General features: G+C 44.6%; 3 protein-coding genes across 5 annotated transcripts; all 3 read right to left on the minus strand.

Moving 5' to 3' along the window:
• Positions 1 to 35989: 35989 nt before the first annotated feature.
• On the minus strand, positions 35990 to 60236 carry LOC141245951 (UDP-glucuronic acid decarboxylase 1-like). Its single transcript, XM_073669102.1, has 6 exons — positions 60228 to 60236; positions 59907 to 60087; positions 55535 to 55639; positions 46337 to 46396; positions 45057 to 45178; positions 35990 to 36142 (listed from the first exon to the last, which is right to left on the minus strand). Exons 1-6 carry the CDS (start codon positions 60234 to 60236, stop codon positions 35990 to 35992), a joined length of 630 nt encoding a protein of 209 aa, XP_073525203.1.
• Positions 60237 to 65551: 5315 nt separating this feature from the next.
• On the minus strand, positions 65552 to 113437 carry LOC141211172 (UDP-glucuronic acid decarboxylase 1). The gene is made up of 10 exons (XM_073664800.1): positions 113261 to 113437; positions 109746 to 109850; positions 100732 to 100791; positions 99453 to 99574; positions 90418 to 90537; positions 83419 to 83462; positions 70501 to 70561; positions 68937 to 68994; positions 66649 to 66752; positions 65552 to 66460 (listed from the first exon to the last, which is right to left on the minus strand). Exons 1-10 carry the CDS (start codon positions 113391 to 113393, stop codon positions 66329 to 66331), a joined length of 939 nt encoding a protein of 312 aa, XP_073520901.1. The 5' UTR covers positions 113394 to 113437; the 3' UTR covers positions 65552 to 66328.
• Positions 113438 to 117373: 3936 nt separating this feature from the next.
• Positions 117374 to 181030, minus strand: LOC141211215 (UDP-glucuronic acid decarboxylase 1). 3 transcript variants are annotated; one of them, XM_073664803.1, is made up of 16 exons: positions 180716 to 181030; positions 172745 to 172772; positions 170753 to 170804; positions 169288 to 169331; positions 163861 to 163921; positions 156034 to 156214; positions 151635 to 151739; positions 146474 to 146533; positions 143986 to 144107; positions 141679 to 141798; positions 135224 to 135267; positions 122317 to 122377; positions 120746 to 120803; positions 118458 to 118561; positions 118155 to 118266; positions 117377 to 118051 (listed from the first exon to the last, which is right to left on the minus strand). In XM_073664803.1, the coding sequence occupies exons 1-16, from the start codon at positions 181020 to 181022 to the stop codon at positions 118035 to 118037; spliced, it is 1476 nt and encodes a 491-aa protein (XP_073520904.1). In that variant the 5' UTR covers positions 181023 to 181030; the 3' UTR covers positions 117377 to 118034. The 3 variants fall into 3 exon arrangements, with proteins under 3 accessions (XP_073520905.1, XP_073520903.1, XP_073520904.1); XM_073664804.1 differs by having other exon boundaries at positions 117374 to 118266; positions 170753 to 170801; positions 180716 to 180995; XM_073664802.1 differs by having other exon boundaries at positions 117376 to 118266.
• Between the last annotated feature and the right edge of the window lie 107328 nt (positions 181031 to 288358).

Consider the following 288358-nt stretch of genomic DNA (forward strand, 5'->3'; position numbering starts at 1 on the left):
CGTGGGCCAAAAGGACGAGGTATGGAGGACGCCAGCCAAAAGGGGCGAGGTATGGGGGACGCGGGCCAGAGGACAAGGACGCAGGACAAAAGGACGAGGTATGGAGGACGTGGGCCAGACCACGAGGACGCGGGCCAGAGGACGAGGACGCGGGCCAAAAGGACGAGGTATGGAGGACGCGGGCCAAAAGAACGAGGTATGGAGGACGCGGGCCAAAAGAACGAGGACGCAGGCCAAAAGAACGAGGAATGGAGGACGCGGGCCAAAAAGAAAAGGTATGGAAAACGCGAGCCTAAAAGATAAGGTATGGAGGACGCGGGCCAGAGGATGAGGGCCAGAGGACGAGGTATGGAGGACACGGGTCAAAAGGACGAGGTATGGAGGACGCGGGCCAAAAGGACGAGGTATGGAGGACGTGGGTGAAAAGGACGAGGTATGGAGGACGTGGGCCAAAAGGACGAGGTATGGAGGACGCGGGCCAAAAGGGACGAGGTATGGAGGACGCGGGCTATAGGACGAGGACGCGGGCCAAAGGGACAAGGTACGGAGGACGCGGGCCAAAAAGGACGAGGAAAGGAGGATGCGGGCCAAAAAGGACGAGGTATGGAGGACGTGGGCAAAAAGAATGAGGTATGAAGGACGCGGGCCAAAAGGAAAAGGTATGGAGGACGCGGGACAAAAGGAAAAGGTATGGAGGACACGAGCCAAAATGACGAGGTATGGAGGATGCGGGCCACAGGACAAGGACGAGGTAAAGAGGACGCGGGCCAGAGGACCAGGTATGCAGGGCGCATGCCAAAGGACGAGGTATGGAGGATGAAGGCCAAAAGAATGAGGTATGGAGGACGTGGGCCAAAAGGACAAGGTATGGAGGACGCGGGCTAAAAGGACGATGTATGGAGGACGCGGGCCAAAAGGACGACGTATGGAGGATGCCGGCCAAAAGTATGAGGTTTGGAGGACGCGGGTCAAAAGGGCGAGGTATGGAGGACGTGGGCCAAAAGGACGAGGTATGGAGGACGCGGGCCAGTGAACTAGGTACGGAGGACGCTGGCCAAAAAACACGAGGACGCGGGCCAGAAGACGAGGTATGGAGGACAGGGGCCAAAAGGATGAGGTATGGAGGACGCGGGCCAAAAAGGACAAGGTATGGAGGACGCGGGCCAAAAGAAATAGGTATGGAGGACGCGGACCAAAAAGCACGAGGTATGGAGGATGCGGGCCAAAAAGCATGAGGTATGGAGAATGCGGGCCAAAAGGGACGAGGTATGGAGGACGTGGGGCAGAGGACGAGGTATGGAGGACAGGGGCCAAAAGGACGAGGTATGGAGGACGGGGGCCAAAAAGGACGAGGTATGGAGAACACGGGCCAAAAAGGACGAGGTGTGGAGGACGCGGGCCAAAAGGGACGAGGTATGGAGGACGCGGGCCAAAAGGGACGTGGGCCAGAAAACGAGGTATGGAGGACGGGGGCCAAAAGACGATGTATGGAGGATGTGGGCCAAAAGGACGAGATATGGAGGACGCAGGCCAAAAGGGACGAGGTATGGAGGACGCCGGCCAAAAGGGACGAGGTATGGGGGACGCCGGCCAAAAGTGACGAGGTATGGAAGACACGGGCCAGAGGACAAGGACGCAGGCCAAAATGACGAGGTATGGAGGACGCGGGCTAGAGGACGAGGATGCGGACCAAAAGGACGAGGTATGGAGGACGCGGGCCAAAAAGGACGAGATATGGAGGACGCGGGCCAGAAAGGACGAGGTATGGAGGACGCGGGCCAAAAGAACGAGATATGGAGGACGCGGGCCAAAAAGGACATGGTATGGAAGACGCGGGCCAAAAAGGACAGGGTATGGAAGACGAGGGGCCAAAAGGGACGATGTATGGAGGATGTGGGCCAGAGGTCGAAGTATGGAGGACAGGGGCCAAAAGGACGAGGTGAGGAGGACAAGGGCCAAAATGGACGAGGTATGGAGGACGCTGGCCAAAAAGGACGAGGTATGAAGGACGCGGGCCAAAAGGGACGAGGTATGGAGGACGCAGCCAAAAGGGACGAGGTATGGAGGACGCGGGCCAGAGGACGAGGACGCGGCCCAAAGGGACGAGGTACGGAGGACGCGGGCCAAAAAGGACGAGCTATGGAGTACGCGGGCCAAAAAGGACGAGGTATGGAGGACGTGGGCCAAAAGGACGAGGTATGGAGGACACGGGCCACAAGGACGAGGTATGGAGGACGCGGGCAAAAAAGAACGAGGACGCGGACCAGAGGACGAGGTATGGAGGACGGGGGCCAAAAGAACGAGGTATGGAGGATGGGGGCCAAAAGAACGAGGTATGGAGAACACGGGCGAAAAGAACGGGGTATGGAGGACGCGTGCCAAAAGAACGAGGTATGGAGGACTCGGGCCAAAAGAACGAGATATGGAGGATGCGGGCCAAAAGAACGAGGTATGGAAAACGCGAGCCAAAAAGACAAGGTATGGAGGACGCGGGCCAGAGGATGAGGGCTAGCGGACGAGGTATGGAGGACACGGGCCAAAAGGACGAGGAATGGAGGACGCAGGAGAAAAAGACGAGGTATGGAAAACGCGAGCCAAAAAGACAAGGTATGGAGGACGCGGGCCAGAGGATGAGGGCCAGAGGACGAGGTATGGAGGACGCGGGCCAAAAGGAAGAGGTATGGAGGACGTGGGTGAAAAGGACGAGGTATGGAGGACGAGGGCCTAAAGGACGAGGTATGGAGGACGCGGGCCAAAAGGGACGAGGTATGGAGGACGCGGGCCAGAGGACGAGGACGTGGGCCAAAGGGACAAGGTACGGAGGACGCGAGCCAAAAAGGACTAGGAAAGGAGGACGCGGGCCAAAAAGGACGAGGTATGGAGGACGCGGGCCAAAAGGAAAAGGTATTGAGGACGTGGACCAAAAGGACGAGGTATGGAGGATGCGGGCCACAGGATGAGGACGAGGGCCAAAAGGACGAGGTAAAGAGGACGCGGGCCAGAGGACCAGGTATGGAGGACGCATGCCAAAGGACGAGGTATGGAGGACGAGGGCCAAAAGAACGAGGTATGGAGGACGCGGGCCAAAAGAACGAGGTATGGAGGACGCGGGCCAAAAAGGACGAGGTATGGAGGACGCGGGCCAAAAGGAAAAGGTATTGAGGACTTGGGCCAAAAGGACGAGGTATGGAGGATGCGGGCCACAGGACGAGGACGAGGGCCAAAAGGACGAGGTAAGGAGGACGCGGGCCAGAGGACCAGGTATGGAGGACGCATGCCAAAGGACGAGGTATGGAGGACGAGGGCCAAAAGAACGAGGTATGGAGGACGCGGGCCAAAAGGACGAGGTATGGAGGACGCGGGCTAAAAGGACGATGTATGGAGGACGCCGGCCAAAAGGACGACGTATGGAGGATGCCGGCCAAAAGTATGACGTATGGAGGACGCGGGCCAAAAGGGCGAAGTATGGAGGACGCGGGCCAAAAGGAAGAGGTATGGAGGACGCGGGCCAAAAGGATGAGGTATGGAGGACGCGGGCCAAAAGGACAAGGTATGGAGGACGCGGGCCAAAAGGACGAGGACGAGGGCCAAAAGGACGAGGACGAGGGCCAAAAGGATGAGGTAAAGAGGACGCGGGCCAGAGGACCAGGTGTGGAGGAGGCATGCCAAAGGACGAGGTATGGAGGACGAGGGCCAAAAGAACGAGGTATGGAGGACGAGGGCCAAAAGAACGAGGTATTAAGGACGCGGGCCAAAAGAACGAGGTATGTAGGACGCGGGCCAGAGGACGAGGACGCGGGCCAGGGGACGAGGTATGGAGAACGCAGGCCAAAAGGACGAGGTATGGAGAACACGGGCCAAAAAGGACGAGGTGTGGAGGACGCGGGCCAAAAGGGACGAGGTATGGAGGACGCGAGCCAAAAGGGACGAGGGCCAGAAAACGAGGTATGGATAACGGGGGCCAAAATGACGAGGTATGGAGGACGCGGGCCAAAAGGGACGAGGTATGGAGGAGCCGGCCAAAAGGGACGAAGTATGGGGGACGCCGGCCAAAAGTGACGAGGTATGGAAGACACGGGCCAGAGGACAAGGACGCAGGCCAAAAGGACGAGGTATGGAGGACGCGGGCCAGAGGACGAGGACGCGGGCCAGAGGATGAGGACGCGGGTCAAAAGGACGATTTATGGAGGATGGGGGCCAGAGGACGAGGTATGGAGGACTGGGGCCAAAAAGGACGAGGTATGGAGGACGCGGGCCAGAAAGGATGAGGTATGGAGAACGCGGGCCAAAAGAACGAGATATGGAGGACGCGGGCCAAAAAGGACAAGGTATGGAAGACGCGGGCCAAAAAGGACAGGGTATCGAGGACGAGGGGCCAAAAGGGACGATGTATGGAGGATGTGGGCCAGAGGACGAGGTATGGAGGATGCGGGCCAAAAGGACGAGGTATGGAGGACAAGGGCCAAAAAGGACGAGGTCTGGAGGACGCGGGCCAGAGGACCACGTATGAAGGATGCAGGCCAAAGGACGAGGTATGGAGGACGAGGCCAGAGGACGAGGGCCAAAAGGACGAGGTAAGGAGGATGCGGGCCAGAGGACTTCTTATGAAGGATGCAGGTAAAAGGACGAGGTATGGAGAACGCGGGCCAAAAAGGACGAGGTATGGAGGACGCGGGCCAAAAGAACGAGGTATGGAGGATGCGGGTCAAAAGAACGAGGTATGGAGGACGCGGGCCAGAGGACGAGGACGTGGGCCAGAGGAAGAGGTATGGAGGACGCAGGGCAAAAGAAAGAGGTATGGAGGACGCGGGCCAGAGGACGAGGTATAGAGGACGCGGGTCAAATGGACGAGGTATGGAGAACGCAGGTCAAAAGGACGAGGTATGAAGGATGCGAGCCAAAAGAACTAGGTATGGAGGACGCGGGCCAAAAGAACGAGGTATGTAGGGTGCGGACCAAAAGAATGAGGTATGGAGGACGCGGAGCAGAGGACGAGGACACGGGCCAAAAGGACCAGGTTGGGAGGACGCGGGCCAGAGGACTAGGTATGGCGGACGCGGGCCAAAAGGACGAGGTATGGAGGATGCGGGCCAAAAAACACGAGGACGCGGGCCAGAAGACGAGGTATGGAGGACGGGGGCCAAAAGGATGAGGTATGGAGGAAGCTGGCCAAAAAGGACGAGGTATGGAGGACGCGGGCCAAAAGAAAGAGGTATGGAGGACGCGGGCCAAAAGAAAGAGGTATGGAGGACGCGGGCCAAAAAGGACGAGGTATGGAGGATGCGGACCAATAAGCACGAGGTATGGAGGACGTGGGCCAAAAGGGACGAGGTATGGAGGACGTGGGGCAGAGGACGAGGTATGTAGGACAGGGGCCAAAAGGACGAGGTATGGAGGACGGGGGCCAAAAAGGACGAGGTATGGAGAACACGGGCCAAAAAGGACGAGGTGTGGAGGACGCGGGCCAAAAGGGACGAGGTATGGAGGACGCGGGCCAAAAGGGACGAGGGCCAGAGAACGAGGTATGGAGGACGGGGGCCAAAAGGACGAGGTATGGAGGACGCGGGCCAAAAGGGACGAGGTATGGAAGACACCGGCCAAAGGGGGCGAGGTATGGGGGACGCGGGCCAAAAGTGACGAGGTATGGAAGACACGGGCCAGAGGACATGAACGCAGGCCAAAAGGACGAGGTATGGAGGACGCAGGCCAGAGGACGAGGACGCGGGCCAGAGGACGAGGACCCGGGCCAAAAGGACGAGGTATGGAGAACGGGGACCAGAGGACGAGGTATGGAGGACGGGGGCCAAAATAACGAGGTATGGAGGACGCGGGCCAAAAAGGACGAGGTATGGAGGACGCGGCCAGAAAGGACGAGGTATGGAGGAAGCGGGCCAAAAGAACGAGATATGGAGGCGCGGGCCAAAAAGGACAAGGTATGGAGGACGAGGGGCCAAAAGGGATGAGGTATGGAGGATGTGGGCCAGAGGACTAGGACGCGGGCCAGAGGACGAGGACGCGGGCCAAAAGGACGAGGTATGGAAGACGGGGGCCAGAGGACGAGGTATGGAGGACGGGGACCAAAAGAACGAGGTATGGAGGACGCGGGCCCAAAAGGACGAGGTATGGAGGACGCAGGCCAAAAGAATTAGGTATGGAGGGCACGGGCCAAAAAGAACGAGGTATGGAGGACTCGGGCCAGAAAGGACGAGGTATGGAGGACGCGGGCCAAAAGAACGAGATATGGAGGACGCGTGCAAAAAGGACAAGGTATGGAAAACGCGGGCCAAAAAGGACAGGGTATGGAGGACGAGGGGCCAAAAGGGACGAGGTATGGAGGATGTGGGCCAGAGGACGAGGTATGGAGGACAGGGGCCAAAAGGACGAGGTATGGAGGACAAGGGCCAAAAAGGACGAGGTATGGAGGACGTGGGTGAAAAGGATGAGGTATGGAGGACGTGGGCCAAAAGGACGAGGTATGGAGGACGCGGGCCAAAAGGGACGAGGTATGGAGGACGCGGGCCAGATGACGAGGACGCGGGCCAAAGGGACGAGGTACGGAGGACGCGGGCTAAAAAGGACGAGGAATGGAGGACGCGGGTCAAAAGGACGACGTATGGAGAACGCAGGTCAAAAGGATGAGGTATGAAGGACATGGGCCAAAAGAACTAGGTATGGAGGACGCGGGCCAAAAGAACGAGGTATGGAGGATGCGGGCCAAAAGAACGAGGTATGGAGGATGCAGAGCAGAGGACGAGGACACGGGCCAAAAGGACGAGGTATGGAGGACGCGGGCTAAAAAGGACGAGGTATTGAGGACGCAGGCCAAAAGGGACGAGGTATGGAGGACGCGGGCCAAAAGGGACGAGGGCCAGAAAACGAGGTATGAATAACGGGGGCCAAAATGACGAGGTATGGAGGACGCGGGCCAAAAGGGACGAGGTATGGAGTAGCCGGCCAAAAGGGACGAGGTATGGGGAACGCCGGCCAAAAATGACGAGGTATGGAAGACACGGGCCAGAGGACAAGGACGCAGGCCAAAAGGACGAGGTATGGAGGACGCGGGCCAGAGGACGAGGACGCGGGCCAGAGGACGAGGACGCGGGCCAAAAGGACGAGGTATGGAGGATGGGGGCCAGAGGACGAGGTATGGAGGACGGGGGCCAAAAAGGACGAGGTATGGAGGAGGCGGGCCAGAAAGGACGAGGTATGGAGGACGCGGGCCAAAAGAACGAGATATGGAGGACGCGGGCCAAAAAAGGACAAGGTATGGAAGACGCGGGCCAAAAAGGACAGGGTATCGAGGACGAGGGGCCAAAAGGGACGATGTATGGAGGATGTGGGCCAGAGGACGAGGTATGGAGGACGCGGGCCAAAAGGATGAGGTATGGAGGACAAGGGCCAAAAAGGACGAGGCCTGGAGGATGCGGGCCAGAGGACCACGTATGAAGGATGCAGGCCAAAGGACGAGGTATGGAGGACGAGGCCAGAGGACGAGGGCCAAAAGGACGAGGTAAGGAGGACGCGGGCCAGACGACTTCTTATGAAGGATGCAGGTAAAAGGACGAGGTATGGAGGACGCCGACCAAAAAGGACGAGGTATGGAGGACGCGGGCCAAAATAACGAGGTTTGGAGGACGCGGGCCAGAGGACGAGGACGTGGGCCAGAGGAAGAGGTATGGAGGACGCAGGCCAAAAGAAAGAGGTATGGAGGACGCGGGCCAGAGGACGAGGTATAGAGGACGCGGGTCAAAAGGACGAGGTATGGAGAACGCAGGTCAAAGGGACGAGGTATGAAGGACGCGAGCCAAAAGAACTAGGTATGGAGGACGCGGGCCAAAAGAACGAGGTATGGAGGATGCGGGCCAAATGAATGAGGTATGGAGGACGCGGAGCAGAGGACGAGGACACGGGCCAAAAGGACCAGGTTGGGAGGACGCGGGCCAGAGGACGAGGACGCGGGCCAGAGGACTAGGTATGGCGGACGCGGGCCAAAAGGACGAGGTATGGAGGATGCGGGCCAAAAAACACGAGGACGCGGGCCAGAAGACGAGGTATGGAGGACGGGGGCCAAAAGGATGAGGTATGGAGGATGCGGGCCAAAAAGGACGAGGTATGGAGGACGCGGGCCAAACGAAAGAGGTATGGAGGATGCGGGCCAAAAAGGACGAGGTTTGGAGGATGCGGGCCAAAAATCACGAGGTATGGAGGACGTGGGCCAAAAGGGACGAGGTATGGAGGACATGGGGCAGAGGACGAGGTATGGATGACAGGGCCCAAAAGGACGAGGTATGGAGAACACGGGCCAAAAAGGACGAGGTGTGGAGGACGCGGGCCAAAAGGGACGAGGTATGGAGGACGCGGGCCAAAAGGGACGAGGGCCAGAGGACGAGGTATGGAGGATGGGGGCCAAAAAGACGATGTATGGAGGATGTGGGCCAAAAGGACGAGGTATGGAGGACGCGGGCCAAAAGGGACAAGGTATGGGAGACGCCGGCCAAAAGGGACGAGGTATGGAAGACATGGGCCAGAGGACAAGGACGCAGGCCAAAAGGACGAGGCATGGAGGACGCGGGCCAGAGGACGAGGACGCGGGCCAGAGGACGAGGACGTGGGCCAGAGGACGAGGACGCGGGCCAAAAGGACGAGGTATGGAGGACGCTGGCCAGAGGACCACGTATGAAGGATGCAGGCCAAAGGACGAGGTATGGAGGACGCGGGCCAGAGGACGAGGGCCAAAAGGACGAGGTAAGGAGGACGCGGGCCAGAGGACCTCTTATGAAGGATGCAGGTCAAAGGACGAGGTATGGAGGACGCGGGCCAAAAGAACGAGGTATGGAGGACGAGGACGCGGGCCAGAGGAAGAGGTATGGAGAACACAGGCCAAAAGAACGAGGTATGGAGAACGCAGGTCAAAAGGACGAGGTATGAAGGACGCGTGCCAAAAGAACTAGGTATGGAGGACGTGGGCCAATAGAACGAGGTATGGGGGACGCGGGCCAAAAGAACGAGGTATGGAGGATGCGGAGCAGAGGACGAGGACACGGGCCAAAAGGACGAGGTATGGAGGACGCCGGCTAAAAAGAACGAGGTATGGAGGACGCGGGCCAGAGGACAAGGCCGCGGGCCAGAGGACTAGGTATGGAGGATGCGGGCCAAAAGGACGAGGTATGGAGGACGCTGGCCAAAAAACACGAGGACGCGGGCCAGAAGACGAGGTATGGAGGACGGGGGCCAAAAGGATGAGGTATGGTGGACGCTGGCCAAAAAGGACGAGGTATGGAGGACGCGGGCCAAAAGAAAGAGGTATGGAGGACGCGGGCCAAAAAGGATGAGGTATGGAGGATGCGGACCAAAAAGCACGAGGTATGGAGGACGTGGGCCAAAAGGGACGAGGTATGGAGGACGTGGGGCAGAGGACGAGGTATGTAGGACAGGGGCCAAAAGGACGAGGTATGGAGGACGGGGGCCAAAAAGGACGAGGTATGGAGAACACGGGCCAAAAAGGACGAGGTGTGGAGGACGCGGGCCAAAAGGGACGAGGTATGGAGGACGCGGGCCAAAAGGGACGAGGGCCAGAGAATGAGGTATGGAGGACGGGGGCCAAAAAGACGATGTATGGAGGATGTGGGCCAAAAGGACGAGGTATGGAGGACGTGGGCCAAAAGGACGAGGTATGGAGGACGCGGGCCAAAAGGGACGAGGTATGGAGGACAACGGCCAAAAGGGGCGAGGTATGGGGGACGTGGGCCAAAAGTGACGAGGTATGGAAGACACAGGCCAGAGGACATGAACGCAGGCCAAAAGGACGAGGTATGGAGGACGCAGGCCAGAGGACGAGGACGCGGGCCAGAGGACGAGGACTCGGGCCAAAAGGACGAGGTATGGAGGACGGGGGCCAGAGGACGAGGTATGGAGGACGGGGGCCAAAAGAACGAGGTATGGAGGACGCGGGCCAAAAAGGACGAGGTATGGAGGACGCGGGCCAAAAGAATTAGGTATGGAGGGCGCGGGCCAAAAAGGACGAGGTATGGAGGACGCGGGCCAGAAAGGATGAGGTATGGAGGACGCGGGTCAAAAGAACGAGATATGGAGGCGCGGGCCAAAAAGGACAAGGTATGGAGGACGAGGGGCCAAAAGGGACGAGGTATGGAGGATGTGGGCCAGAGGACGAGGACGCGGGCCAGAGGACGAGGACGCGGGCCCAAAAGGACAGGGTATGGAGGACGAGGGGCCAAAAGGGACGAGGAATGGAGGATGTGGGCCAGAGGACGAGGTATGGAGGACAGGGGCCAAAAGGATGAGGTATGGAGGACAAGGGCCAAAAAGGACGAGGTATGGAGGACGCTGGCCAAAAAGGACGAGGTATGGAGGACGCTGGCCAAAAAGGACGAGGTATGAAGGACGCGGGCCAAAAGGGACGAGGTATGAAGGACGCGGGCCAAAAGGGACGAGGTATGGAGGACGCGGGCCAGAGGACGCGGGCCAAAGGGACGAGGTACGGAGGACGCGGGCCAAAAAGGACGAGCTATGGAGTACGCGGGCCAAAAATGATGAAGTATGGAGGACGTGGGCCAAAAGGACGAGGTATGGAGGACACGGGCCAAAAGGACGAGGTATGGAGGACGCGGGCCAAAAAGAACGAGGACGCGGGCCAGAGGACGAGGTATGGAGGACGGGGGCCAAAAGAACGAGGTATGGAGGACGCGTGCTAAAAGAATGAGGCATGGAGGAGTCGGGCCAAAAGAACGAGATATGGAGGACGCGGGCCAAAAGAACGAGGTATGGAGGACGCGGGCCAAAAGAACGAGGACGCGGGCCAAAAGACCGAGGAATGGAGGACGCGGGCCAAAAAGACATGGTATGGAAAACGCGAGCCAAAAAGACAAGGTATGAAGGACGCGGGACAGAGGACGAGGGCCAGAGGACGAGGTATGGAGGACGCGGGCCAAAAGGACGAGGTATGGAGGACAAGGGCCAAAAAGGACGAGGTCTGGAGGACGCGGGCCAGAGGACCACGTATGAAGGATGCAGGCGAAAGGACGAGGTACGGAGGACGAGGCCAGAGAACGAGGGCCAAAAGGACGAGGTAAGGAGGACGCGGACCAGAGCACTTCTTATGAAGGATGCAGGTCAAAGGACGAGGTATGGAGGACGCGGGCCAAAAAGGACGAGGTATGGAGGACGCGGGCCAAAAGAACGAGGTATGGAAGACGCGGGCCAAAAGAACGAAGTATGGAGGACGCGGGCCAGAGGACGAGGACGCGGGCCAGAGGAAGAGGTATGGAGGACACAGGCCAAAAGAAAGAGGTATGGAGGACGCGGGCCAGAGAACGAGGTATAGAGGATGCGGGCCAAAAGAACGAGGTATGGAGGATGCGGGCCAAAAGAATGAGGTATGGAGGACGCGGAGCAGAGGACGAGGACACGGGCCAAAAGGACCAGGATGGGAGGACGCGGGCCAAAAAGGACGAGGTATGGAGGACGCGGGCCAAAAGAATTAGGTATGGAGGGCGCGGGCCAAAAAGGACGAGGTATGGAGGACGCGGGCCAGAAAGGACGAGGTATGGAGGACGCGGGCCAAAAGAACGAGATATGGAGGCGCGGGCCAAAAAGGACAAGGTATGGAGGACGAGGGGCCAAAAGGGACGAGGTATGGAGGATGTGGGCCAGAGAACGAGGACGCGGGCCAGAGGACGAGGACGCGGGCCCAAAAGGACAGGGTATGGAGGACGAGGGGCCAAAAGGGACGAGGAATGGAGGATGTGGGCCAGAGGACGAGGTATGGAGGACAGGGGCCAAAAGGATGAGGTATGGAGGACAAGGGCCAAAAAGGACGAGGTATGGAGGACGCTGGCCAAAAAGGACGAGGTATGGAGGACGCTGGCCAAAAGGGACGAGGTATGAAGGACGCGGGCCAAAAGGGACGAGGTATGGAGGACGCGGGCCAGAGGACGCGGGCCAAAGGGACGAGGTACGGAGGACGCGGGCCAAAAAGGACGAGCTATGGAGTACGCGGGCCAAAAATGATGAAGTATGGAGGACGTGGGCCAAAAGGACGAGGTATGGAGGACACGGGCCAAAAGGACGAGGTATGGAGGACGCGGACCAAAAAGAACGAGGACGCGGGCCAGAGGACGAGGTATGGAGGACGGGGGCCAAAAGAACGAGGTATGGAGGACGCGTGCTAAAAGAATGAGGCATGGAGGAGTCGGGCCAAAAGAACGAGATATGGAGGACGCGGGCCAAAAGAACGAGGTATGGAGGACGCGGGCCAAAAGAACGAGGACGCGGGCCAAAAGACCGAGGAATGGAGGACGCGGGCCAAAAAGACATGGTATGGAAAACGCGAGCCAAAAAGACAAGGTATGAAGGACGCGGGACAGAGGACGAGGGCCAGAGGACGAGGTATGGAGGACGCGGGCCAAAAGGACGAGGTATGGAGGACAAGGGCCAAAAAGGACGAGGTCTGGAGGACGCGGGCCAGAGGACCACGTATGAAGGATGCAGGCGAAAGGACGAGGTACGGAGGACGAGGCCAGAGAACGAGGGCCAAAAGGACGAGGTAAGGAGGACGCGGACCAGAGCACTTCTTATGAAGGATGCAGGTCAAAGGACGAGGTATGGAGGACGCGGGCCAAAAAGGACGAGGTATGGAGGACGCGGGCCAAAAGAACGAGGTATGGAAGACGCGGGCCAAAAGAACGAAGTATGGAGGACGCGGGCCAGAGGACGAGGACGCGGGCCAGAGGAAGAGGTATGGAGGACACAGGCCAAAAGAAAGAGGTATGGAGGACGCGGGCCAGAGAACGAGGTATAGAGGATGCGGGCCAAAAGAACGAGGTATGGAGGATGCGGGCCAAAAGAATGAGGTATGGAGGACGCGGAGCAGAGGACGAGGACACGGGCCAAAAGGACCAGGCTGGGAGGACGCGGGCTAAAAAGGACGAGGTATGGAGGACGCGGGCCAGAGGACGAGGACGCGGGCCAGAGGACTAGGTATGGCGGACGCGGGCCAAAAGGACGAGGTATGGAGGATGGGGGCCAAAAGGATGAGGTATGGAGGACGCGGGCCAAAAAGGACGAGGTATGGAGGACGCGGGCCAAAAGAAAGAGGTATGGAGGACGCGGGCTAAAAATCACGAGGTATGGAGGACGTGGGCCAAAAGGGACGAGGTATGGAGGACATGGGGCAGAGGACGAGGTATGGAGGACAGGGCCCAAAAGGACGAGGTATGGAGAACACGGGCCAAAAAGGACGAGGTGTGGAGAACGCGGGCCAAAAGGGACGAGGTATGGAGGACGCGGGCCAAAAGGGACGAGGGCCAGAGGATGAGGTATGGAGGACGGGAGCCAAAAAGACGATGTATGGAGGATGTGGGCCAAAAGGACGAGGTATGGAGGACGCGGGCCAAAAGGGACAAGGTATGGGAGACGCCGGCCAAAAGGGACGAGGTATGGTGGACGCGGGCCAAAAGTGACGAGGTATGGAAGACACGGGCCAGAGGACAAGGACGCAGGCCAAAAGGACGAGGCATGGAGGATGCGGGACAGAGGACGAGGACATGGGCCAGAGGAAGAGGACGCGGGCCAAAAGGACGAGGTATGGAGGACGCGGGCCAGAGGACCACGTATGAAGGATGCAGGCCAAAGGACGAGGTATGGAGGACGCGGGCCAGGGGACGAGGGCCAAAGGGACGAGGTACGGAGGACGCGGGCCAAAAAGGACGAGCTATGGAGTACGCGGGCCAAAAATGATGAAGTATGGAGGACGTGGGCCAAAAGGACGAGGTATGGAGGACACGGGCCAAAAGGACGAGGTATGGAGGACGCGGGCCAAAAAGAACGAGGACGCGGGCCAGAGGACGAGGTATGGAGGACGGGGGCCAAAAGAACGAGGTATGGAGGACGCGTGCTAAAAGAATGAGGCATGGAGGAGTCGGGCCAAAAGAATGAGATATGGAGGACGCGGGCCAAAAGAACGAGGTATGGAGGACGCGGGCCAAAAGAACGAGGACGCGGGCCAAAAGACCGAGGAATGGAGGACGCGGGCCAAAAAGACATGGTATGGAAAACGCGAGCCAAAAAGACAAGGTATGAAGGACGCGGGACAGAGGACGAGGGCCAGAGGACGAGGTATGGAGGACGCGGGCCAAAAGGACGAGGTATGGAGGACAAGGGCCAAAAAGGACGAGGTCTGGAGGACGCGGGCCAGAGGACCACGTATGAAGGATGCAGGCGAAAGGACGAGGTACGGAGGACGAGGCCAGAGAACGAGGGCCAAAAGGACGAGGTAAGGAGGACGCGGACCAGAGCACTTCTTATGAAGGATGCAGGTCAAAGGACGAGGTATGGAGGACGCGGGCCAAAAAGGACGAGGTATGGAGGACGCGGGCCAAAAGAACGAGGTATGGAAGACGCGGGCCAAAAGAACGAAGTATGGAGGACGCGGGCCAGAGGACGAGGACGCGGGCCAGAGGAAGAGGTATGGAGGACACAGGCCAAAAGAAAGAGGTATGGAGGACGCGGGCCAGAGAACGAGGTATAGAGGATGCGGGCCAAAAGAACGAGGTATGGAGGATGAGGGCCAAAAGAATGAGGTATGGAGGACGCGGAGCAGAGGACGAGGACACGGGCCAAAAGGACCAGGCTGGGAGGACGCGGGCCAAAAAGGACGAGGTATGGAGGACGCGGGCCAAAAGAATTAGGTATGGAGGGCGCGGGCCAAAAAGGACGAGGTATGGAGGACGCGGGCCAGAAAGGACGAGGTATGGAGGACGCGGGCCAAAAGAACGAGATATGGAGGCGCGGGCCAAAAAGGACAAGGTATGGAGGACGAGGGGCCAAAAGGGACGAGGTATGGAGGATGTGGGCCAGAGGACGAGGACGCGGGCCAGAGGACGAGGACGCGGGCCCAAAAGGACAGGGTATGGAGGACGAGGGGCCAAAAGGGACGAGGAATGGAGGATGTGGGCCAGAGGACGAGGTATGGAGGACAGGGGCCAAAAGGATGAGGTATGGAGGACAAGGGCCAAAAAGGACGAGGTATGGAGGACGCTGGCCAAAAAGGACGAGGTATGGAGGACGCTGGCCAAAAAGGACGAGGTATGAAGGACGCGGGCCAAAAGGGACGAGGTATGAAGGACGCGGGCCAAAAGGGACGAGGTATGGAGGACGCGGGCCAGAGGACGCGGGCCAAAGGGACGAGGTACGGAGGACGCGGGCCAAAAAGGACGAGCTATGGAGTACGCGGGCCAAAAATGATGAAGTATGGAGGACGTGGGCCAAAAGGACGAGGTATGGAGGACACGGGCCAAAAGGACGAGGTATGGAGGACGCTGGCCAAAAAGAACGAGGACGCGGGCCAGAGGACGAGGTATGGAGGACGGGGGCCAAAAGAACGAGGTATGGAGGACGCGTGCTAAAAGAATGAGGCATGGAGGAGTCGGGCCAAAAGAACGAGATATGGAGGACGCGGGCCAAAAGAACGAGGTATGGAGGACGCGGGCCAAAAGAACGAGGACGCGGGCCAAAAGACCGAGGAATGGAGGACGCGGGCCAAAAAGACATGGTATGGAAAACGCGAGCCAAAAAGACAAGGTATGAAGGACGCGGGACAGAGGACGAGGGCCAGAGGACGAGGTATGGAGGACGCGGGCCAAAAGGACGAGGTATGGAGGACAAGGGCCAAAAAGGACGAGGTCTGGAGGACGCGGGCCAGAGGACCACGTATGAAGGATGCAGGCGAAAGGACGAGGTACGGAGGACGAGGCCAGAGAACGAGGGCCAAAAGGACGAGGTAAGGAGGACGTGGACCAGAGCACTTCTTATGAAGGATGCAGGTCAAAGGACGAGGTATGGAGGACGCGGGCCAAAAAGGACGAGGTATGGAGGACGCGGGCCAAAAGAACGAGGTATGGAAGACGCGGGCCAAAAGAACGAAGTATGGAGGACGCGGGCCAGAGGACGAGGACGCGGGCCAGAGGAAGAGGTATGGAGGACACAGGCCAAAAGAAAGAGGTATGGAGGACGCGGGCCAGAGAACGAGGTATAGAGGATGCGGGCCAAAAGAACGAGGTATGGAGGATGCGGGCCAAAAGAATGAGGTATGGAGGACGCGGAGCAGAGGACGAGGACACGGGCCAAAAGGACCAGGCTGGGAGGACGCGGGCTAAAAAGGACGAGGTATGGAGGACGCGGGCCAGAGGACTAGGTATGGCGGACGCGGGCCAAAAGGACGAGGTATGGAGGATGGGGGCCAAAAGGATGAGGTATGGAGGACGCGGGCCAAAAAGGACGAGGTATGGAGGACGCGGGCCAAAAGAAAGAGGTATGGAGGACGCGGGCTAAAAATCACGAGGTATGGAGGACGTGGGCCAAAAGGGACGAGGTATGGAGGACATGGGGCAGAGGACGAGGTATGGAGGACAGGGCCCAAAAGGACGAGGTATGGAGAACACGGGCCAAAAAGGACGAGGTGTGGAGAACGCGGGCCAAAAGGGACGAGGTATGGAGGACGCGGGCCAAAAGGGACGAGGGCCAGAGGATGAGGTATGGAGGACGGGAGCCAAAAAGACGATGTATGGAGGATGTGGGCCAAAAGGACGAGGTATGGAGGACGCGGGCCAAAAGGGACAAGGTATGGGAGACGCCGGCCAAAAGGGACGAGGTATGGTGGACGCGGGCCAAAAGTGACGAGGTATGGAAGACACGGGCCAGAGGACAAGGACGCAGGCCAAAAGGACGAGGCATGGAGGATGCGGGACAGAGGACGAGGACATGGGCCAGAGGAAGAGGACGCGGGCCAGAGGACGAGGACGCGGGCCAAAAGGACGAGGTATGGAGGACGCGGGCCAGAGGACCACGTATGAAGGATGCAGGCCAAAGGACGAGGTATGGAGGACGCGGGCCAGGGGACGAGGGCCAAAAGGACGAGGTAAGGAGGACACGGGCCAGAGGACCTCTTATGAAGGATGCAGGTCAAAGGACGAGGTATGGAGGACGCGGGCCAAAAGAACGAGGTATGGAGGACGAGGACGCGGGCCAGAGGAAGAGGTATCATAGAATCATAGAATCATAGAATGGTAGAGTTGGAAGGGACCTCCTGGGTCATCTGGTCCAACCCCCTGCTCAAAGCAGGATTCACTAGATCATCTCAGACAGATGTCTGTCCAGCCTCTGTTTGAAGACGTCCATTGAAGGGGAACTCACCACCTCTCATGGCAGCCTGTTCCACTCATTAATCACCCTAACTGTCAAAAAGTTTTTTCTAATATCTAATCTGTGTCTCCTCCCATTTAGTTTCATCCCATTGCTTCTAGTCTTTCCTTGTGCAAATGAGAATAAAGATGATCCTTCTACAATGTGACAGCCCTTGACATATTTGTAGACAGCTATTAAGTCTCCTCTCAGTCTTCTTTTTTGCAAGCTAAACATTCCCAAATCCTGCAACCGTTCCTCATAGGACATGATTTGCAGACCAGTCACCATTCTGGTATGGAGGTATGGAGGACACAGGCCAAAAGAACGAGGTATGGAGAACGCAGGTCAAAAGGACGAGGTATGAAGGACGCATGCCAAAAGAACTAGGTATGGAGGACGCGGGCCAAAAGAACGAGGTATGGGGGACGCGGGCCAAAAGAACGAGGTATGGAGGATGCGGAGCAGAGGATGAGGACACGAGCCAAAAGGACGAGGTATGGAGGACGCGGGCTAAAAAGAACGAGGTATGGAGGACACGGGCCAGGGGACGAGGCCGCGGGCCAGAGGACTAGGTATGGAGCATGCGGGCCAAAAGGACGAGGTATGGAGGACGCTGGCCAAAAAACACGAGCACGCGGGCCAGAAGACGAGGTATGCAGGACGGGGGCCAAAAGGATGAGGTATGGAGGACGCGGGCCAAAAAGGACGAGGTATGGAGGACGCGGGCCAAAAGAAAGAGGTATGGAGGACGCGGGCCAAAAGGGACGAGGTATGGAGGACGTGAGGCAGAGGAAGAGGTATGTAGGACAGGGGCCAAAAGGACGAGGTATGGAGGACGGGGGCCAAAAAGGACGAGGTATGGAGAACACGGGCCAAAAAGGACGAGGTGTGGAGGACGCGGGCCAAAAGGGACGAGGTATGGAGGACGCGGGCCAAAAGGGACGAGGGCCAGAGAACGAGGTATGGAGGACGGGGGCCAAAAAGACGATGTATGGAGGATGTGGGCCAAAAGGACGAGGTATGGAGGACGTGGGCCAAAAGGACGAGGTATGGAGGACGCCGGCCAAAAGGGGCGAGGTATGGGGGACGCGGGCCAGAGGACAAGGACGCAGGCCAAAAGGACGAGGTATGGAGGACGTGGGCCAGACCACGAGGACGCGGGCCAGAGGACGAGGACGCGGGCCAAAAGGACGAGGTATGGAGGACGCGGGCCAAAAGAACGAGGTATGGAGGACGCGGGCCAAAAGAACGAGGACGCAGGCCAAAAGAACGAGGGATGGAGGACGCGGGCCAAAAAGAAAAGGTATAGAAAACGCAAGCCTAAAAGATAAGGTATGGAGGACGCGGGCCAGAGGATGAGGGCCAGTGGACGAGGTATGGAGGACACGGGCCAAAAGGACGAGGTATGGAGGACGCGGGCCAAAAGGACGAGGTATGGAGGACGTGGGTGAAAAGGACGAGGTATGGAGGACGAGGGCCAAAAGGGACGAGGTATGGAGGACGCGGGCCAGAGGACGAGGACGCGGGCCAAAGGGACAAGGTACGGAGGACGGGGGCCAAAAAGTACGAGGAAAGGAGGACGCGGGCCAAAAGAACGAAGTATGTAGGACGCGGGCCAGAGGACGAGGACGCGGGCCAGGGGACGAGGTATGGAGAACGCAGGCCAAAAGGACGAGGTATGGAGGACGCGGGCCAAAAGGACGAGGTATGGAGGATGCGGGCCAGAGGACAAGGTATGGAGGACACGGTCCAAAAGGACGAGGTATGGAGGACGAGGGCCAAAAGAGTGAGGGCCAGAGGACGAGGTATGGAGGACGGGGGCAAAAAAGACGATGTATGGAGGACGTGGGCCAAAAGGACGAGGTATGGAGGACGCGGGCCAAAAGGGACGAAGTATGGGTGACGCCAGCCAAAAGGGACGAGGTATGGGGGACGCGGGCCAAAAGTGACGAGGTATGGAAGACATGGGCCAGAGGACAAGGACGCAGGCCAAAAGGACGAAGTATGGAGGACGTGGGCCAAAAGAACGAGGTATGGAGGACGCGGGCAAAAATAACGAGGTATGGAGGACGCGGGCCAAAAGAAGGAGGTATGGAGGACGCGGGCCAAAAGAACGAGGTACGGAGGATGCGGGCCAAAAGAACGAGGATGTGGGCCAAAAGAACGAGGATGCGGGCCAGAGGACGAGGTATGGAGAACGCGGGCCAAAAGGACGAAGTATGGAGGACGCGGGCCAAAAGGACGAGGTATGGAGGACGCGGGCTAAAAGGACAATGTATGGAGGATGCGGGCTAAAAGGACGACGTATGAAGGATGCGGGCCAAAAGGACGAGGTAAAGAGGACGCGGCCACAGAACGAGGACAAGGGCCAAAAGGACGAGGTAAAGAGGACGCGGGCCAGAGGACCAGGTATGGAGGACGCATGCCAATGGACGAGGTATGGAGAACGAGGGCCAAAAGAACGAGGTATGGAGGACGATGGCCAAAAGTACGAGGTATTAAGGACGCGGGCGAAAAGAACGAGGTATGTAGGACGCGGGCCAGTGTACGAGTATGCGGGCCAGAGGATAAGGTATGGAGGACGCGGGCCAAAAGGACGAGGTATGAAGGACGCGGGCCAAAAGGACGACGTATGGAGTACGCGGGCCACAAGATGAGGACGAGGGCCAAAAGGACGAGGTAAAGAGGACGCGCACCAGAGGACCAGTTATGGAGGACGCATGCCAAAGGACGAGGTATGGAGGACGAGGGCCAAAAGAATGAGGTATGGAGGATGAGGGCCAAAAGAACGAGGTATGGAGGATGCGGGCAAAAAGAACGAGGTATGGAAGACGCGCTTCAAAAGGATGAGGTATGGAGGACGCGGGCCAAGAGAACGAGGTATGGAGGACGCGGGCCAAAAGAACGAGGGCCAGAGGACGAGGTATGGAGGACTCGGGCCAAAAATATGATGTATGGAGGACGTCGGTCAAAAGGACGAGGTATGGAGGACGCGGGCCAAAAGGGACGAGGTATGGGGGATGCCGGCCAAAAGGGACGAGGTATGGGGGACGCGGGCCAAAAGTGACGAGGTATGGAAGACACGGGCCAGAGGATGAGGACTCAGGCCAGAAGGACGAGGTATGGAAGAATCGGGTCAGAGGATGAGGACGCGGGCGAGAGGACGAGGGCCAAAAGAACAAGGTATGGAGGACGCGGGCCAAAAGGTCGAGGTATGGAGGACGTGGGCCCAAAGGTCGAGGTATGGAGGACGCGGGTCAAAAGGACGAGGTATGGAGGACGCGGGTCAAAAGGACGAGGTATGGGGGACGCGGGCCTCAGGACGAGGACGAGGGCCAAAAGAACGAGGTATGGAGGACGCGGGCCTAAAGAATGAGGTATGGAGAACGCTGGCCAAAGGAACGAGGTATGGAGGACGCGGGCCTAAAGAATGAGGTATGGAGAACGCTGGCCAAAAGAATGAGGTATGGAGGACTTGGGCCAAAAGAACGAGGATGCGGGCCAAAAGAACGAGGACGCGGGCCAGAGGACGAGGTATGGAAAACGTGAGCAAAAAGGACGAGGTAGGGAAAACGTGAGCCAAAAGGACGAGGTATGGAGGACGCGGGTCAGAGGACGAGGTATGGAGGACACGGGCCAAAAGGATGAGGTATGGAGGACGCGGGCCAAAAGGAGGAGGTATGGAGGACGTGGGTGAAAAGGACGAGGTATGGAGGACGCGGGCCAAAAGGATGAGGTATGGAGGACGCGGGCCAAAAGGACGAGGTAAGGAGGACGCGGGCCAAAAGGACGAGGTATGGAGGACGCGGACCAAAAGGACGAGGTATGGAGGACGCGGGCCACAGGACGAGGACGAGGGCCAAAAGGACGAGGTAAAGAGGACGCGGGCCAGAGGTCCAGGTATGGAGGACACATGCCAAAGGACGAGGTATGGAGGCCGAGGGCCAAAAAAACGAGGTATGGAGGCCGAGGGCGAAAAGAACGAGGTATTAAGGACGCGGGCAAAAAGAACGAGGTATGTAGGATTCGGGCCAGAGGACGAGGTATGGAGGACGCGGGCCAAAAGGACGAGGTACGGAGGACTCGGGCCACAAGACGAGGACATGGGGCAAAAGGACGAGGTAAAGAGGACGCGGGCCAGAGGACCAGTTATGGAGCACGCATGCCAAAGGACGAGGTATGGAGGACGAGGGTCAAAAGAACGAGGTATGGAGGACGAGGGCCAAAAGAACAGGGTATGGAGGACGCGGTTCAAAAGGACGAGGTATGGAGGACGCAGGCCAAGAGAACGAGGTATGGAGGTCGCGAGCCAAAAGAAGGAGGGCCAGAGGACGAGGTATGGAGGACGCGGGCCAAAAAGACGAGGTATGGAGGACGCGGGCCAAAAAGGACGAGGTATGGAGCACGCGGGCCAAAAGGACGAGGCATGGAGGACACGGGCAAAGGACGAGGTATGGAGGACGCGGGCCAGAGGACGAGGGCCAAAAAGGACGAGATATGGAGAACGCGGGCTAGAGGACCAGGTATGGAGGACGCGGGCCAGAGGACCAGGTATGGAGGACGCGGGCCAGAGGACCAGGTATGGAGGACGTGGGACAGAGGACCAGGTATGGAGGACGTGAGCCAAAAGGACAAGGTATGGAGGACGTGGGCCAAAAGGATGACTTATGGAGGACGCCGGCCAAAAAGGACGAGGTATGGAGTACGCGGGCCAAAAGAACGAGGTATGGAGGACGCGGGCCAGAGGACGAGGACGTGGGCCAGAGGACGAGGTATGGAGGACGCGGGCCTAAAGGGACGAGGTATGGAGGACACGGGCCAAAAGGACGAGGACGCGAGCAGGAGGACGAGGTATGGAGGATGCGGGCCAGAGGACGAGGACGCAGGCCAAAAGGGACGAGGTGTGGAGGACGCGGGCCAAAAGGACGGGGTGTGGAGGACGCAGGACAAAAGAACCAGGTATGGAGGACGCGTGCCTGAGGACCAGGTATGGAGGACGCGGGCCAAAAAGGACCAGGTATGGAGGACGCGGGCCAATAGGACCTGGTATGGATGACGTGCGCCAAAAAGGACCAGGTATGGAGGACGCGGGCCAAAAGGACCAGGTATGGAGGACGCGGGCCAAAAGGACCAGGTATGGAGGACGCGGGCCAGAAAACCAGGTATGGAGGACGCGGGCCAAAGAACGAGGACGCGGGCCAGAGGACGAGGACGCGGGCCCGAAAGGACGAGGTATGAAGGATGCGGGCCAGAAAAGGACGCGGGCCAGAAAAGGACGCGGGCCAAAAAGGACCAGGTATGGAGGACGCGGGCCAGAAAAGGACGCGGTATGGAGGACGTGGGCCAGAGGACGAGGACGCAGGCTAGAAGACGAGGACGTGGGCCAAAGGTCGAGGTATGGAGGACGCGGGCAAAAAGGACGAGGTATGGAGGACGCGGGACAGGGGACCAGGTATGGAGGATGCGGGCCAAAAGAATGAGGTAAGGAGGACACGGGCCAGAAGACGAGGTTGCGGGCCAGAGAAAGAGGTATGGAGACGCAGGCCAAAAGGACGTGGGCTAGGGGACCAGGTATGGAGGACTCGGGCCAGGGGACCAGGTATGGAGGATGCGGGCCAAAAGAACGAGGTAAGGAGGACGCGGGCCAGAGGACGAGGATACGGGCCAGAGGACGAGGTATGGAGGACGCGGGCCAAAATGGACGAGGTATGGAGGACACAGGCCAAAAGGACAAGGACGCGGGCCAAAGGACGAGGTATGGAGGACGCGGGCCAAAAGGACGAGGTGTGGAGGACAAGGGCCAAAAAGGACGAGGTCTGGAGGACGCGGGCCAGAGGACCACGTATGAAGGATGCAGGCGAAAGGACGAGGTACGGAGGACGAGGCCAGAGAACGAGGGCCAAAAGGACGAGGTAAGGAGGACGCGGACCAGAGCACTTCTTATGAAGGATGCAGGTCAAAGGACGAGGTATGGAGGACGCGGGCCAAAAAGGACGAGGTATGGAGGACGCGGGCCAAAAGAACGAGGTATGGAAGACGCGGGCCAAAAGAACGAATTATGGAGGACGCGGGCCAGAGGACGAGGACGCGGGCCAGAGGAAGAGGTATGGAGGACACAGGCCAAAAGAAAGAGGTATGGAGGACGCGGGCCAGAGAACGAGGTATAGAGGATGCGGGCCAAAAGAACGAGGTATGGAGGATGCGGGCCAAAAGAATGAGGTATGGAGGACGCGGAGCAGAGGACGAGGACACGGGCCAAAAGGACCAGGCTGGGAGGACGCGGGCTAAAAAGGACGAGGTATGGAGGACGCGGGCCAGAGGACGAGGACGCGGGCCAGAGGACTAGGTATGGCGGACGCGGGCCAAAAGGACGAGGTATGGAGGATGGGGGCCAAAAGGATGAGGTATGGAGGACGCGGGCCAAAAAGGACGAGGTATGGAGGACGCGGGCCAAAAGAAAGAGGTATGGAGGACGCGGGCTAAAAATCACGAGGTATGGAGGACGTGGGCCAAAAGGGACGAGGTATGGAGGACATGGGGCAGAGGACGAGGTATGGAGGACAGGGCCCAAAAGGACGAGGTATGGAGAACACGGGCCAAAAAGGACGAGGTGTGGAGAACGCGGGCCAAAAGGGACGAGGTATGGAGGACGCGGGCCAAAAGGGACGAGGGCCAGAGGATGAGGTATGGAGGACGGGAGCCAAAAAGACGATGTATGGAGGATGTGGGCCAAAAGGACGAGGTATGGAGGACGCGGGCCAAAAGGGACAAGGTATGCGAGACGCCGGCCAAAAGGGACGAGGTATGGTGGACGCGGGCCAAAAGTGACGAGGTATGGAAGACACGGGCCAGAGGACAAGGACGCAGGCCAAAAGGACGAGGCATGGAGGATGCGGGACAGAGGACGAGGACATGGGCCAGAGGAAGAGGACGCGGGCCAAAAGGACGAGGTATGGAGGACGCGGGCCAGAGGACCACGTATGAAGGATGCAGGCCAAAGGACGAGGTATGGAGGACGCGGGCCAGGGGACGAGGGCCAAAGGGACGAGGTACGGAGGACGCGGGCCAAAAAGGACGAGCTATGGAGTACGCGGGCCAAAAATGATGAAGTATGGAGGACGTGGGCCAAAAGGACGAGGTATGGAGGACACGGGCCAAAAGGACGAGGTATGGAGGACGCGGGCCAAAAAGAACGAGGACGCGGGCCAGAGGACGAGGTATGGAGGACGGGGGCCAAAAGAACGAGGTATGGAGGACGCGTGCTAAAAGAATGAGGCATGGAGGAGTCGGGCCAAAAGAATGAGATATGGAGGACGCGGGCCAAAAGAACGAGGTATGGAGGACGCGGGCCAAAAGAACGAGGACGCGGGCCAAAAGACCGAGGAATGGAGGACGCGGGCCAAAAAGACATGGTATGGAAAACGCGAGCCAAAAAGACAAGGTATGAAGGACGCGGGACAGAGGACGAGGGCCAGAGGACGAGGTATGGAGGACGCGGGCCAAAAGGACGAGGTATGGAGGACAAGGGCCAAAAAGGACGAGGTCTGGAGGACGCGGGCCAGAGGACCACGTATGAAGGATGCAGGCGAAAGGACGAGGTACGGAGGACGAGGCCAGAGAACGAGGGCCAAAAGGACGAGGTAAGGAGGACGCGGACCAGAGCACTTCTTATGAAGGATGCAGGTCAAAGGACGAGGTATGGAGGACGCGGGCCAAAAAGGACGAGGTATGGAGGACGCGGGCCAAAAGAACGAGGTATGGAAGACGCGGGCCAAAAGAACGAAGTATGGAGGACGCGGGCCAGAGGACGAGGACGCGGGCCAGAGGAAGAGGTATGGAGGACACAGGCCAAAAGAAAGAGGTATGGAGGACGCGGGCCAGAGAACGAGGTATAGAGGATGCGGGCCAAAAGAACGAGGTATGGAGGATGAGGGCCAAAAGAATGAGGTATGGAGGACGCGGAGCAGAGGACGAGGACACGGGCCAAAAGGACCAGGCTGGGAGGACGCGGGCCAAAAAGGACGAGGTATGGAGGACGCGGGCCAAAAGAATTAGGTATGGAGGGCGCGGGCCAAAAAGGACGAGGTATGGAGGACGCGGGCCAGAAAGGACGAGGTATGGAGGACGCGGGCCAAAAGAACGAGATATGGAGGCGCGGGCCAAAAAGGACAAGGTATGGAGGACGAGGGGCCAAAAGGGACGAGGTATGGAGGATGTGGGCCAGAGGACGAGGACGCGGGCCAGAGGACGAGGACGCGGGCCCAAAAGGACAGGGTATGGAGGACGAGGGGCCAAAAGGGACGAGGAATGGAGGATGTGGGCCAGAGGACGAGGTATGGAGGACAGGGGCCAAAAGGATGAGGTATGGAGGACAAGGGCCAAAAAGGACGAGGTATGGAGGACGCTGGCCAAAAAGGACGAGGTATGGAGGACGCTGGCCAAAAAGGACGAGGTATGAAGGACGCGGGCCAAAAGGGACGAGGTATGAAGGACGCGGGCCAAAAGGGACGAGGTATGGAGGACGCGGGCCAGAGGACGCGGGCCAAAGGGACGAGGTACGGAGGACGCGGGCCAAAAAGGACGAGCTATGGAGTACGCGGGCCAAAAATGATGAAGTATGGAGGACGTGGGCCAAAAGGACGAGGTATGGAGGACACGGGCCAAAAGGACGAGGTATGGAGGACGCTGGCCAAAAAGAACGAGGACGCGGGCCAGAGGACGAGGTATGGAGGACGGGGGCCAAAAGAACGAGGTATGGAGGACGCGTGCTAAAAGAATGAGGCATGGAGGAGTCGGGCCAAAAGAACGAGATATGGAGGACGCGGGCCAAAAGAACGAGGTATGGAGGACGCGGGCCAAAAGAACGAGGACGCGGGCCAAAAGACCGAGGAATGGAGGACGCGGGCCAAAAAGACATGGTATGGAAAACGCGAGCCAAAAAGACAAGGTATGAAGGACGCGGGACAGAGGACGAGGGCCAGAGGACGAGGTATGGAGGACGCGGGCCAAAAGGACGAGGTATGGAGGACAAGGGCCAAAAAGGACGAGGTCTGGAGGACGCGGGCCAGAGGACCACGTATGAAGGATGCAGGCGAAAGGACGAGGTACGGAGGACGAGGCCAGAGAACGAGGGCCAAAAGGACGAGGTAAGGAGGACGTGGACCAGAGCACTTCTTATGAAGGATGCAGGTCAAAGGACGAGGTATGGAGGACGCGGGCCAAAAAGGACGAGGTATGGAGGACGCGGGCCAAAAGAACGAGGTATGGAAGACGCGGGCCAAAAGAACGAAGTATGGAGGACGCGGGCCAGAGGACGAGGACGCGGGCCAGAGGAAGAGGTATGGAGGACACAGGCCAAAAGAAAGAGGTATGGAGGACGCGGGCCAGAGAACGAGGTATAGAGGATGCGGGCCAAAAGAACGAGGTATGGAGGATGCGGGCCAAAAGAATGAGGTATGGAGGACGCGGAGCAGAGGACGAGGACACGGGCCAAAAGGACCAGGCTGGGAGGACGCGGGCTAAAAAGGACGAGGTATGGAGGACGCGGGCCAGAGGACTAGGTATGGCGGACGCGGGCCAAAAGGACGAGGTATGGAGGATGGGGGCCAAAAGGATGAGGTATGGAGGACGCGGGCCAAAAAGGACGAGGTATGGAGGACGCGGGCCAAAAGAAAGAGGTATGGAGGACGCGGGCTAAAAATCACGAGGTATGGAGGACGTGGGCCAAAAGGGACGAGGTATGGAGGACATGGGGCAGAGGACGAGGTATGGAGGACAGGGCCCAAAAGGACGAGGTATGGAGAACACGGGCCAAAAAGGACGAGGTGTGGAGAACGCGGGCCAAAAGGGACGAGGTATGGAGGACGCGGGCCAAAAGGGACGAGGGCCAGAGGATGAGGTATGGAGGACGGGAGCCAAAAAGACGATGTATGGAGGATGTGGGCCAAAAGGACGAGGTATGGAGGACGCGGGCCAAAAGGGACAAGGTATGGGAGACGCCGGCCAAAAGGGACGAGGTATGGTGGACGCGGGCCAAAAGTGACGAGGTATGGAAGACACGGGCCAGAGGACAAGGACGCAGGCCAAAAGGACGAGGCATGGAGGATGCGGGACAGAGGACGAGGACATGGGCCAGAGGAAGAGGACGCGGGCCAGAGGACGAGGACGCGGGCCAAAAGGACGAGGTATGGAGGACGCGGGCCAGAGGACCACGTATGAAGGATGCAGGCCAAAGGACGAGGTATGGAGGACGCGGGCCAGGGGACGAGGGCCAAAAGGACGAGGTAAGGAGGACACGGGCCAGAGGACCTCTTATGAAGGATGCAGGTCAAAGGACGAGGTATGGAGGACGCGGGCCAAAAGAACGAGGTATGGAGGACGAGGACGCGGGCCAGAGGAAGAGGTATCATAGAATCATAGAATCATAGAATGGTAGAGTTGGAAGGGACCTCCTGGGTCATCTGGTCCAACCCCCTGCTCAAAGCAGGATTCACTAGATCATCTCAGACAGATGTCTGTCCAGCCTCTGTTTGAAGACGTCCATTGAAGGGGAACTCACCACCTCTCATGGCAGCCTGTTCCACTCATTAATCACCCTAACTGTCAAAAAGTTTTTTCTAATATCTAATCTGTGTCTCCTCCCATTTAGTTTCATCCCATTGCTTCTAGTCTTTCCTTGTGCAAATGAGAATAAAGATGATCCTTCTACAATGTGACAGCCCTTGACATATTTGTAGACAGCTATTAAGTCTCCTCTCAGTCTTCTTTTTTGCAAGCTAAACATTCCCAAATCCTGCAACCGTTCCTCATAGGACATGATTTGCAGACCAGTCACCATTCTGGTATGGAGGTATGGAGGACACAGGCCAAAAGAACGAGGTATGGAGAACGCAGGTCAAAAGGACGAGGTATGAAGGACGCATGCCAAAAGAACTAGGTATGGAGGACGCGGGCCAAAAGAACGAGGTATGGGGGACGCGGGCCAAAAGAACGAGGTATGGAGGATGCGGAGCAGAGGATGAGGACACGAGCCAAAAGGACGAGGTATGGAGGACGCGGGCTAAAAAGAACGAGGTATGGAGGACACGGGCCAGGGGACGAGGCCGCGGGCCAGAGGACTAGGTATGGAGCATGCGGGCCAAAAGGACGAGGTATGGAGGACGCTGGCCAAAAAACACGAGCACGCGGGCCAGAAGACGAGGTATGCAGGACGGGGGCCAAAAGGATGAGGTATGGAGGACGCGGGCCAAAAAGGACGAGGTATGGAGGACGCGGGCCAAAAGAAAGAGGTATGGAGGACGCGGGCCAAAAGGGACGAGGTATGGAGGACGTGAGGCAGAGGAAGAGGTATGTAGGACAGGGGCCAAAAGGACGAGGTATGGAGGACGGGGGCCAAAAAGGACGAGGTATGGAGAACACGGGCCAAAAAGGACGAGGTGTGGAGGACGCGGGCCAAAAGGGACGAGGTATGGAGGACGCGGGCCAAAAGGGACGAGGGCCAGAGAACGAGGTATGGAGGACGGGGGCCAAAAAGACGATGTATGGAGGATGTGGGCCAAAAGGACGAGGTATGGAGGACGTGGGCCAAAAGGACGAGGTATGGAGGACGCCGGCCAAAAGGGGCGAGGTATGGGGGACGCGGGCCAGAGGACAAGGACGCAGGCCAAAAGGACGAGGTATGGAGGACGTGGGCCAGACCACGAGGACGCGGGCCAGAGGACGAGGACGCGGGCCAAAAGGACGAGGTATGGAGGACGCGGGCCAAAAGAACGAGGTATGGAGGACGCGGGCCAAAAGAACGAGGACGCAGGCCAAAAGAACGAGGGATGGAGGACGCGGGCCAAAAAGAAAAGGTATGGAAAACGCAAGCCTAAAAGATAAGGTATGGAGGACGCGGGCCAGAGGATGAGGGCCAGTGGACGAGGTATGGAGGACACGGGCCAAAAGGACGAGGTATGGAGGACGCGGGCCAAAAGGACGAGGTATGGAGGACGTGGGTGAAAAGGACGAGGTATGGAGGACGAGGGCCAAAAGGACGAGGTATGGAGGACGCGGGCCAAAAGGGACGAGGTATGGAGGACGCGGGCCAGAGGACGAGGACGCGGGCCAAAGGGACAAGGTACGGAGGACGGGGGCCAAAAAGTACGAGGAAAGGAGGACGCGGGCCAAAAGAACGAAGTATGTAGGACGCGGGCCAGAGGACGAGGACGCGGGCCAGGGGACGAGGTATGGAGAACGCAGGCCAAAAGGACGAGGTATGGAGGACGCGGGCCAAAAGGACGAGGTATGGAGGATGCGGGCCAGAGGACAAGGTATGGAGGACACGGTCCAAAAGGACGAGGTATGGAGGACGAGGGCCAAAAGAGTGAGGGCCAGAGGACGAGGTATGGAGGACGGGGGCAAAAAAGACGATGTATGGAGGACGTGGGCCAAAAGGACGAGGTATGGAGGACGCGGGCCAAAAGGGACGAAGTATGGGTGACGCCAGCCAAAAGGGACGAGGTATGGGGGACGCGGGCCAAAAGTGACGAGGTATGGAAGACATGGGCCAGAGGACAAGGACGCAGGCCAAAAGGACGAAGTATGGAGGACGTGGGCCAAAAGAACGAGGTATGGAGGACGCGGGCAAAAATAACGAGGTATGGAGGACGCGGGCCAAAAGAAGGAGGTATGGAGGACGCGGGCCAAAAGAACGAGGTACGGAGGATGCGGGCCAAAAGAACGAGGATGTGGGCCAAAAGAACGAGGATGCGGGCCAGAGGACGAGGTATGGAGAACGCGGGCCAAAAGGACGAAGTATGGAGGACGCGGGCCAAAAGGACGAGGTATGGAGGACGCGGGCTAAAAGGACAATGTATGGAGGATGCGGGCTAAAAGGACGACGTATGAAGGATGCGGGCCAAAAGGACGAGGTAAAGAGGACGCGGCCACAGAACGAGGACAAGGGCCAAAAGGACGAGGTAAAGAGGACGCGGGCCAGAGGACCAGGTATGGAGGACGCATGCCAATGGACGAGGTATGGAGAACGAGGGCCAAAAGAACGAGGTATGGAGGACGATGGCCAAAAGTACGAGGTATTAAGGACGCGGGCGAAAAGAACGAGGTATGTAGGACGCGGGCCAGTGTACGAGTATGCGGGCCAGAGGATAAGGTATGGAGGACGCGGGCCAAAAGGACGAGGTATGAAGGACGCGGGCCAAAAGGACGACGTATGGAGTACGCGGGCCACAAGATGAGGACGAGGGCCAAAAGGACGAGGTAAAGAGGACGCGCACCAGAGGACCAGTTATGGAGGACGCATGCCAAAGGACGAGGTATGGAGGACGAGGGCCAAAAGAATGAGGTATGGAGGATGAGGGCCAAAAGAACGAGGTATGGAGGATGCGGGCAAAAAGAACGAGGTATGGAAGACGCGCTTCAAAAGGATGAGGTATGGAGGACGCGGGCCAAGAGAACGAGGTATGGAGGACGCGGGCCAAAAGAACGAGGGCCAGAGGACGAGGTATGGAGGACTCGGGCCAAAAATATGATGTATGGAGGACGTCGGTCAAAAGGACGAGGTATGGAGGACGCGGGCCAAAAGGGACGAGGTATGGGGGATGCCGGCCAAAAGGGACGAGGTATGGGGGACGCGGGCCAAAAGTGACGAGGTATGGAAGACACGGGCCAGAGGATGAGGACTCAGGCCAGAAGGACGAGGTATGGAAGAATCGGGTCAGAGGATGAGGACGCGGGCGAGAGGACGAGGGCCAAAAGAACAAGGTATGGAGGACGCGGGCCAAAAGGTCGAGGTATGGAGGACGTGGGCCCAAAGGTCGAGGTATGGAGGACGCGGGTCAAAAGGACGAGGTATGGAGGACGCGGGTCAAAAGGACGAGGTATGGGGGACGCGGGCCTCAGGACGAGGACGAGGGCCAAAAGAACGAGGTATGGAGGACGCGGGCCTAAAGAATGAGGTATGGAGAACGCTGGCCAAAGGAACGAGGTATGGAGGACGCGGGCCTAAAGAATGAGGTATGGAGAACGCTGGCCAAAAGAATGAGGTATGGAGGACTTGGGCCAAAAGAACGAGGATGCGGGCCAAAAGAACGAGGACGCGGGCCAGAGGACGAGGTATGGAAAACGTGAGCAAAAAGGACGAGGTAGGGAAAACGTGAGCCAAAAGGACGAGGTATGGAGGACGCGGGTCAGAGGACGAGGTATGGAGGACACGGGCCAAAAGGATGAGGTATGGAGGACGCGGGCCAAAAGGACGAGGTACGGAGGACTCGGGCCACAAGACGAGGACATGGGGCAAAAGGACGAGGTAAAGAGGACGCGGGCCAGAGGACCAGTTATGGAGCACGCATGCCAAAGGACGAGGTATGGAGGACGAGGGTCAAAAGAACGAGGTATGGAGGACGAGGGCCAAAAGAACAGGGTATGGAGGACGCGGTTCAAAAGGACGAGGTATGGAGGACGCAGGCCAAGAGAACGAGGTATGGAGGTCGCGAGCCAAAAGAAGGAGGGCCAGAGGACGAGGTATGGAGGACGCGGGCCAAAAAGACGAGGTATGGAGGACGCGGGCCAAAAAGGACGAGGTATGGAGCACGCGGGCCAAAAGGACGAGGCATGGAGGACACGGGCAAAGGACGAGGTATGGAGGACGCGGGCCAGAGGACGAGGGCCAAAAAGGACGAGATATGGAGAACGCGGGCTAGAGGACCAGGTATGGAGGACGCGGGCCAGAGGACCAGGTATGGAGGACGCGGGCCAGAGGACCAGGTATGGAGGACGTGGGACAGAGGACCAGGTATGGAGGACGTGAGCCAAAAGGACAAGGTATGGAGGACGTGGGCCAAAAGGATGACTTATGGAGGACGCCGGCCAAAAAGGACGAGGTATGGAGTACGCGGGCCAAAAGAACGAGGTATGGAGGACGCGGGCCAGAGGACGAGGACGTGGGCCAGAGGACGAGGTATGGAGGACGCGGGCCTAAAGGGACGAGGTATGGAGGACACGGGCCAAAAGGACGAGGACGCGAGCAGGAGGACGAGGTATGGAGGATGCGGGCCAGAGGACGAGGACGCAGGCCAAAAGGGACGAGGTGTGGAGGACGCGGGCCAAAAGGACGGGGTGTGGAGGACGCAGGACAAAAGAACCAGGTATGGAGGACGCGTGCCTGAGGACCAGGTATGGAGGACGCGGGCCAAAAAGGACCAGGTATGGAGGACGCGGGCCAATAGGACCTGGTATGGATGACGTGCGCCAAAAAGGACCAGGTATGGAGGACGCGGGCCAAAAGGACCAGGTATGGAGGACGCGGGCCAAAAGGACCAGGTATGGAGGACGCGGGCCAGAAAACCAGGTATGGAGGACGCGGGCCAAAGAACGAGGACGCGGGCCAGAGGACGAGGACGCGGGCCCGAAAGGACGAGGTATGAAGGATGCGGGCCAGAAAAGGACGCGGGCCAGAAAAGGACGCGGGCCAAAAAGGACCAGGTATGGAGGACGCGGGCCAGAAAAGGACGCGGTATGGAGGACGTGGGCCAGAGGACGAGGACGCAGGCTAGAAGACGAGGACGTGGGCCAAAGGTCGAGGTATGGAGGACGCGGGCAAAAAGGACGAGGTATGGAGGACGCGGGACAGGGGACCAGGTATGGAGGATGCGGGCCAAAAGAATGAGGTAAGGAGGACACGGGCCAGAAGACGAGGTTGCGGGCCAGAGAAAGAGGTATGGAGACGCAGGCCAAAAGGACGTGGGCTAGGGGACCAGGTATGGAGGACTCGGGCCAGGGGACCAGGTATGGAGGATGCGGGCCAAAAGAACGAGGTAAGGAGGACGCGGGCCAGAGGACGAGGATACGGGCCAGAGGACGAGGTATGGAGGACGCGGGCCAAAATGGACGAGGTATGGAGGACACAGGCCAAAAGGACAAGGACGCGGGCCAAAGGACGAGGTATGGAGGACGCGGGCCAAAAGGACGAGGTGTGGAGGACGCGGGTCAGAGCACCAGGTATGGAGGACGCAGGCCAGAGGTCCAGGTATGGGGGACGCGGGCCAAAAGAACGAGGTATGGAGGACACTGGCCAAAAGAACGAGGTAAGGAGGACGTGGGCCAGAGGACGAGGACGTGGGCCAGAGGACGAGGTATGGAGGACGCGGGCCAAAAGGGACGAGGTATGGAGGACGCGAGCCAGAGGACGAGGTATGGAGGATGCGAGCCAGAGGACGAGGACGCAGGCCAAAAGGGACAAGGTGTGGAGGACGCGGGCCAAAAGGACGAGGTGTGGAGGACGCAGGACAAAAGGACCAGGAATGGAGGACGTGTGCCAGAGGACCAGGTATGGAGGACGCGGGCCAAAAAGGACCAGGTATGGAGAACGCGGGGCAAAAGGACCTGGTATGGAGGACGCGCGCCAAAAAGGACCAGGTATGGAGGACGCGGGCCAAAAGGACCAGGTATGGAGGATGCGGGCCAAAAGGACCAGGTATGGAGGACGCGGGCCAGAAAACCAGGTATGGAGGACGCGGGCCAAAGAACGAGGAAGCGGGCCAGAGGACGAGGACGCGGGCCCAAAAGGACGAGGTATGAAGAACGCGGGCCAGAAAAGGACGCGGGCCAGAAATGGACGCAGGCCAAAAAAGACCAGGTATGGAGGACGCGGTCCAAAAAGGACCAGGTATGGAGGACGCGGGCCAGAGGACGAGGACGCGGGCCAAAGGACGAGGTATGGAGGACGTGGGCAAAAAGGACGAGGCATGGAGGACGCGGGACAGGGGACCAGGTATGGAGGACGCGGTCCAAAAAATAACCAGGTAAGGAGGACGCGGGCCAGAAGACGAGGTTGCGGGCCAGAAAACGAGGAATGGAGGACGCGAGCCAAAAGGACGCGGGATAGGGGACCAGGTATGGAGGACGCGGGCCAGGGAACCAGGTATGGAGGACGCGGGCCAAAAGAACGAGGTAAGGAGGACGCGGGCCAGAGGACGAGGACATGGGCCAGAGGACGAGGTATGGAGGACGCGGGCCAAAAGGACGAGGACGCGGGCCAGAGGACGAGGTATGGAGGACACAGGCCAAAAGGACGAGGACGCGGGCCAGAGGACGAGGTATGGAGGACGCAGGCCAGAGGACGAGGACCAAAAGCGTGAGGTGTGGAGGACGCGGGCCAAAAGGACGAGATGTGGAGGACGCGTGCCAAAAGGACCAGGTATGGAGGACGTGGGCTAAAGGACCAGGTATGGAGGACGCTGGCCAAAAGGACCAGGTATGGAGGACGTGGGCCAAAAGGACCAGGTATGAAGGACACGGGCCAGAGGACCAGGTATGGAGGACGCGGGCCAACGTACGAGGACACGGGCCAGAGGATGAGGACGAGGGCCAAAAAGGACGAGGTATGAAGTACGCGGGCCAGAAAAGGACGCGGACCAAAAAGGACCAGATATGGAGGATGCGGGCCAAAAAGGACCAGGTATGGAGGACGCGGGACAGGGGCCCAGGCATGGAGGACGCGGGCCAAAAGAACGAGGTAAGGAGGATGCGGGCCAGAGGACGAGGATGCGGGCCAGAGAACGAGGAATGGAGGACGTCGGCCAAAAGGACGCGGGCCAGGGGACCAGGTATGGAGGACGCGGGCCAAAAGAACAAGGTAAGGAGGACGCGGGCCGAAAAGAACGAGGACGCGGGCCAGAGAGGATGCGGGCCAGAGAGGACGCGGGCCAGAGAGGACGCGGGCCCAAGAGGACGCAGGCCAGAGAAGACGAGGACGCAGGCTTAGAAGGACGAGGACGCGGGCCAGAGAGGACGAGGACGCAGGCTAGAGAGGATGAGGGCCAGGGGCCCAGGCATGGAGGACGCGGGCCAAAAGAACGAGGTAAGGAGGACGCGGGCCAGAGGACGAGGATGCGGGCCAGAGAACGAGGAATGGAGGACGTCGGCCAAAAGGACGCCGTCCAGGGGACCAGGTATGGAGGACGCAGGCCAGGGGACCAGGTATGGAGGACGCGGGCCAAAAGAACAAGGTAAGGAGGACGCAGGCCGAAAAGAACGAGGACGCGGGCCAGAGAGGATGCGGGCCAGAGAGGACGCGGGCCAGAGAGGACGCGGGCCCAAGAGGACGCAGGCCAGAGAAGACGAGGACGCAGGCTTAGAAGGACGAGGACGCGGGCCAGAGAGGACGAGGACGCAGGCTAGAGAGGATGAGGGCCAGAGAGGACGAGGACGTGGGCCAGAGAGGACGAGGACGTGGGCCAGAGAGGACAAGGCCGCGGACGAGAAAAGAACAAGGCCGCGGGCCAGAAAAGGAGGAGGCCCGGAGGCCGCGGGCCAGAAAAGGACGAGGCCTGGAGGACACAAGGACGCCCTCAAGGGCGGACTAGGAGGGCAGCAACGATGTCGAGGAGGACTAGGATGGATGAGGAGGAGGTTAAGGATTGACGAGGACGACTCATAATAGGCATACAATCATCATGCAAATATCATTAGAAAACCGCTATGTCATACTTCTGGACCCAAAACAATGAGTAGAGAAATCATAATGCCTAAAAGTTTCAGATTCCTTCCATAAAACATGGCATGAAAATCTTGGCCAATTTTATTTGCTAGTGATGCAACTTCACTTAGCTTATTAAAAAGTTCTTTCATAAAGTTGATTCATTTTTCATTCATTCTATCATGTACGGTATAGAGAGCAATTTCCTTTTAATCCAACTAAAAGATTTGGTGCAGAAAACAGCATGTGCCGATGTGAGGAACAGGTAGGATGTTTATACCAGCCTTCAATTAGAAGAAACCTATTAGAGGGCATTTAGACCAGAACGGTTTGCCATTTCGTACTTACAGTTAAAGGCTCTCCTTGTAGTGCTTGTAGTACAAAGTTACTGACAACTCTTCCATCATTCATGTGCATACGTGGCCCAAATGTATTAAATATCCGAGCCACTCTGACCTCCACACCTTCCTGCCAACAAGAAAAGCAGTTTAGAGACCACATTTTCTTCCAGTAAAAATTAGACTTTTGTTTGTAAAAACATTGTACACAAATAAGCATGTATTTTTCTACCATAGCTTGTATCACTTTACAAGGTTGTTTTCATTACGAGTTTTGGAAGGTACCACTAACCAGCCTACTGGCTTCTTACTTGCCAGGGGGCGTTCCTGAATGACCGACGAAACTGACCAGCAACATGGCCGCACAGTTGGCCCAAACTGTCCACTGTTGACAGCAGAGCTAGCTTTGCCTCTGCAGCATTGTGTAAGTGCAGGGACAATGAACTTGGCTGGATCCAGCCATCTGGCTAGCTTCAGAGCAGCGCTTGCAAGCTCTATAGTATAAAGCATACAAGAGCTGCACTACTTGCCCAGGAACCTAGCCACCTCTGATAGACTACTGCCCTTTGTTAGTTTGCAGAGGTAGCCGGTAACCTATGGAATTAAGAAGCCCTCTGTTCTTATGAATGTTGACGAGTTGCTTGCTTCTATGTGCTGTTTGAAATTGTACCCATTTATAAAAAGAAAACCCATGTAAATGTTTCCAATAAGTTGTGATTAGCTTTCCTTGAGAGGGCACAGCATGTATTATATGACATAATGTTATCAATGCAGCATTTCCTATAGCAAGGACACACATTCACAAAACCATCTTGTCGAAGACCTCAGGTCTATAATGAATTGCTCTGGCATGGTTAATTGATTCTGTAATTTGTGACTCGTATAAACACATTCTATTTTACATAATGAAACACCCTTTGAAATTAATTTGGTTGGAAATAAAACATAATTAACAATAATATAACAACTTCAAGCCCACTGCTGTGAAGATCAAGCCATTATTATATCAAGATGAGGCTGGCAGCAGAAGAGTGGACTGGCCACCCCAGAACTCATTGTCATTTAAACTTATGGCAGAAACCCAACTTCAAAGACTGAACTTTGTGGTTTTCACAAAAAGAAAGATAGCAGAATTTCCAAGAAATCTGAAATACTTTTATCAAAGCGCTCCAAAAGAATTTGAAGTGAAAAGTAATATGTCAAATACCTTTTTGGTTTTTAAAGTGTTAAGTCACAGCCTCGTAGGAAAAAAAGCAGATGAGTAGTAGATGCTAAGAAGTCACAGCACCACTAGAAGGCTATCTGAGTGGTTCCCTACATTGACCCAGTCTATATAGAACACCTATAACATAGTAACTGAAACATTTCCCACTTTTTTAGGCAATTACCGAGTGAAGCAACCTTGAGCAATCAGCTTTCAAACTTAGGGGAGGGAGGGGGTAATTGCAGTATGTATGTTCATTTCAACTGTAGCACCCAAATGAAGGATTGCAGCTTTTATTGCCCTCTGTCTTGCCAGGTCCTGCATAGGGCCCTAGCGGCTTAGCTGATCGTTATCAAGATGGGACCCTCATTAAATTCTCCAACGGTGTATTTTGGGGTTTGTTTGTTTTTTACCATTTCTACCATTCTTAATGTACAGAACATTTATATTGCTTGTGTGCCACAGACATTTTAATATTGTAAGACTAAATTGACCCATTTCAGATGGAGCATGCTGTAAAGATAGTAGATTTAATACAAAAGAGCACTCTATTACATGGGTAGTGAAAAAATCAATTACTCCATCACATACAAGATTAGCTACTTATCAAGGGACTTAAAACTGCGCAAATTACACAACGTGCAATAGTTTTGAAACTTGGGCAAATCACACAATCAGCAAAAAAAAAAAATCCCTCAGCAAATAAAGTCTCCCTAATGTAATTAGAGCACAGGAAATACATAGGGCTTAAAGATATAGAGGTCAGAATAAGGGCGTCTGCAAGACCTCATTAAGAGTTTCTGTCAGACCCCATTATTCGGACCATGATGTCCTCCAGTTTTATATATTTGCTTGGGAGACAAACAATTTTTTTTTTTTTTAGACATTACTGTATAAACGACTAATGCTATCCATAATTTCCATGGACCCACAGACTTGTATGAGCGATTTTGATCCATGACATGGGTCAAAAATTTTGGGGGGGGGGGTGTTATTGTAGGTTGTAAGACGTCTTCCAGATTACACTGAATATTAGTGTTATAGCAGAAGATGGAGTCCCTCAAGTTTAAAGGCCCCATCTATGCTATATAAGTCTGACAGTTATTTTAGGTGAAAACAACAGCTATGAATGTTCCTTCTTGTATCAATAGCGTGTCCTTGCTAAAAAGATAACGTGATTCTCCCTGGCCAGATGTTTCTTTTTGTAGCAATAATGTGTTCTTGCAGAAAGACGAAATGACCTTGCTAACTAGATAAGTCTAATTAAATATTTTAAAGCATACAGAAACTAGCTTTTTTCGCTTGTTCAGCTAAACTGTATAATCGAACCATATATGGCAAATCCGTATCCTGCCTTTAGGGTGTATATTAGCCCTGTGTTTTGTAATAAAGTTTTTAGAGTATGTTTAGACACAAACATCCTGTCCTGTGTCTTCATTCTCTCCGAGCTCGTAATCCAAAGGATAGAAGACCCAAAATTCAGTGACGACAGCTGGCGCCTCGAACAGGGACCTTGAGTTAATCTACCCAAGGGTGCTCGACCGGTCCGAGACGTGGGACGAGTGAAGCTCTCTGTTGGTGATATATACAGCGCTGAGGTAAGAATAACTGTTATATTCTACCTAATTATATCACTGCATAGAAGAGACTCCCTCACCCCCGAGCGGTCGGCTCCCCAGGTAATTCAACAGATTGTTGTCTGGCTCAGGTCCCTTTGAACCAGTAGAATCCCCTCAGATCAGTCCTGCCTTCTATCCTTTGGAGAATTTAAGAATGAAAGTATGGATCCAATGATTGTGGTGTGGATGTGTCCCGGGATTGATGTTTTTGGTCTGTTTTTCTGGTTGGCGTATAAGTCCTAGAGAGGCTAGTAGTGGAATGGTTCAGAAACCTTTGTGGCCCATTGTCTAAGTGACCATTGTCTAAGTGACTGAGGAGTCTCTTCTAGGTGAGGAGAACCGAAAAAAATGGGGAACCAAAATGCCAAGGAAGGCATTATAGCCAAAGACTTAGTGGTACGCAGAGAAGGGAAACAGGCACTGATTGGAATTGACAAAATATTGTGTAAAGCGGGAATGAATGAGAATGGAGAGATGAATGGAGAGAAATGGAAATCCTTCTTTAACTCCTATCATGGATGGCTGAAAGATAAGGGTCTGTTAGGGACAGTAGATGTATGGATGAATGTATGCACTTATTTTGAAGGAAAGATTGAAGAATTAGGAGACGGACGTTACAGACTGACAAAAACTGGAATGACAGATTTTCCTCCCTGTCCGCTCCCGACGTCACCCCCACCCCAGTACCAGAATTCCCAGGAACCTAAATGTTGGGTTTGCCCCAGATGTGGACAGCAGAATCCCTTGACAGTAGACATCTGTGTGGCATGTGGAGGACCGAGACCCCACCCAGCTAGTCTATTCCCAATGAGGACGGTAGTTGTGCCAGGAGCACCAGCAGTAGCAGCAGCAGCAGCAGGGGGGGGATGCAGTGGTTCCAGGTCAGGAAGCTCGTACAATGTTAATGTATAGACCATGGAGTCCTTCAGAGCAGTTGGCACTGATCTCCCAGCTGCCAGACCCATCCCAGTCCCCTATGGGTTTCGCTAGAATGATCACCACCATACAGGATACGTACCATGCCACTAGAATAGATCTGCAGGGGGTAATTAAGGGAAAATTGGCAGATGAAGCCCGCTATGATAGGTTGATAGATGAGACAAAAAAACAGTATGCCAATAGGACCGGACCCGTAGATGCAGAATCTAATGATGCAGCAGCTGGAGTCCTATTCGCAGCAGCGTTGGTAAAAGCATGTCAAGACAGGCAAGCAGAAAAGCAAGTTACACTAGAAGATAGAGTGCAGGGAAAGGAGGAAGATCCTAAGGATTATTTCTATGCACTAAAGAAAACCTGGTCAGAAATGGGGTTCAATCCCGGGAATAAGACTAGTGAGAGGGTATTAGCAAGTGCTTTCATGAATGGACTACAGAAAGAGATTGCAGAGAAGGTAAAAGCAAGTAGACCGGACTGGAGATCAGTGAAGGCAGAAGATTTAGCTAGAATAGCTCAGGGGGCACAACATGACATAGCGCAGGCAAAAAGAGCTGCCAGAGTACACATAGTAGAGACGACCCCCAGAAACAACAGAGGCAGAGGACGGACTGAAGGAGGAGGACAGAAACTGTGTTACGGATGTAAAAAGCCAGGACATTTTAGAAAGATCTGTAGGACCAACCCGTATCCAAATGCTCAGAGTACGGGTCCTCCAGCCGACCAAACAACGCCCCCATAGGATGAGGGTAGCTTGCACATGAACCCCCTCATCTCCTTACCCCCAACTCCCAGTTGTATAGTGCAGGTGAACCTACCAGGGGGACATGAAATCGATTTCCAAGTAGATACGGGGGCCGACAATTCAGTAATTACGCAAGGTGATTGGCCATACACTGACACTGATTTTTCACATCATGTCATTGCCACCCCCTTCAATTCCCCGTCTGTCCTGCTTCCTGTCACTAAAATAATTCCCCTGCAAATTCAAGGAGCTACTGTACATAGCCAGCTCATGGTATCGCCCCGAGGCCAATGTAACCTTTTGGGAAATGATGTGTTGTCCCAATTACAAGCACATATTGAGTATCATCCCGATGGCACTGTCACCATGACCCCAGGTTTAAAACCAAGTACCCTTTGCAAAATTATGTCACTAGATATTGCCAGCATAGAAGAGACAAATGAGTTTCCCCCGATATTGGAGCATGCTGTACCACATGATTTTTGGGCCTCAGACAAAACAGATGTTGGTAGGTTAAGAGTTCAACCAGTAATGGTGAAATTAAAATCAGGAGCCATCTTGCCTCAACAGAGGCAGTATCCCCTTAGCTCGGCTCAGGAGAATGCCATAGCCCAGCAGGTCCAAAAATTACTACAGAGAGGAGTCCTAGTCAAAACCCAGTCCCCTTGCAACACTCCCCTGTTCCCAGTAAATAAAAAGAGTGTGCCAGGACAACCAGCCGCATATAGAATGGTCCATGACCTCCGGTTGGTTAACAAAGCCACAGAACTTCTAACACCAGTTGTGCCCAACCCGCATACTCTTCTGTCACAGATACCTTCTAACTCTCTTTGTTTTTCAGTGGTTGATTTGGCAAATGCATTTTTCAGTGTACCATTACATCCTGACTGCCAGTACCTGTTTGCTTTCACATTCCAGGGCAGTCAATATACATGGACAGTGTTGCCACAGGGTGCCCAGAATTCACCCACAATGTACACTGCAAGTCTGCAGGAAATACTGGAGGGATGGTCTGAACCACATATCGTTGTTTTGCAATATGTCGATGACCTGCTCATTTGTGCCCCCTCCAGGAAACAATGTCATAGTGCAACTATATCGCTTATGTTGTTTCTCTATCACGCTGGCTGCAAGGCATCGAAAGATAAGCTTCAGTTTTGTAAATCTTCAGTCACCTTTTTGGGACATTGCATTACACCAGGAGCTCGTCATTTAACAAATGCACGCAAACAAGCAGTACAGGCATTCACCGTCCCCATTAATGTTGCAGCCCTCAGAACTTTTCTTGGACTTGTTTCCTATTGCAGACAGTGGATTCATGCCGTCTCTATTTTGATGCAGCCCCTCTATGACTGTCTTACCCCAACACCTTTTGTACTAACATCAGAGGCAATAGACTGTTTTTATTCTCTCAAGAACCGTATTTTGGCCGCTCCAGCTTTGGGTACCCCTAATTATGAGCTCCCATTTACTCTGTACCTTCATGAACAAGCTGGACATGCAGCAGGAGTTTTAACTCAAACACACGGTGATAATCAGAGACCTGTTGCCTACTTTAGTGGCAGATTGGATGCGGTAGCCAGAGGTGCACCATCCTGCGTACGTGCTCTGCATGCTGTTGGACTATTACTCCATAAATCCGCAGACATTGTTCTTGACCACCCGCTCACCGTTCTAACACCTCATGATGTCTACACTATATTGAATCAAGTGCAACCCGCTCACCTCTCAGCAGCACGTCATCTCAGGTTACAATGTGCACTGTTAATGCCTCCCAATGTTTCTTTACAGAGGTGTACTACCCTGAATCCAGCAACTTTGTTACCTCTCTCGGATCTAAAGGAGGAGTCAGGTACTGTGCTTTATAAGGAAGATCCAAGAGAGGAAGTTCCTCATGACTGTGTACAAATGATGGCACAAGAAACGGCAGGTTTACCTACTGTATTTGAACATGAATTACAAAATGCAGATTTTGAATTTTTTGTAGATGGATCCCGTCATCAGGACGATTCAGGTACCTTCCATACTGGATATGCAGTTGTCTCCCTCAATGCAGTAATCAAGGCAGAACCAATGCTCCCACACCAGTCGGCTCAAGAAGCTGAACTTAGGGCCCTAACCGAGGCCTGTAAACTATCGGAAGGTAGTATTGTTAACATTTACACAGATTCTAGGTACGCATTCGGTATATCGCATGATTTTGGTCCAATATGGAAGTCAAGAGGTTTCCTGACGGCAGCAGGACACCCCATTAAGAATGCTGATGCGGTCCAGCAGTTAATTGATGCGCTACAACTACCCAAACAAGTAGCTGTCATAAAGGTAAGAGCACATACCAGACGCACCGACAAGGTAAGCAGAGGAAACGCGATGGCAGATGCAGCGGCAAAAACAGCAGCCTGTAAGCCGCAACAAGGGTCAACAGTACGTCAGTTAAGTGCCCCTAAAAACCCCTTTGTGTCGGAGGACATCTTATCCCAAATGCAGGCTCAGGCTCAAAAGGAGGAGGTTGATAAGTGGTTAAAGGAAGGTGCATGCCTGAATGAAGCAAATGGGGTATGGGGGAAAGGGACGCGACGATGCCTTCCAAGGGCACTGTACCCAGCAGCTGCCCAGATACTACATGGGCCAACACACCAATCTAAAACGGGTGTGATGAGTGTGATGCAGAAACATTGGGTGGCACCAGGATTCTCCACCTGTATTGAAAACCTGGTACAAGGGTGCATGATATGTGCTACACATAATCAGGGTAGAGTAGTTAAAACACCACCCAAACACACCCCCCGGCCCCTCTATCCATTCCAGAGACTGCAAATTGATTATATTCAGCTGCCAAAGTCAGGATCATGGGAATATGTGTTAGTCTGTATTGATTTGTTCTCAGGATGGCCAGAGGCTTTTCCGATTGCCAAAGCCACGGCTGCGGCAACCGCAAAGAAACTGCTTGCGGAGGTGGTCTGCAGGTATGGGGTACCACAGGTAATTGAGACTGACAGAGGTACACACTTCACAGGTGAAATAATGAATGAAGTCATGTCAGCTCTAGGAATTCAACAAGCATTCCATACCCCATATCACCCACAAAGTAGTGGTAAAGTGGAAAGACTGAATGGGACATTGAAATTAAAAATTCAGAAAGCCATGGCTGAGACAGGAAAACCATGGCCGGACTGTTTACCACTTGCTCTGTTTTCAGTAAGATACACGCCTAATAGAAAGACTGGACTCTCTCCATATGAGATATTGTTTGGCAACGTACCCAGCCTAGGGTGTTTCTATCCGCAAGCATTAGAAATGAACAACCATGTGCTAAGTTCCTATGTGAGGGCTTTACACAAAAAGATTAAGCAAGTACATGATAATGTCTTCAGTTCTCTTCCAGATCCAGATCAAGACTCTAGCAGCCATACGCTGCAACCTGGAGACTGGGTGGTTATAAAAAGACACGTGAGGAAAAGCCTAGATCCACGGTTTGACGGACCCTTTCAAGTTCTGCTGACCACAAGTACAGCCGTTAAGCTAGAGGGAAAAGAGACCTGGATCCACGCGTCCCATTGCAAAAAGATACTAGGAGAACCAGCGGACAAAGAATGATGACATTGTTTATACTTACCTGCATACTTGCGACCACAGGTGCATGGACTAGGTTAGGCACCATGGATGGAGACGACAATAGATTCATTAGACACCATCTTGCTCTAATCGATGGACTAAAGGAGCAAAACCAGACCATTGCTAATTGTTGGATATGTACACATGCCCCTGTGACCTCCACTAGCATACCCTTTCTCGCTGTCCCGGTCTCATGGGAAGAGATAAACTTTTGAGTGAACTGTTCAGATACTTTGGCCAATAATTCCACACAGAGATTTTCCTTTCTAAATCCCGCAAATTGGTTTAAAGGCATTGGTGGGTGGTTGGCTGGTATAGTGCAAGCTATTTTACAGGTTTTGCTAATGTGTCTTGCAGTTTATTTGGTTTTTAAGCTTTTTCTAATGTGTATTCAGCGGTGTACTAAAAGAAAACATAGAAATTCGTATTGATAAATGAAGGAACAAAAGGATGGAATGTTATAGCAGAAGATGGAGTCCCTCAAGTTTAAAGGCCCCATCTATGCTATATAAGTCTGACAGTTATTTTAGGTGAAAACAACAGCTATGAATGTTCCTTCTTGTATCAATAGCGTGTCCTTGCTAAAAAGATAACGTGATTCTCCCTGGCAAGATGTTGCTTCTTGTAGCAATAATGTGTTCTTGCAGAAAGACTAAATGACCTTGCTAACTAGATAAGTCTAATTAAATATTTTAAAGCATACAGAAACTAGCTTTTTTCGCTTGTTCAGCTAAACTGTATAATCGAACCATATATGGCAAATCCGTTTCCTGCCTTTAGGGTGTATATTAGCCCTGTGTTTTGTAATAAAGTTTTTAGAGTATGTTTAGACACAAACATCCTGTCCTGTGTCTTCATTCTCTCCGAGCTCGTAATCCAAAGGATAGAAGACCCAAAATTCAGTGACGACATTAGTAACACGACCAACCTGGTTCATATAAGCATAGTACATGGTCTCTGCTACTCGCTTTCCCTCATCATAACAAGCTCGGGGGCCAATAGGATTCACATGTCCCCAGTAGTCTTCATTTTGAGGGTGTACTTCTGGATCTGATGATTAACATAGGAGGAGATTGAGGAAAAAGCATAAAGTGAATGTAATAAAAAAATAAGTAGAATACAGACTATGGGCTTTACAAGGAACCATTATATCAAAACAACAAACAATATAAAGGCCAAAGATTACAACAGCCAACATTACATCATTTATCACAGTCTGGACTTTTTATCTTTTGCTCTGTAGCTTGACACCTGAGATAATGGTGGTAAAGATAATGAGACGCAGGAACAATGTTGAAAGCGATTTCAAGTGTAAAGGCCCCATCACACATAATGAGATCGCTAGCGAGTTCGTTGATACGTCACGGTTTTTGTGACGCAATAGCGATCTTGCTAGCGATCTCGTTATGTCTGACAGGTAGCAACGATCAGGCCCCTGCTGTGAGATCGCTGATCGTTACAAAGCTTCCTGGACCATTCCTGGGTCGTTGCGCTCCCGCTGGGCAGTGTGCATCGCTGTATTTGACACCTTATCAACGACTTCGTTAGCGATTCAGAACTGAGACACGTAGGCGTGCATAAATTGGACTTTTCCGCGCCCCTGAAGTGGAGGAACCCCAAAACCGTAAGCGTGAAAGTAAAAAAAAAAAAAGTGGTTTAATACGTAATTCCAGCGGGGATAATGGGTTCCTATGGGAGAAAGTGCGGCCGCAGGTGTGTAAAGAATTGACATGTTGATTCTTTTTACGCCCGCACTTTCTCCCATAAAAATGCAGCGTATATTTACGCAGTGTCTGTACGGCAAAGTGAATTTCACATTCACTTTGCCGGCAGACACAGAGGCACATGGAGCATTTTTAAAAAGCGTGCGCAAAAAAGTGGTCAAAAATGCACGTAATTTTACGAAAAGTAATTTTATGCAAGCTTTTGTGACACAATACAGTCCCTATCAAGGTGTGGATCGTTGAAATAGCTGCTGTGTGAAAGCGTCCCAACGACCGCCGAGATCGTTAGTTAGATCGCTGGGGCGGCCGAAATCGTTGGGAAGTTCTGCATGTTTGACAGCTCCCCAGCGATCACGAAACGACTCTCCAGCGATCCCAAAACCGTGACGCAATAACCATCTCGCTAGCGATCTCGTTATGTGTGACGGGGCCTTTAACCTCTTTAGCAATATTCTAAAATACACAAATGTAATGTCACAATTACCTCCATAGACCTCTGAAGTAGATGCCAGTAGTAGCCGAGCTCCAACATGCTTCGCTAATCCTGAAAAGACATGAATAAACTCCATGAAATTGCCGGTATATATAGATAGATTGGCCTCATCCTCTGATTCACTGAAAACAATCTGCGCTAAAGCCGTATTTAGACGGAGAGAATTCTGCTCAAATCGAGCACGAATAGATAAAACAAGTTCAATGGCCTGTGGAAATCAGCCTTTTACAGAACAAGAACACCAATGTAAACTGCGTGAGGAAGAACGATTGTTCATGTGCACACTATATGGGGACAGAACGATCACATTGTTAGCGCACAACCCCCATTTAGATCACAGATATGAACCCTCTCGGATTACTATTTTGTGAATATTTTTTGCGGCATTACTCAATGAACAAGAGTTTTGCAATATATAAAATACATTTATTTAATTTATTTTAATTATACATTATGTTATATAATATATATTTTACATACACATACTTTTTATCTGTATGTTTTTGCTCAAATCATTGGACTTTGGGTCAGGCTACTCCCTCACATGAGAGACACCTGTTTTTCATGCATCTTTGTCCTATTTTTATTCTTATCAATAAAATATCTATTTTATAAAGGTATTCCTACTGTCACATGGTCCTTTCCAACCTCCTGCAATAGGATATTTGGAAGGCTATTCTTTTATCTCTATTTGTTTCAGTGACGTGGCTTTCTTGGTAACCAAACTATTGATGGATTCAAAGTAAACTTGCCAGATTACAGACAACATTCAGTGTTATTCACTGTTTTAGGTAACTCTAATCCCTAAATATTCCCGCAGCAGCCTACACCACTCCCATGTGTCTCACTGTCTAAATATATTTTTGCCTGAAATTCACTTACTATAATTTATAATTGTAATTTGCACGCGATCAAGAACGATATTAAGGTGATTAAAACTATGGATGAGTGAATCCCTGTGTAACAGACAGCTGTCCAGCCAACACCTGAAGTGAATGGAGCGGAGGGCAAGCATGCGAATCGGCAGGTGTTGGCCAGGTTTTATTTCCTGCACTGTACACAATCGCAACCAACAAGTACCAGTGCTACTGTCACAGCCAACAAAGTAATTCGGTTCTGGGTAAAAGCAAAAATCCCAACAGGGCAACAATATCACGTGATCAGTAAGGTGAAGAGTCTTTTTGGTCAATAGAAGAGTCAAGAAGGATGATAAACAGAGAACCAAAACACAAGAATCCAAGGAGAAGGAATTTGTTAAGAAACTTGATGCCGCTCACGCTGATGCCATGAAACTTAAGGAAGAACGTGACTTCTTGCTTCCTCAAAGAGAAAAAGGTAGTTGTGGAAGCATGGGAACATTAGACAAAAAGCTGGTCAAGGTCGAGGAAAGAAGATTTAGGAGAGAATTATAGGCAGAGAAGTGAAGAAAAACAGAAACTGAGCAAGTTCGGCAGTCAACAGCATCGGCTGAACTTTGCTGTAGTAGTAGCAACTGCAGAGACAACGGCGACAACATAAATATACATGAATCTATTACAGTAAAAGGTAATTGAAAAATACCACCATCTCAGGACAAAGGTAATCAGTATCACTATTAGTTGAAGCATGATAATCATAATAGAATTCTAAAACACACAAGGTGTTAGTCTCCAGAACCATTACACTCTCCAAATCAGCTAAGGTAATCTAGAGGTGTTAAGGATCCAAACTGAGCTATTATAAAGTTGGCAACACATGCAAATATAATCCAGACCTAAAATATAAGAAAAAAAACGCTGTGAATATAGATAAAGTATAATCATTTTTATGCCATATACCCTTAAAAGGATATCATGGAAATGTTTATAAGTATATTGAAGGATTTACATCAGTGATGTCAAACTCAAACACAGGGCCAAAATAAAAAAAACTTGGAGAATGTTGCCGGCCAACCAGTACAGTATAATGGGCCCCACAGTCTTCCATGCGGTATAATGACGCCACATAGGGGTGGTGGTTCTGGTGTAGAGGGACAAATATAAAATCACCCTGCAAGCCAGATTTGGCCCACAGGCCAGAGTTTGACACGTATGATTTACATAAACACAGAAGAATACAATTTGAGATCAAATAAATAAGAGGACCAAGTCCAAATAAGCCCAGTTGGGGTAGTGATGTGTAGTGTGACAAAAACATGACGGAGGACAAGATCCCGGAAACCTCCTCCAGATAATCTCGAAAGATGATTCAGAGTGAAGAAAAAAGGTGAGGACATCTAGAGATTGCAGTAAAAGTGGTTGAAGTCCTTTCTTTTTGTTCACTCTGAATCATCTTTTGAGATTATCTGGAGGAGGTTTCCAGGATCTTGTCCTCCGTCATGTTTTTATCACACAACACGTCACTACCCCAACTGGGCTTATTTGGACTTGGTCCTCTTATTTATTGTATTCTTCTGTGTTTATGTAAATCATACGTGTCAAACTCTGGCCTGTGGGCCAAATCTGGCTTGCAGGGTGACTATACATGGCCCGTGACACCAGAACCACCACCCCTGTGGGGCCATTATACTGTATGGATGATTGTGTGGGGCCCATTATACTGTATACTGGCTGGCCTGCAACTTTCTCCAAGTATTTTTTATTTTGGCCCTCTGTTTGAGTTTGACATCGCTGATGTAAATCATTCAATATACTTATAAACATTAGACTGATATCCTTTTAAGGGTATATGGTATAAAAATGATTATACATTATCTATATTGGCATAAGTATTTTCCTATATTTAGGTCCAGATTATATTTGCATGGGTTGCTAACTTTATAATACATCAGTTTGGATCCTTAATACCTATATTATCTTAGCTAATTTGGAGAGTGTAATTGGAATTGGTTCTGGAGATGGTAACACTCACCTCATGTGTTTTAGAATTCTATTGTGATTGTCATGCTTCATCTAATAGGGATACTGATTACCATTGTCCTGAGATAGTGATATTTTTCAATTATCTATAATTGCCTTCTTCAATTACCTTTACTGTAATATTTATGCATTTAGGGACTCAAATATTTTGCCTTGTGTTCTTGCAAGCACATTTTTATTCTAACCATTGTTTACAATCTTTTTTTCTGGTTACTTGCATAGAAATATAACACATCTTGTAACATATTGAGATCTGATGGTCTTTTGGATAAATCTGGTATTGCGCCATCTTTTCATACAAAAATATACAAAACAATGCAATGTGTATACTTGATTAAAGTTGCGCATCCGTACGCTCCACTTCTGGGTGCGATGCACAAGATCAGACTGTTCGCTGTACTGGGCATGCGCGGTACGCGCCTCTAACAAGATGCACCATATAAATTGCTGCCATTTACCTCACGCGCATGCATGAATGTCAATAAGTGACTGGAACGTAAATTTGTCAATGTGCACATGTGCGGTAGCACATTTCCTTTTGATATGTGAATATGTTGCGGTCCGGAGCATGCGCAATTGTATCCCCAATATGGTTGCTCTCGGTAAAGTCGAACAGCCATTTATCTTTCTTTGATGGTCTGTTCATTTAAACAAATTCATTCAGCTGATACAGACCCGTGAGGAAGCCACAGTTTGTTTGGCGACACGCGTTGGGCATCTCTGCCCTGCAGCTCTCTTCCAGCCATTTTCTAATCGAGGATCTTGCTATATCATGGCATTCAAAGGTTTGTGATATTTTCCTTTTGACACAATTATGTGTCTTGCAATTATCTCCAACAGCTCTGTTAGTTCTTTTGTGGCACTTATTTGATGCTTTCTGTGCATGTCATTTTTATCATCGCTTTACTAATAGGCAGAGTAGGTATTATTTTAGTTCATCTATTACTTTGACAAGTTTAGGCGGGCAATTTATTTCTGTTGGTACTTTTGTCAACATATACTATCCACAATTTGTATGGATAGTCTATATTTAATCATACTATGTTCTAAATGTTTACACCTTGACCATCGAGTCTTTTATATATTTCTAGGCATAGATTGTTGACAACACCTGAAAATTTCCTCAGTGCTGTACTGTTCTACTATTATCAATTTTTTAGACTCTTTATGGTTGGCGGTTTGAGATGCATGGGCTATTTAGGCTTATTTAAGGTTAACACAGTTTTCATGTAATTTTTGACTAAGTGTTTTTAATTGTTTGCTGTATGGTTCAATGACATATTTTATAATTTTGGTGATCCCTGTATCCATAGCATGTTTCTTTCTGGTTTCTGGTAAATTGGCAATTCATCACATGCTGCAGGCTGATCCCGAGTACTAGGTGGTGCCCTCTTTAAAATGTGTTTCACATGTTTGTTAAATTGTGGCCGGTGTCAACAGGTCCAAATATAAAGTTATAAAGTTGCCTGGAATCAACTGGATAAAACAAAGGTTTTCGGCTTGAATGGAGTTTCAACTGAGCTAGGACCACTTAAAAAGGAGTGTCTAGTTGAATTTTACACCAACCAGCTGGCACAATGCCATCCAAGAGATGATTACAAGGAATTGTTAACACTGGCACTCCTGTTCCTTGGTTCACCGGCAAACCCAGACATACACATCAACACTCCAGTCGCCTACCATCATGCTTGATGGATGGCCAAAGTGATATTCAGAGCGTATATCTTCATGATTCGTCACCAATTTCATTTAACTTTGACAGAGTTAAAAAGTCTCCGTCAATTTTGCACTTTTACTGCGTGCTTATACTTGAAGGCTTGGTACCGCTGTCAGATCCCAGCCACATCTCCGTGAAATGACTTGACATTACTCCAAGAACTTGTAGCATACAAAGGAATCAACCAACCTGTTGCTGAGGCAGCAATAAAAACTTTCCACAGACACCTGTGGTACCTCAGTGAGATTATGGTGGGTCTGGCTTTTTCTAACAGTTAGGTTCTAACTGCAGAAAAGTTTGAGATGGTTCTGGCGGTATAGCTATTGGGCTTAATTATGATTATTAATGAGTTGGGGTCGCCACTGGCGTAGGATGTTAGGGTGCCAACCTCCACGTAGGTAGGGATTAAGTTAGTTAGGGATAAAAAGAGGGATATTGCCCATTGGTCCTTTTTCCTTCTTTCCTCCTGTTTGTATGTGCTCAGGTCCTTTATGTCTCGCACTACCAAAAGGAACTGGCTACTCAATTATTATTGGGTTATGTGTTTAATAGATTTTCCCCTTCTTACTCTTTCATCTCATGTTCTTGTGGTGATCTAAATTTCTCAAATGAAAAACATTAAAATACCAGTGACTATCACCTCTCTTCATTTAATGGATTTATTGTCTAATCAGAGGTATTGCTTCTGCTAGTATTTGTCCCTTTCGGTCAAGCATAAAAACAAGATCAATGTAATTTTTGACTCTGTACATGCTGAGAAAGGGCATGTGGAGCTCCTTTATAGAGTTTACATAAGGGTTCCACAAGATGCCCCGCATAGGCTACGGGGGAATGCATATGTCCGCAGGGACTGCCTATCTCCCTGGCAATAGGGGTTGTTCTAGAGCTATGGACCTGAGAGCTTTTGTTTGGACCCATTGCCGCACACCTGGGTGTGACAAGCACTCTTTGGAGCGCATTCCATTTATCTTCCCTTTCTCTTTCCCAGGTCTATTTAAACTGGGGATATGTGGTATAGGGTTAGAAATTAAGCAAGTCCTGTCCCTGGCCCTTGGTGTATGTGTACAATTTAAGTATCATAACCATGAAAGAGGGTTATTTATTTTGGGAAGACTCTAACACTACAAATTGCTGCTTTATGGGTAAATAAATATGTTACCTTTATATTTTCTCCTATCCAACAAGCATCTTTCAACATATCTTTTACACTGACCCTTATCTAGTTAGTATTAAAATAAGATGGTGACTGAAGTGTACCATTAGATGCTGTTTGTTGCATGACCATTATTGTATGTGAGCAGGACCTTTCTGGGTAAATTTTCCTGCTTTGAGTATAGGTGGGGTAACCATTTATACATGTGAAAGGTCATGTGAACACCTGATGTTATTGGGTGTGATAACTGGAGAAAAGGAGTGTATGAGTGGATCACTCTTTTATTGTGTATATGTTAGTCTGTGAGCACTTGCACCTTATTTTATAAGTCTTTGATTAAAAGTTAAATTTTAATTGATACACAGCTATTTCAGTGAGATGGTTCTGGCTCTGCAGAAGGAAGGTAACGATGTCTGCTCAACTCGCGTGCAGCCTGCCGAAGACCTTGTGTCACACAAGAAGCTTCATCACTCCATGTCGTCCAACACAAAAAAAACTGTTTGTTGCACTGGAAATAAAACAAGATTTTCTTCATCAAGATCCTTGTCTATGGCATGACTAATGCAAGTTACATTTATGCATCCTCAAGTCGCTGGATTGAAAATCATGAATGATGCTGCTGAAAGCTACATTGCCAGGGGCGTACATAGGAATCATGGGGCCCCATAACAGAAGCTCTGATTGGGCCCCCCCCCCAAAAAAAAATTAAAATAATTGTCGGGGTCAACAAAGATCAGATCTCACAACTTTCCATCCTTTACATAGTAATTTTCCTCCTGCTCGAGTCCTAGATCTCTTTCATTGCCCCATAAAGTGTGATGCCAATAAAAGGGCCCCCCAAACACAGTATGATACCCCCATGGTGAATTCCTCCACATGCGCAGCATAATGACCCTACTGTACCCCACCTCAACTTCCAGGGAAAAGTATGCTGACCCTAACACAGTATGATCCCCCAACTACAGCTAAAGATGATGGTACATAATAAGGGAGGGTGTTAAACATAATAAAAGAGGAAACTATATAACTAAGGATGGCGCAATACATAATAAGTGAGTACACTATATACTAAGGGATGGTCCAAACATAATAAGGCTACATTCCTGCATCTGTGTGCAGTGTCGGTGTGCTGCCCTGTTTTACCGACGCATTGAGCATGTCCTATTCTAATCCTCAATATCGGATCAGAACAGGACATTCTCTGACCCTCACAGATCTCATTCTCAGAGCCGTGATTTTCATGGATGTGTGAATGGATCTATAAAACTGTACGAGTCCGTGGACCATCCGATAAAAAAATCTGGCAGCACACGGACATTTCACACAAATGTGAGAATGCAGCCTAAAGCCCCCATCTCACATAGCGAGATCGCTGCTGTGTCACGGTTTTGGTGACGCAACAACGACCTCACCAGCGATGTCGCTATGTGTGACACTTTGCAACAATCAGGCCCCTGCTGTGAGGTCGCTGATCGCTGCAATGTGTCCTGGACCATTTTTTGGTCGTTGCTCTCCCGCTGGCCAGCACACATCGCTGTGTGTGACCAGCGGGACCAACGATCAGGCTGGTAACCATGATAAACGTCGGGTTACTAGGGGCACACGCATCCCAGAGCCACCATATTGCTCTGTCCCAGCGCCTCCATATTGCTCTGTCCCAGCGCCTCCATATTGCTCTGTCCCAGCGCCTCCATATTGCACTGTCCCAGCGCCACCATATTGCTCTGTCCCTGCGCCACCATATTGCTCTGTCCCTGCGCCACCATATTGCTCTGTCCCTGCGCCACCATATTGCTCTGTCCCTGCGCCACCATATTGCTCTGTCCCTGCGCCACCATATTGCTCTGTCCCTGCGCCACCATATTGCTCTGTCCCAGCGCCTCCATATTGCTCTGTCCCAGCGCCTCCATATTGCACTGTCCCAGCGCCTCCATATTGCACTGTCCCAGCGCCTCCATATTGCACTGTCCCAGCGCCTCCATATTGCTCTGTCCCTGCGCCACCATATTGCTCTGTCCCTGCGCCACCATATTGCTCTGTTACTGCGCCTCCATATTGCTCTGTCCCAGCGCCTCCATATTGCTCTGTCCCAGCGCCTCCATATTGCTCTGTCCCAGCACCTCCCCTCCCCAGTGTTTCAGTAAAAAAAAAAAAAAATACTTACCTCAGCAGCTCAGCTCGCTCCCCTGCAGCATTCTCCTGGTTGCCGGCAGCTTTCTTCCTGACCCAGGCGCGCGCTGGATGATGACGTCATAAAGCTGCGCGCGCCTGGGTCAGGAAGGAAGCAGAGGACGATCCCTGCAACTCCGCTGCTATTCTACTCCTGACAGCAGCGGAGCTGCAGGGATCGCTCCCTGCGCGCAGCGTGCAGGGAGCAGCTGCACCTTGCGGGCCCCTTGGTGCAGCTCCATGGTGGGGACCCAGCACAGCTGCACCGGCGGCGGTATGTCCGCCCCTGGACTGCTATGGGGCCCTCTCGGCTCACGGGCCCCATAGCAGTCGCATGGTCTGCCGCCATTGGCGGTACGCCACTGTCCATTGCACTCATGAGCGCATTCAATTCATCACTGAGCACTCAAGAAGACTAGAAATAGTTTACTATCCAGTGTGTGGAAAAGCATCACCATGACATGACTATCCTGAAGCAAATAAAGGGTGTTTCATTAAAAAAAAAAAAAAAAAAGTGAAACTACTGTAAAGTTGTACATTTATTTTGCTGCAAGACATTACAAATAATTGCAACATTGTTTACTGGTAACTCAATCATCACAAAACTAACAATGTTATGAAATTTTGTGTATGTTACAATCACACCAAAATGGAATTATACCCAGGGGTGAGAACTAAAAATTGGCACAAAAATTTCCTGGTGCCTCTACTCAGCTACTTGCATTTCTCCACATTGCAAGGACATTTTTATTGAATAGACAAAGCATTTCAAAAGCACAGTTCCCGTTTCAAAAGGGAACCCGTCAAGTAGAAAATGCCGTCCGATCTGGAGATTTTTATAGAAATGTAGCGGAGCCAATTGATATATACTATAAAAAAATATATTTTCCTTACTTTTTATAACTTAATATATTGCTCTGAATCCCTGTTCTTTCTATGCATAGAAGTCCAGTGAAAGGCTCAATTAGAGCCTGCCCTAGAGCGGTGCAGACAGATAGTGGACATTCAGTAAGTAGGACCATCCCCACTGGACTCCTAAACCTCTGCTCTTTCTATGCTTAGAGCAATATATTAAGAGTTATACTGAATCATTACCCACAAAATCACATAATCCGCTCTTCTCCTATTGATGCAATACTGCCTGTTGATCATACAACTTTCTAAAAATTATGTATTTCATTTAGACATGGAAAAAAACGCCCCAACATTCTGGACAGCAGTTACATAAATGTGCATGCTATATAGCAACTCACCCAACATGTTCAGGGTTCCTATTGTGTTGGTTTTTAAAGTCTTGATTGGATTATACATGTAATTAGGAGGAGAAGCAGGAGAGGCTAAATGGTAAATTTGGTCCACTGTGAAGAAAAAGAAAAACCACCACCACATGTAATAGTGAACTTTAATTGCAATTTATTTCTAAAATGACTTATTCCTGAAAAATTTACAATTATTACCTATCCAATTAATATCAGTTTCAATTGTTCCTCATGTAACTGAAGGGAATGTGTCAGTAGATTTTTGCCATCCATTTAATCTGACAGCAGCATAATGTAGAGGCAGAGATCCCAATTCCAATGATGTGTCACTTACTGGGCTAATGCTGGTTGTTTCAATAGTAAAAAAAAATAAAAAATTCAACGGTTTATCAGCTGGAGATCATTACTAGATGACTAGGCGTCTCACGCCACGTGGTTCATTTGCGCTGTGTAATCCAACCACTGGTTGGCAGCTTCCTGCCTATGCACAATGTACACAAAAGCTGCCAATCAATGGTGTGGGTGGAGTCATATAGACTCAGCATTCAGGCAACTGCTAGACCGGCAGCAAAGAAAAAAAGATAGCGATTTTATCAAAACTACACCAAGCAGACCACTAAGTGACATCATTGGAATCAGGATCTCTGCTCCTACATCATGCTGCACTACGAAAACATAGCAAACACCTGCTGAAAGACTCCCTTTAATAATTCCCAAATTGATTTTCCACAGAATATTTGCCCTGGAACCTGAACGTGGTCTCTAATGAAGCAGTTTTGTGTGATAAAACGCAAGGATATCCCAAATCAAGGCGTGGGCTGAGGCAGTGCAACAGTACAGACCCCCGAGCTGCATCTTCTACCAACATCAAATGTTGTAATATTGAAAACTCAGATGACATATGGAGGTGGGCTTAGTGTAATAGAAGTTGAAAGGGTTATGGCATTTTGATTTGTTTAGGGACCCAATTCATCAACATTCACAATATGTAGTACAAAATTATTGTATTAAGAAACTGTTATAAAGAAATGCTTCTGCACATACCCTATGTGTAAGGAATCTGCAGCCAGTAAAAAACTCCAGGGGCCGATTCATAACAGTTTGTACCAAAACGCTACAATAAAAATGTTGCAAGATTTTTCACAACTCAAAAAACGCACTAAAAGGTCATGCCTCTTGGCATTTTTCAGCCGTTTCCCCCAACAGCTGGATGGGGCGAGGCCAAGCGCCACTGAAGTGACTTAAAGGGGTACTCCGGAGATAAATAAAATAAATAAGTTGTACTGTCCCTGCCCTCTATAAAGATGAGATGCCCTGTGCACTTCTGTTATCATTAGAGCACTTGTAATTCAGTGTGACAGCAGCTGCTCCCCTCTGGGACAATACATCACAGCAGTGTGAAGCTCTCCGCTGTAAGAAACAGCCAGTCCGAGAAGAAGGAGCATGTCAAGGGAGTGGCCTGCTCTTGGCTTTTAATAGCAACAGATGTTGTGGGCGATATGCCCTTTTCCAAGATGGCGCCAGTATACCTGGTCTTCTAGTGCACAGATGCGGAAGTCCTTACCTCCTGTTCTGACATGCGTGGTATTAGCTACAGGAACGCCGAGATTTTGGCGCTATATGCAAATGCAAGTTGGGGTGAGCCATGTTTCCCTATTTGTATACACAGCTGCTGCATATGATCAATTATGTATTGATATGAGTGTTATGGCTATAAGCCTGTTTACATTGTTTTTTGCACTAAGTCATTTTACACTGATTATGCACCATCATGTCTTGTAATATTATTTATCTGAAAGATTATGTATATTATGCACTTTTCATGTAATTGCTGCTGATTACTATTGTAATTAGATCGCCTTAAACTCTCTGCACTTGCACCTTACCTATGCTTGAGAAAGGGCCACAATTTTGGACCGAAACGTTGCCATATGGGCTATTAAACATGTATGTATGTATGTATGTATGTATGTATGTATGTATGTACCCTCACATATACAGGGTGGTCCAAAAGTAGGTGGCCAGAAAATAACATTTATTTTGATTTATATATAAAATTATATTTACTAACACAAGCATAACATTGACAATTAAATTTTATTCTGAACAATAAGGCTGTGTTCACACGATGCGTATTTCATGCGTTTCCGCGGCGTTTTTGCAGTTGCGTAAACGCCGCGGAAACGCATGAAAAACGCATGGTAGAAGGGAAACAATGTTCCCCAATGGAAATCCGCATGTGCTGTGCCCATGATGCGGATTTTTCCGCAGCGTTAACGCTGCGGTCAAAAATCCGCAGCATGTCAATTAATTTTGCGGAAACGCGGCGATTTCGCCGCCATTGACTTGCATTAGAACGCGCCAATTCCGCAAGACAGCATTTGTACTTGCGTAATTGGTGCGTTCTAATGTGCGGATGGTACCCGGGTGTGGAGGAGAGGAGAGTCTCATCCACACCCAGGTACCATTAAAAAAGCTGTAAAAAAAGAATAAAATAAAAAATAAATGTATTCTTACCATCTGTCGGCCCGCGCAGCGCTCCCGCTTGGTTCCCGGCACTTGCAGTGAGTTGTAGGACCTGCGGTGACGTCAGAGTCATGTGACGGGTCACGTGACGCTGACGTCGGCAGGTCTTTCAATTCAAAGTTGCCGGCAGCCGGGAGAACGGAGTGAGCAGGACAGCGCGGGCCATCGGAGGTAAGTATATACACTCTCTCGGGTCACACTATATAAATCCATGCTGTTTGCATGGATTTATATAGTGTGACCTAGTTATCAAGCACTTTCCAGGTGATGCTAACATCGCCTGGAAAGCGCTTGTCAATCTGCATGCGGAAACGCATGTGAATCTGCATGTGGATCCGCATGTATTCTGCAGGAAAAACGCATGCACAATCTGCATGCGTTTTTTCTGCCAGGGAGATGCAGAAATGATGCAGAAATTTTCTGCTTCATTTCTGCATCGTGTGCACATACCCTAATACAAAAGCCCTTAAATATTTATCAACGCGGGTGCGGAAACTGTTTTCCATTACAATTTGCACAGCTTTGAAGTCGCCTCTTACGCTTCAACAAACTTTTTTGCACAAGTCTCTTTGGGTATTAATTTTTTTAAATGAATCTCTTATGTAATTTTTCAAATCACTGACACTTTTTGGTTTTCGACTATAAAATTTGTCCTTGAGTACTCCTCAAAAGAAAAAATCCATTGGGGTCAAGTCTGGTGAAAGTGCCGGCCAATCAAGTGGGCCTCTTCGGCCAATCCTTTTATTAGGAAATGTTTCATCAAGATACTCGCGGACCACTCTTGAATAATGTGGAGGGGCCCCATCTTGTTGGAAATAAAGGTCATTTGAATTAGGCTGTTGCTGTAACCGGGGAACAACTTGATTCATTAGAATTTCGAGATACTTATCTCCTGTGACTGTTTCATAACCTTCATAACCTTATGTCCACCTACTTTTGGACCTGTAAGTATGTATGCATGTGCACACACACACACACACACACACACACACACACACACACACACACACACACACACACACACACACACACACACACACACACACACACACACACACACACACACACACACACACAGTTTGAAACAGCAAGTCAGTTAAGGACTAGCAAGCCTTCTTCCAGGTAGTCCTCCATATTGATTAGCTCTGTATAACTCCGCTCACAGCACTGATTGGCAGCAATACAGAAAGCTGTCAGTGGCATGGGCCGTGTTATACAGAGCTCAGCATTTAAAAAAAATTAAAAAATATTGGTAGATCTGCAGCAGCTAAAACCCCAATTTTATCAAAACTACAGCAAACAGCCCAGCAAGTTAAACATTGCTGGAAACAAGGTCCCTGCCTCTACATCATGTTGGGGTGGCATAAGCTGGTGACAGATTCCCTATAACTGCAGAGAATATTTCCACTGCTCCACAGCTCAGCGGTGGTTGTGTTTTACACCCCTACTGCCGATGCTTGGCATTGTGATCTTAGGCTTAAAGAAGCTGTTTGACCATGGAGACCAATTTCAAGCTTCATATGCACAATTCTTTAAAACGTAAGAACTTTCTATTACTACTTATATTTGAAAATGGCATGGCTGTGTGCTTGACTTTTCGCATCTGTTTGCAATAGATGTAGTTGAAGTACTAACTAGAAAAATTAGGAATATTTGTCATCTACTTTTGGCCATATAGGGTCTACCTTCAGTAAACCTATTACAAAATACTTTTTTTGACTGTAGCACTTAATTTTTAAGGCTGGTCCTTCAGATGGATGGAAAAAATAAAAAAAAGTCTACATGATCAATAAAAAGACCGAAGAAGCTGGAATCCCCCAGAAAAGAATGAAGTGTTTACCTTCAATGTAAAGTGGTTCCACAACATCGTGATTAATGAGCTCAAAGTTCTCATGGCCAATCCAGTGCTCCACATTTCTTTTCCTACCAGTAAAAAAGTTGTCTACTACTGTAACCTCATGGCCATCCATCATAAGCTTGTCTGTGAGATGAGACCCAACAAAACCAGCACCTCCTGTTATCTGCAAACACAATTTGACAAATATGATTTCAATGAGCAAAAAAAAATAATAATTTAATTTGAGTGACAATATTATATTATCTAGCTGCTGTTTGATCTCAGTCCACAGCTCCTGTGCGTTATGGTAGTTGTCCCCCAAACCAGAGGCATATCTAGGGGAAGGTAGCCAGGGCATGTGCCCCAAGCGCAGCTGGCAAGGGGGTGCAGTCGGGCAGCCTAATGCGGTGGTCTAATCTACCCTGGTGGCCGCACAGAACATGCAACCCGCTGGCTCCCAGTGAACAATTGAAGTTCTCACCGCTGGGTCAGAGCGATGCCAGCAGCGCGATCAGATCATGTGATCATGCTGCTAGCGTCATTCAACGGTGCTGAGAAATGTGAAGAACATTGGTGGAAAATGCTCCACAGCAGTTGAGCTGAAGACACCGAAGATTAAATGTAACGAGGGGCTGGGGGACATTTACTGTGTGGGAGGGGGGTATACTATGTGTGTTGGGGATATTTACTGCATGTGGGGTGGTATATTTACTGTGTGGAGGGCATTTACTGCGTGTACTGTTTGGGAATGATTTAGTGTAATGGAGTTGGGGAAGATTTACTGTGTGGAGGGGGAAATTTAGTGTAACAAGGCTAGGGGAGATTTACTGTGTGTAGGACATTTAGTGTAACAGGGGTGGGGTTGATTTGAGGACACAATTTTGGGGAGCAAGGATGGGACCGCTGCAGACATAATATGAGTGGCGGGAGACATTTGAAGACACAATATGAGGAGCAAGGGGTGAAATGGGGGGCATGTATGGTGGAGGGGGGGGGTCGGTGCAAACAGTATGGTGAGTGGGGGGAATAAGTGCGGACACAGTATGGGGATTAGGGGAGATGTGCGGGGAGGCCGTATGGAAAAAGAGAGGGTAAATGTATGAGATGGGAAGGGGAGATGTGTGAGGGAATAGTGCGAGGAGACAGTAATGGGGGAGAAAAATGTGAGTGGGCACTGAATAAAGACTGAATAGTGTGTATGTGGAGGGTAGCATGGGGGGACATTGTAAGGGCACAGCCAGGAGGGGACAGTATACCAAGGAGAGGGAGTGTGATGGGTGGGCACAGTATAGAGACTGTCCTATACAGGGGACAGTGAGAGGACACTGTGAAGAGGGGGCCCAGTATGGAAAGGAGAGGGCAGTGTGGGGAGCATGTACCATAAGAGACACCGTGTGTGGGTCATATTTTGTGCATAGAATATAGTGAGGGGCAATTATTTATTCAGGGGCTCAGCATAGGACAGATTTTTATACAGGAACTATATAATAAGGGCATTGTGTATGTGCTGCAGAAGACCTGAGAAGATGGAAGGCTGCAGAGACGAGCTGTGGATGAGAAAAGTCACCATGGCGTCTCGACAATATTAAGAAGAAAAGGAAGAGGATGACTCCAGAGACGTCATCTATTAAGTACCTGGATGTAAAAGCTTTTTGTGACACCACGGCCACGTCCCCCATTTAATGCGCTCATTTTTTGGAACTGGTTTTTCTAAACACTACTCGTAAAGAGATGGCAGAAGAATAGATTTATTTGCAACACTACTAAAAAACACACAGCGGTCCAGAGAAATTTCTTGGGCCTAGAAATGGCAACAAGACAGCTGATGCTAATTGTTTTATTTCCAAGACTACTTGGGGGGGGGGGGGGCAGAGTATACACAGCGGCTTAAAGGCACAGTACACACAGTGGCTAGTTTGCAGAGTGCAGTGTCAGAATCTGTCCATCACTCCAGCTGCATCCTATCCCTACACTAATGAGTGCATAATTGCGACACTCGTGATGAGGCCATTATACAGGCCGGGTCACGTGCTGCGCTGCCAAATCACAGCCATGCCAATACTTTCAACAAGCTTTATTGGACTGGCGAACCCGAATAGGAAACTGGACGTACAGTAAAATGTCAGTGGTTGGGGCTCGGTACGGCTCCCGAACTTTACAGTTAAAGTGAACTGGCAATTTGGGATGAGTGAACCCGAATGGTAAAGTGAATATGGTAATAAACTCCAAAACAATTGTGGAATTGCACTTTTTTTTGCAATTTCAACGCATTTGGAATTTTTTTCCCAGTGCATTACCTCATAACGTGACACTGGTCACATTTAAAAAATGAGGCCAGGTCATTAACCTACAAAGTGGCTCGGTCCTTAAGGGGTTAATCTAGTGGACTCAATAGTTTTCCCCCTTTATTTATCTGGCACCGTTATAAACCTTCATCACAAACTTACTGTTTTAGAAAACTACATAACATTTTCGCCACTTTAACCATTTCAAATCTGTTGTCCCATCAGCCAAAATTGCACAAAAAATATGGCATCTTGTAGAGTATTAGTTACAGAAGAAATAAGTCTACAGTCATGGCCAAAAGTATTGAGAATGAGACAAATAGTAATTTTTCCAAAGTTTACTGCTTAATTTTTTGTAATGGCAATTTGCATATACTCCTGAATGTCAAAGAGTGATCAGCTTAACAGCAATTACTGTACTTGCAAAGTCAATATTTGCCCAGAAAATGAACTTTAACCCCCAAAACACATTTCAACATCATTGCAGTCCTGCCTTAAAAGGAGCAGCTAACATCGTTTTAGTGATTGATCCATTAACACAGGTGTGGGTGTTGATGAGGACAGGGCTGGCGATCAATCAGTCATGATTAAGTAAGAATGACATCACTGGACACTTTAAAAGGAGGCTGGTTCTTGGTATCATTGTTTCTCTTCAGTTAACCATGGTTATCTCTAAAGAAACACATGCAGCCATCATTGCACTGCACAAAAATGGCCTAACAGGGAAGAGTATCGCAGCTACAAAGATTGCACCTCAGTCAACAATCTATTACATCATCAAGAACTTCAAGGAGAGAGCTTCCATTGTTGTCAAAAAGGCTCCAGGGTGCCCAAGAAAGACCAGCAAGCGCCAGGACCGTATCTTAAAACTGTTTCAGCTGCGGGATCGGACTACCAGCAGTGCCGAGCTTGCTCAGGAATGGCAGCAGGCTGGTGTGAGTGCTTCTGCATGCACTGTGAGGCGGAGACTCTTTGAGCAAGGGCTGGTTTCAAGGAGGGCAGCAAAGAAGCCACGTCTCTCCAGAAAAAACATCAGGGACCGACTGATATTCTGCAAAAGGTACAGGGAGTGGACTGCTGAGGACTGGGGCAAAGTCATTTTCTCTGATGAATTCCCTTTTCGATTGTTTGGGACATCTGGAAAACAGCTTATTCGGAGAAGAAGAGGTGAGCGCTACCACCAGTCTTGTCTCATGCCAACTGTAAAGCATCCTGAAACCATTCATGTGTGGGGTTGCTTCTCAGCCAAGGGAATCGGCTCACTCACAGTCTTGCCTAAAAACACAGCCATGAATAAAGAATGGTACCAGAATGTCCTCCAAGAGCAACTTCTCCCAACCGTCCAAGAGCAGTTTGGCGCCCAACAATGCCTTTTCCAGCATGATGGAGCACCTTGCCATAAAGCAAAGGTGATAACTAAATGGCTCATGGAACAAAACATACAGATTTTGGGTCCATGGCCTGGAAACTCCCCAGATCTTAATCCCATTGAGAACTTGTGGTCAATCATCAAGAGACGGGTGGACAAACAAAAACCAACAAATTCTGGCAAAATGCAGGCATTGATTATGCAAGAATGGACTGCTATCAGTCAGGATTTGGTCCAAAAGTTGATTGAGAGCATGCCAGGGAGAATTACAGAGGTCTTGAAGAAGAAGGGGCAAAACTGCAAATATTGACTTGCTGCATTAACTCATTCTAACTGTCAATATAACCTATTGGTACTCATAATATGATTGCAATTATATTTCTGTATGTGATATAAACATCAGACAAACACTAATAAAAACCAGAGGCCAGCAGATCATGTGAAAATATAATTTTGGTGTCATTCTCAAAACTTTTGGCCATGACTGTACATACCCCTGTTAAAATGCCAGGGCTTTGTCATGAAAAAAAAAATTATACCAAGAAGAATTAATTAATTTCAGAACTTTTTCCAACTTTAATGTTGCCCATAATCTGCACAAATTCATTCAGAAACAAACTGAAATATTGAGGACGAAATAAAACTAATATAATGTGGTTGTATAAGTGTGAACACCCTCTTACAACTCGGGATGTGATTGTGTTAAAAATTAGCTAATCACATTTAAACTCATGTTAAATAGTAGTCCGTACACGGCTGACTATGTTTAGTCATTCTGATTAACCGCATATAATCTAGTAGGATTTTCCTGACATTTTCTTACTTGCATTTAACAGAAAAGGCCATGGTCTGTAAACCGCTTGCAACACAGCAAAGGGATCTCATTGTTGAACGTTACCAGTCAGAAGGTGGGTATAAAAATAAATAAATTCCAAGATATTAGAACCTTGATGAAGACAGTAATCAAGATGTGGCTTAAATTTGGCACAACAGTTACATTATCTAGAACTGAACGTGCCTCAAATATTAATAAAAATACTAGAAGAAAATTGGTCTGGAACGCTGCCAAGAGGACTACTGCAACATTAAAGGAGCTGCAAGAATTTTTGGAAAATACTGGCTATCTACTGAATTATGACAACAATCAACAGTATTCTTCATATGTCTGGCCTGTGGGAAAGGGTGGCAAGATGGAATCCTTTAATTAGAAAGAAAAAACATTAAAGCCGACTTGTTTTTCCAAAACCGATGCGGGCTTATGCTGTGATCAGTCAGTCAGATTGACTGACTGACTGATCACAGCACCCTGAGTCCGGGGGCTGATGGCATAGGTCCCCGCACCTCTTCCCGTGCCACTCAGCCATCAGTGACAGCTGTCGGCACTGAACTGTCACTGCGTTTTTACATGCAGTGACTGTTTAAAGTCATGACGGACAAAGCATGTCATTGTGCCAGAACTGACACCCGCTCATGACGTGCTATGTCCATCATTAGTTGTAAAGGGCTTAAAGGTGTTGTCCAGTACTTTATTATTGGTGATCTATCCTTAGGATAGGTCATCAATATCAGATTGACCTGACACCCATCGATCAGTTGTGTGTGTCGGTGGCTGGAAGGGAATAGTTGCGAAGCAGAACAGCAGAGCTCCGCCAACCAAATAGTGATTGACTGCGACCGGATACTTCAGATCCGCTCCTATTCAAATAAATAGAAGTAGGTTGGCAGTATTCCACGGTGTATGAAATGCAATGTTTCACTCCACACAATTATCACCTGTGGGGACAAGATGTAAACAGTTAATTGGTGGGGTGTCAAGCCCCTACCTATTTTATATTGATGACTTACCTATTGGATATTGGAGCTATTGGATACGTCATCAATATAAAGTTACCAGACAGTTCCTTTAAGAAAATAGTTTTCACTTACTCAAAGAGCAATGTCAATTTATATAGACAAGAAAAGCACCAGTTGACTATTGTTCTTATTTTATTAAAATAGCATATTCAACCACCATAAACTGATAATACTTTATTTTCTTTATCCAAGAATACACTTAACAACACAATAGTGATTCAAAATATTCTTATTTATCAGAGCTGCTTTCAAATTGAAATGTACAGCTTTGTGAACATTGAGGAGAACAAAGATAAGGTTTAAGTAACAAAAAAAAAAACCAAAGAACAAAGCTTCCCCACATGTTTTCACACTCTTCAGGAGTATATCTAAATTGGCAGTATGAAAGAGTGGACCCTTACAAGACTGCCCCAATGTAATGCATAGAGTACATACCATATTAAAGTACCTACCATATTCTTTAAACATATATAAATAAATTGGCATTTTTATATCCATGTTAGCTTCAGCTTCAAAAAGAAACTAGTAATTTAGACCCGTTGTATTCAGCAGAGTCTGAAAGGACTAAATGGTGATTCTTAGCTGGCCCCAGCACCAGCAGTAGGGCTGACCTGTCCTCAGACAGTTGTCAAAAACAGTCACGGCAAGATATATAAAATGTGGAGATTTCCATGTATTTCCTACTCTACTGTACATAGAAAGACATCTTTAAAAAGTGCAAGGCAATGTTTGCAGTTCTCAAATGTTATTAGGCACATCCATTCCTTTAAAGCAAGCTTCATAGGGAAATTCCAGTTTTATTCTTCATGATAGCCCCTCAGAAGTCTCTATTTTCTTGTAAAAGAAACAAGGGGAAAGGGAGAACAAAAATTACATCCTGTAAACCATCAAGATAGCCCCTCTTCTTCTCGGAGTGTTCAGTTATGTCGCATTCTACCTTTTTTTATTCTCGCCGGTTTTGGCTTGGGTATATATTGGTTATTTGCTTGGTATTCAAGTTCTTTACTAAAGTAGTGAATTGTTTTATTCAAGCCTTCCTCTAGTGGAACCTGAGAAGAGAGAATAGCAAGAAAAACTATGTTACCGTAGCTTTCTGAACTTACACCAAAGTCAACAAGAACAATCTAAAAAAAAAAATAGATTAATAGTATATATTTGAAATGATATAACACATATATATATATATTTTTACCTCTACTGAGGCAATGATGCTATGATTAAACTCCAGTATACATACCACAGGTTCCCATCCAAGTAGAAGCTTGGCTTTCCTGATATCTGGTTTTCGCCTTTGTGGATCATCTTGAGCTTCTGAAAGAAACTGTATTTCTCCACCACTCCCTATAATGGAAGAACATATACTTAATAGTGGTTTGTGTTTTTTTTTTTTTTTCTTCTTTGAACCATTAAAAAAAAAAGCAAAAAAGATTGACTTTGGCGCTCCATGGCACCTTAACCAGCGCAGCACGATCTTCCTCGGCTGACACTCGAATGCCGGCATCTTGTGATTAGTGGACCCCAGCGATGTCATGAAGAGCATTTTACCATTATATGGCAGGGTCTATGTAATCGCAAGAAGTGCCCATTATGTTGGCATTCAAGTGATGGCCCAGGAAGTTTCCTCTTCCTTGGGATGGCAGCCACAAAGTACAAAAAGTACACTGGACCAAGGTAGTGAAAATCTTTTTGCTCATCTTTATAAGTCATACAATGTTAAGTGCAGTATCGTAGTGTCCAATGTTTGCCATGGGTAAAAAATAAAAATATGCCTGGCCTATGATGTTCTCCGACCAAAGCCTCATTAAGACGCCAATTTAAACACGAAAAACACTGATAGAACTTGTACATATTTTATAGTCTATGGCGCAGTTCACATGTTTGTATTTTGGGGCAGACCACTGCAAAATTACCCAAAGACATGTCCGATTTTGATCAAGGTCACAGCTCAAACTCGCCAAGTCTATGGGTCCATTAAAGAAAAAAGAAAACATATCAGATGTGCTGTCCGTTTGATTATAGAAGCCCGAGACACCAAGTTTTTTTTTTTCCTTTTGCATATGAGAAAAAAACCAAAAAACTGATGAAGCTGATGGTAAAACAGACACGGACCAGAACACAGATGAAAAATTGTTCAGTTTTTTTGGGTATGAGAAAAATCATCGTCTGAATGAGCAATAACACATGTAAGTATAATGCATGAGAAGGACAAGTCACAAATGAGGTCCAGCAGCAGCGTGGTCACAGTGAGGGCACCTGCTCTATTTTCCAGAGGCCAAATGGATATGGAAGAGCAGTTTCCATTTAAATATCAAGAATGGAGACTACTTTTTTTTACTTCTTTATTTTTTACACGAGATACAATTTTTGCTGTAAAAGTTCGGAGTTGCAGCATAACCACAATATTTTTCTAAAAAAATACTCTGTTCATTATCAAAATTGTGTGATAAAAAGAGAAAAGAAAATACAGTGGTCCAGTGGGTGGAGTAACTCATTCATTGCCAGTATGCCTTGTATAATTAGACAGTGAAGGCCGTCAATCACGGATCAGACCAGCCCCCGTCCCTCTAATCCAAGAACAAGCAAGAATTTAAAGGGTTTTTCTCAAGAGCAAGTGTTCATTTTAATCATCTTGGAATAATAACAATTCAATGTATTAAAATAAAATGTTCCTGCGCAGAGATAATCTTATAAATTTTCCCTTGCTGTGTCTGACCTTGCAGGAGCATGGTCTGATCATACCGCAGCACCTGGCTGGGGAAAAAAAAGTATGTGGACATTACAACACGGGATTGCAAATGATTCTCTGAAGTAAAACATTGTTTAAAAACAGGCAGTGAAATGTTTTACCTCACAGAAAGAATCATCTGTGATCCCGTGCTGTAATGTCTGTATAATCTTGTGCTTCCTCCCCTGCCCAGGAGCCATTACACAGTACACAGCAGGGGCACATTTATAAGATCATCTCCACACAGGAACATTTTATTTAAATACATTCAATTTTGGAAATTATTATTCCAAAAACTCTTGATTAAAATGAACTTTTGTTCGAGGGAAAACCCCAATGGATATACTTTATACTGTATCCTTCTCTCAAATGTCCAGTATACAGCAATCTGCTCAGATGCTCCTTGACCATAACACAATGCCAATAGATTTCATAGCATTTTCATGGGGACAGGTTCCCTTTCAATAGGAAGATACGAGCTGCAAGGACAAATAGTGACATTTGGAAGAATACATTTTCATTTAGACAGTGATGTAGCAGAACATGCCTAAAAAAATACCATTTACATGTTATGTCAGTAGACATTTATAGACTGGGATAAGGCAATTTTACAAGCCAACAATAGTGCATGCCATTGGGTGAAGATATAAAATCAATAAAACACTTGTAAGAAAAAAACTTTGGTATCAATACTAATCACAGACCTTTATCAGCAATTCACGCACAGTACACAATTATCCACCTTGTAATTACACATCTAATAAACTATTGGCAGGATTTCTCAGGGGGCGAGAACTCACCAACAAGTTGCTTAATTAATCTGGCAAATTCCAGGATGGTGTGCTCTTCTGGGTTTCCCTGTGGAGAAGACAATAGCAGATTATAGCTTTAATTGCAAATTGTAATTAATAACCTCAATGCGGAGATGAATTTAGGATTGGCTTACGGTTCTTTAAACTCCAACTACTTTTCCAGGTGAAATGGACAATCATGTACAAAATAATGATATTGTAGAATAGTTTTACCCTTGAGCAAGTCACGTGTCATTCTATTCAATGTGCTGCCTCCCTATCATACTAATGTGGTTCCATGCTGCCCTGGCTTTAGGCTATGTTCACACTGCGTTTTTGCAGTGTTTTTCCCACACAGAAATGGGCCAAAACGCTAGTGAATTCTTCTGCCAGCTAATGCAATGACAATCCTGAAGTGCTGTGCACATGATCAGGAATTTTCCTGGCAGGATTTGCATTGCACTTAAATCTGCAGCATGTCAATTCTTTGTGGGTTTTGCCGCTTTTTTCACCCATTGAGTTGAATTGAGTCAGTCAAATCTGCAGCAAAAACGCAGGTATAAAAATATTTGCGGATTTGCTGTGTATTTGATTGACTCCATTTAAGTCATGGGTCAAAAAGACGGCTAAAACACACAAAGAATTGACCGCGAGTCACATGTGTCAGCTGATGAGAGACTACTCCTCCCATCAGCTTACAAGAGAGCAGGCACCACTGATGGGAGAAGTGGTCTCATCAGCAGATGCCTGTGCTCACAGTAAAAAAAAAAGGAAAAAAAAAAGAAAAAGTTAAAATAAAAGAGATATTAAAATAACCTTATACTCACCTATTCGCCGTAATCTCGAGTGTCCCACGGCGATCGGATCACCCGGCAGCACTCTATACACTGACAGGAGCGTAATCGCTCCCGACAGTGTTTAGCGCTGATCTGCCGGGACAGAGGTCACATGAGTTCATCAGCTGATGAGCTCCAGTGACCTTACTTACCGCACAGAATTTTCTCACACAGCAGTGGTGCAGTAAGTAAGATCACCGGAGCTCATCAGCTGATGAACTCATGTGACCTCTGTCCCGGCAGGTCAGCGCTATACACTGACACAGGAGTGATTACACTCCTGTATCAGTGTATAGCCTGCTGTCCTTTAGAACATTTGCATCAGTGATTGCCAATGTGACTGTTCTAGAACTGACCCAGATCTTCATGGGACACTCTGGATTATGTCATCACATCGGACAGGTGAGGGATATGATTGTAAAAAAAAACAAAAATGAAAAACAGATAACAATGGCTTCAGCAGATTAGGCGTTAGGCGAGTACACTGTTTTTTATTCTTAAATAAATGATTAAAACAGTGTGCACTTTTATTTCAAATAAAGGATTTTTTTCAGGCCGTGTGTTTATTTAAAAACCTTTACTATGGGGTTAGTAATGGGGGTGTCTTTTAGACACCTCTCCATTACTAACCTTGGCTTCATGTCATGTCATGTTTTTTGTGTGACTTCCGCATATATACTTTAAGTGATGAAGTATTACAGCAGAATGTAAATATAAACCCAGAAAAGGAAACTTACCAGATTCACTGGACTGCTGACATTGCTGTTCATTAAACCCACAAGCCCATTAACCAGGTCACTAGTAGAGAGAAGAACCAGCACATTGTTAATGTTTCTTAAAATCTGCCATTAGCTACTACGCTTTGGAACTAAGGTCTGTTGGTTTTGTCTTTCGTTAAGTGGTTGTCCGGTCTTCTCATGAAAGTCTGCAGTCCTCTATGTGACCTCAGACCAGACCTCTGAATCTTATCGGTGAGTGTACCACACGCTGTCAAGATTCTACTGGTGTGGTCAGCGACAGCAGGCAGTAATGTGACCGTAAGTAAGCAAGTTGAATACTTCCGGCCACATTCTGACAAGACGTGCTCGGCCTCGCTCAATTAACATGTACTGGGGCCAAGCAGGTTTTACTAGCATATGACTGCATGTATGCAAAACTTATACTTTTAGTTATGTGACTGCCCGCTCTCACCAGCGACACCAGAGAATCGAGATTGCAGACTTCTGAAATCTTACAGCGTGCGCTATCACATAGAATGACTGCAGCCTTTCATCAGAAGAGCAGACAAGTCCTATAACTAATACAAGTATATTGTATTGTCATAATGTGGCCTAGGCTGGTTATATTCAGCACTGCAGGCTGTGCACAAGGCATGACGGAGTCCGCCTCTGTCATCAATTTCATTACAAGTCTGCAGTAAGGGTGAGATCAGACAAAAGTGTGGACAAAACTCTTCCCAACAGCAGTGACCAATGGCTACAGGATTTTTTAAACTAAATTTTGTGGCCTTTGGCCACTGAAGGTTGGAAGTGTTTGGGTCGCACAGTATGTTAATTAATCGGTCCAGGAGTGAGATCAGAGATAAGCTGCCTAACTAACCCTTAGAAGTCAGTGAGACGACCGTGTAAATCAGACTGCAATGCATGGAGTGGCCAGCTGGTCTCCCATATATTTCTATGAAGCGGTCATGCCTGGGTCAGGAGATCCTCCGGCCAATCCATGCATTTCTGTCTGATCTTGGTCTGATTTATACAGTAGTCTGAATGCAGCCTTCGGGAAAGAAAGACCAAACACAGCAAGGTCTCACAAGTAAAGCAGACGGCAGGAAAGAAGAGTTTTGGTCATTCATTATTTAGGCTACATTCAGACAAAAAAAGATCAATAAATGGGTCCAACAGGTGTCACCTCAAAAAACATGAACGGGACCCTCTACATATCCCACAAAAGGAGAGCAGAAGGAACCAAGTGACAACGGAATTAATCATACAAGAAATAAATGTGACATTCAGACAAAGTGGATTTGTTACAGATTCAGTGTGTACAATAACTCACATGTAACAAACTAAAATTTAGCAGCATAAAATTACCTGGAGATTTCTGCCAAGATTGGTCTTAACTAATCTCTGGGGCGTGTTTATATAGTCTTCCTGGCGATTTTGGATCAGAAAACGTCAGAAAAATAGTTTCTCAAAAATAGGAAGAGAAAAAAAACAAAAACACAAAACTATGTCACTCACCCCGTGACTAAAAAGTTCTTACTTTATTACATCCGGGCGGAGGAGACAGAAAATAGAGCGACGTCCGTATCACAATGCCAAGCACTTCATGCAGGCTGAATTTAGCGCATGGAGCGTGAAACAGCCGCCGCTCTTTTCTGTCTCCTCCGCCCAGATGGAATCTAGGAATCATTTTGAAGCCATGGGGTGAGTGCCACAGTTTTTCCTCTCTTCCTATTTTTGATGTTGCCGGTCTCCTGTTCAGCACCACATGTGGATATGTTATGACTGACTCAGGAATTAAAAAACGGTTACACTTTATACCAAGAATCAATAGTACACGTAAAAATAAGCATCTTTGTAATATTTCTTATCAGAGAGATTTGCTTCTTGCTCCGCCAAAATTGTTAAGTCTACCAAAATTCTGAATGTAGAAAGGAGGAGCTAGAGATAGAAGGAGAGGAGGAAGGAGGAGCTCTATTTCCATAGAAGCTTAGCAGCAGCACCTGCCATCTTCTCTCAGGAATGGAACATTCGCCCTCACTGAAGACAGATTTTACCTCAGAATTGAGAATTTTGATGAGGACTGATCAATTTTGGCAGAGAAAGAAGCAGATTTCTCTGATAATACTTATTACAAAGTTGCTTATTTTCATGTGCACTATTGATTTATGAAACAAAATTAAAATGTCAGTTACGCTTTAACCCCTTCATGGCACTGGCCGTACATATACGGCGCTGCAGGAGGTGCGTTCCGACAAAGCGCGGTGTACGGCAGGACGATTGCGTGGGCTCATACCGATGGCCGGCGCGGTTAAACGCGGGCGTCACCTCTGTATGAGAGCCTACACCCTGCAGCAACGCCCACGATTGGTGCTAGCACCGATCAAGGGCGTTTAACCCCTCTAATGCTGCTTTCAATAGTGACAGCGACATCGATCGGCAAAGCAGAGAGCTCCCTCTGCTCAGATCTGCACAATGCCGCTGAACAAAACGCAATCAAAAAGTCAAATGTAAATAAAAATTCATCTTGTACCGCAAAAAACAAGCCGCCATACAGCTCCAGCAACGCAAAAATAAAAAAGCTATAGCTTTCAGAATACAGAGATGCAAAAACAATTCTTTCTATAAAATAGTTTGTGTAAACACTGGGAAAAAAAAAGAAAATGTTGTATCGCTGTAATCGTACTGACCCGAAGAATAAAGTTATCTGATCACTCACCACACTGTGAATGACAAAAATAAATCCCAAGAAACAAATTTCTGTATCGCTGGTTTTTCTTCATTCTGCCTCCCAAAAATTGGAATAGAAAAACGATCAAAAAATGTTGTTTTCCCGAAAATGGTTTTAATGAAAACGTCAACTCGTCCCGCAAAAAACAAGCCCTCACATGACTGTCGGCCGAAATATGGAAAAATTATAGCTTTCAAAATATGGTGATGCAAAAACTTTTTTTTTTGCTAAAACTAAAGTCTTTTAGAGTGAGATCGCACCCAAACAAAAAAAAAATATATAAATCTGGTATCACTGTAATTACACTGACCAGAAGAATATAGTCATCTAGTCATCTAATCAATTATATTACATGAGAAATGGCATAAAAAATAGATACAACCAATTCTTCACCTGCTGTTGATTTGTTCATTTTGCCTCCCAAAGATCGCAGTAAGGCTCAGCTCACATTTATCCTTCACACTGCACTGAGCACTTACACCGGGATTTCTGTGTGAATATCTGAAATACATGATTTAGTTGAAAACCCCCACGGATGATTCCCTATAGTGAGGCAGATGGAGGCACTCTGGCCTATGATCCAGCAGTGGCAGTCTTTTTAAGCGCATACACATAAGCGTGGCCAACCACAGTTTTGTGCACTTCTGAAAAGGACACCACTGAACAGAGGCCAGACGGAGTACAGAGTAACTCTGCTGCCTCTTTATAGTGAACGGATCAGAAGGGGATTTCATCAAAATCACGTCATTCGGAGATTTAAATGGAGACCCCGATGCAAGTTCAGAGAATAAATGTGATCCCAAATATTGTGTAAAATGTTCCCAACAAAAGCTTCAACTCAATCCACAAAAAAAAGCAAGTCTCCACTCAGGTAGTCATCTGTTAATGGAAATATAGGGAGCTTTCACGTTACTAGTAGCACAAAGGCTCTGGAAAAGTGCTACGGCTCTCTTCACCCCTCAAAAGAAATCCAGCAAATTCTGTACTCCCAAATCCACATGCTGCCCCCTCCTTTCTCAGCCCCACAGTGTGCCTAAACTGTAGTTAGCATTCACATTTGGCATTTCTGTAGCGATGGGAGCCCACCTAATTTACAGGGTACATGTCTCCAGAAGCCTGAGCTGGGCACAGTGTATGGGTACTGCAACGTACTGGGCACAACGACGGCAAATTTCACTCAGCAACATACACTGCTGCTAGTTTCTGGCAAACATTCATGGAGTCAAATTCATAACTTCACCTGTAGATAAATTCCCAGAGGGGTGTAGTTTCCACAATGGGGTCATTTGAGGGGGGATTCTGCTGTTTTGGCATGTCAAGGGGTTGTCAAATGTGACATGGCATTTGCAATCTGTTCCAGACAAAAAAAACAGAATTCAATTAGGGCTCCTTCCCTTCCCAAACAGTAGTTTTCCACCACATTTGGGGTTTTTGTGTACTCAGGACAAGATTTCACAACAGACTGAACTGTCCATTTTCTCCTGTTACCCTTGTAAAAATGCAAAATTTGGGGCTATATGAACATTTTTGTGGGAAAATGTAAATTTTTTTCCTTCCAGATTTCTTTAATTCTTGTGAAGCACCTAAAGGTTAATAAACTTCTTGAATGAGGTATTGAACACCTTGAGGGGTGCAGTTTTTAAAATGGTGTCACTTGTGTATTTTCTATCATATATGCCTCCCAATGTCACTTCAAATATGATGTGGTCCCAGAAAAAACAAAACAACCCTCCCCCCCAAATGTTTCAATAATCATACTGATTTAAAGTAAAGTAGACATGTGAAAAATGTTCTTTATTAACAATTGTGTGTTTAAGGGCATAAAAATTAAAAGTTTGGAAATTGGGCGAAAAGTGTGAAAATTTAGCAATTTCCGATATTTTCACAAATAGTGAATAAATTTTACCACCATCATGAAATACAAGGTCACGAAAAAAACAAAACAATCTCAGAATAACTGAGACCCGTTGAAGCGTTTTAGAGTTATTACCACATAAAGTGCCACTGGTCAGAATTGTAAAAACAGGCTGGGGAGGGGAGGGGTGTGAAGGGGTTAAACAATTATATTTATCTCCATGTGTTACTCCAGTAATTTGATTACAATTACTAGAAAAGAGGATAGTTTGGCATTACATTAGTTTCTCAAAAATGCTCAAAAGAATAGAATTTTTATTTCATTTCTATATGTTAAGGCTTTTGAGGTTCTTAAAAATGCTCAATCTTTCAAAAACCGCTAGGAATTAGAAGTAGTAATATGTACATTCTTCTGGCATTTTCCACCAGAAAGACGCTGAATACCTTACAATGCAAGTCGATCAGAAGGCTAAAAAGATGTCCGGGCAGAAGATCTGACAATTACCTGGAGCGGTGCTGGGAAAGGTTGGCTGGTGGAGGTGTTTGACCAGTCACACACAGTCATCTAATCGCAATTGTAAAGCCAGGCTCAGATTCATGAGGTGTACAAAAACAAAAAACAAACCCCACAAACTTTTTATTTTTTTTAATCATTTAAGGGAATGTGAACCTACGATCGTTTGATTGCTTATATTATATACTACAATACTGTGGTAGCTCAGTCTCCATAGCAGACCATGAAATTCACTAATTACCAAAATACTGTGATATTGCAGAAATTAGTGAATATCATGGTCTCTCAAGGAGACAGAGCTTCATAGGAGTCCGTATAACTCGGACGAGTATGTGTCTGTGAAAAGCATCAGACAGCACTCAGTTGCCATCAGAGTGCGGTCTGATTTTCTCACAGACCAACTGAACGGAAGATGTGGAGAAACTTTTTCCCTAGAGTACAGTCCTCTAGGGAACGAATGGAGTGGCAGTCACACATGTGTACTCCATTCTAGGGAGGGTAAAAGTGCCCCGTTCTGATGATCAATGTCGGGATCAAACAGTTAGACCCCCAGTAAACTGTGGGTAGGTGACAAAAACCTCTTTAAAGGTCACGTTCAGTATTTAATTCATATTTTACCTCAGTGTTTGTAAGCCAAAACCAGGAGTGGGTGATAAATGCAGAAATGGTGACAGGATACCAGGAGAAAATGGCACCAAAATGTGTTGTGCAATTTCTCCTGAGTACACAGATTCCCCATATGTGTTTGAAAATTACTTTTGGAGGCACAGTGCAATGCTCAGGAGGGAAGAAGTGCCATACTGGAGTTAAAATTTTGCTGGAATGGTTTGAAGGTGCCATGTCACATTGGCAGAGCCCTTGAGGTGCCAGAACAGCAGAACCCCCACAAGTGACCCCATATTATAAAACTACACCTCTCAATGAGTTAATCTAGGGGTGCAGTGATCATATTGACACCACAAGTGTGTCAGAATTTTACACCATTGGGCAGTGAAGAAAAAAAATAAATTACATTTGTTTACCACAAATATTTTGCCCCAGATTTTACATTTTTATACAGGGGAAAAGGGTAAAAATGGCACCAAAATTTGTCACAATTTCTGCTGAACATAAAAATACCCCACATGTGGCTGTACAGTACTGCTTAATATACGGTGAGATTCGGGAGGTAAGGAACGCTATTTGCCTCCTGGAGCACAGATTTTCCTAGAATAGTTTGCAGACTCCAGATACAGAGCCCCTATGTGCTAGACGAGCAGAATACCCCCTCAAGTGACCCCATTTTGGAAATTATACCCCTCTGGGAATTTATCTGCAGGTGTAGTGACGATTTTGACTCCATGGGTGTTTTCCATTAACAAGCAGCAGTGGATGTTGGAGTGAAACTTGCAAATCTACTAATGAAGTGCCCGACACGTTCTACTGGAGACACGTACCCATAAATTAAATGGGCTCTCATCGCTACAGAAATGCCAAACATGTGGACGTTAAATGTGGTTTAGGCACACTGTGGGGCTCAGAGGAGGGGGAGGGGGGAGGGGTCATCTGGATTTGGGAGTTCAGATCTTCTGAATTTTCTTTTTTTTTGGGGGGGTGGTGCAGGGGGGGGGGGGGGCGCACGAGGAGCCATATTGCTTTTCCAGAGCTTTTGTACTACCAGTAACATGGAAGCCCCCTATATTTCGAATTTAGTAATGCAGATGGCACGGCCGACTGGCCCACTCACTATAATGAGGCAGCAGAGTTACTCTGAACTCAGTCTAGCCTCTGTTCAGCAGTGTTATTTTCATAAGTGTACAAACCTGTGGTCAGCTGCGCTTTTATGCAAGCCTAAAAAGACGGAGACCACCGGATCATAGGCCAGACGGCGTCCACAGTGTCTCCATCTGTCTCATTATAGGGAATCTTCCCTCTAGGTTTCCGTCTGAGTCACATATTTCAGAGATTTACACGGAAACCCCGGTGTAAGCGCTCAGCGTAGAGCACAGGATAAATGTGCGCTGAGCCTTACTGCAATCTTTGGGTGACAGAATGAACAAATCAACAGCAGGTGAAGATTTAGATTTATTTTTTATGCCGTTCCTTGTGCGGTATAAGTGATTAGACGACTATTCTTCAGGTTGGTGCGATTACAGCGATCGCTGTATTCTGAGAGTTATAAATTATTTTGGCATTGATGGAGCTGTATGGTGACTTGGTTTTTTGGGGGGTGGGGTGCAAGATGACGTTTTTCAGTGATAACATTTTTTATTTACATTCATATTTCTATAGACAATAGATGGAAATTATTGGCAATTATCAAGACACATTCAATAAAGGAGTGGTTCTGCAGGAGCTTCTGAACTCTCTCGTCCATTGAATTTTTCAGGTTTTGGATGGTTTCTGCTTCAATTGTTTTGCATGAGGACAGAATACCCTCCCAGAGCTGTTGCTTAGATGTGAACTGCCTCCCGCCATCATAGACACTCCTTTTGATGATGCTCCAGAGGTTCTCAATGGGGTTGAGGTCAGAGGAGCAGAGGAGCATGGGTGCCACACCATAAGTTTGTCCCCTTTTATGCCCATAGCAGCCAGAGATGCAGATGTGTTATGTGCAGCATGAGACGGGGCATTATCATGCATGAAAATGATCTTGCTGCGGAATGCACGGTTCTTCTTCTTGAACCATGGAAGGAAGTGCTGTTTGAGAAACTCAACATACATTATGGAGTTCATCTTTACCCCTTCAGGGATCCTAAAAGGGCCGACAATCTCTCTTCCCATGATTCTAGCCCAAAACATTACTCCACCTCCTCCTTGTTGGCGCTGTAGCTGTGTTTGTAGCAGTGTTTGCATGGGGTGTCCATCAACCAGCCATCCTCCACTCCATCCATCTGGACCATCAAGATCATTTCATGCATGATAATGCATGACAATTTCAAAAATGAACATTTTTTTGTTCTTTATTAAAATGAAAAGGTTGAAAACTCTGCTGTGCATAATAATTTGGAACATGCATTTTGAGTTTATTTTTTTAAAAATATACTGTTATCATAGGCAGTTTGTACAAAACCCTTTCAATTGTACTCTAATAGTTATTTGACTGGAAAATTACAATGACTGCAATTCATATAGGTAATTTGGGAAAATCTGAGAAAATATTATTTGCATAATAATTTGGAACACAGTGTAAGGACAGTTTGTGGCCCAAATATTACATCTGCCCCCACCCCTAAACTGAGTCCTTAAATCCTTTTACATCTGCCCCCACCCCCAAAGTTTGGGTGGGGGAAGATGCAATAGTATTAAAGGACACAGTTTGGGGATACAAGGGATGGGTGCAGACTCAGTATGGGGATGTGTGCTGAGGAAGTATGGAGATATTTTGTGCAGGGAATATATACAGTACAGACCAAAAGTTTGGACACCTCATTTAAAGATTTTTCTGTATTTTCATGACTATGAAAATTGTACATCCACACTGAAGGCATCAAAACTATGAATTAACTCATGTGGAATTATATACTTAACAAAAAAGTGTGAAACAACTGAAAATATGTCTTATATTCTAGGTTGTTCAAAGTAGCCACCTTTTGCTTTGATGACTGCTTTGCACACTCTTGGCATTCTCTTGATGAGCTTCAACAGGTAGTCACCGGAAATGGTCTTCCAACAATCTTGAAGGAGTTCCCAGAGATGCTTAGCACTTGTTGGCCCTTTTGCCTTCACTCTGCGGTCCAGCTCACCCCAAACCATCTCGATTGGGTTCAGGTCTGGTGACTGGAGGCCAGGTCATCTGGCGTAGCACCCCATCACTCTCCTTGGTCAAATAGCCCTTACATAGCCTGGAGGTGTGTTTGGGGTCATTGTCCTGTTGAAAAATAAATGGTCCAACTAAAAACAAACCGGAGGGAATAGCATGCCGCTGCAAGAAGTTGTGGTAGCCATGCTGGTTCAGTATGCCTTCAATTTTGAATAAATCCCCAACAGTGTCACCAGCAAAGCACCCCCACACCATCACACCTCCTCCTCCGTGCTTCACGGTGGGAACCAGGCATGTAGAGTCCATCCATTCACCTTTTCTGCGTCGCACAAAGACACGGTGGTTGGAACCAAAGATCTCAAATTTGGACTCATCAGACCAAAGAACAGATTTCCACTGGTCTAATGTCCATTCCTTGTGTTCTTTAGCCCAAACAAGTCTCTTCTGCTTGTTGCCTGTCCTTAGCAGTGGGTTCCTAGCAGCTATTTTACCATGAAGGCCTAATGCACAAAGTCTCCTCTTAACAGTTGTTGAAGAGATGTGTCTGCTGCTAGAACTCTGCACAACACAAGTGATGGTCCTAACCCCATTTATAAGGCAAGAAATCCCACTTAATAAACCTGACAGGGCACACTTGTGAAGTGAAAACCATTTCCGGTGACTACCTCTTGAAGCTCATCAAGAAAATGCCAAGAGTGTGCAAAGCAGGAGGTGGCTACTTTGAAGAACCTAGAATATAAGACATATTTTCAGTTGTTTCACACTTTTTTGTTAAGTATGTAATTCCACATGTGTTAATTCATAGTTTTGATGCCTTCAGTGTGAATGTACAATTTTCATAGTCATGAAAATACAGAAAAATCTTTAAATGAGAAGGTGTGTCCAAACTTTTGGTCTGTACAGTAGTAAGGGGCAATTATTTATTCAGGGGCTCAGCTTAGAGCAGATATTTTTTATTCAGGAGCATTATAATGACACTGCTATTTTTAAGGGCATCAAGATGAAGAAAATAAAGAGAACGACTCCCAGAGACACCATCTTTCCGGTACCTGGATATAAATGTTTTTTGTAATACTGACTAATTCTCATTTTTATTTATGTTAGGAACATTAAAGGGGTTGTCCAAGTTTGTAATGAGTCTGCAGTCATTCTATGTGACGGCAGAATTCTCACAACACGCACTGCACACTGTCTGGATTCTCTCATGCCAGCGATTTGCATACATGCAGTCACATGCAGACTAGACGTGTGGCCTTACTCGATAAAAATGAATTGAGCGAGGCCAGACACGTCTAGTCTGAATATGGCCAGAAGTATACAAATCACATACTTGCACTTACATGACCGTCCACTCTTGCCACCGGCAAGGGAGAATTTTAAAAAAGTGTGCAGTGCATGCGCTGTGAGATTTCAGAAGCCTGAAGTCACAGAGTGACTGCAGACTTTCATCACAAACCAGATGAGTCCTTTAATTATAAAATGAAGCCCTGTGGCATGCCAATCCAATCCAAATAGCATTTAATATACCGTCAGGATTCAGCTCTGCTTGCTGGCAGGTTTCATCAGTCATCTCATGGCCACTTCACTCATGTGATTTTGATACTTACGGTCACGCAACAACTAGTCTGTTTTTCACTGAGCTTTGAGAGAAATGGGGAGAGCAGCGACTAAGTGTGCAAATCGCATATGTGCTCAAGAGCGGGGGGGGGGGGATCTAGAATGAACCAGACTGTAAATAACATGGTAAAGGCAGTTAGTGAAGATGTAGATAGGCGATACATTCATTGGTAGATACAGTGAGTATGGAAAGGATTCAGACCCCTTTAAAATTTTTGACTCCGTTTCATTGCAGCCATTTGGTAAATTCTAAAAAGTTCATTTTTTCTCATTAAAGTACACTCTGCACCCCATCTTGGCTGAAAAAACAAAATGTAGAAATTTTTGCAAATTAAAAAAGATAAACTGAAATATCACATGATCATAAGTATTCAGACCCTTTGCTCAGTATTGAGTAGCAGCACCCATTTGAGCTAGTACAGCCATGAGTTTTCTTGGGAATGATGCAACAAGTTTTTCACACCTGGATTTGGGGATCCTCTGCCATTCTTCCTTGCAGATCCTTCCCAGTTCCGTCAGGTTGGATGGTGAACGTTGGTGGACAGCCATTTTCAGGTCTCTCCAGAGATGCTCAATTGGGTTTAGGTCAGGGCTCTGGCTGGGCCAGTCAAGAATGGTCACAGAGTTGTTCTGAAGCCACTCCTTTGTTATTTTAGCTGTGTGCTTAGGGTCATTGTCTTGTTGGAAGGTGAACCTTCGCCCAAGTCTGAGGTCCAGAGCCCTCTGGAAGAGGTTTTCATCCAGGATCTCTCTGTATTTGGCCGCATTCATGTCTCCTTCAATTGCAACCAGTCGTCCTGTCCCTGCAGCTGAAAAACACCCCCATAGCATGATGCTGCCACCACCATGTTTCACTATTGGGCAGAGGATGAGCAGTGTCTGGTTTTCTCCACACATACCGCTTAGAATTATCACCAAAAAGTTCTCTCTTCATCTCATCAGATCAGAGAATCTTATTTCTCATAGTCTGGGAGTGTGTTTCTGAGCAAATTCTAAGCGGGTTTTCATATGTCTTGCATTGAGGAGAGGCTTCCGTTGGGCCACTCTGACAAAGGCCCAACTGGTGGAGGGCTGCAGTGATAGTTGACTTTTTGGAATTTTCTCCCATCTCCCTACTGCATCTCTGGAGCTCCGCCACAGTGATCTTGGGGTTCTTCTTTACCTCTCTCACCAAGGCTCTTCTCCCATGATTGCTCAGTTTGGCTGGACGGCCAGGTCTAGGAAGGCTTTTGGTGGTCCCAAATTTCTTCCATTTAAGGATTATGGAGGCCACTGTGCTCTTAGGAACCTTGTGTAATGTAGAAATTGTTTTGTAACCTTGGCCAGATCGGTGTCTTGCCACAATTCTGTCTGAGCTCCTTGGGCAGTTCCTTTGAGCTCATGATTCTCATTTGGTCTGACAGACAGGTGTGTGCCTTTCCAAATCAAGTCCTATCAGTTTAATTAAACACAGCTGGACTCCAATGAAGGAGTAGAACCATCCCAAGGAGGATCACAAGGAAATAGGAAATGGACAGCATGTGACTTAAATATGAGTGTCTGAGCAAAGGGTCTGAATACTTATGACCAGTTGATATTTCAGTTTTTCTTTAAAAAATTCTACATTTCTGGATTTTTTCAGTCAAGATGGGGTGCAGCATGTACCTTAATGAGAAAAAAAAACGAACTTTAGAATTTACCAAATGGCTGCAATGAAAGTGAAAAATTTAAAGGGGTCTGAATACTTTCCGTACCCACTGTATACTGATCAATACATTTTCTAGCCATACATTTATTGGATGGATAGATCAACCTAGTGAATATCTAACTTTATATCAACCAATGTATCGCTTATCAAGCTTTTCATCATCATCAACCTCTAGAAAGATTTGCTATTTAATAAATAGATGCCTAGCTATATATCCTCACCAACTGCCTTTACCATGCTATTTACAGTCTGATAAGTTCTGTATCACTATGTATATATATGCTCTATCCCACTAGGTAGGCAGCCAGAAAATTAATGTTTATATTATATTTTGATACATTGGTGGCACAGTGGGGTTGAATTTATTTTAATACTAGTAATACCAAATATGTTGGGAGCAATCCTGTGTGCGCTGCGCTCCTAGGTGCAGTGGTGATGACTGCCTCTTGTGCACGCTCCCGCATTGGTCCTCGGTACACAGTGGACGCCATTTTGTTGTTTTCATTTTTGAAGACCACTATATTGAATGCGCCGGCGCGATATTTAAAATCAAGAACCACAAAATTGAATTCTTTACTGCAAGTATCATTTTAATCTGTAACAGCGCCAACATGACAATGTCTGTAAAACCTGTCAGCAGAATTTTGCTAATTCTTTACTAAGTGAAATGACCCAACTATGGTGGCAGAAATGAAATTTTGTATAATAGAGATGTATGTATTCTCTCTCTCTCTCAGATTATATATATATACACACACACACACACACACACACAATTATTACACACTAACCTGACATATTGAAACGCCCTAGTCTGTGATCCTGATCCATATACCTACAGAAGGAAAAACAAAAACCTTATTTACAGTAAAATGTAAGAAAAATGGCTTAATAGATGATAAAACTTTGTGATGCAGTTTGAACAACTCTTGCCTGTAAAAATGAACAACTCCAAAAACATTCAGAAGTTCATTAAATTACACACACTTTCAAAAAGAATTTCGCCAACACCTTGAAGGTGCAGAAATTTTTCCCTCCTTGCCTTTAACCACTTCGCACCAGAGCCTGTTTTTGCCTTCATGACCAGGCCAATTTTTTAAATTCTGACCACTGTCACTTTATGAAGTAATTTCTCTGGAATGCTTCAACGGATCCCTCTGATTCTGAGATTGCTTTTCGTGACATATTGTACTTCATGATAGTGGTAAAATTTCTTCCATATAACTTGCGTTTATTTGTGGGGGGGGGGGGGAAACAAAAAAAAAAAAAAAACGGAAATTTGGCGAAAATTTTGCAATTTTCAAACTTTGAATTTTCATGCCCATAAATCAGAGAGATGTCACACAAAATGGTTAAATAACATTTCCCACATGTCTACTTTACATCAGCACAATTTTGGAATCCAAATTTTTTTTTTTTGTTAGGGAGCTATAAGGGTTAAAAGTTGACCAGCGATTTCTCATTTTTCCAACAAAATTTACAAAAACATTTTTTTAGGGACCACATCATATTTGAAGTCACTTTGAGAGGTCTTTATGACAGAAAATACCCAAAAGGGATACCATTCTAAAAACTGCACCCCTCAAGGTGCTCAAAACCACATTCAAGAACTTTATTAACCCTTCAGGTGCTTCACAGGAATTTTTGGAATGTAGAAGAAAAAAATTAACATTTAACTTTTTTCACAAAAATGTTACTTTAGACCCAATTTTTTTTTTTTCCACAGGGATAACAGGAAAAAATGGACCCCCAAATTTTTTTGTGCAATTTCTCTTGAGCGTGCCGATACCCCATATGTGAGGGAAAACCACTGTTTGGGCGCACTTCAGGGTTTGAAAGGGAAGGAGCGCCATTTGACTTTTTGAATGTAAAATTTGTTTGAATAATTAGCGGACGCCATGTTGCATTTGGGGAGCCCCTGATGTGCCTAAACAGTGGAAACCCCCCACAAGTGACACCATTTTGGAAACTAGACCCCTTAGGGAACTTATCTAGATGTGTGGGGTTCAAGGTGCTTCACAGAAGTTTATAATATTGAGCCGTAAAAATACAATTTTCACATTTTTCCCCACAAAAAATGTTTTTCATTCCCTAATTTTGCATTATCATAAGGGTAAGAGGATAAGTTGCACCATGAAATTTGTTGTGCAATTTCTCCTTAGTACGCAGATACCCCATATGTGGGGGAAAACCACTGCTTTGGTGTACGGCAGGGTTCGGAAGAGAAAGGAGCGCTAGTTGGCTGGGATAGGTTGCTGACACCATGTCACATTTGAAGAGTCGCTGACATGCCAAAACAGCAGAAACCCCCATAAGTGACCCCATTTTGTAAACTACACCTCTCAAGGAATTCATCTAGGGAAGTAGTGCGTATTTTTTAATTTTTAAATTTATACCATTGGGCAGTGAATAAAGCATAATTATATTTTTACCCCAAAAAAAATGTTTTACCCTCAGATTTTACATTTTCACACAGGGCAGTGGGTAAAAATAGTGCCGAAATGTGTCACACAATTTCTTCTAAAAGTGGCAATACCCCATATGTGGCTGTATTGTACCGCTCAGCCATACGGCGAGATCTGGGGGGGGGGGGGGGACGGAGTGCTATTTCACAATAGGAGAACAAATTATTGTAGAATAGGAATTTGGATTTGGGAGCACAAAATTTTCTGAATTTCGTTTGGGGGGCAAGGGCCATTTCGCTTTTCCAGAGCCTTTCTGCTACCAGTAACTTGGAAGTCCCTTATATTTTTAACAGATGACGGACCTGAGTGGGGACTAGCTTTTTTTGAGGACTGAGTTGAAGCTTTTATTGGGAACATTTTACGTAACATTTATCCGGCGCTCTAGGCTGAGCACTTACATCGGGGTTTCCATCTAAAATTTCCAAGTGATGTAATTCAGATGAAACCCCTGCAGGATCCATTCACTGTAATGAGGCAGCAGAGTTACTCTGGACTCCGTCTGGCCTGTGTTTAGCGGTGTCCTTTTTTTCATAAGTGCACAAAACTGTGGCCAACCGCACTTTTATGCACGCCTAAAACAAATGACACCGTGGGATCCCAGGCTAGACGGCGTCCACAGTAGCCTATATCTGCCTCATTACAGGGAATCTTCCGTCATGGGTTCCGTCTGAATCACTATTTCAGAGAATTACACGGAAAGCCTGGTGTAAGTGCTCAGCGCAGAGAGCAGGATAAATGTGAGCAGAGCCTTACTGTGATCTTTGGGAGACATAATAAACAAATCAGTAGCAGGTGAAGAATTGGTTTTATTTATTTTTTACGCCGTTCCTAGTGTGATATAACTGATTAGATTACTTTATTCTTCGGGTCGGTGCGATTACAGAGATACCAGATTTATATCGGGTTTTTATGACCGACAGCTGTCACACACTGAGACGCTTTTTTTTGCAAAATCTAGTTTTTGCATCACCATATTTTGAGAGCTATAATTTTTCCATATTTCGTCCGACAGTCATGTGACGGCTTGTTTTTTGCGGGACGAGTTGACATTTTTATTGGTACCATTTTTTGGGTACGTGACATTTTTTGATCGCTTTCTATTCCGTTTTTTGGGAGGTAAAATTAACAAAAACCAACAATTCAGGAATTGTTTTGAGGTTTTTTTTATGCCGTTCTGAGTGTGGTAAAAGTGATCAGGCAGCGTTATTCTTCGGGTCAGTACGTTTACAGAGATACTACACTTACTGTATTTTTTTTATGTTTTGGCGCTTTTACACAAACAATTTTATAGAAAAAAATATTTTTTTTTGCATTGCTTTATTCTGAGCGCTATAACTTTATTTTTCGGCTGATGGAGCTGTATGGCGGCTTTTTTTTGCGGAACAAGATGACGTTTTCAGCGGTACCATTTTTATTTCTATTTTGCTTTTTGATCGCATTTTTTTCCACTTTTTGTTTGATGATATGATGAAAAAGCATATTTTTTTCTCGGTTTTTTATTTATTTTTATTACGGTGTGCACAGAAGGAGTTAGTGTGACAGTTTTATAGCTCGGGTTGTTTCGGACGCGGCGATAACAAATGTGTGTACTTTTTTGGTTTTGTAAAAATATATGGATTTATTGGTTTAATATTTTATTTATTTTGTGATTTTATTTTTTTTTTTTTTTACATTTTTACTTAGTCCCTGTATGGGACATTCATTTTTATTTTTCTGACCACTGATCTCATGTAATGTAATGTAATGTAATGTAATAGACATAGATTACATTACATGAGATCTTCGCTGACTGTTTCACAGTCAGTCTCCTGCCTGGCTTCAGCTGCAGGCTGAGCCAGGCAGGACACCATATATGGCAGATCTGGAGGCGGTCATGTGACCTCCAGCTGCCATCGCAACCCCAGGTCCTGGAAGGAGAGGTAAGTAAGACGACCCCCCTCTCCTCTGTCTATCTTCTATATGCCGCGATCACTATAGATCGCGGCATATAGAACATAGCAAAGGGTTAACATCACTGGGACCTGATCCAATCAGGTCCCGATGATGTTACCTGTCAAAGCTAACGCTCTGCACCGGAATTGCAGCGCTTGCAGGACCCTGGGGGTCCTGAGCGCTGCGAGACCACCCACCGTTTTTAAACGTCGGCGCTGCACAGAGCCCAGCAAGCGCCGACGTTTATCTACAGTGGGTGGTCGGGAAAATGTTAAAGATCCACAATTGTATTAATTATTTTTCCAGTAACATAGCTATATGATGGTTTTATTTTTCTTTGCAGGGCGAATTGCAGTTTTGAATGACAATTTCCGTTATCAAATAAAGTACACTGCATAACAAGAAAAAAATTCAGAGTTTGATAAAACAAAACACACAGTGGGGAAAATAAGTATTTGAAACACTGCCGATTTTTCAAGTTTTCCCACCTACAAAGAATGGAGGAGTCTGTAATTGTTATCGTAGGTACACCTCAGACACAATCTCAAAAAAAAAAAAAAAAAAAGCAAACAGTCATATCGTATGATTTTTATATATTTCATGTAATAAAAATGCAAATTAAGTATTTGATACAACTTAAATATTTGGTACAGAAACCTTTGTTTACAATTACAGAGGTCAAACGTTTCCTGAAGTTCTTGACCAGGTTTGAACACACTGCAGTAGGGATTTTAGCCCACTAATCCATACAGATCTCCAGATCTTTCAGGTTTCGGGGTAGTTGTTGGGCAACATTGAGTTTCAGCTCTCTCCAAAGATTTTCTATTGGGTTAAAGTCTGGAGACTGGCTAGGCCATTCCAGGACTTTGAAATGCTTCTTAACCTTAGTTGCCCTGGCTGTGTGTTTCAGATCATTGTCAAGCTGAAAGACCCAGCTACGACCCATCTTCAATGCTCTTACTGACAGAAGGAGGTTATTGGCCAAAATCTCGCGATACATTACTCCACATCCATTCTCCCTTTAATACGGTGCAGTCATCCTGTCCCCTTTGCAGAAAAGCACTCCCAAAGTATGCTTCCCCCACCATGCTTCACGGTTGGGACTGTGTTCTTGGGGGTTGTACTCAACATTCTTCTTCCTCCAAATATGGCTGTGGATACCAAAAAGATCTATTTCAGACTCCTAACCACATGACCTTCTCTGGATCATCCAGTTGGTCATTCGCGAACTTCAAACGGACTTGGACATGTGCTGGTGTAGCATCGGAGTCTCTGCCCCTTGCTAGGCAGAGAAGCCATTCCCCTCACCTCTCTGCTCCGTGCTCGGCATCTTCCTCCCGCGCTGCTGGCAGCGCACGCTGCTTCCCAGGCACTGTGCTTAGGGCGCGCTCCCTCTTAAAGGGGCCACGCGCGCCGTCCTAAGGAGTCCCCGGCCAATTGCCGGAGGATCTCCCATATATAAGGCACCTCCTCCAAAATGGAGGTGCCCGAGCAAAGTTGTTTGCACTGTGTCTTCCTGTGCTTCAGCCCTCAGGTTCTGCTGCTAGCCTGACTTCTCGTACTGCCTGCCAGCCTGTTATCCATCAGTTACCTGCCTGTTACCTGCCTCGTCTGTCAGACCGCTCACCTGGGAGCACCCGCTTGCTTTCTGCCAGCCTGCCTGGAGATCCTGCTGTCACTTGCCGTGACCTCCTGCCTGTCTACCCAGAGACTGTCCCCGACACTTGCTGTGGCTACCTGCTTGCCTTCCCTGGGAGTCACCCGCTTCCTTACAAGGACTTCCCCTTTGTATTGCAGCTCAGAGGTTCCACCTCCCGGCCCCGTTACAGCTGGCATGAGCAGGTGGACCTTGCGTGCTCTGCAGGATTTTAATCCATGACGGTGTAGTGTTATAAATGGTAATGTTTGAGACTGTATTCCCAGCTCTCTTAAGGTAATTGACCAGGTCCTCCCGTGTAGTTCTGGGCCAATTCCTGACCTTTCTCAGAATTATCCTTACCCCACGAGGCGAGATCTTGCATGGAGCCCCAGACCGAGGAAGACTGCCAGCCATTTTGCTTCTTCCATTCTCTAATAACTGCGCCAACAGTTATTGCCTTCTCACGAAGCTGCTTGCCTATTGCCCTGTAGCCAATCCCAGCCTTATGCAGGTCTATGTGGACAGGTGTCTTTTATACAAGTAACGAGTATAAACAGAAACAATTAATACAGGAACTAAGGGCAGAGTAGGAGGGCTTCTAAAGAAAAATCTAACAGGTCTGTGAGCCAGAATTCTTGATGGTTGATAGGTGATCAATTACTTTAACATCATACAACGTGATTTCCATTTATTTCCTTAACTATTCTGTTGCTCATAGTTGAAGTGTTGCAACAATAAAAAATTACAGACCTCAATTCTTTGTAGGTAGGAAAACTTGCAAAATCAGCAGTGTATCAAATACTTATTATCCCCATTGTACAAACGGAGAAGGCGAGGGCCAAAAGGGACCAGGTATGGAGAAGGCGAGGGCCAAAAGGGACCAGGTATGGAGAAGGCGAGGGCCAAAAGGGACCAGGTATGGAGAAGGCGAGGGCCAAAAGGGACCAGGTATGGAGAAGGCGAGGGCCAAAAGGGACCAGGTATGGAGAAGGCGAGGGCCAAAAGGGACCAGGTATGGAGAAGGTGAGGGCCAAAAGGGACCAGGTATGGAGAAGGCGAGGGCCAAAAGGGACCAGGTATGGAGAAGGCGAGGGCCAAAAGGGACCAGGTATGGAGGAGCGAGGACACGGGCCAAAAGGGACCAGGTATGGAGGAGCGAGGACACGGGCCAAAGGGACCAGGTATGGAGGACGCGGGCCAGAGGACGAAGACACAGGCCAAAAGGATCAGGTATGGAGGACACGGGCCAGAGAGGACGCGGGCAAGAAAAGGACACGGCCCAGAGGACACACGGACGACATCAAGGGCGGACTAGGAGGGCAACAACGATGTCGAGGAGGTTAAGGATTGACGAGGACGGCTCATAATAGGTGTACAATCATCAAGCAAATATCATTAGAAAGCCGCTATGTTATACTTCTGGACCCAAAAACAATGAGTAGAGAAATCGTAATGCCTAAAAGTTCCAGATTCCTTCCATAAAACATGGCATGAAAACCTTGGCCAATTTTATTTGCTAGTGATGCAACTTCACTTAGCTTATTAAAAGTTCTTTCATAAAGTTGATTCATTTTTCATTCATTCTATCATGTACGGTATAGAGAGCAATTTCCTTTTAATCCAACTAAAAGATTTGGTGCAGAAAACAGCATGTGCCGATGTGAGGAACAGGTAGGATGTTTATACCAGCCTTCAATTAGAAGAAACCTATTAGAGGGCATTTAGACCAGAACGGTTTGCCATTTCGTACTTACAGTTAAAGGCTCTCCTTGTAGTGCTTGTAGTACAAAGTTACTGACAACTCTTCCATCATTCATGTGCATACGTGGCCCAAATGTATTAAATATCCGAGCCACTCTGACCTCCACACCTTCCTACCAACAAGAAAAACAAATTTAGAGACCACATTTTCTTCCAGTAAAAATGTGACTTTTGTTTGTAAAAACATTCTACACAAATAAGCATGTATTTTTCTACCATAGCTTGTATCACTTTACAAGGTTGTTTTCATTACGAGTTTTGGAAGGTACCACTAACCAGCCTACTGGCTTCTTACTTGCTAGGGGGCGTTCCTGAATGACCGACGAAACTGACCAGCAACATGGCCGCACAGTTGGCCCAAACTGTCCACTGTTGACAGCAGAGCTAGCTTTGCCTCTGCAGCATTGTGTAAGTGCAGGGACAATGAACCTGGCTGGATCCAGCCATCTGGCTAGCTTCAGAGCAGCGCTTGCAAGCTCTATAGTATAAAGCATACAAGAGCTGCACTACTTGCCCAGGAACCTAGCCACCTCTGATAGAATACTGCCCTTTGTTAGTTTGCAGAGGTAGCCGGTAACCTATGGAATTAAGAAGCCCTCTGTTCTTATGAATGTTGACGAGTTGCTTGCTTCTATGTGCAGTTTGAAATTGTACCCATTTATAAAAAGAAAACCCATGTAAATGTTTCCAATAAGTTGTGATGAGCTTTCCTTGAGAGGGCACAGCATGTATTATATGACATAATGTTATCAATGCAGCATTTCCTATAGCAAGGACACACATTCACAAAACCATCTTGTCGAAGACCTCAGGTCTATAATGAATTGCTCTGGCATGGTTAATTGATTCTGTAATTTGTGACTCGTATAAACACATTCTATTTTACATAATGAAACACCCTTTGAAATTAATTTGGTTGGAAATAAAACATAATTAACAATAATATAACAACTTCAAGCCCACTGCTGTGAAGATCAAGCCATTATTATATCAAGATGAGGCTGGCAGCAGAAGAGTGGACTGGCCACCCCAGAACTCATTGTCATTTAAACTTATGGCAGAAACCCAACTTCAAAGACTGAACTTTGTGGTTTTCACAAAAAGAAAGATAGCAGAATTTCCAAGAAATCTGAAATACTTTTATCAAAGCGCTCCAAAAGAATTTGAAGTGAAAAGTAATATGTCAAATACCTTTTTGGTTTTTAAAGTGTTAAGTCACAGCCTCGTAGGAAAAAAAGCAGATGAGTAGTAGATGCTAAGAAGTCACAGCACCACTAGAAGGCTATCTGAGTGGTTCCCTACATTGACCCAGTCTATATAGAACACCTATAACATAGTAACTGAAACATTTCCCACTTTTTTAGGCAATTACCGAGTGAAGCAACCTTGAGCAATCAGCTTTCAAACTTAGGGGAGGGAGGGGGTAATTGCAGTATGTATGTTCATTTCAACTGTAGCACCCAAATGAAGGATTGCAGCTTTTATTGCCCTCTGTCTTGCCAGGTCCTGCATAGGGCCCTAGCGGCTTAGCTGATCGTTATCAAGATGGGACCCTCATTAAATTCTCCAACGGTGTATTTTGGGGTTTGTTTGTTTTTTACCATTTCTACCATTCTTAATGTACAGAACATTTATATTGCTTGTGTGCCACAGACATTTTAATATTGTAAGACTAAATTGACCCATTTCAGATGGAGCATGCTGTAAAGATAGTAGATTTAATACAAAAGAGCACTCTATTACATGGGTAGTGAAAAAATCAATTACTCCATCACATACAAGATTAGCTACTTATCAAGGGACTTAAAACTGCGCAAATTACACAACGTGCAATAGTTTTGAAACTTGGGCAAATCACACAATCAGCAAAAAAAAAAAATCCCTCAGCAAATAAAGTCTCCCTAATGTAATTAGAGCACAGGAAATACATAGGGCTTAAAGATATAGAGGTCAGAATAAGGGCGTCTGCAAGACCTCATTAAGAGTTTCTGTCAGACCCCATTATTCGGACCATGATGTCCTCCAGTTTTATATATTTGCTTGGGAGACAAACAATTTTTTTTTTTTTTAGACATTACTGTATAAACGACTAATGCTATCCATAATTTCCATGGACCCACAGACTTGTATGAGCGATTTTGATCCATGACATGGGTCAAAAATTTTGGGGGGGGGGGTGTTATTGTAGGTTGTAAGACGTCTTCCAGATTACACTGAATATTAGTGTTATAGCAGAAGATGGAGTCCCTCAAGTTTAAAGGCCCCATCTATGCTATATAAGTCTGACAGTTATTTTAGGTGAAAACAACAGCTATGAATGTTCCTTCTTGTATCAATAGCGTGTCCTTGCTAAAAAGATAACGTGATTCTCCCTGGCCAGATGTTTCTTTTTGTAGCAATAATGTGTTCTTGCAGAAAGACGAAATGACCTTGCTAACTAGATAAGTCTAATTAAATATTTTAAAGCATACAGAAACTAGCTTTTTTCGCTTGTTCAGCTAAACTGTATAATCGAACCATATATGGCAAATCCGTATCCTGCCTTTAGGGTGTATATTAGCCCTGTGTTTTGTAATAAAGTTTTTAGAGTATGTTTAGACACAAACATCCTGTCCTGTGTCTTCATTCTCTCCGAGCTCGTAATCCAAAGGATAGAAGACCCAAAATTCAGTGACGACAGCTGGCGCCTCGAACAGGGACCTTGAGTTAATCTACCCAAGGGTGCTCGACCGGTCCGAGACGTGGGACGAGTGAAGCTCTCTGTTGGTGATATATACAGCGCTGAGGTAAGAATAACTGTTATATTCTACCTAATTATATCACTGCATAGAAGAGACTCCCTCACCCCCGAGCGGTCGGCTCCCCAGGTAATTCAACAGATTGTTGTCTGGCTCAGGTCCCTTTGAACCAGTAGAATCCCCTCAGATCAGTCCTGCCTTCTATCCTTTGGAGAATTTAAGAATGAAAGTATGGATCCAATGATTGTGGTGTGGATGTGTCCCGGGATTGATGTTTTTGGTCTGTTTTTCTGGTTGGCGTATAAGTCCTAGAGAGGCTAGTAGTGGAATGGTTCAGAAACCTTTGTGGCCCATTGTCTAAGTGACCATTGTCTAAGTGACTGAGGAGTCTCTTCTAGGTGAGGAGAACCGAAAAAAATGGGGAACCAAAATGCCAAGGAAGGCATTATAGCCAAAGACTTAGTGGTACGCAGAGAAGGGAAACAGGCACTGATTGGAATTGACAAAATATTGTGTAAAGCGGGAATGAATGAGAATGGAGAGATGAATGGAGAGAAATGGAAATCCTTCTTTAACTCCTATCATGGATGGCTGAAAGATAAGGGTCTGTTAGGGACAGTAGATGTATGGATGAATGTATGCACTTATTTTGAAGGAAAGATTGAAGAATTAGGAGACGGACGTTACAGACTGACAAAAACTGGAATGACAGATTTTCCTCCCTGTCCGCTCCCGACGTCACCCCCACCCCAGTACCAGAATTCCCAGGAACCTAAATGTTGGGTTTGCCCCAGATGTGGACAGCAGAATCCCTTGACAGTAGACATCTGTGTGGCATGTGGAGGACCGAGACCCCACCCAGCTAGTCTATTCCCAATGAGGACGGTAGTTGTGCCAGGAGCACCAGCAGTAGCAGCAGCAGCAGCAGGGAGGGGATGCAGTGGTTCCAGGTCAGGAAGCTCGTACAATGTTAATGTATAGACCATGGAGTCCTTCAGAGCAGTTGGCACTGATCTCCCAGCTGCCAGACCCATCCCAGTCCCCTATGGGTTTCGCTAGAATGATCACCACCATACAGGATACGTACCATGCCACTAGAATAGATCTGCAGGGGGTAATTAAGGGAAAATTGGCAGATGAAGCCCGCTATGATAGGTTGATAGATGAGACAAAAAAACAGTATGCCAATAGGACCGGACCCGTAGATGCAGAATCTAATGATGCAGCAGCTGGAGTCCTATTCGCAGCAGCGTTGGTAAAAGCATGTCAAGACAGGCAAGCAGAAAAGCAAGTTACACTAGAAGATAGAGTGCAGGGAAAGGAGGAAGATCCTAAGGATTATTTCTATGCACTAAAGAAAACCTGGTCAGAAATGGGGTTCAATCCCGGGAATAAGACTAGTGAGAGGGTATTAGCAAGTGCTTTCATGAATGGACTAAAGAAAGAGATTGCAGAGAAGGTAAAAGCAAGTAGACCGGACTGGAGATCAGTGAAGGCAGAAGATTTAGCTAGAATAGCTCAGGGGGCACAACATGACATAGCGCAGGCAAAAAGAGCTGCCAGAGTACACATAGTAGAGACGACCCCCAGAAACAACAGAGGCAGAGGACGGACTGAAGGAGGAGGACAGAAACTGTGTTACGGATGTAAAAAGCCAGGACATTTTAGAAAGATCTGTAGGACCAACCCGTATCCAAATGTTCAGAGTACGGGTCCTCCAGCCGACCAAACAACGCCCCCATAGGATGAGGGTAGCTTGCACATGAACCCCCTCATCTCCTTACCCCCAACTCCCAGTTGTATAGTGCAGGTGAACCTACCAGGGGGACATGAAATCGATTTCCAAGTAGATACGGGGGCCGACAATTCAGTAATTACGCAAGGTGATTGGCCATACACTGACACTGATTTTTCACATCATGTCATTGCCACCCCCTTCAATTCCCCGTCTGTCCTGCTTCCTGTCACTAAAATAATTCCCCTGCAAATTCAAGGAGCTACTGTACATAGCCAGCTCATGGCATCGCCCCGAGGCCAATGTAACCTTTTGGGAAATGATGTGTTGTCCCAATTACAAGCACATATTGAGTATCATCCCGATGGCACTGTCACCATGACCCCAGGTTTAAAACCAAGTACCCTTTGCAAAATTATGTCACTAGATATTGCCAGCATAGAAGAGACAAATGAGTTTCCCCCGATATTGGAGCATGCTGTACCACATGATTTTTGGGCCTCAGACAAAACAGATGTTGGTAGGTTAAGAGTTCAACCAGTAATGGTGAAATTAAAATCAGGAGCCATCTTGCCTCAACAGAGGCAGTATCCCCTTAGCTCGGCTCAGGAGAATGCCATAGCCCAGCAGGTCCAAAAATTACTACAGAGAGGAGTCCTAGTCAAAACCCAGTCCCCTTGCAACACTCCCCTGTTCCCAGTAAATAAAAAGAGTGTGCCAGGACAACCAGCCGCATATAGAATGGTCCATGACCTCCGGTTGGTTAACAAAGCCACAGAACTTCTAACACCAGTTGTGCCCAACCCGCATACTCTTCTGTCACAGATACCTTCTAACTCTCTTTGTTTTTCAGTGGTTGATTTGGCAAATGCATTTTTCAGTGTACCATTACATCCTGACTGCCAGTACCTGTTTGCTTTCACATTCCAGGGCAGTCAATATACATGGACAGTGTTGCCACAGGGTGCCCAGAATTCACCCACAATGTACACTGCAAGTCTGCAGGAAATACTGGAGGGATGGTCTGAACCACATATCGTTGTTTTGCAATATGTCGATGACCTGCTCATTTGTGCCCCCTCCAGGAAACAATGTCATAGTGCAACTATATCGCTTATGTTGTTTCTCTATCACGCTGGCTGCAAGGCATCGAAAGATAAGCTTCAGTTTTGTAAATCTTCAGTCACCTTTTTGGGACATTGCATTACACCAGGAGCTCGTCATTTAACAAATGCACGCAAACAAGCAGTACAGGCATTCACCGTCCCCATTAATGTTGCAGCCCTCAGAACTTTTCTTGGACTTGTTTCCTATTGCAGACAGTGGATTCATGCCGTCTCTATTTTGATGCAGCCCCTCTATGACTGTCTTACCCCAACACCTTTTGTACTAACATCAGAGGCAATAGACTGTTTTTATTCTCTCAAGAACCGTATTTTGGCCGCTCCAGCTTTGGGTACCCCTAATTATGAGCTCCCATTTACTCTGTACCTTCATGAACAAGCTGGACATGCAGCAGGAGTTTTAACTCAAACACACGGTGATAATCAGAGACCTGTTGCCTACTTTAGTGGCAGATTGGATGCGGTAGCCAGAGGTGCACCATCCTGCGTACGTGCTCTGCATGCTGTTGGACTATTACTCCATAAATCCGCAGACATTGTTCTTGACCACCCGCTCACCGTTCTAACACCTCATGATGTCTACACTATATTGAATCAAGTGCAACCCGCTCACCTCTCAGCAGCACGTCATCTCAGGTTACAATGTGCACTGTTAATGCCTCCCAATGTTTCTTTACAGAGGTGTACTACCCTGAATCCAGCAACTTTGTTACCTCTCTCGGATCTAAAGGAGGAGTCAGGTACTGTGCTTTATAAGGAAGATCCAAGAGAGGAAGTTCCTCATGACTGTGTACAAATGATGGCACAAGAAACGGCAGGTTTACCTACTGTATTTGAACATGAATTACAAAATGCAGATTTTGAATTTTTTGTAGATGGATCCCGTTATCAGGACGATTCAGGTACCTTCCATACTGGATATGCAGTTGTCTCCCTCAATGCAGTAATCAAGGCAGAACCAATGCTCCCACACCAGTCGGCTCAAGAAGCTGAACTTAGGGCCCTAACCGAGGCCTGTAAACTATCGGAAGGTAGTATTGTTAACATTTACACAGATTCTAGGTACGCATTCGGTATATCGCATGATTTTGGTCCAATATGGAAGTCAAGAGGTTTCCTGACGGCAGCAGGACACCCCATTAAGAATGCTGATGCGGTCCAGCAGTTAATTGATGCGCTACAACTACCCAAACAAGTAGCTGTCATAAAGGTAAGAGCACATACCAGACGCACCGACAAGGTAAGCAGAGGAAACGCGATGGCAGATGCAGCGGCAAAAACAGCAGCCTGTAAGCCGCAACAAGGGTCAACAGTACGTCAGTTAAGTGCCCCTAAAAACCCCTTTGTGTCGGAGGACATCTTATCCCAAATGCAGGCTCAGGCTCAAAAGGAGGAGGTTGATAAGTGGTTAAAGGAAGGTGCATGCCTGAATGAAGCAAATGGGGTATGGGGGAAAGGGACGCGACGATGCCTTCCAAGGGCACTGTACCCAGCAGCTGCCCAGATACTACATGGGCCAACACACCAATCTAAAACGGGTGTGATGAGTGTGATGCAGAAACATTGGGTGGCACCAGGATTCTCCACCTGTATTGAAAACCTGGTACAAGGGTGCATGATATGTGCTACACATAATCAGGGTAGAGTAGTTAAAACACCACCCAAACACACCCCCCGGCCCCTCTATCCATTCCAGAGACTGCAAATTGATTATATTCAGCTGCCAAAGTCAGGATCATGGGAATATGTGTTAGTCTGTATTGATTTGTTCTCAGGATGGCCAGAGGCTTTTCCGATTGCCAAAGCCACGGCTGCGGCAACCGCAAAGAAACTGCTTGCGGAGGTGGTCTGCAGGTATGGGGTACCACAGGTAATTGAGACTGACAGAGGTACACACTTCACAGGTGAAATAATGAATGAAGTCATGTCAGCTCTAGGAATTCAACAAGCATTCCATACCCCATATCACCCACAAAGTAGTGGTAAAGTGGAAAGACTGAATGGGACATTGAAATTAAAAATTCAGAAAGCCATGGCTGAGACAGGAAAACCATGGCCGGACTGTTTACCACTTGCTCTGTTTTCAGTAAGATACACGCCTAATAGAAAGACTGGACTCTCTCCATATGAGATATTGTTTGGCAACGTACCCAGCCTAGGGTGTTTCTATCCGCAAGCATTAGAAATGAACAACCATGTGCTAAGTTCCTATGTGAGGGCTTTACACAAAAAGATTAAGCAAGTACATGATAATGTCTTCAGTTCTCTTCCAGATCCAGATCAAGACTCTAGCAGCCATACGCTGCAACCTGGAGACTGGGTGGTTATAAAAAGACACGTGAGGAAAAGCCTAGATCCACGGTTTGACGGACCCTTTCAAGTTCTGCTGACCACAAGTACAGCCGTTAAGCTAGAGGGAAAAGAGACCTGGATCCACGCGTCCCATTGCAAAAAGATACTAGGAGAACCAGCGGACAAAGAATGATGACATTGTTTATACTTACCTGCATACTTGCGACCACAGGTGCATGGACTAGGTTAGGCACCATGGATGGAGACGACAATAGATTCATTAGACACCATCTTGCTCTAATCGATGGACTAAAGGAGCAAAACCAGACCATTGCTAATTGTTGGATATGTACACATGCCCCTGTGACCTCCACTAGCATACCCTTTCTCGCTGTCCCGGTCTCATGGGAAGAGATAAACTTTTGAGTGAACTGTTCAGATACTTTGGCCAATAATTCCACACAGAGATTTTCCTTTCTAAATCCCGCAAATTGGTTTAAAGGCATTGGTGGGTGGTTGGCTGGTATAGTGCAAGCTATTTTACAGGTTTTGCTAATGTGTCTTGCAGTTTATTTGGTTTTTAAGCTTTTTCTAATGTGTATTCAGCGGTGTACTAAAAGAAAACATAGAAATTCGTATTGATAAATGAAGGAACAAAAGGATGGAATGTTATAGCAGAAGATGGAGTCCCTCAAGTTTAAAGGCCCCATCTATGCTATATAAGTCTGACAGTTATTTTAGGTGAAAACAACAGCTATGAATGTTCCTTCTTGTATCAATAGCGTGTCCTTGCTAAAAAGATAACGTGATTCTCCCTGGCAAGATGTTGCTTCTTGTAGCAATAATGTGTTCTTGCAGAAAGACTAAATGACCTTGCTAACTAGATAAGTCTAATTAAATATTTTAAAGCATACAGAAACTAGCTTTTTTCGCTTGTTCAGCTAAACTGTATAATCGAACCATATATGGCAAATCCGTTTCCTGCCTTTAGGGTGTATATTAGCCCTGTGTTTTGTAATAAAGTTTTTAGAGTATGTTTAGACACAAACATCCTGTCCTGTGTCTTCATTCTCTCCGAGCTCGTAATCCAAAGGATAGAAGACCCAAAATTCAGTGACGACATTAGTAACACGACCAACCTGGTTCATATAAGCATAGTACATGGTCTCTGCTACTCGCTTTCCCTCATCATAACAAGCTCGGGGGCCAATAGGATTCACATGTCCCCAGTAGTCTTCATTTTGAGGGTGAACTTCTGGATCTGATGATTAACATAGGAGGAGATTGAGGAAAAAGCATAAAGTGAATGTAATAAAAAAATAAGTAGAATACAGACTATGGGCTTTACAAGGAACCATTATATCAAAACAACAAACAATATAAAGGCCAAAGATTACAACAGCCAACATTACATCATTTATCACAGTCTGGACTTTTTATCTTTTGCTCTGTAGCTTGACACCTGAGATAATGGTGGTAAAGATAATGAGACGCAGGAACAATGTTGAAAGCGATTTCAAGTGTAAAGGCCCCATCACACATAATGAGATCGCTAGCGAGTTCGTTGATACGTCACGGTTTTTGTGACGCAATAGCGATCTTGCTAGCGATCTCGTTATGTCTGACAGGTAGCAACGATCAGGCCCCTGCTGTGAGATCGCTGATCGTTACAAAGCTTCCTGGACCATTCCTGGGTCGTTGCGCTCCCGCTGGGCAGTGTGCATCGCTGTATTTGACACCTTATCAACGACTTCGTTAGCGATTCAGAACTGAGACACGTAGGCGTGCATAAATTGGACTTTTCCGCGCCCCTGAAGTGGAGGAACCCCAAAACCGTAAGCGTGAAAGTAAAAAAAAAAAAGTGGTTTAATACGTAATTCCAGCGGGGATAATGGGTTCCTATGGGAGAAAGTGCGGCCGCAGGTGTGTAAAGAATTGACATGTTGATTCTTTTTACGCCCGCACTTTCTCCCATAAAAATGCAGCGTATATTTACGCAGTGTCTGTACGGCAAAGTGAATTTCACATTCACTTTGCCGGCAGACACAGAGGCACATGGAGCATTTTTAAAAAGCGTGCGCAAAAAAGTGGTCAAAAATGCACGTAATTTTACGAAAAGTAATTTTATGCAAGCTTTTGTGACACAATACAGTCCCTATCAAGGTGTGGATCGTTGAAATAGCTGCTGTGTGAAAGCGTCCCAACGACCGCCGAGATCGTTAGTTAGATCGCTGGGGCGGCCAAAATCGTTGGGAAGTTCTGCATGTTTGACAGCTCCCCAGCGATCACGAAACGACTCTCCAGCGATCCCAAAACCGTGACGTAATAACCATCTCGCTAGTGATCTCGTTATGTGTGACGGGGCCTTTAACCTCTTTAGCAATATTCTAAAATACACAAATGTAATGTCACAATTACCTCCATAGACCTCTGAAGTAGATGCCAGTAGTAGCCGAGCTCCAACACGCTTCGCTAATCCTGAAAAGACATGAATAAACTCCATGAAATTGCCGGTATATATAGATAGATTGGCCTCATCCTCTGATTCACTGAAAACAATCTGCGCTAAAGCCGTATTTAGACGGAGAGAATTCTGCTCAAATCGAGCACGAATAGATAAAACAAGTTCAATGGCCTGTGGAAATCAGCCTTTTACAGAACAAGAACACCAATGTAAACTGCGTGAGGAAGAACGATTGTTCATGTGCACACTATATGGGGACAGAACGATCACATTGTTAGCGCACAACCCCCATTTAGATCACAGATATGAACCCTCTCGGATTACTATTTTGTGAATATTTTTTGCGGCATTACTCAATGAACAAGAGTTTTGCAATATATAAAATACATTTATTTAATTTATTTTAATTATACATTATGTTATATAATATATATTTTACATACACATACTTTTTATCTGTATGTTTTTGCTCAAATCATTGGACTTTGGGTCAGGCTACTCCCTCACATGAGAGACACCTGTTTTTCATGTATCTTTGTCCTATTTTTATTCTTATCAATAAAATATCTATTTTATAAAGGTATTCCTACTGTCACATGGTCCTTTCCAACCTCCTGCAATAGGATATTTGGAAGGCTATTCTTTTATCTCTATTTGTTTCAGTGACGTGGCTTTCTTGGTAACCAAACTATTGATGGATTCAAAGTAAACTTGCCAGATTACAGACAACATTCAGTGTTATTCACTGTTTTAGGTAACTCTAATCCCTAAATATTCCCGCAGCAGCCTACACCACTCCCATGTGTCTCACTGTCTAAATATATTTTTGCCTGAAATTCACTTACTATAATTTATAATTGTAATTTGCACGCGATCAAGAACGATATTAAGGTGATTAAAACTATGGATGAGTGAATCCCTGTGTAACAGACAGCTGTCCAGCCAACACCTGAAGTGAATGGAGCGGAGAGCAAGCATGCGAATCGGCAGGTGTTGGCCAGGTTTTATTTCCTGCACTGTACACAATCGCAACCAACAAGTACCAGTGCTACTGTCACAGCCAACAAAGTAATTCGGTTCTGGGTAAAAGCAAAAATCCCAACAGGGCAACAATATCACGTGATCAGTAAGGTGAAGAGTCTTTTAGGTCAATAGAAGAGTCAAGAAGGATGATAAACAGAGAACCAAAACACAAGAATCTAAGGAGAAGGAATTTGTTAAGAAACTTGATGCCGCTCACGCTGATGCCATGAAACTTAAGGAAGAACGTGACTTCTTGCTTCCTCAAAGAGAAAAAGGTAGTCGTGGAAGCATGGGAACATTAGACAAAAAGCTGGTCAAGGTCGAGGAAAGAAGATTTAGGAGAGAATTATAGGCAGAGAAGTGAAGAAAAACAGAAACTGAGCAAGTTCGGCAGTCAACAGCATCGGCTGAACTTTGCTGTAGTAGTAGCAACTGCAGAGACAACGGCGACAACATAAATATACATGAATCTATTACAGTAAAAGGTAATTGAAAAATACCACCATCTCAGGACAAAGGTAATCAGTATCACTATTAGTTGAAGCATGATAATCATAATAGAATTCTAAAACACACAAGGTGTTAGTCTCCAGAACCATTACACTCTCCAAATCAGCTAAGGTAATCTAGAGGTGTTAAGGATCCAAACTGAGCTATTATAAAGTTGGCAACACATGCAACTATAATCCAGACCTAAAATATAAGAAAAAAAACGCTGTGAATATAGATAAAGTATAATCATTTTTATGCCATATACCCTTAAAAGGATATCATGGAAATGTTTATAAGTATATTGAAGGATTTACATCAGTGATGTCAAACTCAAACACAGGGCCAAAATAAAAAAAACTTGGAGAATGTTGCCGGCCAACCAGTACAGTATAATGGGCCCCACAGTCTTCCATGCGGTATAATGACGCCACATAGGGGTGGTGGTTCTGGTGTAGAGGGACAAATATAAAATCACCCTGCAAGCCAGATTTGGCCCACAGGCCAGAGTTTGACACGTATGATTTACATAAACACAGAAGAATACAATTTGAGATCAAATAAATAAGAGGACCAAGTCCAAATAAGCCCAGTTGGGGTAGTGACGTGTTGTGTGACAAAAACATGACGGAGGACAAGATCCTGGAAACCTCCTCCAGATAATCTCGAATGATGATTCAGAGTGAAGAAAAAAGAAAGGACTTCAACCACCTTTACTGCAATCTCTTTAAGTCCTCACACGTCACTACCCCAACTGGGCTTATTTGGACTTGGTCCTCTTATTTATTGTATTCTTCTGTGTTTATGTAAATCATACGTGTCAAACTCTGGCCTGTGGGCCAAATCTGGCTTGCAGGGTGACTATACATGGCCCGTGACACCAGAACCACCACCCCTGTGGGGCCATTATACTGTATGGATGATTGTGTGGGGCCCATTATACTGTATACTGGCTGGCCTGCAACTTTCTCCAAGTATTTTTTATTTTGGCCCTCTGTTTGAGTTTGACATCGCTGATGTAAATCATTCAATATACTTATAAACATTAGACTGATATCCTTTTAAGGGTATATGGTATAAAAATGATTATACATTATCTATATTGGCATAAGTATTTTCCTATATTTAAGTCCAGATTATATTTGCATGGGTTGCTAACTTTATAATACATCAGTTTGGATCCTTAATACCTATATTATCTTAGCTAATTTGGAGAGTGTAATTGGAATTGGTTCTGGAGATGGTAACACTCACCTCATGTGTTTTAGAATTCTATTGTGATTGTCATGCTTCATCTAATAGGGATACTGATTACCATTGTCCTGAGATAGTGATATTTTTCAATTATCTATAATTGCCTTCTTCAATTACCTTTACTGTAATATTTATGCATTTAGGGACTCAAATATTTTGCCTTGTGTTCTTGCAAGCACATTTTTATTCTAACCATTGCTTACAATCTTTTTTTCTGGTTACTTGCATAGAAATATAACACATCTTGTAACATATTGAGATCTGATGGTCTTTTGGATAAATCTGGTATTGCGCCATCTTTTCATACAAAAATATACAAAACAATGCAATGTGTATACTTGATTAAAGTTGCGCATCCGTACGCTCCCCTTCTGGGTGCGATGCACAAGATCAGACTGTTCGCTGTACTGGGCATGCGCGGTACGCGCCTCTAACAAGATGCACCATATAAATTGCTGCCATTTACCTCACGCGCATGCATGAATGTCAATAAGTGACTGGAACGTAAATTTGTCAATGTGCACATGTGCGGTAGCACATTTCCTTTTGATATGTGAATATGTTGCGGTCCGGAGCATGCGCAATTGTATCCCCAATATGGTTGCTCTCGGTAAAGTCGAACAGCCATTTATCTTTCTTTGATGGTCTGTTCATTTAAACAAATTCATTCAGCTGATACAGACCCGTGAGGAAGCCACAGTTTGTTTGGCGACACGCGTTGGGCATCTCTGCCCTGCAGCTCTCTTCCAGCCATTTTCTAATCGAGGATCTTGCTATATCGTGGCATTCAAAGGTTTGTGATATTTTCCTTTTGACACAATTATGTGTCTTGCAATTATCTCCAACAGCTCTGTTAGTTCTTTTGTGGCACTTATTTGATGCTTTCTGTGCATGTCATTTTTATCATCGCTTTACTAATAGGCAGAGTAGGTATTATTTTAGTTCATCTATTACTTTGACAAGTTCAGACGGGCAATTTATTTCTGTTGGTACTTTTGTCAACATATACTATCCACAATTTGTATGGATAGTCTATATTTAATCATACTATGTTCTAAATGTTTACACCTTGACCATCGAGTCTTTTATATATTTCTAGGCATAGATTGTTGACAACACCTGAAAATTTCCTCAGTGCTGTACTGTTCTACTATTATCAATTTTTTAGACTCTTTATGGTTGGCGGTTTGAGATGCATGGGCTATTTAGGCTTATTTAAGGTTAACACAGTTTTCATGTAATTTTTGACTAAGTGTTTTTAATTGTTTGCTGTATGGTTCAATGACATATTTTATAATTTTGGTGATCCCTGTATCCATAGCATGTTTCTTTCTGGTTTCTGGTAAATTGGCAATTCATCACATGCTGCAGGCTGATCCCGAGTACTAGGTGGTGCCCTCTTTAAAATGTGTTTCACATGTTTGTTAAATTGTGGCCGGTGTCAACAGGTCCAAATATAAAGTTATAAAGTTGCCTGGAATCAACTGGATAAAACAAAGGTTTTCGGCTTGAATGGAGTTTCAACTAAGCTAGGACCACTTAAAAAGGAGTGTCTAGTTGAATTTTACACCAACCAGCTGGCACAATGCCATCCAAGAGATGATTACAAGGAATTGTTAACACTGGCACTCCTGTTCCTTGGTTCACCGGCAAACCCAGACATACACATCAACACTCCAGTCGCCTACCATCATGCTTGATGGATGGCCAAAGTGATATTCAGAGCGTATATCTTCATGATTCGTCACCAATTTCATTTAACTTTGACAGAGTTAAAAAGTCTCCGTCAATTTTGCACTTTTACTGCCTGCTTATACTTGAAGGCTTGGTACCGCTGTCAGATCCCAGCCACATCTCCGTGAAATGACTTGACATTACTCCAAGAACTTGTAGCATACAAAGGAATCAACCAACCTGTTGCTGAGGCAGCAATAAAAACTTTCCACAGACACCTGTGGTACCTCAGTGAGATTATGGTGGGTCTGGCTTTTTCTAACAGTTAGGTTCTAACTGCAGAAAAGTTTGAGATGGTTCTGGCGGTATAGCTATTGGGCTTAATTATGATTATTAATGAGTTGGGGTCGCCACTGGCGTAGGATGGTAGGGTGCCAACCTCCACGTAGATAGGGATTAAGTTAGTTAGGGACAAAAAGAGGGATATTGCCCATTGGTCCTTTTTCCTTCTTTCCTCCTGTTTGTATGTGCTCAGGTCCTTTATGTCTCGCACTACCAAAAGGAACTGGCTACTCAATTATTATTGGGTTATGTGTTTAATAGATTTTCCCCTTCTTACTCTTTCATCTCATGTTCTTGTGGTGATCTAAATTTCTCAAATGAAAAACATTAAAATACCAGTGACTATCACCTCTCTTCATTTAATGGATTTATTGTCTAATCAGAGGTATTGCTTCTGCTAGTATTTGTCCCTTTCGGTCAAGCATAAAAACAAGATCAATGTAATTTTTGACTCTGTACATGCTGAGAAAGGGCATGTGGAGCTCCTTTATAGAGTTTACATAAGGGTTCCACAAGATGCCCCGCATAGGCTATGGGGGAATGCATATGTCCGCAGGGACTGCCTATCTCCCTGGCAATAGGGGTTGTTCTAGAGCTATGGACCTGAGAGCTTTTGTTTGGGCCCATTGCCGCACACCTGGGTGTGACAAGCACTCTTTGGAGCGCATTCCATTTATCTTCCCTTTCTCTTTCCCAGGTCTATTTAAACTGGGGATATGTGGTATAGGGTTAGAAATTAAGCGAGTCCTGTCCCTGGCCCTTGGTGTATGTGTACAATTTAAGTATCATAACCATGAAAGAGGGTTATTTATTTTGGGAAGACTCTAACACTACAAATTGCTGCTTTATGGGTAAATAAATATGTTACCTTTATATTTTCTCCTATCCAACAAGCATCTTTCAACATATCTTTTACACTGACCCTTATCTAGTTAGTATTAAAATAAGATGGTGACTGAAGTGTACCATTAGATGCTGTTTGTTGCATGACCATTATTGTATGTGAGCAGGACCTTTCTGGGTAAATTTTCCTGCTTTGAGTATAGGTGGGGTAACCATTTATACATGTGAAAGGTCATGTGAACACCTGATGTTATTGGGTGTGATAACTGGAGAAAAGGAGTGTATGAGTGGATCACTCTTTTATTGTGTATATGTTAGTCTGTGAGCACTTGCACCTTATTTTATAAGTCTTTGATTAAAAGTTAAATTTTAATTGATACACAGCTATTTCAGTGAGATGGTTCTGGCTCTGCAGAAGGAAGGCAACGATGTCTGCTCAACTCGCGTGCAGCCTGCCGAAGACCTTGTGTCACACAAGAAGCTTCATCACTCCATGTCGTCCAACACAAAAAAAACTGTTTGTTGCACTGGAAATAAACCAAGATTTTCTTCATCAAGATCCTTGTCTATGGCATGACTAATGCAAGTTACATTTATGCATCCTCAAGTCGCTGGATTGAAAATCATGAATGATGCTGCTGAAAGCTACATTGCCAGGGGCGTACATAGGAATCATGGGGCCCCATAACAGAAGCTCTGATTGGGCCTCCCCCCCCCCCCCCAAAAAAAATTAAAATAATTGTCGGGGTCAACAAAGATCAGATCTCACAACTTTCCATCCTTTACATAGTAATTTTCCTCCTAGATCTCTTTCATTGCCCCATAAAGTGTGATGCCAATAAAAGGGCCCCCCAAACACAGTATGATACCCCCATGGTGAATTCCTCCACATGCGCAGCATAATGACCCTACTGTACCCCACCTCAACTTCCAGGGAAAAGTATGCTGACCCTAACACAGTATGATCCCCCAACTACAGCTAAAGATGATGGTACATAATAAGGGAGGGTGTTAAACATAATAAAAGAGGAAACTATATAACTAAGGATGGCGCAATACATAAGTGAGTACACTATATACTAAGGGACTGTGCTATACATAATAAGGCTACATTCCTGCATCTGTGTGCAGTGTCGGTGTGCTGCCCTGTTTTACCGACGCATTGAGCATGTCCTATTCTAATCCTCAATATCGGATCAGAACAGGACATTCTCTGACCCTCACAGATCTCATTCTCAGATCCGTGATTTTCATGGATGTGTGAATGGATCTATAAAACTGTACGAGTCCGTGGACCATCCGATAAAAAAATCTGGCAGCACACGGACATTTCACACAAATGTGAGAATGCAGCCTAAAGCCCCCATCTCACATAGCGAGATCGCAAGCGAGATCGCTGCTGTGTCACGGTTTTGGTGACGCAACAACGACCTCACCAGCGATGTCGCTATGTGTGACACTTTGCAACAATCAGGCCCCTGCTGTGAGGTCGCTGATCGCTGCAAAGTGTCCTGGACCATTTTTTGGTCGTTGCTCTCCCGCTGGCCAGCACACATCGCTGTGTGTGACCAGCGGGACCAACGATCAGGCTGGTAACCATGATAAACATCGGGTTACTAGGGGCACACGCATCCCAGAGCCACCATATTGCTCTGTCCCAGCGCCACCATATTGCTCTGTCCCAGCGCCTCCATATTGCTCTGTCCCTGCGCCACCATATTGCTCTGTCCCTGCGCCACCATATTGCTCTGTCCCTGCGCCACCATATTGCTCTGTCCCAGCGCCTCCATATTGCTCTGTCCCAGCGCCTCCATATTGCTCTGTCCCAGCGCCTCCATATTGCTCTGTCCCAGCGCCTCCATATTGCTCTGTCCCAGCGCCTCCATATTGCTCTGTCCCAGCGCCTCCATATTGCTCTGTCCCAGCGCCTCCATATTGCTCTGTCCCAGCGCCTCCATATTGCTCTGTCCCAGCGCCTCCATATTGCTCTGTCCCTGCGCCACCATATTGCTCTGTCCCAGCGCCTCCATATTGCTCTGTCCCAGCACCTCCCCTCCCCAGTGTTTCAGTAAAAAAAAAAAAAATACTTACCTCAGCAGCTCAGCTCGCTCCCCTGCAGCATTCTCCTGGTTGCCGGCAGCTTTCTTCCTGACCCAGGCGCGCGCTGGATGATGACGTCAAAGCTGCGCGCGCCTGGGTCAGGAAGGAAGCAGAGGACGATCCCTGCAACTCCGCTGCTATTCTACTCCTGACAGCAGCGGAGCTGCAGGGATCGCTCCCTGCGCGCAGCGTGCAGGGAGCAGCTGCACCTTGCGGGCCCCTTGGTGCAGCTCCATGGTGGGGACCCAGCACAGCTGCACCGGCGGCGGTATGTCCGCCCCTGGACTGCTATGGGGCCCTCTCGGCTCACGGGCCCCATAGCAGTCGCATGGTCTGCCGCCATTGGCGGTACGCCACTGTCCATTGCACTCATGAGCGCATTCAATTCATCACTGAGCACTCAAGAAGACTAGAAATAGTTTACTATCCAGTGTGTGGAAAAGCATCACCATGACATGACTATCCTGAAGCAAATAAAGGGTGTTTCATTAAAAAAAAAAAAAAGTGAAACTACTGTAAAGTTGTACATTTATTTTGCTGCAAGACATTACAAATAATTGCAACATTGTTTACTGGTAACTCAATCATCACAAAACTAACAATGTTATGAAATTTTGTATATGTTACAATCACACCAAAATGGAATTATACCCAGGGGTGAGAACTAAAAATTGCCACAAAAATTTCCTGGTGCCTCTACTCTGCTACTAGCATTTCTCCACATTGCAAGGACATTTTTATTGAATAGACAAAGCATTTCAAAAGCACAGTTCCCGTTTCAAAAGGGAACCCGTCAAGTAGAAAATGCCGTCCGATCTGGAGACTTTTATAGAAATGTAGCGGAGCCAATTGATATATACTATAAAAAAAAATATTTTCCTTACTTTTTATAACTTAATATATTGCTCTGAATCCCTGTTCTTTCTATGCATAGAAGTCCAGTGAAAGGCTCAATTAGAGCCTGCCCTAGAGCGGTGCAGACAGATAGTGGTCATTCAGTAAGTAGGACCGTCCCCACTGGACTCCTAAACCTCTGCTCTTTCTATGCTTAGAGCAATATATTAAGAGTTATACTGAATCATTACCCACAAAATCACATAATCCGCTCTTCTCCTATTGATGCAATACTGCCTGTTGATCATACAACTTTCTAAAAATTATGTATTTCATTTAGACATGGAAAAAAACGCCCCAACATTCTGGACAGCAGTTACATAAATGTGCATGCTATATAGCAACTCACCCAACATGTTCAGGGTTCCTATTGTGTTGGTTTTTAACGTCTTGATTGGATTATACATGTAATTAGGAGGAGAAGCAGGAGAGGCTAAATGGTAAATTTGGTCCACTGTGAAGAAAAAGAAAAACCACCACCACATGTAATAGTGAACTTTAATTGCAATTTATTTCTAAAATGACTTATTCCTGAAAAATTTACAATTATTACCTATCCAATTAATATCAGTTTCAATTGTTCCTCATGTAACTGAAGGGAATGTGTCAGTAGATTTTTGCCATCCATTTAATCTGACGGCAGCATAATGTAGAGGCAGAGATCCCAAGTCCAATGATGTGTCACTTACTGGGCTAATGCTGGTTGTTTCAATAGTAAAAAAAAAATAAAAAATTCAACGGTTTATCAGCTGGAGATCATTACTAGATGACTAGGCGTCTCACGCCACGTGGTTCATTTGCGCTGTGTAATCCAACCACTGGTTGGCAGCTTCCTGCCTATGCACAATGTACACAAAAACTGCCAATCAATGGTGTGGGTGGAGTCATATAGACTCAGCATTCAGGCAACTGCTAGACCGGCAGCAAAGAAAAAAAGATAGCGATTTTATCAAAACTACACCAAGCAGACCACTAAGTGACATCACTGGAATCAGGATCTCTGCTCCTACATCATGCTGCACTACGAAAACATAGCAAACACCTGCTGAAAGACTCCCTTTAATAATTCCCAAATTGATTTTCCACAGAATATTTGCCCTGGAACCTGAACGTGGTCTCTAATGAAGCAGTTTTGTGTGATAAAACGCAAGGATATCCCAAATCAAGGCGTGGGCTGAGGCAGTGCAACAGTACAGACCCCCGAGCTGCATCTTCTACCAACATCAAATGTTGTAATATTTAAAACTCAGATGACATATGGAGGTGGGCTTAGTGTAATAGAAGTTGAAAGGGTTATGCCATTTAGATCTGTTTAGGGACCCAATTCATCAACATTCACAATATGTAGTACAAAATTATTGTATTAAGAAACAGTTATAAAGAAATGCTTCTGCACATACCCTATGTGTAAGGAATCTGCAGCCAGTAAAAAACTCCAGGGGCCGATTCATAACAGTTTGTACCAAAACGCTACAATAAAAATGTTGCAAGATTTTTCACAACTCAAAAATCGCACCAAAAGGTCATGCCTCTTGGCATTTTTCAGCCGTTTCCCCCAACAGCTGGATGGGGCGAGGGCAAGCGCCACTGAAGTGACTTAAAGGGGTACTCCGGAGATAAATAAAATAAATAAGTTGTACTGTCCCTGCCCTCTATAAAGATGAGATGCCCTGTGCACTTCTGTTATCATTAGAGCACTTGTAATTTAGTGTGACAGCAGCTGCTCCCCTCTGGGACAATACATCACAGCAGTGTGAAGCTCTCCGCTGTAAGAAACAGCCAGTCCGAGAAGAAGGAGCATGTCAAGGGAGTGGCCTGCTCTTGGCTTTTAATAGCAACAGATGTTGTGGGCGATATGCCCTTTTCCAAGATGGCGCCAGTATACCTGGTCTTCTAGTGCACAGATGCGGAAGTCCTTACCTCCTGTTCTGACATGCGTGGTATTAGCTACAGGAACGCCGAGATTTTGGCGCTATATGCAAATGCAAGTTGGGGTGAGCCATGTTTCCCTATTTGTATACACAGCTGCTGCATATGATCAATTATGTATTGATATGAGTGTTATGGCTATAAGCCTGTTTACATTGTTTTTTGCACTAAGTCATTTTACACTGATTATGCACCATCATGTCTTGTAATACTATTTATCTGAAAGATTATGTATATTATGCACTTTTCATGTAATTGCTGCTGATTACTATTGTAATTAGATCGCCTTAAACTCTCTGCACTTGCACCTTACCTATGCTTGAGAAAGGGCCACAATTTTGGACCGAAACGTTGCCATATGGGCTATTAAGTATGTATATATATATATATATATATATATATATATATATATATATATATATATATATATATATATATATATATATATATATATATATATATATATATATATATATATATATATATATATATATATATATATGTACACACACACACACACACACACACATATACAGGGTGGTCCAAAAGTAGGTGGCCAGAAAATAATAACATTTATTTTGATTTATATATAAAATTATATTTACTAACACAAGCATAACATTGACAATTAAATTTTATTCTGAACAATAATACAAAAGCCCTTAAATATTTATCAACGCAGGTGCGGAAACTGTTTTCCATTACAATTTGCACAGCTTTGAAGTCGCCTCTTACGTTTCAACAAACTTTTTTGCACAAGTCTCTTTGGGTATTAATTTTTTTAAATGAATCTCTTATGTAATTTTTCAAATCACTGACACTTTTTGGTTTTCGACTATAAACTTTGTCCTTGAGTACTCCCCAAAAGGAAAAATCCATTGGGGTCAAGTCTGGTGAAAGTGCCGGCCAATCAAGTGGGCCTCTTCTGCCAACCCATTTATTAGGAAATGTTTCATCAAGATACTCGCGGACCACTCTTGAATAATGTGGAGGGGCCCCATCTTGTAGAAAATAAAGGTCATGTGAATTAGGCTGTTCCTGTAACCGGGGAACAACTTGATTCATTAGAATTTCGAGATACTTATCTCCTGTGACTGTTTCATAACCTTATGTCCACCTACTTTTGGACATGTATGTATGTACACGTACACGTACACACACACACACACACACACAGTTTGAAACAGCAAGTCAGTTAAGGACTAGCAAGCCTTCTTCCAGGTAGTCCTCCATATTGATTAGCTCTGTATAACTCCGCTCACAGCACTGATTGGCAGCAATACAGAAAGCTGTCAGTGGCATGGACCGTGTTATACAGAGCTCAGCATTTAAAAAAAAAAAAAAAATATTGGTAGATCTGCAGCAGCTAAAACCCCAATTTTATCAAAACTACAGCAAACAGCCCAGCAAGTTAAACATTGCTGGAAACAAAGTCTCTGCCTCTACATCATGTTGGGGTGGCATAAGCTGGTGACAGATCCCCTATAACTGCAGAGAATATTTCCACTGCTCCACAGCTCAGCGGTGGTTGTGTTTTACACCCCTACTGCCGATGCTTGGCATTGTGATCTTAGGCTTAAAGAAGCTGTTTGACCATGGAGACCAATTTCAAGCTTCATATGCACAATTCTTTAAAACGTAAGAACTTTCTATTACTACTTATATTTGATAATGGCATGGCTGTGTGCTTGACTTTTCGCATCTGTTTGCAATAGATGTAGTTGAAGTACTAACTAGAAAAATTAGGAATATTGGTCATCTACTTTTGGCCATATAGGGTCTACCTTCAGTAAACCTATTACAAAATACTTTTGACTGTAGCACTTAATTTTTAAGGCTGGTCCTTCAGATGGATGGAAAAAATAAAAAAAGTCTACATGATCAATAAAAAGACCGAAGAAGCTGGAATCCCCCAGAAAAGAATGAAGTGTTTACCTTCAATGTAAAGTGGTTCCACAACATCGTGATTAATGAGCTCAAAGTTCTCATGGCCAATCCAGTGCTCCACATTTCTTTTCCTACCAGTAAAAAAGTTGTCTACTACTGTAACCTCATGGCCATCCATCATAAGCTTGTCTGTGAGATGAGACCCAACAAAACCAGCACCTCCTGTTATCTGCAAACACAATTTGACAAATATGATTTCAATGAGCAAAAAAAAATAATTTAATTTGAGTGACAATATTATATTATCTAGCTGCTGTTTGATCTCAGTCCACAGCTCCTGTGCGTTATGGTAGTTGTCCCCCAAACCAGAGGCATATCTAGGGGAAGGTAGCCAGGGCATGTGCCCCAAGCGCAGCTGGCAAGGGGGTGCAGTCGGGCAGCCTAATGCGGTGGTCTAATCTACCCTGGTGGCCGCACAGAACATGCAACCCGCTGGCTCCCAGTGAACAATTGAAGTTCTCACCGCTGGGTCAGAGCGATGCCAGCAGCGCGATCAGACCATGTGATCATGCTGCTAGCGTCATTCAACGGTGCTGAGAAATGTGAAGAACATTGGTGGAAAATGCTCCACAGCAGTTGAGCTGAATACACCGAAGATTAAATGTAACGAGGGGCTGGGGGACATTTACTGTGTGGGAGGGGGGTATACTATGTGTGTTGGGGATATTTACTGCATGTGGGGTGGTATATTTACTGCATGTCGGGGGGTATATTTACTGTGTGGAGGGCATTTACTGCGTGTAGGGGGTATATACTGTTTGGGAATGATTTAGTGTAATGGAGTTGGGGAAGATTTACTGTGTGGAGGGGGAAATTTAGTGCAACAAGGCTAGGGGAGATTTACTGTGTGTAGGACATTTAGTGTAACAGGGGTGGGGTTGATTTGAGGACACAATTTTGGGGAGCAAGGATGGGACCGCTGCAGACATAATATGAGTGGCGGGAGACATTTGAAGACACAATATGAGGAGCAAGGGGTGAAATGGGGGGCATGTATGGTGGAGGGGGGGGGGGGGTCGGTGCAAACAGTATGGTGAGTGGGGGGAATAAGTGCGGACACAGTATGGGGATTAGGGGAGATGTGCGGGGAGGCCGTATGGAAAAAGAGAGGGTAAATGTATGAGATGGGAAGGGGAGATGTGTGAGGGAATAGTGCGAGGAGACAGTAATGGGGGAGAAAAATGTGAGTGGGCACTGAATAAAGACTGAATAGTGTGTATGTGGAGGGTAGCATGGGGGGACATTGTAAGGGCACAGCCAGGAGGGGACAGTATACCAAGGAGAGGGAGTGTGATGAGTGGGCACAGTATAGAGACTGTCCTATACAGGGGACAGTGAGAGGACACTGTGAAGAGGGGGCCCAGTATGGAAAGGAGAGGGCAGTGTGGGGAGCATGTACCATAAGAGACACCGTGTGTGGGTCATATTTTGTGCAGAGAATATAGTGAGGGGCAGTTATTTATTCAGGGGCTCAGCATAGGACAGATTTTTATACAGGAACTATATAATAAGGGCATTGTGTATGTGCTGCAGAAGACCTGAGAAGATGGAAGGCTGCAGAGACGAGCTGTGGATGAGAAAAGTCACCATGGCGTCTCGACAATATTAAGAAGAAAAGGAAGAGGATGACTCCAGAGACGTCATCTATTAAGTACCTGGATGTAAAAGCTTTTTGTGACACCACGGCCACGTCCCCCATTTAATGCGCTCATTTTTTGGAACTGGTTTTTCTAAACAGTACTCGTAAAGAGATGGCAGAAGAATAGATTTATTTGCAACACTACTAAAAAACACACAGCGGTCCAGAGAAATTTCTTGGGCCTAGAAATGGCAACAAGACAGCTGATGCTAATTGTTTTATTTCCAAGACTACTTGGGGGGGGGGGGGGGGGCAGAGTATACACAGCGGCTTAAAGGCACAGTACACACAGTGGCTAGTTTGCAGAGTGCAGTGTCAGAATCTGTCCATCACTCCAGCTGCTTCCTATCCCTACACTAATGAGTGCATAATTGCGACACTCGTGATGAGGCCATTATACAGGCCGGGTCACGTGCTGCGCTGCCAAATCACAGCCATGCCAATACTTTCAACAAGCTTTATTGGACTGGCGAACCCGAATAGGAAACTGGACGTACAGTAAAATGTCAGTGGTTGGGGCTCGGTACGGCTCCCGAACTTTACAGTTAAAGTGACCTGGCAATTTGGGATGAGTGAACCCGAATGGTAAAGTGAATATGGTAATAAACTCCAAAACAATTGTGGAATTGCACTTTTTTTTGCAATTTCAACGCACTTGGAATTTTTTTCCCAGTGCATTACCTCATAACGTGACACTGGTCACATTTAAAAAATGAGGCCAGGTCATTAACCTACAAATTGGCTCGGTCCTTAAGGGGTTAATCTAGTGGACTCAATAGTTTTCCCCCTTTATTTATCTGGCACCGTTATAAACCTTCATCACAAACTTACTGTTTTAGAAAACTACATAACATTTTCGCCACTTTAACCATTTCAAATCTGTTGTCCCATCAGCCAAAATTGCACAAAAAATATGGCATCTTGTAGAGTATTAGTTACAGAAGAAATAAGTCTACATACCCCTGTTAAAATGCCAGGGCTTTGTCATGAAAAAAAAATTATACCTTAGAAGATTTAATTAATTTCAGAACTTTTTCCAACTTTAATGTTGCCCATAATCTGCACAAATTCATTCAGAAACAAACTGAAATATTGAGGACGAAATAAAACTAAAATAATGTGGTTGTATAAGTGTGAACACCCTCTTACAACTCGGGATGTGATTGTGTTAAAAATTAGCTAATCACATTTAAACTCATGTTAAATAGTAGTCCGTACACGGCTGACTATGTTTAGTCATTCTGATTAACCGCATATAATCTAGTAGGATTTTCCTGACATTTTCTTACTTGCATTTAACAGAAAAGGCCATGGTCTGTAAACCGCTTGCAACACAGCAAAGGGATCTCATTGTTGAATGTTACCAGTCAGAAGGTGGGTATAAAAATAAATAAATTCCAAGATATTAGAACCTTGAAGACAGTAAGATGTGGCTTAAATTTGGCACAACAGTTACATTATCTAGAACTGAACGTGCCTCAAATATTAATAAAAATACTAGAAGAAAATTGGTCTGGAACGCTGCCAAGAGGACTACTGCAACATTAAAGGAGCTGCAAGAATTTTTGGAAAATACTGGCTATCTACTGAATTATGACAACAATCAACAGTATTCTTCATATGTCTGGCCTGTGGGAAAGGGTGGCAAGATGGAATCCTTTAATTAGAAAGAAAAAACATTAAAGCCGACTTGTTTTTCCAAAACCGATGCGGGCTTATGCTGTGATCAGTCAGTCAGATTGACTGATCACAGCACCCTGAGTCCGGGGGCTGATGGCATAGGTCCCCGCACCTCTTCCCGTGCCACTCAGCCATCAGTGACAGCTGTCGGCACTGAACTGTCACTGCGTTTTTACATGCAGTGACTGTTTAAAGTCATGATGGACATAGCATGTCATTGTGCCAGAACTGACACCCGCTCATGACGTGCTATGTCCATCATTAGTTGTAAAGGGCTTAAAGGGGTTGTCCAGTACTTTACTATTGGTGATCTATCCTCAGGATAGGTCATCAATATCAGATTGACCTGACACCCATCGATCAGTTTTGTGTGTCAGTGGCTGGAAGGGAATAGTTGCGAAGCAGAACAGCAGAGCTCCGCCAACCAAATAGTGATTGACTGCGACCGGATACTTCACATCCGCTCCTATTCAAATAAATAGAAGTAGGTTGGCAGTATCCCACTGTGTATGAAATGCAATGTTTCACTCCACACAATTATCACCTGTGGGGACAAGATGTAAACAGTTAATTGGTGGGGTGTCAAGCCCCTACCTATTTTATATTGATGACTTACCTATTGGATATAGGAGCTATTGGATACGTCATCAATATAAAGTTACCAGACAGTTCCTTTAAGAAAATAGTTTTCACTTACTCAAAGAGCAATGTCAATTTATATAGACAAGAAAAGCACCAGTTGACTATTGTTCTTATTTTATTAAAATAGCATATTCAACCACCATAAACTGATAATACTTTATTTTCTTTATCCAAGAATACACTTAACAACACAATAGTGATTCAAAATATTCTTATTTATCAGAGCTGCTTTCAAATTGAAATGTACAGCTTTGTGAACATTGAGGAGAACAAAGATAAGGTTTAAGTAACAAAAAAAAAAAAACAAAGAACAAAGCTTCCCCACATGTTTTCACACTCTTCAGGAGTATATCTAAATTGGCAGTATGAAAGAGTGGACCCTTACAAGACTGCCCCAATGTAATGCATAGAGTACATACCATATTAAAGTACCTACCATATTCTTTAAACATATATAAATAAATTGGCATTTTTATATCCATGTCAGCTTCAGCTTCAAAAAGAAACTAGTAATTTAGACCCGTTGTATTCGGCAGAGTCTGAAAGGACTAAATGGTGATTCTTAGCTGGCCCCAGCACCAGCAGTAGGGCTGACCTGTCCTCAGACAGTTGTCAAAAACAGTCACGGCAAGATATATAAAATGTGGAGATTTCCATGTATTTCCTACTCTACTGTACATAGAAAGACATCTTTAAAAAGTGCAAGGCAATGTTTGCAGTTCTCAAATGTTATTAGGCACATCCATTCCTTTAAAGCAAGCTTCATAGGGAAATTCCAGTTTTATTCTTCATGATAGCCCCTCAGAAGTCTCTATTTTCTTGTAAAAGAAACAAGGGGAAAGGGAGAACAAAAATTACATCCTGTAAACCATCAAGATAGCCCCTCTTCTTCTCGGAGTGTTCAGTTATGTCGCATTCTACCTTTTTTTATTCTCGCCGGTTTTGGCTTGGGTATATATTGGTTATTTGCTTGGTATTCAAGTTCTTTACTAAAGTAGTGAATTGTTTTATTCAAGCCTTCCTCTAGTGGAACCTGAGAAGAGAGAATAGCAAGAAAAACCATGTTACCGTAGCTTTCTGAACTTACACCAAAGTCAACAAGAACAATCTAAAAAAAAATAGATTAATAGTATATATTTGAAATGATATAATATATAACACATATATATATATTTTTACCTCTACTGAGGCAATGATGCTATGATTAAACTCCAGTATACATACCACAGGTTCCCATCCAAGTAGAAGCTTGGCTTTCCTGATATCTGGTTTTCGCCTTTGTGGATCATCTTGAGCTTCTGAAAGAAACTGTATTTCTCCACCACTCCCTATAATGGAAGAACATATACTTAATAGTGGTTTGTGTTTTTTTTTTTTTTCTTCTTTGAACCATTAAAAAAAAAAGCAAAAAAGATTGACTTTGGCGCTCCATGGCACCTTAACCAGCGCAGCACGATCTTCCTCGGCTGACACTCGAATGCCGGCATCTTGTGATTAGTGGACCCCAGCGATGTCATGAAGAGCATTTTACCATTATATGGCAGGGTCTATGTAATCGCAAGAAGTGCCCATTATGTTGGCATTCAAGTGATGGCCCAGGAAGTTTCCTCTTCCTTGGGATGGCAGCCACAAAGTACAAAAAGTACACTGGACCAAGGTAGTGAAAATCTTTTTGCTCATCTTTACAAGTCATACAATGTTAAGTGCAGTATCGTAGTGTCCAATGTTTGCCATGGGTAAAAAATAAAAATATGCCTGGCCTATGATGTTCTCCTACCAAAGCCTCATTAAGACGCCAATTTAAACACGAAAAACACTGATCGAACTTGTACATATTTTATAGTCTATGGCGCAGTTCACATGTTTGTATTTTGGGGCAGACCACTGCAAAATTACCCAAAGACATGTCCGATTTTGATCAAGGTCACAGCTCAAACTCGCCAAGTCTATGGGTCCATTAAAGAAAAAAGAAAACATATCACATGTGCTGTCTGTTTGATTATAAAAGCCTGAGACACCAAGTTTTTTTTTTTCCTTTTGCATATGAGAAAAAAAAACAAAAAACTGATGAAGCTGATGGTAAAAAGGACACGGACCAGAACACAGATGAAAAATTGTTCAGTTTTTTTGGGTATGAGAAAAATCATCGTCTGAATGAGCAATAACACATGTAAGTATAATGCATGAGAAGGACAAGTCACAAATGAGGTCCAGCAGCAGCGTGGTCACAGTGAGGGCACCTGCTCTATTTTCCAGAGGCCAAATGGATATGGAAGAGCAGTTTCCATTTAAATATCAAGAATGGAGACTACTTTTTTTTTTACTTCTTTATTTTTTACTCGAGAGACTATTTTTGCTGTAAAAGTTCGGAGTTGCAGCATAACCACAATATTTTTGGAAAAAAATACTCTGTTCATTATCAAAATTGTGTGATAAAAAGAGAAAAAAAAATACAGTGGTCCAGTGGGTGGAGTAACTCATTCATTGCCAGTATGCCTTGAATAATTAGACCGTGAAGGCCGTCAATCACGGATCAGACCAGCCCCCGTCCCTCTAATCCAAGAACAAGCAAGAATTTAAAGGGTTTTTCTCAAGAGCAAGTGTTCATTTTAATCATCTTGGAATAATAACAATTCAATGTATTAAAATAAAATGTTCCTGCGCAGAGATAATCTTATAAATTTTCCCTTGCTGTGTCTGACCTTGCAGGAGCATGGTCTGATCATACCGCAGCACCTGGCTGGGGAAAAAAAAGTATGTGGACATTACAACACGGGATTGCAAATGATTCTCTGAAGTAAAACATTGTTTAAAAACAGGCAGTGAAATGTTTTACCTCACAGAAAGAATCATCTGTGATCCCGTGCTGTAATGTCTGTATAATCTTGTGCTTCCTCCCCTGCCCAGGAGCCATTACACAGTACACAGCAGGGGCACATTTATAAGATCATCTCCACACAGGAACATTTTATTTAAATACATTCAATTTTGGAAATTATTATTCCAAAAACTCTTGATTAAAATGAACTTTTGTTCGAGGGAAAACCCCAATGGATATACTTTATACTGTATCCTTCTCTCAAATGTCCAGTATACAGCAATCTGCTCAGATGCTCCTTGACCATAACACAATGCCAATAGATTTCATAGCATTTTCATGGGGACAGGTTCCCTTTCAATAGGAAGATACGAGCTGCAAGGACAAATAGTGACATTTGGAAGAATACATTTTCATTTAGACAGTGATGTAGCAGAACATGCCTAAAAAAATACCATTTACATGTTATGTCAGTAGACATTTATAGACTGGGATAAGGCAATTTTACAAGCCAACAATAGTGCATGCCATTGGGTGAAGATATAAAATCAATAAAACACTTGTAAGAAAAAAACTTTGGTATCAATACTAATCACAGACCTTTATCAGCAATTCACGCACAGTACACAATTATCCACCTTGTAATTACACATCTAAAACTATTGGCAGGATTTCTCAGGGGGCGAGAACTCACCAACAAGTTGCTTAATTAATCTGGCAAATTCCAGGATGGTGTGCTCTTCTGGGTTTCCCTGTGGAGAAGACAATAGCAGATTACAGCTTTAATTGCAAATGGTAATTAATAACCTCAATGCGGAGATGAATTTAGGATTGGCTTACGGTTCTTTAAACGCCAACTACTTTTCCAGGTGAAATGGACAATCATGTACAAAATAATGATATTGTAGAATAGTTTTACCCTTGAGCAAGTCACGTGTCATTCTATTCAATGTGCTGCCTCCCTATCATACTAATGTGGTTCCATGCTGCCCTGGCTTTAGGCTATGTTCACACTGCGTTTTTGCAGTGTTTTTCCCACACAGAAATGGGCCAAAACGCTAGTGAATTCTTCTGCCAGCTAATGCAATGACAATCCTGAAGTGCTGTGCACATGATCAGGAATTTTCCTGGCAGGATTTGCATTGCACTTAAATCTGCAGCATGTCAATTCTTTGTGGGTTTTGCCGCTTTTTTCACCCATTGAGTTGAATTGAGTCAGTCAAATCTGCAGCAAAAACGCAGGTATAAAAATATTTGCGGATTTGCTGTGTATTTGATTGACTCCATTTAAGTCATGGGTCAAAAAGACGGCTAAAACACACAAAGAATTGACCGCGAGTCACATGTGTCAGCTGATGAGAGACTACTCCTCCCATCAGCTTACAAGAGAGCAGGCACCACTGATGGGAGAAGTGGTCTCATCAGCAGATGCCTGTGCTCACAGTAAAAAAAAAAAAAGGAAAAAAAAAAAAAAGAAAAAGTTAAAACAAAAGAGATATTAAAATAACATTATACTCACCTATTCGCCGTAATCTCGAGTGTCCCACGGCGATCGGATCACCCGGCAGCACTCTATACACTGACAGGAGCGTAATCACTCCCGACAGTGTTTAGCGCTGATCTGCCGGGACAGAGGTCACATGAGTTCATCAGCTGATGAGCTCCAGTGACCTTACTTACCGCACAGAATTTTCTCACACAGCAGTGGTGCAGTAAGTAAGATCACCGGAGCTCATCAGCTGATGAACTCATGTGACCTCTGTCCCGGCAGGTCAGCGCTATACACTGACACAGGAGTGATTACACTCCTGTATCAGTGTATAGCCTGCTGTCCTTTAGAACATTTGCATCAGTGATTGCCAATGTGACTGTTCTAGAACTGACCCAGATCTTCATGGGACACTCTGGATTATGTCATCACATCGGACAGGTGAGGGATATGATTGTAAAAAAAAACAAAAATGAAAAACAGATAACAATGGCTTCAGCAGATTAGGCGTTAGGCGAGTACACTGTTTTTTATTCTTAAATAAATGATTAAAACAGTGTGCACTTTTATTTCAAATAAAGGATTTTTTTCAGGCCGTGTGTTTATTTAAAAACCTTTACTATGGGGTTAGTAATGGGGGTGTCTTTTAGACACCTCTCCATTACTAACCTTGGCTTCATGTCATGTCATGTTTTTTGTGTGACTTCCGCATATATACTTTAAGTGATGAAGTATTACAGCAGAATGTAAATATAAACCCAGAAAAGGAAACTTACCAGATTCACTGGACTGCTGACATTGCTGTTCATTAAACCCACAAGCCCATTAACCAGGTCACTAGTAGAGAGAAGAACCAGCACATTGTTAATGTTTCTTAAAATCTGCCATTAGCTACTACGCTTTGGAACTAAGGTCTGTTGGTTTTGTCTTTCGTTAAGTGGTTGTCCGGTCTTCTCATGAAAGTCTGCAGTCCTCTATGTGACCTCAGACCAGACCTCTGAATCTTATCGGTGAGTGTACCACACGCTGTCAAGATTCTACTGGTGTGGTCAGCGACAGCAGGCAGTAATGTGACCGTAAGTAAGCAAGTTGAATACTTCCGGCCACATTCTGACAAGACGTGCTCGGCCTCGCTCAATTAACATGTACTGGGGCCAAGCAGGTTTTACTAGCATATGACTGCATGTATGCAAAACTTATACTTTTAGTTATGTGACTGCCCGCTCTCACCAGCGACACCAGAGAATCTGGATTGCAGACTTCTGAAATCTTACAGCGTGCGCTATCACATAGAATGACTGCAGCCTTTCATCAGAAGAGCAGACAAGTCCTATAACTAATACAAGTATATTGTATTGTCATAATGTGGCCTAGGCTGGTTATATTCAGCACTGCAGGCTGTGCACAAGGCATGACGGAGTCCGCCTCTGTCATCAATTTCATCACAAGTCTGCAGTAAGGGTGAGATCAGACAAAAGTGTGGACAAAACTCTTCCCAACAGCAGTGACCAATGGCTACAGGATTTTTTAAACTAAATTTTGTGGCCTTTGGCCACTGAAGGTTGGAAGTGTTTGGGTCGCACAGTATGTTAATTAATCGGTCCAGGAGTGAGATCAGAGATAAGCTGCCTAACTAACCCTTAGAAGGCAGTGAGACGACCGTGTAAATCAGACTGCAATGCATGGAGTGGCCAGCTGGTCTCCCATATATTTCTATGAAGCGGTCATGCCTGGGTCAGGAGATCCTCCGGCCAATCCATGCATTTCTGTCTGATCTTGGTCTGATTTATACAGTAGTCTGAATGCAGCCTTCGGGAAAGAAAGACCAAACACAGCAAGGTCTCACAAGTAAAGCAGACGGCAGGAAAGAAGAGTCTTGGTCATTCATTATTTAGGCTACATTCAGACAAAAAAAGATCAATAAATGGGTCCAACAGGTGTCACCTCAAAAAACATGAACGGGACCCTCTACATATCCCACAAAAGGAGAGCAGAAGGAACCAAGTGACAACTGAATTAATCATACAAGAAATAAATGTGACATTCAGACAAAGTGGATTTGTTACAGATTCAGTGTGTACAATAACTCACATGTAACAAACTAAAATTTAGCAGCATAAAATTACCTGGAGATTTCTGCCAAGATTGGTCTTAACTAATCTCTGGGGCGTGTTTATATAGTCTTCCTGGCGATTTTGGATCAGAAAACGTCAGAAAAATAGTTTCTCAAAAATAGGAAGAAAAAAAAAACAAAAACACAAAACTATGTCACTCACCCCGTGACTAAAAAGTTCTTACTTTATTACATCCGGGCGGAGGAGACAGAAAATAGAGCGACGTCCGTATCACAATGCCAAGCACTTCATGCAGGCTGAATTTAGCGCATGGAGCGTGAAACAGCCGCCGCTCTTTTCTGTCTCCTCCGCCCAGATGGAATCTAGGAATCATTTTGAAGCCATGGGGTGAGTGCCACAGTTTTTCCTCTCTTCCTATTTTTGATGTTGCCGGTCTCCTGTTCAGCACCACATGTGGATATGTTATGACTGACTCAGGAATTAAAAAACGGTTACACTTTATAACAAGAATCAATAGTACACGTAAAAATAAGCATCTTTGTAATATTTCTTATCAGAGAGATTTGCTTCTTGCTCCGCCAAAATTGTTAAGTCTACCAAAATTCTGAATGTAGAAAGGAGGAGCTAGAGATAGAAGGAGAGGAGGAAGGAGGAGCTCTATTTCCATAGAAGCTTAGCAGCAGCACCTGCCATCTTCTCTCAGGAATGGAACATTCGCCCTCACTGAAGACACATTTTACCTCAGAATTGAGAATTTTGATGAGGACTGATCAATTTTGGCAGAGAAAGAAGCAGATTTCTCTGATAATACTTATTACAAAGTTGCTTATTTTCATGTGCACTATTGATTTATGAAACAAAATTAAAATGTCAGTTACGCTTTAACCCCTTCATGGCACTGGCCGTACATATACGGCGCTGCAGGAGGTGCGTTCCGACAAAGCGTGGTGTACGGCAGGACGATTGCGTGGGCTCATACCGATGGCCGGCGCGGTTAAACGCGGGCGTCACCTCTGTATGAGAGCCTACACCCTGCAGCAACGCCCACGATTGGTGCTAGCACCAATCAAGGGCGTTTAACCCCTCTAATGCTGCTTTCAATAGTGACAGCGACATCGATCGGCAAAGCAGAGAGCTCCCTCTGCTCAGATCTGCACAATGCCGCTGAACAAAACGCAATCAAAAAGTCAAATGTAAATAAAAATTCATCTTATCCCGCAAAAAACAAGCCGCCATACAGCTCCAGCAACACAAAAATAAAAAAGCTATAGCTTTCAGAATACAGAGATGCAAAAACAATTCTTTCTATAAAATAGTTTGTGTAAACACTGGGAAAAAAAAAGAAAATGTTGTATCGCTGTAATCGTACTGACCCGAAGAATAAAGTTATCTGATCACTCACCACACTGTGAATGGCAAAAAAAAATAAATCCCAAGAAACAAATTTCTGTATCGCGGGTTTTTCTTCATTCTGCCTCCCAAAAATTGGAATAGAAAAACGATCAAAAAATGTTGTTTTCCCAAAAATGGTTTTAATGAAAACGTCAACTCGTCCCGCAAAAAACAAGCCCTCACATGACTGTCGGCCGAAATATGGAAAAATTATAGCTTTCAAAATATGGTGATGCAAAAACTTTTTTTTTTTTTGCTAAAACTAAAGTCTTTTAGAGTGAGATCGCACCCAAACAAAAAAAAAAAAATATATAAATCTGGTATCACTGTAATTGCACTGACCAGAAGAATATAGTCATCTAATCAATTATATTACATGAGAAATGGCATAAAAAATAGATACAACCAATGCTTCACCTGCTGTTGATTTGTTCATTTTGCCTCCCAAAGATCGCAGTAAGGCTCAGCTCACATTTATCCTTCACACTGCACTGAGCACTTACACCGGGATTTCTGTGTGAATATCTGAAATACATGATTTAGTTGAAAACCCCCACGGATGATTCCCTATAGTGAGGCAGATGGAGGCACTCTGGCCTATGATCCAGCAGTGGCAGTCTTTTTAAGCGCATACACATAAGCGTGGCCAACCACAGTTTTGTGCACTTCTGAAAAGGACACCACTGAACAGAGGCCAGACGGAGTACAGAGTAACTCTGCTGCCTCTTTATAGTGAACGGATCAGAAGGGGATTTCATCAAAATCACGTCATTCGGAGATTTAAATGGAGACCCCGATGCAAGTTCAGAGAATAAATGTGATCCCAAATATTGTGTAAAATGTTCCCAACAAAAGCTTCAACTCAATCCACAAAAAAAAGCAAGTCTCCACTCAGGTAGTCATCTGTTAATGGAAATATAGGGAGCTTTCACGTTACTAGTAGCACAAAGGCTCTGGAAAAGTGCTACGGCTCTCTTCACCCCTCAAAAGAAATCCAGCAAATTCTGTACTCCCAAATCCACATGCTGCCCCCTCCTTTCTCAGCCCCACAGTGTGCCTAAACTGTAGTTAGCATTCACATTTGGCATTTCTGTAGCGATGGGAGCCCACCTAATTTACAGGGTACATGTCTCCAGAAGCCTGAGCTGGGCACAGTGTATGGGTACTGCAACGTACTGGGCACTACGACGGCAAATTTCACTCAGCAACCTACACTGCTGCTAGTTTCTGGCAAACATTCATGGAGTCAAATTCATAACTTCACCTGTAGATAAATTCCCAGAGGGGTGTAGTTTCCACAATGGGGTCATTTGAGGGGGGATTCTGCTGTTTTGGCATGTCAAGGGGTCGTCAAATGTGACATGGCATTTGCAATCTGTTCCAGCCAAAAAAAAACAGAATTCAATTAGGGCTCCTTCCCTTCCCAAACAGTAGTTTTCCACCACATTTGGGGTTTTGGTGTACTCAGGACAAGATTTCACAACAGACTGAACTGTCCATTTTCTCCTGTTACCCTTGTAAAAATGCAAAATTTGGGGCTATATGAACATTTTTGTGGGAAAATGTAAATTTTTTTCCTTCCAGATTTCTTTAATTCTTGTGAAGCACCTAAAGGGTTAATAAACTTCTTGAATGAGGTATTGAACACCTTGAGGGGTGCAGTTTTTAAAATGGTGTCACTTGTGTATTTTCTATCATATATGCCTCCCAATGTCACTTCAAATATGATGTGGTGCCAGAAAAAACAAAACAACCCTCCCCCCCAAATGTTTCAATAATCATACTGATTTAAAGTAAAGTAGACATGTGAAAAATGTTCTTTATTAACAATTGTGTGTTTAATTAAGGGCATAAAAATTAAAAGTTTGGAAATTGGGCGAAACGTGTGAAAATTTAGCAATTTCCGATATTTTCACAAATAGTGAATACATTTTACCACCATCATGAAATACAAGGTCACGAAAAAAACAAAACAATCTCAGAATAACTGAGACCCGTTGAAGCGTTTTAGAGTTATTACCACATAAAATGCCACTGGTCAGAATTGGGAGTGAAGGGGTTAAACAATTATATTTATCTCCATGTGTTACTCCATTAATTTGATTACAATTACTAGAAAAGAGGATAGTTTGGCATTACATTAGTTTCTCAAAAATGCTCAAAAGAATAGAATTTTTATTTCATTTCTATATGTTAAGGCTTTTGAGGTTCTTAAAAATGCTCAATCTTTCAAAAACCGCTAGGAATTAGAAGTAGTAATATGTACATTCTTCTGGCATTTTCCACCAGAAAGACGCTGAATACCTTACAATGCAAGTTGATCAGAAGGCTAAAAAGATGTCCGGGCAGAAGATCTGACAATTACCTGGAGCGGTGCTGGGAAAGGTTGGCTGGTGGAGGTGTTTGACCAGTCACACACAGTCATCTAATCGCAATTGTAAAGCCAGGCTCAGATTCATGAGGTGTACAAAAACAAAAAACAAACCCCACAAACTTTTTATTTTTTTTAATCATTTAAGGGAATGTGAACCTACGATCGTTTGATTGCTTATATTATATACTACAATACTGTGGTAGCTCAGTCTCCATAGCAGACCATGAAATTCACTAATTACCAAAATACTGTGATATTGCAGAAATTAGTGAATATCATGGTCTCTCAAGGAGACCGAGCTTCATAGGAGTCCGTATAACTCGGACGAGTATGTGTCTGTGAAAAGCATCAGACAGCACTCAGATGCCATCAGAGTGCGGTCTGATTTTCTCACAGACCAACTGAACGGAAGATGTGGAGAAACTTTTTCCCTAGAGTACAGTCCTCTAGGGAACGAATGGAGTGGCAGTCACACATGTGTACTCCATTCTAGGGAGGGTAAAAGTGCCCCGTTCTGATGATCAATGCCGGGATCAAACAGTTAGACCCCCAGTAAACTGTGGGTAGGTGACAAAAACCTCTTTAAAAGGTCACGTTCAGTATTTAATTCATATTTTACCTCAGTGTTTGTAAGCCAAAACCAGGAGTGTGTGATAAATGCAGAAGTGGTGACAGGATACCAGGAGAAAATGGCACCAAAATGTGTTGTGCAATTTCTCCTGAGTACACAGATTCCCCATATGTGTTTGAAAATTACTTTTGGAGGCACAGTGCAATGCTCAGGAGGGAAGAAGTGCCATACTGGAGTTAAAATTTTGCTGGAATGGTTTGAAGGTGCCATGTCACATTGGCAGAGCCCTTGAGGTGCCAGAACAGCAGAACCCCCACAAGTGACCCCATATTATAAAACTACACCTCTCAATGAGTTAATCTAGGGGTGCAGTGATCATATTGACACCACAAGTGTGTCAGAATTTTACACCATTGGGCAGTGAAGAAAAAAAATAAATTACATTTGTTTACCACAAATATTTTGCCCCAGATTTTACATTTTTATACAGGGGAAAAGGGTAAAAATGGCACCAAAATTTGTCACAATTTCTGCTGAACATAAAAATACCCCACATGTGGCTGTACAGTACTGCTTAATATACGGTGAGATTCGGGAGGTAAGGAACGCTATTTGCCTCTTGGAGCACAGATTTTCCTAGAATAGTTTGCAGACTTCCAGATACAGAGCCCCTACGTGCTAGACGAGCAGAATACCCCCTCAAGTGACCCCATTTTGGAAATTATACCCCTCTGGGAATTTATCTGCAGGTGTAGTGACGATTTTGACTCCATGGGTGTTTTCCATTAACAAGCAGCAGTGGATGTTGGAGTGAAACTTGCAAATCTACTAATGAAGTGCCCGACACGTTCTACTGGAGACACGTACCCATAAATTAAATGGGCTCTCATCGCTACAGAAATGCCAAACATGTGGACGTTAAATGTGGTTTAGGCACACTGTGGGGCTCAGAGGAGGGGGAGGGGGGAGGGGTCATCTGGATTTGGGAGTTCAGATCTTCTGAATTTTCTTTTTTTTTTGGGGGGGGTGGTGCAGGGGGGGGGGGGCGCACGAGGAGCCATATTGCTTTTCCAGAGCTTTTGTACTACCAGTAACATGGAAGCCCCCTATATTTCGAATTTAGTAATGCAGATGGCACAGCCGACTGGCCCACTCACTATAATGAGGCAGCAGAGTTACTCTGAACTCAGTCTAGCCTCTGTTCAGCAGTGTTATTTTCATAAGTGTACAAACCTGTGGTCAGCTGCGCTTTTATGCAAGCCTAAAAAAACGGACACCACCGGATCATAGGCCAGACGGCGTCCACAGTGTCTCCATCTGTCTCATTATAGGGAATCTTCCCTCTAGGTTTCCGTCTGAGTCACATATTTCAGAGATTTACACGGAAACCCCGGTGTAAGCGCTCAGCGTAGAGCACAGGATAAATGTGCGCTGAGCCTTACTGCAATCTTTGGGTGACAGAATGAACAAATCAACAGCAGGTGAAGATTTAGATTTATTTTTTATGCCGTTCCTTGTGCGGTATAAGTGATTAGACGACTATTCTTCAGGTTGGTGCGATTACAGCGATCGCTGTATTCTGAGAGTTCTAAATTATTTTGGCATTGATGGAGCTGTATGGTGACTTGGTTTTTTGGGGGGTGGGGTGCAAGATGACGTTTTTCAGTGATAACATTTTTTATTTACATTCATATTTCTATAGACAATAGATGGAAATTATTGGCAATTATCAAGACACATTCAATAAAGGAGTGGTTCTGCAGGAGCTTCTGAACTCTCTCGTCCATTGAATTTGTCAGGTTTTGGATGGTTTCTGCTTCAATTGTTTTGCATGAGGACAGAATACCCTCCCAGAGCTGTTGCTTAGATGTGAACTGCCTCCCGCCATCATAGACACTCCTTTTGATGATGCTCCAGAGGTTCTCAATGGGGTTGAGGTCAGAGGAGCAGAGGAGCATGGGTGCCACACCATAAGTTTGTCCCCTTTTATGCCCATAGCAGCCAGAGATGCAGATGTGTTATGTGCAGCATGAGACGGGGCATTATCATGCATGAAAATGATCTTGCTGCGGAATGCACGGTTCTTCTTCTTGAACCATGGAAGGAAGTGCTGTTTGAGAAACTCAACATACATTATGGAGTTCATCTTTACCCCTTCAGGGATCCTAAAAGGGCCGACAATCTCTCTTCCCATGATTCTAGCCCAAAACATTACTCCACCTCCTCCTTGTTCGCGCCGTAGCTGTGTTTGTAGCAGTGTTTGCATGGGGTGTCCATCAACCAGCCATCCTCCACTCCATCCATCTGGACTATCAAGATCATTTCATGCATGATAATGCATGACAATTTCAAAAATGAACATTTTTTTGTTCTTTATTAAAATGAAAAGGTTGAAAACTCTGCTGTGCATAATAATTTGGAACATGCATTGAGTTTTTTATTTTTTTAAAAATATACTGTTATCATAGGCAGTTTGTACAAAAACCTTTCAATTGTACTCTAATAGTTATTTGACTGGAAAATTACAATGACTGCAATTCATATAGGTAATTTGGGAAAATCTGAGAAAATATTATTTGCATAATAATTTGGAACACAGTGTAAGGACAGTTTGTGGCCCAAATATTACATCTGCCCCCACCCCTAAACTGAGTCCTTAAATCCTTTTACATCTGCCCCCACCCCCAAAGTTTGGGTGGGGGAAGATGCAATAGTATTAAAGGACACAGTTTGGGGATACAAGGGATGGGTGCAGACTCAGTATGGGGATGTGTGCTGAGGAAGTATGGAGATATTTTGTGCAGGGAATATACAGTACAGACCAAGAGTTTGGACACCTCATTTAAAGATTTTTCTATATTTTCATGACTATGAAAATTGTACATCCACACTGAAGGCATCAAAACTATGAATTAACTCATGTGGAATTATATACTTAACAAAAAAGTGTGAAACAACTGAAAATATGTCTTATATTCTAGGTTCTTCAAAGTAGCCACCTTTTGCTTTGCACACTCTTGGCATTCTCTTGATGAGCTTCAACAGGTAGTCACCGGAAATTGTCTTCCAACAATCTTGAAGGAGTTCCCAGAGATGCTTAGCACTTGTTGGCCCTTTTGCCTTCACTCTGCGGTCCAGCTCACCCCAAACCATCTCGATTGGGTTCAGGTCTGGTGACTGTGGAGGCCAGGTCATCTGGCGTAGCACCCCATCACTCTCCTTGGTCAAATAGCCCTTACATAGCCTGGAGGTGTGTTTGGGGTCATTGTCCTGTTGAAAAATAAATGGTCCAACTAAAAACAAACCGGAGGGAATAGCATGCCGCTGCAAGATGTTGTGGTAGCCATGCTGGTTCAGTATGCCTTCAATTTTGAATAAATCCCCAACAGTGTCACCAGCAAAGCACCCCCACACCATCACACCTCCTCCTCCGTGCTTCACGGTGGGAACCAGGCATGTAGAGTCCATCCGTTCACCTTTTCTGCGTCGCACAAAGACACGGTGGTTGGAACCAAAGATCTCAAATTTGGACTCATCAGACCAAAGAACAGATTTCCACTGGTCTAATGTCCATTCCTTGTGTTCTTTAGCCCAAACAAGTCTCTTCTGCTTGTTGCCTGTCCTTAGCAGTGGTTTCCTAGCTGCTATTTTACCATGAAGGCCTAATGCACAAAGTCTCCTCTTAACAGTTGTTGAAGAGATGTGTCTGCTGCTAGAACTCTGCACAACACAAGTGATGGTCCTAACCCCATTTATAAGGCAAGAAATCCCACTTAATAAACCTGACAGGGCACACTTGTGAAGTGAAAACCATTTCCGGTGACTACCTCTTGAAGCTCATCAAGAAAATGCCAAGAGTGTGCAAAGCAGGAGGTGGCTACTTTGAAGAACCTAGAATATAAGACATATTTTCAGTTGTTTCACACTTTTTTGTTAAGTATATAATTCCACGTGTGTTAATTCATAGTTTTGATGCCTTCAGTGTGAATGTACAATTTTCATAGTCATGAAAATACAGAAAAATCTTTAAATGAGAAGGTGTGTCTAAACTTTTGGTCTGTACAGTAGTAAGGGGCAATTATTTATTCAGGGGCTCAGCTTAGAGCAGATATTTTTTATTCAGGAGCATTATAATGACACTGCTATTTTTAAGGGCATCAAGATGAAGAAAATAAAGAGAACGACTCCCAGAGACAACACCATCTTTCCGGTACCTGGATATAAATGTTTTTTGTAATACTGACTAATTCTCATTTTTATTTATGTTAGGAACATTAAAGGGGTTGTCCAAGTTTGTAATGAGTCTGCAGTCATTCTATGTGACGGCAGAATTCTCACAACACGCACTGCACACTGTCTGGATTCTCTCATGCCAGCGATTTGCATACATGCAGTCACATGCCGACTAGACGTGTGGCCTTACTCGATGAAAATGAATTGAGCGAGGCCAGACACGTCTAGTCGGAATATGGCCAGAAGTATATAAATCACATACTTGCACTCACATGACCGTCCACTCTTGCCACCGGCAAGGGAGAATTTTAAAAAAGTGTGCAGTGCATGCGCTGTGAGATTTCAGAAGCCTGAAGTCACAGAGTGACTGCAGACTTTCATCACAAACCAGACGAGTCCTTTAATTATAAAATGAAGCCCTGTGGCATGCCAATCCAATCCAAATAGCATTTAATATACCGTCAGGATTCAGCTCTGCTTGCTGGCAGGTTTCATCAGTCATCTCATGGCCACTTCACTCATGTGATTTTGATACTTACGGTCACGCAACAACTAGTCTGTTTTTCACTGAGCTTTGAGAGAAATGGGGAGAGCAGCGACTAAGTGTGTAAATCGCATATGTGCTCAAGAGCGGGGGGGGGATCTAGAATGAACCAGACTGTAAATAACATGGTAAAGGCAGTTAGTGAAGATGTAGATAGGCGATACATTCATTGGTAGATAGTGAGTACGGAAAGGATTCAGACCCCTTTAAAATTTTTGACTCCGTTTCATTGCAGCCATTTGGTAAATTCTAAAAAGTTCATTTTTTCTCATTAAAGTACACTCTGCACCCCATCTTGGCTGAAAAAAACAAAATGTAGAAATTTTTGCAAATTAAAAAAGATAAACTGAAATATCACATGATCATAAGTATTCAGACCCTTTGCTCAGTATTGAGTAGCAGCACCCATTTGAGCTAGTACAGCCATGAGTTTTCTTGGGAATGATGCAACAAGTTTTTCACACCTGGATTTGGGGATCCTCTGCCATTCTTCCTTGCAGATCCTTCCCAGTTCCGTCAGGTTGGATGGTGAACATTGGTGGACAGCCATTTTCAGGTCTCTCCAGAGATGCTCAATTGGGTTTAGGTCAGGGCTCTGGCTGGGCCAGTCAAGAATGGTCACAGAGTTGCTCTGAAGCCACTCCTTTGTTATTTTAGCTGTGTGCTTAGGGTCAGTCTTGTTGGAAGGTGAACCTTCGCCCAAGTCTGAGGTCCAGAGCCCTCTGAAAGAGGTTTTCATCCAGGATATCTCTGTATTTGGCCGCATTCATGTCTCCTTCAATTGCAACCAGTTGTCCTCTCCCTGCAGCTGAAAAACACCCCCATAACATGATGCTGCCACCACCATGTTTCACTATTGGGCAGAGGATGAGCAGTGTCTGGTTTTCTCCACACATACCGCTTAGAATTATCACCAAAAAGTTCTCTCTTCATCTCATCAGATCAGAGAATCTTATTTCTCATAGTCTGGGAGTGTGTTTCTGAGCAAATTCTAAGCGGGTTTTCATATGTCTTGCATTGAGGAGAGGCTTCCGTTGGGCCACTCTGACAAAGGCCCAACTGGTGGAGGGCTGCAGTGATAGTTGACTTTTTGGAATTTTCTCCCATCTCCCTACTGCATCTCTGGAGCTCCGCCACAGTGATCTTGGGGTTCTTCTTTACCTCTCTCACCAAGGCTCTTCTCCCATGATTGCTCAGTTTGGCTGGACGGCCAGGTCTAGGAAGGCTTTTGGTGGTCCCAAATTTCTTCCATTTAAGGATTATGGAGGCCACTGTGCTCTTAGGAACCTTGTGTAATGTAGAAATTGTTTTGTAACCTTGGCCAGATCGGTGTCTTGCCACAATTCTGTCTGAGCTCCTTGGGCAGTTCCTTTGAGCTCATGATTCTCATTTGGTCTGACAGACAGGTGTGTGCCTTTCCAAATCAAGTCCTATCAGTTTAATTAAACACAGCTGGACTCCAATGAAGGAGTAGAACCATCCCAAGGAGGATCACAAGGAAATAGGAAATGGACAGCATGTGACTTAAATATGAGTGTCTGAGCAAAGGGTCTGAATACTTATGACCAGTTGATATTTCAGTTTTTCTTTAAAAAATTCTACATTTCTGGATTTTTTCAGTCAAGATGGGGTGCAGCATGTACCTTAATGAGAAAAAAAAACGAACTTTAGAATTTACCAAATGGCTGCAATGAAAGTGAAAAATTTAAAGGGGTCTGAATACTTTCCGTACCCACTGTACATTGATCAATACATTTTCTAGCCATACATTTATTGGATGGATAGATCAACCTAGTGAATATCTAACTTTATATCAACCAATGTATCGCTTATCAAGCTTTTCATCATCATCATCAACCTCTAGAAAGATTTGCTATTTAATAAATAGATGCCTAGCTATATATCCTCACCAACTGCCTTTACCATGCTGTTTACAGTCTGATAAGTTCTGTATCACTATGTATATATATGCTCTATCCCACTAGGTAGGCAGCCAGAAAATTAATGTTTATATTATATTTTGATACATTGGTGGCACAGTGGGGTTGAATTTATTTTAATACTAGTAATACCAAATATGTTGGGAGCAATCCTGTGTGCGCTGCGCTCCTATGTGCAGTGGTGATGACTGCCTCTTGTGCACGCTCCCGCATTGGTCCTCGGTACACAGTGGACGCCATTTTGTTGTTTTCATTTTTGAAGACCACTATATTGAATGCGCCGGCGCGATATTTAAAATCAAGAACCACAAGATTGAATTCTTCACTGCAAGTATCATTTTAATCTGTAACAGCGCCAACATGACAATGTCTGTAAAACCTGTCAGCAGAATTTTGCTAATTCTTTACTAAGTGAAATAACCCAACTATGGTGGCAGAAATGACATTTTGTATAATAGAGATGTATGTATTCTCTCTCTCTCTCAGATTATATATATACACACACACACACACACACACACACACACACACACACACAATTATTACACACTAACCTGACATATTGAAACGCCCTAGTCTGTGATCCTGATCCATATACCTACAGAAGGAAAAACAAAAACCTTATTTACAGTAAAATGTAAGAAAAATGGCTTAATAGATGATAAAACTTTGTGATGCAGTTTGAACAACTCTTGCCTGTAAAAATGAACAACTCCAAAAACATTCAGAAGTTCATTAAATTACACACACTTTCAGAAAGAATTTCGCCAACACCTTGAAGGTGCAGAAATTTTTCCCTCCTTGCCTTTAACCACTTCGCACCAGAGCCTGTTTTTGCCTTCGTGAGCGGGCCAATTTTTTAAATTCTGACCACTGTCACTTTATGAAGTAATTTCTCTGGAATGCTTCAACGGATCCCTCTGATTCTGAGATTGCTTTTCGTGACATATTGTACTTCATGATAGTGGTAAAATTTGTTCCATATAACTTGCGTTTATTTGTGGGGGGGGGGGGGGGGGAACGGAAATTTGGCGAAAATATACAATTTTCACATTTTTCCCCACAAAAAATGTTTTTCATTCCCTAATTTTGCATTATCATAAGGGTAAGAGGATAAGTTGCACCATGAAATTTGTTGTGCAATTTCTCCTTAGTACGCAGATACCCCATATGTGGGGGAAAACCACTGCTTTGGTGTACGGCAGGGTTCGGAAGAGAAAGGAGCGCTAGTTGGCTGGGATAGGTTGCTGACACCATGTCACATTTGAAGAGTCGCTGACATGCCAAAACAGCAGAAACCCCCATAAGTGACCCCATTTTGTAAACTACACCTCTCAAGGAATTCATCTAGGGAAGTAGTGCGTATTTTTTAATTTTTAAATTTATACCATTGGGCAGTGAATAAAGCATAATTATATTTTTACCCCAAAAAAAATGTTTTACCCTCAGATTTTACATTTTCACACAGGGCAGTGGGTAAAAATAGTGCCGAAATGTGTCACACAATTTCTTCTAAAAGTGGCAATACCCCATATGTGGCTGTATTGTACCGCTCAGCCATACGGCGAGATCTGGGGAGGGGGGGGGGGACGGAGTGCTATTTGACAATAGGAGAACAAATTATTGTAGAATAGGCATTTGGATTTGGGAGCACAAAATTTTCTGAATTTCGTTTGGGGGGCAAGGGCCATTTCGCTTTTCCAGAGCCTTTCTGCTACCAGTAACTTGGAAGTCCCTTATATTTTTAACAGATGATGGACCTGAGTGGGGACTAGCTTTTTTTGAGGACTGAGTTGAAGCTTTTATTGGGAACATTTTACGTAACATTTATCCGGCGCTCTAGGCTGAGCACTTACATCGGGGTTTCCATCTAAATTTCCAAGTGATGTAATTCAGATGAAACCCCTGCCGGATCCATTCACTGTAATGAGGCAGCAGAGTTACTCTGGACTCCGTCTGGCCTGTGTTTAGCGGTGTCCTTTTTTTCATAAGTGCACAAAACTGTGGCCAACCGCACTTTTATGCACGCCTAAAACAAATGACACCGTGGGATCCCAGGCTAGACGGCGTCCACAGTAGCCTATATCTGCCTCATTACAGGGAATCTTCCGTCATGGGTTCCGTCTGAATCACATATTTCAGAGAATTACACGGAAAGCCTGGTGTAAGTGCTCAGCGCAGAGCACAGGATAAATGTGAGCAGAGCCTTACTGTGATCTTTGGGAGACATAATAAACAAATCAGTAGCAGGTGAAGAATTGGTTTTATTTATTTTTTACGCCGCTCCTCGTGCGGTATAAGTGATGAGATTACTTTATTCTTCGGGTCGGTGCGATTACAGAGATACCAGATTTATATCGGGTTTTTATGACTGACAGCTGTCACACACTGAGACGCTTTTTTTTGCAAAATCTAGTTTTTGCATCACCATATTTTGAGAGCTATAATTTTTCCATATTTCGTCCGACAGTCATGTGACGGCTTGTTTTTTGCGGGACGAGTTGACATTTTTATTGGTACCATTTTTTGGGTACGTGACATTTTTTGATCGCTTTCTATTCCGTTTTTTGGGAGGTAAAATTAACAAAAACCAACAATTCAGGAATTGTTTTGAGGTTTTTTTTTATGCCGTTCTGAGTGTGGTAAAAGTGATCAGGCAGCGTTATTCTTCGGGTCAGTACGTTTACAGAGATACTACACTTACTGTATTTTTTTTATGTTTTGGCGCTTTTACACAAACAATTTTATAGAAAAAAATATTTTTTTTGCATTGCTTTATTCTGAGCGCTATAACTTTATTTTTCGGCTGATGGAGCTGTATGGCGGCTTTTTTTGGCGGAACAAGATGACGTTTTCAGCGGTACCATTTTTATTTCTATTTTGCTTTTTGATCGCATTTTTTTCCACTTTTTGTTTGACGATATGATGAAAAAGCATATTTTTTTGCTCGGTTTTTTATTTATTTTTATTACGGTGTGCACAGAAGGAGTTAGTGTGACAGTTTTATAGCTCGGGTTGTTTCGGACGCGGCGATAACAAATGTGTGTACTTTTTTGGTTTTGTAAAAATATATGGATTTATTGGTTTAATATTTTATTTATTTTGTGATTTTATTTTTTTTTATTTTTTTTACATTTTTACTTAGTCCCTGTATGGGACATTCATTTTTATTTTTCTGACCACTGATCTCATGTAATGTAATGTAATGTAATGTAATAGACATAGATTACATTACATGAGATCTTCGCTGACTGTTTCACAGTCAGTCTCCTGCCTGGCTTCAGCTGAGCTGAGCCAGGCAGGACACCATATATGGCAGATCTGGAGGCGGTCATGTGACCTCCAGCTGCCATCGCAACCCCAGGTCCTGGAAGGAGAGGTAAGTAAGACGACCCCCCTCTCCTCTGTCTATCTTCTATATGCCGCGATCACTATAGATCGCGGCATATAGAACATAGCAAAGGGTTAACATCACTGGGACCTGATCCAATCAGGTCCCGATGATGTTACCTGTCAAAGCTAACGCTCTGCACCGGAATTGCAGCGCTTGCAGGACCCTGGGGGTCCTGAGCGCTGCGAGACCACCCACCGTTTTTAAACGTCGGCGCTGCACAGAGCCCAGCAAGCGCCGACGTTTTTCTACAGTGGGTGGTCGGGAAAATGTTAAAGATCCACAATTGTATTAATTATTTTTCCAGTAACATAGCTATATGATGGTTTTAATTTTTCTTTGCAGGGCGAATTGCAGTTTTGAATGACAATTTCCGTTATCAAATAAAGTACACTGCATAACAAGAAAAAAATTCAGAGTTTGATAAAACAAAAACACACAGTGAGGAAAATAAGTATTTGAAACACTGCCGATTTTTCAAGTTTTCCCACCTACAAAGAATGGAGGAGTCTGTAATTGTTATCGTAGGTACACCTCAGACACAATCTCAAAAAAAAAAAAAAAAAAAAAAAAGCAAACAATCATATCGTATGATTTTTATATATTTCATGTAATAAAAATGCAAATTAAGTATTTGATACAACTTAAATATTTGGTACAGAAACCTTTGTTTACAATTACAGAGGTCAAACGTTTCCTGAAGTTCTTGACCAGGTTTGAACACACTGCAGTAGGGATTTTAGCCCACTAATCCATACAGATCTCCAGATCTTTCAGGTTTCGGGGTAGTTGTTGGGCAACATTGAGTTTCAGCTCTCTCCAAAGATTTTCTATTGGGTTAAAGTCTGGAGACTGGCTAGGCCATTCCAGGACTTTGAAATGCTTCTTAACCTTAGTTGCCCTGGCTGTGTGTTTCAGATCATTGTCAAGCTGAAAGACCCAGCTACGACCCATCTTCAATGCTCTTACTGACAGAAGGAGGTTATTGGCCAAAATCTCGCGATACATTACTCCACATCCATTCTCCCTTTAATACGGTGCAGTCATCCTGTCCCCTTTGCAGAAAAGCACTCCCAATGTATGCTTCCCCCACCATGCTTCACGGTTGGGACTGTGTTCTTGGGGGTTGTACTCAACATTCTTCTTCCTCCAAATGTGGCTGTGGATACCAAAAAGATCTATTTCAGACTCCTAACCACATGACCTTCTCTGGATCATCCAGTTGGTCATTCGCGAACTTCAAACGGACTTGGACATGTGCTGGTGTAGCATCGGAGTCTCTGCCCCTTGCTAGGCAGAGAAGCCATTCCCCTCACCCCTCTGCTCCGTGCTCGGCATCTTCCTCCCGCGCTGCTGGCAGCGCACGCTGCTTCCCAGGCACTGTGCTTAGGGCGCGCTCCCTCTTAAAGGGGCCACGCGCGCCGTCCTAAGGAGTCCCCGGCCAATTGCCGGAGGATCTCCCATATATAAGGCACCTCCTCCAAAATGGAGGTGCCCGAGCAAAGTTGTTTGCACTGTGTCTTCCTGTGCTTCAGCCCTCAGGTTCTGCTGCTAGCCTGACTTCTCGTACTGCCTGCCAGCCTGTTATCCATCAGTTACCTGCCTGTTACCTGCCTCGTCTGTCAGACCGCTCACCTGGGAGCACCCGCTTGCTTTCTGCCAGCCTGCCTGGAGATCCTGCTGTCACTTGCTGTGACCTCCTGCCTGTCTACCCAGAGACTGTCCCCGACACTTGCTGTGGCTACCTGCTTGCCTTCCCTGGGAGTCACCCGCTTCCTTACAAGGACTTCCCCTTTGTATTGCAGCTCAGAGGTTCCACCTCCCGGCCCCGTTACAGCTGGCATGAGCAGGTGGACCTTGCGTGCTCTGCAGGATTTTAATCCATGACGGTGTAGTGTTATAAATGGTAATGTTTGAGACTGTATTCCCAGCTCTCTTAAGGTAATTGACCAGGTCCTCCCGTGTAGTTCTGGGCCAATTCCTGACCTTTCTCAGAATTATCCTTACCCCACGAGGCGAGATCTTGCATGGAGCCCCAGACCGAGGAAGACTGCCAGCCATTTTGCTTCTTCCATTCTCTAATAACTGCGCCAACAGTTATTGCCTTCTCACGAAGCTGCTTGCCTATTGCCCTGTAGCCAATCCCAGCCTTATGCAGGTCTATGTGGACAGGTGTCTTTTATACAAGTAACGAGTATAAACAGAAACAATTAATACAGGAACTAAGGGCAGAGTAGGAGGGCTTCTAAAGAAAAATCTAACAGGTCTGTGAGCCAGAATTCTTGATGGTTGATAGGTGATCAATTACTTTAACATCATACAACGTGATTTCCATTTATTTCCTTAACTATTCTGTTGCTCATAGTTGAAGTGTTGCAACAATAAAAAATTACAGACCTCAATTCTTTGTAGGTAGGAAAACTTGCAAAATCAGCAGTGTATCAAATACTTATTATCCCCATTGTACAAACGGAGAAGGCGAGGGCCAAAAGGGACCAGGTATGGAGAAGGCGAGGGCCAAAAGGGACCAGGTATGGAGAAGGCGAGGGCCAAAAGGGACCAGGTATGGAGAAGGCGAAGGCCAAAAGGGACCAGGTATGGAGAAGGCGAGGGCCAAAAGGGACCAGGTATGGAGAAGGCGAGGGCCAAAAGGGACCAGGTATGGAGAAGGCGAGGGCCTAAAGGGACCAGGTATGGAGAAGGCGAGGGCCTAAAGGGACCAGGTATGGAGAAGGCGAGGGCCTAAAGGGACCAGGTATGGAGAAGGCGAGGGCCTAAAGGGACCAGGTATGGAGAAGGCGAGGGCCTAAAGGGACCAGGTATGGAGAAGGCGAGGGCCAAAAGGGACCAGGTATGGAGAAGGCGAGGGCCAAAAGGGACCAGGTATGGAGAAGGCGAGGGCCAAAAGGGACCAGGTATGGAGAAGGCGAGGGCCAAAAGGGACCAGGTATGGAGGAGGCGAGGGCCAAAAGGGACCAGGTATGGAGGAGCGAGGGCCAAAAGGGACCAGGTATGGAGGAGCGAGGGCACGGGCCAAAGGGACCAGGTATGGAGGACGCGGGCCAGAGGACGAAGACACAGGCCAAAAGGATCAGGTATGGAGGACACAGGCCAGAGAGGACGCGGGCAAGAAAAGGACACGGCCCAGAGGACACACGGACGACATCAAGGGCGGACTAGGAGGGCAACAACGATGTCGAGGAGGTTAAGGATTGACGAGGACGGCTCATAATAGGTGTACAATCATCAAGCAAATATCATTAGAAAGCCGCTATGTCATACTTCTGGACCCAAAACAATGAGTAGAGAAATCGTAATGCCTAAAAGTTCCAGATTCCTTCCATAAAACATGGCATGAAAACCTTGGCCAATTTTATTTGCTAGTGATGCAACTTCACTTAGCTTATTAAAAGTTCTTTCATAAAGTTGATTCATTTTTCATTCATTCTATCATGTACGGTATAGAGAGCAATTTCCTTTTAATCCAACTAAAAGATTTGGTGCAGAAAACAGCATGTGCCGATGTGAGGAACAGGTAGGATGTTTATACCAGCCTTCAATTAGAAGAAACCTATTAGAGGGCATTTAGACCAGAACGGTTTGCCATTTCGTACTTACAGTTAAAGGCTCTCCTTGTAGTGCTTGTAGTACAAAGTTACTGACAACTCTTCCATCATTCATGTGCATACGTGGCCCAAATGTATTAAATATCCGAGCCACTCTGACCTCCACACCTTCCTGCCAACAAGAAAAACAAATTTAGAGACCACATTTTCTTCCAGTAAAAATGTGACTTTTGTTTGTAAAAACATTCTACACAAATAAGCATGTATTTTTCTACCATAGCTTGTATCACTTTACAAGGTTGTTTTCATTACGAGTTTTGGAAGGTACCACTAACCAGCCTACTGGCTTCTTACTTGCTAGGGGGCGTTCCTGAATGACCGACGAAACTGACCAGCAACATGGCCGCACAGTTGGCCCAAACTGTCCACTGTTGACAGCAGAGCTAGCTTTGCCTCTGCAGCATTGTGTAAGTGCAGGGACAATGAACCTGGCTGGATCCAGCCATCTGGCTAGCTTCAGAGCAGCGCTTGCAAGCTCTATAGTATAAAGCATACAAGAGCTGCACTACTTGCCCAGGAACCTAGCCACCTCTGATAGAATACTGCCCTTTGTTAGTTTGCAGAGGTAGCCGGTAACCTATGGAATTAAGAAGCCCTCTGTTCTTATGAATGTTGACGAGTTGCTTGCTTCTATGTGCTGTTTGAAATTGTACCCATTTATAAAAAGAAAACCCATGTAAATGTTTCCAATAAGTTGTGATGAGCTTTCCTTGAGAGGGCACAGCATGTATTATATGACATAATGTTATCAATGCAGCATTTCCTATAGCAAGGACACACATTCACAAAACCATCTTGTCGAAGACCTCAGGCCTATAATGAATTGCTCTGGCATGGTTAATTGATTCTGTAATTTGTGACTCGTATAAACACATTCTATTTTACATAATGAAACACCCTTTGAAATTAATTTGGTTGGAAATAAAACATAATTAACAATAATATAACAACTTCAAGCCCACTGCTGTGAAGATCAAGCCATTATTATATCAAGATGAGGCTGGCAGCAGAAGAGTGGACTGGCCACCCCAGAACTCATTGTCATTTAAACTTATGGCAGAAACCCAACTTCAAAGACTGAACTTTGTGGTTTTCACAAAAAGAAAGATAGCAGAATTTCCAAGAAATCTGAAATACTTTTATCAAAGCGCTCCAAAAGAATTTGAAGTGAAAAGTAATATGTCAAATACCTTTTTGGTTTTTAAAGTGTTAAGTCACAGCCTCGTAGGAAAAAAAGCAGATGAGTAGTAGATGCTAAGAAGTCACAGCACCACTAGAAGGCTATCTGAGTGGTTCCCTACATTGACCCAGTCTATATAGAACACCTATAACATAGTAACTGAAACATTTCCCACTTTTTTAGGCAATTACCGAGTGAAGCAACCTTGAGCAATCAGCTTTCAAACTTAGGGGAGGGAGGGGGTAATTGCAGTATGTATGTTCATTTCAACTGTAGCACCCAAATGAAGGATTGCAGCTTTTATTGCCCTCTGTCTTGCCAGGTCCTGCATAGGGCCCTAGCGGCTTAGCTGATCGTTATCAAGATGGGACCCTCATTTAATTCTCCAACGGTGTATTTTGGGGTTTGTTTTTTACCATTTCTACCATTCTTAATGTACAGAACATTTATATTGCTTGTGTGCCACAGACATTTTAATATTGTAAGACTAAATTGACCCATTTCAGATGGAGCATGCTGTAAAGATTGTAGATTTAATACAAGAGCACTCTATTACATGGGTAGTGGAAAAATCAACTACTCCATCACATACAAGATTAGCTACTTATCAAGGGACTTAAAACTGCGCAAATTACACAACGTGCAATAGTTTTGAAACTTGGGCAAATCACACAATCAGCAAAAAAACAACAACAATCCCTCAGCAAATAAAGTCTCCCTAATGTAATTAGAGCACAGGAAATACATAGGGCTTAAAGATATAGAGGTCAGAATAAGGGCGTCTGCAAGGCCTCATTAAGAGTTTGTCAGACCCCATTATTCGGACTATGACGTTCTCCAGTTTTATATATTTGCTTGGGAGACCAGATTTTTTTTTTTTTTTTTTTTTTTTTAGACATTACAGTATAAATGACTCTAATGCTATCCATAATTTCCACGGATCCAGACTTGTATGAACGATTTTGATCCATGACATGGGTCAATAATTTGGGGAGGGGGGGGCATTGCAGGGAGAAAAGCTGTTACTGAAAAAAAGTTCATCACATTGACAGTAAATGGAGAATAAAGTTGGTGTGAGACGTCTTCCAGATTACACTGAATATTAGTAACACGACCAACCTGTTTCATATAAGCATAGCACATGGTCTCTGCTACTCGCTTTCCCTCATCATAACATGCTCGGGGGCCAATAGGATTCACATGTCCCCAGTAGTCTTCATTTTGAGGGTGAACTTCTGGATCTGATGATTAACATAGGAGGAGATTGAGGAAAAAGCATAAAGTGAATGTAATAATAAGTAGAATACAGACTATGGGCTTTACAAGGAACCATTATATCAAAACAACAAACAATATAAAGGCCAAAGATTACAACAGCCAACATTACATCATTTATCACAGTCTGGACTTTTTATCTTTTGCTCTGCAGCTTGACACCTGAGATAATGGTGGTAAAGATAATGAGACGCAGGAACAATGTTGAAAGCGATTTCAAGTGTAAAGGCCCCATCACACATAACGAGATCACTAGCGAGTTCGTTGATACGTCATGGTTTTTGTGACGCAATAGCGATCTTGCTAGCGATCTCGTTATGTCTGACAGGTAGCAACGATCAGGCCCCTGCTGTGAGATTGCTGATCGTTACAAAGCTTCCTGGACCATTCCTGGGTCGTTGCGCTCCCGCTGGGCAGTGTGCATCGCTGTATTTGACACCTTATCAACGACCTCATTAGCGATTCAGAACTGAGACACGTAGGCGTGCATAAATTGGACTTTTCCACGCCCCTGAAGTGGAGGAACCCCAAAACAGTAAGCGTGAAAATAATAAAAATAAAGTGGTTTAATACGTAATTCCAGCGGGGATAATGGGTTCCTATGGGAGAAAGTGCGGCCGCAGGTGTGTAAAGAATTGACATGTTGATTCTTTTAACGCCCGCGCTTTCTCCCATAAAAGTGCAGCGTATATTTACGCAGTGTCTGTACGGCAAAGTGAATTTCACATTCACTTTGCCGGCAGACACAGAGGCACATGGAGCATTTTTAAAAAGCGTGCGCAAAAAAGTGGTCAAAAATGCACGTAATTTTACGAAAAGTAATTTTATGCACGCCTTTGTGACACAGTACAGTCCTTATCAAGGTGTGGATCGTTGAAATAGCTGCTGTGTGAAAGTGTAGCACCCCGAGGACTCGGCTGCTACAGGGGTAGTGCACCTCGAGCCAGAGGTGTGGTATTCCACTCCCGGGTAAGGATGGAGTGTGGGACTGAGCTCAGCTAGCTGCATGCACTACACTCATCCCATTTCCGGGGGACAGATCAATGGTACTCCCACTAGGTGAATGTGCAGGTACGACAGTGTCTGTCCCTGGCTGGAGTGGGAGGGGGGGTGGAACATCCCAGTAGTGTAGGGGCAGATAGGGGAGGGGCTCTGGGCATAGAGATAGGAGCCCATTGGGTGCTAGTCACCTGGGCTCACACATAGAGGGAGTATATATGGTGGGCACCATCTTAGGACAGGGTCAGTGAGTCAGTCAGTCAGTCTGAGGAGGGCTGACAGGGAGCTGTGGCTCCGGCTGGGCCCAGCTCCAGGGCCAAGCCTGCAGTGGAGAGAGAGGAGGAAGAAAGGCCCAGAGACGCAGAGCCAGAGGGAACCCTGAGATCCCACAAGTTACTGGGTGAAGGGTTGGCGGAAACGGGTACCGGAACCCAAACTGGTGGAGGCTAATGATCCTCAGCCAGGAACCAGAGGTCGTGGTCAAGTTTTGCCACGACCCTCACCATATCCACCAGGAAGGCACACCACGAGTAGGGTCAGGAAAGCCAGAGAAGGTTTAACCACCAAGAGGCCCGAGGGAGCCGGACAAAGGTGGATCCCTGGTGGGGACGGCCAGCAGAAAGAGAGAGAGAGGGGAGCTCAGGACCACGCTCCGGAACTGCCTGGGGGTTAGCCGAGTCCCGCACCTGGTGAACGCAGTACGGCTCGGGTGGTCACTCCCGGCCGAAGTGACTGAAGTACCATCTGTGAGTAAAAACCCTGAAACTGCACCATACGTTTCTGACTCTCCTTGCTGCACCATCACAACCCCCATCATCTACACCTGCTGCCCTGAGGCCATACCCCTCCCGTTGGGGGTTATACCATCCCCGCTGCACCATCCTTCCACCGGCCTCAGCGGTCTGCCCTGCAGCGGCAGCTCCAAAGCTGCATTCAACGGGTGGCGTAGTCATTCAACATCTACTGCTAATAGACTCGCCACTTAGTTTGACTCCCTGGGCACGGACCGGGTCACCGCCACGAGACTACTACCCCCATCTGATCCGGCTCCGGGTAAGCCCCCGTGCGCGCGATGCCGCACGACACAGAAGGCCCAGGGGCGCGTCAAAAGCGTCCCAACGACCGCCGAGATAGTTAGTTAGATCGCTGGGGCGGCCGAAATGGTTGGGAAGTTCTGCATGTTTGACAGCTCCCCAGCGATCACAAAACGACTCTCCAGCGATCCCAAAACCGTGACGTAATAACGATCTCGCTAGCGATCTCGTTATGTGTGACGGGGCCTTTAACCTCTTTAGCAATATTCTAAAATACACAAATGTAATGTCACAATTACCTCCATAGACCTCTGAAGTAGATGCCAGTAGTAGCCGAGCTCCAACACGCTTCGCTAATCCTGAAAAGACATGAATAAACTCCATGAAATTGCCGGTATATATAGATTGATTGGCCTCATCCTCTGATTCACTGAAAACAATCTGCGCTAAAGCCGTATTTAGACGGAGAGAATTCTGCTCAAATCGAGCACGAATAGATAAAACAAGTTCAATGGTCTGTGGAAATCAGCCTTTTACAGAACAAGAACACCAATGTAAACTGCGTGAGGAAGAACGATTGTTCATGTGCACACTATATGGGGACAGAACGATCACATTGTTAGCGCACAACCCCCATTTAGATCACAGATATGAACCCTCTCGGATTACTATTTTGTGAATATTTTTTGCGGCATTACTCAATGAACAAGAGTTTTGCAATATATAAAATACATTTATTTAATTTATTTTAATTATACATTATGTTATATATTATATATTTTACATACACATACTTTTTATCTGTATGTTTTTGTTCTAATCATTGGACTGTGGGTCAGGCTACTCCCTCACATGAGACACCTGTTTTTAATGTATCTTTGTCCTATTTTTATTCTTATCAATAAAATATCTATTTTATAAAGGTATTCCTACTGTCACATGGTCCTTTCCACCCTACTTGCATTAGGATATTTGGAAGGCTATTCTTTTATCTCCATTTGTTTAAGTGACTTGGCATTCTTGGTAACCAAACTATTGATGGATTCAAAGTAAACTTGCCAGATTACAGACAACATTCAGTGTTATTCACTGTTTTAGGTAACTCTAATCCCTTAGGCTGCGTGCCCACGTTGCGTATTAGAAGCGTATATGCTGCGGAATTTCCGCAGCGTAAACGCTTGTATATCCGCACCCCATGGTCCCCAATGGCATTCCGCAATGTCAATGCCCATGCTGCGGATTTTTCCGCAGCGTATATGCTGCGGTCAAAAATCCTCAGCATCTTCATTAATTTTGCGTTTCCGCATGCGGAATCAATGTGCGGATGGTACCCAAGTCTGGAGGAGAGGAGACTCTCATCCAGACCTGGGTACCAAAGAACCTGTAAAAAAAAGAATAAAATAAAGTTTATACTTATCTTCTGATGTTTTCCTCCGTCGCGCTGTTGTGTGAAGGACCTGCCACGTCATTGAGTCATGTGACCCATCACATGACTCAATGATGTCACCGCAGGTCCAGCACACAATAGCGTGAGCAGCTCAAGACTCCGGACGGGGCAGAGAATGCATCAGAAGGTGAGTATAAACTTTATTTTTTTATTTTTTACCATTCTGATTCTTTTTTTTTAACTATTACTTGGTCACACTATTTAAATCCATGCCGGTTGCATGGATTTATATAGTGTGAACAAGTTGTCAAGCACTTTTCCAAGTGATGCTTTAATCACTTGGAGAAGTGCTTGATAACCCGCATGCGGAAATGCATGCAAAGACGCCTCACAAACGCTTCTACCTGGCGGGAAAACCGCATGTAAAATCCGCATGCGATTTTCCCGCCAGGGAGAAGCATAAAAAATACGCTTCAGTTCCGCAACGTGGGCACATAGCCTAAATATTCCCGCAGCAGCCTATACCACTCCCATGTGTCTCACTGTCTAAATATATTTTTGCCTGAAATTCACTTACTATAATTTATAACAGTAATTTGCAAGCGTTGATGAATGATATTAAGGTGATTAAAACTATGGATGAGTGAATCCCTGTGTAACAGACAGCTGTCCAGCCAACACCTGAAGTGAATGGAGCGGAGGGCAAGCATGCGAATCGGCAGGTGTTGGCCAGGTTTTATTTCCTGCACTGTACACAATCGCAACCAACATGTACCAGTGCTACTGTCACAGCCAACAAAGTAATTCGGTTCTGGGTAAAAGCAAAAATCCCAACAAGGCAACAATATCACGTGATCTGTAAGGTGAAGAGTCTTTTAGGTCAATAGAAGAGTCAAGAAGGATGCTAAACAGAGAACCAAAACACAAGAATCCAAGGAGAAGGAATTTGTTAAGAAACTTGATGCCGCTCACGCTGATGCCATGAAACTTAAGGAAGAACGTGACTTCTGGCTTCCTCAAAGAGAAAAAGGTAGTTGTGGAAGCATGGGAACATTAGACAAAAAGCTGGCCAAGGTCAAGGAAAGAAGATTTAGGAGAGAATTATAGGCAGAAAAGTGAATAAAAACGGAAACTGAGCAAGTTCGGCAGTCAACAGCATCGGCTGAACTTTGCTGTAGTAGTAGCAACTGCAGAGACAACGGCGACAACATAAATATGCATGAATCTATTACAGTAAAAGGTAATTGAAAAATACCATCTCAGGACAAAGGTAATCAGTATCACTATTAGTTGAAGCATGATAATCATAATAGAATTCTAAAACACACAAGGTGTTAGTCTCCAGAACCATTACACTCTCCAAATCAGCTAAGGTAATCTAGAGGTGTTAAGGATCCAAACTGAGCTATTATAAAGTAGGCAACACATGCAAATATAATCCGGACCTAAAATATAGGAAAAAAAACTCTGGTATAAAAATGATTATACATTATCTATATTGGCATATACCCTTAAAATGATATCATCGTAATGTCTATAAGGATATTGAAGGATATACATGAGGGATGTCAAATTCAAACAGAGGGCGAAAATGAAAAACTTGGACAAAGTCACAGGCCAACAAGTATACAGAATAATGGGCCCCACAGTCCTCCATACGGTATAATGACATAGGGGTGGTGGTTCTGGTGTCGCAGGGCAAATATAAAATTACTCTGCGAGCCAGATTTGGCCCACAGGTCAGAGTTTGACACGTATGATTTACATAAACACAGAAGAATACAATTTGAGATCAAATAAATAAGAGGACCAAGTCCAAATAAGCCCAGTTGGGGTAGTGACGTGTTGTGTGACAAAAACATGACGGAGGACAAGATCCTGGAAACCTCCTCTAGATAATCTCAAAAGATGATTCAGAGTGAAGAAAAAAGGTGAGGACATCTAGAGATTGCAGTAAAGGTGGTTGAAGTCCTTTCTTTTTGTTCACTCTGAATCATCTTTTGAGATTATCTGGAGGAAGTTTCCAGGATCTTGTCCTCCGTCATGTTTTTGTCACACAACACGTCACTACCCCAACTGGGCTTATTTGGACTTGGTCCTCTTATTTATTTGATCTCAAATTGTATTCTTCTGTGTTTATGTAAATCATACGTGTCAAACTCTGGCCTGTGGGCCAAATCTGACTTGCAGGGTGACTATACATGGCCCGTGACACCAGAGCCACCACCCCTGTGGGACCATTATACTGTATGGATGATTGTGTGGGGCCCATTATACTGTATACTGGCTGGCCTGCAACTTTCTCCAAGTATTTTTTATTTTGGCCCTCTGTTTGAGTTTGACATCGCTGATGTAAATCATTCAATATACTTATAAACATTAGACTGATATCCTTTTAAGGGTATATGGTATAAAAATTATTATACATTATCTATATTGGCATAAGTATTTTCCTATATTTAGGTCCAGATTATATTTGCATGGGTTGCTAACTTTATAATACATCAGTTTGGATCCTTAATACCTATATTATCTTAGCTAATTTCCAGAGTGTAATTGGAATTGGTTCTGGAGACGGTAACTCACCTCATGTGTTTTAGAATTCTATTGTGATTGTCATGCTTCATCTAATAGGGATACTGATTACCATTGTCCTGAGATAGTGATATTTTTCAATTATCTATAATTGCCTTCTTCAATTACCTTTACTGTAATATTTATGCATTTAGGGACTCAAATATTTTGCCTTGTGTTCTTGCAAGCACATTTTTATTCTAACCATTGCTTACAATCTTTTTTTCTGGTTACTTGCATAGAAATATAATGCATCTTGTAACATATTGAGGTCTGATGGTCTTTTGGGTAAATCTGGTATGGCGCCATCTTTTCGTACAAAAAAAAAAAATGCAATGTGTATACTTTGTTAAAGTTGCGCATCCGTACGCTCCACTTCTGGGTGCGATGCGCAAGATCAGACTGCTTGTTCCACTGTGCATGCACGGTACGCGCCTCTAACAAGATGCAAAATGACTTGACATTACTCCAAGAACTTGTAGCATACAAAAGGAATCAAGGCGACTGTTGCTGAGGCAGCAATAAAAACGTTCAACTGACATCTATGGTCCCTCAGAGAGATTATGGGGTCTGGCTTTTTCTAACAGTTAGGTTCTAACTGCAGAAAAGGTTGAGATGGTTCAATTCATCACTGAGCACTCAAGAAGACCAGAAATAGTTTATTATCCAGTGTGTGGAAAAGCATCACCATGACATGACTATCCTGAAGCAAATAAAGGGTGTTTCATTAAAAAAAAAAAAAAAAAAAAAAAAAAAAAAGTGAAACTACTGTAAAGTTGTACATTTACTTTGCTGCAAGACATTACAAATAATTGCAACATTGTTTACTGGTAACTCAATCATCACAAAACTAACAATGTTACGAAATTTTGTGTATGTTACAATCACACCAAAATGGAATTATACCCAGGGGTGAGACCTAAAAATTGGCACAAAAATTTCCTGGTGCCTCTACTCGGCTACTTGCATTTCTCCACATTGCAAGGACATTTTTATTGAATAGACAAAGCATTTCAAAAGCACAGTTCCCTTTTCAAAAGGGAACCCGTCAAGTAGAAAATGCCGTCCGATCTGGAGATTTTTATAGAAATGTAGCGGAGCCAATTGATATATACTATAAAAAAATATATTTTTCCTTACTTTATATAACTTAATATATTGCTCTGAATCCCTGTTCTTTCTATGCATACAAGTCCAGTGAAAGGCTCAATTAGAGCCTGCCCTAGAGCGGTGCAGACAGATAGTGGTCATTCAGTAAGTAGGACCGTCCCCACTGGACTCCTAAACCTCTGCTCTTTCTATGCTTAGAGCAATATATTAAGAGTTATACTGAATAATTACCCACAAAATCACATAATCCGCTCTTCTCCTATTGATGCAATACTGCCTGTTGATCATACAACTTTCTAAAAATTATGCATTTCATTTAGACATGGAAAAAAACGCCCCAACATTCTGGACAGCAGTTACATAAATGTGCATGCTATATAGCAACTCACCCAACATGTTCAGGGTTCCTATTGTGTTGGTTTTTAACGTCTTGATTGGATTATACATGTAATTAGGAGGAGAAGCAGGAGAGGCTAAATGGTAAATTTGGTCCACTGTGAAGAAAAAGAAAAACCACCACCACATGTAATAGTGAACTTTAATTGCAATTTATTTCTAAAATGACTTATTCCTGAAAAATGTACAATTATTACCTATCCAATTAATATCAGTATCAATTGTTCCTCATGTAACTGAAGGGAATGTGTCAGTAGATTTTTGCCATCCATTTAATCTGACAGCAGCATAATGTAGAGGCAGAGATCCCAATTCCAATGATGTGTCACTTACTGGGCTAATGCTGGTTGTTGTTTCAATAAAAGAAAAACCAAAACACACACACACACACACACACACACACACACACACACACACACACACACGTTTTATCAGCTGGAGATCATTACTAGATGACTAGGCGTCTCACGCCACGTGGTTCATTTGCGCTGTGTAATCCAACCACTGGTTGGCAGCTTTCTGCCTATGCACAATGTACACAAAAGCTGCCAATCAATGGTGTGGGTGGAGTCATATAGACTCAGCATTCAGGCAACTGCTAGACCGGCAGCAAAGAAAAAAAGATAGCGATTTTATCAAAACTACACCAAGCAGACCACTAAGTGACATCACTGGAATCAGGATCTCTGCTCCTACATCATGCTGCACTACGAAAACATAGCAAACACCTGCTGAAAGACTCCCTTTAATAATTCTCAAATTGATTTTCCACAGAATATTTGCCCTGGAACCTGAACGTGGTCTCTAATGAAGCAGTTTTGTGTGATGAAATGCAAGGATATCCCAAATCAAGACGTGGGCTGAGGCAGTGCAACAGTACAGACCCCCGAGCTGCATCTTCTACCAACATCAAATGTTGTAATATTTAAAACTCAGATGACATATGGAGGTGGGCTTAGTGTAATAGAAGTTGAAAGGGTTATGGCATTTTGATTTGTTTAGGGACCCAATTCATCAACATTCACAATATGTAGTACAAAATTATTGTATTAAGAAACTGTTATAAAGAAATGCTTCTGCACATACCCTATGTGTAAGGAATCTGCAGCCAGTAAAAAACTCCAGGGGCCGATTCATAACAGTTTGTACCAAAACGCTACAATAAAAATGTTGCAAGATTTTTCACAACTCAAAAATCGCACCAAAAGGTCATGCCTCTTGGCATTTTTCAGCCGTTTCCCCCAACAGCTGGATAGGGCGAGGGCAAGCGCCACTGAAGTGACTTAAAGGGGTACTCCGGAGATAAATAAAATAAATAAGTTGTACTGTCCCTGCCCTCTATAAAGATGAGATGCCCTGTGCACTTCTGTTATCATTAGAGCACTTGTAATTTAGTGTGACAGCAGCTGCTCCCCTCTGGGACAATACATCACAGCAGTGTGAAGCTCTCCGCTGTAAGAAACAGCCAGTCCGAGAAGAAGGAGCATGTCAAGGGAGTGGCCTGCTCTTGGCTTTTAATAGCAACAGCTAGCCCCGATAAGGTCTCCTTCACAGAATCACAAAATTAGGGGCATGGCAGGGGTGTGGCATGCCCTGCCCTCCCCACATTCTAGTAGCAGCCAGTCCATCCCACAAATAATGACTCCTTCACTGTATGGCTACTAGCAGGGAGCAGGCTATGCCCCCTCACCTCGGACTGACTGTTACAGCAGGGAGCTTCACACTGCTGTGTGACGTATTGTCCAAGACAGGACAGGGGAGCAGTGAGGAGCAGCTGCTGTCACACTGAATTACAAGTGTTCTAAAGATAATAGAAGTGCACTGGGCATCTCATCTTTATAGCCTTACAGTACAAACCACAGCCTTAACTTTGCAGTGTAGAGATGTCTAAAGCTTACTTTGATAGCGAGAGGAAAATGGGAGAAAGGAGCAGAAACTAATGGACTCTAATCTGCAATTAAACCCAAAAACTGCTAGCTTGTTTTTCCTTGAGGTCCATTTCCATTCTGGGAATTTTCCTGGTAAACGACATTCCCTCGTTTTCTTTACTAAACATAAAGCTATGGCCTCGCATTAACACCTCTCTATAAATGACATCTCACCATTTCACTTAAGATATGGCTGGACATCCCATCAAAAACCATAGGTGTGTTAATATGATCTTAGACCCCTTTTGCAGCCAAAATAATCTAATTAGTCAAAAACCCCGAAAATACAGCCACATGTCATAATTCCCCCCCCCAAGCCAATTTTAAAAGTAGGCACTTTGCACTCTTTGTAGTCATCAAGTCCAGATTTCCTTTAACCCCTTAATAACCGGAGCATTTTATGTTTTTTGCATTTATGTTTTTTTGCTCCCCTTCTTCCCAGAGCCAGAACTTTTTTATTTTTCTGTCAGTATGGCCATGTAAGGGCTTATTTTTTGCGGGACGAGTTGTACTTTGAAACGCCATCACTGGTTTTACCATATCATGTACTGGAAGACGGGCAAAAAATTCCAAGTGTGGTGAAATTGCAAAAAAAAAAAAAAAAAAAAAATATATGCAATTCCACCATTTTTTTTTTACCACGTTCACTGAATGCTAAAACTGACCTGCCATTATGATTCTCCAGGTCATTAAGAGTTCGTGGACACCAAACATGTATAGGTCCTTTTAAGTGGTGAAAAAAAAAAAATCTAAAATTTACTAAAAAAGCTGCCATATTCCGAGACCAAGACCAGTAACGTCTCCATTATTCATCATCTGGGGCTGGATGAGGGCTTATTTTTAGCACGCCGAGTTGACGTTTTTATTGATACCATTTTGGGGTAGATCTGATGTTTTGATAGCCCGTTGTTGCATTTTACTGCGGCGACCAAACAATTCTGGCGTTTGGAGTTTTTCTCCCTACGCCGTTTACCAATCGGATTAATTCTTTTTTTATATTGATAGATCTGGCAATTCTGAAAGCGGCGATAAAAAAAAAAAAAAAAAAAAAAAACCACTTACAAATATTTGTAATTATTTTATTTAGAATGGGGCAAAAAGGGGGGGGGTAATTTAAACACACACATACATTTTTATATTTGTAAAAACTAGGTGGCGCTCATAGCAATCTTTACATTACAACCACAGGGGTCTTCTGCGTGATGGGGTCACCAATGGGCGGGGTAAGTGACGCGCTTCCGGCGCTGTTAAATGCTGCAGTCAGATTGACAGCGGCATTTAACTGGTTAACAGCCACGGGTCGATCGCGATTCCACCCGCGGCTATTGCGGGCACATGTCAGCTGTATAAATCAGCTGGTTCAGCGCAGACTCCAAGCCGGAGCCCCTGCTGAACCGACCTTTCCGACGTGGTGCGTACTATTACGGACCACGTTAGAAAGGGGGTTAAAAATCACGTTTCACTGATTAAAGCAATCTGTCACGAGGTTTCTGCTGCATAATCTGAGTGCAGCATAATATAGAGGCAGAGAACCTGATTCCAGCAATGTGTCATGCCACTTACTGATCTGCTTGCTGCAGTTTTGCTAACACACACACACACACAGTTTGAAACAGCAAGTCAGTTAAGGACTAGCAAGCCTTCTTCCAGGTAGTCCTCCATATTGATTAGCTCTGTATAACTCCGCTCACAGCACTGATTGGCAGCAATACAGAAAGCTGTCAGTGGCATGGGCCGTGTTATACAGAGCTCAGCATTTAAAATTATATATATATATATATATATATATATATATATATATATATATATATATATATATATATATATATATATATATATATATATATATATATATATATATATATATATATATATATATATAGATCTGCAGCAGTTAAAACCTCAATTTTAATCAAAACTACAGCAAACAGCCCAGCAAGTTAAACATTGCTGGAAACAAGGTCCCTGCCTCTACATCATGTTGGGGTGGCATAAGCTGGTGACAGATTCCCTATAACTGCAGAGAATATTTCCACTGCTCCACAGCTCAGCGGTGGTTGTGTTTTACACCCCTACTGCCGATGCTTGGCATTGTGATCTTAGGCTTAAAGAAGCTGTTTGACCATGGAGACCAATTTCAAGCTTCATATTCACAATTCTTTAAAACGTAAGAACTTTCTATTACTACTTATATTTGAAAATGGCATGGCTGTGTGCTTGACTTTTCGCATCTGTTTGCAATAGATGTAGTTGAAATACTAACTAGAAAAATTAGGAATATTTGTCATCTACTTTTGGCCATATAGGGTCTACCTTCAGTAAACCTATTACAAAATACTTTTGACTGTAGCACTTAATTTTTAAGGCTGGTCCTTCAGATGGATGGACAAAATAAAAAAAGTCTTCATGATCAATAAAAAGACTGAAGAAGGTGGAATCCCCCAGAAAAGAATGAAGTGTTTACCTTCAATGTAAAGTGGTTCCACAACATCGTGATTAATGAGCTCAAAGTTCTCATGGCCAATCCAGTGCTCCACATTTCTTTTCCTACCAGTAAAAAAGTTGTCTACTACTGTAACCTCATGGCCATCCATCATAAGCTTGTCTGTGAGATGAGACCCAACAAAACCAGCACCTCCTGTTATCTGCAAACACAATTTGACAAATATGATTTCAATGAACAAAAAAAAAAAAAATATTTAATTTGAGTGACAATATTACATGAACATAGAGTCCAGAAGGTCAACTCATCATTTTCCCCTAAAATCAAATTCTTTGACCAAGCAGTGATAATAAATTACTTTGTTCAATTTGTCCTTTACCACTTTACAGCAACATTGGTTCCTCATTTTGTTTGCAGTCTGCCCCTCATTTGTGTAGTGCAAGCGGCTACCTTAAAAGGGAATCTGTCAGTAGGATCAACCCTCTTAAGGCTGTGTGCCCACTATGCGTTTAAGCGTTTCCGCAGCGGCAACTCTGCTGCAGAAACGCTTAAAAAACGCTTGGTAGGTCTGCAATGTTTCCCAATTATAATCCGCTTGTGCTGTGCACATGCTGCACAAATTTCTGCTACGGATTATTGTTGCGGAAAAATCCACAGCACTACCAATTATTTTGCAGAAAGCCTTAGTTACTTACCGGTAACGGGATTTTTCGGAGCCCATGACAGCACCACGAGAGAGAGGACCCGCCCATCAAGGACAGGAAACCTAGAGGTTAAAAAGGGCGGCCCTCTCTTCCCGCATGAGTGTACCGCCAAGGTTAGTTATAACAAAACAATCACATTAAGTACATTACTTTTCATCAACTTCCCGCAAGGGTGCATAAAAAGAAATCAACTCTACGGGAGTGCACAACACCAGTGAAGGGAGGGAATATAAAGGTGCTGTCATGGGCTCCAAAAAATCCCGTTACCAGTAAGTAACTAAGGCTTTATTCGGTCTCCCATGACAGCACCATGAGAGAATTACAGAGACGAAGGAAATTAGGGAGGGACCACAGCTTGAAGCACCCTTCTCCCGAAAGGGAGATCTGCAGAGCCACCCAGATCCAATTTATAGTGCCTATAGTAAGTAGAGGGAGAAGACCAAATGGCAGCCTTACAAATTTCCTCAATGGAAAGCCCCGTCTTCTCCGCCCAGGAGGTTGATACCGCTCTGGTAGAATGCGCCCTCAACCCCTCTGGTATCTCTTTATCCCCCGAGGAGTATGTGAGGGAAATGGCCTCCTTGATCCATCTAGCGATTGTAGCCTTTGAGGCCTTACAACCCTTTCTAGCCCCCCGATAGCATATAAATAGGGACTTATCCTTTCTAAACCCACATGATACTTCGAAGTACTTTAGTACGCACCTCCTAACGTCCAAAGTGTGAAGCCTCTCCTCCTTTTGATTTTTGAGGGGGAGGGTGGGGGGGGAGCAAAAAGTCGGGAAAACTATCTCCTGGGTTCTATGGAGTCGAGTGGCCACTTTAGGAAGAAAGAATTATATCAAAACCTGATCCAGCCTATCGTCCAGAATTTGCGTAAATGGAGGGCATATTGAAAGGGCCTGTAGGTCACTGGCTCTCCTGGCTGAAGTTAGGGCTACCAAATCTAGTGGCTCAAAAGGAGGACTGGTCAAGGCATCTAAGACAAAATTCAAATCCCAGGGAGACATCTTTACTTTGGTAATGGGTCTACACCTAAAGGAAGCTTTTATAAAACGTGCTATCCAATAGTTATCTGCAATATTGGAAGAAAATAAAGCTCCCAACGCCGACACCTGTACTTTCAAGGTACTGGTAGTGAGACCCAATTCTAAGCCCCGCTGCAGAAATTCCAGAATTTTCCCAATAGGGGGCCCCTCCTCCATCTTAACTTCTGCAAAGGACAGAAACTTTCTCCAGGTCCTGGCATAAATACGTGTGGTAACAGGTTTTCTGCTAGCCAGGAGAGTATTCACTACATTGGCGGGGAATCCTTTGTTGGTCAATAACACCCTCTCAAATTCCACGCCGTCAAATGTAGACTCGAAGCTGGAGGATGGGAAAGTGGCCCTTGAGTGAGGAGGTCCGGAATCTCTGGAAGAACCCAGGGATCCCATATGGACATCTTCCGGAGACAAGGGAACCATCGTCTTTTGGGCCAAAAGGGGCATATGAGTATCACTCTGGCCCGGTCTGCCCTGATCTTTCTTATCACTGCTGGGAGCAGGATTATGGGAGGGAATGCATATGCCAGAGGGAAACTCCAGGGAACCATGAAGGAGTCTACCGCCAGGGGTCCCTCTCTGGGGTCTAAGGAACAAAAATTTACCACTTTCCGATTGGCCCTTGTTGCGAATAAGTCCACAGTCGGAAGGCCCCACATTTCTACGATTCTGGAGAATATCTGCGTATTTAGGGACCACTCTCCCTCTTTTACAGAAGTACGGCTGAGGAAATCCGCTGTGATGTTTTCCTTCCCTGTTAGATGAGTAGCCGAAAGAGAGGGACAATGATCTTCGGCTTTCTGCTGAAGTGTGTTCGCTACCCTCATCAAGTCTCTTGAGCGGGTTCCCCCTTGGTGGTTTATGTAAGCTACCGTGACTTGATTGTCCGAGAGTATACGGACATGCTGGCCCTGTAAATATATAAGGAACTCGTTGAACGCATGCTGCACCGCCAGAAGCTCCTTAGCATTTGAGGACAACTGTCGCTCACTGCTTGACCAGGTTCCCTGCACTAATTTCCCTTCAAAGTGAGCTCCCCAACCTGCAGCACTTGCATCAGTGGTCAAGACTGCAGTTGGACTACATTCCCAGGGAACCCCTTTAGCAAGATTGTCTTGTCGTAACCACCAACGAAGGGACCGTATGGCACGAGGACCTAAAGTAAACTCACGGTCTAGATGCCCCTCTAAAGCTGCGTTATTGTACAACACATCCCAATGAAAAGCTCTTGAATGTAATTGTGACCAACAAACCGAGGGAAAAGTGGAGGTGAAGGTTCCCAATAGTGACATGGCCTTACGGAGTGACATAGAAGGTTTACGTATACACTGTGCTACCAACCCCCGGATTCTATCAATTTCTTCTGGAAGATAACATAGCTGTTTCCTAGAATCTAATATGACCCCCAGATATTGTTGTACCTTGAGTGGAGAGTCTAGACTTTTCTAAATTTAGAAACCACCCCAAGCTCTTTAAGACCGACATGGTCTCCCGCAGCTGGGACTCGCACTGAACAAACGAGTTCCCCACTATCAGGAGATCATCCAGGTAAGGGATAATTAGAATGTCCCTTTCTCTTACATGGGCCATAACTTCTGCCATTACTTTAGTAAAAACTCGCGGGGCTATAGCTAAACCGAAGGGGAGTGCAGTGTATTGAAAGTGTTTAACCACCCCGTCAATTTCAATGGCCAGCCTCAAGTATTTCTGATAGTCACTATGAATTGGGATATGGTAATACGCATCTTTGAGATCGAGCACTACCATATAACAGTGGGGAAAAAGTAACTTTATTACGGATTTTAAAGACTCCATTTTAAAAGTATGTATTTTAAAGGAAATTATTCAGGGATTTCAGATTGTCCTGAGACTTCCATCCGGTTTCGGAACCAAGAGCGGGGAGTAGAAACCGAGACACTTTTCAGCCTCCGGAACCTCAATCAGGACGTGTTTTCTTACTAGGGCTTGTATTTCCGAAACGAGGGCAGCCTGGCGTTCTGGGGAAGAACTGGAGGGAACAACCATGAATCTTTTGTGAGGCAATGCTTTAAATTGAAATTTAAGACCATACTTAATCAGGCTTAAAATCCAATTGCTATGAGAAATCTGTTCCCAAGCTGGGACAAATAATGACAATCTCCCTCCCACCTGGGCAGATTGTGTATCCCCTGGCTTCTGCTCAATTTTTGGAGACGGACCATAGAGTAGACCTCTACCTTTTCGACCCCTTTCGTCAGACTTGTCTTGCTCCCTGAAATATCTTTTCCGGAAAAATTTCCTCTTCCGGAACGATCTCTTAAAGGAGGGTAGAGGTACTGATGGAAACCCCCTCTTAGGGTCCCCAGCATCCATGGTCCGACCAAAGAGGTATTCCCCTTCGCACGGGATTGTGCACAGTCTGGATTTAGTCTGTAAATCCCCTGGCCAGCATTTAATCCACAAGGCCTGCTGAGCCGCATTTGACAGTGCTGCTGATTTTGCTGCCAACCTTACTGAGTCCACAGATGCATCAGCAAGAAAGGCTGCCGCCTCCTGAACCAGTGGAAGAGAAGAAATAATGTCTTTCCTAGAAGCCCCATCCTTCAACTGACAGTTTAGTTGTTCAAGCCAAACCATCAGGGCTCTGGACGTGCTTGTAGCTGCTACTGTTGGCCTCAGTGCTCCCGCAGCTGTCTCCCATGCCCCTTTCAAGAAAGTATCAGCCTGTCTGTCCAGGGGGTCTCTCAATGCACCCATATCATCGAATGGGAGGGAAGTTCTTCTCGCTGCTTTGGTAACAGCAACATCCAGTTTGGGTGGTTTTAACTAGGAGGAACACATAGCATCCTCAAATGGATATCTCCTTTTAAAGGATGGAGGAACACTACCCTTCTTGTCAGGCTTTCTCCACTCCTTATCAATGAGGTCTTTCACCTTTGAGTTTACCGGAAAGCCCCTTCTTTTCTTTAGACCCAGACCACCAAACATAACATCCTCAGCTGACTTCTCTGCCCTCGTGTCCACTATCCCCATTGTAGATCGGACAGCTTTTACTAGAGCATCAACCTCCTTCAGGGGAAAGAACTGTCTATCTGGCTCACTGTCAGAAGAAGAGAAGGCGGAGGAGGAGGCGACCGATAGTTCAGAGTCTGAACCCGGCTGGGTTGCTTGAGGAATATACCCAGACTCTGAACCCTGCAAGGCTTTGCCTATTTCTTCCCTTATTAAAGTTCTTAGGCCTAGGGAAAAATCTGGGGTTTCCTCCGACATCATCTTGCTAATACAAAGCTGCCATAACTTCTTGGTATATGAATCAGGGAGTGGACAGCTACATAAGGCACATTCTCTGTGTTTGGATTTTGAGGAACATTTCTTGCTCTAAAAGAAAGTTATAGATAGAAAGAAGGAGGAAACATTAGCAGAACATTCACGAAGATTCCACTCACCCCACAGAACCTTCGGTACCGTAGAAGCAGAAGAATCCAACATGCTTGGCGAATCATGCCGCACCAGACCGTCCTTCCTGCTCTTAGTGGCAGCTCTTCTAGCTGAACGACCAGACCCTAGCCGGGAATAACGCTGCGCCACTAGTTGTGAGGGCTCCCCAGAGGGCTGCTCCTGCAGCAGATGTTGTTGCCTAGGTGACAGCTCTTGTGAATCTCCCATAGCTTACACTGTAATAATGGGCTGAGAAGCACCTCTGTATGTTACCAGACCCTTTATATACTGGCCATACCGGTACCATGTGTGGGTGTGTGTTTCTCTTTTTTTTTTTTTTTTTTTTTTTTTTTTTAACCCAGGAGGGCGTTACCTGCTCCTTGGTCTTCCTCCCCAGGTGGCCTCAACCCGTTCATCGCCCCAGGTGGGCTCCTCGCCGCCAGGTCCTTTCACCCGGCGTTCTGCTGTTCGCGCGCGCTTCCTGGATGCGCGCGAGCTCCGGCTCCTTCCGGTGAAGTCACAGGGACTTCCTGCCCGGCGCACCGGAAGTCACATCACTAGGCCGCGACTGTCACGTGCCCCACCGGCGCGACCTGGATCTCCTGCGATTGTAGCAGGGGGAAGAAAGCCCGCTAGCGGCCCCACACCTGGCGGACATCTACCTCCCCGTGAGGCGATGTCGCGCCCGCCGCAACACTCACGGAGGCGCCCCACTGAGCCCTACCGTGGTGTCTCCAGAGGACCGGGACGGACCGGCTCCAACCACATGCTGTGGCCCTCTCTGGGACAGGAATCCAGCTTCTGCAGGTAAACCTGCGAGGTCTCCCATCATGGAAACCTAAACTGAGGCGGGAAGAGAGGGCCGCCCTTTTTAACCTGTAGGTTTCCTGTCATTGATGGGCGGATCCTCTCTCTCGTGGTGCTGTCATGGGAGACTGAATAAAAGCGGTGTTTTCGCTGCCATTGAATCACATAATATCCACATCACTACATGTGCACATGCGGATATTATGCCCGGGTACCATAGTACCTGTAAAAAAAAATAAATAAATAAAGGAATTGAAATAAAAAAAAAAATACATTATACTTACCTTCTGATGGCCCCCGGTGTCCTTATCCGATGCGTCTGGTCTCGTGGTTGTGTAAAAGGACCTGTGGTAACGTCATTTAGTCATGTGATAGGTCATGCGACCGCTGACGTCGGCGGCCGCGTGACCAGTCATGACTAAATGATGTCACCACAGGTCCTCTTACACAACCGTGAGACCAGACGCATCGGATAAGGACACCGGGGGCCATCAGAAGGCAAGTAATATTTATGTTTTAACCATTCTTTAATTCACACTATATAAATCCATGCCGTTTGCATGGATTTATAAAGTGTGACCAAATTGTCAAGCACTTTCCAAGTGATGATAAAAATCGCTTGGAAAGCGCTTGACAACCCACATGCGAAATCGCATGTGCGAAATGCTTCAATTACACTTGTAAAGCGCCATGGAATAAATGGCGCTATAATAATAAATAATAATAATAATAATAATAATTACACTTGTCCCTGGCAGGAAAAACGCATGTACAATCCGCATGTGTTTTTTTTCTGCCAGGGAGATGCAGAAACTCTCAGGAAAAATCCGGAGCAATTCTGCATCGTGTGCACTTAGCCTAAGTCGTGTATATGGGCATGTAGGCGATAGAAAGCTGAATAAAATTATACGTTGATATCTGCAATCTGATTATTTTTCTTAATGCATAAATGAGCTTTTAAAGATCTATGGGCCAGACACTGATCTCCCTAAGAATCTGCCTTGAGAGCTTATTTAAAATAGAACGGGGCGTTATCAGTGTAGGACATGTAGATCTGGAGAACAGACTGTCGATACATGTCTCAAACTGGTAATGCCACTTTAATTTAAAAGCTCTGAAGGCAGATTCTCAGGGAGATCAGTGTCTGTAAATTAGCTTTTAAGATCTATGGGCCAAAGTAAGAAAAAAGTCAATTTCTATGGAAAAAAAAACAAACATCAAGGTATCATTTTATTCTGCTTCCCATGATATGCATGCCCATATAGACTGCTTAGGAGGTTTGACCCTACTGACAGATTCCCTTTAAAGCTGTAATTTTACAACACCCATGATGTCCTATAGCATAAACAGGAATATGTAGAATATAAGCAAGAACGTGGAAATGATGAGCAGGCATGAACTGGGACACAGAGAAGACTTGATTGACAGGAGCATGGAGGAGAACATGATGAAGTCAAGAGATCCAGTGAACTACAGTTCACTGGAAGTCAAGGACATACAGGAAGATTGACCACTGGTTAATCCGGTGACTCATGATGCTGACTGGTAGAGTGCATATAGCCAAAAATTAAAAGAATAAAAGTAAATGTAACAAAATCAATATGGTAGCGTCCGTTAGCACTCGCCTTTGGTTTATTAGTTCTCCAAGTGAAAACAGCCATTCTGTTGAGAAAACCTAAAGTGACATAGGCAACATGCTTCCAAAATTTCAGCTCACTTCACAAATTCTTCATTTATAGACTCATGAGATTAACGACAATAAAAAAAGTGAAGGTGATGTAGCCATTTACATTCAACGTTAACGCTATATGGAAAAATATAAAGGCTCAGGAAGCATCACAAGCCGTTCGATAGACGAGTTGTTGCCTAGCCACTTACCAAAATTCTCTTCCTGTCCTTTTCGGATAGGAATTTCACAGGTGGGTATTTTTGTGTAAAGCTGTAAAAAAGGAAAAAGAATTATTATACCTCAAACATTAGTTAACAGTGTAGTCTCACCTATCCAAATACATAGCAAGAGAACACTGTACGCAAGAACATTACTAGAGAGTGCAGAGTGCTAACCCTTAAACTTGTAATTGAGAAAGAAAAAAATATGATACATAAAGTCTTCAAGTGCTAGTAATTTTACAGAAGTGGATTTTTACCCTATTCTGACATATGACAGACATACTATTACATCAAATGTCGGGTCCCCGTCTGACGCAAGCTCAGGAACTGAATTTATCTTGTCTGGCAAAAATGACTGTTAGAACTACAGTAAGTTCCAACTGAACGTCTTTGCTGCAGACCTCAAGCAGCCGAGGTCCCAGAGTGGTATATATCAGAGGTTATAACTGCAAAAAAAAAAAGGTGTGGGAAGCTGCACCTCTCACCATTTGTATGGCAGGGCTGTGGAGTTGAGGTCAGTGCCCATTTTGATGGAGTCCGAGTTGGAATCAGTATAAAATGGACCGACGCCAACTCCTAAAATATATAATAAATTGGGTACAGTAGTTCAATGCAGTTTGTGGGGAATATTCTTTCATAAGAATTTGGGAAAGTTATGACATGTCCTATTCCTGATCTAAGGGTCTAGACTTTTAGCTGAGATGAATCTGTGCTACAGTAAATGTATCACTTAAACATGAGCCATGTATGAGGGAGTCGGAGTTGGAGTCGGTGACATGGAAATTGAGAAGTCGGAGGTTTGGCTTACCGATTCCACAGCCCTGTTGTATGGTAAAAGGTGAAATGCACACAGACATCAGACGCATAAACCAACATGCTGCACATCTCAAACCCACAGCCCCTTTCAATTTACACTGCTTATATTTTTTCGACGCATGTGCATGAGTTTGATTTTAGTTTTAATCCAATTGTGGAACTTATTTCTATTTCAGGATCTATGAAATGTCCTTTGTTCATGGGAAAACCCCTTTAAATGATGCAATAAGTCTGACAGCTGCATTTACAGAGATTGGCCAAGAGTCGCACCATTCCACGAGACATGGGGTGCCAATATTATATTCAGTACTACCTCGGCATTGCAGCACATCGTATTCTTTCCAATGCATATGCCACCAATAGAGAAGAGAAAAGAAAATGGCCTTATTGTTCATGACAAGTTGTCAAGGCAGTGGAGTCAGTAAAAGTTTTGACTAATTTTTCCATCTGACTAACAAGTGGTCAACAATTCGTAAATCAGAAAACTGACACTTCTCTAGTGCTCATAGCCATTTAAATATTCATAGTTTAATAGACCACAACATGATCCCTGATGTACATGGACTAAAGCCCCTTTCCCATTAGATGAAAGTCAGCAGACCCATTGGTTTTTCCAGTACTGGAGAGGTCCGTGTGTACGTATGATACATGTGGCGACCATGTGCCACATCAGTATCATTCATACCGGTGCCTGGGAATTAGCGGTACAGTTAGCGCTGCTCCAAGGCGCTGAACGCTGCCCTCATTATTGTCCCCTGCTTGCGCTGTGATCAGAGGCAGCAGGGGACAATGTTTAGTAGTATTCTGCTCCTGCTGTTTCCCAGTGTAAAAATAATAAAAAAAAAAAAAATCCTTACACTCACTGGCTTAAAAATGAAATGTGTCCCATGCTGTAATCCATCTGCCCTCACATGCTGAGGAGCAAAGGAGAATGACTTGCTGCAGCAAGCGGGCCCCAGACCAGCGCTTAGCGCTTTCCTGTCACTCAGTGAGCTCAGCGCAGTTCAGGGGTGCTCTCGCTGCAGCGAGTCATTCTGCTCTGCTTGTCAGCGTGTGCAGTCACCTCAAGCCACCGCAGTCGCTTACGTAGAATTGTCGGTCAGATGGATTACAGAGCGATACAAGTGAGTATTATGGTTGTTTTTATTTTTTTATTTTTCATACAATGGCTTCAGGGAATTAGGTGTAAAGGTGAATAGGTTTATTTTACTTTACATTTGCTGGACACAGCAGGGGCTGCATACTACTATCAACATTGTCCCCTGCTCACGCTGATCTCAGCGCCGGCAGGAGACAATGACGACAAATGCCTGCAGCACCCAGTGCTTTGAAACAGCGCGAACTGTACCGCTGATTACCAGGCGCTGTTACATGTCTCATGGATGTCAGCGTGCCATTAGTGTGGGACGTTTTTGTGACCCACGTTATGGTTAAGAAAAAAAACAAAACACCAAAAAACAGAAATGTCAGCGTGTTTTGCCCACAAGCATACGGTCCATGAAAATACACCGACATGTGCACAGACCCATTCATTTGAATGGATCTGTGTGTCAGTGTCTCCACTACGTTTGGAAACAGACACCACACGTACTCGAAACACGGACGTGTAAAAGAGCCCTAAGAAGTCAGTAAAGAAAGAAGTTGGCTAACAGTTCTGGTGTATGGGGAGTTCGTGTAGACCTAAATCTATGACATCCCATTTCTGCAATCTAAACATCAGCATCAAATTGATGGGAAATCACAGGAAAAGTTTGGGGATGCGGTGAGCTAAAAATACATGAACATGGGGAGTAAATCAGCATAAATGACAATACAGGAAATTTAACGGGAAGCCATAGTCAGAAAAGGACTAGTTACTTGTATATTGTAGAGGAAAGATCTTAGAGCGCGCATATAGGTATACACCTATATCCACTGTCCTGAACCCTTCCTGACCCTTCCGGCCAGTTCTTATCAGCTGAGGCAAGAAAGGCATCAAAGCTCTCAGCCTGCAGAGGACCCTGATCTAACCTTTGTTGTGGTAGTGCAAGTAAACAGGAATGGGACAGCTGCTAATAAGACAGAATGGAACCACTGACTTATCAGCTGAGGTAACAAAGGTACATCACAGCCCTCAGCCAGCAGGAGCCGGACCTTACTCACCTGGTGGGGAACAATACAAGTCATCCCCCCCAATTCAGCTCATTTGCTGGGCCTAAAAAAACTCAAAAGCTGCACACGCCGGAGTTGTCTGACCAATGGCATTGCATTCATTATCTTATAATGATCCATAATTCTCACCTGTATTAGGCCACATGCACACATTCAGTATTTGGTCAGTATTTTATATCAGTATGTGTAAGCCAAAACCAGGAGTGTGTGATAAATACAGAAGTGGTGACATGTTTCTATTATACTTTTCTTCTGATTGTATCTGTAAGCCAAAATCAGGAGAGGAATAAATCAGAGGAAAAGTATAATAGAAACATGTCACCACTTCTGTATTTATCACCCACTCCTGGTTTTGGCTTACACATACTGATATAAAATACTGACCAAATACTGATAGTGTAAACGTGACCTTGTAGTCCAGTGTTTCTCGCTGCATTATCCACTGGATCAATGTCTATATAGTGCTTATTTTGGGAACTTTTTGGCAGTTTAATTTTCACACCTGGCACTATACAATAATTTGATTCATAAGGCAATGTGCACACGAAGCGATTTTAATACGTTTTTTTTGCGGCGTATTTTCTCTGCGAAAATGCATTCAAAATCGCTTGTAATAGATCTGCCATTTACTGCAATGCAAGTCCGCATGTGCTGTGCACATCATGCGGAAATTTCCACTGCGAATTCGCATTTCGGTAAAAACCGCAGCAAGACCAATTCTAGTGAGAATTCGCTGCGATATCGCCACCATTGACTTGCACTGGATCGCATAAGATCTGCATGACTACATGTGCACATGTGGATCTTATGCGATTAATGCGAGGATGGTAGCCAGGTCTGGAGTAGAGGAGGCTCTCTTCCAGACCCGGGTACCATAGTACTATCTGTAGTTAAAAAAGAATTAAAATAAAAAATAAAACATATACTTACCTTCTGACGGCCCCCCCTATCGGCTCCCAGCAGTGCTGCTGGCTCTTCAGCTGCTCTCGGTGGTAAAAGTACCGTGCATGACGTCATTTAGTCATGTGACCTGTCACACGACTAAAATGACGTCATGGAAGGTCCTTTTACACCACCGCAAGCCATAGTGTGACCAAGATGTCAATCACTTTCCAAGTGATGCTAAAATCACTTGGAAAAGGCTTGACAACCTGCATGCGAAATCGCATGTAAAGACGCTTCACTTCCGCTTGTCCCCGGCAGGAAAAACGCATGTACAATCCGCATGCGTTTTTTTCTGCCAGGGAGATTCAGAAACGCTCAGGAAAAATCCGGAGTATTTCTGCATCGTGGGCACATAGCCTAAAGCAAGAACACTTCATTACATTGTAAGAGCTCAAATAATCCTTCAGGCCATGTTCCCACAATGAGCAATTTCTACACCCATTAGCCAATTTAGGGTTACTTGCATTTTTTTAAATGAATTTTTTTTTATTTTTTGACACTGATTTGTCTTTTTGGTAGGTTGTGTAAGGTTTTAAACTAAGCAGCTTTGTTTTTGATACTTCCTTGTAATTGATGAAACTTTGATACAGTTGTGTGTAGAAACACAAAATCCACAGGCAAAAAAAAAAACAAAAAAAAAAAAAAAAACAAACATTTTTATGCAATTCTATGAGAAAAATAAACAAACCCCACAGTGGGCACAAGGTTTCCAGAATTACCATACACTTTCCTGGAACTGTAAGACCCCGCATGTTTTTTGTGTGTGCAAAAATATACAGTGTCAGAAATTCACTAAAACTCAAAGTGCTGATTTAATCTTAGAGTTTGGTCTGACAACACGTTTGTCTGTTTCCAATGGCAGCCAGCAGAAATGTGAACACAACCCTGAGCCAAAAACAGGTTGTAACTCAGGATCAGGACAAGAGAAATAACTATAAAATGCATAAAAGTGCACCTATCAGATATACCTTCATCCATAGCTTGATGATTACACTATGAAAGCTACAGGTTGAGGTGGAACTGTGGTTTTGTTAACTGGAACATATGGGGAGCATCCCGATTCCAAATATATTGATCACAAAGAGTGGTGTCCATAGCTTTCCCTGCTTGCACATATATATAGAAGTACTTGGATCAAGCAACTGCTTAAATACATATATGCATGTGCAGAAAGTGGAAGCTATTGACACTTCTTCCTCCGGTATACAATACATGTGCTGTCATTTTTCAGTTTGGATGTACGGTGTTTCAACAAAACCTCATGTTTCTATATGGAAATTATAGATAGGCAGCTAATAGATCTACAATTTCTGTCAGCACATTGGGAGAACCTTAAAACCTTTGCACAAATTAAAAAAAAAACAAACAAAAAAAAAAAAAAACACAACCACGCAAGACTTGGTGCAATTTTTGCCATTTGAGATTTTCCACTGTGAAACATCTGCCGGGAGAATCAATCATACCACTGATGTAAATTTACATGCAACGTTACAGGGGGCTTACCTTTTTTCCAAATTTCTTATTTTTTCTCTGAGTGGAGCAATCACCTGCACATAGGAGAATATTTGAATATAGTATGTATAATATATAACATCAGAATTTCTCTTTAATAGCAATGTAGCATCTACACTAAGATGGGTTTGCTAAAATATTGGGTATAATTATCATATATACTTCCGTCTCTTCCTCACTCATTACTTCCCCTTGAGGAAGAGGTCGGTGCTGACCGCGAAACGCGCGTCGGGGCTGCCATTTCGCGTTCCTAGGCACGCACCTCCCTGGCACTTTAAAGTGGTAAGGTACTCATTGGAATTTTCCACTTGTATGCATTGTCACTTGCAGACAGTAACACTACTTAAATGGACATCTGACGTATTCTGTGATCTCAATCTAGTATTTATGTAATACCTGTGAAATATTTATTAATATATTATAAATGTACTGCATATTTATTGGATTACTTTACTGCGCATGTCCTATATTTTATTTAGATTACGTATATTATTCTTACCCTGCTGTGACCTAATGTGTATATACTCTAAATTTGATATACTAGATCACCTGCTATTTAGACGATCTTAATAGTGCCTCCGTGCTATCCTTATTATGTCACTCTATCCCAAACTTTTGTATGTCGTGCATGTTTTTAACTTTACATAATAAAAATTAATAATTTTTTAAATGCCCAAAAACTCTCCTTCCTCCTATTTACTTATAATTATCAAGTATATAGGTCCAGTGATGTTTGAGATTATATTTAAAAATAGATATAGGCTTGGTAGGCTTTGAGTTGGTTTTTTCCATGTTCATGCACACTGCTTCCCGGCCTCCTGAGGACCACCGGCTAGTTGTGTCACTGGCCCAAACCAGGTGCTCTCCGATTCTGCTAGCAGAGGGGAACTGAAGCTGGACAGATCCAGATTGTTTGGGGAGAGAAGACAAGGCTATGCATTGCAATTTGGTCACAAATCATCCAAATCTCTGCAATCTGCTTTGCAATAACCATAGGAAAACATTAACACTGTCCTGAAGAACTGTTGTAATTATTAGGTACATATACCATAATTTTCCAATATTGCTTTGAATGCAACAGTGAATTTTATTAAAAATTATGTGCTCAGTTTTCTTTTTTTTGGGAGGAGGGAGGCATGGGTATTTTTAACTAATCCGGTTTTGCATCTATAGCTAATACAATGATAATACAAAGACTGCGGAATCTGCGTACAATCCAGAGAGAATAAAGGGCCGAAATATACTAACTCCTCACTCCAGAGCTACGGTCCTTGAAATAAGATCTTTCATGACACTCTCTCATTTAGACGGTCTGCCTCGCTGAGGAGCGCTAGGTTCCATCACCACAAAGCACTGACTTCTCAAGTGAAATAACATGATGGAATTGGCATCTAATTCAAGACAGAACAATGGCGCGATAAATGAGGTGTAAAACACAGGAAATGATACAACAGACCTCTTCTATTTTCTTTTCCATTTTCTGCTCCCCAATCTCCTGGATTGACCTGCTGAGAAGACATAAGTAGGTAGGTCAGGACAATAATATGTGAAGAATGAGGACACCTGAACCCAACATTTACAGGTCCGGCTTTTGGCAAAACTGGTTTAAATTTACTGCATTTTCTAGAACAGGACCAATCCTAAACCTGTTGGTTTGTGGTGTATTCAAGTGTAGATCATTATAGAAGAATATCTATATTAGATTATACTAAGAACTTATATTTGCCTCTTCTAAGCAACTATACAAAAAGACATTAGGTTGGGTCAAATTAAATCTAGTACTGGTGCATCTCTTTTAAAAAGGTAATCGGTCAGCAGGATTTCCTACCCCAAACTATTTGTGCATGTCCAGCTATACAGTTACATGGCCAGTCCATTCCTTTATTACTGAGAAATCAGGTTTGAACTGATGTGTGACGCTGAAGAGTCATTTGTAGATCTGAAGCCTCTGTCACTCCAGCTCTATTACCCAACTTCTGCTTGACTGACAGCTCCTTTGCCTGAAGTCAGACAGCAAGGAGACAGTCAGTCAAAAAGCAGGAGGCAGTGCTGGGAGGGGAACAGAGCCTAGGATAGCCATTTGCATTTCAATTCAAACGTTGACATCTCAGTAATTGACTGGATTGCTGGACTAGTCTTTGAAAGCTACACGCACATATAAATAGTTTGGAGGGTGTGTGGGGTAGGTGGGAGGGGGTTAATCGTAACTACAGATTCACTTTAAAAGGAAAAATGACCTTATGTATCTTTTGCAAACAAGGAATAAATATCAACAGTGGAGCACTACCCTGATATTGGTATACTGGTGTTCACTTTTGGGGAAAAATAGGAAGTCCCTTGTCCCTGCCCAAATCATCCTCCTCTTCAACTCCTGGCCCAGCTGCTCCGCTCCTCCCCCTGCCACGGACTTGTGTCATACAGGGAAAATTGTCCTCCTGTTTCTACATAGAGATTAGATGGATTCAGCTAGTACGTTTTTACTCACGTGATGTCATAGCCCTAATGGAAAACAGAAGAATTAGCTGGATAGGAGGGTAAAATGGGCAATTGTAAGCAGGACTGTGGAGTCAGTATAAAATGGACCGTCTCTGAAAATATATAATAAATTGGGTACAGTAGTTCAATGCAGTATGTGCTGTAAATATTTTTCATAAGAATTTGGGAAAGTTATGAAATGTCCTATAAACTTCTGTTCTATTCCTGATCTAAGGATCTCGGCTTTTAGTTGAGATGAATCTGTGCTGCACTTTATGTACACGCTCAGTAGTGAGGCAGTGAGATGAATCTGTGCGGCACTTTATGTACACGCTCAGTAGTGAGGCAGTGCTGTGGAGTCGGAGTTAGAGGTTTGGCTTACTGACTCCACAACCCTGATTGTAAGTACTCAGTGCCAATATAATATGAGGAGTGTAATCTATTAAAAAGGATAAAAATTGATGGAGGAGTGCTTCTTTAAATGCTTTATTTAGTCAAGCTAATCCTTTGTCAAAACCAAGATCAGAGTGCTAACCTAAGAATATGTGCACACGTTAAAGGGAATCTGTCACCCCCTGGGACTTTTCAGACCTCTACTATGGGCATACAGGTGATAGAAATGAAAATCTATACATAACCTGTATGGCCCATATTAGAGGTTTCCTTGCTTTGAAATTGCTTTTTATTAAAAAGTTCACCATGAGGTGATACATTGTAGTACGCACTTTTACAACAGAAATCACTGTATTTGATATTCTCTTTACACAGATAATAAAATATAACCTTTAATAAAGAACCATTAAAATACCATAAAAAAAACAAAAAAAAAACAAAAAACAAAAAAAAACACACACCCAAGTGATAAACTTACATGTGAAGGTCTAACAACTGTCCCTATAAAAATCTACCACTTGCCCCTACCTAACAGCAGTTTTACATCAATTTACAGTAATTATGGATAAAATAACCTTACCTCATGTTGACAAAGTTTCCCCAAACAGCTGAAAAAGAAAAAAAATAGAGTATAACTGATTGACAAAAAATATATAATAAATATATTTTTTTTCAGCATGCACAAGGTCAACCGCACATTGTTCATTATCAGTCAGAGATAACTGTTTCAGGGTTATGTCGAAAATTATTTCACTTGAAGACACTTCCAAGAACAGAGAAGTCACATTGACCTTTGCCAGTCTCATCAGAAGTCATGCAAATTCTGTGCAAACAGCAGCCATGCTGATGACGGTTATGAAGGCACCACTCCAGTTTCTTTTTTGATCCTTTGTCAGGGTGCGTTCCCACATGCAGGATTTGCTGTGGTTTATGCAGCTTCAAAAAGCGCAGCGTCCAGCTGTTACAGTGTAGTGGATGGGATTTCTAGAAATCCCATGTCCACTGAGTCTGTGGACCTGCGGATCATGACTTGCGGCGCGTCTTTCAGATCTGCAGCATGTTAATTTCTCTAGTGCTTACTCATGTGGATTTTCCCCATAGACTTGCATCAATGAGAAAAATACACATGTAAAAAAAATAAAGAAAAAAATTTGCATAACGAGGGCGAAAGTGGTGCAGCTGTTCTGCAGAGTCGAGGCCACAGCGGGTCCTGATCATGTGAACTCGCCCTTCGGGATCACGCATGTAGTTACACTCACCGGTTGCAGTCTTCACCCGTTTTCAGCCCCGGCACCACCCGACTGCAGTTGTGACCAGACAAATCGTACAATGGCCACCGTGTGAAACGGAGGTCACCTTTTTAAATCTTCTCAATGCAAGTTTATGGGAATTCAGAACGAACATGGCTCTGTAGCCTTGTTCCGAGTCTGATAGACTTGTATTGAGAAAAGGGACTTCTGGAACACACAGCGATCGGCGGCTTACCAAAGCCAACACATGTAGTTCCAAACAAAGGGATCAAAAGAAAAAAAAACTAAAATACATTTTTTTTTTTTTTTTGGATAACATGCTCCAACTCCATTGTAATCATTGGACCCTCCATCAGAGCTCATTCACATGTCAGTTTTTCTCTTACAAGTGCCATTAGTGTTTTTAACGGATAGAGCTCATAACAATGATAGTCTTTGGGGTAGTTTCTTTTTTTTTTTTTTTTTTTTTTTTATTATTCACAACGCTGAGTGTTCAGCCCAAAAGTATGGACACTTGTCCGATACTGATCAAATATCGCCAATTCAAGTCTGTGGGGCAGCGAAAGAAAGGAGGGAGGGGGAAACACACACACACACACACGGACAACACTTGGATACCGTCTGTGTGCTGGCCATTCTTATGGACTGCTTGACAGGAGAAATGTTCTATCTCCACACATCCGATAAACTGATGAAACCAAGAGAAAATACCTGCCATGTGAATGAGCCCTAGAGCAGGTCACGGGATTAGAGGGAACGTGGTTATAGCACAACAGTACCATGTATAAAAGCCTTGAGGAGCTAGGATATAATGATCAGTGTGAGGTGCCAGCATAATCACTTTGCTATACTATTGGACAATTAAACAGCTACATTAACCCCTTTCTTGCTATTGTTTATTCGTTGAGATCTCTGAAAAGCAATTTTAATTTTTCCGTCAACATAGCTGTATGAGGGCTTGAATTTTTTTTGCAGCTCAAGATGTAATTGTTAAAGCCACCACTTACCATATGATGTTCTAAAAATCAGAACATGGAAAATAACTAAGTTTTTCTAGGGTGGAATCGAAAAATAACTGCATTCTACCAAACAGGCTTGTATAAAAGGTTTTTAGGTTTTACTGGTATAAATTTGATAGGGAACCTGTCAATGGTATTTCATCTGCAGGGAGGATGTTAGGCTGTGTGCCCACTATGCATTTTCGCCGCGGAATTTCCGCAGCGAAAACGCTTAAAAAACGCTTGGTAATACGTGCCCCATTGTCCCCAATGATAATCAGCATGTGCTGTGCAAATTTCCGCTGCAGATTATCATTGCGGAAAAATCCGCAGCATGTCCATTGTTTTTGCGGGCACGAGGCGTAAATTCCGCCATTGACTTACATTAAATCGCTTATTATCCGCATGACTACACATGCACATGCAGATATTAAGCGATTCAATGTGCAGATGGTACCCAGGTCTGGAGAAGAGGAGACTCATCCAGATCTGGGTACCATAGTACCTGTTAAAAAATAAAATATACACATTATACTCACCTTCTGATGGCCCCCGTCTCCTGTACAGTGCTTCCTGGCTCCCTGGCGGCTCCCGATGGTGTGAAGGGACCTTCCATGACGTCATTTAGTCATGTGACAGGTCACGCGACCACGGACGTCGGCGGTCGCGTGACCTGTCACATGACTAAATGACGTCATGGAAGGTCCTTTTACACCACCGCGAGCCGTACAAGAGACCGAACGCACCGGAGAGAACACCGCAGACCATCAGAAGGGGAGTATAATGTTTTTTTTTAACATTTTTATTCTTTTTTTAACTATTAACTTGGTCACACTATATAAATCCATGCCGGTTGCACGGATTTATATAGTGTGACCAAGTTCTCAAGCACTTTTCCAAGTGATGCTAAAATCGCTTGGAGAAGCGATTGATAACCCGCATGCGAAAATGCATGTGAAGAAAGCTTCTACCTGGCAGGAAAAACGCATGTACAATCCGCATGCGTTTTTCCTGCCAGGGAAATGCAGAAAAAAAAAAAACAGCAGCATTTCTGCATCGTGGGCACTTAGCCTTATAGAGCAAAAAGAGCTGATCAGATTGATATTTTTGTGGAAAATTTTTTAGTAAAACTTGTATTTTATTAATTTAAATGCCTGGTGTTTGTATGCATGAGTCCAGTGGGTGGTCCTATTCAGTGACTGGCAGTGATCCCTGTATGACTGTGCATGCATCATCGAGTAGGTCCGCCCACTGGACTCCTATACACATACACACACACCAGAGATTTAAAATAAAAACACAAAAGTTTTAATGAAATTTCTTCAACAAACCCATTTATGATTCACTCACCTCCTCCTTCATACTGTGCAGTCCACAGATTGGACTGTATGTACTACACAGTAATTGGTACACGCTACAATATTCTTAGTCCCATAACTTTATTTTTGTCAGTCGAGTTGTACGAGTGCATGTTACAGAATCAGCTATACTATTTAATGGGAATATTCTGAGCCTTTTAGTAGTTTGGACTTATGGGAGCATCAGTAGTTTTTTTTTCTTTTTTTAAATAAAACAAACAGAAAATCAGAACTATACTACTTTTCTAATTGGAGGAATTTGCTAATATTAATACATTTTTGGATTGGATCTTGGAGATGCGAATACCACTTTAAGTATAAAGGTAGCTCAGACAAACATGATATGACGATCTCTCATCGCATGACATCTCACGTTTCAAGCTGCGGCTACGAACAGGTGGGCAGTAGTTTAAAATGTTTTATCAGGTCAATTAACTGGCAGGTTCAAAAATAGATGCCAAGGTACATTATCACCTCCTTAATATATAAATAGGAGATAGAAAGCAGGGCCTACACATTTATACTATATTGCAAAAAATATTGGGACACCTACACATTAATACAGGAGCTTTCATCACATCCCATTCTAAATCCATAGGTCACTAATGTAGGGTTGGATTTCCCTTTAGAGTTCTAGAAATCCTTCCAGGAGGAATGGAAGTGGTTATCAGATTGTGCAGTGCCTGTGGGAATTTTTGCCCATTCATTCAGAGGAGCATTTGTGGAGTCAGACATTGATGTTGGATGAGAGAACCTGGCTCACAATCTCATAGGTGTCTGATGAATCTGTATCGACCGGTCATGTTCTTCTACCCTGACCTTACTTTTACCTTGCCTTGTACACTGGAGCAGTCATGCTGGAACAGAAAATGGCTCAAATGGTTTACAAAAAAATAAATAAATAATATTGTATGCACATACTTATCCAAAATATCTTGCTATACTATAGAGAAAAACAAGGGTAGTTTCCAGCACAACTGTCAGCTGCAATCACCAGGAGGTACGGCACCCACTGGTTCTAATCACAACAATGGATTAATCTAGGTTACCAGTGTGAACAGCTCTAAACCTCCTCCTTCTAAAGCATTTATAGATTTAACCTCACTGGAACCAAGGAGCCTAGGCCGAGCGCTGAGAAACAACCCCGTACCATTAGCCCTCCTCCACCACCAAAATTTACAGTTGATAACGCAGTCAGGCAACGTTCTCCTGGAATTCACGCAGCCTGCATTTTATATACGTGTCAGAGAGACAATGGAAAGCCTGAATACAATGATTAAATGGTGGGTCCCAATACTTCTGTGCATATAGGCCATATCTGCGGCTCAGGTTGATAATGGTGGGTAGTCCGGCTCTTTTTGCGGAGCCGAATCATTTTACACCACTCACCAAAAAGACCTGGCTCTTTTGGATCCCAAATGGATCACTTTTTAATAGGTGTTCACTCACAGTCTAATGACATCGAAACTCTGCCAGCCATTTGCAAACCATTTCCGGGGCGTGGGGGGGGCTTGCATTTCCCTTGGCATCCGACAATGTTAATTTTACCCCCAGTGAGAGCCATTCAAATGACTGAAAACGGCTCTCCAGGTTCACTGATGGCTTGGTCACGAACAACCCATCACGACAAGCTGATTTTTTTTGTTGTTGATAATAGGAAGAGAAAGTCCAACAACACTGTCCTGATAAAAACATAAAACCTTATTGCAGCATCACTAAAACAGACAGTCTGCCACAGCGGCTTGGGAAGGGAGTTAGTCACTGAACATTATTCTCTCTGAACTCTTTGCTTCACTCCGGGTCTGTCCGTGTGCTGGTGGAGTTCTGCCAGTTAAAGGGAATCTGTCAGTAACATTCGCCCTAGGCAAGCAGAGGTGCTGCAGGCTTGGGAAGTGAAGAAACCTTTCCAGAGAAGGGTTTGAGGTGGAATAAGTGCACTTGCAGTCCTCAGCATCTCCACTTCACCAGTTTCTTGATTGACAATGGAGACCAGAGGCAACATCATACAGCAGAGCCTTGGTCTCCACTATCAATCAGAAGAGAGCCAGCAGGGAGAAGTGTAGAGAAGCCAAAGACTCCAAGTGCTTGGACACACCCAGCAGTGCACTTGCAAAGCTAATTTGCATATGGGTAAAGGAGGAATTTCGATCTGGCCATACAGCGGCCAGACCTCTATGGTTACACGTAGACTACCTAAAGGAACTGCTGAACAGGTCATGCAAGAAAAGGTGCGTAGTCAAAGCACGTCCTTCTGGCCACTACTATCTCAGCATACCATTAAACTAGATTATTTTAAGTTTGCTGCATTTTCCTATAAGGGAACATCTAATATATTATATATATATATATATATATATATATATATATATATATATATATATATATATATATATATATATATATATATATATATATATATATATATATATATATACACACACACGTTTTTTTTTTTTGCAGATTTTTTTGAACAGATGCCAAGTATAGAGTGTATACGGCATGTCCACCAGTGCTGAAAATGTAATGTTCATTTACTTTAAGATGTCCATGTGCCCCAAACTGGGCATATTAGAGAGTAATCATTGTGAGAGTGTAAACGGTTGTCTGAGAACACACCAAGTCCTCATTCAGAGGTCCATGAATTTCATATGTGTACTTCACAGACCTAACATATTCCCATTTAATCCATGGGAACTGTTCACATGTCCGTTTCACAAAAAAAATTAAAATAAAAATCAGACATTTCAGTATTTGATTTGCTACAGGGATCAAAATTATCTTTACAAAGTGTATGGGTTAATGAAAATTAAAAACAGCACATGCATGGCATCAGGGTGAAGTCCATGTGCTGTCCGTGATGAACGTTGTAGAGTATAGGAGAAGCTTTAAGACTGGTCAGTACATCAGTTTTTTTACCATCAAACACTGGTGAAACTCAGTGCACGTGAAAAGTCACTGATGTCTAAAAGAGGTCAGGTATAGCTGCAATAATGTAAGTGGGCACCGGAGCTTCAGCAGGTGCTACAGACCCTAAGCTCATGATCTATAGAAGACCCCCTTCAATCAAATCTTGATGGCAGACCCTACTAATGGAACAGCAACATCCTAGACAACCTCTTAAATGGTTTTACATACAGGTGCATCTCACTAAATTAGAACATCAAAAAGTTAAATTTCAGTTCTTCAATACAAAAAGTGAAACTCACATTATATAGAGTCATTACAAACAGAGTGATCTATTTCAAGTGTTTATTTCTGTTAATGTTGATGATTATGGCTTACAGCCAATGAAAACACAAAAGTCATTATCTCAGTAAATTAGAATAATTATTAGTAGTAATTATCCCTTGATGTTCCCATGTAGAGAACTAGCCCCTGGCTCTAATATTTGTTTTATGTCCTCATATTTAGGACGCTGCCTCCCGGCGTGGAAGCCATTTGATTTATTTAGTGTCCAAACAATAAGCAAAAAATCTTCAGACACCAACTGAAGAGGAACTAAGCGACGAGGAGCCAGCGGCTAACTTCTAGGTGCAGAACCTCACTCCTGACAAGAGCAGAAGAGCACACGATGTACACTACACAGCACATGTATCCGTGTACTCATAACAACTGTGCTGCTGCGGAATATTCACAAGACTTTTTTTAATAGGATCCATAGGTAACAATATTTTTTTTAAAAGGGACATGGTAAGTGTTCAGTATAGGGGAAAAAAATTGAAACAGGCCAGATCTGGTCGTTAATGTGTCACATTCCAGACTACGTGAATGAAACACACTCTTGAACACAGTGCCCACTTTGTATAAGTGGCAGTACAGGCACTCCTGCTGCCGATTCCTGTATCCATTCCTGTACATTGTAGGAAGTGATCAGTATACAGCACAAAGATATTAGCTCTGCTCCACGCTGCCTTTCAGTAGGAAAGGTTCCAGCATGGCACCTCCATGCCGGTGAATGAAAAAAAAAGGGGCATTGTCCTCTAACGTATAGGACGTCACTCACACTGGGAAGTGTACAGAATCATCAGTAATCCATGCCCACACAGCAGGTATATATATACACAACGCCCTGGCCACCCTCATCTATGAGCAGCCCCCCGTGCCCTCCGCTGCCACGTCGCTGCCCCCCCCCGGTGCCCTCCGCTGCCACGTCGCTGCCCCCCCCCCGGTGCCCTCCGCTGCCACGTCGCTGCCCCCCCCAGTGCCCTCCGCTGCCACGTCGCTGCCCCCCCCAGTGCCCTCCGCTGCCACGTCGCTGCCCCCCCCCCAGTGCCCTCCGCTGCCATGTCGCTGCCCCCCCCCCAGTGCCCTCCGCTGCCACGTCGCTGCCCCCCCCGGTGCCCTCCGCTGCCCCCCCCGGTGCCCTCCGCTGCCACGTCGCTGCCCCCCCGGTGCCCTCCGCTGCCACCCCGGTGCCCTCCGCTGCCACCCCGGTGCCCCCCCCAGTGCCTTCCGCTGCCACGTCGCTGCCCCCCCCGGTGCCTTCCGCTGCCACGTCGCTGCCCCCCCCCCAGTGCCCTCCGCTACCACGTCGCTGCCCCCCCCGGTGCCCTCCGCTGCCACGTCACTGCCCCCCCCCAGTGCCCTCCGCTGCCACGTCACTGCCCCCACCCCAGTGCCCTCCGCTGCCACGTCACTGCCCCCCCCAGTGCACACCGCTGCCACGTCACTGCCGCCCCCCCCCGTACCCTCCCGCTGCCCCCTGTGCCCACTGTCAGCACAGCTCCTCCCTGCACTGAGCACCACTACATCACACAGGGCACATGGAGGGTACCAGGGCCATTTGGCAGTGCCAAGCACTGGATACATCCAACATGATACAGCATGGCTATGAGACGTGCACATAGGAGCAGTACACAACATAGTGACAGTAACCTCCTCACATTGCCCCCACTACACGCTCCGGGCTGACTGGCAAAGAATGAATGGGTGAACGGTCACTCACAGGCTACATAGGCGATCAAGGCGAGTGCAATCAGCAGCTTCATCATCCTTCTATTGATTGCAGTTAGTAAGCGACGCATTCGGCTTTTCACCATCACCAGCCGGACCACGTTCCGTACCCGAAATCGGAGCCGAGGACATGAACCCGGCGTCTCAGTGAAATCCCAGGAGGTGGGATGAAGGCCAGAACACGGGTATAAGTGAGTTCCTGCCCGGTCAGGACACAACGCATGCGCACAACTCCACTTCACTTCATATACTCTGGCTACAGGAAGACATAACGCCATGCAAATAAGACATGTGAGCATGCGCGCCACTGACTGGCGGTCTCTGATCACGTGACAAAACGTCAGGCCTCGGCGTCCTGTGTAGGCTCTCCTAGCAACAGCACAACGCTGTGGTTTACCTGGCTGGGGGGAGCAGGGTGCAACTACAGGAGCAGAGAGGAAGGCAGCGGGCGCAAACTACGGGAGCAGAGAGGGAGGCAGCGGGGCGCAAACTACGGGAGCAGAGAGGGAGGCAGCGGGCGCAAACTACGGGAGCAGAGAGGGAGGCAGCGGGCGCAAACTACGGGAGCAGAGAGGGAGGCAGCGGGCGCAAACTACGGGAGCAGAGAGGGAGGCAGCGGGGCGCAAACTACGGGAGCAGAGAGGGAGGCAGCGGGGCGCAAACTACGGGAGCAGAGAGGGAGGCAGCGGGCGCAAACTACGGGAGCAGAGAGGGAGGCAACGGGGGCAAACTACGGGAGCAGAGAGGGAGGCAGCGGGGGCAAACTACGGGAGCAGTGAGGGAGGCAGCGGGCGCAAACTACGGGAGCAGAGAAGGAGGCAGCGGGCGCAAAATACGGGAGCAGAGAGGGAGGCAGCGGGCGCAAACTACGGGAGCAGAGAGGGAGGCAGCGGGGCGCAAACTACGGGAGCAGAGAGGGAGGCAGCGGGCGCAAACTACGGGAGCAGAGAGGGAGGCAGCGGGCGCAAACTACGGGAGCAGAGAGGGAGGCAGCGGGGCGCAAACTACGGGAGCAGAGAGGGAGGCAGCGGGGCGCAAACTACGGGAGCAGAGAGGGAGGCAGCGGGGCGCAAACTACGGGAGCAGAGAGGGAGGCAGCGGGCGCAAACTACGGGAGCAGAGAGGGAGGCAACGGGGCGCAAACTACGGGAGCAGAGAGGGAGGCAGCGGGGCGCAAACTACGGGAGCAGAGAGGGAGGCAGCGGGGCGCAAACTACGGGAGCAGAGATGGAGGCAGCGGGGCGCAAACTACGGGAGCAGAGATGGAGGCAGCGGGGCGCAAACTACGGGAGCAGAGAGGGAGGCAGCGGGGCGCAAACTACGGGAGCAGAGATGGAGGCAGCGGGGCGCAAACTACGGGAGCAAAGATGGAGGCAGCGGGGCGCAAACTACGGGAGCAGAGAGGGAGGCAGCGGGGCGCAAACTACGGGAGCAGAGAGGGAGGCAACGGGGCGCAAACTACGGGAGCAGAGAGGGAGGCAACGGGGCGCAAACTACGGGAGCAGAGAGGGAGGCAGCGGGGCGCAAACTACGGGAGCAGAGAGGGAGGCAGCGGGCGCAAACTACGGGAGCAGAGAGGGAGGCAGCGGGCGCAAACTACGGGAGCAGAGATGGAGGCAGCGGGCGCAAACTACGGGAGCAGAGAGGGAGGCAGCGGGCGCAAACTACGGGAGCAGAGAGGGAGGCAACGGGGCGCAAACTACGGGAGCAGAGAGGGAGGCAGCGGGCGCAAACTACGGGAGCAGAGAGGGAGGCAACGGGGCGCAAACTACGGGAGCAGAGAGGGAGGCAACGGGGCGCAAACTACGGGAGCAGAGAAGGAGGCAGCGGGCGCAAACTACGGGAGCAGAGAGGGAGGCAGCGGGGCGCAAACTACGGGAGCAGAGAGGGAGGCAACGGGGCGCAAACTACGGGAGCAGAGAGGGAGGCAACGGGGCGCAAACTACAGGAGCAGAGAGGGAGGCAGCGGGGCGCAAACTACGGGAGCTGAGAGGGAGGCAGCGGGGCGCAAACTACGGGAGCAGAGAGGGAGACTACGGGAGCAGAGAGGAAGGCAGCGGGGCGCAAACTACGGGAGCAGAGAGGGAGACTACGGGAGCAGAGAGGAAGGCAGCAGGGCGCAAACTACGGGAGCAGAGAGGAAGGCAGCGGGCGCAAACTACGGGAGCTGAGAGGGAGGCAGCGGGCCGCAAACTACGGGAGCTGAGAGGGAGGCAGTGGGGCGCAAACTACGGAAGCAGAGAGGGAGGCTGCGGGGCGCAAACTACAGGAGCAGAGAGGGAGGCAGCGGGGCGCAAACTACGGAAGCAGAGAGGGAGGCAGCGGGCGCTAACTATGGGAGCAGAGAGGGAGGCAGCAGGGCGCAAACTACGGGAGCAGAGAGGGAGGCAGCAGGGCGCAAACTACGGGAGCAGAGAGGGAGGCAGCGGGGCGCAAACTACAGGAGCAGAGAGGGAGGCAGCGGGGCGCAAACTACGGAAGCAGAGAGGGAGGCAGCGGGCGCTAACTATGGGAGCAGAGAGGGAGGCAGCAGGGCGCAAACTACGGGAGCAGAGAGGGAGGCAGCGGGCGCAAACTACGGGAGCAGAGAGGGAGGCAGCGGGCGCAAACTACGGGAGCAGAGAGGGAGGCAGCGGGGCGCAGACTACGGGAGCAGAGAGGGAGGCAGCGGGGCGCAGACTACGGGAGCAGAGAGGGGGGCAGCGGGGCGCAAACTACGAGAGCAGAGAGGGAGGCAGCAGGGCGCAGACTATGGGAGCAGAGAGGGAGGCAGCAGGGTGCAGATTACTTGAGCAGAGAGGGGGGCAGCGGGGCGCAAACTACGGGAGCAGAGAGGGAGGCCGCGGGGCGCAAACTACGGGAGCAGAGAGGGAGGCAGCGGGGAGCAAACTACGGGAGCAGAGAGGGAGGCAGCAGGGTGCAGATTACTTGAGCAGAGAGGGGGGCAGCGGGGCGCAAACTACGGGAGCAGAGATGGAGGCAGCGGGGCACAAACTACGGGAGCAGAGAGGGAGGCCGCGGGGCGCAAACTACGGGAGCAGAGAGAGAGGCAGCTTATAGATGGTTTTTACCAGCAGTTCTCCTAGGCCGGGCTGTGTTGGACTTCAGGGTTTTTTCTTAGTGCCATTTATCTTACTTTCGCATTGACAAGCTATTGTTGGGTTTACAATGTATTTATTGATCTGAAGGGGAAGGATGGAAAGAATAGAAAAATATATAGTAGATTGCTATTTTTTTCTCAACACAGCTCATGGCCTCTTCGTCTTCCTGTGCACTGCTGGGTGATGGTGGCGCAGGCAGTCACTGCTGGGTGATGGTGGTTGCAGACGGTCACTGCTGGGTGATGGTGGCGCAGGTGGGCACTGCTTGGTGATGGTGGTGCAGGCGGGCACCAATTGTATTGGCCACCTCAGGGCAGTGTCACTGCCAATGGCGGCAGACTACGTGACAGGCGGAATAATAACCATGGCATATACAGTCCTGCTCATCGTTATTGCCACCCATGAAGTTTAAGTACATAATGTGGAATATCTCCTGAAAAAAATGAATCAAGTGAAAGTTTTTTGTATAGAGCACCCTTATTAAATACAAAAGAGCAAATGATAAACAATCAAAAACAGTGGGAGGGAAAAATAGAAAAACTTAAAGCTTGCTGTGACATTGGTATTTGCACCCTTTACATTAATTTAGTATGGAAACACATTTTGACTCGCTTGTGGTAAATCGGAAAAGAGATTCTCCTGTGAGTGTCGGTGCCCTTGTGACATGAACTAGCCAATGAATGATGATTTCAGTAATTTTAAAAGTCACATGGTAGGCCCTGTTCTTTTATCACAGTGGTGAAGACAAAGGATCTGGCTGAGGACATCAGAACTGCTATTATTAGCAAACAAAAGACTTCCAAAGAATATAAGGCCATCTCTAAAGACCTTGGTATCCCAGTTTCAACAGTGCACAATGTTATTAAGAATTTTGTAAAGCATGGGACAGTCAAAAACCTCCCTGGACGTAGGGGAAAGAGGAAAATTGACAAGAGATGTCTTTGAAGGTTGGTGCGAATGGTGGAAAAAACATGTCAAACATCCAAAGACCTGAAGGCCAATGTGGAACAGTCTGGGGTCATGGTTTCAACAAGGACCATATGCCTCACACTAAACCAAGCAGAGCTTTATGGGCGAAAGACAAAGGAAAAAAACATTGCTTAAGAAAAGACATAAGAAAGAATGACTGACCTTTGCCAAAAAGTACCTTGACAAACCACAATCCTTCTGGAAAAATGTTCTGTGGCCAGATGAAACAAAAATAGAGCTTTTTGGCAATGGAAAGCAGCACTTTGTTTACAGATGGCGCAATGAAGCTTATAAGGAAAAGAACTCCTTACCAACAAGCATGGTGGAGGATCCATAATGCTGTGGGGTTGCTATGCTGCGTCTGGTACTGGAGGCCTTCACCGTATCACAGGAATCATGAAATCAGAGAATTATCAAGAGATTTTAGAGCGAAATGTCCTACCCAGTGTAAGAAAACTTGGTTTGAGTCGAAGATCATGGGTCCTCCAGCAAGACAATGACCCAAAGCACACATCCAAAAGTACACAGGAATGGTTGAAAAGGAAAAAAATGGACTGCTTTAAAACGGCCAGCAATGAGTCCTGACCTCAATCCCATTGAAAATCTTTGGGGTGAGCTGAAATCTGCCATTGGGAAAAATAATCCTGCAAACATTCAAGAGCTTGAACAAACTATAATGGAAGAGTGGGAGAAAATTCCAGGTGAAATGCAAGAAGCTTGTAGATGACTACAAGAAACGTTTGGATGCGGTCATCAATGCCAAAGGGTGTGCAACCAAGTATTAATTAAGGGTGCATTTATTGCTGCACATGCTGTTTATTCTGTTTTTTCTTTGAAATTGCAATATGGAAGTTGAAAAACAATGTTTAATTGTTGTATTACTTGGGAACACTAAATAAAAAATCCTGAGGATATAACTTTGGTACATTTCCACTTATTTCTGAAGATATTGTACAGCCTATGAAAAAAATGAAGGGGTGCCAATAATGGTGAGCAGCACTGTAAGGCTATGTTCGCACATCATGTTTTTTTCAGCATTTTTTGCTGCAGATTTTTATCCAAATTTTCAGCTGCGTTTTGCAGTACAAGCAAAGTCTATGAGGAACCAGAATTCTCTATTCACACATCATGGTTTTTTTTTGTTCCGTATTTTGTGCCTTGCATGGTTTTTTGGAAAATAGAGCTTGTCACTTTCAGTGTTTTTTCAGCGTTTTTTCACCCATAGGAAGTAATACAACTTCCTATAAAGAAAACAACGCTGAAAAAAACGCACCAAAATTTGCATCAGCATTTTTTCAGCATTTTTGATGGCAAAATAGAATGAGGTTCTTTTTGTCACAGAACTTTATGTACATGCATAAATAGTGACAGAAGGACATTGAAAAAAAAACGCATCAAAAGAGCACCAAAATTGCAAGAAAAATATTGAACAAAATGCCCCTAAAGATAAAGTTCTGCGGCAGATTTTTGACGCAAAAAAAACATGATGTGTGAACATAGCCTAAATAGCTAGATGTGGGACATGACTCTGTTTGTCTTACAAAATGATTATTTGGATTTTTTAAGGGAATCTGTCATCAGGTTTTTGCACCTAATCAAGAGACCAGCTTGATAGAGGACCCTAGTTCCAGTGATGTATCACTTACTGAGTTGCTTGCTGTAGCTTTGATAAGATCACTTTTTATCAGCGGGAGATTTTCTCTAGAAGACTGGTAAACCTGCTGCCATGTAGTCCTAAATATTCATGAGCTCTGTATAACCCCACCTCTGATTGGCAACTATCTGCCTACGCACAGTGTACACAGAAATCATCCAATCAGTGGTGTGGGCGGGGTTATTCAGAGAACTGCTAGATCTGCAGCAGATAAAACCGTGATTTTATCAAAACTACGGCAAGCAGCTAAGTATGTGACACATTGCTGTAATCAGTGTCACTGTCCCTACATCATACTGCTCTTACATAGGGTAGCAAAAACCTGGTGAGAGATTTTCATCAAAGGCATTGTCCGAGACTGAAGAATTGATTCCCTAACTGTAACATAAGTCATAAAAATGAGATTGGTGGAGGTCCAACACTCAGCACCCCCACGAAACAGATAAAATCTGCCCAAGTAAGCGGCTGGATGTAAGCAACGGACGAGATGGAACAATGTAGCGCTGTATGTTTAGTGGCTGATGCAGAGTGCTGCACTTTATTTCCCATTCACTTGCTGCCTGCGATTCTGCCACCCATATGGATCTCTCTCACGACTTCTTTTGCCTATATACTGTTCACTTCCTTAGGTCTTGCTCACATAAGCGTATAACAGCCGAGTGCTATGTGATGTTTTATCACATAGCAGTCGGACCAGTAGTATACTAAGGCAGCTCAGATCTGCGATTCGGCATGAGAAAACAATCGTAGCATGCTTTGGAGGCATCGGATAATAGGCTCACACACAGCTATACAATTCTATAGGTGCATGTGCAACATTGACTGTACTCGGATATCATCTGAGTGCAGCCCAATGTGCACACACAGAGCTAATGGAGAAATTAGGTTCTCCATCTCTTCACCTGTGCCACAAATCTCTCATGACAGAATTGGAGCACAGTGCACAATCAGCCCTGATTCTCTCACATCAGGGAATCAACGGCCGTGTTACCCCGGCTTTAAAAGAAAAGTAGCAGACGGTTCATGCTGATCAAATCACAGCATGAATCAGATGCAGGCAGCGTTATGGTCACCGTGTATATAGTCTGAATTGGTGCAGCATTTCACAGAAAACATCCTTATAGAAGTTAGCTGGGGACAATTCAACTAGGATGACTTGTCCAAGCTGGGCACCCATTGGTCCATCCCTGGGCCTGCTTTCCTTGACTGACAGGTCTCTCCTAATACACATACTTAGGCTTTATCCACACATCAGTATTTGACGCGCCCCCTGGGCCGTGGGGTACTCGGTGCCGGGCCGGTCGTTGCTTGGGGTGATGTCACAGTGACGGTGACCCGGTCCGTGACCCAGGGCGGTCAGTAAAAAGGGGATTTTATAGTTTTTATGTACAAAGTTTGTGACACCACCTGTGGTATGCGGCTAAAGGGAGCCGCAGCTGCGGAGCAGGTCCTCTGGAGCTGATGTTAGTGCAGCAAAGCTGGTGTGGCTCTCCACAGGTAGAGCTTAGCTCCAGGGCAGTGTAGATGTTATAGGTGATGCTGGGCGTTGTAGTGCAGGGGTTGTTGGCGCAGCAATAATCAGTCCACAACTTAATGGCGGTTTCCTCTTATCTTTACTGGCGGTGATTAGGCAGACCCGGACTAGGGTACTGGCTAGAAGTGGAAGTCCGGGCAGCCTGGAAGCAAGTAAGGAATCCACCTCACCAGGTGAAGTTGGAGGCCTTTCCTTTCCACTAATCTCTTTGGCCCTGCTGCTTGTAGCTGTGCGGTGGCCCTCATCCCTCTGCCCAACGTCTTTATGCTCACCCGTATGGCAGGCAGCTCGGGCCTTGCTGATGCGTCGCTCCCACGTGGCGGTGCTGGGCCCTGCGGTGCTGCTGAACCTCTGGGCGTCTGATGGGGCCAGGAGACCTGCAGTCTCGGACTCCCGCATCCGATTCCTCTGTGTTGGTTGCTTCTGGAGGTGAACTGCCGCGCAGCTCCACTCCCCAGCTCCTCTCTCGTCAACGTCCTCACTTCAGCTCCTCACACTCAGTCTAACTATTCCCGCCCCCAGATCCCAGTTGCCAAGGGGAGGGACTCCCCTTGCTGGTCTGGAGCCAGGAGAGTGTTGCATGCTTAGCAAAACCTAATTAGGGGACCCCTGCTTGCTTCCAGGCATGGCATCACCTCTTGTGAGGGAGGCAATGCCACTGTGGCAACCGGACCCCTGGAGTGCCACATTCCCCCCTAGTTAACTTCAGTACTCCCGGACTGAGGATACCTTTTAAAATTAACAAATAACAATTCACTTTACAAACAGGTTACAAAGTCAAAAATTACAAAAACCCAACAAAAATTGAAAGCAGTCACTGCGGCGCTTAGTCTTTACGCCACAATCCGGGGATTGTCTTTTTCCGGATAACTGAAATTTGGCTGGTGGGAATCGCATCAACCCACTTTGTGTATCGTCCCTGGGTGTGGCTTCAGGGCACTATTTCATTGGGCCTTGTCTTCAGCCACGCCTGCGGTTTATTTTCTAGGCCGATTAGTAACTGTTTTCAATATTGTCCTAACCACACCTAGTCCTGTGGCCCAATTGTCCATAAATTCAACAAATATACAGTACAGACCAAAAGTTTGGACACACCTTGTCATTTAAAGATTTTTCTGTATTTTCATGACTATGAAAATTGTACATTCACACTGAAGGCATCAAAACTATGAATTAACACATGTGGAATTATATACTTAACAAAAAAGTGTGAAACAACTGAAAATATGTCTTATATTCTAGGTTCTTCAAAGTAGCCACCTTTTGCTTTGATGACTGCTTTGCACACTCTTGGCATTCTCTTGATGAGCTTCAAGAGGTAGTCACCGGAAATGGTCTTCCAACAATCTTGAAGGAGTTCCCAGAGATGCTTAGCACTTGTTGGCCCTTTTGCCTTCACTCTGCAGTCCAGCTCACCCCAAACCATCTCGATTGGGTTCAGGTCTGATGACTGTGGAGGCCAGGTCATCTGGCGTAGCACCCCATCACTCTCCTTCTTGGTCAAATAGCCCTTACACAGCCTGGAGGTGTGTTTGGGGTCATTGTCCTGTTGAAAAATAAATGATGGTCCAACTAAACGCAAACCGGATGGAATAGCATGCCGCTGCAAGATGCTGTGGTAGCCATGCTAGTTCAGTATGCCTTCAGTTTTGAATAAATCACCAACAGTGTCACCAGCAAAGCACCCCCACACCATCACACCTCCTCCTCCATGCTTCACGGTGGGAACCAGGCATATAGAGTCCATCCGTTCACCTTTTCTGCGTCGCACAAAGACACATGGTTGGAACCAAAGATCTCAAATTTGGACTCGTCAGACCAAAGCACAGATTTCCACTGGTCTAATGTCCATTCCTTGTGTTCTTTAGCCCAATCAAGTCTCTTCTGCTTGTTGCCTGTCCTTAGCAGTGGTTTCCTAGCAGCTATTTTACCATGAAGGCCTGCTGCACAAAGTCTCCCCTTAACAGTTGCTGTAGAGATGTGTCTGCTGCTAGAACTCTGTGTGGCATTGACATGATCTCTAATCTGAGCTGCTGTTAACCTGCGATTTTCTGAGGCTGGTGACTCGGATAAACTTATCCTCAGAAGCAGAGGTGACTCTTGGTCTTCCTTTCCTGGGGCGGTCCTCAAGTGAGCCAGTTTCTTTGTAGCGCTTGATGGTTTTGCAACTGCACTTGGGGACACTTTCAAAGTTTGCCCAATTTTTCGGACTGACTGACCTTCATTTCTTAAAATAATGATGGCCACTCGTTTTTCTTTACGTAGCTGATTTTTTCTTGCCATTATACAAATTCTAACAGTCTACTCAGTAGGATTATCAGCTGTGTATCCACCAGACTTCTGCACAACACAACTGATGGTCCCAACCCCATTTATAGGGCAAGAAATCCCACTTATTAAACCTGACAGGGCACACCTGTGAAGTGAAAACCATTTCCGGTGACTACCTCTTGAAGCTCATCAAGAGAATGCCAAGAGAGTGCAAAGCAGTCATCAAAGCAAAAGGTGGCTACTTTGAAGAACCTAGAATATAAGACATATTTTCAGTTGTTTCACACTTTTTTGTTAAGTATATAATTCCACATGTGTTAATTCATAGTTTTGATGCCTTCAGTGTGAATGTACAAATTTCAAAGTCATGAAAATACAGAAAAATCTTTAAATGAGAAGGTGTGTCCAAACTTTTGGTCTGTACTGTACATATCCAAGATTATCTAACGGGTACAACTATATACAACATACGCTTTAATTCTCTTATACTTTAGTTCCTCCAGCAGGCAGGAAGCTGATCTTTTGTACTCCGGGTCGACCTACGTAGTACATTTGTTGTCCTTGTCCTACCCTGGTCCCTATTGTCTACCCCTGGTGTGGTGGGTTCACTATCCTCTACATTTCTCTTGGACCTACTTCGTACTGGTATACCGGACTGCCTTCTCCGGACTCCTAAACCCTCCATGGGACTGACAGGTTCACTGCTAGCAGAGGGTAGATTCTCCTGATCTGCTGCTGATGAAACATCTGTCTCTGGGGTTGGCTGGTCTTCCAGATGTTCTGGAGCCTCTGCAGTTTCCGTTGAGGCCTCTTGGAGAAAGGTCAGGACCGATACCACAATCGCTTTGTTCACCTGCGTCCAAGACCAGGGAAATTCTCCGAGGACTGTCTGAACCGTTTCCTCCACTTTTTCTGTGGGCCGAGGGCTGTCTTGATCTTCTGTGTGTTTCAACTGTTCAGGACATATCTTCAAGTGGTCTCTTGAGACTGCCGCTGAAGTTTCTCCTCCATCCTTACTGATGAGGCACACTTTGGTGTTATCGTAATTCGAAGGTAGGACGGTGTATGGCTCAACCTCCCACTGGTCATCTAATTTATGGACTCGTCTCTTCCTCTTGAGTACTTGTTCTCCAGGTGACAAGGAAACTGCAGGTGCGTGCTGATTGTAAGTTTTCTCCTGCTTCTGTCTTGCCTGGGACAAACTTCTCTCCACACATTCTTGCACCTTACGGTATTGTTGCTGCCGCTCTGTATCCCAATCTGCCTCTGGTCATGTCATCTCTGGTGTTAAGACTCCCATGTCTAAGTCGATGGGTAGCTTACCAGGTCTTGCTCTCATCAGGTAAGCAGGTGTACAGTTGGTGGAGTTCACCGGGATGTGGTTATATAGGTCCACCAAATCTGTTAACTTCTCTGGCCACAGGCTACGTTCTTCAAGGGGCAACGTCTTCAACAGGTCTATTACCACCTGGTTCATCTTCTCACACAACCCGTTGGTATGGGGATGATACGGCGTCGTCCTTATTTTCTTGCAGCCGTACAAGTTACAGAATGCCTGGAACACCTCTGTTTCAAAGGCTGGACCTTGGTCGGTAAGCACCCGTTCAGGGTAACCGTGCGGGCGACAAAAGTGCTGTTGGAAAGCTTTGGCTGCCGTCTGAGCCGTCTGGTCTTTCACTGGCACTACTACCAAGAACCGGGAGTAGTGGTCTACTATGGTGAGAGCGTAGACATAGCCTGACCGGCTTGGAGCTAGCTTCACGTGGTCCAAGTCTACCAGTTCAAGTGGTTGGTGATTATGGCCTGCTGGGGAGCCCTCTGGCTGTCACGGTCTTTCCGTCTCAGGTTGCATGGACCACATTCTCGACACCATCTCTCGATTGCTTTCCTCATGCCAACCCAGTAGAATCGCTCACGTAGCAGTACTTCCAACTTCTTCCACCTGAAGTGTCCTGCTCCATCGTGGTATGCTTCTAAGACCATTGGCGCATCCCGCTTCGGGACTACCACCTGCCAGACCAGTTTGTGTGTCCGGGAGTTGATACTTCTTCGACACAGCTTTCCCTCGTAGATGAACAGCTTGCCCTTTTCCTTCCACAACTGCTGGGTCTCCTGTGGAGCATCTGGATCAGGTGCAAGTCCGCTTGTGTCAGCAACAGCCTCGTCGCTATCTTACGTTTCTGCCCATCCATGGTGGGACAATGGGTTGAACGTGGCCTCTCTGTTGGCGGAGCTCTTGTCTCTTACACAGCGGGAGCACTGGGTCACCCCGTGACGATGGAAAGCGGGTAGCTCTATCTCCTCCAGCTCTTCCGGGTCTTCTCCCCCATCTGGCTAGTTGGGAATCCTGGACAGCGCATCAGCATTTGCATTTTTATGCCCCGCCCGATACTTGATGGTAAACTCATAGTTAGACAGTCGGGCCATCCATCGTTGTCCTAGGGCACCAAGCTTCGCAGTCTCCAGGTGCGTCAGCGGGTTGTTATCTGTGAAGACTGTAAATCTGGAGGAGGCGAGATAGTGTTTGAAGCACTCTGTTACAGCCCAGAATATGGCGAGAAACTCCAGCTTGAAGGAACTGTAGTTGTCGGGGTTCCTTTCCGTAGGACGGAGCTTCCTGCTGGCGTAGGCAATCACTCTCTCTCTGCCTTGCTGTACCTGGGACAGCACCACTCCCAATCCCACGTTGCTGGCATCTGTATGAAGTATAAAGGGTTGTCCATAGTCGGGGTAGGCCAGGACTTCGTCTCCGGAGAGAGCCATTTTCAGTCGGGTGAAGGATTCGTCTTCTGGTTTACCCCATTTGAACGGAGGTTTCTGGTTCTTGGCCTTCTTTGACTGGCCCACTAGGAGGTCCTGCATTGGTGCCGCTATCTTGGTGAAACCCTTGATAAATCTCCTGTAGTAGCCTACCAGCCCGAGGAACTGCTGCACTTCCTTAATAGTGGAGGGTCTTGGCCAGTCTTTGATCACGGTGACTTTTTCTGGGTCTGGTGCTACACCTTCGGCACTTACCACATGACCTAGGTACTGCACCTTGGGCTTCAGCAGGTGGCACTTGGACGGCTTTACCTTCAGGCCAAAACCAGATAGGGCTTCGAACACCTCGGCCAGGTGCTCCAGGTTGTCTTCATATGTCTTTGAGTAGACAATTACATCATCTAGGTGCAGCAGGACGGTTTCAAAGTTTTTGTGTCCTAGGCAACACTTCATTAACCGCTGGAAGGTTCCTGGGGCGTTGCAGAGCCCGAATGGCATGCAGTTGAACTCGCTGAGGCCCATTGGTGTTGTAAACGCGGTCTTTTCCTTGTCCGCCTCTGCCACAGGAACCTGCCAGTACCCACTGGTGAGATCCAAAGTGGAGAAATAATTAGCAGATCTTAGTGCAGCTAATGATTCCTCAATTCTGGGTAACGGGTAGGCGTCCTTATGTGTAATGCGGTTAATCTGCCTGTAATCAACACACATCCTCATTGTACCATCTTTCTTTCTGACGAGAACTAATGGAGCTGCCCAGGGGCTACAACTATCTCTGATCACCCCAGCCTGTTTCATCTCCCGTAACATTCCTTTGGCACATTGATAGTGAGCTGGGGGTACAGGCCGGTACTTATCTTTAATTGGCGGATGATCTCCTGTGGGGATATGATGTTGGACCCCTTTTACCTGCCCAAAGTCTAGTGGGTGTTTTCTGAAGACTCGCTCATATTCTTGGACCACCCGGTATACTCCATGCTTTTGGTGCAAAGGGGTGGAGTCAGTGCCTAATTGTAGCGTCTGACACCAATCCTCCATCTGCCCCTTGGAGCCATTATCCTCCGCTGGTTTGGATGGAAGCAAGGGTTCCACTGTCTTTATTGAGTTGTTACTGACAGTGAACAGCTTAGCAAGGGTGGCATACCGGGGTAAATGGACCTCTTTCTCCCCACAATTCAGGATGCGGTACTCCCCCTTTGCGGACATCGACTACCCCCCTGGCTGTCAAGATGGTGGGCCTACTGTCAGAGTATACGGGTTCTACCAGGGCCTGATAATCTTGACCCCTTAGACCAATTGCTGCCCGACACCATATTAACATTTCGCGCCTAGGGGGCATCGCAATGGGGAATGGATCACTCATCCTGACACTGCCAATTTCCCCTCCAGACAGCTCTACATGTTGTCTTTTCATCAGGGCTCTGATCTCCTTCTGCAGAACCAGAACTCGCTGCTGACTGGAACTGGCAGTCTCTGCGACCTGTTGCAACAAAAGAATAATTTCTCCAAGACAATTTTCTATCACATTGGTGCCTAAGGTTATCATAGGGTGACTTTCTCGTCGATCAATATCAACAATAATCATTCCTTGTGATGGCAATTCTACTTTGCCAACTTTTATGGTCACCTCTTTATACCCCACCTGAGGCAAGGGCTTACCATTGCTGGCATAGATACTAAGATGTTCATCTGGACGGCTGGTAATGTCTGAATCAGTCCAGTATTTCTTCTAAAGGATATATGGCATCGTGGTCACCTGGGACCCAGTGTCCAGCAACACGTTCATTGGGATGCCATCAAGCACGACAGGCAGGACTGGTCGTCCTCCCACGTACTTGTCTCGCCAGCTTTGTGGGCCTGGTCGTCTTACTGCTGGGGGTTGGCCCTCTGCCCCGAGGGTTGCTCGTTTAAATTAAAGAATCTTGCATAGTGCCCTGCCTTTTGACAGCGGCTGCAAATGGGTTATCCATCCTGGTCGTAGCGATTACTGTTCCTCCCTCCCCTCGGTGGAATTCTTCTCTGTCGTCGCCCCGGGACGTCATCTGGACTGGAAGCCAGATGGATCTTTTCCTTGGGAGACACTTGCATGGCCTGCACGGTTTTGGTTAGTGTAGCCACACTTTTGGTCAGCTCCTGGACCTGAAGGCGCAGGTCTGCAGATAGATCATTATCTAGGGTCTGCGCGTCAGCCTCCACAGGTGCTGGGGAAAAGGACGCCACCTCCTGGTGGTATGTAATAGCGGGGCGCCGGAGGGATGCAGTGCTGCCTGGGGTTGATTCTCGCAGCACCCGGATGGCTCTGTCTTTAAATTGCCCAAAGTCCAGATCAGGGTTTTGCAGAGCCATAATGCACAGCTGTGTCCTGTGAGCGCTGGACAGGAGCCCCTCAATAAACTGCTCAGTTAGCAATCTGTCCTCATCATGCACACTGTCGGGGTCTACCTGTTTGATGGCCCGCAGCGCCTCCTGCAGGTTTAGAGCATAGTCCCGTACACTGTCCTGCACCCTCTGTTTGCACCCGTAGAACTTCATCTTTTTTTCTGCTGCGGTGCTCGTGTCAAAGGTATCCTTCAACCGGGCCAGTATTTCCTTTACAGTGCCTTTGTCTCTGCCCGGCCAGGACTTCACATCTCTCTGGGCTGCACCAATTAGCTGGCCTATGAGGATACTGACTTTTTGTTCCTCAGATAGGGGGTACGCTTTTAGCAAACTGCGCAGTCTCTCCTCAAAGTCGTTCAGGGTGTGCGACTCCCCTGAGTAGTGGGGCAACCACGCCGCCCCTGGTATATACGGCATTGATAACGGCATTACAGTGGCGGCGGCCGCGGCTGAATCCTCCCCCCAGTTGGGCATCTTCCTCCCCCCTAGTGAACCTCAGCCAGGTCCTGGGCGTCTGCTGACGTACCAGTATGCTGTTCTGCAGGCGGAGGGATCTCTTACCCGTCGGTTCCGGACTCTTGCTTTTCCTCGGCGGGCGGCAAACCACGTGATAACACCGTTTAGTAAAGTCTATGGCACACAGGACCCTGTTATACCGGGCTTCGTGAATCCTGTTCGTGACGCCAAGTTGACGCGCCCCCTGGGCCGTGGGGTACTCGGTGCCAGGCCAGTCGTTGCTTGGGGAAATGTCACAGTGGCGGTGACCCGGTCCGTGACCCAGGGCGGTCAGTAAATAGGGGATTTTATAGTTTTTATGTACAAAGTTCGTGACGCCACCTGTGGTATGCGGCTAAAGGGAGCCGCCGCTGCGGAGCAGGTCCTCTGGAGCTGATGTTAGTGCAGCAAAGCTGGTGTGGCTCTCCACAGGTAGAGCTTAGCTCCAGGGCAGTGTAGATGTTATAGGTGATGCTGGGCGTTGTAGTGCAGGGTTTGATGGCGCAGCAATAATCAGTCCACAACTTAATGGCGGTTTCCTCTTATCTTTACTGGCGGTGATTAGGCAAACCGGGACTAGGGTACTGGCTAGAAGTGGAAGTCTGGGCAGCCTGGAAGCAAGTAAGGAATCCACCTCACCAGGTGAAGTTGAAGGCCTTTCCTTTCCAGTAATCTCTTTGGCCCTGCTGCTTGTAGCTGTGCGGTGGCCTTCGTTCCTGAGTGCAACGTCTTTGTGCTCACCCGTATGGCAGGCAGCTCGGGCCTTGCTGATGCGTCGCTCCTACGTGGCGGTACCACATGTTTCATCAGCATTTCTATGCCAAAACCAGGAGTTTCTCCAAAAGACAGAACATGTAATTCTTTCAATTATAGTTTTTCGCATACCAACACTGATGCAATATACTGACCAAATACTGAAGTGTGAATGATCCCAGGTTTCCACAATGAGTTGTTGATGTTGCAGACTCTCTGCACCTATTCAGTGAATTAGGTTACTTGTGTTTTCTCATTGCGTTTTTGCATTTTTCTTACACGTGTTTTTATTGTGCTTTTGACGCTGTGGTTTTTGTCAGAGCACCAAATAAAGACCTGGCCTGAAGCACAAGCATATAACTATCTCCAAACTGCAAACACAGATTAAACAAGCCACAAGACGGATTTCATCAACCCAGGTATCATTTTAATCAATGTAACATCACCAGCCTGACACTGCCCGTAGTTTAATTAGCACAATCTTGATGACAGATTCCCTTTAAAGGAGGGCTTACTTTTTCTGTGTTATGTGGGCAATTTTGATGTTTAGCTATTTTTTTACCTTTACGAAGTTTACCTAATGGGTTAAATAATTTTATATTTTCAGACATCCAACATTTATGGAAGCGGCAATATCGAATATCATTATTTTTCTATTTTATTTTTAACTGTGGAAACGAAGGGTGATTTGAATTCTGGATATTTTAATTAGATATTTTTTTTACTTCATGGGTTTGAACCTGCTGTTAATCGCTTGTACTGCAATACTTTAATGTATGTATAGCACAAATCACAGTCCCCGTATTGGTGGTGTGGCCCAGGAGTATGAATATGGTGACGACTGGGTCAGCTGCTGTGGCAGCCCATCAGCGTACCGCAATCACGTTTTGGGGGGTTGTTGGGTACCTGAACGGAGGCTCAGGCAGGGTTGCACTACTTAAATGCCAAAGTCATCGACTACCAGTGACATTTAAATTGTTAAAAAGCAGAGATAGGCACTAGCTCCAATTGCAGCTGTTAGAGGCAGGTGATTGCTCCATAACAGCTGCAACATAGCATAACAGTCTGTCATGTAGTGGGAAGCTATAATGGGGTTATTCAGGCTTGGGACAGACAAAAGTCTGCAGTCACTCTGTGTATTCCCAGTAAGAGTGGGTTGTCATGCGACCACGTTTCGTATGTGATTTGCGTACTTGCAGTCATGTGCCGACTAGACTTTCTCAGTTTTCATCTATTCTAGTCAGCACATGACCGCAACTAAATCCTATACATATGGTCACGTGACCACTGGGTTTACTGGGGAAACATAGAGTGACTACAGGATTTTGTCCCAAGCCTGGTCAACCCCTTTAAATAGATCTCTTACACCCGATGAAGCACTTTGAAAATCCCTGTCTGAATAGCTGTACAATCCTGATACTACAGTTAGACTTATAGTATGCTCATTTTTATGAGTTGTGAACACTTTCAAACTAAATTAGACAACTCTTCTGACGTGGATTTTTAAAGTACACCAGCCTGTATTTAATAACGTACTGTATGCAGGTTATAGTGTGAAATCTTATGATAGATCCACTTTAAAATCTCAGCTGTACTTGCCGAATGCAGCCTCTCCGCCCATGCCCTCATTCGGTGTTGGCAGGCTCCATCACAGCATCACAACTACAGTGCCCACCACTACTGCATGCAATTGCTGGTCCAGTGATTGGACGGAGCAGACATGGGCACTGAATTAGTAATGCCCCCACTGTAACTAAAGCCCTGTTATCCTTCATTTTACATATATGCCAGAAAAATACTGCCATTCCTCCAATGTAAGCCTGCAATGTATCCCAGTGTATAGGCATAAGGTGGATGGAATATATTACCCATAGGTTATTATTATATAGAAAAAAGTCTACCGTGTTGGTTTTTACTACATACTGCTGTATGCAATACCTATTTTTGTGGTATAACAACATATACTGGTGTACAGTACATAATGGCCCAGCGGAGGCCAAAGGGACACTATTAGCCTCATAACCCTGGTCTACAAACTTGCTTGCTTTCTGGCTTTCGTAAAAACGTGGCTTCAGCAGTCAAGCGCCGCCTCCTCTTCGTCTGATCTTATTGTGGCGTACACTTTTCTCATACCGCAGACCTGAGATCTTACTTACGCTGGGTAGAAGAGTAGGCATACTTCTTTTTATTCATTGGATTTTCCAAATCATTTCCTAAATAAAATTCCCCTACTTTGAAGTGCACACCCTCAAATTATTTTATCCATTCTCCCTGAGAGGCGCAGGTGTCTATCAGTCCCAGGGATGAGCCCACAGTTTCATAATCGCTTTTTTGCTTCACGTCCTCATTTATGGTTTTAAAAAATACCTACACTCTTTATGTGTGACTTCAAAGCAGCCATTCAGTTTTACATGGAAAAGTTTCATAAGATGAGGAATGAAAATATATATAAAATTCACACTGGTCTAATTGAAGAGAATGGAGAGTAAATTGGTAAAATAATGTAATTTTATTTATAAATTAAAATCACTAGATAAATACAGTGGGTATAGAAAGCATTCAGACCCCTTTAAAATTTTCACTCTTTGTTTCATTGCAGCCATTTGGTAAATTCTAAAAAGTTCATTTTTTTTCTCATTAAAGTACACTCTGCACCCCATCTTGACTGAAAAAAAAACAGAAATGTAGAAATTTGCAAATTTATTAAAAAAGAAAAACTGAAATATCACATGGTCTTAAGTATTCAGACCCTTTGCTCAGTATTGAGTAGAAGAACCCCTTTGAGCTAGTACAGCCATGAGTCTTCTTGGGAATGATGCAACAAGTTTTTCACACCTGGATTTGGGGATCTTCTGCCATTCTTCCTTGCAGATCCTCTCCAGTTCTGTCAGGTTGGATGGTGAACGTTGGTAGACTGCCATTTACAGGTCTTTCCAGAGATGCTCAATTGGGTTTAGCTCAGGGCTCTGGCTGGACCAGTCAAGAATGGTCACAGAGTTGTTCTTTGTTTGTTCTTTGTTATTTTAGCTGTGTGCTTAGGGCCATTGTCTTGCTGGAAAGTGAACCTTCGGCCAAGTCTGAGGTCCAGAGCACTCTGGAAGAGGTTTTCATCCAGGATATCCCTGTACTTGACCGCATTCATGTTTCCTTCATCTGCAACCAGTTGTCCTCTCCCTGCAGCTGAAAAACACCCCCATAGCATGATGCTGCCACCACCATGTTTCACTGTTGGGATTGTATTGGGCAGGTGATGAGCAGTGCCTGGTTTTCTCCACACATACAGCTTAGAATTATCAGCAAAAAGTTATATCTTCGTCTCAGACCAGAGAATCTTATTTCTCATAGTCTGGGAGTCCTTCATGTGTTTTTGAGCAAACTCTATGCGGGCTTTCATACATCTTGCACCGAGGAGAGGCTTCTGTCGGGCCACTCTGCCATTAAGGCCCAACTGGTGGAGGGCTGCAGTGATAGTTGACTTTGTGGAACTTTCTCCCATCTCCCTACTGCATCTCTGGAGCTCAGCCACAGTGATCTTGGGGTTCTTCTTTACCTCTCTCACCAAGGCTCTTCTACCACTATTGCTCAGTTCGGCTGGACGGCCAGGTCTGGGAAGACTTCTGGTGATCCCAAACTCCTTCCATTTAAGGATTATGGAGACCACTGTGCTCTTAAAAACCTTGAGTAATTCAGAAATTCTTTTGTAACCTTGGCCAGAACTGTGCCTTGCTACAATTCTGTCTCTGAGCTCCTTGGGCAGTTCCTTTGAGCTCATGATTCTCATTTGGTCTGACATGAACTGTGAGCTCTTATATAGACAGGTGTGTGCCTTTCCAAATCAAGTCCTATCCATTTAATTAAACACAGCTTGACTCCAATGAAGGAGTAAAACCAACTCGAGGATCACAAGGAAATGGACAGCGTGTGACTTAAATATGAGTGTCTGAGCAAAGGGTCTGAATACTTATGACCATGTGATATTTCAGTTTTTCTTTTTTAATACATTTGCAACAATTTCTACATTTCTATTTTCTTTCAGTCAAGATGGGGTGCAGAGTGTACTTTAATGAGAAAAAAAAAAAACTTTTTAGAATTTACCAAATGGCTGCAATGAAATAAAGAGTGAAAAATTTAAACGAGTCTGAATACTTTCCATACCCACTGTAGATAAAAAATATATATTGGATGGTAAGAGGCTAATATAGTGCACACGGGATCCTGGGTTATCTTTCAGATCTAGATGTGGTTTAGGGTAGGTCCTATTAAGAGAAGGAGAGAATGAAATTAGTATGAATTCTATTCTATTGGTTATTGAAGAGTATTGTAGGGCAGGAATGTACCTGTGGATAAAGGTACTGGTACTTGAGTCTTCTGTTAGTCCTAGGTAGGGCCTCTGCGGGTCATAGATAAGGCCTCTGTGGGTCCTTGGGTAGGGCCTCTTGAGGCAGTGAGCAAATATGAAATACAGGTGGAGTTATAAAAATATAGGGGAGGGGAATCTTGTGACAATATGACGTTAGGGTAGATATGAAGGGTGGATTTACCTTAGAAGGTTGAACATGACTTGAACGTTTATTAAGGAGGTAGTATCTGTTTGCTTGTTGCGTCGGGTCAGTGGTATTGTCCTAGGGTGAAGGTGAATAGGATGTAATTTAAGAGGGATATAGGGTACAGTATAGTGGTATTTCAGTCTTGAGATTTTCTAAGGAGAAGAGGTAAATACATGGTGGGATAAAAATGGTGAGCAGCTGGCGCCTGTAGATGCTTGGAGGGCTGCCAAGTGGACGAGTCCAGTTATAGATCAAATATGTTGATCTAGGTATTGATTAGACTCAGTGGGCTCGTGGCTAGGAGGAGAAAGAAAATAAGTGGAGAGGAAAATTAGGAGTAGGCACACGATGGAGGGGTGGATGAGAGTGCCCTGTTATAATAGAAACAAGTGCACCAATTTTGCATTTATCACCCACTCCTGGTTTTGGCTCCCACTCCTGAGAAAAAATACTGACCTTTAGTCTTTTTTGCTGTTTTTATGAGCTTGTCTGCTCAAAAAATGGCAGAAAAACCATTAAAAAAGCATCAAAAGCATGGTCCTAATAATTTCTGTGGGAAAACAAGTCAATGAGAAAGTTAAAAAGATACCTAGGTGCACAGGTGTTTTCTTCAGTGTTTAAAGTATTTTAAAAAAATCTAGAAAATGGCAAAAAAAGACATTGAAGAAAGCTCTCAGAATGAAAGCCAGCGTAAAAAATTCCCTCAAAAAAGTGCTCAAGAAATGACTGAAAGATGCTAAGAGACTCTTTTTAGATTTTTAAAACTCCAGAGAATAGGAGCAATTCCTAAAGCATCTTCTGCTTGAAAAATGGACATATATGATCACCAGAAAAAGACACAGTGTGGCAATAGCCTAAGAGGTGCACTAGAGGCCCCAAATGCCAGTGTAGAAAGTCAGCAAATTTCCTCTATTACAAGCTTATGTTCAAGCTCTTCATCATGCTAAACATGCATAGTTCCTCTCTTAGCACCACACCATCTGTAAATCCAACATCACATTGATAATTTTCACACTTTCTCTAAGGGGACAGTCAGATGGCAGCATAAATGGCCTTATAAATCGGACTGATCTCTGAATCCAATGCATGGACTGGCCAGAAGGTCTCCTGACCCGAGCGTGTCAGATGCATAAAAATAGATGAATTTTATTATGCTCAGGTCGGGAGACTCACGGCCAGTCCGTGCATTGCAATCAGTCATCAGACCGATTTGCACAGATGTCTGAATGAGCCCTTAAACTGCAGTTGCCTTTCACAGGTACGTCCTGTTTTTTATTTCAGCACAGTGCTGGCCAATAGAGGCCAGGAGTCTACAAATGCAAAACCTCTTTCATTTTTTAATGGTTCCTCTGTGACGTAAAAGTAGCCTCAGCTACAGAGTGGTAAAACACTGCCTGTCTCTGCACAGGTTATCCATGCACCTTAGAATACAATCTACATTTTGTTACTGTCAAATGCTAATTCACACGACAATGTTTTCATTTCGAATACTGTTCGTGGAAAAGACTGATTTCTCACAGACAGCACTATGACCAATGTTAATCAATTGGACTGTTCAGATGAATGTCACAGACTGAATGTCCACGTGAAAAAAAAAACAGCATGTACTAGTCTCTTCTGTATTTTGGATGAGACTCTTCTTTTCAAGTCTATGGGTGCACAAAAAAAAAATCAGATCCCTTAACCCCTTTACCCCCCAAGCACCTGTTTGTACCTTCATGACCAGGCCAATTTTTACAATTCTGACCACTGTCACTTTATGAGGTAATTACTCTGGAACACTTCAACGGATCCCACTGATTCTGAGAATGTTTTTTCGTGACATATTGTACTTCATGGTAGTGATAAAATTTATTCGATATGACTTGCGTTTATTTGTGAAAAAAATCGGAAATTTGGCGAAAATTTTGCAATTTTCAAACTTTGAATTTTCATACCCTTAAATCAGAGAGATACAGTACAGACCAAAAGTTTGGACACACCTTCTCATTTAAAGATTTTTCTGTATTTTCATGACTATGAAAATTGTACATTCACACTGAAGGCATCAAAACTATGAATTAACACATGTGGAATTATATACTTAACAAAAAAGTGTGAAACAACTAAAAATATGTCTTATATTCTAGGTTCTTCAAAGTAGCCACCTTTCGCTTTGATGATTGCTTTGCACACTCTTGGCATTCTCTTGATGAGCTTCAAGAAGTAGTCACCGGAAATGGTTTTCACTTCACAGGTGTGCCCTGTCACGTTTAATAAGTGGGATTTCTTGCCTTATAAATGTGGTTGGGACCATCAGTTGTGTTGCGCAGAAGTCAGACAAAATAGTTAATACATAACATTTCCCACATGTCTACTTTACATCAGCACAAGTTTGTAACCAAAATTTTTTATTGTTAGAAAGTTATAAGGGTTAAAGGTTGACCAGCAATTTCTCATTTTTCCAAAAAAATTTACAAAAACATTTTTGTAAGGCCCACATCACATTTGAAGTGACTTTGAGGGGCCTTTATGACAGAAAATACCCAAAAGTGACACCATTATAAAAACTGCACCCCTCAAGGTGCTCAAAACCACAGTCAAGAAGTTTATTGACCCTTCAGGTGCTTCACAGGAATTTTTGGAATGTGGAGGAAAACAATGAACATACAGGTGTGCATGTCACTAAATTTGAATATCATCAAAAAGTTAATTTATTTCAGTTCTTCAGTACAAAAAGTGAAACTCTTACATTATATAGAGTCATTACAAACAGAGTGATCTATTTCAAGTGTTTATTTCTGTTAATGCTGATGATTATGGCTTACAGCCAATTAAAACACAAAAGTCATTATCTCAATAAATTAGAATACTTTATAACAACAGCTTGAAAAATGTTTTTAAAATCCAAAATGTTGGCCTACTGAAATGTATGTTCAGTAAATGCACTCAATATTGGTCCGGGCTCCTTTTGCATCAATTACTGCATCAATGTGGCAAGGCATGGAGTAGATCATCCTGTAGCACTGCTGAGGTGTTATGGAAGCCCAGGTTGCTTTGATATCAGCCTTCAGCCTGTCTGCATTGTTGGGTCTGGTGTCTCTCATCTTCCTCTTGACAATACCCCATAGATTCTCTATGGGGTAAAGGTCAGGCGAGTTTGCTGGCCAATCAAGCACAGTGATGCTGTTGTTTTTAAACCAGGTATTGGTACTTTTGGCAGTGTGGACAGGTGCCAAGTCCTGCTGGAGAATGAAATTTCCATCTCCAAAAAGCTTGTCAGCAGAGGGAAGCATGAAGTGCTCTAAAATTTCCTGGTAGATGGCTGCGCTGACTTTGGTCTTGATAAAACAAGATGACATGGCTCCCCAAACCATCATTGATTGTGGAAACTTCACAATAGACCTCAAGCAGCTTGGATTGTGTGCCTCTCCACTCTTCCTCCAGACTCTGGGACATAGGTTTCCAAATGAAAATTGGAACTCTGGGACCTTGTGGAGTGTGTCAATGACTGCCTTCTGGACATCTGTCAAGTCAGCGGTGTTCCCCATACTTGTGGAGTCTACTGAAACAGACTAAGGGACCTTTTTAAACGCTTAGGAAGCCTTTGCAGGTGTTTTTTGTTAATTATTTTAATTTACTGAGATGACTTACATGTTTTCATTGGCTGTAAGCCATAATCATCAACATTAACAGAAATAAACATTTGAAATAGAACACTCTGTTTGTAATGACTCTATATATGAGTTTCGCTTCTTGTATTGAAGAACTGAAATAAATTAACTTTTTAATGATATTCTAAGTTATTGAGATGCACCTGTCTACCTTTTTTTCACAAAAATGTTACTTTAGACCCAAATTTTTTTATTTTCGCAAGGGTAACAGGAAAAAATGGACCACAAAATTTGTTGTGCTATTTCTCCTGAGTAAGCCGATATGCCATATGTGGGGGGAAACCACTGTTTGGGCACACTGCAGGGTTCGGAAGCAAAGGAGCGCCATTTGACTTTTTGATGTCATGTCGTGTTTGGAGAGCCCCTGATGTGCCTAAACAGTGGAAACCCCCCACAAGTGACACCATTTTGTAAACTAGACCCCTCAGGTAACTTATCTAGATGTGTGGTGAGCACCTTGAACCCCCATGTGCTTCACAGAAGTTTATAACGTAGAGCCATGAAAATAAGAAAATCAAACTTTTTCCACAAAAATTATATTTTAGCCCCAAATTTTTTATTTTCACGAGGGTAAGAGGAGAAAATGGACCCTAAAAACTGTTGTGCAATTTCTTCTGAGTACGCCGATACCCCATATGTGGGGAAAATACACTGTTTGGGCGCACGGCAGGGTTCAGAAGGGAAGAGGCACTGTGTGACTTCTTGAACACAAAATTGGCTGGAATCGAGAGCGGACGCCATGGAGAGCCCCTGATGCGCCTAAAGAGTGGAAACCCCTCACAAGTGACCCTATTTTGGAAACTAGGCCCCTCAAGGATTTTATCTAGGAGTGTAGTGAACATTTTGAACCCAGAGGTACAACACGGAATTTAATAACATTAGGTCATCATATTGAATAAGTTGTCATTAGTCTTGAGCGCAAGTGCTCCCTACTTGAGTTTGCATCGGGTACTCAGGTATGCACCATGTATCGCAGGTCCTCAAGTGACATGCTCGAGTCCCCGCCCCACATGTTTCACGGATGTATGACACCCGAAAAAACATGCGGGGATCGCTCATGCATGGCTGGCAATCCCAGCATGTTTTTTTTGGCTGTATAGCAGCAGCAAAACATATGGGGCAGAGACTTGAGCATTTCACTCGAGCAACGGCAATACTCGGTGCATACCCGAGCACTCGATGCAAACTCAAGTAGCGAGCACTTGTGCTCAACACTAGTCGCCAAATCGTCATCATTTTTTTCTTTACTTTTGAAAAAATTCCAACCCTAATACAAGCCAACCCTAACAGCCCTAACCCTAACATAAACCTAACACAACCCTAACCCTAGCACATCCCTTACCCTAGAGTTTATTTTTTACGCCGTTCATCGTGCGGTAAAAGTGATTAGACGACTTTATTCTTCGGGTCTGTGCGATTATAGTGATACCAGATTCATATCGGGTTTTTATGTTTGGCAGCTGTCACACACTAAAAGACTCTTTTTTTTTTGCAAAGACTAGTTTTTGCAATCATTTTTCCATATTTCGGCCGACAGAGTCATGTAAAGGTTTGTTGTTTGCGGGACAAGTTGACGTTTTTATTGGTACCACTTTAGAGCAAATAACATTTTTTGATTGCTTTCTATTCCGATTTTTGGGAGGCAGAATAAACAAAAAACAACAATTCAGGAATTGTTGTTTTTTTTTTGTTTTTTTTTATGCCATTCCACGTGTGGTAAAATTGATAAGGCAGCTTTATTATTCAGGTCAGTACCTTTACAGCGATACTACATTTATATCATTTTTGTTTTTTGCGGGACAAGATGACGTTTTCAGCTGGACCATTTTTATTTACATTCGTCCTTTTGATCGTGTTTTATTCCATTTTTTGTTTGGCGATATGATGATAAAGCATCGTTTTTTGCTTCATTTTTTATTTTTTACTGTGTTCACTAAAGGGGTTAACTAGTGGGACAGTTTTATAGGTCAGGTCATTCCTGATACGGCGATACCAAATATGTGTACTTTTATTGTTTTGTTTTTTTCATATTAATATTTATTTATAGGTACAGTATATTTTTTTGGGGGGGGGATTATTTTTTCATTTTTTTTTTAAATATTTTTTTCTATTTTTTTTTCACTTTCTGACACTTTCTTTTACTTTTATACTTTGTCCCACTATGGGACTTTCATTTCTTGTAGGCTGATCGCTTGCATAGCATAGAGATGCAGCAGCATTCTTATGCTATGCAGGCTGTCAGCTCTACACTGGCACAAGTTAGATAGATCGTGCACTGCAAACGATTTATCTAACTTCCTGATGCCTGGTGACCCAGATGTCATCATGATGACATCGGGTGACCATGGCAACCATCGTGACCCCGCACAGACAGCGCCTTGTCTCCGATGCAAGGTAAGAGGGGCTGTTTTTTCTCTCCTTGCTCCCGGAATGCTGCAATCTACTTCGATCGCAGCATTTCGGGGGTTAATGTGCTGGTGTAACGGGTCTGGGAGGCGGAACCTCTGAGCTACTATACAAGGGGGCGGTCCTTGTAAGGGAGCGGGTGGCGACCAGGCAGGCAGTCACAGCAGGTGACCGGGACAGTCTCTAGAAGAACGGGCAGGAGGTCACGGCAAGTGACCGGGGCAGTCTCTGGATGAACGGGCAGATGGTCACGGCAAGTGACCGGGGCAGTCTCTGGGTGAACGGGCAGATGGTCACGGCAAGTGACCGGGGCAGTCTCTGGGTGAACGGGCAGATGGTCACGGCAAGTGACCGGGGCAGTCTCTGGGTGAACGGGCAGATGGTCACGGCAAGTGACCGGGGCAGTCTCTGGGTAAAGGGTTGGTACGACCTGTGGCGGCTGATGGTAGACGTGAGCTCCCAGGTGAGCAGGCGAGAGTCTCTGGATAAACGGGTGGTCACAGCATGTGACGGCGGAGCCTCCAGGAAGACCAACAGACAGGCGGCAGATGAGCGCTCCCAGGTGAGCGGGCAGAAGTCTCTGGACAGGCGGGTGGTCACAGCACGTGACGGCAGAGCCTCCAGGTAGGCTAGCAGACAGGCAGCAGATGAGCGCTCCCAGGTGAGCGGGCAGGAGTCACTGGACAGGCAGGTGGTCACAGCACGTGACGGCAGAGCCTCCAGGTAGGCTAGCAGGCAGGTAGCAGATGTGCGCTCCCAGGTGAGCGGGCAAGCTGGTCCATAGACAGACTGACAAGAGTTGGAAGGCAGACCGTCGGACCTCAGGCTAGCAGGCAGGTAGCAGAATATCAGGCAGGAATAAGACAGCAAGCTGGCAGGAATCTGGCAGGTATCTGGCAGGTAACTGGCAACGGGACCTGAGGGCTGAAGCAGAGTAGTGAACAGTGCAACAACATTGCTCGGGCACCTCCATTTTGGAGGAGGTGCCTTATATATGGTGAAGTCCTCCGGCCATTGGCCGGGGACTCCTTAGGACGGCGCGCGCGGCCCCTTTAAGAGGGAGGGAGAGCGCGCGAGCGCGCCCTAAGCACAGTGGCCGGGAAGGAGCGCGCGCTGCCAGCAGAGCGGAAGGAGGACGCCGGGCACGGAGCAGAGAGGTGAGGGGAACAGCGTCCCTGCCTAGCAGAGGGCAGGGACGCCGGCGCTACAGTACCCCCCCCTTTAGGCCCCCCCTTTTTTAGGCCAGACAGAAATTTAGCAAGGATGAGCGGGGCATGGATGTTCTCCCGGGGCTCCCACGTTCTCTCCTCAGGACCAAACCCCTTCCAATCTACTAGAAAAAAGGTCTTTCCTCTTACCCTTTTGGTGGCAAGAATGTTCTCTACCTCAAACTCGTCCTCAGCAGAAACCGGAGCAGGAGGCGTACCTGTAGACTTGGAAAAAGAGTTAAGTACCACAGGTTTGAGGAGAGATACATGGAAGGAGTTAGGGATCCGTAAGTTGGCCGGGAGTTTCAATTTATAGGCCACCGGGTTGATCTGACTGATGACCTCCAGAGGACCGATGAACCGAGGCCCTAACTTGTAAGAAGGTATCTTGAGTCGGACATATTTAGATGAGAGCCAGACTTTATCTCCAGGACGAAATTGTGGAGGATCCAGGCGTTTTTTGTCAGCGTGTCTTTTCATCCGTTCGGACGACTGAAGGAGTGCGGATCGGGTACTCTCCCAAATGGAGGAAAATTTGCTAACGAGAGATTCCGCAGCCGGGTTGTCCACAGAGGTGGAGACAGGAAAAGGAATCCGAGGATGCTGACCGAAGACTACAAAAAACGGGGATTTGGAGGAGGATTCGCTCTCGTGATTGTTATAAGAGAACTCGGCCCATGGTAGGAGATCCACCCAGTCTGAATGATGGGCATTAACGAAGTGCCGGAGGTAACTGGTCAGGTTCTGATTGATCCGCTCCACTTGACCATTGGACTGTGGGTGGTAAGCGGAAGAGAAGTCCAGGGTGACGTCTAGCAGTTTACAAGTGGCTCTCCAGAAGCGTGAGGTGAACTGTACCCCACGATCCGACACGATGTGGAGGGGCAGGCCATGAAGACGAGAGATGTGACGAATAAAGTCTTTAGCTAGCTCGGGTGCAGACGGGAGGCCTGGCAGGGGAACGAAATGAGCCATCTTGGAGAAGCGGTCAGCGACCACCCAAATGACCGTACAACCGGCAGAGACTGGGAGGTCAGTTATAAAGTCCATTGCTATATGCTGCCAGGGGGCAGCAGGTACAGAAAGCGGAAGGAGGCGACCGGCTGGCAGATGTCTCGGAACCTTGTTGCGGGCGCAGGACACACAGGCAGAAACAAAGTCTATTACGTCCTTGTGCAGTGTAGGCCACCAGTAGTGCCGGGTAATAAGCTGGAGGGTCTTTTTCTGACCGGCGTGGCCAGCCAGTTTAGACGAGTGACCCCAGTGAAGGATCTTCTCTCGATCAGGTACTGATACGAACGTCTTTCCGGGAGGGAGACGATTTAGACTCACGGGAGCCACCTGCATTACTCTGGCGGGATCGATGATGTGTTTCGGATCTTCCTCGAGATCAGACACCAGAAAGGATCGAGACAAGGCGTCCGCCTTGACGTTTTTGTCAGCCGGGCGAAAATGAAGAACAAAATCAAAGCGAGCAAAAAACAAGGACCACCGGGCTTGGCGCGGGTTAAGTCTCTGGGCATGCTGGAGGTAAGCCAAGTTCTTGTGGTCAGTGTAAATTATTACCGGGTGAAGAGCCCCCTCGAGCAGGTAACGCCACTCCTCCAATGCCAGTTTGATGGCCAATAACTCTCGGTCTCCTATGGAATAATTGCGCTCTGAGGAGGAGAAGAGTTTAGAGAAGAAGCCGCAAGTTACCATCCTCCCGGAAGATGATTTTTGAGTAAGTACCGCTCCGGCTCCAGAGGAGGAGGCGTCAACTTCCAGGAAGAACTGCTTGTTGCCGTCCGGGCGATGCAGCACCGGGGCGGAAGAGAAGGCCTGTTTTAAGGAAAGAAAGGCCTCCTCTGCTTCGGGCGGCCACTCTTTGGGATTAGTACCCTTACGGGTGAGCGCGGAAATTGGGGCAGTCCGGGAAGAGAAGTGCGGTATGAAGAGGCGGTAGTAGTTGGCGAAGCCCAGGAACCGCTGAATGGCCTTCAACCCCTCCGGTCGAGGCCATTTCTCGATGGCAGACAGTTTCTCTGGATCCATTCATAGGCCGGTCTGAGAAATAATGTAGCCCAAAAACGGAAGCGAGGTCTGCTCAAAGAGGCACTTCTCGTATTTAGCGAAGAGGTGATTCTGCCTGAGCCTGAGCAGGACCTGACGAACGTCCCTCCGGTGAGTCTGGAGATCCGGAGAGAAGACCAAGATGTCGTCCAGGTACACCACTACGCAGGAGTAGAGAAGGTCCCGGAAGATGTCATTGACCAGCTCTTGAAAGACGGCAGGAGCGTTACAGAGACCAAAGGGCATTACCAGATATTCATAGTGGCCGTCCCGGGTGTTGAATGCCGTCTTCCATTCATCCCCCTGACGGATACGAACCAGGTTGTACGCCCCACGGAGGTCCAGTTTGGTGAAGATTCTAGCCCCCCTCAGACGATCAAATAACTCCGGAATGAGCGGAAGGGGGTACTTATTCTTCACCGTGATCTGGTTAAGGCCTCTATAGTCTATACAGGGACGGAGAGAGCCGTCCTTCTTTTTGACGAAAAAGAAGCCTGCTCCCGCCGGGGAGGTAGATTTCCGGATGAATCCCCTGGCCAGATTCTCCTCAATATATTCGGACATCGACCGGGTCTCAGCAGCGGATAATGGATAAATACGCCCACGGGGAGGAGTAGTACCAGGTAACAGGTCGATAGGGCAGTCGTATGGTCTATGAGGGGGTAGTGTCTCTGCCTCCTTTTTATTAAAGACATCAGCATAAGACCAATAAGGAATCGGAAGTCCAGGTAGATTAGCTGGGGTAGGAGAAGGACGGACGGGATGGACGGGAACCAGACAGGTCTTATGGCAGTCCTGTCCCCAGCGAAGGACTTCTCCGGTCTGCCAGTCAAGCACGGGTGCATGTCTCTGGAGCCAAGGTAGACCTAGCAAGAGGGCGTGAGAGAGTCCAGGCAGAACATGAAAGGAGATACTCTCAGAATGCAGCATTCCCACCTGCAGAGTAATGGATTCGGTGATGAGTTGGATGGGGCGTGGTAAGAGACCCCCATCCACGGCAGCAACAGACAAGGGTACAGCCAGAGGTTTGGTGGGGATGCGGTATTTCTCTACCAGGGACTGTGAAATAAGATTCCCGGCTGCTCCAGAGTCAAGTTGGGCTAGTTCAAAATAACGGTTCTCCCCGCAGACGATTGAGACTGACAGCAGCAGAGATGGAGAGGATTTATTCTTGTCTAGGTCGACCTCTCTGAGCGAACCTAGACACAGGCGTTTCCCGACCTCTCCGGGCAGGCACGGATCCGGTGCTCCTTACTGCCACAGTAGAAGCAGCTCCCCTCGGCACGGCGTAAGTCCTGACGGGTTTTGACCATCTTGGTCTGGTCGACCTGCATAGGCTCAGGAGAGTGTACCTGGGGAGAGACGGATTTCTGAAAAGTAGGAGCTAGACGTGGAAACCTCCTCTCACGGGTGACCTCTTTGGCACGCTCCTGGAACCGTAGGTCAATCCGGGTGGCAAGAGTTATTAGGTCATCGAGAGTGGTAGGAATGTCCCGACCGGCAAGTTCATCTTTAATACGGCCGGACAGACCCTCCCAGAAGACGGATACCAGAGCGTCGTTATCCCAGGCCAGCTCCGAGGCAAGGGTACGGAACCGTATGGCATATTGGCCCACGGTGAGACTTCCCTGACGGAGGCGTAGCAGTGATGATGCGGATGAGGTCTTCCGTCCGGGTTCGTCGAAGACTTTCCGGAAAGCCATGAGAAAGGCAGGCAAGTCGGACACCAGGGGGTCTCCTCTCTCCCATAGAGGATTTAGCCAGGCCAGGGCCTCCCCGGTGAGATGGGACATGATGAAGGCAATTTTGGCCCGGTCGGAGTTAAACTGGTGGGACAGGAGTTCAAAGTGCAGGGTGCACTGATTTATGAAGCCCCGAGCCTGGGCGGAGTCGCCTCCGAAGCGAGGAGGTGCAGAAAGCTGGGGTCCGAGGTAGGATACCATGGTATTAGTGGGCAGCGGAGCTGCCGGATTGCGAGTCATGGCACTGGCGGAGGTTGCTGGCGGAGCAGTCAGAGTGTCCAGGCGAGAATTGACATTCCGCAGGTGACCCAGGATGGACTCCTGTTGGGACCTCTGACGGGACAGTTCATGACACAGGTCCGAGAGCGAGGGAGCTTGGGTGCCACCGGGTTCCATGGCCCGAGCAAACTGTAACGGGTCTGGGAGGCGGAACCTCTGAGCTACTATACAAGGGGGCGGTCCTTGTAAGGGAGCGGGTGGCGACCAGGCAGGCAGTCACAGCAGGTGACCGGGACAGTCTCTAGAAGAACGGGCAGGAGGTCACGGCAAGTGACCGGGGCAGTCTCTGGATGAACGGGCAGATGGTCACGGCAAGTGACCGGGGCAGTCTCTGGGTGAATGGGCAGATGGTCACGGCAAGTGACCGGGGCAGTCTCTGGGTGAACGGGCAGATGGTCACGGCAAGTGACCGGGGCAGTCTCTGGGTAAAGGGTTGGTACGACCTGTGGCGGCTGATGGTAGACGTGAGCTCCCAGGTGAGCAGGCGAGAGTCTCTGGATAAACGGGTGGTCACAGCATGTGACGGCGGAGCCTCCAGGAAGACCAACAGACAGGCGGCAGATGAGCGCTCCCAGGTGAGCGGGCAGAAGTCTCTGGACAGGCGGGTGGTCACAGCACGTGACGGCAGAGCCTCCAGGTAGGCTAGCAGACAGGCAGCAGATGAGCGCTCCCAGGTGAGCGGGCAGGAGTCACTGGACAGGCAGGTGGTCACAGCACGTGACGGCAGAGCCTCCAGGTAGGCTAGCAGGCAGGTAGCAGATGTGCGATCCCAGGTGAGCGGGCAAGCTGGTCCATAGACAGACTGACAAGAGTTGGAAGGCAGACCGTCCGGACCTCAGGCTAGCAGGCAGGTAGTTGATGTGCGCTCCCAGGTGAGCGGGCAAGCTGGTCCTTAGACAGACTGACAGGAGTAGTAAGGCAGACCGTCGGACCTCAGGCTAGCAGACAGGTAGCAGAATATCAGGCAGGAATAAGACAGCAAGCTGGCAGGAATATGGCAGGTATCTGGCAGGTAACTGGCAACGGGACCTGAGGGCTGAAGCAGAGTAGTGAACAGTGCAACAACATTGCTCGGGCACCTCCATTTTGGAGGAGGTGCCTTATATATGGTGAAGTCCTCCGGCCATTGGCCGGGGACTCCTTAGGACGGTGCGCGCGGCCCCTTTAAGAGGGAGGGAGAGCGCGCGCGCGCGCCCTAAGCACAGTGGCCGGGAAGGAGCGCGCGCTGCCAGCAGAGCGGAAGGAGGACGCCGGGCACGGAGCAGAGAGGTGAGGGGAACAGCGTCCCTGCCTAGCAGAGGGCAGGGACGCCGGCGCTACAGCTGGGAGTGGTGCCGGACCTCTCCTGGCACATACTGACAGGTGTCAGCTGTGAGAATCAGCTCACATCTTTTGTGTGGGCGCGATCGGTCAGGCGTAATAATACGTACCTGGTCATTAAGGCCCAGGGCGCAGGTACATATTATTACGCCCTACGTCAGAAAAGGGTTAAACAAGGATTAAAGAAAATCTATGAAATGGATTTCTTCACCCGAGGTATCATTTTAATCAGTATGACAGCCCCAATATGGTCCTGTCTGTACTGTACTTAATAAAATGCTGCTGACAGGTTCCTTTTAAAGCTGAGAGTCACTTTAAGCCCATATTGATTATATAACAGTACCTTGAATATGTTTTGGTAAACAGCTGAAATGCCAAAACTTGTATCACTATCAAAATATTTCTGGACATAACTGTAGTTTTGCTACTCACAAATATGCAATAAAGAATATTTTTTTCATTAAAAAAATGACAATGTCTAATATTATCAATTAATTTGATTAATTTAGATCTCTTTATGTACTTTTACAATGTGTGTGAAAATGTGATTTTAAGTAAAATTTATGCAGACATGGAAATTTCTGAAGGGTTAGTGAACTTTCAAGTGCTACTGTGAAAGTATTGGACAAACACTTTAAAGGGAACCTGTCAGGTCCCCCATGCCCTCCAATCCAGCAGTATTCACTTATTAAATTCCCTGCCTAACCGCCCTGTATAACATTTTTTTGTAAAAATTAGGTTTAAAAAGGCATTTATATTGTCCCAGTTTCCTATGCTAATGAGGGCTTTGACTAGTCAATGGAGCATTAGTTGTCCCAGACTAGTCAGCCCTCTTTAGATGTTATCATAATCCTGTGGGCGTGATAACATAATTTGTAGGAGCTGGTTTCATCGCCAGCTCCTGCAAATCTCGTGCACACGTGCCACACATTTTGGCAGCGTCACTGCACCTCTGCAGCCGGGTGTACTCCTCCCGGCTTTAGAGGCACACTGCATATGACCATAAGCTATCTTCTGAACTTCCGGTCATGCACAGTGCGCCTCTGAAGCCGAGAAGCATACACCCGGCTGCAAAAGTGCAGTGATGCTGCCGAAATGTGCGGCACGCATGCGCGAGATTTGCAGGAGCTGGCAATGACGACAGCTCCTTCAAATTTATGCTCTCACGCCCACAGGGGCGTGATAACATGGAAAGAGGGCTGACTTGCCACATCGACTAGTAAAAGCCCTAATTAGCATAGAAAATGGGGACAATATAAAGGATTTTTTTAAACCTAATTTTTACAGAAAACCGTTATGTAGGGCTGATTAGGCAGGGAATTTGCTTATAACTAAGTGTATGCTGCTGGGTTGAAGGGGATGGGGGACCTGACAGGTTCCCTTTAATGGAGTTGTAGAAAATCCCATTGACATGCAGAGAAAAAAAAATCCTTAGTCAAATGCAAGCAAGCTCCGTGACTTTACCAATCTGCTACATCTTTGCCTTGGTTATTAATATTTTTCTCATAGTGTCTTTTTGGTCCAGTGGGCTGTCCTATCAGTGACTGACAGCTTTCTTTGTATAAGTACATACAGAGACAGCTGTCAATGACTGATAGGACCGCCCTCTTGGCCGAAAATCCCAGAAAGAGCAGAGGTTTAAATGATTAAAACACAGGAAATACTGACTCTTTTCTAACAAAACTATATATCAGTCTACTCAGATCCTCCTACTCCATATCATGACACCTGCCGATTGGACTACATTTCCATTGTGACAGGTTCCCGAAAAATGCAAGCAGAATAAACAGTTCTAAAGCTGGCCATCTGAAAATGTGGGTAGGGTCTTTGGCTCTACCTTGAACCCTCAGTTGCCTTTGGTGTCTGTATCCTGTTCCTGTCTTAAATTCTGCGACAGTGCCATTCTGGCCGCAGACTTCAATTGTGCACATTGATCTCACAGCAGGCTTCAGGAAAATGGCACCAGTGGTGGGGCATGCACAAATTTAGATGTCGACCCAATGACGATCCGAGATCTCAATCTGCGCATGCGCCACCATTGTCACCATTTTCCTGAAGCCTGCCACAAGATCAATGCATGCAAGCGCTGCCCACAATGGGGACTGCGCTGGTGTGAAATTTCAAACAGGAACAATATACAGACACCAGAGGCAGCAGGAGGCCTGGGCAGAGCCAAAGACCCTACTCACAGTCCCGCCTCACAGTCCCTCCACAGAGTCCCACCCCAATGCACAGAAAGCTTAGGAAGCACAAACTTCTTGATGATTAAACAGCTACCAGCCTGCAGATTTCTTCACTGAAACTATCTATTGAATCAGTATAACAGTGCCATTATGGCCATGACTTTAATGTGTATAATCCCAATGACAAGCTCTCTTTAAGCATATTGAGGTAACATCTTTCCAACTAAATAAATCTCTTTTCATTCAGTTTTGGGGAACAAATATGGATGACACAGCTAATAAAATGCCCATAGCTATATGGATTAAACAGAGGAGCATTCCTCTCACTAGCATACCTCCCAACTTTTACAGAACAGAAAGAGGGACAAACTATGCGGTTTGTATAGCGTGCTGCAGCAAATTTTAAGCACACCCCCATGCCACACCTATTAACCATTTCATTCTAAACTGGCAGGAGGAGGTGTCTGAGGGGGCATGGAAGTGGTGAGTGACGTTCAGCAGACCACACGTGACAGTAGGCTTAGACCTGAATCCAGGACTGTCCCGCAATATCCTGAACAGTTGAGATGTATGGATTTATTTTTATATAGTTCTAGCTGTCAAAACTTTCTAATTTTAACATAAGCTTCACTATATGAAGTCTTTCTTTTTTGAGTCTGTAAAGCTATATTCACACATAGTGTAAATACTGTGTTAGGTTTTTTCTGTACATGTTTTTCAGGTGTCCAAACCAAACTACAGGGTGGGCCATTTATATGGATACACCTAAATTAAATGGGAATGGTTGGTGATATCAACTTCCTGTTTGTGGCACATTAGTATATGGGAGAGGGAAAACTTTTCCAGATGTGTGATGACCATGGCGACTATTTTGAAGTCGGCCATTTTGGATCCAAAAACTTTATTTTTTTCAATGGGAAGAGGGTCATGTGACACATCATCAGACTTATTGAGAATTTCCTAAGAAAAACAACGGTGTGCTTGGTTTTAATGTAACTTTATTCTTTCATGAGTTTTTTTACAAGTTTATGACCACTTATAAAATGTGTTCAAAGTGATGCCCATTGTGTTGGATTGTCAATGCAACCCTCTTCTGCCACTCTTGACACCGTTGTTTCAGATGCTGCACATCTCGTATCTTGATGGTATAGTGTAGTATATGGGGTACAAAGATAGTGGGGCCATTCTTCATCAATGGAAACCTAAATGCCACTGGATATCTAAAATTGCTACATGATGATGTGTTGCCCTCTTTATGCACTGAAGATGGCATTTTCCCTGAGTTTTTCCAACAAGATGGTGCACCACCACATTATGGGTGTCAGGTCCGTGCATTCCTACATGAAGAGTTTCCTGTAAAGTGGATTGGTTGTCATGGGCCAGTTGAATTGCCACCAAGGTCTCCTGATCTGACCCCCTTAGACTTTTATCTTTGGGGTCATCTGAAGGCAATTGTCTATGCTGTGAAGATACGAGATGTGCAGCATCTGAAACAACGGATACTGGAAGCCTGTGCTAGCATTTCTTCTGCGGTGTTGCTATCAGTGTGTCAAGAGTGAGAGAAGAGGGTTGCATTGACAATCCAACACAATGGGCAGCACTTTGAACACATTTTATAAGTGGTCATGAACTTGTAAAAAACTAATGAAAGAATAAAGTTATGTTAAAACCAAGCACACAATTGTTTTTCTTATGAAATTCTCAATAAGTTTGATGTGTCACGTGACCCTCTTCCCATTGAAAAAAATAAACTTGGATCCAAAATGGCTGACTTCAAAATGGCCACCATGGTCACCACCCATCTGGAAAAGTTTTCCCCCTCCCATATACTAAGGTGCCACAAACAGGAAGTTGATATCACCAACCATTCCCATTTAATTTAGGTGTATCCATATCAATGGTACACCCTGTACACAATAACAATCTTCTTTGGTTATTGCATTTTACTGCATTTTTTTATGAATTTCCCCCTTATTTCATGTGTTTTTGGTCCAGATTTGAAGCAGCTTTTTATGTGTTTTTTTAGTACAACAAAGCTTTGTTTCAGCATAGAAGCTTATAGAGAAATAAAGTACTGAAACCGCCACTACTAATGAAGTACTAAAAGTTGAACAGCATCTTTAAATGCACCTGAAATTTTTCCTGAAATCACATCCGATTTGCTTGGACAGTTAAACACAGCAGTATTTTCTATGGAAAATAACGCAGTAGAAAAAAATGCAGTAATTACGCTACATGTGAACAAGGTCTAAATGTTCAAACATAAAAAAAATCTGACTTTTAGTTTTCCTCTAGAATACAAGGACAAAGAAATGCACTGGTATATAGACATACAGTACAGACCAAAAGTTTGGACACACCTTCTCATTTAAAGATTTTTCTGTATTTTCATGACTTTGAAAATTGTACATTCACACTGAAGGCATCAAAACTATGAATTAACACATGTGGAATTATATACTTAACAAAAAAGTGTGAAACAACTGAAAATATGTCTTATATTCTAGGTTCTTCAAAGTAGCCACCTTTTGCTTTGATGACTGCTTTGCACACTCTTGGCATTCTCTTGATGAGCTTCAATAGGTAGTCACCAGAAATGGTTTGTCATTTTGTCAGCTATAGCCTTCTTCTTTTTCTCCTATTCTGCCTCATATTTCAAACAAAACTATAATACATAAAGAATACTTAAAGAAGTCACAGAGACCAGTCTCCCCAGCCATCGCTGTTTTCACAATCATCTGTACTTTTGTAACACAATTAGCTGCAGAAGGAGCCTCCCCTTTCTGTCGCCTGCAAAATAGGCCAGAAAAGCAAAATCCCACTATCAGCTCTCAGCCATGTATTATAAGGCAGATCAGCTCTCCTAGAGCCCCCATAACATGTTTTGCTACATATGCAGCATCATCAGGAGAATGGTACCTGTTTACCATTAAGACTTATTTATATGGTTATTGTCCCTTTAAATAGAGCAATATCTGGAGAAGAAAAAAAAGTTTAAACCTGTATCATTTTAGTGAAACGGACCCATTTTTAGCTGATATAAATGGGTTAATTTCACTAAAATTTTGATCTAACTTATGAAATCCCTTTGTTTATAACAGAAGATACACAGCCATTGGAATGTAAAAAAAAAGTTATAAATAGAAGGGATATATACATAACAAGAAGAGATCGGAGGATCGATTTACAGGACTCCGGGCCATCGGTCAGGTCAGTAATCTGTGACTGGTAGACAGAAGGCCTGAGAATCTCCCGACTCCTCTTGATTAGCCTGGCTAATGAAAAGAAGAGCTGGGAATGCTGGGAAGTAAGGTGATTTGCAGACTTCCCGTCTCGCGGTCACATATCATTGACCTGACAGATGGACCGGAGTCCTGCAAATCAATTCTCCCATCTCTAATAGCAAGACACAGTTAAAGTCTTAGAGGAATTGTCCAGGGTTTTAATAAACATTTGTGAGAGCACAAGATGGTATAAATTGGAAAAAAAAAAAATATTTCTAAGGCTAGGTAAATTATTGACCTAGCTTAAAGAATACATCGGGAATTTTTCTGGACATATACTGTAATGTCACCACAGGAGACCATTCACCGGTTGGAAGCCTCCGTCTATGCAACTGCACACTCTTTGTCTGTATAGCACACTACACTTTCCATTTGGTATGAGTTTTTTAACATTTGTTCCTATGCTGGATGGATGCCTCAGCATTAGTGTTGGGCGATACCTTCCGATATCAGGAAATATCGGATCGGATTGGATCGGGCCGATACCCAAAAAGTATAGGATATCGCCGATTCCGATACCGGAAACCAATGCAAGTCAATGGGACACAAATATCGGAATGAAAATAAACCCTTTCTTTCCTTGTAGGTTAATTCTACAGGAAGGAAAACCACTAACAATAATGTAGAATGTATTGGGGGAGGTGGTTGCCCAAATCGATGGGAACAGTGCTCACAGTGAAACATGAAAAGCCGGCAATTCAGCAGCGGCATACACCGGTACCCGACAATTTATAACAGAAAGAATAGAGCTTCACACATAGATTAGATAGATAGAAACATGTCAGTCACATATATATAAAGTACAGTGACAGTGTTGCTTACTGTACTTGTCATTTAGTGTAAAGGATTTATTAAAAAAAATATTAGTGTTTTCATGCACCGTCTCTTTAAAAAAGCCGGCCGGCAATTCAGCAGCGGTACCCGACAATTTAGAATAGAAAGAATAGAGAATCACACATAGATTAGATAGATAGAAACATGTCAGTCACATATATATGAAGTACAGTGACAGTGTTGCTTACTGTACTTGTCATTTAGTGTAAAGGATTTATTTAAAAAAATATTAGTGTTTTCATGCACCGTCTCTTTAAAAAAGCCGGCCGGCAATTCAGCATCTGTACCCGACAATTTAGAATAGAAAGAATAGAGAATCACACATAGATTAGATGGATAGAAACATGTCAGTCACATATATAAGAAGTACAGTGATAGTGTTGATTACTGTACTTGTCATTTAGTGTTAAAATAAAGGATTTATTAAAAAAAAAATTGGAATGGGGTTCCCCGTAATTTTAGTCTCTAGCGGAGGTTAAGCAGACGGCTGGGGCAGATGTTTGAAGCCTGGGAAGGGGGTAATACCCACGGAGCTTCCCAGGCTACTAATATCAGCCCCTAGCTGAATACCTAGCCTTTACTAGCTATTAAAATGGGGGACCCCCCAAAAAAATGACGTGGGGTCCCCCCTATTTTAATAGCTAGCAAAGGCTAGGCAGACAGCTGGGGGCTGATATTAATAGCCAAGGAAGGGTGCCATGAATATTGGCCCCCTCCCAGGCTAGAAACACCAGCCGTCAGCCGCACCAGAAATGGCGCATCCATAGGATGTGCCAATTCTGGCACTTAGCCTCGCTCTTCCCACTGCCCTGTAGCGGTGGCAGTGGGGTAATAGGGCTGGGGTTGATGTCAGCTTATAATGCCAGCTGACATCAAGCCCAGGTTAGTAATCGAGAGGCGTCTATAAGACACCCCCATTACTAACCCCATAGTCAAAGTTAAAAAAAACACAAACACCCAGAATAAAATCCTTTAATTGAAATAAACACACAATTCTTTATTGTTCTAAATTAAACCATACTTACCATCACACCCATTCCAGCTGAAGCCAACGATCTCCTGCAATAAAAATAAAAAAATAAAGCAACATCATCCTTACCTTTCCATGGTTCCCAGGACAGCTTCAGCTCTGCTACATCGAGATGACAGGCTGGACCGCAGCAGAATGCTGCCATCCAGCCTGTCATCCCGCAGACACTGAGAAGCGCAGGCATGCTTGCGCTCCTCAGTGTCTGGCTGTGACGGCATCCAGATGAGCCGACAATGAACTCAGCTCACCTCATGCACGTCACTGACAGCGTGGGAGAATTCTCCTGCGCATGCGGTGAGCGTGAGAGACTCGGCTCATCTGGATGCCGTCACAGCCTGACACTGAGGAGCGCAAGCATGCCTGCGCTTCTCAGTGTCTGCGGGATGACAGGCTGGATGGCAGCGTTCTGCTGCGGTCCAGCCTGTCATCTCGATGTAGCAGAGCTGAAGCTGTCCTGGGAACCATGGAAAGGTAAGGATGATGTTGCTTTATTATTTTACTTTTATTGCAGGAGATCGTTGGCTTCAGCTGGAATGGGCGTGATGGTAAGTATGGTTTAATTTAGAACAATAAAGAATTGTGTGTTTATTTCAATTAAAGGACTTTATTCTGGGTGTTGTGTTTTTTTTTAAATACTTTACTAGAAATTCATGGCGGTCATGTCTAATATTGGCGTGACCCCATGAATTTCGGGCTTAGGGCCAGCTGATAATGCCAAGCTGGCCCTAACCCCTTTATTACCCAGTGAGCCACCGCACCAGGGCCCTGGATGAGTTGGGTACAGCGCCAGAAGATGGCTCTTCTATGAACGCGCCATTTTCCGGGGTGGCTGCGGACTGCAATTTGCAGCGGGGGGGGTGGGCCCAGAAAGCTTGGGCCTCCCTGCGCTGCAGATTCCAGCCCCCAGCTGCCTAGTTGTACCTGGCTGGACGCAAAAATAGGGCGAAGCCCCACGTATTTTTTTTTTTTAATTATTTAATGAAATTCATGAAATAATTAAGAAAAAAAGGGCTTCTCTATATTGTTGTGTCTCGCCAGGTACAAATAGGCAGCTGGTGGTTGGGGGCAGCCCGTTCCTGCCTGCTGTACCTGGCTGGACACAAAATATAGTGCGAAGCCCCACGTCAATTTTTTAAAAATTATTTCCTGAAATAATTAAAAAAAAATTGACGTGGGGCTTCGCCCTATATTTGTGTCCAGCCAGGTACAGCAGGCAGGAATGGGCTGCCCCCAACCACTAGCTGCCTATTTGTACCTGGTTGGACACAACAATATAGGGAAGCCCTTTTTTTCTTTATTATTTCATGAATTTCATGAAATAATTAAAAAAAAAAATACGTGGGGCTTCGCCCTATTTTTGTGTCCAGCCAGGTACAACTAGGCAGCTGGGGGATGGAATCTGCAGCGCAGGGAGGCCCAAGCTTTCTGGGCCCCCCCCCCAGCTGCAAATTGCAGTCCGCAGCCACCCCGGAAAATGGCGCGTTCATAGAAGCTGGATGCTGTACCTGGCTGGCATACAAAAATATGGCAAAGCCCACGTCAAAATTTTTGGGAAAAATTAATTAAAAAATAAATAATAATTTAGGGACTGCATCTTTATTAACTCCTCCAATGTCATTTAGTGTTAAAATAAAGGATTTATTTAAAAAAAATTGGCGTGGGATCCCCTATAATTTTAGTCTCTAGCGGAGGTTAAGCCGACGGCTGGGGCAGATGTTTGAAGCCTGGGAAGGGGGTAATACCCACGGAGCTTCCCAGACTACTAATATCAGCCCCCAGCTGAATACCTAGCCTTTACTAGCTATTAAAATGGGGGACCCCCCCAAAAAAACGACGTGGGGTCCCCCTTATTTTAATAGCTAGCAAAGGCTAGGCAGACAGCTGGGGGCTGATATTAATAGCCCAGGAAGGGTGCCATGAATATTGGCCCCCTCCCAGGCTAGAAACACCAGCCGTCAGCCGCCCCAGAAATGGCGCAACCATAGGATGCGCCAATTCTGGCACTTATCCTCGCTCTTCCACGCTGCCCTGGTGCGGTGGCAGGGGGTAATAGGGTTGGGGTTCATGTCAGCGCCAGCTGCCATGAAGCCCAGGTTAGTAATGATGGGCGTCTATAAGACACCCCCATTACTAATCTACAAAGTGTTAAAAAGAAAAAAACACACTACTCCCAGAAAAAAATAATTTATTTGAAATAAAACACACCATTTTATTTAATTCTTAGTTTACTAAAAAAAAATAGTTACCTGTCCACGTTCCTGCGCTGATCTCCCATGCACAGCTGTCACATCTGGAGATGGTGACAGCTGTGCATGGCTGCTGTAAGCTCACACTGCCGGGAACACGTCTGCTCCCGGCAGCGTGAGCCCCCGACTGAGGTCACTGGAGTGCATTCAGGCAGCGCAGCTCCGGAGACCTCCTTTACGGCACTGCTGTACCGTGGGAATTTCTCACAATACAGCAGGGCCGTAAAGGAGCTAACCGGAGCAGCGCTGCCTGAACTCCGGCGAACCCGCTTATGCAGTGACGGGGCTGCTTTACGGCCCCATCATTCTAGCGGCGGCAGCGGTTCAGAGCGGTCACATTCTATGTGGCTGCTCTAAACTGGAGATCATCGTGGGACACTCGTGGACTACTACGGAGGGGTAAGGATAAGGTTGTGGTTTATTATTTTAGATTTTATTACAGGAGATCGATGGCTTCGGGGAATTAGGTGTCTAGGTGAGTATAGGTGTATTTTTTACTTTATTTTAGGTGGCGATCGGCGGGGACAGGTAATGTATGAACTAATTTATTGTAGGTAACCACTGGCCACCAATGAAATGTATTTAAAATTTATTGGGGACACAGTAGGGCAATTTAAATAGCAGGATCAGGCTGATGGGAACTACTGCTCCCATCGAGCTGATCCTGCTGGCACGAGTGGACGGGGGACAGACATAGGCCGATGGGAGTAGTAGTGTCACATCGGCCTATGTCTGCCTGCATGCACACACCCCCCAGACATCGCACAGACACCGCGCACACACCCGCAGACATCGCATAGACACCGCACACACTCGCAGACATCGCACAGACACCGCACACACCCGCAGACATCACGCACACACTAATCATGACGGGCTGATAGTCTGGGAGGTGAGGCTGACCTGTGCTGCCATGGGAAAGTTCATGTGAGTTCATGCAATGCAGTCAAGCATGAACTCACATGAACCCTCTGAGGGCACCGCGGCTACTTCAAATGAACAGCTGATCAGCATCACCTGATACCTCAGCTGTTCATTTGAAATAACCGGCGGGAAAGCGCAGCACAGAACGGGAAAGCCGGCGGTGAAGTCTTTTCACTGCCGGCTTCCCCGCCCGGGTCCTTCGCTCCCCGCTCCTTGGTGCTGTGCTCCACGCCCGGTCCTAACTTACGATCGGGATGAGAGGTGGCGAGGGGAGCGGAGGATCGGGGTCGGAGGCTGCGGGGAAGCAGTATGGGGCTGTGTGATTGTTTAAAAGCCGGCAGCTTTTTACCGCCCGCCGGCTTTTAAACAATCAGGAGAATTCTCTCACGCTGGGATGGCATTCTGATGACAGGCTGGATCGCAGCTGAGCGCTGCCATCCAGCTTGTCATCCTTCAGAGACACTGCAGAGCGCAGGCATTATGGGAACTTCCGATTCCAGTATTCGATATTGTAAAAGTATCGGAATTAAGTATCGGAATTCCGATACCGCGAATATCGGCCGATACTCGATATTTCAGTATCGGAATGCTCAACACTACTCAGCATCCATCCTGACTCTGCAAACTGTCAGTCGCATACCTCCTGGGAATATGAGCCCGACAGTGGGCGCAAACGCTTTGTGAAACTAGCCTAAACCATTAAATTCCCCACCAAACCAGCACTGCTTCCCTGGTGGTCCAGACACAATCCAAATGCTTTCCAGCTCTTTTTAAAATTATTTATTCATTATTTCACTCCATTAAAAGCTTACAGTTAATAAACCAACAGACATCTAAGCAGTAGAGTGGCGTAACTTGTGCGTGTTGAACCTTCTGGTTCTTAGCCATGGTATAAAATAGCACACACTACAAACAAGCATTTGCGATAAAAACTATCTAGTGGTCCCCACCTGTTCTTCAGTGATGTACATTATTTATGTGACCGCTGCCGCCAGTCACTTTTTTCAATGGTGATGCAGGCATGTTCAGGACGTGAATGTTGAGGTCATTCATTGGCTGCTATTTCAACACTGCTGGACTACTACTAGAGTGATGATAGCTCTAACAGGTGAATAATGGTCATTTTATTTTATACCATTTCCGACTCTTAAACTGTGCTCTCCAAATCCTATTTATTTATTTAAATTTATTTAGGGTGTATTTACTATTTTTTGGGCTCACATTATCGCAAAAATGGAAAAAATTCCGCTATGATTTTGTAAGAATATGTCACAAAAGCAGTAGACATGAATACACCCTTATTTTGTGGTGATGGATCTACAATAATTGTTAGAAAACAGAAAAGTAAATATATGAATAAGCAATATGATTTCAAAATGTAATATTTTCACCTTGGACATTGCGGGAACAAGAACTTTTGTTCTGATAAAGAAAAAAATTGTGATGTTTCATCTATTTTTACAGATCAACAAGGTCTTTTTACTTTATTAGCAGCAATCTTCTGCTCCATTTCCTGCTGTGCTGCAGACTACAATGTATCTGTTTCTTTCCTAAAGCAATAAGAAGCCAAAATAAAAGAACATCCTTGAACATCAAACAGTTACGGATACATAATACATTGTAATGGCTGATAAGACTGTTACTTTGTTATCATCCATAAGCCTTTGTTGTGTGGTACAGTAGCCCTGATAAGCAATCCGTCGATGGGTCTATAAAGGAGAATACAGAGATTTGGTGTCATTATGTATTTTTGGTATTGCCAGGCTACATCCTGTGATTAGTTTATAGCTCCTGATTTTTACATGCATTGTTGTCATTGATAATTTAGAGAATTATAATAAGGTGATAAGGTAGGGTAAAAAACCTTACATTTTGATTGGTAAGGCATACCTAAAAGGAGAGCATGGGGAGGTTTCACCAATGTTAATTAAAAGGTGTTTTCTGGTTTCAGAAACGCAGTTTGTTTTTAAAAAATTATGTATTATCGACAGCGCTGCAGCCAATCCTGAGCCCATCGGCCCATGCTGTCTACTCAGCTGCTGAACTCACTTATTGTCTGCAGCATAGCTATCACAATTGACAGTGTTGCAGTCAATAAAAGACACAGGGATCAGCAACAGAGACATCATACTGTATGGAGGGGCCTGTTGGGACATTTTATTTTAGGAGGGGGATATTGGGACATTATGCTATATGGACTATGGAGGACTATGAGGGCATCGTAACTAGGGAGGCTGTGTATGCATCATACTGGGGAGGTGGGGGCATCATACTGTATGTGGGGGCATAATGGGGATGATTACTGGGACATCATACTGTATGAAGTGAGGACTGGCCCTCTGTGGGCATCATATTGTGTTCGGGCCATGAAAGCAGTATTCTACTGTATGGGAAAACTGATGGTCTTCACTAGAGGCAGTATTTCTGTATGGGCACATTTAAAGGATTCGTCAAGGACAGGGAAGGGACTTAGCATAAAGTAAAAATTGCCGCAGCACAAATCCCGCCATAATATGTGTTCCTGTTTCCTGACTTTCAAAGTTGGGAGGTATGTCCATCCAGGGGTGGATTAAGAGTAGCCAGGGCCCTGGGCAGTTTAGAAGGTGTGGGCCCCCCCACAGGTACCCGATGTATCACGTGACATGTCACATGATCCCCTTTGATAGATCATATGATAGGTCATGTGAGTAACACAGATGCTTTGGTGACATCTGTAGATGGAAAATTATGGAAATGTTTTTCCATTATGTACACAGCCCTATACATAACATAGCGCTATTTATAGTAGAGCAGCGGTGGGAGATTAATTTCCTTGAGGGGCCACATGAGAGACCATGACTGTTGTGGAAGGTGAATCAATAGGCTGAAATTAATTCTGCTCAATATTAATAATATTAACAAAATAATAAAAAAATATATTAATTGTATGACTCAGGCTATGTGCCCACGATGCAGAAATGCTCCGGATTTTTCCTGAGCATTTCTGCATCTCCCTGTCAGAAAAAACACATGCGGATTGTACATGCGGATTGTACATGCGGATTGTACATGCGGATTGTACATGCAGATTGTACATGCATTTTTCCTGCCAGGGAGATGCGGATGTGAAGCGTTCTTCACATGCATTTCCGCATGCGGGTTGACAAGCGCTTTCCAAGCGATTTTAGCATCACTTGGAAAGTGCTTATCAACTTGGTCACACTATATAAATCCATGCAACCGGCATGGATTTATATAGTGTGACTGTAAAAGAATGGTAAAAAATAAAAAATAAATCTTGCTTCTCTCCATTCTCCCTTGTCGGGAGATCGCGCTATGACGTCAGCGCAGGTCCTTCAGTCCATCGCGATCTGCCGGCATGAGAGGAAGAGCGCACCGGGGGCCGCCAGAAGGTAAATATAACATTTATTTTTTATTTTATTCTTTTTTTCACAGTTTCTATGGTACCCGGGTCCGGAGGAGAGTCTCCTGTCCTCTAGACCTGGGCACCATCCGCACATTGAAACGCGTGGATTCCACATCTACATATGCAGTGATGCGCAATCCATGCGTTCCAATGCAAGTCAATGGCAGCGAAAATGCAGCACTTCCGCAAAATAATTGGTAGTGCTGCGTTTTTTTCCACAATGATAATCCGCAGTGGAAATTTCCGCAGCATGTGCATAGCACATGCGGATTATCATTGGGGAACATGGCAAACCTTCTACCAAGCGTTTTTTTAAGCGTTTCTGCAGCGTTTTTGCCGCTGCGGAAACGCTTAAACGCATCATGGGCGCAAAGCCTTAATATTGAGCAGAATTAAGTATGCTGACATCCCCCTATATACAGTTTGAGCCCCCACATAACTCCCTAGATACAGTATGAGTCCGCACATAGCTCTCTAGATACAGTATGAGCACCCACATAGCTCCCTACATACAGTATGAGCCCGTACATAGCTCCCTTCTCTGATCGATTGTCGGTTCCACAGCCAGCTCAGAGAATGGTCGAATGCAAAATGCAGCTACCTGGGAGACACCTCTGACCACCGCATGAGGTGGCCCGAAGGCACCCCCCTGACGGCTGTACCCAGGTCACATGCCCCCCCTGATTCCCCTAGGTATGGCCCTGTATAGTTTATATGACAATACATGACTGGTATCTATAGTATAATCAGGGATGTGTCCTTCTGCCAGAAGCCTCTATACATTGCGCAAGCGCAATACCTGAGCAGTCTGGCCACAGACTGAAAGACACATCCACATCCCAGACAGGGATGAGGAGTGTGGCGCCGGAGATCGCGGTATGCATAAGCACTGAGCGCATACCGCGGTCTCCAGCACCATAAACACATACGTGTTTGGTCCTGTAATCTCTGGAGAGGCCAGGGGAGGAGTGTGGCGCAGGCGCCGATTTCCAGCGCTATTTTAGTGAAAACAAATATGAACAGTGTCTTCGACAAAATGGACAGCGTGGTATGCGCATGCGCGTACTTTGGCACCATTTTGTTGAATACACTCTGCACATTTGTATTCATTCAAATGAAACCAGATATCGCGCTATGCGGACATGTGGAGCATGGACCAGAGTGAGGGGGGAGCATATACCAGGATGGGGGGAAGCATGGACCAGGATGGGGGAGCATATACCAGGATGGGGGAGCATATACCAGGATGGGGAGAAGCATGGACCAGGATGGGGGAGCATACACCAGGATGGGGAAGCATACACCAGGATGGGGGAGCATACACCAGGATGGGGGAGCATATACCAGGAGGGGGAAGCATACACCAGGATGGGGGACCAGGATGGGGGAGCATACACCAGGATGGGGAAGCATACACCAGGATGGGGGAGAATATACCAGGATGGGAGACCAGGATGGGGAAGCATACACCAGGATGGGGGACCAGGATAGGGGAGCATATACCAGGATGGGGGAAGCATATACCAGGATGGGGGACCAGGATGGGGAAGCATACACCAGGATGGGGGAGCATATACCAGGATGGGGGAGCAGGATGGGGAAGCATATACCAGGATGGGGGAGCATATACCAGGATGGGGGAGCATATACCAGGATACGGGGCCAGAATGGGAGAGCATATACCAATAAAAAAGCTCACCACACGGGCGTAGAACAGGTTCAATAGCTAGTATGATATACTGTGATACAGACATTAGATGTTATATGCTATACACATTGTTATATCCCATCTGATGTCTGTACCACAGTATACCATGCAGTAATCGATATACTGGATGACATTTTTTGTACATGGGTATACACTGTACTGATCACACTTGGACCTGCCTACAGGACTTCACATATTATATATGGAGCAGTATAGTATGTGACGTCCTGTAGGTTCAGGGTTGATCAGTCAGTGCAGGATCCGCTCTGCTGATGTCTGTGGTCGCTCTGCAGGGGCTCAGTGTGATTTATTGCAGGACTCTGAATTTTCCTGCAGATCTGGTGACTCTGGAGCCGATGACCCAGAGTGACCTGATCTGCAGCAAAGGTCAGACTCCAGCCATAAGTCATACAGGGCCCCATCAGAGCGGCCACCGACCTGACACTAAGGGATCCATGTGAACTCATCAGGAGGGGAGCAGCGTCTTGCAGCCCCCCTCCTCACTCCAGACATCCTGCCCAGGGCCCGACCTCGACCTCGTATTTACCGCCATCCACTGATGCACGAGCTCCTCTCCGGCAGGATGAAGTGAAGAAGCTCCAGGCGCTGCTGTGTGACGTCAGTCCTGGAGACATAGCCACAGTGTGCAGGGGGCGTGTCTGTCTCCCTGACGCGGCCCGCCGGCGTCTAATGGTAAAGTGCGGTCCCCCTGCCCCTGCCTCTCCAGAAAACATTATAATGAGGGCGATCTGGCCGTGGGCCCTGCCGGAGCCTCGGGCCCTGGGCGGTATCCCAGATCGTCCTCATTATAATCCGCCTATGTGTCCATCAGTAGTACATGTATACCATCCATGGTCATTGGTCATTGAACAGTACACATACCAGCTCCATAATTCTTACTACACACACGATAATTGCATTCATTTCTTCTGCCACCTCCTATAAACTAATATGTACACTACATGGACAAAAGTGTTGGGGCACACCTTTTAATCATTGAATTCAGGTTTTTCATTTAGCCCTATTACCATAGGTGCATACAATCCATCTCCCAGCCATGCAGACTCCCTTTACAAACATTTGTGACATTATGGGTCATTGTAATTGCTCATTGCATTCCAAAGTGGTCCTGTCATAGTATGCCACCACTGCAACAAGTCAGCACGTGAAATTTCTACCCTCCTAAATATTCATGATCAACTGTGAGCGGTATTATTGAAAAGTGGACGGCCCCTATTCACCAAAGTTTTTATGCCAGAAGTATGGGCAGCATGGTGGCTCAGTGGTTAGCACTGCTGCCTTGCAGCACTGGGGTCCTGGTTTCAAATCCCACCAAGGACAACATCTGCAAGGAGTTTGTATGTTCTCCCCGTGTTTGTGTGGGGCTCCTCCAAGTACTGAGGTTTCCTCCCACACTCCAAAGGCATACTGATGGGGAATGTAGATTGTGAGCCCCAATGGGGACAGTGATGATAATGTCTGTAAAATGCTGTGGAATATGTTGGCGCTATATAAAAATAAAGATTAGTATTATTCTGGTTTAAAAAGCTTTGAAAAGTCACAAAATTTTGGAGCAATGTGAGGCTATGAATTTTTTTTACAACTTTTGGCGTCTTTTACATAATTTTCGCATATCTCCGACAGTAGGTTGGACAGCAGCGTGACAGGGGCCGGGTGGTAGTTCTTTACGCCGCAAATCTTACTCCAGTCTCAAATTGGAGTAAGATTTGTGGCAAGTGGCACACGGAGACGCATGCCACTTTTCAGATGTGCCAGATTCATTAAAAGGCATGTTCCTCTTAATGAATCAGGAACGTATGACTCCTGCATGTCTCCTCACCAAGACCAGTGTGAAAAAAACGTCTTGATGAACCAGGACTGAGGTATTTAGGAACCACAGCACCTATGCCACAAAGGTACAGACCATGTAAAGTTACAGAGTGCTGAGGCACATAGTGCATAAATGTCATCTGCCTCTATAATGGCATAGTTCTCTAACTATTATGGCACTAACATCAGCATAAAAACTGCGCTAGGAGCTTCATGGCATTGGTTTCCATTGCTGAACATCAAGCTTTACATTACTAAGCACATGCCAAGCGTTGGATGGAGTGGTGTGAAGCATACCACCACTGGACTTGTGGAAATGCGTTCTTTGGAGTGATCAATCATACTTCTCTATCTGGCAGTCTGATGGATGAGTCTCAGTTTGGCGAATGCCACAAAAACATTACCTGCCTGGCTGAATTGTGCAAATTGCAACGTTTGAAGGAGGAGAGATAATGATACGTTTTTTTCAGCGCTTGGCTGAGGCTCCTGATTTCCAGTGAGGGGAAAACTTAATGTTTCAGCATACCAAGAAATTTTGGACAATTGTATGCTTTCAACAGATTAAGATGGTCCTTTTCTGTTCCAGCATGATTGGGCACCAATGCGTAAAGCAAAGTTCATATAGGCATGTTTAGGAGAGTTTGGTGTATAAAGAACTTCACCGGCATCACAGAGCCCTGACCTCAATCCTATCAACTTGAATGGAGATTGTGAACCAGACCCTCTTATCCAATATCAGTGTCTCAACTCACAAATGTTCCTGATGAATGGGCAAAAATCTGCATAGACCCAAATCTTATAGAACACCTTTGCAGAATGGTGGAAGCTGTTATAGCTGCAAGGAGGGGACTAACTACATATTAATGCCTATGGATTAAGAATGGGATTTTATAAAAGCTCATGTGGGTGTAATGTGTAAGCATCCCAATACTTTGGTTGATATAATGTATGTATGTATTTGGCAAATGTCTTAAAAGTTCATTTTTTTTAAATAACTTGGTTAAAGCTGAAAATCCAGCTTTTACTGAAATTCAGGAAGCCTATCCCACAATTCAAGAAGCCTATCCCACAATTCAAGAAGCCTATCCCAGAATTCAAGAAGCCTATCCCACCATTCAAGAAGCCTATCCCACAATTCAAGAAGCCTATCCCACCAAAATTTTTGCTTTTCCCTAATGATCTAGAAATCATTGAATCTCTTGTTACCGTACGAATCCCATGGGTGGGTCACATCTGGAATACTCAAGTGATTTTTCTCTTAGACACTACTGCTATTGAAGCAGAACCTACAAAAGACAAAAAATATATCTCATACCCTACCATCATTATATATAAATGTAAAGCAAAGTTGCATAATAAATATAGGGTACTTAGTGAACTATTTTTGATCAAAAAAAGTATACAAGCCGTCCCACCAGCGGCAAGGTGACCCTAAATTGGGACGGTACCTATACTGTCTATATTAAAAACCTTACTGTATATCAAAGTTGAAGTAATGCATATAAAAGGGTAGACAAATAGGACCGGGTCCCAACTCCAGACCACCTAGGCCTGTGGTAAGCTACATATATACTAATCAGCTCAACAAAGGGGATGCCACACCCTTAAATTGCACAGAATGCAAACAAGACAAAAAACCAAGCAATGTGAACTGAGGTCTAAGATGGTAGACATGCAAGAAATAGGAGCATGTTCACACTAGCAAAAAGAAGCAGAACCTACAAAAGAAAAAAAATATATCTCATACCCTACCATCATTATATATAAATGTAAAGCAAAGTTGCATAATAAATATAGGGTACTTAGTGAACTATTTTTGATCAAAAAAAGTATACAAGCCGTCCCACCAGCGGCAAGGTGACCCTAAATTGGGACGGTACCTATACTGTCTATATTAAAAACCTTACTGTATATCAAAGTTGAAGTAATGCATATAAAAGGGTAGACAAATAGGACCGGGTCCCAACTCCAGACCACCTAGGCCCGTGGTAAGCTACATATATACTAATCAGCTCAACAAAGGGGATGCCACACCCTTAAATTGCACAGAATGCAAACAAGACAAAAAACCAAGCAATGTGAACTGAGGTCTAAGATGGTAGACATGCAAGAAATAGGAGCATGTTCACACTAGCAAAAAGAAGCAGAACCTACAAAAGACAAAAAATATATCTCACCCTACCATCATTATATATAAATGTAAAGCAAAGTTGCATAATAAATATAGGGTACTTAGTGAACTATTTTTGATCAAAAAAAGTATACAAGCCGTCCCACCAGCGGCAAGGTGACCCTAAATTGGGACGGTACCTATACTGTCTATATTAAAAACCTTACTGTATATCAAAGTTGAAGTAATGCATATAAAAGGGTAGACAAATAGGACCGGGTCCCAACTCCAGACCACCTAGGCCCGTGGTAAGCTACATATATACTAATCAGCTCAACAAAGGGGATGCCACACCCTTAAATTGCACAGAATGCAAACAAGACAAAAAACCAAGCAATGTGAACTGAGGTCTAAGATGGTAGACATGCAAGAAATAGGAGCATGTTCACACTAGCAAAAAGAAGCAAAACCTACAAAAGACAAAAAATATATCTCATACCCTACCATCATTATATATAAATGTAAAGCAAAGTTGCATAATAAATATAGGGTACTTAGTGAACTATTTTTGAACAAAAAAAGTATACAAGCCGTCCCACCAGCGGCAAGGTGACCCTAAATTGGGACGGTACCTATACTGTCTACTGTGAACATGCTCCTATTTCTTGCATGTCTACCATCTTAGACCTCAGTTCACATTGCTTGACTACTGCTATTGAGAATAGTACATTGAGATGGCGCCAGTGTCTAATGTGATACCCACAGTTCCGGCGCTGGTGCCAAGAGGTGCTAGTTTAGTAATAAAAAAAACAGGAATACGCTACAGGCAAAATCATAATGTGAATATTTCTTAAAGACTATACAAAACAATTGAAAATACATTTCACTAACTATATATTAATCAATTTTGTTTCTGGCCAGATGGTGGCAGCATAAGACTAAGAACATGAAATAGATTACCTTTATCCACATTATGTACAATTTGCCTTTATTTCTGGTCTATTAAACCACAGCACTCTCTTTTATCCAATACTAAAAGAGTGTTCACTCTTTTGTGATTAAGTTGAAAAAAAAAATCATACATAAATTTATGAACAATAGTTCTAGCTCATATTTCAGCAACACAATTCTAAGATATATCTATACCAGCATAACACAATGCTTAAAGTAATGGCTTTTAGATCTACAGAGCACTTGCTATACAGGCCCCTCATCTCACGGTCTACTGCTCCCACTTTCCTGAAAAGGACTTGCAAACCTCACTTGACTGTTCTAAAGCAGCATGTAGCTCAGAAGCAATGTGTCACTTATCAGACAGTGTGCTGTTTACTTACAATGAAGATTTTATCAATAGGAGGTTATCATTGCCCTGACCACAGTGAGCCCTGGTCTGACCACACCCCTTCCTGTGATAAGAAGCTACCTGTCAATAAACAATGTACACAGGAAGCTGTGGTGTGGTGGGGTTAGCTTTCTGAGCTCTGCTATGTGCTGCATCTAAAACCTCTGATTGTGTCACAACTGCTGCACTCAGTGAACTAAGTGATAAATTGTTGAAATCAGGGTCTCTTACTACATTATGCTGCTCTCAGATGAGGTAGCAAAACCTGGTGACAGATTCACTTTAACGCGAGAAAACCAAATATAGTGTAAAGTGGGAATCTATAGATGTAAGTATGCTTCCTATAAGGGAGGACAAAAGGTTTTGATGTGACTTCTGTTGGAAAGCTTTGGTTGTGATTGTGATTATACTGGTAATGGGGGACTTTGGGTGCCACTACTGGGGAGGGGAGGTGCTGGTGTGCCTCGTGACCATCTCTCTGTGCGGAATTGCTGAATGTGGCTCTCAAGGTAAGAAAGGTTGGGGACCACTGTTCTAGAGAGTCCTTGAATTACATGGCTCCATCTCCATCTGCACAGCCTTCTCTGGAGGGTCATTTTAGATTTTCATCATGAGATGACCCCTGTCCCTATGCCCTATAAGGATATATGGACATCGCTTGGGACTCGCTACTATGATCCAGAATAGTCTGTCTGTGACTTGATGTTCCCTCCTCCTGCCTCCAGTCTTTGAATGACAAGTCACTGCTGAGATGTCAAACAAGGGAGGCAGGTCATTGATAGACTGGAAGCAGCAGAGAGGCCGGGGAATCAGAGACAGGGAGGAGAACACCCAGTGCACATCCCAGCCCCTGTGCACCGAAATCTAATTAGCAGAAACTTCAAATGATTAAAGGAGAACCATAAAGAGGATTTCTTCACCATAGATATCAATGTAATTATTATTACAGCACTATTACAGTTTTATCTGTACTTTACATTACAAAATCATGCTAACAGGTTCCCCTTAAATGGAATCTGTCACCCCCTGGGATGCTTTAAAGCTATTACTATGGGCATACAGGTAATAGAATGGTTAAACTAGTCTTACCTGTATGCCTCATAGCTGCTGTCTAGATGTTGAGACTTACACTTTTAATCTGTTATGTTAATGATTTCTTCCAGGCTCCAGGGCATACGGTGCCTGGAAAAAAACTCTGCCTCCTTTCTTCATTACCATTTCACCCCCCCTCCCATGCATTGTCCTGTGACGTGCAGTTGCGGCGCTGAAACTCTGCGCCCTGCACTCGCGTGGTTATGTGTACCTTATCTACCCTTCTATTACCTGTATGATGATAGTAATAGCTTTAAAGTGTCCCAGGGGATGACAGATTCCCTTTAAAGTGTTTCCTACACAGCAGGCCAATGTGATCTTCTATGCAGAGATCTGTAGTGGGCCCCATTTACATAAAGGGAATCTGTCAGGAGTATCATCAAACTAATTCTCATGCTGAGTAGCATAGTAAAAGAAGCATTCAAACATAACTTCCTGTCCACAAACAAATTTTGCATTTCAGAAAAAAAAATCAACTTTTGAATCTTTATGCAAACTCATTGAAGGTGAGACAATTCCTAGCTAGTACATCAAGCTTCTGCATTATTCCACAAATAGCACCACCCTTATGAGCTTGACTGGCATATGTCTTTTGCACGCACAGAATCCTAGTGATGCCATCACTTTGATAAGAATACCTCTCCTATTTTTTAAATATTTTTATTTGGTAGTATATCCCAAAACTGGATAAAAACTAGTCTGTCTAGAAATGTACATAACCGAAGATAAAATACCCTGCTGTAAATAGATAAATAAATAGCAATAATGCATAAAAATAACACAGGGTACTTAGTTAATATAATTTTGATCAAAAAAAGTAAAAGCCATCCCACCTCGTCAAGGTGACCCAATTTGGGACGGTCCTAATCTCTGGTATTAAAACTGTACCATATGTCAAATTATGTAAATGTGAATAAGGGCCGATTTTCTCAAAATTATGTTAACTAAGTATCCTATGTTATTTTCATGCATTATTGATTTTTTTGGGATATTCTGTCTCTCAATGTTAAAATTAACCTACCCTTAAAATGATAGACTGTTCATGTCTTTATCAGTGGGCAAACTTACAAAAACAGCAAGGGATCAAATAATTATTTCCTTCACTGTATAATCAGGCACAGCTTTAAAGCAGAGCTGACAGCACTATGAGAGGACAACTCTAGGTCCACATGTTTGTAATAAGGCAAAGTCACTTCTGCTGTACTTTGTTAGCTCTGTTGAACTGTGTTCGTTCTGATCTCACCGCAGAGATGTGTGATTATCATTACATATTAAAATAAGTTCTGGGGGCAGATTCTCATGTAGAAAAATGTCTAAACCATAGGTCTTAGCAGATCATTTACATACAAGAAAAGCATGGATTTCTCTGGAGCAAGACATCAGATTGCAGGTATCAAGGTATCATTTTATTCAACTTTCATTGACCTGCTTTCCTATCTAGCCGGCTTAGGAGGGTTGATCCTACTGACAGATCTTAACAGCTCATTTATGCATTAAGAAAAATAATCAGATTGCAGATATCAAGGTATCATTTTATTTAGCTTTCTATCACCTACATGCCCTTATAGACTTCTTTGGAGGGTTGATCCTACTGACAGATTCTCTTTAAGTACTGCAATCCATTTTGACACTGCCACTTACAATTGTACTTTGTCTGAATTTATTTTCATGATTCCTGTCAGAAAAGTGTGAACTAAATCAAATTGAGGAAGAATGCAAATAGATACCAAGCCATATCTAATATATTTACAATGACTTATTTAGGTTTGTGCATGCTAAATTTCATTTTAGTTTGTTGCTATTTTTTTCCAATAAGTTGTAGTTGAACTTTCCAATTTCTAGTGGTTTCTTAGTAATCTGCTCCCTGTCAGCATCATATTACTGGTGACAACTTCAGTACTGGTGAAAAGTTTGGACATACAATAGTTCATGCAATAGATTTTCTTATTGTTTTTGGAATGTGCACATTGTAAATTCAGATTAAAGGCAGCAAAACCACAAGGTAACACATATCGAAACAAACTGCAAAGAAACACATGTGAAACAAACCAGAATATGTGTTAAATCTTAGATTCCTCTAAGTACTGCTCTTTTACTCTCATGACAGATTTAGGCTGTGTGCACACGATGCGTTTTTTATGCGTTTCCGCAGTGTTTCTGCAGCTGCGGAAAAGCTGCGGAAACGCATTAAAAACGCATGGTAGAAGGGCAGCAATGTTCCCCAATGGAAATCCGCATATGCTGTGCCCATGCTGCGGATTTTTCCGCAGCGTTTATGCTGCGCTCAAATCCGCAGCATGTCCATTAATTTTGCGGAAACGCGGCGTTTTCGGCGCCATTGACTTGCATTAGACCGCATGGATTACGCATCACTGTATATGTAGATGCGTAATCCACGCGTTCTAATGTGCGGATGGTACCCGGGTGTGGAGGAGAGTCTCATCCACACCCAGGTACCATTAAAAAATCTGTTAAAAAAGAATAAAATAAAAAGTAAATGTATACTTACCTTCTGTCAGCCCGCGCACCGCTCCTGCTTGGTTCCCGGCACTTTGCAGTGAGTTGAAGGACCTGCGCTGACGTCAGAGTCATGTGACGGGTCACGTGACGCTGACTTCGGCAGGTCTTTCAATTCAATGTTGCCAGCAAGGAAGAACGGAGTGAGCAGGACAGCGCGGGCCATCGGAGGGTAAAGTATACATTTATTTTTTATTTTTACCACTCTCTCGGGTCACACTATATAAATCCATGCTGTTTGCATGGATTTATATAGTGTGACCTAGTTGTCAAGCACTTTCCAGGTGATGCTAAAATCGCCTGGAAAGCGCTTGTCAATCCACATGCGGAAACGCATGTGGAAACGCATGTGAATCCGCATGTATTCCGCAGGAAAAATGCATGCACAATCTGCATGCATTTTTTCTGCCAGGGAGATGCAGAAATGATGCAGAAATTTCTGCATCGTGTGCACATACCCTTACACCCCATGGCATTCTCTCAAGCTGCTTCATCAGGTAGTCACTTAGAATAGCTTCCAATAAACAGGTGTACTTCATCAAGAGTTCAATTGTGCCATCACCTGTTTTCAGAAAGTGTTGGAAACCATAAGGTTTGTTATGCAGAGGCAGTGTTGGTACACAGTTCCACACAAGGCTGAGTTCTATTCCAAAACTGTTCTAAGTCATACAGTTAGGTCCATATATATTTGGACAGAGACAACATTTTTCTAATTTTGGTTCTAGACATTACCACAATGAATTTTAAACAAAACAATTCAGATGCAGTTGAAGTTCAGACTTTCAGCTTTCATTTGAGGGTATCCACATTAAAATTGGATGAAGGGTTTAAGAGTTTCAGCTCCTTAGCATGTGCCACCCTGTTTTTAAAGGGACCAAAAGTAATTGGACAGATTAATTTATTGTAAATAAAATGTTCATTTCTAGTACTTGGTTGAAAACCCTTTGTTGGCAATGACTGCCTGAAGTCTTGAACTCATGGACATCACCAGACGCTGTGTTTCCTCCTTTTTGATGCTCTGCCAGGCCTTCACTGCGGTGGTTTTCAGTTGCTGTTTGTTTGTGCACCTTTCTGTCTGAAGTTTAGTCTTTAACAAGTGAAATGTATGCTCAATTGGGTTGAGATCAGGTGACTGACTTGGCCATTCAAGAATATTCCACTTCTTTGCTTTACTAAACTCCTGGGTTGCTTTGGCTTTATGTTTTGGGTCATTGTCCATCTGTAGTATGAAACGACGACCAATCAGTTTGGCTGCATTTGGCAGGATCTGAGCACACAGTATGGCTCTGAATACATCAGAATTCATTCGGCTGCTTCTGTCCTGTGTCACATCATCAATAAACACTAGTGACCCAGTGCTACTGGCAGCCATGCATGCCCAAGCCATCACACTGCCTCCGCCGTGTTTTACAGATGATGTGGTATGCTTTGGATCATGAGCTGTACCACGCCTTCGCCACACTTTTCTCTTTCCATCATTCTGATAGAGGTTGATCTTGGTTTCATCTGTCCAAAGAATGTTCTTCCAGAACTGTGCTGACTTTTTTAGATGTTTTTTAGCAAAGTCCAGTCTATCCTTTTTATTCTTGATGCTTATGAGTGGCTTGCACCGTGCTGTCAACCCTCTGTATTTACTTTCATGCAGTCTTCTCTTTATGGTAGATTTGGATATTGATACGCCTACCTCCTGGAGAGTGTTGTTCACTTGATTGGCTGTTGTGAAAGGGTTTCTCTTCACCATGGAGATTATTCTACGATCATCCACCACTGTTGTCTTCCGTGGGCGCCCAGGTCTTTTTGCATTGATGAGTTCACCAGTGCTTTCTTTCTTTCTCAGGATGTACCAAACTGTAGATTTTGCCACTCCTAATATTGTAGCAATTTCTCGGATGGGTTTTGTCTGTTTTTGCAGCTTAAGGATGGCTTGTTTCACCTGCATGGAGAGCTCCTTTGACCGCATGTTTACTTCACAGCAAAACCTTCCAAATGCAAGCACCACACCTCAAATCAACTCCAGGCCTTTTATCTGCTTAATTGAGAAAGACATAACGAAGGGATTGCCCACACCTGTCCATGAAATAGCCTTGGAGTCAATTGTCCAATTACTTTCGGTCCCTTTAAAAACAGGGTGGCACATGTTAAGGAGCTGAAGCTCCTAAACCCTTCATCCAATTTTAATGTGGATACCCTCAAATGAAAGCTGAAAGTCTGAACTTCAACTGCATCTGAATTGTTTTGTTGAAAATTCATTGTGGTAATGTCTAGAACCAAAATTAGAAAAATGTTGTCTCTGTCCAAATATATATGGACCTAACTCTATTATTGCAAGACGCACTCAACTAAGTAAAGAGAAATAAAAGTCCATCATTGTTTTAAGACATGAAGGTCAGTCAATCAAGAAAATTGCTAGGGCCTTGAAGGTATACTCAAGAACAGTGATGAAAACCATCAATCACTATAATGATTCTGGCTCTCATGAGGACCACTCCAGTAGGAAGCCCAAAAATTACCTCTGCTGCAGAGGATAGGTTTGTGACAGTCACTTGTTTCAGAAGTCACAAATTGACAGCACCTCTGATTACAACTCTTATAAATTATGCACAGACAGGTTCAATTGCTGCAAATAATTCACTACTAAGAACTACAAACAAGAAGAAAAACTTGTTATGGCCAAACAACACAAGGTCTGGATATTTGATGGAAATCTGAACTGTGGTCTGATGAATGAAAATTTTAGATTTTTGGTATCAACCACTATGTCTTGGTGAGACACAGAAATGTTGAGCCCACACTGAAGCATGGAGGTGGAGGTGTGGCTGTGTGGATAGTGCTTTGCTGGTTACACTGTTGGTGATTTATTCTGAAATAAAGGCACACTTACCCAGTTTGTCTACCATAGCATTCTACAACGACTTGTGATTCTATCTGGGTTCCACTTGGTAGGACCATCATTAGTGGTGTATCAGGACAGTGAGCCAAAACACACCTCTAGGCTATATATCCAGGAAGTAGAGGAACGGAGTGCTGTGGCAGATGACATGACCTCTACAATCACCCAACATCAACCCATGTGTGATGGCTTGGGATGAGCTGGACCTCTGAGTGAAGACAAAGAAACAAACAAGGGCTCAGCACTTCTGAGAACTCCGTCAATACTTTTGGAAAGCCAGGTGACTACCTGATGAAGCTGCTTGAGACAATGCCAAGAAGTTGTATAGCTGTCATCTGAGAAAAATGGGGAACTGCTGACAATCAAATATGTTTTAGAGAACTGAAAATTATTAGAATTGGTATCAATAGGAAAGTTGTAAAAACAGAAGAATTTCCAATAAAACATCACTTCTCTTTCATTTTGCAGGGAAAATATAAAAAGAGAACAGGAGCTTCTGATCATGGCAACTTGTTTCAGCAATTAATCGTTAGTCACGACTGAGTGAAAACTCCTGGACTCCTACATACCCATTTATTAAGCTGTTATAATGAACACATGGTTTACAATGAAGGTGGAAAACACAGATCACACATATACACGCCTCAATATCGAAATTGCAATTCTAAGAAAGAAAAGTCGTAGGCTTATTAAAATCACAGTATCAATAGACATGTTAATGATATGCAAATAATAAAAAATGGAAACAGAATTTTAAAAACATCTTTAATTATAAAGTATTGAGTATGAGTGCCACTCAATACATGCACTTACATGCCTTGGTATCCTATAAATGAGGTCATTAACCCCTTAAGCCCCGCGGGTGGTTTGCACGTTAATGACCGGGCCAATTTTTACAATTCTGACCACTGTCACTTTATGAGGTAATTACTCTGGAACGCTTCAACGGATCCCCCTGATTCTGAGACTGTTTTTTCGTGACATATTGTACTTCATGATTGTGGAAAAATTTCTTCGATATCACTTGTGTTTATTTGTGAAAAAAACGGAAATTTGGCGAAAATTTTGAAAATTTTGCAATTTTCAAAATTTGAATTTTTAAGCCCTGAAATCAGAGCGATATGTCACACAAAAGAGTTAATAAATAACATTTCCCGCATGTCTACTTTACATCAGCACAATTTTGGAACCAAAATTTTTTTTTGTTAGGGAGCTATAAGGGTTAAAAGTTGACCAGCGATTTCTCATTTTTCCAACAAAATTTACAAAACCATTTTTTTAGGGACCACATCACATTTGAAGTCACTTTGAGGGATCTTTATGACAGAAAATACCCAAAAGTGACACCATTCCAAAAACTGCACCCCTCAAGGTGCTTATAACCACATTCAAGAACTTTATTAACCCTTCAGGTGTTTCACAGGAATTTTTGAATTGTGTAAGAAAAAAATTAACATTTAAATTTTTTCACAAAAATGTTACTTTAGATCCAATTTTTTTTATTTTTGCAGGGGTAACAGGAAAAAATGGACCCCAAAATTTGTTGTGCAATTTCCCCTGTGCGCGCAGATACCCCATATGTGGGGGAAAACCACTGTTTGGGCACACGACAGGGTTCGGAAGGGATGGAGCGCCATTTGACTTTTTGATTGTAAAATATGCTTTACTAATTAGCGGACGCCATGTTGCGTTTGGAGAGCCCCTGATGTGTCTAAACAGTGGAAATGTCCCACAAGTGACAACATTTTGGAAGCTAGACCCCTCAGGGAACTTATCTAGATGTGTGGTGAGTACCTTGAACCCCCAGGTGCTTCACAGAAGTTTATAACATGGAGCCGTGAAAATAAAATTTTCACATTTTTCCCACAAAAATATTTTTCAGCCCCCAGTTTTGCATTTTCATAAGGGTAACAGGAGAAATTGCACAATGCAACTTGTTCAATTTCTCCTTAGTTACTCCATATGTGGAGAAAATACAGTGTTTGGATGCACGGCAGAGTTCAGAAGGGAAGGAGCACTGTGTGACTTTTTGAACGCAAAATTGTCTGGAATCGAGAGCGGACGCCATGTCATGTTTGGAGAGCCCCTGATGTGCCTAAATAGTGGAAACCCCCCTCAAGTGACCCCATTTTCCAAACTACACCCCTCAAGGATTTTATCAACGGGTATAGTGAACATTTTGAACCCAGGGGTACAACAGAATTTGATAACATTAGGTCATCATATTGAATAAGTTGTCATTAGTCTTGAGCGCAAGTGGTTGCTACTTGAGTTTGCATCGGGTACTCAGGTATGCACCATGTATCACGCGTGTTCGAGTGACATGCTCGAGTCCCTGCCCGCATGTTTCACAGTTATTAGACACCCAAAAAAAACCATGCTGGGATCGCTTGTGCATGGCAGGCAATCCCCGCAAGGTTTCTTTGGCCACAAAGCATATGGGGCGGAGACTTGAGCATGTCACTCGAGCACCCACGATACTCAGTGCAAATCCAAGCACTCAATGCAAACTGAAGTAGCGAGCACTTGCGCTCAATACTAGTCGCCATATCGTCATCTTTTTTTTCTTTTACTTTTGAAAAAAATCCCTACCCTAACCCTAATACAACCCCAACCGTAACCCTAGCTCCAACCCTAGCCCAACCCTAACTCTAGCCCAAGCCCAACCCTAACCCCAAGCCCAACCCTAGCACAACCCTAACACAACCCTAACCCTAACCCTAGAGTTTATTTTTTACGCCGTTCCTCGTGCGGTATAAGTGATTAGATTACTTTATTCTTCGGGTCGGTGCGATTACAGCGATACCAGAATCCTATCGGATTTTTATGATTGACAGCTTTCTCACACTAAAATCTAGCTTTTGCATCGCCATATTTTGAGAGCTATAATTTTTCCATATTTTGGCCGACAGAGTCATGTGATGGCTTGTTTTTTGTGGGATGAGTTGATGTTTTTATTGGTACCATTTTCTGACACGTGACATTTTTTGATCGGTTTCTATTACGATTTTTGGGAGGCAGAATAAACAAAAAGCAACAATTCAGGAATTGTTTTTTTTTGTTTTTTTATGCTGTTCCATGTGTGGTAAAATTGATAAGGCAGCTTTATTCTTCGGGTCAGTACGTTTACAGCAGTACAACATTTATATAGTTTTTCTATGTTTTGGTGCTTTTACACAATAAAAGCCATTTTATAGAAAAAATTATTTTTTTGCATCGCCGCTTTATTCTGAGAGCTATAACTTTTTTATTTTTCTGCTGATGGAGCTGAATGGCAGCTTGTTTTTTACTGTACAAGATGACGTTTTCAGCGGTACCATTTTTATTTATATTTGCTTTTTTGATCGCATGTTATTCCATTTTTTGTTTGGCGGTATGATGATAAAGCATCTTTTTTTGCTTTGTTTTTTATTTTTACTTTTTACCGTGTTCACTAAAGGGGTTAACTAGTGTGACAGTTTTATAGGTCAGGTCATTCTGGACACGGCGATACCATTTTCATAATAATATTTATTGATGGGTAAATTATATTTTTATTTTTGGTGGATTGTTTTTTTTTATTTTTATATTTATATTTTTATAATTTTTTTTAATTTTTTTTTCGTTTTTTAACACTTTTTTTTACTTTGATACTTTGTCCCACTATGGGACTTTCACTTTTTTTTTACCCTGTGCTATACAGGCTGTCAGGGCTGCAGATGCAGAAGATACTTTGGTCATGCACTGCGCATGACTAAAGTATCTTCCTGCTGTCTGGTGACCCGGATGTTGTCATGACGACATCGGGTCATCATGGCAACATCCGGGAAGCCGCAGCAGACAGCATTGGACACCGGCAGGAGAGGTGAGTATAGCGATCACCTCCCCTTGTCCCCGCAATGCTGCAATCGACTTCGGTGTGGGATCGCTTCCAGCACATAGCACCAGGTGTCAGCTGTGACAATCAGCTGACACCCAGCGGCGATCGCGCCCGCACAGCTGGTGTGTGGGCGAAATCAACAGGGCGTACTAATACGTACCTGGCTCTTAAGTTCCAGGGCACAGATACGTATTAGTACGTCTTGGCCTTTAAAGGGGTTAATCATCCAGTCCAATTTACAAGATTTACTGCATAAAAAGCATGTGTGGGGAAAAATTCCTTCCTGACCCCAAGTCCTGGCGATCGGCTAATCCCTAGTTCACTGTAGTGTCAGCTCTGGATGGGGCCCTGTCACACCTTTATATGGAATATTTTACACTTATATTTCTGTCTTATTTTTATGTCTAGACTATTCAAAGCTTATATCTAACTAACGGTGCACTTACACTGGTCGATTTTCGGAAATGGGAAATTCTTAGGAACCGTCATTTTCCGATACTTGTGCAGTGTAAACAGGCAGGCGATCACCCGACCAACAAACAAAAGGTTGGCTGCTTAACCCCTTAAGGACCGAGCCACTTTGTAGGTTAATGACCTGGCCAATTTTTTTCAATTCTGACCAATGTCACTTTATGAGGTAATTATTCTGGAACACTTCAACGGATCCCCCCGATTCTGAGATTGTTTTTCGTGACATATTGTACTTCATAATAGTGGTAAAATTTCTTCGATAACTCTTGCGTTTATTTGTGAAAAAAATGGAAATTTGGCGAAAATTTTGCAATTTTCAAAATTTTAATTGTTATGCCCTGAAATCAGAGCGATATGTCACACAAAATAGTTAATAAATAACATTTCCCACATGTATACTTTACATCAGCACAATTTTTCAACCAAATTTTTTTTTGTTAGGGAGCTATAAGGGTTAAAAGTTGACCAGCGATTTCTCATTTTTCCAACAAAATATACAAAACCATTTTTTTAGGGACAACATCACATTTGAAGTGACTTTGAGGTGCCTATATGACAGAAAATACCCCAAAGTGACACCTCTCTAAAAACTGCACCCCTCAAGGAACTCAAAACCACATTCAAGAAGTTTATTAACCCTTCAGGTGCTTCACAGGAACTGAAGCAATGAGAATGAAAAAAATTAACATTTAACTGTTTTTCACAAAATATTACATTTAGACCAAATTTTTTTTTATTTTCACAAGGGTAACAGATAAAAATGGATCCCAAAATGTTTTGTGCAATTTCTCCTGAGCATGCTGATACCAAATATGTAGCACTGCAGGGTTTGGAAGTGAAGGAGCGCTATTTGCCTTTTTGAATTCAAAATTTGCTGGAATAATCAGCGAAAGCTATGTTGCATTTGGAGAGCCCCTGATATGCCTAAAAAGTGGAAACCCTCCACAAGTGACCCCATTTTGGAAACTAGACCCCTCAATGAACTTATCTAGATGTGTGATGAGCACTTTGAACCCCCAGGTGCTTCACAGAAGTTTATAACATAAAGACGTGAAAAAAAAATCACAAAAATTTTCTTTTAGCCGCCAATTTTTTATTTTCACAAGGGTAACAGGAGAAAATGGACCCCAAAAGTTGTTGTGAAATTTCTCCTGAGCTTGCTGATACCCTATATGTGGCAGAAAACTACGGTTTGGGCGCACGGCAGGGTTCGGAAGGGAAGGAGCGCCATTTGACTTTTTGAATTCAAAATTTGCTGTAATAATTAGCGGACGCCATGTTGCGTTTGGGGAGCCCCTGATGTGCCTAAACAGCGGAAACCCCTAACAAGTGACCACATATTGGAAACTAGACCCCTCAATGAACTTATCTAGATGTGTGATGAGCACTTTGAACCCCCAGGTGCTTCACAGAAGTTTATAACGTAGAGCCGTGAAAATAAAAAAAATCAGAAAAATTTTCTTTTACCCCCAAATTTTTTATTTTCACAAGGGTAACAGGAGAAAGTTGACCTCTAATTTTGTTGTGCAATTTCTCCTGATTACATCAATACCCTACATGTGATTGGCAACTACTTTTGAGGCACAGTGCAAAGATCATAAAGGAAGGAGCGCCATATTATAGTACAGATTTTACTGTTATGGTTTGAGGGTGCCATGACCCACTAGAAGATCCCCTGAGGTGCCATAACAGCAGATTCCCACATAAATGACCTCATTTTACAAACTACACCTCTCAATGAATTCATCTAGGGGTGCAGTGATAATACTGACACCAAGGGTGTATCACAGAATTTTATTCCATTGGGTAGTGAGGAAAAAATAATTAAATTTTTACCGCAAAAACTTTGTTTTAGCCCCAGATTTTACATTTTCACACTGGGATAATGGATAAAAATGGCACCAAAATTTGTCCCATAATTTCTGCTGAATGTGGCAATACCTGATATGTGGCGGTTCAGTACTGCTTAGCCATACCGCGACACTTGGGAGGGATGTAGCGCTATTTGCCTCCTGGAGCGCAGATTTTCCTAGAATAGTTTGCGGACTCCATATACAGAGGCCCTAAATGCTAGAAGAGCAGAATCCCCCCTCAAGTGACCTCATTTTGGAAATAATACCCCTGCAAAACATATGGACACTAAATGTGGTTTAGACACACCACGGTGCACAGAAGGGAAGGGGAATTGAATTTTGGAGCGTAGAATTTGCTGAATTTCTTTTGGGGGGCGAGGAGCCATTTAGCTTTTCCAGAGCCTTTGTACTACCCGTAACGTGGAAGCCCCTATATTTACATTGACAGATGACAGACCTGAGTGGGGGCTTTTATGTGAAGCTTTTATTGGGAACATTTTACATAACATTTTAAATCACATTTATCCGGCGCTCTACGCAGAGCACTTACTTTGGGATTTCCATCTAAATTTCCGAATGACGTAATTCAGATGAAACCCCTGAGGGATCCATTCACTATAATGAGATGAGGCAGCAGAGTTACTCTGGACTCCATATGGCCTCTGTTCAGCGTTATCCTTCTTTTCAGAGGTGCACAAAACTGTGGCTGACCGCGCTTTTATTTATGCCTAAAAAGATGGACACCGCCAAATCATGAGGAACCAGGAAGATCCAGCTGAACAAATCTTCTAAAATCCATATTTTATTGGGTCATGCAAAAAATATTAAAAGTCCACCTTGGAGAGGCACAGCAAACGCGTTTCGAACTATAAGTTCTTAATCATTGCAATCATTTAATATTTTTTGCATGACCCAATAAAATATGGATTTTAGAAGATTTGTTCAGCTGAATCTTCCTGGTTCCTCATTGTTCGTCTGGTAGCACTCCTGGCTCCGTGCTGTTGATCTTCTAGGTGGGTGAGCTGATTTTTCCCTTTCTTTTTCTGCCAACCGCCAAATCATAGGTCAGACGGCATCCACAGTGCCTCCATCTGCTTCATTACAGGGAATCTTCCGCCGGGGGTTTCCATCTAAATCACTTATTCCAGAGATTTACACGGAAACCCTGCTGTAAGCGATCAGCGCAGGATAAATGTGCGCCGAGCCTTACTGCGATCTTTGGGAGACAGAATAAACAAATCTGCAGCAGGTGAAGAATTGGTTTTATTTATCTTTTACGCCGTTCCTCGTGCGTTATAAGTGGTTAGATGACTTTATTCTTCGGGTCGGTGCGATTACAGCGATGTCAGATTCATATCAGGTTTTTATGATTGACAGCTGTCATTCACTAAAAGACGCTTTTTTTTTTTGCAAAAACTGATGTTTGCATCGCCATATTTAGAGAGTTTTAATTTTTTCATATTTCGGCCGAAAGAGTCATGTGATGGCTTGTTTTTTGCGGGACGAATTGATGTTTTTATTGGTGCTATTTTCTGGCAAATTACATTTTTTGATCACTTTCTATTCTAATTTTTGGGAGGCAGAATGAACAAAAACCAACAATTCAGGATTTTTTTTGTTGTTGTTACTTGTGTGGTAAAATTGATAAGTTGATAAGGTAGCTTTATTCTTCGGGTCAGTGCGTTTACAGCGGTACCACATTTATGTAATTTTTTTATGTTTTTGCGCTTTTACATAATAAAACTTTTATAGAAAAAATAATTATGTTTGCATCGCTTTATTCTGAGCGCTGTAACTTTTTAATTTTTCGGCTGATGGAACTGTATGGTGGCTTGACTTTTGCAGGACAAGATGACGTTTTCAGCGGTACCATTTTTCTTTTCATCCATCTTTTTGATGGCGTTTTATTCCACTTTTTCCAGTGGTATGAAAACTCATAATTTCTCTTGTTGTTTTTACGTTGTTCACTGAAAGGGTTAACTAGTGTGACACGTTTATAGATCGGGTTGTTACGGATGCAGCGATACCAAATATGTGTACCTTTTTTACTTTTTTTAACCTAAAAATCTGTATTTATTAGTGTAATATATATATATTTTTTACATCTTTTTTTAGATTTTTACAATTTTTTTTATTTTTTTTTAAGCTTTTTTACTTAGTCCCACTATGGGACTTTCACTTTTTTCATAGGTATAATGTATTTCAATGCATTAGCATTGCAATCCTACTAATATTATAAATGCGAACGTTTGTGAGTATGTATGTTTGTTACTCTTTCACGAAAAAACTACTGGACGGATTTGCATGAAACTTTACAGTAATATAGATTATACATCGGAATAACATATAGGCTACAATTTGTAATGATTTTATGTAATTTTGGTCGTAATATAACGATACATGTCAATTAAGTCGGAAAAAAATCTGGCCTCTGAGAGCTATCTTGGCGTACGCTGCCTAAACCGTTGGAGTTACACAAAGATGATGTACTGTAGAATTGTTTGTCTTGAATAGTTCTAAATAAAAGTCCGCGACAGCATAAATCTACCTTTATGTGGAAGCCACTATGACCAAAATTGTGAACCATAAATTTAATTAAATTAGATACTATTTTACAATGCACATTTTAGTATATTTATCAAACTTTTTAGTATATTTATCAAACTCTTATATACACACATACACAGGTGATATTTAAATGGCTGATTTACAGCAGTCAGAAGAGATTGATAATACAATAATTTGCCCATAGTGGATCATTGTATAGTGAGGTCACAGTTGCCGCCTGTCCACAGTCAGAATACAGGGGTGATCATATACCGGGGCCAGGTACAAGTGTGGCACAGGGGGTTCACACACGACCCCCAGGGACTGACATTTCCTAGAAACTTTGGCAGCTGTCAGTCATGAGCTCACCCTGATACATTACACTCTGGAAACAGCTGAAGGGAGAAGGATAATTTATGACATTTTCTCAGACTTAAAAAAAAAAAAAAAAAAAATAGCCCAGAAAACAGCCCATATGTCAGGAACAGGTTACTAGGGAACTACACGTCCCAGCACGGCCTGCCCGCGCCCACAGCCTGGGGGGAGTGTGAGGCTTCCTCCTGCAGGTTGCCCGGGGGCACCGGGCCGTCATTGTCCTCACACAGGGGGTCCCCGCCGCCATTGTTCCTCCACATAACACCGTATGATAAAACATGCGCTCACCTGCGCCAGCTGCTGCAACCGGGAAAGTTCCGAGCGCCTCACCTGGGAGGAGGGGAAGTGACTCACATACGGGGAGGGGCAGTAACCTGAGCGCGGCTCCATGGAGGATGCACACACTGCAGCCTGACAGCACCGGCAGCAGCGCTACACAAATGGCGTCCTCCCCTCCTGTGTGCAGCACAGCCCTGTGTGTGTGCAGCGCAGCATGTCACCCACAGCACCAGCAGGCTGCTCTCAGCTCCCATAGAGCACTGGGAATGGTTGCTATGGGTAACCGCGCCACAGCTGCTCCTCATAGACCAGTCATATACAACTGATATCGTCTGTACAGCGATCGTAATATAACTAATTAGATTGTTTTAGTATTTTGTTTGAACTTTACTAAGTACCTATTTTGTAATTAGTACTTTTAAAAATGCCACGAAAGCATAAGTCTAACATTTCGCAAAGCTCTAATAAAGCCCGAGCTATGAAAATAATTAGACGTGATGAGACGTCTCAACAAGCCGAGCAACGAAGGCTTGAGCAGGCGGTGCGTTGTGCGGCACATAGAGCTGCAGAGACTCCAGAACAATCCCAAGCCCGACGTGAATGGAATGCGGAGTTTTTGGCATCTCAACGGGCTGCTGAAACTCAAGAACAGTCCCAAGCCCGACGTGAACAGCATGTGGAGTATCTGGCATCTTCAACGGGCTGCTGAAACTCCAGAACAGTTCCAGGCTCGACGTCAGCAGCAAGCGACTTACATGGCGTCCCAAAGAGCCACTGAAACTTATGAAATGGCCGAATCTCGCAGACGCACTGTTGCTGAAAGGGCAGCACAGCGACGTCAAACATTTACAAGAAATACATGGATATTGTTTAATAAAGCTGCATTTGAGTATGACGAGACTCTTGATTATGAAACTCACAAGCTTATAAAAATAGAAGCAATGACCATAGATTGCAAATATTGCGGAGCTCTTAAGTGGAAAGAGGAAGCAGCAGGTATGTGTTGTTTGGGCGGGAAAGTAGCTCTTCCTTATATAGACGAGCCAGTTCAACCTTTAAAAGAGCTTTTCTGTAAAGAAACTGATGAATCTCGCCTTTTTCTAAATAATATAAGAAAATACAACATGTGCTTTCATATGACGTCTTTTGGAGCAGATCAAATTGTCTCAATGCCACGGTTTTGCCCGACCTTTACAATACAAGGGCAAGTATACCACCGTATCGGTTCTTTAATTCCTACATCCATTTCGCAACCACAATTTTTACAAGTTTATTTCATAGGTGACGAAGAAGAACAAATCAACAGGCGTACTGAGTGCGTGCAAAGCGTAGATAGAAACATAGTTAAAAAATTACAACGAGTACTTCACGACCACAACATTTTGGTGTATGAATTTAAAACGGCTAGAGACAGAATGATCAATGACGATCATTTCAAAGTAGTGATTCACCCAGACCGTGTACCACGTGGTCAACATGAGAGACGATTCAATGCCCCTACTACAAGTTAAATAGCCTCGGGAAGGACATAGGGCTACTTTTTATAAACACACCATACAGGCGAAGATTATATAAAACTGTAAACCTCATTGACTGATACACCTAGCGGTCAACGCACAGCTTAAACCACTGAACTTAGCATCTTGAAATTTGCAGATAGGTTCTATTATAGCTTAAATGAGCACTAAGAAAGGAATTTTGATAATTCCACCCTCAAGAGTTTCCCTCTTAATATTATAGGGGTTCAAAGATTGTATGGAATCCGTCAGTTTTGAAGTTAGACATCTGAAATTTTGGATGTACGAGTAACTAAATAAGATTATTTTTTTTTACTATTAAGATTATTTTTTTTATTATTAAAATGATCTGTCACGAAACTTAATGTGGCAGACCAAATTCCACGCAAGCGAAGCCGCGGGTAAAAGCTAATACATTATACTTCTATTGAAAGCTCCTGAGACTATGCTGTGCATTGGTCTCAGGAGCTTTCCGTAGCTTGGTGACCTGGTGGTCGTCATGACGACCCCTGGTCACCATGGCAACGGTTGGGCCCCCGCAATGTCACGTGGGCGCCAACCTGAAGGTAGAGGGAGCTCCCAGCCCTCTGCCTGTCACCAAAATGCTGCAATCGCGCTTGATCGCAGCATTCAGGGGGTTAACAGCCAGAGGCAGCGCTCACACTGCTCCTGGCTGTTTAGTGCCGGAGCTCAGCCAATTTCAGCGCTGAGCTCCGGCACTGATAGAGCAGCAGACGCTGAAATTTCAGCGTCTCCTGCTCCATCATGCTGTGATCGGTCAGTCAGATTGCCATGGGTCCCTGCACCCCTTCTCGTGCCACTCAGCTGTCACAGACAACTGTCGGCACTGAACTGGCACAGCGTGTTTACACGCTGTGCCAGTTCAAAGCTATGACGGACACTGCACGGCAATAAGCATTAACTTACACCCGCTCATGCCGTGGAGTGTCCGTCATTGAGAGCTATGGGGTTAATAATAATGTGCTCGTTCTACCCCACATGTGTATGTGGTCTGCAGCCACACCGTGGGGCCATACCCCGAGACTAATATCAGTCTGATTCAGAAGAAATTGTAAAAATATCGGCACATGTAAAGACACCGTTTTTGTTATCCCACCCATATGCTAACTATGTGTCTGTATTTAAATTTGGAAAGGTGCAGGGAGACGGCGTATACAGTCGCTAAGAATCTGTGACTACACATTGACATGTACATGCATTTATACACAACAAGCATAAACAAACTCATATTCACACATGTATACATACACTCAAATCCATATACTGTAAGTTACTACAATCAAACACATGCTGAATGTACATATATTTACACTCACATAAATGCATACATTTATACACTGACACAGTTACACATACATTCACACACATATGCACGCTGTGACACATACACGTATATGCATATATTTGCAAATATACATGGTGACACTCGCAAACATACATTCACTTACATATACACACTGAAACAAATACATACTTAAATTCATACAAACATATACATTTAATCACACCCACAAAATACATACATGTGGATCCCCTGACGAAGGCAGCCATACTGAAACGCGCGTCGGGGCGAGCACTAGTGAGGAGCAAGTCTCTAACCATTGTGGTTGTAAGTATGTTTCTATGATGTATGTTATACTGTTTAAGCAGCTGCTTGGAATCCTTTCTATTTATGTTAGTGTTACAGTTCATAGTGAAGGTGTCATGGCAAAATCTACTTGCTGCTCTGGGCACACGTTGTTATACTAGAATTCTTACCGGGCAGGAGTCCTAATTGATCATGTCTTCTATTGACCATTTATGACTTACCTTTTGAGCAATTTTATTCTACCTTAATGTTCCACTATTTTTATATGGAACATACCTTTTCTTGGCAGCTTATTTTCTCTAATTGACATTTTTTTGCTCCTCATTGGTACTCCTCCATTGTTTTAACATTCTTTCTGTCTGAGTTTGCGATTCACATTACCGATTTATTTTCACCAATAAAATTTTGCAACTTCATGATTCGGGACGTTTTTCAAAGTTTTTTTCTCTTTCTTTTTCCATGTAATTAACCATGGAAAAAGACCATGTTCGTTAGTCCTCACTACGTTGGTCTACATGTCCTTTATTGGGGTATTACCAATTAGGTATAGATATATCTTGTACCCTACTTTTCCAGTGTTTGTGCTATTTATACATGTGGACTATGTAACACATATATACACTGTGTGCAGAATTATTAGGCAAATGAGTATTTTGATCACATGATACTTTTTATACATGTTGTCCTACTCCAAGCTGCATAGGCTTCAGAGCCAACTACCAATTAAGTAAATCTGGTGATGTGCATCTCTGTAATGAGGTGGGGTGTTGACTAATGACATCAACACCCCATATAAGGTGTGCATAATTATTAGGCATCTTCCTTTCCTTTGGCAAAATGGGTCAGAAGAGAGATTTGACGGGCTCTGAAAAGTCCAAAATTGTGAAATGTCTTGCAGAGGGATCCAGCAGTCTTGAAATTTCCAAACTTTTGAAGCGTGATCACTGAACAATCAAGCGTTTCATGGAAAATAGCCAACAGGGTCGCAAGAAGCGTGTTGGCCAATAAAAAAGCAAAATAACTGCCCATGAATTGAGGAAAATCAAGCGTGAAGTTGCCAAGATGCCATTCGCCACCAGTTTTGCCATATTTCAGAGCTGCAATGTTATTTGAGTATCAAAAATCACAAGGTGTGCGATACTCAGGGACATGGCCAAGGTAAGGAAGGCTGAAAAACGACCACCTTTGAACAAGAAACATAAGATAAAACGTCAAGAATGGGCCAAGAAATATCTTAAGACTGATTTTTCAAAGGTTTTATGGACTTATGAAATGAGAGTGACTCTTGCTGGGCCAGATGGATGGGCCAGAGGCTGGATCAGTAAAGGGCAGAGAGCTCCACTCCAACTCAGACGCCAGCAAGGTGGAGGTGGGGTACTGGTATGGGCTGGTATCATCAAAGATGAACTTGTGGTACATTTTCGGGTTGAGCATGGAGTGAAGCTCAACTCCCAGACCTACTGCCAGTTTCTGGAAGACAACTTCTTCAAGCAGTGGTACAGGAAGAAGTTGGTATCGTTCAAAATAGTACATATATAGTGTGTAGTGGCAGTACATCTGTGAATTTATAATACCCTTCACAAACTGATTCCCCTTCACCAGCAGCACTCATGTAGCCCCACATAAGGACACTGCCATCACCATGTTTCACTGTAGCCTCCATGCATTTTTCTAAATTCATTTTTCTACATGCATGGTACCTACAGTGAAACATAGTAGTGGCAGTGCCTTTATGTGGGGTTACATGAGTGTTGCTGGTGTTGGGGAGCTACATTTTATTGAGGGTATCAAAAGTTTTACAGATGCACTGCTCTATATTGATAGAGAAGATGCTACCATCACCCTGTTCCCTTGGTAGACGTGCTCTTTTCCAACATGACAATTATTCAAAACATCTAAGGTCACTGTTGCATTTCTGAAGAGAACAGGGTGAAAGTGATCCAGTGGCCAAGTATGTCTCCTTATCTGAACCCAACCAAAAACCTATGGGGAATTCAGAAGAGACAAGTTGAGCATCATTCTCTAACCAACATTCAGGCCCAAAAAGAGGTCATTGTTGAAAAAATATAGATTTTGGAATATGTCGCCATCTAGCTCATTCCATGCCTAGAAGAGTTGGTGAAATTCTTAATAATCATGGAGGTCATACAAAATACTAGATGTAATAGTTTTTGATGTGGGGTGTATTCATTTTTGCATCAAGTAATTAGAGTAAAACTGAAGATTTTGTAATGATAGTTATATTATTAACCTCACTTTCATGCTATGGATAAAAAAAACGTTCTACAGGTGCATCTCACTAAATTAGAATATCATCAAAAAGTTAATTTATTTCAGCTCTTCAATACAAAAAGTGAAACTCATATATTATATAGAGTCATTACAAACAGAGTGATCTATTTCAAGTGTTTATTTCTGTTAGTGTTGATGATTATGGCTTACAGCCAATGAAAACACAAAAGTCATTATTTCAGTAAATTATAATACTTTATAACACCAGCTTGGAAAATTATTTTAAAATCTGAAATGTTGGCCTACTGAAATGTATGTTCAGTAAATACACTCAATTCTTGGTCGGGGCTCCTTTTGAATCAATTAATGTATCTATGCGGAGTGGCATGGAGGCAATGAGCCTGTGGCACTGCTGAGGTGTTATGGAAGCCCAGGTTGCTTTACAGCAGCCTTCAGTTCATCTGCATTGTTGGGTCTGGTGTCTCTCATCTTCCTCTTGACAATACCCTATAGATTCTCTATGGGGTTAAGGTCAGGCGAGTTTGCTGGTCAATCCAGCACAGTGATACTGTTGTTTTTAAACCAGATATTGGTACTTTGGGCAGTGTCGACAGGTGCCAAGTCCTGCAGGAGAATGAAATTTCCATCTCCAAAAAGCTTGTCGGTAGAGTGAAGCATGAAGTGCTCTAAAATTTCCTGGTAGATGGCTGCGCTGACTTTGGTCTTGATAACAAACAGTGGACCTACACCAGCAGATGACATGGCCCCCCAAACCATCACTGATTGTGGAAGCTTCACAGTAGACCTCAAGCAACTTGGATTGTGTGCCTCTCCACTCTTCCTCCAGACTCTGGGTCCTTGATTTCCAAGTGAAATGCAAAATTTACTTTGCATTTACTTAGTGTCAATGACTGCCTTCTGGACATCTGTCAAGTCAATAGTCTTCCCCATGATTGTGGAGTCTACTGAAACAGACTAAGGGACCCTTTTAAACGCTTAGTAAGCCTTAGTAGGTGTTTTTTTTTATTATTTTAGTTTACTGAAATTACTTTTGTGTTTTCATTGGCTGTAAGCCATAATCATCAACATTAACAGAAATAAACACTTGAAATAGATCACTGTTTGTAATGACTCTATATAATATGAGTTTCACTTTTTTGTATTGAAGAACTTAAATAAATTAACTTTTTGATGATAATCTAATTTAGTGAGATGCACCTGTATGAAACTCAGTCTTGTCAAAAAATGTTAAATTGTTCTTGTATACAGAGAGACATTGATTAAAATCTACCTTTTCAAAGGGGGTGTACTCATTAAGGCCGAACACTATGTGTGTATGTATATATATATATATATATATATATGTGTATGTATTTACATGAATATGAAACATACATATGTCTGTTTGTATCAATGCATATTAATGTGTGTAAATGAGTCATAAAGTGTGTGGGAATATGTTCTACATAGTACACATGCATGTATTTTGCGGGTGTGATTAAATGTACAGATAGCCACTGCAGCACACATACATCATTGGAGGTGACATGGAGGGATGGACATCAGTGCCCTGACTTTATTGAAAGCTAGCACTGGAGGTGCTTGGAGGCAAGTAAGCAAGGACTGAAAAAAGTGTAATAATGATGTATGATGGATTATTTCTAGTGATGGGCGAACACAAACACTAAAGTTCGGGGTCCGTACCGAACACCTACTGTTCGAGCACGGACCCCAAACATGGACTTCCTCAGGAAGTCCATGTTACTGTTCGGGTGTTTCCCGCGCTGTCGTCTGCGTCACAGCGCAGGAAACACAGGCTCTGATCGGCGGTACATGGTTACCATGGTCAGAGCGCTGTGGGATCATGCTAACAGGTGTCAGTGTGATCTCACAGCTGTGACAATGACCCGCAGTAAATAGCTTACCGCGGGTCATAGGCGCCGGCTGATGGTACTACTACCACCATCAGCCGGTGCCTGCTGCCATAGGAAACAGCTAGCACAGGCGTTGCTGGATGGGAGCAGTAGTCTCTCATCCGTCGGTGCCTGTGCTGAAAGTAATTTTTTTTTTAAAATTAATAAAAAAATTCAAATAAAAATAAAACACATTATACTCACCTACACCTTGTCCCCGATGTTCTGCGTCCTTCAAAAATGTAAAAATAAAAAAACACCATATACTCACTTTACACCTAATCCTCAAAGCCCATGATCACCTGTAATAAAGGTAAAATAATAAACCAACCTCATCCTCACCTGTCCACTGTAGTCCAAATAGCGAGGGTCCCACGACGATCCCATGAATAGAATGGCCACATTGTGAAATGTGACCGCTCTATTCAGCAACCGTGATACACTGACAGGAGCCTGATCTCTCCACTCAGTGTACAAGCTGAGCTGCGGGGAGTGAGGTCAAAAGAGTTCATCATGAACTCGTGTGATCTCACTTACCGCTGTACTGCTGCGTGGGAATTTCGGCTGTAGTGCTGTGAGGTCACACGAGTTCATCAGCTGATGAACTCGTGTGAACTCTCCGCCAGCAGCTCAGCCTGTACACTGACACAGGAGTGATTACACTCCTGTGTCAGTGTATAGCCTGCTGTCCTCTAGAACTGTCACATCAGTGACTGTTCTACAGGTGGCCCGGATCTCCGTGGGACAATCTGGAGTGTCATTGCGTCGAACAGGTGAGGGCTTTTGATCAGGGTTATTTGGATGTTTTTGGTTGTCATTAAGATGTAAAAAGAGAACACACATTAGTTTGACAATAAATGGCTTCACCCAACCAATTACCATTAGTGGAGAAAAAGTTTTTTTGTTATCATTCATATTCTCTGAAACAAGGCCAATAAAGCAAAACTTCTGCCGTGGTATGTAAACTTTTGAGCACAACTGTATATGGATAGATAAATAGATTAATAGATAGATAATAGTTAGATATATGGATATATAGATATATTGATAGATAATAGATATATGGAAAGATATATCAATATATTAATAGATATATGGATAGATAGATAGTATATTGATAGATATAGATAGATAAATAGATAATATATCGATCAATAGATAATGGATAATTAGATCGGTAGATAGATAATACATAAATATATACATAGATGGTAGATAGATATGTGTCACCCCAGGCCTGGATGCCACAAATATTAAAGGCTGTGTCTGAGAGCAGGAGGGAGGTTCCCTGGTTAGGGACAATTAGCATGCAGCACCTCCTGTCCCAGGCCAGTAGGGGGAGCTGGCTGCCCTATAAAAGCTGAAACTGGGGCAGGGTTAGAGAGACCAGAACCCACTTCTGAAGTGACCAGAAGGGTTCTCAGAGAAGAGGGACAGGTCAGCAGCAGCTGAGGAGTCCGTGAGGCAGAGGAGAAACTGCAAGCCAGGGACAGAGGTGACGAGAGCCGGTCCTGGCAGAGAACCAATCTAACCGGACATTGGGGTCTGAGGCTGTCCGGGTTATCATTCCAAGCAGCAAAGAACCAACCCATGAGGGATTTCAGGTCCCTTGGCCTAAGAAGCCTGGAGGCTCCGCCACACAGAGGGACCAGTACAGCGAGGAGAAAGCAAAAGGTACCCAAGGCCCGAGTCGCAAGCCATACAGGCGAGAAGTGCACGGCCAGCTCAGGAACGAGGGCTATTACACCACGAAGAGGGGGATAGTCAGAAAGAGCATAGAGAGAACGGTAGGCCTACACACTCACCCTGACCAGTGGGGCTTGCCCGAATGCTCTCAGATACCCAGGCCCATTCCTAACCGGTACTACTGTTGGGTCATTAATAACATCTACAATAAAGACCCAGGACTGTTTGAAACGGGCTCTGAACTTTTACTATCGCGGCCGGCACTATCACCCCCAGCATCCACCTACACTGCCCTGAGGCTACACTCTTCCCGTGGGGAGTTGTCCTACCCCTGTGCTGCACACCAACACCAGCCTCAGTGGTCTGCCTCGCAGCGGCGGTTATCTCTGACCGCAATCCACGGGTGGCATAGTCGGACATTCACAAATCTATAAATAGACTGCCACAGTATTTGGTCTGACCACCCTGAGCCACAGGATCGGGTTGCCACTTCTCCCCCCAGCATCGTACAGAAGCCCGGTTCCGGGTACCCCACAGCCCAGGGGGCGAGTCAGATACATATATGGATGTATAGATTGATAGATGTGTAGTATATGGATAGATAGATAAACAGAGAGATATATGGATAGATAGATAGATAGATAGATATATGGATAGCGAGATATATAGATAATAGATATATGGATATACAGATAGATATAAATATGTGAGATATATAATCAATGCTTTGCATGTATACCTTGCTGTTCATGTAATTTATTAATAAATGATTACATTTCTGGAAAAGAAATGGCGTGGGGTTCCCCATAATTTTATTAACCAACAGAGGGAAAGCGGACAGCTGGGGCTGATATTTTTAGCCTGGGAAGTAGGTAATACCCATGGAGCTTCCCAGGCTACTAATATCAGCCCCCAGCTGAATACTTAGCCTTTACTGGCTATTAAAATGGGGGACCCCCCAAAAAATAAACATGGGGTCCCCCTCTTTTATATTAATAGCATAGGAAGGGGCCATGAATATTGGCCCCCTCCAAGGCTACAAACAGCAGCCCTCAGCCGCCCCAGAAATGGTGCATCTATAGGATGTGCCAATTCTGGCACTTATCCTCGCTCTACCCACTGTCATGTAGCGGTGGCAGTGGAGTAATAGGGTTGGGGTTGATGTCAGCTTATAATGCCAGCTGATATCAAGCTCAGGTTAGTAATGAAGAGGCGTCTATAAGACTCCCCCATTACTAACCCCATAGTATGGTTAGTAATGCCGGCAAATGACGGCAGCGCATGTGCGGTGAGACCGTTCCCATGCTCGCGGTGACATCAATGAGTTGAACGGATTTCATGTGATATGAACCCGGCTCAGCTTATTGACGGCATCGTGAGACACTGAGGAACGCAAGCATGCATGTGCTCCTTAGTGTCTCTGCAGGATGGCAGGCTGGATGGTTGCGTCCAGTTACTATGCAGCCTGCCATCTAGATGTAGCAGAGCTGGACACGTCGTGAGACACATGGATTCTGTTCTTCATGTCGGGAAGGTAAGGATTATTTTATTGCAGATGACAATGGATTCAGGTGGAATGGACGTGATGGTAAGTAGAGTTTAATTAAGAATATTAAAGGAGTCTGTGTCTTTATTTCAAATAAAATATTTTATTCTGGGTGTGGGTATTTTCATTTCACCTTCACTATGGGGTTAGTAATGGGGGTATCTTATAGACGCCTCTCCATTACTAACTTGGGCTTGATGTCAACTGGCATTATAAGCTGACATCAACCTCAACCCTATAACCCCACTCGCCACTGCTACACTGCAGTGGGCAGAGCGAGGCTAAGTGCCAGAATTGGCACATCTTCTGGATGCGCCATTTCTGGGTGGTTGAGGGCTGAGATTCTTCCAGGGATATTCCCCATGATGTTCCCATGCCCTTTCTGCGCTGTTTCCATCGATTTAAGCAATTTTTAGACCCTCCAGACCTCCGGGGAAAGAGTCCGCCGGAAAAATGCTTGAGTTTACCATTGACTTCCATTATACTCATTACTTGGGTCGAGCACCCGAGCATCACGATTTGCTTGACTCGAGTAAAGAGCACCCAAGCATTTTAGTGCTCGCTCATCACTACCTGTATCCAATTTAATATGAAAAATGTGGTGAAAAGTTCCTTTAACCAATGTAAACTTAAAGCATTCTATATCAACCAGATAATTTGAGGAATCTAACCAGAATTAAAAAGACAAGTTTTGTTTTTTATTACAAAGCATCTGATATTTTATTGTGCAGCTTTGCAGTGCAATTTCAAACATCTTCTCTCAGATAACTTGGGAAATCCTCTTGGATAACTTATTCTTTGCCTTTGATAATCTTTCCTGATCCTGACACATTCTTGTTCTCTCTTGATAATTCTCGCACTTCTCTCTAAAACCATGCTATTAAACTTAACTATAAACCTTCTCTTTACTTTTTTCCTGTCTCAACATCCAAATTTATGCTTCACACTGAAAATGTGATTTTAAAATGTTTCTATTTGATTCAATAAGTTACATTTTTTCACTGTAAAATCTTATTAATGCTGAACTACGCTAATTTTCTTTACAATTTCTCGAACATGATTACTCAGAGAATTACATCATGTGTTTTTATAGAAGCGCTACTAAGCCTCTAGTACATATCAGCCATGGATTAGAGGATGTATTGTAAATTTCCAACAGCTTACTTTTTATTTTCAATCATAGATCTTATGTAATTCCGTGCTGACTTCTTCAATAGTTTTAGTATATTGGAAAGTGTGCACTTTTACTTTTTTTTGAAACGGTAATCCTTTAAATTCTGTGCGTACATGTAAACTATTTTGTTACATGACAAAAAATTACACAAAAATTACAAAAAATAAAAAAAAATTTTTTCAGGTGCCAAGGTTTTTTGAGTGAATTTAGGGCATTTTGAGGGTGCTGAATTAAAAAATCCCATTACTTTTGCTGAATTGGTTCTAGCTTTTGAGATAAGTCCTCCAGGAAAATAATGCATTCCCCCAATGCGAATTGTGTGTGATAACAAATGCAATAGCTTTTGGTCTTTTGACTCTTAAAAGGGCACCTGTCACGTCCTAGTTGCTATGTACACTGCCCCCATTGCTTTATTAGTGATGCAATGTGCATCACTAACAAGCTTTTTTCATTAAAATTGGTGGTAGTTTTATTATTTTATAACATTATATACACTTTGTCCTACCTACTCGTATTCAGTCATAGGGGTGTGATTCTGTTAAAATATACTTATTTCCGTATATTTTTATATGTAGGACTGTTTACCAGATGTGATTCTTCAAAAGGACATATCACAATATTTTTATTAAAGATGTAACAATTTATTCTTGGATTGTCCATTAAAAAGAATAATTGCAGTAGTTACATAAAATAGGTGAAATAGTTACAAAGTGATTGTCCATTTGTCCAGAATTAGCTTAATAGTTGAGATTCACCCATTTTTTTCCTGGGATCCTGGACGGTAGATTGCATCTGTTTGTGTCCAGCACGTGTCAGGATGGACCATGTGTCTGGGCCTTGTCAGCTGTTTCCTTCAGCGTGTAGATCCTTCATCTGATGTAGTGTGTAATGGCAAGAGCGCCCCTCCCTATGACTTACAGGGGTTATATGGCCCCCTCATAGCACCTGTTCATTATATATGGCACTAACTTACACTGGAGCTAAGAATAGCACATGTCAGCTAAAAACCCCAGCATGATGGCTGATGCAATATTATGCAATGTATGGCACAGAAATCAAAATTAAGAATAAAAAATGACTATTCATAATTAATATTTAACAGATTCTCTCATTCAGTCATGAGCAGCACCGTATTCAGTCACTGCTGGCACCGCCCATGTGTTTGAATACGACAAGGCTGCATCTAGATCGGAGGTGATTTTTTGTGCTCCTCACTTTAGCCACTCCGATCTACACGCTTCACTGCTGAGGGGACTAGATTGGAGTTGCTGGAGTTAGGTCCTCAAAAAATCCCCTCGGATGTAGACAGTTCAGCACTGACACCTCTAGATCGGAGTTGATTCCAGGATCCTCATACTCACTGCTGTCTAGTTGTCTCTACTGGCTTTTTATTGTTTTTCTTATGCTTTTTTATGCAATTGCTCATGTTTTAATGTAGCAAACATTCAAAAATGATTTTTTACACTGTTATAAAATTTATGTATTTTTACACTGTTATATATTTTATGGATTTGGGCAAAATTATTATTTTTTCCTGATTAATGAAACTTACATTTTTATTGTCGCTTTATGTAATATAAAAAAATTCCCCTTATCGCTGATTGTTCAGTTTTACTAGTATGTGACTGTTCCCATTTGTCCACAGTCCTGTCGGCAGCACCGATATTGTGAAGAATGGATGGTGCTCTTTGGGGAGTGGCCCCGACAGTCACCATAATGTACAACACAGAAGTGACAAATTATTACAGGAATATCTAAGGTCACTGGAGAACACTGCTATTATAATTTACGCCACTTTTGTGATGTCAATTATGATGATTCTGTCGGCTGCTCCGTTACTGTCACCACCCTCCCCGCAAATCTCCACCCAATCTTAGTTTGAATTTGATTTTTTGAGGACCTCACTCCAGCAACTCCATTATAGTCACCAGATCTGTGCCTAGCCACAATTCTGTCTCTGAGCTCCTTGGGCATTTCCTTTGAGCTCATGATTCTCATTTGGTCTGAATGCACTGTGAGCTGTGAGGTCTTATATAGACAGGTTTGTGCCTTTCCAAATCAAGTCCTATCAGTTTAATTAAACACAGCTGGACTCCAATGAAGGAGTAGAACCATCTCAAGGAGGATCACAAGGAAATGTACAGCTTGTGACTTAAATATGAGTGTCTGAGCAAAGAGTCTGAATACTTATGACCATGTGATATTTCAGTTTTTCGTTTTTAATAAATTTAAAAAAAAATCTACATTTCTGTTTTTTTCAGTCAAGATGGGGTGCAGAGTGTACTTTAATGAGAAAAAAATGAACTTTTTAGAACTTACCAAATGGCTGCAATGAAACAAAGAGTGAAAAATTTAAAGGGGTCTGAATACTTTCCGTACCCACTGTAAATTATTTATTGCTATGCATTATTTGATCTTCTTTGCACTTTACACAGTATGTCATTTGCTGTATTTTCTATGATAGCGGGTTGGCCGTCTTGTATGATTACATAGGAGGTATTGTTAATCCCAACACTCATCATGTCTTTCGATAGGTTTTGTGTTTAGTTTTGTGCCGTTAATGCACTTTTTAAATGTTTTCAATACAATTTTTTGACATATATATTATTTGCACTGATCCACCTAATAAACTATATTAATTATTATTCAGTGTAAATGACCCATTCAAATGAGTGCACATGTCACTGTTTTTCCACGGACTGTGTCTTTGTGGGCAAAGCATGCTGACATGTCCATTATTGCACGCCACACGAGCCGCAAAATGTTCTAACACACATGCACACTGACACACGGATGACATCCGTGTGTCATCAGTGTGACACATACCGGCACCTGGGAATCAGCGGTACAGTTAGAGCTGTTCCCAAGCATCGGGTACTGAAGGAATCTCTCATCATTGTCCCATACTTGTGATGCGATCAGCACTTTTTAAATATTTTAATACAATTTTTTGCCACATATATAATATTTGTACTGATCCACCTAATAAACTATATTAACCCCTTTACCACCTTGGATGTATGAGTACATCCAAGGTGGCATCCCTGCACTCCATGTCAGGTCAGCTGTCATGTGCCCTTAACAGCCGCGGGTGGAATCGACATCCACTCGTGACTGGTAACATGTTAAATACCGCTGTCAATCTCTGACAGCGGCATTTAACATTGCCGTGCCGGAAGCGCGTCACTAGTCCTGCCCATCGGCACCCGTGTCACATGAATGCGGGGCAGCGATGGGTTGGCATGACAACCCAGGATCTGCAGGAGACCCCTGTCGATGTCACTGTCAAGATGCCCAGCGGTCAGCGCTCATAGCAAGTGTGCATTTTAACTACAGACAGCATGGCTGAAAGAAACGTGTGAAAGAGATCTTATAGTTATCTTTTTTGTCTTATATTTATGTTGCTATAATTGATAATTCATAATCACTGCATCTGCATAAATAAGTGCAATAAAAATCGATTAAAATGTCATACATAACCAAAATTTTTCAATAAAAAAGTCAGCTTAGGCCGTAAAATATCAATACCTCACATAGCTCCAACAAAGTGTTATTTATTGAAAAATAAAAAAGAAAGATTGTGAAAAGAGCTGCATTTTTTTTTACAAAATTCAGAATTTTTTCACAACTAATTAAAAACTGAGCAAGGTCGTTATCGCCGTAATTGACCCGGAGAATAATGCTCCAAGGTCACTTTTACTACATAATGAACTGCTTTTTTTTTGCAATTTCACCTCACTTGGATTTTTCCCCCACTTTCCAGTACATTATTTGGTAAAATAAAAGATGTAGTTTAAATTTTCAAGTTTTCCCGTAAAAAACAAGGCATTATATGGCTACGTTGATAAAAAAATAAATAAAAAAGTTATGGCTGTTAGAACAAGGGAAAAAGAAAGCAAAGAAAAAAACTAAAGTGCAAAAAACAAAAATTCCTGGGTCTTTTGGGGTTAATATTGTTTTCATGAGAGCGAAATGACTATTATTACAGAATTTAATATCATTATTAAGGTTTACTCTTGTAATCATTAATCACTGCCTTTATCCAATATGTTTTTCAAGATTATATTTTTTATTCCAGGAATAATGTCAGATAAAATCCGTAAAGGAAAAAAAATATGTATAAAACTAATGCAGCATTCAATATTTTAAATTGCCAGAATATAAAGTCAGGCAGACATGGTTTTAATGACATAATCTAGATAATGAATAAACAGACCAGACAAAAATACAGGCTAATAGACATGACATGAGCAGATAAAGATGGTAAGATCAGAAACATGGGCTAAAAATAACAATGTGGTATCAGCAAATTGCTCTTGTATGATTATTGGTAAGAGAATAATACAAAGCTCGAGTCAATCCTAATGGTATAAGCATACAAAATCTTCTGCCTGGAACCCAGAAATTTGTATGAAAGAAAATCTTTTCTTGTGTTGCAATTTCCCAGACCCCAAGCATTTTCATTTTTACTGATACCATATTGGGGTAAATACGATGTTTTGATCACCTCTTATTGCATTTTATTGCAATGTTGCAGCATCCAAAAAAACATAATTCTGGCATTTCATTTTTTTTTTGTTCTGCTGTTTACTGAACGGATTAATTTATTTTATATTTTGATAGATTGGACATTTCTGAACACAGCGATACCAAATATGTGTGTTTTATTTTTTAATTGCTTTATTTTTAATGGGCAAAACGAGGTGATTTGACCTTTTGTATTTTTTTTTTATATTTTTTAACTTTTTACTGAAGCTGCTGCGATCAATCGATTGCTTGTGCTATAATCACAATCTCCTATGAACACAATAAAATATCAGCAAGCCATTAAAAAACAAGCTTTCACACAGCTCCATTGATCAAAAATGAAAATGTTACAGATTTTGAAAAATGGTGACACAAATTTTTTTTTTTTACGAAATTCCGAAAGATTTTTCAATATTAAAAATGGTACCAGTTTGGTATTGCCTTAATTAAACTGACCGGGAGAATCATATTGCATGTCATTTTTAATGGATAATAAATACTGTATAAACACCCCAAAACAATTGTGGAATTGTGCTGTTTTTTGCAATTTCTCTGCATTTCGATTTTTTTCCCCCATATTCCAGTACATCACATGACAAAATGAATGGTATTATTCAAAAGTACAACTCATCCCACCACGAAAAACAAGGTCAGAAAAATTTAAAAAATTGTGTCTCTTGGAAGAAGCAGAACTAAAAACAAAAGTGCAAACAATTGCATATTGGGAAGAGGATAAAGCCAGGGCGTCACTGGGGGTGAAGTGTGTGCCCTCGGGTGCAGCCATAAGGAGGGTACCAGTGGGCCTCCTCAAGCAGTGATCTGAATTGTCACCAAAGGGGTGGAATTTTGCAGCACGATGAGAGTGGAATTTGGCCGTTCTCCGAGTAGGATGTTAAACTGACGGTTGACTCAGGGAAGTGTTAAATGATTGGCTCCCTGCATTCAACTGTTATCGTGTCTTGTATTCAGCACGCTTCTGATGTAGTATTTCTCCCATTCTGTAGATGTAATTTTCCTTTTTCTTGTCCAGATGTAGAATCTTGCATTTCTCCCTGTTAAATACAATTCTACTAGTCGGTGCCAATTGTTCAAAGTTATCTAGATCCTTCTGACCTCTGTATAACCCCATCCACACTACTGATTGACATCTTTCTGTGCACACTGTGCATAGGCAGAAAACTGCCAAAAAGTCAAGGTAGGGTTATACAGAGCTTGTGAATATGCAGGACTCAATGGCAGCAGTTTTACTAAACCTCTATTGATATTCTCCTGCTAAGACAGTTATTTTATCAAAACTACAGCAAGCAGCCCAGTAAATCACACTGTGCTGGAATAAGGATCTCTGTGTCTACTTTATACTGCTCTCAGATTAGGTGACAATTTTCCCTTAAATGAAGACAAATGTTCAAACTTAATAAAATTCACAACAGAAATAGATGAAGAAAAGGCAATTGACCTAAATAACCTTCCATATTTAAATCTGTCAAAAAGATCTACTTTATTTCAAAAGAACCTAATTGAAATAGGCAAGTAAGTGTTTCTGTCTTTAATGAATCCTCTTAAAGTCGCTGACATTAGTCTCTTGCAATCACGGTTTTTCACGAATAGTTATTTTCATTGACATGCTATGAATGTATATTGCCTTTCCAGGTTATTTCAGCATATATTTTGTAAATTTAACTAATCTGATTTGCTAATTAGAATTTTCAAGTGAAGCTTGTATTAAGACTATAATAAGAAGGATAGCACGCTATAACAGTAGTTTCATCTCTTCTCTTCTGCTTTAATAGATTAAAGAGATTATTTGAGAATTCTCATGTTTGGAAGTGTAGATTCAATTAGTAGTGACATCTGTTATCCAAAGCCAGCCTTAAAGTTAACTAGTGATATGTCATCTGGTGTTCTCCAGGATAGCTATTGTAGATCATAACAAAATTGCGAAGTATGTAGCTTTTTTAATGTGGTGTGTTTTCCTGCATAAAAACATAGATTATTGCTAGAAAACATCATAGTAAATTACACGCATTTATTCATGCATTTTTTACCAATTTTAATGTCAATGGGGAAAACTGCATTAAAAATGCTGAAAGAACTGACATGCTGCATTTTTTAAAAATGCACTATAGGGCGACAGTGCAAGAAATGCACCATGTAAGTGAGTTTAGAAATCTCATTGATTTTGATGTTGCTGTATCATGTACAGAAAGAACACATCAAAAATCTTATTTATGCACAAGGCCATACTGTAACCTTTTTACTTTTATATGGATTTAGAGTAAAAACACTAAAAACATCACATGCACAGCCATAAAGGTAGGAAATGAAGAAGCATGCATCACTTGAGCAGTAATTTACTTTAGACTAGGCCTGTTTCTGCCATGAAACGAGACGAGCATTTTGCCACCCCCCCAAGGAGCAAGGCTAGTCCGGAAGTGGGCTTCATTGACCTGCAACACTTTTAACAGTGTTGGCTCTCTGCTACACCACTTACTCCAGCAGGCAGCAGACTATTTCTGGCCTGTGTCCTGTTAGAGACTGGCCCACTTTGAGATGAACCGGAAGAGGAGATGGAGGCTGCGGTGGACATGGAACTAGGATTAGATTAATTAAAGTTGCTTTTTTTAATCAAGGGAGGGTAAGACTGTGATGACATCATATGAGGTATGCACTGTGGGGCCATCATACTGTATATATGGGCTGTGGGCCATCAAGTATATAGGGAGCCGTGGGGGCCATCATATTTTGTATTGGGTTAATGCTGTGCATAGGGGCCTATGGTCCATTATAATGTGTATAGGAGGAGCCATTACACTTTCTGTGGGGTCTATGGGCCATCATACTGTGCAAAGAGGGGCTGTGGGGCTATCATACTGTAGCTGGGGCTGAGGGTCCATCATACTATATAGGATGATATGTTTACCATCATACTGGGTATTGGAAGCTGTAGAGGGCATCATACTGTCTATAGGAGCCATCATTCTGTGTTTAAGAGGCTTTGGTCATCATCCTACTCTGTGTCGGGGCTGTGGTGGCTATCATACTGTGTATAGAGGGACTGTGAGGGCTTCATAATGTGTATTGGTGGTATGGGACATTTTATTGTGTATAGGATGGCTGTGAGACCATCATACTGTGTATAGGGGCTGAGGAGGCATCATACTGTGTATAGGGGGCTATGGTCACCATTATACTGCATGTGGGGGGCTGTGGTGGCAATCATACGTTGTATAGGGAGCATCATATTGTGTATGAGGGCTATGGGTCCTTAAATTGTGCGTTGGGTGCTGTGGAACCATCATACTGTGTATGGGGAGTGTAAGATGGCCGCCGGACAGATCCTCGATGGGAGATATGTATGATCGAGGTTGGTAGCTTCGGTGATGTAAACTCGGGAAAGCATGCTCCAGCACGCCTAGTGCTGAGAGGGTTAATAGGGCGTACCAGGGCCGAGTTTTACGAGCAGTCATAAGAGATGGGAAGGAATGGCTGCTCACATATCCCCACCCCAGGGCATGATTTTGTAAATAAAATGGAGACCAAGAGTCTTATTCAGTGTCTGTGGCTGGAGGTGTGGAGACCTCCAGGGTGTTTTTGCTAAAGGACACTGACCGTGAATGGACTGTTTATTTTCTGTTTTGTCACTCTGTGCCGGACAAGGCTGTGTTTTGTTTGCTTCTAAAGTTATAATAAGCCTGCCTTGGACATTTTAAAGAAACCGCTTCCTGTGCCTACCTCTAACTCAGCTGACAGAGTAAAACCCTACAGGGGCTGTGGATTATATTGTTTATGGGTGGCTCTGGAGAAGAGGCTTGATACAGAGAGGTGGCAGTATAGAGAGGAGGCACAATTTAAACAAGGGGCAAAGTGAAACAAGGAAGGGAATTGACTCAATATGATCATATAATTGTACTGGGAAACTTTTGTGTGAACTCAGTTTGACATCCAAAGCTAACCAGTGCTGCATGGGGATAAGGCATTATAGTGTGTCCAGTGTAAAATAAAGTTAGGGGCACTCACCAATGTCCTTAAAAAGTTTTTCTTTATTTCAAATCTTCCTTAAAACCACCTTCAGCAGAGCAGACGACAGCCATTTTGTACTGGAGTGCGCTTTAACGGGTCTGAAAAACTTTTTTTTGGACATTGGTGAGTGCTGCTAACTTTCTTTTTCATTAAGCAAGGGGTAATATAGAGAGGCGGCACAGTATAGAGGGGGACAGTATAGAGAGTGGGACACACTGAAGATGGGGACAGACTGGAGGGTACATCACAAAAGGGAAGTGTGGAGTTAAGTACAGTGGATGGCAGACAGTATAAAGTAAATAATGTGTGGTAATTACAGTTCATAAGGGGTGACAGAGTAGACATTATAGGTCATATAGGGTGATGTTATGTTATCAAAGTTCATAGTTCAAGGAAAGACAGTGTAGAGGTTAAAGTTCATAAATAAGGATGATGTGTAGGCCATAGTCCATAAGGGCAGATCGTGTGAAGGCAATAGTTCATAAGGGCAGATGGTGTCGATGTTATAGTTCATAAGGGTTGATGGTGTAGATGTTATGGTTCAGAAGGGATAAATGTGGCGGTTATAGATCATAAAGGGTGATGGTGTCTTATAGTTCAAAAGTGTAGATGATGTGAAAGCTATAGTTCATAAGGGTGGACGGTGTTGAGGTTATAATTCATAAGCACTGATAGTGCCTTATAGTTCATATGGGCAGGCAGTGTGAAGACAATATTTTTTAGGGGACAGTAGTGAGGAGAGAGGCTATGTACCATAAAAGGGACAATGTAGGGTTCATATTTTATGCACAAACAACAATGAGATTAATTGTTATTCAGTGACACAGCATGGGCAGATATTTTTATTAAGTAGCATTATATTGCATTATATTGCATCTGTTATTTTTAAGGCCACCGTGTTGGGATGTGCTGCAGAAGAATTGTGAAGTGGGAAGTTGCAGAGACAACCTGTGGATGTCCAAAGTCATCATGGTGTCTGGACCAGATGGAGACTTATAAGGTTTCTAGGTGTAAGGTTTATTTGTGATACTATGTCTAATCACTACTGTAGTTCCTGAATGTTCCCCATTCCGATTACTTAACAACTAGTATCTCTTTTCAATAGTTAAGAATTAGAAGTTGTAGGTTCTTGTAGAAACTTTCTGAGATTTGCAATAAGCTTAACAAGCGATTTCTTCACATTGAGGCTGCGTGCCCACGTAGCGTTTTTCAAGCGTTTATGCTGCGGAATTTCCGCAGCATAAACGCTTGTTAAACGCTAGGTAATCCGCACCCCATGGTCCCCAAGGGGATTCCGCATGTTCTATGCACATGCTGCGGATTTTTCCGCAGCGTTTATGCAGCGTACAAAAATCCGCAGCATGTCATTTAATTTTGCGGTAGCGCAGCGGAACTCCCGCCATTGACTTGCATTGAAACGCATAGAAACCGCGACTGTACATTTCTACAAGCGGCTTCTATGCGTTTCTATGTGCGGATGGTACCCAGTTCTGGAGGAGAGGAGACTCTCATCCAGACCTGGGTACCATTGTACCTGTAAAAAAAGAATAAAATAACAAATAAAGTTATATTCACCTGTCCGGCGGCTTCTCTCTGAATGCCGGCATCGCTTGAGGACCTGCGGTGACGTCACAGTCACGTGACCGCAGGCCCTTCACCGCTCTGTCTCGCGATATACCGGCAGCCGGGAACCAGACAGGAACGAGCGCTGCAGCCACGCCGGGGCCTCGGGGGTGAGTATAGCTTTATTTGTTTTCATTTTTACGGTTCACACTGTATAAATCCATGCTGTTTGCATGGATTTATACAGTGTGACCTAGTTGTCAAGCACTTTCCAAGTGATGCTATCGCCTGGAAAGCGCTTGTCAATCCGCATGCGGAAACGCATGTATTCTGCAGGAAAAACGCATGCACAATCTGCATGCGTTTTTTCTGCCAGGGAGATGCAGAAATGCTGCAGAAATTTTCTGCTTCATTTCTGCATCGTGGGTACATAGCCTTAGAAGAAAATGAAACTTTTAATGTGGTATGAAACAGGGCTAACTTTGAACTTGCAAATTTTGCTTCCAACTATATCACTTGGAATATTCAATACCTTTACTTTCTTTTTGTATTTTTTTTTCCTTGTTTGTACAAGGCAATGATTTCTTCTCTTAAATTTTGGCCCACACTCTTCACAGCCAAAGTGTTTGTGAATTGAGGCAATTGCTCACGAAGAATGAGCTGTAATGACTTAAAGAGAACCTGTCAGCAGATCAAACATGGCCACTTCTTGCACTTATTTTATTTCTGCAGCTTACTTTAGCATGGTGTTTTTTGTTTGTTTTTTGTTTTTTAAATCTGAGATACGGTTTCAGAGATATTGGCATTTTTATAGCGCTGTTTTTATGGTCTTCACAAAGGAGGCATAGTTCACAGAATTCTCTGGGGACGTGTCTTTAGGCTGCTCTATATTATTACCCTGTTAGCAACACGCCCTCGGCAGAGACCATAACAATTTGCAATAAATAAATAGGCACATAGCTCTGGAATTGTATGACGGATTTAAAAAAGAAAAAAAACAAAACACTCAAGGGGAGCAGCGGGAATAAAATAAAAGCAAGAACTGGCCCCTTATGAGCCAGTGACAGGTCCTCTTTAGCCCCTTTACCCCTGGGCCATTTTCCATTTTTAAGTTTTTGGTTTCTTGCTCCCCTTCTTCCCAGAGCCATAACTTTTTTTTTTTTTGGCAAATATGTGAGTTGTACTTTTGAAAAAATCACTGGTTTTACCATATCGTGTACTGGAAACCAGGAAAAAAATTCCAAATGCGGTGAAATTGCAAAAAAAATGCAATTCCACAGTTTTTGTTTGGGATTTTTTTTTTACCATGTTCACTGAATGCTAAAACTGACCTGCATTATTATTTTCCAGGTCATTACGAGTTCGTAGACACCAAACATGTATAGGTTTTTTATTTAAGTGGTGAAAAAAAATCCAAAGTTTTCTAAAAAAAAAAAAAAAAAAAAAAAAATGGCGCCATTTTCCGAGACCTGTAGCTTCTCCATTTTTCGTGACCTGGGGCTGGATGAGGGTTTATTTTTTGCACGCTGAGCTGACGTTTATATTTATACAATTTTAGGGTAGATCCGATGTTTTGATCACCCATTATTGCATTTTATTGCAATGTTGCGGTGACCACAAAAAACATAATTCTGGCGTTTAGAATTTTTTTCTCGCTACGCTGTTTACCGATCGGATTAATTATTTTTTTATATTGATAAATTAGGCGATTCTGAATGCGGCGATACCAAATATGTGTATGTGTTTTTTTTTGTTTTTGTTTTTTTTTTATTTTATTTTGAATGGGGCAAAAGGGGGATGAATACTGCCAGAAGCTAATGTCTGGCTATGCATCACATTTGTAGAAGGTCATAACAGCCAAGATTGCTTTACAAAGCAATAAAGATCCTTGTCATCAGCGGAATTAATAATTATGAGAAAATTATTGTCCCTTTTTCTAAACATATCTTTCATAGGCTTGCCTGTCTGCCACTGCCTTGGTCTCTGACTGCAGCGCTGACATCATGTCAACACTGCTGCAGCCAATCAGTGAGCTCAGAGGCTCATGCAATTTACATGGCCAGAGATGCAGAGCTCACTGGCGGCAGTGCTGTCAATGTGACATCAGCATTGCAGCCAAATAATAGAGGCCTGGGCAGTGATGGAGAATTGGCTCTGAATCAGGGCAGGGTCAGTAATACTCGGTTTGATTTTTTTATAGGTTTCTGAAACAGAATAACCCATCTAAAAGTGTCAGTTGGTGTTAAGTTAGAAGAAATAATTTTTTAAATTACTGGTATAGAGCTATTTTCTCTTGTTTCTTGGTTTATAGCAAAAAGCAGAAACAATTTTTACTAATAAACATAATCTGCAATGGTGATTTAATACATTGAATTCTAATTTTATATCACTGAGCATGGTGAAATATTTTAGAAAATAAATAATGAACATAGTGATATTACAACTAAAGTCTCACATCACACAACGTCAAAATACGGACAATAAGGCACAGTGATATCACTGTCTTGAAATAATGGCATTCCTTCTAGTAGAGCATTTCAGGTGCACTGGGCCAGGTGCAACTATACTCTGTATAATTTTGGAATATAAAGTAGAACAAACACATATGAGCGTGATTCTGTTTGTCTTTTTGGTCATGCACTGGAGTATATGAATGCATGGAAAAGGGCTGCAGCGAATATATGCATTGTACAAGTTACCTTTCTGCATGTGAAAACTGAGTAAGAGCATTACTAGTTCCTGGTACTGAACAGATGTTACATACTTACAGTATACAATGAGAAATTAGACTTTAAGAGGGATCTCTCCCCGATCAAAAGGGTCCAGTTTTTGCTCTTATTTTATTCCCACTGCTGCCCTACATATGTAATGCTGTAATGCACTACTATGCCATAAGTCACACAACATGTGGTGTGCAAATGTTACTACTTCGCTATGTCAGGGACAAAAATAAAATAAAATAAAGTTTATGACTTCAGGGTGCACCTAATTTACCTCTGTTTCCTGGTAGCGTGATGTAATGTGGTGCATTCCAATAGTCCAGAAAACAGGGAGGTGAGAGGGTCTGTTGATAAACTTTACTTGTTGCACAAATACACAGGTACATCCAGATAAATGATGATTAAACAGAGATTCAATTCCAATGCAGCAAGCACAATTACTTCCTAGTATAGTAATGCAGATATATAAATGGTGCAGTGATTCCTGAGCTCCAACTTCTGCATATATGCACAGTCCTTATCACACAGCTGCCTGCAGCTGAGGCTGTGGTCTCTCATATACAGGAGCTTTAGCAGTGCTCCTTCAGCTGTCCTAGGCAACACACCTATGCACACAAAACATCTTCTCTTTTAGTGCTAAGCCCAGGATCCGATCATGTGGTCTAACCATGTGACCTTATGGCCATTTGTGGAAAGCAGTGCTGATTTGTTAACTCTTTACAACCTCCTCATAACAGAACATAATAAATACATCACTTTATGCATATATAAACTACTTTTATGTACAGAATTCTCATGTACATTATCTGCAAAGGGAAATGTGAACATTATGCAAACAACTATGGGGCACTACACATACTTTCTTTTAATCTACCATACGGTTCTAGAGATATGAGCCTTTTCATTTCTTTATAATTTTTATTGTCTTTACCAAGGAGGCCTTACTCACAGGATTCTCTGGGGTCCTGTCTTTAGGCTGCTTTCCATTATTACCCTGTGAGCACCACCCCCTTGGAGAAGACCATCAAAATTGGCACTAAATAAGAAGGCCCATATCTCTGGAACCACATGGCGGAATAATAAAAAAGAAATACTAACGGGCACAGTGGGAATAAAATAAGAGGAAAAATTGTCCACTTTTGACCTAGAGACATGCTTTCTTTAGGATACATTATATCTCAGAATTTGATATCTATTACTCCTGAATAACATTTTAGAGAGGACAATAATTGTTTCACATCACTATTCCAATACATAAAAGCAATCTTTGAGCAGAGATTTCTCACAAAATGCCAGCGTGCATTGCTTTTATAACCAATTAAAATGTGCACTTTGCATGATAGGTGGCCTTTTATACTGTTACTACTTTGCATTCCTATTACATATTTTGGAGCTTATTAAATAGCTTTTCGTTCATACTTATTATATCTAATACACGTTAGATGTATGTGTTGTCCTCAAACTTTTAAATTTCAAAGGTTAATGATGAATAAAAACCAATCAACTCTTCAGAACTTATACATTGTGCCACCATTGGGGTAGTTTCTGGGAATTTAAAAATTGTTCCCTGTGAAAGTTAATTATCTGCCTAATCCCCTGCCATGCATTCCTTCATAAAGCAAAAATACAGATACTGCATCAATATGACTGACCCCAGGCTTGTACAAGATTACATTGCAGGGATCTGGGTGGCCTTTGTTCTAGTTCTAATTAAATTGTGTTTTGGTTTATAAAAATAGTAAAAGGAAATATATTCTAGCTTGGATATTGAGAATGAACAATCATAACAATATATCCTTAGATTTGTATGTGAATCAAAAGTATCAAGCAGCATCGCAATAACTGAGCATTGAACTCGCGTCAGATCAATGGTTCCTCTTAGCATTAGCCTTTGGCTGCTTATTACTTTACTGACGAATCCACTATTACTTTTTCTCAAATTTGATTAAGAACTCCAAACTGTCACAAAACAAATCCAATACTAAATAATGACATGCTACCAAAACACATCACAACCACTCACAGACACATAAAGCATAGACATCTTGTGGGAGAGTATCATAAAATCAGGTTTTCTTTTTTAAGCTGGTTATTTCACACCACACGTCTTAAGATATGTCAAGACGAACAAAGGTAAGAAAGGATGAAACTATACTTGGTATATACATTCGTTTTGAGGTATTTTTAGTCTCTAGCCACTCTAAAGGGAACCTATCACGTGAAAAAAACACTATTAACCTGTAGGGTTAATCTGCAGGTTAATAGCGTTCTGAACAGGCCCGGCGCCGGCACTTAGACCCACACTGCTGGCACTTAGACCCACACTGCTGACACGTAGACCCACACTGCTGTCACGTAGACCCACACTGCTGTCACGTAGACCCACACTGCTGGCACGTAGACCCACACTGCTGGCATGTAGACCCACACTGCTGGCACATAGACCCACACTGCTGGCACGTAGACCCACACAGCTCGCACGTAGACCCACACTGCTGGCACGTAGACCCACACTGCTGTCACGTAGACCCACACAGCTCGCACGTAGACCCACACTGCTGGCACGTAGACCCACACTGCTGTCACGTAGACCCACACTGCTGGCACGTAGACCCACACTGCTGGCACGTAGACCCACACTGCTGGCATGTAGACCCACACTGCTGGCACGTAGACCCACACTGCTGGCACGTAGACCCACACAGCTCGCACGTAGACCCACGCTGCTGGGAGGTATTGAACTTTATCCCTTTCAGTAGTGTTTGGCTTTCAATCATGGGGGCGGCGCCGGCGCGGGTTCAGTCACCACTCTATGTATAGAGAGAGGTGGCTGTAACTGTGCCCCCGGTTGACTGACAGTGGGTTCTAATGCTGAGCCGGCTGTCAGTCAGTGCCGGGGGCACGGTTACAGCCGCCGCTCTCTATGGCGACTGAGCCCGTGCCAGCGCTGCCTCAGTGACTGAAACCCAAACATTTCTAGGAGGAATAAAATTCATATTTTCCCGGCAGCGAAGCTCTAAGTGCTGGGACTGGGCAGGTTCAGAACTGTTAATTTGCAGATTAACCCCATATCTGCAGGTTAATAGTGTTTTTTTTTAATGAGGGCTTGGGCTGTTTTGGGTAATACTGTAAATTTAAGGATTTGCTGGGGTAAAAACATCTTTGTATTATTAATATGGCTTCCAAAAGAAAGCTAGCTCTCCAATCCTGTTTTAAAATGCAAATGATGATGGAAAGCTCTAGAAATAAATGTTAACTATTCCATTAAACCTAATGGTTTGTTATTTATTTATTAAGGCTGCTTTTATAGTGCCAACCAACTGTGACTTCCCATGATTGCCCAGTGTGCCCCCTACTTATAAAGCAGCATTCCTCCAGCGGCTTTTTAACAGTTAAAATCAATATGTTGTAAGCTTACAAGGAATGGGGTTTCCATGTTCGTACCTTTATTACCACACTCTTGACATTTTAAAAATATGAATTATTAATCCGTAAGCTTTGTATATATGTACAGTACCTACCTAGATGAATTAGATTGCAACTGATTCTTCAAGTGCAAAGACACATCCTCATAAATAAGTCACCAGACTAGTGTTTTTTTACTGCTTGAACTCATTTGACACCGTGCCATGAAAGGTGTTCCCTATTACTGCATATTTTTTTATCAAGCTAAATAATATTTATTGTTTTCCCCAAAAAATGCATAACACAGGTTATCAAACAGTATTTTTGTTGCATTATTGCATGTCATTTTATGTCATATTTACTATTATAAATAATAAATGATGAAACAATTACTGCCCCCTTGGATCAATTTAAAGGGGCTGTCCATCTTTAACATTTTTAACCCATAGAATCCTGTATGTGAAAATAAAGTCAGATGTACATACCTGCTACCGCTCCACTCTGGCTGCTGCAGTCAATCACTGGGCTTAGCGGTGTGGAGCAATCTACAGATGTTGATGTGATGATACCAGTGCAGCCACATAAAGACCAGAGGCAGTAGAAGTGAGACGGCAGTAGAGCGACAGCGAGTACAGTGCATCTGACTTTGTTATTTTCACATAAAGGAAACTAACAGAATAACCCCTTAGTGACCAAGCCTAATTTTTTAAATCTGACACGTGTCTACTCATGTGGTAGTAACTCAACAAATCCCAGTGATTTAGAGACTGTTTTGTAACAGGTTGTACTTTATGCTAGAGCTAAATTTTGGCCAATATATTTTGTGTTTATCTATGAAATTATCAGAAAATTGATTCATATTTTGAAAAATGAGTAACAATTTAGTAGTACAGGGTGGACCATTTATATGGATACACCTAAATTAAATGGGGATGTTTCGTGATATCACCTTTCTGTTTGTGGCACATTCGTATATGGGAGGGGGAAAACTTTTCCAGATGGGTGGTGATCATGGTGGCCATTTTGAAGTCGGCCATTTTGGATTTTTTTCAATGGGAAGAGGTTCATGTGACACATCAAACTTATTGAGAATTTCATAAGAAAAACAATGGTGTGCTTGGTTTTAACATAACTTTATTCTTTCATGAGTTCTTTACAAGTTTATGACCACTTATAAAATGTGTTCAAAGTGCTGTCCATTGTGTTGGATTGTCAATGCAGCCCTCTTCTCCCACTCTTGACACACTGATAGCAACACCGCAGAAGAAATGGTAGCACAGGCTTCCAGTATCCGTTGTTTCAGATGCTGCACATCTCGTATCTTGATGGTATGGTGTTGTATATGGGGTACAAAGATAGCGGGGCCATTCTTCATCAATGGAAACCTCAATGCCACTGGATATCTGAAATTGCTACATGATGATGTGTTGCCCTCTTTATGCACTGACGATGGCACGTTCCCTGAGTTTTTCCAACAAGATGGTGCACCACCACATTATGGGTGTCAGGTCCGAGCATTCCTACATGAACAGTTTCCTGGAAAGTGGATTGGTCATCGTGGGTCAGTTATATGGCCACCAAGGTCTCCCGATCTGACCCCTTAGACTTTTATCTTTGGGGTCATCTGAAGGCAATTGTCTATGCTGTAAAGATACAAGATGTGTAGCATCTGAAACATCGGATACTGGAAGCCTGTGCTACCATTTCTTCTGCGGTGTTGCTATTAGTGTGTCAAGAGTGAGAGAAGAGGGTTGCATTGACAATCCAACACAATTGGCAGCACTTTGAACACATTTTATAAGTGGTCATAAACTTGTAAAAACTCATGAAAGAATAAAGTTACGTTAAAACCAAGCACACCATTGTTTTTCTTATGAAGTTCTCAATGAGTTTGATGTGTCACATGACCCTCTTCCCATTGAAAAAAATAAAGTTGGATCCAAAATGGTCAACTTCAAAATGGCCGCTATGGTCACCACCCATCTGGAAAAGTTTTCCCCCTCCCATATACTAATGTGCCACAAACAGGAAGTTGATATCACCAACGATTCCCATTTAGTTTAGGTGTATCCATATAAATGGCCCACCCTGTAGTAGTAATGTTTAAACTTTGAATGTTTATACCCTTATTCTGTTAGGATGTTAAAAAGTTAATAATTTATCAGCAATTTATCAAAAACAGCACCCCTCAAAGCTGCAGTCTGAAAGTTTGATAACTTTTCAGGTGCTTCACAGGAAATAATGCAAAGTGGAATAAATGGAGTGAAGAATCTTTCCACTAAAATATTGTTAACATCCCAACAGGCCACCATAGCTGGCAGATACTGTGGCCATTACTTAGCTTTGGGTTGCCACACGATCACACAATCATGATTGTGGAGTGATGAAAAGGTTAAAGAGGGAGCCTCCTCCCTCTGTTACCCATCAAAATGCTACTATTGCTAGCATATAAGGGGTTAAACACCCATGATTGGTGCTAATAGTGATCATGGTTGATGCAGCAGGATGCCAGCTGTAGTGTACAACTGACACCCACTGCTTTCTCACCCATTGGGGGAGCTATTCTTTTATTCCTCAGGTCAGTAAAAATGTTTATTGGTGGTCATAGTTACATGTACTTACCTGCTGCTCCTCCAGACTGACCGCTGCAGCCAATTACTGAACTCAGTGATCTAGTGTAATCTCCATCGGCACCATTGCTGAGGCCAGTTATTGGTTGCAGTGGTCACGTTATGTAAGTAATGCAACTACATAAAAAAAATACTGCGGCAACAATGGAAAAGAGAATTATTAACTGAGTAGAAGGGCAAAATGAACAATTGTAAGTACACTGTGCTATATAATATGACTGCAATATATTAAGAGGATAAAAACTTTGATGGGAATGCTTCTTTAAAGGCAACCTGTCATCATGATTTAGTATGTTAAAATAAAGGTATGGCCATAATGGAGCTCTTATACTGATTTAATAAATATCTGTAGGGAAGAGGTTGAGCTAAGGTCTGAATCTGCGCATGTGCCGCCATCGGTGACATTTTGCTGAAGACCATCAGATGTCAATCTGCGCATGCGTGCCACCATTTTGTTGAAGATTGCTGGGAGATGAATGTGTGCAAGCATTGCCTGCGGCATGGATGGTGCTGGTGCGAATTTTAAAAAAGGAGGCTGGTAGAAGCGCAGAAGGGCCATGGCAGAGCCAAAAACCTTAACCACAATCCCACCTCAATGCATGAAAAACATATTGTGCCAAAACTTCCAACGTGAATTAAATAAGAACCAGAATGCGGATTTCTTCCCTACAGGTAGCTATTAAATCAATAAAACAAGGCTATCATGGCCATACCTTTATTTTAAATCGTGAAGACAGGTTCCTTTTGCTATCAAGTAATATAAAATACCTTGCGTAAATGTACCCCATTTTTATGAATAAAACAATATACAGTGGTAGGTTTTTATATATTAACAGGACCTGCCAGCCATTCATTTCATCGGGACTCTGACCAGGTCAGTTCAATACTATCACACGTATTCAAATTATTGTCTGGATGCATAATCTAGTTACAGCTGTCAGCTTCAGTGTAGTGCTTAGTGCTGTCAATAATGACAAGTCATTAAGGTCATTCAGAGGAGGCATTTTATTCCTGAGCTTCCAGTTCACCATTGAAGTTTTCTGCAACTGTAAATTCTCTCACATCATTGTGATTAAAGTGTTTTTTTTTTTAAATTTCATATATTTGAGCCTGTATCTGACATTCACTAGCAGAACATAAAAAATGGATTACAATAATGTTTTGGCAGCTAAACTGAGCGTTTCTCATTTTTGAATTTTTTAAATTTACTGTTATATATACAATTCTTTATTAAAATACTTAAAGTGATTAAATTATTTAATATTCATAACTGCTAGTAAAATCTGTAGAATCTGTACTATTCTGCATACATTTAGTAAAATATCGTGAGATTTTGAAGACTGTAATGTACAATCAGCTCTTTTTCTGAAGTGCTGAGTGCAGTTATTTTTGGTCAGACACCCTACAAAGATATTGGTAGAATGCCATGAGTAAAGTAAGTAAGGCATTTAAATATCAAGAGAGCTTTTAAACATATTTTCTTAAATATCTGTAAAATCTATTGGTAATCATTGTTTCTGAATTTTAATCTGACGTCTAGTGATAAACAGAGTGGTAGGCGTAAAAGACAAAGCTTTCAGGATCTGTGCTATGTAAGTTGTGACTTTTTTTAATTTTTTGGGAACATGTTTAGATGGATCTGGTTTAGTGTGTGAAAATAGAGGTGATCGCTGGGAATCAACTCGTGTTAACTCATATTAAATACAAAAGAGCAAATGATAAACAATAATTTAAATCCAAAAACAATCGAAGGGAAAGTAGAAAAACCTAAAGCTTGCTATAACACTGGTATTGGTACTGGTAACCTTTACATTAATTTAGTGTGGAAACACATTTTGACTCGCCTGTGGTAAATCACAAGAGATTCACCTGTGATTCATTGTCGGTGCCCATGTGACATGAATTAGCCAATGAATGATGAATTCAGTGTTTTAAAAAGCCACATGATAGGGCCCTGTTCCTTTGTCACAATGCTGAAGACAAAAGAGCTGTCTGAGGACAGCAATTATTAGCAAACACAAGACTTCCAGAGGGTATAAGGCCATCTCCAAAGACCTTGGTATCCCGGTTTCAACAGTGCCCAATGTTATTAAGAAGTTTGCCAAGCATTGGACAGTCAAGATTCTCCCTGGATGTGGGGGAAAAAGGAAAATTTACAAGAAATATTGTCAAAGGTTAGTGCGAATGGTGGTGGAAAAAACACCACATCAAACATCCAAAGACCTCAAGGCCAACCTGTAACAGTCAGGGGTCATGGTTTCAACAAGTACCATACGCCGCACACTAAACCAAGCAGAGCTTAATGGGCAAAGGCCCAGCAAGAAACCATTGCTGAAGAAAAGACATAAAGAATGACTGATCTTTGCCAAAGAGTACCTTGACAAACCACAATCCCTTGTGGGAAACTGTTCTGTGGACTGATGAAACAAAAACAGAGCTTTTTGGCAATGCTAAGCAACAGTTTGTTTACAGACAACGCAATGAAGCTTATAAGGAAAAGAACACCTTACCAACAGTTAAGCATGGTGGAGGATCCATAATGCTGTGCGGTAGCTTTGCTACGTCTGTTACTGGAGGCCTTGACCGTAGAGTGTGCAACCAAATATTAATTAGGGGTGCCTTTGTTGCTGCACATGCTGTTTATTCAGTTTTTTCTTTGTTTTTCAAATTCCATATTGCAATTTCAATGTTTTGTTGTTGTATTACTTTGGACCACTAATTAAAAAATCCCGAGGATATAACTTTGGTACATTTCCAATTATTTTTGAAGATCTTGTACAATCTATGAAAAAAAATGAAGGAGTGCCAATAATGGTGAGCAGCACTGTATATAAACATGCAAATCATAGGAAGCTGAATAAAATGATACATTGATATCTGCGATCTGATGTCTTATTGCAGAGAAATCCATATTTTTCTTAATATGTGAATTTGTTGTTAAGATCTATGGGCTGGACACAGATCTCTCTGAGAATCTGCCTCCAGGGCTTATTTTAAATGAAAGGGGTATTACCAGTTTGAAGTATGTAGATAAGAAGAGCAGACTGTCACTCCTTACATACCATACTGATATCTCCCCCTTTCATTTAAAATAAGCTCTGAAGGCAGATTCTTGAGGAGATCTGTGTCCTGCCCATAGACTTTAACAACTAATTTAAATATTAAGAAAAATGTGGATTTCTCTGGAAAAAAACATTAGATTACAGATATCAAGGAATTATTTTATTCAACTTTCTATGACCTACATGCCCATATAGATGGCTTAGGAAGATTAATTCTACTGACAAATTTCCTGTGAAGAAATGTGTTTCCTACTCACTCCTGATAGTCATTAGACAACAAATGTTATATGAAATGTCACCTAGGGTATTGGTAAAAATATAGTTCTCAGTTTATTGAGGACTTGTGACATATGTGGTCATGTCAACACTTCGGTTTAAAACAGAGACAAGGGCATATTTTGTATAATTAATTATTGCAATATATATACATACAGTATATGTATTACTAAAATGTTACAACCCAAACTTGTTTTATTTGTCCTAATTGTGGATTCTTGTAAAGAACATGGTGCAGTCTTGATTTCAATGTGTGTTCCTCATCATATCTATAGCATATCATACCAATTGTTTTGAATTGTTATGATGAGATGGTGAAAGCTTAGGCGAAATATACGTCAGAGGTGGGGCCCCCATCACTGGGTAGGTCCAGATATGTCTGTGGTATATGTAGATTAGCTTTATCACTGTTTAGATTGGGATGAGCATCATTGTTATTTAACCTTCTTTGATAATAATCAGATTCCTCTATTATTGATGTGAGACATCATCAATACAATACATTTATATATTGGTGTACATACCTTTCTATATTATCCTGTGATTTTACTTATGTTACATTTACCATAAGCAAATGTACTTCATCGATTTTATGTAGTTTTAAATTGTATGTCATAGCTAATAAAATGTAATAACTTAGTCACCCATTTATCAATATGAAATATTTGTAATATTATAGGTTTTGTTGCTCAGGGTATTCACTCAATTTGTATACAAGATATATTGTTATTTTTAGGTTTATAATACCAATAGTTGTTAAATAGAAACAGTATAATAAATTAAAACGTGCTATAAATTAAAGCCTAGATATCCCTTTGCAATACAAGAATATGGAAAGAGTTTTTTTCTGTTTAGGAATTGATTTTCTTATTTCTTATCACTTGTTGACCTTTACTTTTAAGGTGATTGACATTGATATAGACATGCCATCCTCTTATAGAGCTATGGAATTATGAGCGCAATCAACGCAAAATAAGGCTATATTATTAAATCGTTTTTCATCTTTATTATCATCCATTAGAATTCTATGCTAGGACTACTGAGAAGATCTAATGATTATGCAAGTGATGACCTTTTACTAGCTTATAAGACTTTAATGGAATAATTAATGGCTATATGTTAATGTTACCATACTTTTGCCTCCATTTTACCTCTGACTAGCCACTTTTTTTAATACTGTTTAGGAGAAATCAGTAGAACTTTTGAAATGCGACAAATTTGCCCCAAAATCTCTATTCACTGTAAATTAATTTGCACTAATCACATAATTTAAAAAGCTTCTAATTGCCTGGAAAAATATGTGTAGAACACCGAGTTCCCCTGGGAGTCAGTTGAGTATGTTTTGAGCTCTGTAATGCAAAGACAGCCTTTTTCACTGCCCAAATGACTCCCATCTACCTGGCTAAGTGAACATGGATGGTAACCAGAAGTAACTAACAGCATATTTAACAACACGCTGCAGTATCAGACTTTTTAGGCTGCCTAAATTATATAAACAGTCTAAAAATTATTCCTTTGGTGGGAATTCATGCATTCCTGTTTAGTTTCTTTTTGTTGGGTTCAACAATCAGCCTTGTTTGAGGGAGTATAAGGAGCTTTACACTTTGCTAAATGAAGAAGAGATGGCATTTTAAAAGAACATCCAAAAATTATCCCTTGAATAAGTTATAACCTCTCAATTAGAAATGAAAAAAATATCCCTTTTAGTGGTCTGCAACTTGTCTGCCAATCATAAAATCATTATCCAATTACACAGGTTTTTTTATCAAGCCATCCAAAAATAATCCCCTTATTTCTGAAGAAAAAACAGTGGCCCTGTTTTGAACGTGAAACATTTTGGCTTGTTGTCAGTAAGCCTTTTCAAAAATTAGCCCTATTTTCAGAACTGTTTCTTGAGGGTGCAAAAAACATGAGTACATTATGGTCAAGCACTATAAAACACAGTGGGCAGTCAGAAGGTATGTGGCGGGTGTGGCTGTGCAGTGGCTTTGACAGAAGTAGCATGGCAGAGAGTTAGGAAGGTGCAGACCATAAAATGCTTGGAAGGATAGGTCCAGCAATGGCAGCCCTGGTAGCAGTTGTACTACAGTATAGATGACATGATGGACAGGGAAGAGATGAAAGGGAGAGTGTGGTCCATTGACATTGATTTCAGCTGAATGGTATAGATGGCAAACAGAAAGGCAGGCAAACAAATGGTACAGTCGATTTAATTATTGGCATCAACAATGGTGCCTGAAAGTCTGCCCTGATCCATGCATAATTCATTTTGACAAATATTATTTTTTCACACTTACAGCAGATAACTGGTCCACTTTGGTATGAAAAATCCACTGGCCATGCTGAATACCCTCTCTGATATTACACAGGGGCTGAACATGATAGAATGCCCATTACAAAGTGGGACACTTTTTGCCACTCTTCCAATTTGTTGAGTCAGGGGCTCAAAGTATCTCCTTGAGTTACAGTCTACGTATGACTGAACCTGGCTCTTCAGGTGGTGTAGCTCTGTTCGCTGATGTGCATCAGTTTTTGCACTGGCAGGTAAACTGTTATCGTGCAGGGTGGTGGAACCACTGTGCCGTGGTACAAGGAGGGACCTGAGGGGCGTTACTAGGGACCTCACTCGGACCGACCTTGGCTATACCGTGGCTTAGCCGACTCTGTGAATCGGGAAGGTGGACCAGGTGTTACTCCGGGACCGACATCGTGTGAGAGCAGGCGACTCCCACGGCACTGGTGACAGGCGCTAACTGGCACTGCACATGCACACGGTAGGTAGGCTGGCAGGCGAGCACGGATGGAAGGCAGGCACGGCTGTTAGGCAGGCTGGCGGGCACGGCTGGTAGGCAGGCTGGCGGGCACGGCTGGTAGGCAGGCTGGCGGGCATGGCTGGTAGGCAGGCTGGCGGGCAGCACTGGGACCTAAGTGCTGAAAACCATGTTAAACACAAACTGACAACATTGCTCAGGCACCTCCATGTTGGAGGAGGTGCCTTATATAGTGGATGCCCTCCAGCCATTGGCCGGGCACATTGCGCGCGAGTGGCTTCTTTAAGAGACGGCCGGGCACATCTTAGGGCACTCGCGTGCCCTAAGCACAGTGCCCGGGGTTCTGCGCTCGTTGCACGCTCCCCGGGCCAAGTCAGCGTAGGAGCCAGAAGGAGGAGCGGCATGTACCGGACTGAGGCCATGGCAGTAAGGGGGTCGGCGTCTCTGCCGGGGGAGAGAGGCAAAAGGCAGAGACGCCTTCGCTAAATAAACCATCTTGTCCTTCATGTCACATACGTTGTAACTGGTGCTGCTGCCTTGAATATTTGTAAAACTGTTAAGTTTGTGAAAGAAAATTGCACATTTAGATTTGATATTTTCAAACAATTTGGCGTTGTCTGATAATTTTTTGCTTTCTGTCCTGTCCTGCGCAAGGGCCAAATACATGGAAGTGTTGACTCTGCAGGATAGTGGTCACCTGATTATACATGCGCTATCATCCACCAATTAGGGAACACATAGTTCCCAATTGACACAATAATTCTCTGCCCCAAAAAATCGTAATAATTTTGGAAAAAAATGAACTTTTTTTGAAAAATTTTAATTTAAGGAATTCAAAGAATTTTGGTTTATTAATATTAAAAACAAATTTTCTCTTCTGACCTGCTCTGCACAGGGGCTGCACACACAAAGAAGTGTTAACTCTGCAGGGTGGCACATGGTGGTCAACTAGTCATATATGCTGTTGGCAATGTCCTCTGTGTAAAAACTTTATTGATTAGGGAACACAGAATTTTCTGCTAATGTGCCAATTCTACCACACCAAATATTTCTGAACAATTTAGGGAAGAAAAAATAATAAATA

The sequence above is a fragment of the Phyllobates terribilis genome, unplaced genomic scaffold (genome assembly GCF_046119375.1).
Source record: "Phyllobates terribilis strain yellow unplaced genomic scaffold, ASM4611937v1 Scaffold_2__4_contigs__length_985480577, whole genome shotgun sequence".
NCBI lineage: Eukaryota > Metazoa > Chordata > Amphibia > Anura > Dendrobatidae > Phyllobates > Phyllobates terribilis.

Coding starts and splice junctions, on each gene's coding strand:
- LOC141245951 (XM_073669102.1), bottom strand. Junction 46,397..55,534: donor AGGAACCCTGAACATGTTGG/GTGAGTTGCTAT, acceptor ATGTCTTTTCAG/GATTAGCGAAGCATGTTGGA. Junction 45,179..46,336: donor TACTTCAGAGGTCTATGGAG/GTAATTGTGACA, acceptor GTTAATCATCAG/ATCCAGAAGTACACCCTCAA.
- LOC141211172 (XM_073664800.1), bottom strand. CDS start 113,393: ATGATGGATGGCCATGAGGTTACAGTAGTAGACAACTTTTTTACTGGT. Junction 83,463..90,417: donor TACAAGGAGAGCCTTTAACT/GTAAGTACGAAA, acceptor TTCCTTCTGTAG/GTATATGGATCAGGATCACA. Junction 66,461..66,648: donor TACTTGGATGGGAACCTGTG/GTATGTATACTG, acceptor CTCTCTTCTCAG/GTTCCACTAGAGGAAGGCTT.
- LOC141211215 (XM_073664802.1), bottom strand. CDS start 181,022: ATGCTCACATGTCTTATTTGCATGGCGTTATGTCTTCCTGTAGCCAGA. Junction 170,805..172,744: donor GGAAACTTTGTCAACATGAG/GTAAGGTTATTT, acceptor ATGTCTTCTCAG/CAGGTCAATCCAGGAGATTG. Junction 146,534..151,634: donor AGGAACCCTGAACATGTTGG/GTGAGTTGCTAT, acceptor ATGTCTTTTCAG/GATTAGCGAAGCGTGTTGGA.